The sequence below is a fragment of the Sceloporus occidentalis genome, unplaced genomic scaffold (genome assembly GCF_023333645.1).
Source record: "Sceloporus occidentalis isolate IW3139 unplaced genomic scaffold, rSceOcc1.0.p SCAF_18, whole genome shotgun sequence".
Classification (NCBI taxonomy): Eukaryota; Metazoa; Chordata; class Lepidosauria; order Squamata; family Phrynosomatidae; genus Sceloporus; species Sceloporus occidentalis.
Window position 1 is genome coordinate 970,673 of NW_028316998.1, and position 288,358 is coordinate 1,259,030.

The 288,358-nt window shown below is 41.8% G+C and overlaps 4 pseudogenes; all 4 read left to right on the forward strand.

Moving 5' to 3' along the window:
• Window positions 1-6,382: 6,382 nt before the first annotated feature.
• On the forward strand, window positions 6,383-34,080 carry LOC149302525 (MARVEL domain-containing protein 3-like; annotated as a pseudogene).
• Window positions 34,081-94,528: 60,448 nt separating this feature from the next.
• LOC149302526 (MARVEL domain-containing protein 3-like) lies at window positions 94,529-137,890 on the forward strand (annotated as a pseudogene).
• Window positions 137,891-144,117: 6,227 nt separating this feature from the next.
• Window positions 144,118-198,144, forward strand: LOC149302527 (MARVEL domain-containing protein 3-like; annotated as a pseudogene).
• Window positions 198,145-205,824: 7,680 nt separating this feature from the next.
• On the forward strand, window positions 205,825-215,504 carry LOC149302528 (MARVEL domain-containing protein 3-like; annotated as a pseudogene).
• Window positions 215,505-288,358: the final 72,854 nt, after the last annotated feature.

Sequence of the window (288,358 nt, forward strand, 5' to 3'; positions counted from 1 at the left end):
AGGCGCAGAAAGGGAAACCGAACCTAACGACCCCGCACCACTCCCAGGCCGCTCCCACACAGACCTAACCTGACTATCCAGCCCAGACCCCGACGGACCAGCACCCCCGTCGCGCTCCCACGCATCCAAAAAACCCTGCAGACCAGGAAGAAAAGCACCCATAGAAGAGCCCGAGCGGCCCTCCACCCCGGCTCCGAAGAGGCCCACAGAATGAGAAGGCAACTCACCGCCTAGCGACCGGCAGACCTCCTGCGGCGCCGTAGCTGAAGCCGTATTGATAGAAGGTCCCTGAAGTCCTGGTCCCAGCAGCGGCGAAGCATCCTGCAGCAGCACACCAGACACAGCCTGTGTAGAGGAAGGGGGTGAGATTACAGGTCCTGGAACAGTACCTGCAGTACCCGAAACTTGGCAAGCCACCAGCAGGCGCCGTAATGAAAGGGGGGAGGGGGGTAGCGAAAGCCTCCTCATCAGAGGAGCCGTACTGCAGCCGGGAAGACCCCACCATCCCCCCACCCTGAGGAGGTAAGCGGGCCGAGGGCCCTGGAGAGAGGGCCAGGTCGTCCCCGGAGGACCCCCCTGCCTCCTCCGAGACATCCCCCCCAGCAGGACCCCCAGCCGACCCCCGTGTAGCCCCGCCGGGCCTACTCACCCCCCCCACGGCTTGCCTGACCCCTGATGGGGCTGCCGCAACCGCCCGCGACGTCCTCTTCAGACGGGCAGCAGAAACGCCGCCGCTTCTCGTGCTCCCGCGCGGCCACCAGCCGGCTCCACCGATCGGCATCCCGCGGCACCCGTGCAGGCGCCGGCGCCTCCGTTGCCGGCCCCGGCAAGGGAGCAGCAGGCCTCGCGAGCCGTGAGGCAGCCTCGCGAGACCGCGGCGAAGACGGCCGCTCGCCCCGAGGAGACGCCTCCCAAAACGCGCCCGCGAGACGGTGCCTCCGCGGCCCCACCAGACCCGGCAGGCACTACAGGCACCGCAGCCTGGGGAAGTAAGTGAGCAAACTGCTCATGCAGCGCCCTACCACCGTCCTGGTCCGCACCAGCCCTGAGAGCAGCGAGGATCGCCTCCACGTCCATACTCCAGGCCGTCAGGGTACACCTAAGCTCAAGCAGGTAAGACTGTTGGCCGTGTCTGTAAAAAAGAACAGTGACCGGGGTCACCCATAGGGCACCTTATATCACCTAGGGTCTCCCGCCCCTCAATTAACATACCCCAATCAAAACACGGACATGCCCTGAGCATGCACTAACCCACACACATACATGCTCCCTGTCCATTTAGCTACGCTGATTCCCAGGGGCCTTGTCATCTATGGCAGAACTAACAGAAACAAATAAATCTTTTCCTCTTTTTTGGTCCTTAAGGCTCTGGAGGTCAAGTAGCTCTTCAGTCACATTCATTTCATTGTCCACACCTCTCAGAAAAATCAGCAACTGAGCTGTGTCAGAGAGGTCCGTGCTTTCATCACAGGCTATTGAAAAGAAGTCAAAATCAACTCCTTTTGACGTTAACTGCCTCTTAATATCTGATGAAATTTCTTCAATTCTCCGTGCTACAGTGTTACGAGCCAGGCAAATGTTGGAAAACTCTTGCTTCTTCTCGGGACAGATATTCTGCACCATTTTCATAACACATTCTTTGATAAAGTCACCCTCAGCAAAAGATTTGCAATTTTTAGCAATTAACGTTGCCACCTCATAGCTAGCCCTTGCGGCATATTCATTTCACTCACGGGCTCTTGTAAATAATCGCTGTTGTGACATTAATACAGCTTCAAGTTGCTTCAACTTTTCACTGCGGTCGCGGCCTGTTAGCTTGTCGTATATGCTATGTCTTGACTTGTAGTGTCTCTTGATATTAAATTCCTTATAAACAGCCACAGTATCTTGGCATATCAGACAAACACAGTTATTCCGTATTTCAGTGAAAAAATATTCCACTTTCCACCTGTCCTGGAAGCGGCGTCCCTCACTGTCAACTTTTCGTTTCTTATTTGTAGTTGCCATTATAAAAATTGGCCAGAAGGGGAGAAGTTATGTACAGAGTACAAGGAGCAGATGGTCGCCCTTGTGGCTGTGTGTGGAGATGCAGGGAGAAGGAAAGCCCAAATCTCGTGATGTCTGAGATCTCGCGAGATTTGGGCTTTCCTTCTCCCTGCCCTGACTGATGACATCAAGTCAGCCACTAGTTTGTAGATTCCTGTTTGATACACATTAATAAAGGGTTCATGTTTTACTGAAATCTAACCCTCTGTCAGGATCACAGGTAGGAACCCAGTAGCAGCTCTCAAACATATACTGGCAGCACTTCAGAAAGTGAGGTCAGACAAAATCGTTGTCAGGCAGGTCCAATGGTCAGTAATGGGGGGGGGTGTTGGGGGGGGACACAATGTAGCACAGGATTCGGGGGCACAGTAATCTAGCAATAGCCCAGAACAACTGAGCAATGATAGCTGAGTTGTTCTGGGTTTATAAAGGGTGGAACTCCTCCCCCTACCTGCTGCAATCAGTCTCTGCTGGTGTCCAGGGCTCAGTCTTGAAACCTGAACACCTGCGGAGACCAAGAACAACCATATCCATCTCCACGGCAACCACAGACGCCAGGGAGGCGGTCTGCTGAGTGTGGGGGCCGGTCTTCCTCCTGGTTCGTCTCCCCGGCGTCTGTGGCCACCAGGGAGACGATCCTTGGGTTGCAGGGAACGGTCCCCTATTAGACACGTCTCCACGGCGTCTTCGATCGCCGTGGAGACGTGATACCGAGTGCCGAGATCGCCCCCTCGCTTGAGCCGTCTCCCCGGCATCCTTGATTGCCGGGGAGACGGGACGCCGAGTGTGGGCGCCGGCTCTCCTGCTGACAGCCGCGCGATGCGTGACACCCTCCCCTACAATTTCTTCATCAGATGCCCTTGTGGCTGTGTGTGCCGGCGCAGGGAGAAGGAAAGCCCAAATCTAGCGACGTCCCTTGTCTACAGTAACTTTAAACAGGGTTCGTGTTTGACTGTAGACGAGGGTTGAAATCCAACCCTCCCCTATACAATTTCTTCATCAGGTGCTCTTGTGGCTGTGTGTGCCGGCGCAGGGAGAAGGAAATCCCAAATTTTCCTTCTCCCTGCGCCGGCTGATGAGGCCAAGTCCCGCGACGAGAGATCTCGGGAGTTCTGAGTAGAGCTCGGGGACTTACTGGGGGGCCGTAAGTTCCATGTTTGGGCAACTTAGCTGTGGGGCCGTATCAGTCCGGAACGCGGGCCGCAATTGGCCCGCGGGCCGGACTATGGACATGCCTGATCTAGAGCATGAGAGGACATTAAAAGCAACTCATCACTGTGACGTCTTATGATGAAATGGTATTGTAAAGTGTAAAAAGAACCAAGGGGTCTAACAGCGCTCAAGATCTTGGTATAAAAGTAATCCTCCTTTTGGGAAAAAGGTCTCCAAAATAAGTAGCTGGTGATGAGTGTAATGGAGTGAACTAGAAGAGGGAATGACTTGCAGACTTGTGTGTTTTTACATAAATTGTATTTTGTTCAGTATGTTATGGCATTTAATTCTTTATTTTATGTGTTTCTACCCTTCCCTATGCTGTGTGCCGTCCCATAGTAAGATGAGCATGTTATCCCGTGCGCCCTGTAGCTTCCAAAAATCATTCACTGACCTACGTGTGGGGTATTTACATAATCTGGAGATGCAACTGAACACATTTTGGTGATTTCTTGTTGACGCTGTGCATGATCTGCACTAAAAAAGATAATCATTGTACAATTAGTACATGCTGTACAGCATATTCTAATAAATATTGTGTTTTACGTACAGGCTTTATACTTTTTTATGCAGGCTTTATACTTTTTTCCTTATGTTGCATATCACGAGATACTATCCTCCACATCATTCTCTGTGAGTGAACCGTTATATAGAAGGATTGATACATTCTGCCATGAAATACATTGTTGCCAATTGCTGATCACAGTGTTGTTGATTGCCAAATACTTTCAGTGGCTGATGATCTGTTGCTGTGAGAGATGCAAAGCTTGTCTTGTGAATATCCATTTCTTCTACATACTGGATATAGTAGTAAGAAAAAAATCTAAATCCACCCAATTATTCTCTAAATATCACATGCGCGGATATCAGATATTAAACAAGAACATGCGCATTTGAGTTTTCACCTGTCATAAAGGACCCAGCAACTCTGAGGTTACATAGAGATCACATAATAGGAAATCACGTGATGTCATGTGAGGTATGACACATTTGTGAAACATTTGTCTATAAACAGAAATAAATCATCATGTTCTTCATCCTGTGGAAATTGTGACGACTGTAGCAGAACACACAGATATTTTATGGTTTCAATCATCATTTATTGATACATATATATGATGCTATTAAATTCTTATTATTATCTATTATTATTAATTATTAGTTATTGATTCGAGGCCTCTTGGTTGGCCCTCTGTGGACACTGCATTCTTCATGAGAATTCCTCTTCTTATTTTGCATTATTGAGTTCTTGTCACAGCGCTGCCTGGACCTTCTGCACTGAGCCATTTCTTCACTATCTACCCACCCCTATTTACCTTCCAGAAGTCCTGTGGTGGGAGTGCGAGGCCTATGTCTCATATGACGTCATATTCCGGCGCTCAGCATGAGATGCCAGCACCGCGATCGAGCTAGAGGCATCCCGGAGGAGACTGAGAACCACCGAGCGGTTGCTGAAAATTTCATGAGCGACGAAGCGACGGCCCACGAAGACACCTATGCGGCCTGATGGGCGCCTAATGTGAGCCCACAGCTTACTGCTGTGGTGCCCACACACTGTATGAGGAAATATACAAGCAGGAACTTGGGCGGGAAAAGGATTTTCTCGCACAATGTGCAAGCCACACAGCAGCAAGATGTGGGGCAAGATTTGATGGCCATCGAGCCACTGGGCAACCCTCTGATGAGTGGAACCTTGGGTGCCCCTCTTTTAGGTACACTACTGACTAGTGATATGCTGGAATTATTATTTCTCTCTGTCCTCCATGCCAACAGATTTTATATGCTTAATTTACTGTCAATTTTATTAGAATGTATATACAACAAGGCAACATATACTATATGTTTGTTTTTCTGGCATGTTTGGTTTTGGTATTTGTTCATATACTGTACATATTAGGCTTCTATATATGATGTATATATGTGTGTATATTCCGTATTTGCTCGATTATAAGACAAGGTTTTTTTTCAGAGCAAATGCTCTGAAACATATCCATTGTCTTATATTCGAGGTCGTCTTCTAATCAGACCTCAAATAAAGGTCTGACTACGAGACTAAGATCCAGATGCCTCGCAGCGCTGCAGGGGACCCGTATCCTCCTCTCTGGCAGCCGGTGGAGGTCTGTCTAATGGGCGCAGTCGACCCCCGCTGCTACCAGCACTTTTCCCGGGGCTTCTATGACGGAGCGCCGATGTATGACCTTACGATGTTCATAGAAGCCCCGGCGGAAGTGCCGGCAGCAGCAGCAGAGGTTGTCTGTGTGCATTGCACCAGCTGCCACCACTACACACCAAGGAATCTGAAGCACAGGGAGAAGTCTAGGGAAGCACTGTAGGCGGAGGGTAAGAGAGGCAAATGGGGGGTATAAGGCCTTTCTGGTGGCATATAGGGGTTAAAAAGAATATCAGGAAGGCAGAGTGGCATATAGGGGGTTAAAAGGAATATCAGGGAGGCAAAGTGGCAAATAGGGGTTTAAGGCATATCTGGGGGGCAGAGTGGCAAATAGAAGTCAAGAGGCATATCTGGGAGGCACAGTGGCATATAAGGGGGTATAAGGCATATCTGGGGGGCAGATGTGCATAACTGGGGGCAGGTTGGCAAATAAAAGGAAATAAAAACAAAAAACGCATTTTTCTGAATCATAGTTTTTATTAACCCCTTCAATCCCCTATAGACGTACCAGGACGCAGGGCCGGCCTTAGGGGTGTGCGACCAGGCTCAACATGAAATGCCGGCACCACGGCAGAGTGAGAAGATGAATGCCTCCCGCTCTCACCGGCAACAAGGAAAGTGTGGGGGGGTGTAGTTTGAAGGGGCAGAGGGGGGTGTAGTTTGAAGGGGCAGAAGGGGAGGGTAGTTTGAAGGGGCGGGGGGGTAGTTTGAAGGGGCAGAGTAGTTTGAGGGGGGTAGTTTGAAGGGGCAGAGAGGGCGGGTAGTTTGGGGGGATAGGGAAGGGGGGGCGCCAGAGGAGTAGTCCGCACAGGGCACCACAACGCCTAAGGCCGGCTCTGCCAGGACGTCCAAAAAACGCCTATTAAGAAACCCCTATGGACGTCCCGGTACGTCCAGCCCTTCGTGCAGCGTCAGGGACACATCCTGGACTCCCCACTGACAGCAGAAGCCGGCATGAAAGCCAGTAAGCTGTTACATTGCAAACTGCCCGATCGTGCGATCACGCAGTTTCAAAAGCGCGATAGGGCATTCCCTTTCCGGGTTGCAGGAATATCCTGCCCTCCGATGAGGCACAGAGACGCTGCGATCTCTATGCAGGACTTTGAGGACCTGCATATAATTCACAGTGTGATCGGTGCAGGGGGATCGCGGGGAGGGGAGTGAGAAACCATGTCTCTCACTCCCCCTACCGTCCCGAAACAGAAAAGCTGGAAAAAAAAAGTTAATTCATTTAAAAATTAATATTAAAAAAATCATTAAATTAATAATATAAATAATACTAAAAAAAATTATAATGTGAGCTGTGATGTCATTTTGACATCACTGGCATGTTCAGGAGGTCCCTAGGAGGACCTCTAACCATTTCTGTGTAAAAAAAATATATAAAAAATAAAAAAAAAAATGTAAATTTTTTTTTTAAATATATATAAAAAAATAATAAAAAAATTATTAAAAAACCTTACTTCCCATTGCCCTAGCATAAAATCTAGCCAGTATAACCCTCCTGCCCCCGTTCACAACCCCCAAACCCATTAAGCCATAGGCATAAAAATTATACAAAATTGTACACCTTATAGTATGCGCCCTGGTGCTGGGAAAGTCTGGAAAATCTATATAAATTAGGTATTTCTGAAATCAGGACACCTGAATTGATAAACTTGGAGGGGATTTTCCATCACTTTACCTAATTTTGTGAGGATTCAGATTTTAGGTTTTTTTTTCTAATCTTTGCTAGTTTTTACTAAATTTCTAATTCTAAATTTTCAGCTAATCATCCAACTATGGTATCAAAAGAAGCTCTATCTCTTCTTGAAAAAACAATATATAGTTTACATGGGTACACTATTCACAGGAAAAGAGAATCATCGCAAAAACCGACATACCGCAAAAATGGCAAAACTGCTCCGGGCTTTGATCGTGCGATCACGCAGTTTCAAAAGCGCGATAGGGCATTCCCTTTCCGGGTTGCAGGAATATCCTGCCCTCCGATGAGGCACAGAGACGCTGCGATCTCTATGCAGGACTTTGAGGACCTGCATATAGATCACAGTGTGATCGGTGCAGGGGGATCGCGGGGAGGGGAGTGAGAAACCATGTCTCTCACTCCCCCTACCGTCCCGAAACAGAAAAGCTGGAAAAAAAAAAGTTAATTCATTTAAAAATTAATATTAAAAAAATCATTAAATTAATAATATAAATAATACTAAAAAAAATTATAATGTGAGCTGTGATGTCATTGTGACATCACTGGCATGTTCAGGAGGTCCCTAGGAGGACCTCTAACCATTTCTGTGTAAAAAAAATATATAAAAAATAAAAAAAAAAAGTAAATTTTTTTTTAAAATATATAAAAAAAATTATTAAAAAACCTTACTTCCCATTGCCCTAGCATAAAATCTAGCCAGTATAACCCTCCTGCCCCCGTTCACAACCCCCAAACCCATCAAGCCATAGGCATAAAAATTATACAAAATTGTACACCTTATAGTATGCTCCCTGGTGCTGGGAAAGTCTGGAAAATCTATATAAATTAGGTATTTCTGAAATCAGGACACCTGAATTGATAAACTTGGAGGGGATTTTCCATCACTTTACCTAATTTTGTGAGGATTCAGATTTTAGTTTTTTTTTTCTAATCTTTGCTAGTTTTTACTAAATTTCTAATTCTAAATTTTCAGCTAATCATCCAACTATGGTATCAAAAGAAGCTCTATCTCTTCTTGAAAAAACAATATATAGTTTACATGGGTACACTATTCACAGGAAAAGAGAATCATCGCAAAAACCGACATACCGCAAAAATGGCAAAACTGCTCCAGGCTTTGAGGTTCCAAAAACCCGTGGGATTGAAGGGGTTAAATATGAAAATATAGTTTACATGTGATATTTACTAGTAAAATGTTTTTATTAGAGGGTAGTCTTTTATTAAGGATTTTCTTTTTTTGCTAAATGAATATTCATTTCTTATAATCAAGCAAATACAGTAAATACATACCTGGAAACTCTCCTGATTTGCCCGGAGATTGCCGGGTGAAGCACCGCTTCTTCGGTTCTCCGGGTCAGGACCGGAATCCTCTGGGTCGCAGGAACGGGGTCTTGACACGCCCCGCTCCCCGCCCATTTTCCCTTTTAAATGGGGGTGTTTTCCCTGCCATTGACGGGAACTCTTACTGACATCAGCAGGAACGCCTACTGTCGTCAGCGGGGAACACCTACTGACGTGAGCGGGGAATGCCCCCGACGTTAGCAGGAACACCCCCACAAGGGATGGCTCCGGGTAGCCGGAGCCCAGAACATATATATATATATATATATATATATATATATATATATATATATTGCAAGAAACTGACCCAGGATTTGGTTGTTAGGCAAAAATATATTTATCTTAACATAGAGTCTGCTGAGCACAGACAGGTGCCTGCAGGGTTCAGTCCCAGGAAACCTAGAAACCTAGAACCCCTTACCTTAAACCTAGGAATGCAGATGGGCCAATGTCCCTGAAATTCTTGGAGTTTACTGAAGCAACAATCACTTAAAAAAACTGAGTCTTGATTACATAGAGTGGTGTATTGAGTGGAAGGGTGAATGGACTGGCCAAACTCAACTAAGGTTGAATGCTCCTGCATTCACAAACCAATGTGTATATGTTAAATGGGGGGCATAAGGCATTTCTGTAGACAGAGCGCTCTATGAAATGCCTTTTAACCCCCTTATTGTCACTCTGCCTCCTGAAATGCCTTATACCTCCCTATATGCCACTCTGCCCAATAATATGCCTTTTAACCCCCCTAAATGCCAGAGTGGCATATAGGGGTATAAGGCATTTCTGGAGGCACAGTGGCATATAGGGGGTTTAAGGCATTTATGGGGCAGAGTGACAAGCCTGGGGGCAGATGTGCATAACTGGGGGGCAGGTTGAAAAATAAAAGGAATTAAAAACAAAATATTTTTCTCAATCATAGCTTTTATTAAAAAAAAATAGTTTACATAGTTTACATGAGTTAACATTTACTGGTAAAACATTTTTCCAACAGGGTCGTCTTATAATCGAGCAAATACGGTAATAAGGGCCACTGTCATGGATACAGACAGCTTTGTTGTAACTGCTTGCCAAGAATGCCAAAGTCAAAATTAAAAGACCCCTTGTATTGATAACATTTATCCTTTTAACATCCATTTGAGATTTAAACTAGGTTTGTGTATTTTTGAGTGAAATTTCATCTGTATGTCATATTATAAAATATATCTTAAAAGTGGTTCTTCTTTGTGAGATGTTGCAGCCCAGAAATGCATGGCCTGACTAGATGGGCTGAAGCGTTTTAAGTGCCGTCATATTCCATGTTTCTGTGAATGGCGCTGGTGTGTAGATGTGACATTTCTGAATGCTAGGTCCACTTTAATTTTTTAAACCAAGTTTATATTCTGATTATAAGCTTTTCATCATATAAGGCACATTGCGGATATCCCAGTTTCCCTTTACTTTTTGTTTCCTTATTCAGTTCTTGCCATCACTGTTTACCCATTTATGTCAAGCAGTATTTCTACCGATAAGACTTTACCATCTAACCTAAAACTGCACTCGTGTACTACCAGTGGCGTCGCCAGGGGGGGCCATGGCCCCCCTACATTATGCTGTGCCCCCCAGTGTGCCCCCCCAACTGAAACGCTATACCATTGACCCGGCCCACCGCCGGGAAACCGGGACATTTGCCGGTGTGCCGACACACTAAACTCCAATTGCAGCCGATGCGGCTGACAGTTTCAAGGCAGCTGTAAAACCGCCTCTGCTGGCCACTTAATGGATTGCCGGCATGCCGATCACTGATTGAGGCTCTTCGTCCCGCCCCTTTGAAGGGGGCGGGCTCTTACGGAACAGTTGCTTGTCACTGCCTGACAGGGAGAAGAGCACGAGGGAGAAGAGCAGCGGTGTTACAGTGGAAGAATGAAGGCCAGCAAAAAAAGTATTTTATTTTAAATAAATAGTGGAGGTGACAGAAGGAGGGACATTAACAAGGGGGGATGCCTTGGCAAAATTAAATAATACACAAAGATGGTGGCTGGGGACATAATTACACATCAGGGTGGTTAGAAGGATGTCACATATATCAATACACAAACGGGGGGGTTAATACACATGGGTATGGGGGCCATTATATAAACCAGTACAAGGGGATGGTGCATCAATACACAAGGGAGGGGGGCTGGCTTGGGGCATCAAATAAATCAATACACAAGGGAGGGGGGATGGCTGGGGGCATCAAATAAATCAATACATAAAGGAGGGGGGGCTGGCTGGGGGCATCAAATAAATCAATACATAAGGGAGGGGGGCTGGCTGGGGGCATCAAATAAATCAATACACAAGGGAGGGGGCTGGCTGGGGGCATCAAATAAATCAATACACAAGGGTGTATTGCAAAAATGCACAAAGGGGGGGGCTGGGGGGGCACAAATACACAAGGGTCAATACACACAAACAACAAAGCAATGTGGAAGGCATTTTTTATACTATTAGTAGGTTATCCCATCCTGATGTGGGGGTCCATGTGGCAGCAGAGCCTGTCCTGGTGTATGTGTTTGGGTGTCAGTGTGGCAGAGCCTGTCCTGGTCATCTGTTTCCTGGCACTTTACTTGCTGTAGAGGGTTAAATAGAACTTTGTAATTTTTATTTATCCAGATTTTGTGGTCACTTCAGAGGACAAAACTTTCTAGGCCTAGAAATCAGTGAGAGGAAAAGTAAAGGTTTTGTGTTATTTACTCTTATTTCAATCTGGATATATTATTAAAAAGGAAACGTAGATGTTGGTTCAGAGTTTGTGAAACTCAATTCTTGATTTCATTATATAGGACGCTATTCCCCTTTGGTTTCACAGGCCTTCCCTGTTAAGGGAGACCAAGTGGTATTCAGCTTAATTATATGCAGCTGTACGCATGTTGTTATCTGTGATGAGGTGTTCATTTGGTGACGCAGTGCTAAGATGGTTGTGTTGCATTAATGGCTAAAAGTTTTGTTGAAGTTTCATATTTCGTTTTCAAGAATATTGTTAAGAATAATGCTATCACTGTTTTGTTGCGCTGAATAAAACTGGACTTTTTCATCTAAAAATTTTTGCAGTAGCAAATGTTTGATTCCATTATGTATAATCTCCTTAATTTATTTGGGCCTTTTAACTTTTTTGATTTCTGGGATTTTAATAATGTGATAAAAAAGAATGATTTATAGTTGTTTGGATGTCAAATAGTGTGTCAAATTCTGTTGATCTATATCTGCTATGCTATGTTTCCATACATTATTTATGTATACCTGCAAATACAGGTTTTTTTTGTCTTATTCAGTTGCATGTGCTGTTTCCATGTGTTGTTTATTTGATCTATACCTGAACTACAGGGTGTAAGTAAAAGAGCGGTATGGTTTAGTGAATGAGGGGACAAAGGGACTCTGGGGATGATTACAGGGGAGAGGACCTTTCAATGTGATGGTGCAGTCAGAAGGAGGGAACGCTGCACTGACTCTCACAGTCTTCCCCTGATCTGCAGTCAGTGTGGCAAATATATTGGCAGCAGGGTCTAATATTAATATATATTGGCTGCAGGGGCTAATATTAATATATATCGGAAGCCGGGACTAATAATATATACTGGTAGCAGGGTCTAATATTAATATATAAAAATTGGCGGGTGAGCTTAATTATGCTTTGGCCAATTCATATAACCAAAACCTCTCATTTATATTATGTTTATATATTTGTTGCCAACTTTATTAGGGTGAGAAGCGCAGACAGTATTTTGTTTTTTGTATACATTGTACAGCCAACACACTGTATTTGCAGCATGCTCACACTGTTTGGTAGGCCTCATATTATACATTTGTATTATTTGAGCCTGAGACTAGCTTAGCGCACCGACATTTTTTCTTTTCCCTGTTTGCACATATTTGAGGTTGTTGGCTCCTCATTAGTCTGGTTGCAGCTTGCTGTCCAGGGGTTAAATGGGAGGAGGTTTAATTGCACCTCCCCCAACACATTAATTTGGTTTTGGTAGCAGTATAAACTGCTTTTTGTGCCCACTATGTAGGAGGTGAGAGTAGGTTCTCACCCTATTGAGAGTGTGCCTTGACGTGGCGGGTGAGCTTAATTATGCTTTGGCCAATTCATATAACCAAAACCTCTCATTTATATTATGTTTATATATTTGTTGCCAACTTTATTAGGGTGAGAAGCGCAGACAGTATTTTGTTTTTTGTATACATTGTACAGCCAACACACTGTATTTGCAGCATGCTCACACTGTTTGGTAGGCCTCATATTATACATTTGTATTATTTGAGCCTGAGACTAGCTTAGCGCACCGACATTTTTTCTTTTCCCTGTTTGCACATATTTGAGGTTGTTGGCTCCTCATTAGTCTGGTTGCAGCTTGCTGTCCAGGGGTTAAATGGGAGGAGGTTTAATTGCACCTCCCCCAACACATTAATTTGGTTTTGGTAGCAGTATAAACTGCTTTTTGTGCCCACTATGTAGGAGGTGAGAGTAGGTTCTCACCCTATTGAGAGTGTGCCTTGACGTGGCGGGTGAGCTTAATTATGCTTTGGCCAATTCATATAACCAAAACCTCTCATTTATATTATGTTTATATATTTGTTGCCAACTTTATTAGGGTGAGAAGCGCAGACAGTATTTTGTTTTTTGTATACATTGTACAGCCAACACACTGTATTTGCAGCATGCTCACACTGTTTGGTAGGCCTCATATTATACATTTGTATTATTTGAGCCTGAGACTAGCTTAGCGCACCGACATTTTTTCTTTTCCCTAATATTAATATATATCAGCAGCAGGAGCTAATATTAACATATATTGGCAGCAGGGGCTAATATTAATATTTATTGGCAGCAGGGTCTAGTATTTATATTCATATTGGCAGCAGGGTCTAATATCGGCAGCAGGGGCTAATAATATATATCGGCAGTAGGGGCTAATATTAATATATGTTGGCAGCAGGGTATAATTTTTATGTATATTGGCAGCAGGGTATAATATAAGTATGTATCCGCAGCAGGGGCTAATATTAATATATATATCCGCAGCAGGGGTTAATATTAATATATATCAGAAGCAGGGTGTAATATTTCTATATATCGGCAGCAGGGGCTAATATTAAAGAATGAAAAATAACTGCCAGTTTAGCTGTTATTTTGAAATCATATTTCAATCACGGTCTTTACTTCAAAGAGATAAGTGCATATTATGTAGTTAAAAATGCACGTCTAACGTGTGTATGTATGTATGTATATATACATATATATATATATAGTGTATATGTACCGTTTTATAATTGGCCCCCCTACTTTGGTCCCTGGCCCCCCATGTGCCCCCCCTAAATATGAAAGCTGGAGACGCCACTGTGTACTACCACATGTTCTTACAACAAATCGTTTCTTCCCTTCATTTTCTTTCTTACTTTTTGTCTCATGTTTTTCAGTTAGAAAAAAGAAAATATTAACGATCTTTTGTTTTCTACTTGCAGGAGTCTTGCACTTTGTGGAAATCACCGCCGGGGTGTTGATCTGTGTTGTAGCATCTTACGCAGTTATTACTGGGTACACATCCGCAGCTGGCTTTAGTACTTTCAGTATCGATTCCACATACAGTCCTTTTGAAGGCAATGAGCTACAGCAAGTGCGGGAGATGGACATGCAATACATTCAGCTGAGGGCACCAGGAGTTTATGGCGGAGTGGTTTTCAGCATGCTGCTGTGTGCATTTACTATTTTATTCCTGATTTTGGGGGCTAAACCATTACACAGTGTCTCTGTGCGAATCCTCTTTGCAGAACTGATTTTTGACGCTCTTGCGTTCCTGGCGTATGTTGTTGCAGTCGGACTTTACCTGCACTTTATTAAGCAGGTAAACTCAACTGAAATCTGCAAGGCTAAAGAGAGAGAGTTTATGCGGGCCGTGGCTACACCTGGATGAACTGTGAGGTGCAAGGAGGGGATGCAGCTGTTGCTATATTTGGCCTGATTGCTGCTTGCCTGTACCTTCCTAGCACAGTATTGTGTGGTCTCTATATCAGAACTGGGTGCGACTTTAAGAAAAATCATCTGCATTATGAATGTCCTCCTGAACCCTGCAAGCAAAATGAACCCAGGGTTCGATCACGGAAAGAATTAGATTCACAAAGGTTTCATCCTAGCACATTGATATAATAATATATAACAAACAATTGTGTAATTTTGTGCTATATCCTTACTGCCAGTGTTACGTGAAAGAATTTCTCATTTTATTATATGAGTGTGTTATACAATCTCATATACATATACAATATCATAGAATAAAATTTATTTTAATTGAGGCTTACAACATTTAGCTGCTTATAGGTAAAGGTTTTTTAATACCCGTTTGTAATCATGTGTAAATTATTGTAAATATGTAAACTGTTTTTACATAGTGTGAAATGTATGTCTTTTTCAAATAAAGTCAGTAAAAAATACTTTTCTTGTTGAGCTCTGAATGAGAACTCCAATCAAGCCACTACGTATGTTTATGTCATAAGAATTACTTACTATAAAAGATCTACAAGAATGTCCACAATCTCTGCTAGTTGTGTATGTTCAGTTTCGTAAAACAATGCACACTGTGAACATAAAGTGTGTAACCACAGCTAGTCTCAGCAACAAGATGCTAGCAGTCATGTGTTCTTCCTACAGAGACCAGGCCGAAATGGTGGCACCCCTTGGATCCCTTTACTAGGGGCAAATCATCCTACTGGGACCCATATCCATGTGCCCCCTCTTTTCTTCCCTGATGTCTTTCATTCTAAGGGCAGAGGTTTTGGTGCACATGAGTGTACCACTATGTTTTACAGACTTTAAAACTCACAATAGCTTTTAGATGAAAGAGTAAGGCAATGCAGAGAGTGTATTTATAAGTTAAATTGTAAACACAAGTTGTGAAAAAACATAATGGTGACAAAAAAGGTGGATTTAGTCAATGCGTTTTTGACTCGGGTGCCATTAGGTCAAGCACTGGCCCTATGTATTACAAATGTTGTCTGATAGATGGAGGTGCTAAAGCATTATTGTAAATGGGATGTTTGCATGAAATCATCACATTAAAACTTTGCAAAAAGCAGAAGTAATGTTAGTACATAAAATGAAAAACATTAAATACATTAAAGCTAAAATATTCAAAATAACTATAAATATATGCAATTATGTTATTTCTGTTATGCGGGACCTAGGACAACACGGATAATGCACCCACAATGCAGAGACGGTAGCGTAGCACAGCACAACGGGTATAGGAAGTTCCACGGTCGAGGCAGGCAGCACAGGAGCAAAGTCGGTATACAAGCCAAAGTCGGGGCAGGCAGCACAGAATCGAAGTCAGGAAACAAAGCCAAGGTCAGGTACACGTAGATCAATCAGAATAAAGTAAATCACAATAACCCAGAGATACACACAAGTGACTCTTTGAACGGGCACTGCACTAATGGGACAGGAGGTTTAAATAGGAAGAAGGGCGGGAAAACTATAGAAACCAAAAAGAAACAAATGTGCGAGACGTCATCGCGACCGGCGCACACTAATGGCGTCGGTGCGATAACAAAAACAATAAACAAAACGGCATCTGCGTGTGCTACACCCGCGAGCGCCGCGGGTGTGCCACACCGGCAGATGCAGTATAAGTCGAGCCCCGCGAACGAGTCGCAGCGGCTCGTTCATTACTACGGGTGCATCGTGGGCATGCCACGGCGGCTCGCATGTTATCATGCGTCCGTCGTGAGCGCGCCACATCGACGCGACCCTCCCTCTGTGCTCGTGCCGCGCGCACAGTACACCGAGAAGACGTGCGCGCGGCACGTCCTCTCTGTGTACGTGCCGCGGGCACGTCACACTGAGAGGACGGGAGCGCGTCATCGCGCAAGCGCCGCCCACCAGCGGCAGACCGGCGAGGGACCGCGGCGGACACGGTAGGTATCACAATTTCAAAGTGAGCCAGAGTGTGCCTCAATAAGGTTAGAGGAGGAAGTATTTTAACTAACTTTGTCACTGCGGCTCAGGTTCTCTTCTCTTAACAAACTGAGCTGAGCAAGTAATTGGACAGGCTCACTCAACTTTCATCTACTATTAAGAGGTGTTTTGCCACAACAGTATTGGACAGATTCCATAGGACATGTTTGCAGATAGGTCTTTTTTTTATGGGATTGACAATCCTGGCCCGAAATAAATATGCAATCATGAACTGAAGTATTCACATGTTATTCCAACTGGAGCACAGAGAACTGTTGACCCGGAAGTTTGCTTGGTGGGGTGTTCACAGTGTTTGAAGGGTTGGCAGCTGGCAGGTTGTTTGGAAAGTGTTGGCAGCTGGCCTAGGAAGTGAAATAATAAATAATAAAGCTGTGCCCAACTCCCTACCCAAAACTTACAGTGTCTAGTGTCATCATTTAGTAGGAAAATGTGGGTGGTAGGCAGTGGCATATAGACCTAATCAGTCAAGGAAACTGTACCAATGTAACCATGTAATCTGTGAAATGATCAGCTTGGTCAGAACGATTAATAGACCACACTCAATAAAGTTTCATTGGTTGGATTTTAGGGCTCTTATAGGAGTACAAGAAAAGTTACCTAAAACCCAAATTCCTTCAGAGATGAGCCTTTGATACTGATGTTCCACTTACTCTACTGGATGATTGAGCTTGTACAATCATAGTCCCCTTTATAACTCATTAATGTATATTTATAAAATGTATTGGCACCCTTATAATGTAAGACATTTCAGTAAATGGACATCTGCTTTCTCTTCTTACTGATGGTGTTTGGGAGATGTTTCTAGAGGTTGCATCTTAAAACACTGTTCCTGCACACCACTAAGTAATAATAATGGTAAATCACCACTAGCAATTGAACCCTAAGATTTTTTAGATATCACCTAAGTGTAGATTGTCTTCTTTAAGTGTTGTTACTGTGCATCAGGGTGTTTAGCCTTCATAAAAAAGAACTTAAATTTTAAAGAACTTAAAAAAACTCCCCCTAAATGTTTTTTTTTTCCTTCAAATGTAAAAACTAAAGTAGTTATCTGAGAAAGAATGCAACAAAAACAAAACAAACATTTAATCTGAATCAATTTCGCTTGCCGTGCACAAGTCTTCTGGTCACTTCCCATCATTTGGTACATGTGTATCAGAGATGGTGAGTGTAGGAGCTGCATGATTTTCTCAAGGCTCAATGTTAATGCGCCAGGATCTTCAAGCCAATGTGGCACGTAGAGGCTTGTGAGACAGGATGCAACGTGAAGTCAGAGTGTATGCATGTGTGTAGTGCCTGTGTCTGTTAGACAGTTTAAAGCTTAAAGCAGCCAATCAAATCAAATGATCAGGTATGCAACTGACCGAGACTTTCCAGTCCAGTTTACATATGCACATTTATACTAACACACACATACATGCTAACAAACACACACACTTTTGGGGAAGATTATAATTTGTGAAACTCTTAGTATAACTACCAAAATGTATTAAAGATATCTTCTAAATCAAGACAAGTTCTTTAGTGTATATATACTGTATATAAACACACACACATTTGCCACTTGCCCTAGCACTGTATAGTTATTATAGCTTCTATGTAGAAAATGTATTTTGTTTCCTTAATTGATAAGACTTTTTAAAATTATTTTCATACTAAATGTGTAGGATAAAAAAAAAAAAAAAGTCTTCATTTTTCTGAAACAAAACCAAAATATAATTTGTGCCATAAAACTAAAGGAGAGAGGGGTAACCTTTGAGTGTCATTTTCCAGTGGATCTGCTTTTGTTTTTAGACGAATACCTTAGTACTGTTCTCGGTTTGTTATGTTACCATCTGTGGCACCGAGTGTTACACAGAGCATCGCTTGTGAGTACACGCTGTATCGCATCTTTACATAAATACTGTGTGTGAGTGAACCATTGTATAGAACAGGGGCGTCCAACATGCGGCCCGGGAGAGACCTCGAGATGCGGCCCGGGTGAGATCGGCAGCCAGGATCACAAGAGCCCTGCTGCTTACTTGTGGGAGGGTCTATTCTCTGCTCCAGTCCTGCTTCCCCTGTGGGGAGAACGAGAGAGGCCCCCTGCTGAAGTCTGTGAGCGGCATCGAGAGCTGTAGAGCAGGTAAGGGGGTGGGGTAGGTTGTGTGAATGAGTATGTCTGATTGAGGGAATGAATCTGTGAATGAATGAATTTGTGTGTGTGTGATAGCATGGATGTGTAATGGCTGGAACCTAGGCATGATGGGACTTTGATTGCTCTTAGCAATCTCACTCCTATCATGCCAAGTCAGCCAGTACATGCTGAAACCTGGCTAGCTGCCCCCCTTGTGTATTGATGCTTCCAGCAGTATGGGGTCTGCACTTACAGCCACCCTGTACCAGCACGTATTGGCTAACTTGGGATGATAGGAGTGTGATTGCTAACAGCTAACAGCAATCTGCTAACAGCAATCACAGTCCCATCATGCCTAGGTTCCAGCATTTACTGGTTGTCTTGGTATAAAAAGAGTGTGTTTGCTGTTAGCAATCACACTCCTATCATGCCAAGTCAGCCAGTACATGCTGAAACCTGGCTAGCTGCCCCCCTTGTGTATTGATGCTTCCAGCAGTATGGGGTCTGCACTTACAGCCACCCTGTACCAGCACGTATTGCCTACTTGGGATGATAGGAGTGTGATTGCTAACAGCTAACAGCAATCTGCTAACAGCAATCACAGTCTCATCATGCCTAGGTTTCAGCATTCACTGGTTGCCTGGGTATAAAAAGAGTGTGTTTGCTGTTAGCAATCACATTCCTATCATGCCAAGTCATATTGTTGATTTTTTTTGTCCAATTGTGGTGTGTTACTTTTAATAAAAGTGTGGTTACACACTAAAATTGGACAAAAAATACAATGCCCAGCCAACCAGTACATGCTGGAATCTGGGTATGCCTGAGATTGCTGTTAACAATCATAATATATAATTTTTTTGTACAATGTTGGTGTGTAACTTACTTTTATTAAAAGTGTGGGGGGGGGGGCGGTCACTTTCAGTTTCGGCTAAGTGAACCCTGAATTTTACTTATCCAGAATCCTGAATTTGTAGGCCCAGAAATCCCAGAAATCAGTGAGAGGAAAAGTAAAGGTTTTGTGTCATTTACTTTATTTTAATCTGCATATTTTATTAAAGGCCATATTTTCTCTCAGTGAAAAATGAGTGCGGCCCTCACACGTATACAATTCTGATGAAGTGGCCCACTGCAGAAAAAACTTGGACACCCCTGGTATAGAAGGATCGATATATTCTGCCATAAAATACGTTGTTGCCGATTGCTCTTGATTACAGAATACTTTGAGTGGCTGCGGGGGTTATGCAAAGCTTGTATTATGAATACCTATCCTCTCTACATACTGGCTATAGTAGTAAGAAAAATCCATAACCGCATAACAAAAATATATAAAAAGTATATAATTTTTTAAAATTCGATAAAGTGTATTTTTAAGCATCTGCTTCTGCAGGTATTTACCGCCACATAAAAAGTGCCAGTATTTTTTTCCCCATTTTAACAAACACACTGCAGTGCATTTTTTTAATACAAGAAACCCCATTAGGTTGTGTATAGCATTATTCTCTACATATTAAATGCACAGATATTTTAAGATGAAAAACTAAAACATGTGCTTTTGAGTTTTCAAATTTACTTAAGAGGAAAATTGCTGAAGAGTTAAGGCGCAAAAATCTACAAAAAAAACTGTAGATTCTTTATAACGGCGAACCCTAACTGAACCTTTGTTGGTACCATTCATTGTTTGAATTATTCAACCGTTGTTTGCCACTCAATGGCACTCAAGTTTGCCAAGGAATTGAACCTGTCATCAAGAACTAAGGCACAAGACCGTGCAAAGATATCACATAATACGGATTCTGGTTCACAGTAATTAAATAAGTACATTTGTGAAACATTTGTCTACAAACAGGAGTAGATGTGCAGCATAATACAAAATCATCATGTTCTTCATCCTGTGGAAATTGTGATGACTGTAGCAGAAAACACAGATATTTTATCAATGCAATCATTATTTATTGATACATAGATATGATGGTATTAAATTCTTATAAATTATTATTATTAGTTATTTATACGAGGCCTCTTAGTTGGCCCTCCGTGGCCACTGCTTTCTTCACGAGAAATCCTCTTCCTATTTTGCCGGACTGATTTCTTGTCACAGCGCTGCCTGGACCTTCTGCACTGAGCCATTTCTTCATAAAAGTCATGGTAGACAGAAATCTTGGCTCCAGTTAGATTGTTTATCCGTTCCATGTGGCTGTGGAACTCTGGTCCATGGGAAGCATCCTTCTCTGTGATCATCAGAAGGGCGTGGATCATCTCATGAAGAAGCGTTTGCTCCAGATCTCTCCTCGGCCTCAAACTCAGCAGGGGCTCACTAAGGTGTATGGTACACAAATTTCTGCTTTTGTCATAGCGACAAAGCCCAGCAGCCGTAATCATCCTCCGATTCCACTTCACCTCCACGTGGGTTAACTTTCCCCAGAAAAACAGGTGATTCAGCTTCAAAAACAACTCACGGATATTGTCCGTGGGGTCCAGAAACTCCCAAAATGGGTCAACCACTGAACTCCCCTCTGTTTTCAAAGAATCCATAACAGTAGCAACAAATTACACTGCTGGTAATCTCAAAAAAGTCTTGTTGAACAGCTCTCTCACACAAGAATAATATCTGTGCCACAAACAGAATGTCATCGTGTCATCACAGTGCCTTGATTTCCAGGCATAACAATGACATCATAGTAGCTGCCATAGTAGCACTGAATGTTTACACCAAGCTGTGAGCGGTTTTTAAAATAAAAAATAAAAAAGCTAGGTTTAAGGGGACCAAACTTGTTACTATTTGTGCTAAAACACACTTCATGGAGAACATTGAGAGCTTAATAATAATTATATAAATTAGGATGAAGATTTAGCCGACTGCCTTAATAAATATTTCTGCTTTGTGTGTCTTTAAGTGCACATGTCAAAAGATTTTTAATTATTTGTGCTAAAGCACAACAAGTAGAAAATTGGCATTTTAATAAAATGAAAGGTTTTTTTTAGATAAGTGAGGGAAAGGAGAAAATGTAAGCAATGTAAGCAATGGGACCTCATAGGATACACCCAAAATTATTAAATAAGGGAAATGAGATTCCAGTAGGAATGAAGGCATTTGGCTATGCCAATCGTGGAAGAATTCTTAATAAATTGCTGTGTTTGCGTTTTTCAAGTCAGTTGAATGGATAAGGAAATGGCTGAGTGGCAACAGACAGAAGGCTTTATTTATGGTTTATATTCAGAGGAAGGAAGCCACATTTATGAATATTTTTAATAGTGATATTACAAAAAGGTCTTAAAGCTATAGCTTGTAATTTTATTGCATTTTATACAAAGGTCTGCTACAGGGCAGACATTCCTGGCGGAGCAAGACGGGGGGCAAATTATTTAACCCCTTTAGTACTGTGGGATTTTAGTACTCTAAACTATTTTTGTTATTTTTACCATATGTTGGTTTACTCAATTTTCCTCTTTTCCGTATTTGATAATATTTTCCTGTGTTAGCGTGCTGCTGAACCAAACTGAAATCTCAGCTTTTAAGGTATTATTTTTGACATCTTTATTTTTTTGTAACTGAAATTTAAAAGTTCATGTGTCCCTCCCTGCTTTGCAGAGTGCTTTGGGTGAGATGCTCTGCAGTCTCTTGGCCTTAGCTTTTTTTCTCTTGATGGTTGGTTGGCCTATTTAGCAGCTCTATTTTACTAAAATGTTTCAGGTAGGGTTCAGTTAGGGCTGTATGCATTCATTTACTTTAATTTCTATTTGAGTCAACTGTGCTGCACAATCAGAAGACAAGAAGGGTGATAGCTCAACAACTTCAGATTTCAATCATTTTTGCCTGTTCTAATTAACAATTATTTATAATCATAAAGTCAACACTCTCGGCAGGCTGCACAACCAATACCATGTGTAGCGGTATAACCTCTAGTGTCCCAGACACCGTAAATGACAGCTGTTTACTGTATTAAGTTATGAGTTATTAATCTCTGTGTGGGGCTTTACCCATATTTTGTTTATTTTTTGGATTATAAAGATACATATAACAAACATCATAGAATAATTATATATCTCAAGTAAAAAGCATGGGTACATGAATGTATAGAGGAAATGCAGCTTCGAGGACACTATGGTTAGAACTGACTTTGAAGGCACAGACCACCTTCCATCTAAGCGCCATTTTACAAAGTGACAATTAAAGGACTTTACAAAGTCATTCATTCTACTGCATACTCAGCTGATACTCACTCCACACTCATTATCAGGAACTACTGTTTTGCTCGATTATAAGACAACCCCCTGAAATTTGAATATTTATTTAGAAAAAAAGAAAAAGCCTGAATATTTTTCATATTTAATAAAAGCTATAATTGAGAAAAATGCATATTTTGTTGTTATTTCCTTTTATTTGCCAACCTACCACCAGTTATGCAAATCTGCCCCATGGCTTGGTTCACTGCCCCCCAGATTTGCCTTATACCCTCTCTTATGCCACCCTGATATGCCACCCTGCCTCCCTGATATCCTACTCTGCCTCCCTGATATGCCACTCTGCCCCCACTGATATGCCTTATACCCCCTATATGTCACTCTGACCCCCCAGGTATGCCTTATACCCCCTAAATGACACTCTGCCTCCCTGATATGCCACTTTGCCCTCCCCGATATGCCTTATACCCCCCTTTATGCCCCCGACTTACCGATGGATCCCAAGACTTGTACACCATGCTTCAGGCTCCCTAGTGTCAAGTGGGGGCAGACAGTGAATGTCTGTGATATGTGCAGACAACCTCTGCTGCTACCTGGGCCGGGGCTTCTGTGACTGAGCACAGGAAGGTCACGTCGGTGCTCCATCATAGAAGGGACCTGAATCCTCCTCTCTGGCAACCGCCGGTGGATGTCAGCACGATGTGCACAGACAACCAATCAAAGAGACTCCACTGGTGCAAGATCTCAGCATAAAGGTAAAAATGAGGGTAAAATTACACTTACAACAAATTTTGGCACAACCAAATGTTATGCACAATCGCTTTTTGTTGATCTTGCTCGCAATAAACAAAAATCTAAATGGTCCCAATCTGTTCTCAACGCGTTTTGCCAAATTCAAGTTTGGCTTCCTCAGGAGCCCCTGCCCTAGAAAGAAAGAAGGGCCATCTAAGGTAATAATGAAAATAAACAGAAATTATTAATAAAAATACATAATTATTACCTGATCACATGTCAGTGATATATTAAGTCACTGATTATTGATCGGTCTCCCTGAACTTATTAAAAAATATTTTAAAAAGTTTAAAAATTGAAATGCGCATGTTCCAGTTTTGACTCCACAATATCATAGAAACATGACTTTTCTATGCATGTGGGGTATCGCTGTACTCGTGGGGGTGTTACTGAACACAAATCAAGACCTATTTTGTTTTTTTCACATATCCACTCAGAAAAATAAACATGGTGAAACTGCAAAGTGCATGAGAAAAATGTTTTCTTTTTTTTTTTGTTAGACTAAATTTGGAAGGTGCTGGTGTGGAATCAGCCGATATGCCCCTAACTAGATTACCTGAGCTGTCTAGTGTTTGGAAATATATAGTTGTAGGGGGTTAAACTGAGATATGGGACCTCTACTGTTTCTCAAATGAGACCTGGAGCCAACAAACTGAAAAATTCCATGTTTGAAAACTGACATGCGCATGTTCCAAAAAAAAATCTTGTTTGGAAACAGAGATGCATGTCATTCATATTTAACCCTGTAAGTGCCAAAATAAATAAAAATACCAGGCATATGTGGTGTTTCCAAAAACAGGGCAAATACCTAAATACACTTTGGGTTTTTCTCCCATTTGCTCTGGTTAAATATAGTTTTTATAGGTGAAACTGTGAACACTTTCCCTTTTTCCCCTAGATATTTTTCATACATAATGATGGTTTATATATACTTGTGCAATATATAATGTGTGGGGGTGCACTAAATGAGTTAGTGGGCAATCAGAGTTGAATAAAGTCATAGCAAAAACACAAAAACTGCTCTGGTCATTTAGTGCAAACATGGTGGAAAAAAAAGAAAAAACCCTGGTCCTGAAGGGGTTAAAATGCCTGCATTTGAAATACCTTGGAGTCATCAAGTTTGAAGTCATGAGGGTCCTGGCACATCAATTGTCATTAACCCTTTGTTTTTAGGTGACGTGCCCGGACTGTCAATTGTCATTAAGGGGTTAAGATTAGTCATCTGCGTTAGGGTACGGCGCACAGACTTTGTTACAAGATTCTGAGATTTAAGATTTTAATCATCTTAATGGATTGTTTATAAAACTAGCAGTTTTCTAAGTAGCGCTTCGCTTTTAACAAAGCTTGTATGTGCGATACGTGTTAAGTGTCCTTTTCCTCTTTATGATAAGCTTGTCTGGATGTTTTCATACAATACGATAGATTAATTGTTTTTGTTTTAATGCGACAATGGGCCTGGATAAATATCTATTTATATACAGTATATTACAAGTAGACTTCAACTGATTGTAATTGCCAATGTTTATCTTCATCTGTGTATTCAGAGGATTTGTAACAGAGTAACCTCTAGAAACAAGTCCAGGACACTTTAAATGAGAGTCACTCAGCTCTCTATGGCGTCTTACCCATATTTTAATTCTTGCATAATATAGAAACATATCACATACATCACAGAATGCTTAACATATCTCAAGTAAAAAGTGTCCTATGAATACATGAGCAGAATGTATGGGTAAATGAATGAATGGGGAAAGGCAGCTCTGAAGACACTAGAGTTATAAAAGCTCTCTAATAAAATGCCGTACTCACAACAGCCCTTTGAGTTGACTAATGAAACGTGTGTGTGATCTATATATATATATAGCCCCTTAAGGACAGTGGGCGGTCCCTAAACCCATTGAAAACAATGCATTTTGAGCCCGTACATGTACGGGCTTTGTCATTAAGGGGAGAGTTTACAAACACATTATAAGAACCATGCCAGAATGATCAATGTAATAACAAAGAACTAATGTGCAAAAATGTGCTTTAGTATCTGTCTATTGGAATTACGGCAAATTAATTGTTTAATACATATGATAGCTGAGAATTTAAGCTTTTCTGATGTCCTTCTTGCAAATCCATGATATTCTTATTGCCAGTTAATTCTAGCATTTGCTTGGCAAGCGTTCCTGGGTTTGGCCACTGTCAGGGCTTTGTTATAAAATAATAGTTACTATAGGTACTGATAGCGCTTTATATGTTCTTCTTGTATCAATATAGATCAGATCTTACTAATACATACATTTAATCCTATAATACATATTCTCTTATATCTCATTTTTCAATATATTTATTATGTAGTTAAGAATGTATTCAAATAATGAACGTTCTGCAGATATAATGATTGGGGTTTTTTTTCAACATTACCTTAAAATAGTATTCAGTCATAGAAGCCCCGGCGGAAGTGCCAGCAGCAGCGGAGGTTGTCTGTGCATATTGTGCAGACAACCTCCGCTGCTGGCACTTCCGCCAGGGCTCTATTTGAAGTCTGATTAGAAGAAGACCTCAAAAATAAGAGGAGGGGTACCGAGCAAACACGGTATTTCAGCATGGTAAAATTTGGCCAAACGCACCATAGGAGACGCTTCTTGTCGGTTAAACTAAAAACGCTTCCTCCTTGTGAATAATCCTTTACCTGATATTTCTACTATAAACCTAGTAAGAATTATCTTCCAGAACTACAAGGGAGCCAGACTGATCCCGAGGCATTTCATGATCAGGAACCTGTAATCGCACATCAGAATGGTATAAAATGACCTCACCTTCCTAACATCCTATTCTATCATCGTCTTTGAGGAGTTGGCTGGAATTGCAAGAGAAGTACTTTGTTGGCCTGCTGGGTCTTAATTCTCCAAATAAGCAAATAAATTCTCCAAATAAATCACAAAACTACAATAAAATTAATATTCAGATTAATTCCCAGGTTTAAATGCTCAGTGTGTATATTTCTTTTTTGTTGTTACACTGTATTTGCATTCATTTAACTTTTCATTTATTTATTATTGATTTGTAGCTTTCTAGTTAACTGTCTATGCTGATGGTTATATTGATTATTGTTCACTTTTGTCTTTATTGTGAAGTGATTTAATAATTTCATGGAAATTCATATATTTATTGTCTAATGATTTGATTTATACACATTATATTGTCTTAGAAGAATTTGAATTGCTCCTGTTTAATCCGTTGTTTCTAAAATATGTTATTGTCATTCATTTAGAATATTTTTTTTCAATAAAAATTGCTTTGTTCATCTAAAAGTGAAAGTGACATTGTTCCCAATGCCATATATGCCATGCCTCAGTATGGCAGCCAAATTCCTGGACAGATAGATCACTCAACTTCTCAACTTGCAAAACTGCAAAGACAAATAGTCAGATTTTAATTGCACATGGTTTTTTTTACAATTGAATAAGGATCTCTGGCCAATCACTCCAGCCTTTCAATCTTACGATGGGAACAACACCTTATAAACCAGGGGCCACAAATTAAATTACCATGTTATATCTCCTAATAAGATACACAAACTGTGAAGCAGAAGAAATGTATGGTATATCTTACTAGCAAACGGTAATAATCAATCTAGAGCATGAGAGCACATTAAAAGTAATTAATTTGTGATGGTATTGTAAATTGTAACAAGAACCAGGGGTCTACCTGTGCCCAAGATCCTGGTATAAAGTACTCCACCTTTGGGGAAAAAGGTCTCCAACATAAGTGACTGTTGATGAGTGTGATGGGGTTCACTAGAAGAGGGAAAGACTTGCAGACTTGTGTTTTTCTACATGAGTTGTATTTTGTTCAGTATGTTATAGCATTTAATTCTTTATTTTATGTGTTTCTACTCTTCCCTATGCTGTGTGCCGTCCCATAGTAAGATGAGCATGTTATCCTGCCCACCCTGTAGCTTCCAAATATCATTCACTGACCTACGTGTGGGGTATTTACATAATCTGGAGATGTAACTGAACACATTTTGGTGATTTCTTCTGCGGACTGTGCATGATCTGCACAAAAAAAAAGTATTGCCGAACTCAAGATACTTAATATAAATACTCTTTAATTAATATCTTTTAGGGAATTCTGGTCAACTCAAGGACTTTAGTAATAAAATAAAAAATAAATAATGAGTGCGCTAATATCCACAGTACAAAAATTAGTAATTCAACAAAAAAAGTTCAATGTTGTTCACCCAAAGACACAAACAAACAGGGAGAGGTCAGAAGTCTCAAACGTGCATCACCAGTATGTAGAAGGGATGGGTACTCACACGGCAAGCAGCGTATAAGTCTCGGGCCAACAGAGCATCAGCCACTGTAAGAATTCAGTAATCTACAGCACTGCAATCAGCAATCTGCAACAATGTATTTCATGGCAGAATTATCAATCCTTCTATACAACGGTTCATTCACAGAGAATGACGTGGAGGATAGTATCTCGTGACATGCAGCAAAAGGAAAAAATGAACAAAGCCTGCCACTGGTGAAGTATGAAAACACAATATTTATTAAAATATGCGACACAGCATGTACTCACAAGCGACGCTCCGTATAACAGTGTTTTGCTGATTGAGAGTTTCCTGAGGCAAACAGGCTTGAGAGTTGAGGAGCTTGTCTTGGGCATACCGATCCCTTCTATATACTGGCTATAGTAGTAAGAAAAAATCCATAACAAAAATGTATAAAAAGTATAAAATTAAAAAATTGATAACCAACAAAGTGCATCTTGACTTTCCTTGTGCAGATGTTTACGGCCAGATAAAAAGTGCCAAGTTGATTTTTCATTTTCACAAGCACATTACAGTGTATTTGTGTTTAGCATTATTCTCTAAATATCTCATGCGCAGATATGTTAAGATGAAATTCTAGAACATGCACATTTGAGTTTTCACTTGTCTTCAACAAATAACGGACAAGACATAGGAACGCTGAGGATACATAGATTAGATATCATATAATAGGAAATCAGGTGATTACATGGGAGGTATGGCACACATTTGTCATGATGTTGCATTGCTAACACTGCACATTTCACAAAATTATTATGATATTACTTTTTTAGCTGTGATTTCTATCCACATATTGATGCTGCTGCCAATAATGCGTGGAGAGATGTCTACTTAGGTTCCCACTAGTGAAATTAGTACATTTGTAAAAACATTTGTCTACAAACAGGAATAGCTGTGCATCATAATACTAACAAACTTATCCTGTGGAATTTGTGACGACTGTAGCAGAAAACACAGATATTTTATGGTTTCAATTATTATTTATTGATACATATATATATATGATGTTATGAAAATCTGATTATTATCCATTAGTATTAAGTATTAGTTATTTATTCGAGGCCTCTTGGAAGGCTGTCCGTGGCCACTGCTTTCTTCATGAGAAATCCTCTTCTTATTTTGCTGGACTGAGTTCTTGTCACAGCGCTGCCTGGACCTTCTGCACTGAGCCATTTCTTCATAAAAGTCATGGTAGACAGAAATCTTGGCTCCAGTTAGGTTGTTTATCCGTTCCATGTGTCTGTGGAACTCTGGTCCATGGGAAGCATCCTTCTCTGTGATCATCAGAAGGGCGTGGATCATCTCATGAAGAAGCGTTTGCTCCAGATCTCTCCTCGGCCTCAAACTCAGCAGGGGCTCACTGAGGTGTATGGTGCACAAATTTCTACTTTTGTCATAGCGACAAAGCCCAGCAGCCGTAATCATCCTCCGATTCCACTTCACCTCCACGTGGGTTAACTTTCCCCAGAAAAACAGGTGATTCAGTTTTAAGAACAATTCACGAATATTATCCGTGGGGTCCAGAAACTCCCAAAATGGGTCAACCACTGAACTCCCCTCTGTTTTTAAATAATCCATAACAGTAGGGATCTTCTGAAATAGCTCCAGCTCTCTCACACAAGAGTTATAACGGTGCCAATAACAGAATGGCACAATGTCATCACAGTGCCTTGATTCCCTAGCTTACTGATGACATCATAGTAGCTGCCATAGTAGCACTGAATGTTTACACCAAAATAAAAATAAAAAGCTAGGTTTAAAGGGTCCAAACTTGTTGTTATATGTGCTAAGAACATTGACAGGTTAATAAGAAAGGGTGATTTTTTTTAGATATAAAAATTAGGTATAAAAATAAAGTTGTGTGTGTGTGTATATATATATATATAGGAGAAGGAGAAAATGTCAGTAAAGGATAATTAGAATAAAGACAAATGAAGGACATTATATAAATGAGGATGAAGATCTAGCCAACAGCCTAAAAAATACTTCTGTTGATTTCTTCAGAGGAAGATGAAGGGCCGTTATAAAAGAAGAATAGGGAGACATGTAAAACATGTGTGTTCATAATGGAATACTAAAATCTACAAAGTAAAAACAGACAAATCCATGGGACCTGATAAGATGCAGCCAACGTTATGTAAAGCTTCGGGTATCCTGGCAGACATTAGAAGACTTATTTAACCAGTGGCTACTGACAGGAATAGTTGGCAATTGTAGAACCGCTTTACAAAAGAGCTGCAGGGAAGACTTGGTCAACTATACACCAGAACATCATTATTTGGGAAATGAATGGAAACCATGTTAAAGGATAGGATTTTAATTCTCTGAATGTACATGGTTTGCAAGGTCAGAAACAGTACGGGTTTACTGCTTCTTTTTGTGCAAGTAACCTAATTTTTTTTGACTGGGTCACTAAAATAATAGACCAAGGAGAAGCTGTTGTTATAACCTGTCTAGCATTTACCTTTTCAAATCAATGTCGCCTCCAGCTTTCATATTTGGGGGGGATGCACATGGGGGGACAGGGATGAAAGTAGGAGGGGCAATTATAAAATGCTACATGTACAATATATATATATATATATATATATATATATATATATATATATATGCTTTAGACATGCATTTTTAACTACATAATATGTACTTATCTGTTTGAAGTAAAGACCTTGATTGAAATATGATTAAAAAATAACAGCTGAACTGGCAGTTATTTTTCATTAGACCCTGCTGCCGATATATATTAATATTATACCCTGCTGCCGATATATATATATAACTATTAGCACCTGCTTCTGATATATATTAATATCATACCCTGCTGCCGATATGTATAAATATCAGCCCCTGCAGCCAATAGATGGCATTATTCTTACAAATAAAATGTATTGGAAAAATCCAAAAGTCTACCATAAAGTTATGCAAATAGCTGGTTTTACATAAACATGACTCTCTATATCAAAGTTACTTCACATGTAGTTCTTTAATTTAGATAATGCTGAAGAAAGGTGTGAATAATGATTGCAGTTTAGGAAACATAATGGCACAATACAATTACTTGGGAATGGACATTAATTTTGCTATGTCTAAATAATATTATGTGGCTTAGAGTAACCAATAAAATAATCATGTTGTATTAACATTTTTCAACTAAAACACAATTTTTCCCTATTTTACTTGTAAACATGTTACAAAAGTGTGCTTGATTGGCTGGAGGGGGTTGTGTCAGAGGTAGCATTTGAATATAAAGGTAAGTAAGAAGATGGAAAAGAGAAGGAATAGCAACCATAAAAACCCAAGTCACAACAATCTGACATCTAAGCTCATAACTTTTATAAAGTAAAAATAGGTATAATTTAACAGAGTAAAAAAATGAAATACAGAGCATATATATATATATATATATATATATATATATATATATATATATTAACATCTCTAGTTCTGTTTAAGCAATGCCCCTCAAACACCTTGTGTAGCCCCTTGGGAACTACATCAGAACTATGGGATGAAAAATGGCATTTGCTGGAAGGAGAAGTAAGTGATCACAACTGAAAACTCTCCTGAATTTGCTAGAGGTTTGGTTATCACATCTGATGACCGTGCCTGGGAGCATCTGCAGTAGCTCTGTCCTCCTGGTTCCACTAATTTCTCACCTTGCCTATTTTGGTCTTGCACACCCACTCCTTACTACTATATAGATGAGAATATTATTTACATTCTGGATGGAAGCCTTCCATGACCAGTCTGTGCCACATACCTTTGGCACATCAGAGTGTCAGACAAATGAACCACTACAGTAAAAGTGGTGGAACAAAGCATTGCAAACAGAAATCCATGGTAGTGCAGAAGAAGAATGTGACCCTGCTTCATAAACTCTTCATACATGTAAGGTCATAAAGGAAGATTTATTTACCAGTATCTGTGCAGTAATGCAAGAGCAAGGTCCTCTTCTTCTTTGTATGTGATTTTAAATTGATTCCACTGATTGTAACAGCGCTACAGAATCTGCAGGCACTATATAAATAAATGTAATGTCCCCAGAATGTAGTGACTGCACCTTCACAAACATGATGCATACAAGTGTCCTATGAATATATGAACAGAATGTATGGGTAAATGAATGTATGGGGAAAGGAAGCTCACTAGGGTTAGAAACGCTCTGTAATAAAATGCAATCACTCACAACAGCCCTTTGCTTTGACTCATGAAACGTGTGTGTGATCTATATATAGTTTACAGACACATTAACCCCTTAAGGGGTTCTTACTCATAGTATATTGTGGGACAAAGGCTCTTTTAACGTTTTTCAGTGTTGCCGTTTAGCTGTGATTTTCTTCTTTCTCATTTCGTGCTCCCACACATATTATATATTGTTTTTTTCAGGACAAACAGGGCTTTCTTTAGATACTATTATTTTTATCATATCATCTAATTTACTATAAAAACAAATGATAAAATGTGATTTTTTTTTTGTAAGAAAAATAAAGTTTTCTCATTTTTGAACAAAAAACTTTTACTCATCTGCAAAAACTAATGAAAAAACCTGCTAAATAGATTCTACTACTTGTCCTGAGTTTAGAAATACCCAATGTTATGGGGCAATAAATACCAGTAGCGTTTTGCTATTTCAAAACCATTTTTTCCCCAAAGCTGGTCATTCTGCCCCATGTGCCATTTCGGGTATCTTTGAAGCCGGCCAATGAAATTTACCCCATCAAACCATATATTTTTTAAAAACTAGACACCCCAAGGCATTTCAAATGCTGGTATTTTAACCCTTTCCATGCACTAATTCTACCACTAGCCTTTGTCAAACTTTAGGGTAGTAAAAAATGTTTGTATTTTTTTCATACACTTTGTAATTCAGGTATATATTTATCGCTCCTGGTATATGTCCATGTCAAACAACACCCCAATATGTGTTCAGTAACATCTCCTGAGCAGAGTGATACCCCACATGCATGGTTTGTTGGGTTATTTGGGAGGTAAAAGGCCACCTTTGTGAGGTGTGAATTTTTTGCCATTTAGACATCTGGTCATCTGGTCCCATACTTGGGACATCTTTGAAGCCGGCCAATTCGATTTACCCCATCAAATCATAAATTTTTTTAAACTAGGAACCCTATGGGCATTTATAATGCCAATATTTTAACTCTTTCCGTGTGGGAATTTTTTGGGAAGATATAGCGCTAATTGTAGGACTTGTGCGTAAAAAACGTATACATATATATCTATTTGCACTTTTTTCGTGACAGTAGGGATTTATTTTTAGATGTAACGATATATATATTTTTTTTTTATTTTTTTTTACTATACACTGAGGTTGCGTAGCCCCCTCTGAGGCTACACAACCTCAATGTATAGTTAAAAAAATGTCATTGTCTCAATGAAGAGGCAGGCTGTAATGCGTGATTGACAGACCAGTGACTTCAGTCACTGGTCTGTGGCTTAACCCACCGATCACCATGATTCACTGTGAATCACGGGGATCGGGAGGTTGTGAAGCCTCCCCTGGAGCATTGCAGGCATGCCTCAATGAAGAGGCAGCCTGGAATGCCCCTCACCCAATTTGCATCGGGTTCGGGGGGTTGACAGACCAGTGATTTCAGTCACTGGTCTGTCGTTTAACCCACCGATCACCGTGATTCACTGTGAATCACGGGGATCGGGAGGTTGTGAAGCCCCCCCTGGAGCATTGCAATCATGCCTCAATGAAATGGCAGCCTGGAATGCCCCTCACCCGATTTGCATCGGGTTCGGGGGGTTGACAGACCAGTCATTTCAGTCACTGGTCTGTCGTTTAACCCACCGATCGCCGTGATTCACTGTGAATCACGGGGATCGGGAGGTTGTGAAGCCCCCCTGGAGCATTGCAGGCTTCCCTCAGGGAAGAGGCAGCCTGGAATGACCCTCACCCGATTTGCATCTTGCTCGGGGGCGTGTTTAACAGATCGGTGATTTACATCACCGGTCTATTGTTTACACCTCCAATCTCGGTGATCGGAAGGTTTGAAAAACTTTTTTTTTTGGTTTGCCTGAACAGCCTCACTTGTGAGGCTTCCAGGAAAACCGCAATGCCGCCGATCGCGGCGAAAATGCCGCGATCACCGGCAAATATCGCGACCACGTACATGTACGGGCATTGTCACTAACGCATTGCATCATCACCCCGTACATGTACGTGGATTGTCGTTAAGGGGTTAAGAGTGATAAGAACTATTTGTATGTTCTACTATCATCAAACTTTTATTAACGTTGGTCCAGTAGGATTAACCTAGAAGATGTAAATACATTTGCCCAGGTTTGCATCTTGTGTGCTTTCGTATCTGTCTGGTGGAATTTTGGCAAATTAACTCTTTAATACATATGATAGCTTTTCTGATGTCCTTCTTGCAAATGCATAATATATGCGTGATATTCTTATTGCCACTTAATCCTAGCATTTGCTCGGCAATCCTTCCGAGGTGTGGGGGCTGTCAGGCTTTTGTTATGAAGTAATATTTGCTATAAGTACTGATGTATGTTTTTCTTGTATTGATATATGAGGTCACAAGGCAGTTCATGATCAGGAACCTGCAATCACACATCAGAATGGTATAAAATGACCTCACCTTCCTAACATCCTATTCTATCATCGTCTGTGATTAGTTGGCTGGGATTGCAAGAGAAGTACTTTGTTGGCCTGCTGGGTCTTAATTCTCCAAATAAACTAACACAAAACTACAATAAAATGAATACTCAGATTAATTCCCAGGTTTAAATGCTCAGTGAGTATATTGTTCTTTGTTGAGCCTGTCCTAGTGTCTGTCTGGGTGTCGGTGTGGAAAAGCCTGTCCTGGTGTGTGTGTTTGGTTATCTGTTTCCTGGCACTTAATTTACATTAGGAACTATTTCATTTTTACGTATCCAGAGATAAAATGCCCTCCTGAATTTCTAGTGACTTCAGGGGACAAAACATTCAAGGCCCTGAAATCATTTAGTGGAAAAGTGCTCCCATGGAAAATAAGGAAAGGGGGAATATGACTGCTGGCCCAGGTCAGGTCACTGGGAGGTCAGGTTAGCTTTAGCCCTCATTGGTTAGTAGGGCACAACATTGTTGCATGTTAGGGTGTAAAAGTGCAGGACAAAGGTACACACACTACCTCTTTTCCTGCCTGGAGCCTAAGGTCAGGCATTGTCCCACCCTCCCTCCCTATTTTACGGTACTGTACTTTTCATTGTGCATGTGTTTGTTTCTGTTTCTTTGTGGTTCTTTTGTAGTCACAGCGCTGATGGCACCCGCTGGGCCAGAACTCTTGGTATCACGTGGTTTGTAACCGCCTGCTAGGCTTAGGCCTAGCAGCTGGCGGGTTGTTAATGGTTATGTTAATGTTGTTTTTTACGGGGGATCTGTTAATAAATCTGTGGCCAATGCCCTTACCCACACCAGTGAGTTATGTCTTTATTTACGTCGGGTGGGTGAAGGTGTTGGATTTGGTCTTTAGGAGAATCTGGGCTTAAGCAGTCAAGAATGCATTCATTTAACTTTTCATTTATTTATTATTGATTTGTAACTTTCTAGTTAACTGTCTATGCTGATGGTTATATTGATTATTGTTGCTTTTTTCTCTTTATTGTATAGTGATTTAATAATTCCATGGAAATTCATATTTTAGAAGAATTTGAATTGCTCCTGTTGAATCCTTTGTTTCTAAAATATATTCTTGTCATTCATTTAAAATATATATATATTTAAATGCTTTGTTCATCTAAAAGTGAAAGTGACATCGTTCCCCATGCCATATATGCCGTGCCTCAGTATGGTAGCCAAATTCCTCAACAAATTCCCACCAATTTGAGCAAGCCCCAAGGCGAAACGCGTTATTGGAGGATCACAGGGGGGACTATTTTTCACTTGAGTATTGCATTTGGATTATGTGTTTTTATTTGTTATATTGTGTTTAAAATAAATACTGCAGTCTGCATATTCTGCACATTTAGCATTACTGGCACATACTGCATCATCTGCACATATTGCTCAGTTTTGCACAGTACCATTTAAAGACTCATCCCCTACTGGATCCATTATTTTTTCCTGCTGCTATCTACATTTACGCTGGTGTTAAAGGGGAAGTGCTGTCCTCAATCAGCACAGCGTAATGCACACCAGAGCCCGGGTGGGGGCTCTGGATTAGATCTTCACCAACAGATGGGTGTGTGATCCCAAATCACACATAGCGATTTCGATTGGAGCCAGTCACATTGGCTCCACTCATGTGAGTGTTCTAGCCCATTACTTTTATTGCATTAATTTGTGTTGCCCACAGGTTGCACTATTATTTGTTTCTTTTATGTACATCCCGGATTCTGATCGTCTTTAACCCAAAGGGGTAAGCTATAACTCCTTATTTGCTTATTTGCTCCACTCACTGTGGTGGGTTACACCACCTCTATTCTCTTTTGCAGATATACCACTCAACTTCTGCCAAACTGCAAAGACAAATAGTCAGATACCCCCTTTTAATTGCACATGTTTTTTTGTCATTGAATAAGGATCTCTGGCCAATCACTCCAGCCTTTCAATCTTAGGATGGGAACAACACCTCGGATGATTATATAAACCAGGGGCCACAAATTACCATGTTATATATCCTAATAAGGTACACAAACTGTGCAGCAGAAGAAATGTCTGGTACATCTTACTAGCAAACGGTAATAATCAATCTAGAGCATGAGAGCACATTAAAAGCAACTCATCACTGTGACATCTTATGATGAAATGGTATTGTAAATTGTAACAAGAACCAGGAGGTCTAACAGCGCTCAAGATCTTGGTATTAAAGTACTTCTCCTTTGGGGAACAAGGTCTCCAAAAGAAGTGGCTGGTGATGAGTGTGATGGGGTGAACTAGAAGAGGGAATAACTTGCAGACTTGTGTGTTTTTACATCAGTTGTATTTTGTTCAGTATGTTATGGCATTTAATTCTTTATTTTATGTGTTTCTACTAGACTTGGGCACCAGGGGGCTCTTCGTGTTCGTCTTCGTACTCGTCTTCGAAAAAAAACCCTTTGTGTTCCGCGAATATTCGCCTGTTCCCGTCTTCTTTTCGGGCGAATATTCGTGGACATTCTTTGTGCTCTTTTCATCTTTGTTTTCTCCCGGCTGCGTAGCAGGGGTTAATACTAGACTTGTGCATTCGTCTTCGGACACATGAAGAAGAGAAGACAGTGCCGGTAAAACGTAGGTGAAGACTAAGACTCATACGAAGAATCTTCGCCTTCGTCTACTATTCTCCCCGGTCCCTTCCCCATCTAAATTACCAAAAAACCCCAAAATAAATAGAAAAAAGATTTTGCAAGTTCGACAGAATTAATGTCCGCGAGTGAGGACATTTAACTGTTGCAGCGGGTAGACCAGCGGATCATGGGACTATATTTTATTTAAATAATTAATAAATGAATATGAACACACTGCCACATATGGCTAATATATCTTCGGACAGAATGCTGCCCTCTGTTGGTTTTACACTGAGTAGCATAATATTCTGCCCGAGAATATATTAGCTATATATATGGTAGTGAGCTCATTGGTCACCAGCAGGAGGCCCCCTGCTGGCGACCAATAGAGTTGGTGATACGCACATTTAAACTACTGGCGCCAGAGCTGCTGCGGTACGTGTTAACCCCGTATTAACCCCTTAACCGGAAAAAAACGAAGAAAAAACGAATATTCGCCCGAAGAGAAGACAGGAATGGGCGAATATTCGCAGAATAAGAAGATTTTTTTTTTTAAGAAGACGAGCACGAAGACGAAGAGCCCCCTGGTGCCCAAGTCTAGTTAATACGGGGTTAAGAACACATCGGCGCAGCAGCAGCAGATGCGTTCGCATCGTGAAGGTACGTGTGTGCGACTCTATTGGTCACCGGAAAGGGTACGGTTATTTTTAAGATTATTAGCAGTGCACTGTTTTGGTTAAAGATGTATTATGTCTAAATAATAATTTAATTTTAATTTTAATGGGTTTATTAAATTTTATTTTAAAGTTATATTTATTATTATTTACTTTATTATATTTATTTAATGTGCTACCCTACCCAGCTATACCTATGTGCACTAGCATACCTAGTTTAGCAAAATTTGATGGGACAGGAAAAAAGCAAGACTGTCCCTGAAAAAGTTGGGTCTGTTGGCAGCTATGTGGATGGAAAAATGTTATAGGGTGAAGTGTGAGTTATAGCGTTAATGCTAGTGAGTGAAGAAGTGAAGGCCAGGGCAAATAACAGGAGGAAAGGTCCTTGTGATTTGTGAATTGTACATGTGTGTGTTATGTGTGTTATGTGTTATGTCACTGTGTTATATGTGTTATGTGTTATATCACTGTGTTATATGTGTTATTGTGTGTGTTATGTTTGGTAGGTTGTGTATCAGACGGAAAAAAATGAAATGGAAATGGAAAAGGAAATGGAAAAGGCGAATGAGTGGGCAATTGGCGACCCACTCATCTGTTTCACCCCAGGGCAAAGCATCCAAACAACTATCAGTCCTAGACGTTTGGCAGCGGACTTCCAGAGCTCAGACACAAGGACCTAGCGTAAGCTGGCTACACCGGCGGAGGTAGCAGGCGTTGCCACACCGCAAACAGACGCAGCCAGGGGGGAGAAACTACCCTTACCATTAGGGACATTTTGGGCATGACTCTAGCCAGGAAGCGAACTGGCAAAGAAGAGACGCTGGCACCACCAGCAGCATTGAAAAATGGAAAAGGCGAATGAGTGGGCAATTGGCGACCCACTCACCTGTTTCACCCCAGGGCAAAGCATCCAAACAACTGTCAGTCCTAGACGTTTGGCAGCGGACTTCCAGAGCTCAGACACTAAGCCCTAGCGTAAGCTGGCTACTCTGGCGATGGTAGCAGGCGTTGCCACACCGCAAACAGACACAGCCAGGGGGGAGAAACTGCCCTTACCATTAGGGACATTTTGGGCATGACTCTAGCCAGAAAGGGAACTAGCATTAAAGAGACGCTGGCACCACCACCAGCAGCAGCAGCATTGGGAAAGGCGAATGAGTGGGCAATTGGCGACCCGCTCACCTGTTTCATCCCAGAGCAAAGCATCTAAACACTGTCAGTCCTTGGCGTTTGGGAGCGGACTTCCAGAGCTCAGACACAAGGCCCTAGCGTAAACTGACTACTCCGGCGGAGGTAGCAGGAGTTGCCACACCGCAAACAGATGCAGCCAGGGGGGAGAAACTACCCTTACCATTAGGGACATTTTGGGCATAACTCTAGCCAGGAAGCGAACTGGCAGAAAAGAGACGCTGGCACCACCACCAGCAGCATTGAAAAATGGAAAAGGCGAATGAGTGGGCAATTGGCGACCCACTCACCTGTTTCACCCCAGGGCAAAGCATGAAAGTCTGTCAGTGCATGGCGTTTGGGAGCGGACTTCCAGAACTCAGACGCTAGGCCCTAGCATAAATTGGCTACACCGGAGGTAGCAGACGTTGCCACACCACAAACACGTGCAACCAGGGGGAGAAACTACCTTAAACATTAGAGAAAGAAAATTAAATTTCCAAGCTAAGAGCTGGGTAACCCAACTTGGTCAGATTGAATTTAAGAAAAGCAATCTGCTCCATCAGATGAGGTGCCATGCGTGAGCACTGTGGACTCAGTATGTTTCCAGTCATAGAAAACACACGCTCACTTTGAACAGTGGTTGGCGGACATGATAGAAGCTGCTGCGCAACCCATGAGAGTGCAGACCACACACTCTTCTTTTCATCCCAGTAGCTAAGAGGATTAGGTGCAGAAGGAACTTCACAGAGGTAAAGTTTGACCATTTCAGCAGCACTACTCTCCTTTCTGCTGCTAGCTCTGTCAGATGGTCCAACTATACTCCCAAGTGCCTCTTCCCAAAATGCAGCTGCTCCACTCAGCTGTGTTGTGATGCTTGTGGCACTGCTGCTGATGCTGCTGCTAGGAGTAGCAGACCACATCATCTCTTCCTCCTCCTGCACCTCTCCCTCCTCGGACAGCATTCCCATTTTACACTGCCAGTCACGCACCTAGTTGACCAATTGGTCCCGGTAGCTACTGAGAACATTGAATTTCAAAGCTAGCTTTCCCTTAATTCTTGGATCGCAAAGGCACGCTAGCATCATTTCGGGACTCTTTTCCATGCATTTGCGAAGGTGTACTTTTAGCAGATCCTTCAGCTTCCTGACTATGGCTGCTACGTCAGGATGTAGAGTGCCACCTTGAACAGCCTCACGGTTTTCAAGGAACACATCCATCTTGCTGCCTAGATGGGAGAACACTGGGATTACCTGGGCCAGACTGGCAGTGTTTGAGCTTAAATTTTCAGTGGCATCCCTGAATGGTTTAAGGACTGCCACTAGCTGGACGATCACTGTCCAATCCTCCCTATTCAATGGAGATGTAATCCCAATATTATGCTCTGAGGCAAGATTATGGATTGCCCTCTGCTGCTCCAAAATCCTCTCCAGCATGTCTAACGCGGAGTTCCACCGTGTACTGACATCCTGACGTAGGCAGTGTACGGGAAGACCTGACCTCTCTTGCTCTTCCCTCAAAAGTTGGCTAGCCTTAACACTATGGTGAAAGTGCCCAGCGATCTTTCTGCGGCGGGACAGAACGACTGCTGCCACATTAGTTCCTTCTGACATTGCTGCCTTCACTACAAGATGGATGATGTGGGCTGCACAGCGCACACCAACAATATGATCATCTCGCAGCGCTTTCACCATTTTGGCACCTCCGTCAGTTACCACAAAACCAACTTCAACATTGGTGCCTGCCTCTGCTCCCACCCAAAGGCTAAACATTTTTCTCATCGCATGCAGAATATTTTGCGAAGTGTGCTTTTCATCCATCACTTCTGCATGGAGAAGGAATGATCGGTAGCCTGCTGCAGCAGCTTCCTTGGGCACACCGGGCTGCCACCAGTGTGCTGTCAAAGAAAGAAAGGCATGCTGCCCACTAGGTGCACTCCACAAATCTGTTGTGAAATGAACACACTGACCAGCAGCCTTGGAAAGCTCCTCTTTCTCTGCTGCAACACAGGACCGATACAATGAGGGGACAATGTTCCTGCTGAAAGTGGAACGTGACGGAACTGTATATTGTGGAGCCACAGCCGCCATCAATTGTTTGAAAGGCTCCCCTTCAATCATACAGAAGGATGCCCCTCCAACAGCAATGAACTGACCAATAAGTCGCGTTACTTTATTGGCCTGCTGTTTGGACATTGACCTTTTGGATTGGAATGCCACAAATTGTTCCAGGGTGGGCTGGACATGCATTGCTCCAACCTGCCTTGGTCTCTGGCTGCCAGCACTAGCTGCTGCTGCTGCTATTGGCTGAGAAGCAGCTGTTGGGGTTTTTCCATGGCCACCAGCTATGCTGCCTGCACTAAGTTTTACTTCTGCATCTTTCCCCAATAGCACAGCGTTGTGTTGAGTGCTGAGGTGATGCTTCATGCTAGCACTGGTAAAATGGCCAGACATTTTCCCTCTGCTTATTAGCTTCCCACAATGTTTGCACTTTCCATAGCGCCCTTCTTCAACATTTTCAAAGTGCTCCCAAATTGGGGCGCGCATAGGCTTGGAGTGTGCCTTGGGTGCTGCTCCTACTGCTCGGGGTGGATGAACAGAGGCAGAACTAGTGGTGGTGGGACTGGTGGTAACAGTACTGGCCATAGTGGGACTGCTAATTGCTTTATCTTTAGATTTGGTAGGTTTTGCTGCTGCTGGTGGTGGTGATGGTGATGATCGTAGCGGAGAAGGTGGAGGCTCAGGGGAAAATTGTGCACTAGTCATTTGGACATTGCTCCCTGAGGAATCTGATTCCTGACCACTCATCTCCTCTACTTCCTCTGGCTCATAGTCTAGTTCTTCATTAGCCAGATCGAATGGAATTCCTGCTAGGCTGGAGCTAAGACTGATATCGTCATGAGACTCGTGGCTAGTAGTAGTGCGAGCAGGAAAAACAGACTCTGCACTTGGCCTCTCAGTCTCAGGCTCCTCTGCTACCTCGCTAGGTGGAGTTCCACTATATGTAGCCCTCTCTCTAACTGTCTTTACAAAAATATTGTAAGGACTTGGTGGCTTGCTAGAGGTACTAGGAGGACATGGCGTGGCGGTACCGGTGGGAACAGTAGGCGCAGCACTAGTGGTGGTAGAGGCAGTAGAGGTGGGGGTGGTGGTGGTGGTTTTCCCTACGAAGGAATGAGATCGCTTTGGTTTGGGACCCCTCTGAGTCTTGCTGCTAATTTGGCTCTGCTTGGTACCTTGCATGCTGCTTGTGGATGGGGAAGATGCTGCTTGGGGCAAAAGGCACTTCTTTTTACTCACTGGGCTAGTAGAAGTACTAGTTGTGCTACCCTTTAACTTTGAACATGCTTCTGGTGCTTTAGACTTTCCGTAAAAAACCATAGAGCTTGTGGGCCTAGCCGCACTACTGCTGTCTGCTTTTGGTGCCTTTCCTTTACTTGATGATCCTTCAAGCAATGCTTCCCCAAATGATAAGCGAGAGCTTGGCCTACTTGGCCGACTAGACTGACGCAAAGGCTGAATCTTAGAACTGGTGGTGGTGCTGGTGGTGCTTGTCCCTCCTTAGTCCCAAAAGGAGGATCCATTTCAAATTTTGTGTTGTGTGTGTAGTGTAGTGTTTAAAAAAACTTAAAAAAATAAAAAAATTAAAGACTTTGAATTTACACGGGCCTAAGAGCCTATCCTACTACTATGCTAAACCTAAAGCTATATTAGTATTCTAGTCTAACTCTAGGCAGATGCTCTCAAGCCCACTAAGCTAAAGTGAGGTTAAGTTATATATAATATTATATTATTAATAGATTAGAATTACTTATATTATGGATTATAGATAGAATATAGATTATGAATTAGAAAGAATTACCTATATATAATATAGATTATGAATTAGAATTTATTATATTATGTTATATAATAAATATTGGAAGAATTACTTATATTATGGATTATAGATAGAAGAATATAGATTATGAATTAGAATTTAGAATTACTTATATTATAAATTATGAATTAGAATTTATATTATATAATATATTATAGATTAAGATTAAAGATTATAATTATTTTAGTACTACAGCTAGTAGCTTGAAGTTTGCTTAGTACAGTAGTTGTCGTCAGACAGTCAATTTTTCTTGAAAAGAAATTAGAAATAAAATAAAATTGCTGATCAAAAAAGAACACAGCACTTATGCGGCTGCACTCACTAGCCCAACAAGTTCACTTCACTGATGGACTGAGGTGAGAAAAACAAATGAAATAAAATGAAATTGTCACGCTACCGACAGGGAGATCCGCTGGGTCCCCCGGCCGGCAACAGCAACCACCGCGAGGCAGGGGGAGACCCTCCGCTTCGGTCCGGCAGCCGCAGCTGCCGCGAAGAAGAGGGAGACCCCCCGCTTCTGAACGGCAGCGGCAGCCGCCGCGAGGTAGGGGAAGACCCCCTGCTCCCGCACGGCAACCTCGGTCCCCGCGCAGAAGGGGGAGACCCCCCACTTCTGCACAGAAGACGCGGTCGCCGCGGAGAAGGGGGAGACCCCCCGCTTCTGCAGGGCAGGCGCAGCCGCCGCGGAGAAGGGGGAGACCCCCCGCTTCTGCAGGGCAGGCGCAGCCGCCGCGGAGAAGGGGGAGACCCCCCGCTTCTGCACAGCGGAGACAGCCGCTGCAGATGGAAGGGGAACTTACCTCTTCCACGTCGCGTTCCCAGCAGCTTCACAGGTCCAGCTCTGGTATCCGGACGCGTTCTTCTTCCATCTGCAGCGGCTGTCTCCGCTGTGCAGAAGCGGGGGGTCTCCCCCTTCTCCGCGGCGGCTGCGCCTGCCCTGCAGAAGCGGGGGGTCTCCCCCTTCTCCGCGGCGGCTGCGCCTGCCCTGCAGAAGCGGGGGGTCTCCCCCTTCTCCGCGGCGACCGCGTCTTCTGTGCAGAAGTGGGGGGTCTCCCCCTTCTGCGCGGGGACCGAGGTTGCCGTGCGGGAGCAGGGGGTCTTCCCCTACCTCGCGGCGGCTGCCGCTGCCGTTCAGAAGCGGGGGGTCTCCCTCTTCTTCGCGGCAGCTGCGGCTGCCGGACCGAAGCGGAGGGTCTTCCCCTGCCTCGCGGTGGTTGCTGTTGCCGGCCGGGGGACCCAGCGGATCTCCCTGTCGGTAGCGTGACAGAAATATTATTAATTAAGAAAAATTGACTTGGTCTCTTGCAGTTGCTAAAACAAAGTACAAACTAAAGAGCTGAAGCACCAGTACTAATAAGATTAGCTGAACTATAAGCTAGTAGTAATTAATTATTAATTTTATTTATAGCTAATTTAATTAACTATTAAGATAAGAGTTATAGAATTATTGATATTACTGAATGATTTTAGATTAGACACTAGTAGATGTCTTGAATGTCTACAGTACACTCTACACTAGTATACTATTACTAAGTAACTATAGTATATATAACTGATAAATATATATATAATTTTATAATGTATTAAATTATTAATTATTAATATTACTGATTTTAGATTAGACACTAGTAGATGTCTTGAATGTCTACAGTACACTCTACACTAGTATACTATTCTATTACTATACTAACTATAGTATATATAACTGACAAATATATATATAATTTTATATGTATTCAATTATTAATAATATATTCTATTAAATTATTTATAAATTCTATTATTTAATTTATTTAAGCAGGACAGGCAGTAGGCCCTAGTGCCAGCCCAGGGAAAGGGCACCCCAGTGCCAGTGAGGCACTGGGTGCACTGTCAACTCAACAGCACTACACAGTTGATGACAGACAAATTAAATTAATAAAAATATTATTATTAAATATTATTAATTCAGTAGAACTGAACACAGTACACTGTGAGAAATGGCAGGCTGAGGCTTACCAGTCTCACACAGAACAGAACAATCTCTCTGTAACGCTCGGATGCAGCACAGCAGTGTTGCCAAAGCAGTCACAGGGAAAAATGAATGGATCTCTCAGGCAAGCTCTGGTCTTATAAAGGCGCATTCAGAAATTTAAAAAACAGCAGCACAGGCATTGGACGAGACCCTTAGCGTGACGTCACAAGAGTGAGCTGATTGGAGAGACGAGGATCAGCTCACTCCTGTTTGAAATTTTGGCGGCTGCGCGGAAAAAACGAAGACGATCTTCGATTCTTCGTGGTTGTGAGTCTTCGTCTTCTCCTACGTTTTGCCGGCACGAACAAAAAAACGGCCTCTTTGTGCTCGTTTACATGTTCGCCCGAAGACGAATGCGCAAGTCTAGTTTCTACCCTTCCCTATGCTGTGTGCCGTCCCATAGTAAGATGAGCATGTTATCCCATGCGCCCTGTAGCTTCCAAAAATCATTCACTGACGTACGTGTGGGGTATTTACATAATCTGGAGATGCAACTGAACACATTTTGGTGATTTCTTGTGCTGAGTGTGCATGATCTGCACAAAAAAAGATAATCACTGTGTAAGAGTTTTTGAAAAAACAATAATATAATGGCTGTAAAACTACAGCCTAAGTGCTCTTAGTGAAATACCCCAAATTGTCTGCTTTCCAAAAAATTTAACAATCTAATCTATTTATTATGTTTCTGTGATTATCTTTAAAAAGACAGCATAACTGTTAAAATAATGCAAGACTTTGAAACAGCAATGTATACCTTCTATATACCTAATATTTGCCTTATAATTGACACAAACATATGGGATTCTTATATGTATAAAGTATTGCCAAACTCAAAATAAAGACACTTTAATTAATATCTCTAAGGGTATTCTGGTCAACTCGAGGACTTTAGTAAAAAAATAAAAAATAAATAATGAGTGCGCTAATATCCACAGTACAAAAAATAGTAATTCAACAAAAAAAGCTCAATGGTGTTTACCCAGAGACACTAGCAAACAAACAGGGAGAGTTCAGAAGTCTAAAATGTGCATTACCAGTATGTAGAAGGGATGGGTACTCCAAGGCAAGCAGAGCTCCCGGATATGATGTCTTATCCCAGCACTCGGCAACAATAGATGGCACATTGCTATTAGGGAGCATTAAATACAAGATGGAAACTGGAAGATGGCACATGGAAGAGGAGAAAGTTAAGAGACGGGGAGAAAGGGGTGTGTAAGGGTAGTGTATATCTATATGTGTATGCATGGACAGGTGTGTGTAAAGGCAGTGCATGTGGGCAGTTGTGTGTAAGTGCAGTGCGTGTTTATACGTGTGTTTATCGGCAGGTGTGTGTAAAGGCAGTGTGTATGTGGGCAGTCATGTGTAGTATCAGGGGTGTAACTAGAAACCACGGGGCCCTGGTGCGAAAACTGCCCTGAGGCCCCCCAACTTCAGCGGCTAGTCTGTGCCATCATTGCCCCCACACAACTGGTCTGTACCTTCTTTGCCCTTCCTCTTCATACAACATATGTAAACACACTTACACAAATTACACACACTTACTCAAACTCACTAACACACACTCCATCTTATCCCATTTACACATCCATGCTCACACACAATTACACAACCATGCTCTCAAGCACACACAAGTACATATCCATGGTTTCACACACACACACATAAGTACACATCCATCCTCACACACACACACACGTACACATCCATCCTTGCACACACCCACACACACAAGTACACATCTATGCTTTTACACACACAAGTATACATCAATGCTCACACACACACAAGTACACATCAATGCTCACACACTGACAAAAGTGAGTACACCCCTCTCTGCTACAATGTAAAGTAGTGAGTGTACAGCCTGTATAATAGTGTAAAATTAACTCAACACACAGCCATTAATGTCTAATACTGTACATATAAACAAACACTTATACATATATCCCACCACCCATCCCCGCTTACCTGTCACTGCTCCTGCAGTTTTCTCTCTGGCTGGGGTCACAGGGGTAACATCGGGCCCCCAGAGGCACAGGACCTGAGGTTTTATCCTGTCTACCCTTTGCACAATGACGCAGAATCTGATGGCACTATATAAAGTAGTAAATAATAATAATACCTCCCAAATTAATTTTCATGATCCACAACAGCCCTTTGCTTTTGTCAATAAAACTTGATTAGGGTTCGATACATACCATATTTGCTCGAATATAAGACAAGGTTTTCTTCAGAGCAAATTCTCTCAAAAGGAGGGGCAGTGAGAAGTGGCAGAGGGGGGGAGGCAGTGAGAAGTGGCAGAGGCGGGGCAGTGAAAAATGGCAGGGGGGAGGCAGTAAGAAGTGGTAGGGGGGGCAGTGAGAAGTGGCAGATGGGGAGGCAGTGAGAAGTGGCAGAGGGGGGGAGGCAGTGAGAAGGGGCAGAGGAGGGGAAGGCAGTGAGAAGGGGCAGAGGAGGGGAAGGCAGTGAGAAGGGGCAAAGGGGGGAAGACAGTGAGAAGGAGCAGAGGGGGGTAAGGCAGTGAGAAGGGGCAGAGGTGGTAGATAGTGAGAAGGGGCAGAGGGGGAAGACATTGAGAAGGGGCAGAGGGGGGAGACAGTGAGAAGGGGCAGAGGGGATAGATAGTGAAAAAGGGGGAGAGGGGCTACATAGTGAGAAGTGGGAGAGAGGGTAAATAGTGAGAGGGGATAGATAATGAGAAGTAGGAGAGGGGTAGATAGTGAGAAGAGGTAGAGGGGGTACATTGTGAGAAGGGCATACAAAGTGAGAAGGGGCAGATAAGAAGGGGGGGTAGATGGGGAGAGGGGGTAGATAGTGAGAAGTGGGAGAGGGGATGGATAGTGAGAAGAGGGGTACATAGTTTGCCGACAAAGATGTCTTACACTGGGCTGTTTGGGGACAAAGTTGGCCCAGGCTGGGCTGTAATATGTGTGTAATCTGGGTGCTGATCTGGTTCTATGTGGGCAATGTGGACACCAGGGCTGGCTTTGGGGTGTGCAACCTGTGATCTATGCTACGTAATTTAGGGGGTTATCTATACCTTTAATGCTGAGTTTATATGTGAATTCCAATTGATTTATAGCTGCAAAGCTGGGTAAGTGTTATTCTGTCTTTATGTCTTTAATGAAAGCTATTTGTTTGTTACAAGATTTTTTTCCTTTCTTTGGTGGGGAATGGGGGGGCACACCAGAGGAGTAGTCCGCACAGGGCGTCTAAGGCCGGCTCTGGCAGTGCACATGTGTGTGTGAAGGCAGGCATGTGTTTATGGGCAATGTATGTATGTGTGTGTGTAAGAGCAGTGTATTGTTTTTTGACAGTCTATGCATACTATTGCAGTTTAGGGCCTAAAGGGAATTGAATGATTCCATGTAAGATGCATGTTTAGTATGTTTTTATTTTGTAATATGTAATGCATTATGTTAACTATTGATGGGGGTGTACCTAGAGTATTTGGCACCTGCTGCGGATCCTGTATGTGGCACCCCTACACAAGAAGATTAATGTTGGGAAGAATATTTATTTCACACATTTGTAATCTGTATGTCAACTGGAATAAAATAGAAACCTGAAAAAATGAATTATTAACTTAAAAAAATATCTTGTACAGATATGGTACATTCATTCACTCTCACCAACTCCCTCACCCCTCGCATATTTTAATGGTCCAGGGGCCAGTTGAGTATCACTGGGCCCACAAAGACACCTATGCGGCCTGATGGGCGCCTAATGTGAGCCCACAGCTTACTGCTGTGGCGCCCACACACTGTATGAGGAAATATACAAGCAGGAACTTGGGCGGGAAAAGGATTTTCTCGCACAATGTTCACAGCAGCAAGATGTTGAGCTGATGAGCTGAGCCTTGGGTGGATTGCCCCTCTTTTAGGTACACTACTGACTAGTGATATGCTGGAATTATTATTTCTCTCTGCCCCCCATGCCAACAGATTTTATATGCTTAATTGATTGTCAATTTTATTAGAATGTATATACAACACGGCAACATATACTATATGTTTGTTTTTCTGACATGTTTGGTTTTGGTATTTGTTCATATACTGTACGTATGGGGCTTCTATATATGATGTATATATGTGTGTATATACATATATACATCATATATACATCATATATAGAATGTATATATGTGTATATTCCGTATTTGCTCGATTATAAGACGTGTTTTTTTTCAGAGCAAATGCTCAAAGTCGTCTTCTAATCAGACCTCAAATAGAGGGCTCAATATGACAACAAGATCCGGATCTCTCGCAGCGCTGCAGGGGACCCGGATCCTCCTCTCTGGCAGCCGGTGGAGGTCGGTGCGATGCGCGCAGATGACCCCCGCTGCTATCGGCACTTATCCCGGGGCTTCTATGACGGAGCGCCGGCATCACATGACCTTTACGATGTTCATTCATAGAAGCCCCGGCAGCAGCAGAGGTTGTCTGTGCGCATTGCATCAGCTGCCACCACTACACACCAACGAATCTGAAGCACGGGGAGAAGTCTAGGGAAGCACTGTATGGGGAGGGTAAGAGTGGCAAATGGGGGCTATAAGGGCTTTCTGGTGGCAGAGTGGCATATAGGGGTTAAAAAGAATATCAGGAAGGCAGAGTGGCATATAGGGGGTTAAAAGGAATATCAGGCAGACAGAGTGGCATATAGGGGGTTCAAAGGAATATCAGGGAGGCAGAGTGGCATATAGGGGTATAAGGCATATATGGGGGGCAGAGTGGCAAATAGGGGGTCAAGAGGCATATCTGGGAGGCACAGTGGCATATAAGGGGTATAAGGCATATCTGGGGGGCAGATGTGCATAACTGGGGCAGGTTGGCAAATAAAAAGGAAAAAAAAATGCATTTTTCATAGTTTTTATTAAATATGAAAATATAGTTTGCATGTGATTAATATTAGTAAAACTTTTTTCTTATAGGGTAGTCTTATATTCAGGCTTTTTTCTTTTTTTGCTCGTTCGTCAGTGGACGGTCCTGGCCGCATTAGTGATGGGAAGTTCGGATCATTAAAGTGAATCGGATCATTTCGATTCGTTCACTGAAATGATCCGATTCATGATCCGAATCTTCGGATCACTCAGTGTGCCTGCACGGAGTTACTGTTTTCCAGTAACTCCGTGCAGGCACACTAACGATTGGCCCCGCCCCTTTCATTATGAATCCTCCCCCCTGCCTCCAGTGATGTCAATGAAGGCAGAGAGTCGTTCAAAGATTCGGATCTTACAGGGATCCGAATCTTACAGTGATCCGGATCAGAATATCACCATACTGTTATAAATAATACATTAATAATCACTGCCCCCAGGATTTACATTCCCCTTTACCTGCAACTGCACCTTAAGCTAACTTTATTAAATTAATTAAATTAACCCTCACCATTAAATTAACCCTAAACACCCCATCAACCATGACTGCCCCTAAAATTAACCCTTAACACCCCATCAACCATGACTGCCCCTAAAATTAACTCTTAACACCCCATTAACCATAACTGCCCCCAAATTAACCCTAAACACCCCATTAAGCATAACTGCCCCCAAATTAACCCTAAACATGCCATTAAGCATAACTGCCCCTAAATTATCCCTAAACACCCCATTAAGCATAACTGCCCCTAAATTAACACTAAAGACCCCATCAACCATACCAATTTATTAGGTAATTTATCTGGAGTACATGCAATTAATTTAGGGGCAGTTATGGTTAATGGAGTATTTAGGGTTAATTTCAGGGGCCGTTATGGTTAATGGGGTCTTTAGGGTTAATTTCAGGGGCAGTTATGGTTGATGGGGTATAAGGGTTAATTTTATGCTGATGACTGAAGGTTAATTTAATTAATTTAATAAAGTTAACTGTAGGTGCAGTTATAGGTAAAGGGGGGCCAAGTCAGGGGAATCTAAATCCTGGGGGCAGTGTGAACATTATTAATGTATTTATTTATAAAAGTATGGTATCAGTAATATTCTCTGAATGATTCGAATCTCTCTAAGATTCGGATCCTTGTAAGATCCGGATCCCTGTAAGATTCAAATCATTCGACTCTTCGGATCATTCGACTCTTCGGATCATTCGACTCTTCGGATCATTCGACTCTTCGGATCATTCGACTTTTCGGATCATTCGACTTTTCGGATCATTCGACTCTTCGAACGACTCTCTGACTCTATGAGTCATCGTTCCTGTGTGAATTAATGAGCTGTAACCTGACCCCAGAGTCTGTGTCTGAGTGCTCTGCAGATGACTCACAGCTCTAGGATCAGGTTACAGCTGCATGATTCACAGACTGAACCGCTACAAATGAATCGTTCAGTCTAGTGAACCGATTCATCCGGATCACTAAAAAGAACCGGATCAAATGAACGATTTGTTCATGATCCGGACATCACTAATCACTAGGCCGCATCCAGCAAAGGGATGGCTCCGGGTAGCCGGAGCCCAGAAGTTCCCAGGTATAGCTATATATATATATTTTTTTAGTATATTATATTGCAAGAAACTGTCCCGGGATTTTGTTGTTAGGCAAAAATCTATTTATCTTAACATAGAGCCTGCTGAGAACAGACAGGTGCCTGCAGGGTTCAGTCCCAGGAAACATAGAAACCTAGAACCCCATAGAAACCTAAGAATACAGATGGACCAATGTCCCTGAAATTCTTGGAGTTTACTGAAGCAACAATCACTCTGATTACATAGAGCGGTGTATTGAGTGGAAGGGTGACTGGACTGACCAAACACAACTAAGGTGGAATGCTCCTGCATTCACAAACCAATGTGTATATTCACAAATATGCAATTTTGTTTTTGCTTTGTGACTAGAAAGCACTACACCTGATGTACGCAGTGTGTCATATGTATTATTTTAAGTGACATATCACCATTTAATAAGGACCACTGTCATGAATACAGACAGCTTTGTTGTAACTGCTTGCCAAGAATGCCAAAGTGAAAATTAAAAGAACTTGTATTGATTACATTTATCCTTTTAACATAAACTAGGTTTGTGTATTTTTGAGTGAAATTTCATCTGTATGTAGTATTATAAAATTTATCTAAAAAAGGGTTCTTCTTTGTAAGATGTTGCAGCCCAGAAATGCATGGCCTGACTAGATGGGCTGAAGAGTTTTAAGTGCCGACATATTCCATGTTTCTGTGTATGGCGCCGATGTGTAGATGTGACATTTCTTGTGGACACTGTGCATGATCTGCACAAAAAAAAAGTATTGCCGAACTCAAGATACTTAATATAAATACTCTTTAATTAATATCTTTTAGGGAATTCTGGATTTTAGTAAAAAAAATTAAAAAAAAAATAATGAGTGAGCTAATATCCACAGTACAAAAATTAGTAATTCAACAAAAATAGCTCAATGTTGTTCACCCAAAGACACTAACAAACAGGGAGAGGTCAGAAGTCTCAAACGTGCATCACCAGTATGTAGAAGGGATGGGTACTCACACGGCAAGCAGCGTATAAGTCTCGGGCCAACAGAGCATGAGCCACTGTAAGAATTCAGTAATCTACAGCACTGCAAACAGCAATCTGCAACAATGTATTTCATGGCAGAATTATCAATCCTTCTATACAACGGTTCATTCACAGAGAATGATGTGGAGGATAGTATCTCGTGACATGCAGCAAAAGGAAAAAATGAACAAAGCCTGCCACTGGTGAAATATGTAAAACACAATATTTATTAAAATATGCGACACAGCATGTACTCACAAGCGACGCTCCGTATAACAGTGTTTTGCTGATTGAGAGTTTCCTCAGGCAAACAGGCTTGAGAGTTGAGGAGCTTGTCTTGTGAATACCCATCCCTTCTATATACTGGCTATAGTAGTAAGAAAAAATCCATAACAAAAATGTATAAAAAGTATAAAATTTAAAAATTGATAACCAACAAAGTGCATTTTGGCCTTCCTTGTGCAGATGTTTACGGCCAGATAAAAAGTGCCAAGTTGATTTTTCATTTTCACAAGCACGTTACAGTGTATTTGTGTTTAGCATTATTCTCTAAATATCTAATGCGCAGATATGTTAAGATTAAATTCTAGAACATGCACATTTGAGTTTTCACTTGTCTTCAACAAATAACGGACAAGACATAGGAATGCTGAGGATACATAGATTAGATATCATATAATAGGAATCAAGTGATTACATGGGAGGTACAGCACACATTTGTCATGATGTTGCATTGCTAACACTGCACATTTCACAAAAGTATTACTTTTTTAGCTGTGATTTCTATCCACATATTGATGCTGCTGCCAATAATGCGTGGAGAGATGTCTACTTAGGTTCCCACTAGTGAAATTAGTACATTTGTAAAAACATTTGTCTACAAACAGGAATAGCTGTGCATCATAATACTAACAAACTCATCCTGTGGAATTTGTGACGACTGTAGCAGAAAAGACAGATATTTTATGGTTTCAATTATTATTTATTGAAATATATATATGAAGTTTATGAAAATCTGATTATTATACATTAGTATTAAGTATTAGTTATTTATTCGAGGCCTCTTGGGAGGCTGTCCGTGGCCACTGCTTTCTTCATGAGAAATCCTCTTCTTATTTTGCTGGACTGATTTCTTGTCACAGCGCTGCCTGGACCTTCTGCACTGAGCCATTTCTTCATAAAAGTCATGGTAGACAGAAATCTTGGCTCCAGTTTGATTATTTATCCGTTCCATGTGGCTGTGGAACTCTGGTCCATGGGAAGCATCCTTCTCTGTGATCATCAGAAGGGCGTGGATCATCTCATGAAGAAGCGTTTGCTCCAGATCTCTCCTCGGTCTCAAACTCAGCAGGGGCTCACTGAGGTGTATGGTGCACAAATTTCTGCTTTTGTCATAGCGACAAAGCCCAGCAGCCGTAATCATCCTCCGATTCCACTTCACCTCCACGTGGGTTAACTTTCCCCAGAAAAACAGGTGATTCAGCTTCAAAAACAACTCACGGATATTGTCCGTGGGGTCCAGAAACTCCCAAAATGGGTCAACCACTGAACTCCCCTCTGTTTTTAAATAATCCATAACAGTAGGGATCTTCTGAAATAGCTCCAGCTCTCTCACACAAGAGTTATAACGGTGCCAATAACAGAATGGCACAATGTCATCACAGTGCCTTGATTCCCTAGCTTACCGATGACATCATAGTAGCTGCCATAGTAGCACTGAATGTTTACACCAAAATAAAAATAAAAAGCTAGGTTTAAGGGGTCCAAACTTGTTGTTATATGTGCTAAGAACATTGACAGATTAATAAGAAAGGGTGATTTTTTTAGATATAAAAATTAGGTATAAAAATAAAGTTGTGTATATATATATATATATATATATATATATATATGAGAAAAATGTTCGTAAAGGATAATTAGAGTAAAGACAAATGAAGGGCATTATATAAATGAGGATGAAGATCTAACCAACTGCCAAAAAAATACTTCTGTCTTCTGTTGATTTCTTCAGAGGGGCCGTTATAAAAGAGGAATAGGGAGACATGTAAAACGTGTGTTCATAACGGAATACTAAATTCTACAAAGTAAAAACAGACAAAACCATGGGACCTGATAAGATGCAGCCAAAGTTATGTAAAGCTTCGGGTATCCTGGCAGACATTAGAAGACTTATTTAACCAGTGGCTACTGACAGAAGTAGTTGACGATTGTAGAACCGCTTTACAAAAGGGCTGCAGGGAAGACTTGGTCAACTATACACCAGAACATCATTATTTGGGAAATGAATGGAAACCATGTTAAAGGACAGGATTTTAATTCTCTGAATGTACATGGTTTGCAAGGTCACTAAGATAATAGACCAAGGAGAAGCTGTTGTTATAACCTGTCTAGCATTTACCTTTTCAAATCAGTGGCTTCTCCAGCTTTCATATATATACATATATATATATATATATATATAGGCTTTAGACATGCATTTTTAATTACATAATATGTACTTATCTCCTTGAAGTAAAGACCTTGATTGAAATATGATTTAAAAATAACAGCTGAACTGGCAGTTATTTTTCATTCCTTAATATCATACCCTGCAGCCGATATGTATAAATATTAGCCCCTGCAGCCAATAGAGGACATTATTCTTACAAATAAAATGCATTGGAAAAATCCAAAAGTCTGCCATAAAGTTATAAAATAGCTGGTTTTACATAAACATGACTCTCTATATCAAAGTTACTTCACATGTAGTTCTTTAATTTAGATAATGCTGAATAAAAGTGTGAATAATGATTGCAGTTTAGGAAATATAATGGCACATTACAATTACTTGGGAATGGACATTAATTTTGCTATGTCTAAATAATATTATGTGGCTTAGAGTAACCAATAAAATAATCATGTTCTATTAACATTTTTCAACTAAACTACAATTTGTTCCCCATTTTATTTGTAAACATGTTACAAAAGGTAAGTAAGAAGATGGAAAAGAGAAGGAATAGCAAACATAAAAACCCAAGTCACAACAATCTGACATCTAAGCTCATAACTTTTATAAAGTAAAAATAGGTATAATTTAACAAATGAAAAATTTGTTAAAAAAAATGAAATACAGAGCATATATATATATATATATATATATATATATATATATATATAACATCTTTAGTTCTGTTTAAGTAATGCCCCTCAAAAACCTTGTGTAGCCCCTCGGGAGCTACATCAGAACTATGGGATGAAAAATGGCATTTGCTGGAAGGAGAAGTAAGTGATCACAACTGAAAACTCTCCTGAATTTGCTAGAGGTTTGGTTATCACATCTGATGACCGTGCCTGGGAGCATCTGCAGTAGCTCTGTCCTCCTGGTTCCACTAATTTCTCACCTTGCCTATTTTGGTCTTGCACACCCACTCCTAACTATTATATAGATGAGAATATTATTTACATTCTGGATGGAAGCCTTCCATGACCAGTCTGTGCCACATACCTTTGGCACATCAGAGTGTCAGACAAATGAACCACTACAGTAAAAGTGGTGGAACAAAGCATTGCAAAAAGAAATCCATGGTAGTGCAGAAGAAGAATGTGACCCTTCTTCATAAAGTCTTCATACAGGTAAGGTCATAAAGGAAGATTTATTTACCAGAATGTGTGCAGTAATGCAAGAGCAAGGTCCTCTTCTTTTTTGTGTGTGATTTTAAATTTATTCCACTGATTGTAACAGCGCTACAGAATCTGCAGGCACTATATAAATAAATGTAATGTCCCCAGAATGTAGTGACTGTACCTTCACAAACCTGATGCATACTAGAGGATGTGTAACAGAGTAACCTCTAGAAATGAGTCCAAGACACCGTCAGTGAGAGTTATTCGGTTATATGTGGCGTCTTACCCATATTTTAATTCTTGGATTATACAGAAATATATCACATACATCACAGAATGCTTAACATATCTCAAGTAAAAAGTGTCCTATGAATATATGAACAGAATATATGGGTATATGAATGTATGGGGAAAGGAAGCTCACTAGGGTTCTAAAAGCTCTCTAATACAAAGCCATTGCTCACAACAGCCCTGTGCTTTGACTAATGAAACGTGTGTGTGATCTATATATAGTTAACATATATAGTTATATATAGATAAGAACCATTTGTATGTTCTACTATCATCAAACTTTTATTAACGTTGGTCCAGTTGGATTAACCTAGAAGATGCAAATACATTTGCCCGGGATTGCATCATGTAAGGCTGCTTCTTTATTTTTTTAGATGGGGGCATGGGCGTAGGAACCGGGGGGGATGGGGAGGACGGATCCCTCCCAGGATATCATCCGGGGGGGGCCGATAATAGAGAAATCCCCCCCAGGGCTGTAAGAGAAATCCCCCCCAGGGCTGTAAGTGAGGCGAGTGCCGCCGTGCCCGATGAGCAGCTGCAGCCCGCAGGACTGGTTGGGGAGATCACGGATTTCGCTAACCAGTCCAACATTAAGGTAACACTTACCAGTGTGCTCTCTGTCACTGAGCGCCGGGCGACAGGATATGACGTTTATATCCCAGCCCCGGCGCTCAGCATAAACATCTGTGCGCAGCCGCACTAGGCTGAGAGCGAGCGGCAAACCAGAGGGAAAGGAGGAAGAGAAAGGTAAGAGATGTGCAGAAGGAAGGGGGGGGTCTGATGTGCAGAAGGAAGGGGGGGTCTGATGTGCAGAACGAAGGGTGGTCTGTTGTGCAGAACGAAGGGGGGGTCTGATGTGCAGAATGAAGGAGGGGGTCTGATGTGCAGAACGAAGGGGGGGGTCTGATGGTAGATGTGTGTGTGCATATACATATGGTGAGGCATGTATATGGGCAATGTTTATGAATGTGTATGGGCACTTGGGCAGGCATATGTGTGTGTGTGTATAGGGCAGGTGTCTATATGTGCGTGTATGGGCACGCGTATATAAGGGCAGTGTATGTGCATACGTGTGTATGGGCAGTGTATATGTGTACGTCTGTATGGGCAGTGTATATGTGTGTATATAAGGAGTGTAGTGTCTTATAGTGTATGCGTCTGTGTAAGTATGTGTAAGGGAAGTGTATATTTATGGGGAGGCGTGTGTGTGTGAGCAGTGCGTGTATGTTATTCAAGTGTTTGAGTGGGTGGATATGTTCCTGTGTGCATGACGTGTTAGGAGTCTTAGATGGTTCCTTCAATACATCATAGTAGTCTCTGTGGCCGTGTCCAATGGGGTCCAGCTGTGGTTGTAAGACTTTTCTTTTTTTGTGAGTTTTTGTGATAATTTTCTCCCATTCATCCAGTAGAGCGTTTGTGAGCTGAAGGTGATATACCAAGACATTTTGGACAACACTATGCTTCTAACTTTGTGGGAACAGTTTGGAGAAGGTCCTTTTCTATTTGATCATGACTGTGCCCCAGTGTACAAAACAAGGTCCAATGTTGGTGAAATGGTCAGGTGTCCCAGTACTTGTGACCCAACATTATTGCAACTTTTTTTTATTCAAACATGGCTACATCTCTGGGGGATGACTTACCATGAAAAACACTTTAATTCTTCAATTGCATACAATCTTGATAAATACAGATGAATACTGAAAGCACTTTATTTTTGTGTCAATGTTACGTACCTGGCTGCCGGTTCCTCTGGGTCCGCGGATCTTCAGCCGCTGCGGAGAGGAGGGAGACCGCCGGCTTCACCGCAACGGCATCAGCCGCCACGGAGGAGGGGGAGACCCCCCACCTTGCCGCAGCGACCTCCACGGAGAAGGGGGAGACCCCCCGCCCTGCCACAGCAGCTTCAGCCGCCGCGGAGGAGAGGAAGACCTCCCTCCTCCGCAAGACAGCTTCTGCCGCCGCGAGGACGGGGAAGACCCCGCAGCTCCACACGGCGGCCGCCGTCTATTGGAAACCGGTCCGGACCTGCCGCGTGTACTCGTTCCTCATGCCACCTAGTGGCGCCAGCCGGTACTACAGGTCTTTTTAAGAATTTGAGACCTCGCCAATCCCAAGATGGCCGCGGACCGGAAGTGACATAACGGGATTTTGAAATTATGGCGGGAAAACACTAATTGAGGTCCAGACTTCCTCTTCCTATTTAAGAGCCTCAGAAACCTTCCAGCTTTGCCTTCTGATGGTTGTACCTATCTTGCATAGTGTCTTCTCAGTACGCGTTCCTGTTGATTTCCCGTTACCGACCCGGCTTGTTCCTGTTACCGATTCCCTGGTGTTTGACTCTGGCTTTCCTCACGACGATTCTGACCTCTGGCTTCCTGACCTCGGCTTACCCTGCAACGATCCTGACTTCTGGCTTCCTGACCTTGGCTTGCTCATTGGCTATTCTGTACTGGACTCTGGTATCTGTCTATTTGGACTTGCACACGCTGTTCTACCTGATTACAGGTTCTATCTTACGCTGTGCGTGACAGAATCAGAAGGCCAACATGAGACCTGCATCGGTGGGACAGCAGAGCTCCACGGAGGATCGTTTGGATGGGATGGACCACCGTCTGGATCAGTTTGCCCAAGCTCTCCAGACGTTATTGCAACGCACCGACCCAGCACTACAAGGTCCTCAGGCAATTGCGGTTCATCCACCCCCACCGGCACCGGTCCACTCTGTACCTGCTCATCTACCTCCTCCTCAACGTTATGGTGGCGAGCCTGCAGCATGCAGAGGGTTCCTGAATCAGTGTGAGATCCATTTTGAACTTTCGCCTTATGCCTTCCCTACTGAACGGGCCAAGGTGGGCTATGTAATTTCTTTGCTCACTGACAAGGCACTGGCTTGGGCCTCTCCACTTTGGGAAAGAAATGCTCCTCCGGTTCGGTCCTACTCTGAGTTTGTCTCAACCCTGCGCTCGGTGTTTGACGTTCCTGGAAGGAGGAGTACGGCATCCGCATCACTGTTCTCCATCCGCCAAGGTTCCCGTTCTCTCCAGGAGTATTCTATTGAATGCCGTACCCTGATGGCTGAGGTCAACTGGACCAACGAGGCACTAGTCGCCGCATTTCTTAATGGACTATCCGAATCCCTCAAGGATGAGATTGCGGCTAGAGATCTTCCTTCGGATCTGGATGCGGTAATTCAGTACGTCTCCCAGGTGGATTTGCGTCTTCGTGAAAGACAAACTCAACGGGAGAGACTGAGACGACAGGAGAGAGGAACGAGGGACACCGTACGTCAGTTTTCTCAAGCTCCGTCCCCGTCCACTATGCCTGACTCCGTGGAGGAACCCATGCAGCTAGGGGCGGCTAGACTCACGGAACAGGAGAGGAGCAGGAGAAGAAGGGAGGGGTTATGCCTGTATTGCGGCCTTTCGGGGCATTTCCTGAGGAGCTGTTCTAAGAGGCCGGGAAACGCTCGGCCTAGGTAGGCTGAGGGGACCTACTATAGGTGTGATTCGACCATCCCCTGAAACCAAAATCACCCGTATGACAGTTCCGGTTCGTATAGTCTGGGCTAGGGGCTCCGTGGACACCGTGGCCTTCCTGGATTCCGGCGCCGCCGGCAACTTTATTGACTCTGATTTTTGTAAACGGTTCCTGGTTCCCACCCTTCCCTTACCCAACCCGTTGTCTGTGGAGGCTATCGACGGGAGACCGCTCCTTCAGGAGCACATCACTCTTCACACATCGCCTCTTACCCTCTTGGTAGGAGTGGTTCACAGCGAGTCAGTACAGTTATTGGTCATCAGCTCTCCTTCTGTTCCGATTATTTTGGGGTTCCCATGGTTGCGCAATCACAACCCTACGATTGATTGGTTTACGAACCAGATTACGGCTTGGAGCAGCACTTGTATGGACCACTGCCTCTCACCTGTAAAGACTGTTCCTGTGACACTAAGCTCCATTGGAACCTCAGTGCTGCCAGATCAGTATCGTTGTTTCGCGGATGTGTTCAACAAGAAGGAGGCGGAGAAATTACCTCCACACCGACCGTATGACTGTCCCATTGATCTACTCCCTGGTACCATGCCACCCAGGGGTCGGACCTATCCACTTTCGGTCCCAGAGACTAAAGCAATGGAAGAGTATATTGAGGAGAATCTTCGTCGGGGATTTATTCGCCGCTCCACGTCACCCGCTGGAGCGGGGTTTTTTTTTGTCAAAAAGAAGGATGGGGGACTTCGCCCTTGCATCGATTACAGAGGATTGAACAGAATCACCAGACGCAACACGTACCCCATTCCTTTAATTTCCGAGCTCTTCGACAGACTGCGTGGAGCTACTATCTATACTAAGCTGGATCTGCGGGGTGCTTACAACCTTGTTCGAATTCGCGAGGACGATGAATGGAAGACGGCATTTAACACACGATCAGGACATTATGAATACACGGTTATGCCGTTCGGGCTATGCAATGCCCCAGCTGTCTTCCAGGAGTTCATTAACGATTGCCTCAGGGATTTTCTGCAACAGTTCGTCGTAGTATATCTGGATGACATCTTGATTTACTCCTCAGACCTTTCCACCCATCGCACGCAAGTCGCTCAAGTACTAGACCGGTTACGGCAACACGGGCTCTACGCCAAGCTGGAGAAGTGCGAGTTCGAGGTTTGCAAGGTGCTATTCTTAGGGTACGTCATTACCCCGGAGGGGTTTGAAATGGACCCTGCTAAAGTACGTGCTATCAGAGACTGGCCGCAACCTGTGGGTCTGAAACCACTACAACGCTTTTTGGGGTTTGCCAACTACTACAGGCGTTTTATCAGAGACTATTCTAAGATCGCGGCGCCCCTAACGGCTCTCACTAAGAGAGGGGCTGACACGATGGTATGGCCGCCGGCCGCGGTTTCTGCATTCAATCAGTTAAGGGAGAGGTTCACCACAGCTCCTGTACTCCGACATCCGGATCCCCTACTACCTTTTGTCCTGGAGGTAGATGCATCGGAGACTGGGGTGGGGGCTATCCTCTCTCAACGAGCCTCCTACAGTGGGCCACTACACCCATGCGGTTACTTTTCTAGGAGATTTTCTCCGGCAGAGAGAAATTACGATATCGGCAACAAGGAACTCTTGGCTGTCATTTTGGCCTTAGAGGAGTGGCGACATCTTCTGGAGGGTGTACAAGTTCCTACCTTGATCCTGACAGACCATAAGAACTTACAATATATAGAGTCCGCGAAATGTCTGAACCCTCGACAAGCCAGGTGGTCCCTGTTCCTGTCCCGGTTTCCCTTCGTATTGACCTACCGCCCGGGGTCCAAGAATGCCAAGGCCGACGCTCTCTCGCGGATGCATACCTTTCCTGATGAGGAGAATCACGAACCCGAGAGTATTGTACCCACAACAAAGGTCTTGGCTGCTACCCACCTCACCTGTCTCACTCCTCTCGTGGATCGTATTGCCAGGTTACAGTCTCAAGCTCCGGGATCTCTACCTACGGGCAAGCTGTTCGTTCCGGTTCGTTTTAGGTCTCGTGTTCTCCGTTTGTCCCATGGCTCCAGAACGGCAGGACACCCGGGGGTTACACGCACGAGGGATCTCGTTTCCAGAACTTTTTGGTGGCCAGGTTGGGCCAAGGACGTGGTGTTGTTTGTCCGATCCTGTACTAAGTGTGCAGCTAACAAGTCCTCCAGGAGAGCGCCTGCCGGGTTGCTCCGCCCTCTGCCACTTCCCTCAGCACCATGGACACACATTGCTATGGATTTCATTGTCGACTTGCCTAACTCCAGAGGGCATACAGTCATACTCATGGTGGTGGATCGTTTTTCCAAAATGGCTCACATGATTCCATTGAAGAAATTACCTTCTGCTGCTACATTGGCTGATGTCTTCATACGCGAGATCGTCCGGCTCCATGGACTACCTACCGAGATTGTTTCAGACCGAGGCTCACAGTTCATAGCACGCTTCTGGCGTGAATTCACCAAAGCCTTGGGCATTACTCTGGCCTTCTCGTCTGCATACCATCCCCAATCTAATGGGGCAGCTGAAAGGGCTAACCAGCATCTGGAGCAATATCTACGCCTGTTCATTAACAACCACCAAGACAACTGGGTTGATCTACTACCCTTTGCTGAATTTGCCCGTAACAACTCCGTGCAGGAGTCTACAGGGGTATCCTCCTTCTACTGCCTATACGGTTTTCACCCTCAGCCTTTCCCTGGGGCATTTCCCGTCTCTACGGTTCCGGCCCTACAAGAAAGGCTGGTTGCCATCCGGGCTACTTGGTCGTCTGTACAAGAGACACTACGACTCGCGGGCAGGCGACAGGAACTTCAAGCTAATAAGAAACGTTCCCGCCCTCCTGCTTATTTGCCTGGAGACAGGGTTTGGTTATCCACCAGATACCTCAAGCTAAGGGTGCCATCTATGAAGTTGGCTCCGCGTTTCATTGGTCCCTTCCCTATAATTCGCCGGATCAATCCGGTAGCCTATGAACTCCTGTTACCCCGAACACTCCGGATTCCTCGAGTTTTCCACGTCTCCCTCCTGAAACCTCTGGTGTGCAATCGTTTTACCACCGTTAGACCACCACCGGCGGGCACCTCTGTCGCAGATTCCCCTCGACGTTGTCCTCAAATGATTTTGGCTACTCGCAGACAACAAGGGAGTGTACAGTACTTGATTCACTGGAGAGGACTTGGTCCAGAGAGTCGTTCCTGGGTTCCCGCCGCTCGTCTCAACGCCCCCCGTCTGGTACGTGCCTTCCTCGCTAGGAGACGTGTGGGTCTTGCCAGGGGTCGCCCGGTGGTCGCCCCTTCGAGGGGGGGTACTGTTACGTACCTGGCTGCCGGTTCCTCTGGGTCCGCGGATCTTCAGCCGCTGCGGAGAGGAGGGAGACCGCCGGCTTCACCGCAACGGCATCAGCCGCCACGGAGGAGGGGGAGACCCCCCACCTTGCCGCAGCGACCTCCACGGAGAAGGGGGAGACCCCCCGCCCTGCCACAGCAGCTTCAGCCGCCGCGGAGGAGAGGAAGACCTCCCTCCTCCGCAAGACAGCTTCTGCCGCCGCGAGGACGGGGAAGACCCCGCAGCTCCACACGGCGGCCGCCGTCTATTGGAAACCGGTCCGGACCTGCCGCGTGTACTCGTTCCTCATGCCACCTAGTGGCGCCAGCCGGTACTACAGGTCTTTTTAAGAATTTGAGACCTCGCCAATCCCAAGATGGCCGCGGACCGGAAGTGACATAACGGGATTTTGAAATTATGGCGGGAAAACACTAATTGAGGTCCAGACTTCCTCTTCCTATTTAAGAGCCTCAGAAACCTTCCAGCTTTGCCTTCTGATGGTTGTACCTATCTTGCATAGTGTCTTCTCAGTACGCGTTCCTGTTGATTTCCCGTTACCGACCCGGCTTGTTCCTGTTACCGATTCCCTGGTGTTTGACTCTGGCTTTCCTCACGACGATTCTGACCTCTGGCTTCCTGACCTCGGCTTACCCTGCAACGATCCTGACTTCTGGCTTCCTGACCTTGGCTTGCTCATTGGCTATTCTGTACTGGACTCTGGTATCTGTCTATTTGGACTTGCACACGCTGTTCTACCTGATTACAGGTTCTATCTTACGCTGTGCGTGACAGTCAATTTGTATTTTATTTACCTTACTTTATTAGGGCAGCTTAAAACTACAACTCACGACATCAACCGACCTTTGTTAATAAAATGTTTCTATTTAAATATTAATAGTATTTAAGTGTTGTCTGCTCCCAGACCACAAATGCAGAAAGGGTTAATTGCATCACTGTATTTCTGTAAGATCTTTTGTTTTGTTAAAATCTAGGCAATTGTGCATTACTTAAAGCATTATTACCAGTGGTTTTAAGTGAAATAACTGAAATATATTCCAAACTTTTGGTGAATTTTCTTTGACCTGTTTGTTAAATAAAGAACTTCTCTGTGAAAACTGAACATGATACTTTTTTTGTGAGGAAATTGAACATACACACACACACACATAAATTTATATAAAATTTGCCATGAACAATTCCCAGTTTACTGAAAAAGAATATACCCTACCAGTAAAAATGCTACCCCCCAGATTTTTAGGGGTTCCTAGTAGCGTACCTAGCGGGGGGTGGGGGGGCGGCCCGCACCGGGTGCCGCTCATCAGGGGGGTGCCAACTTGCCGGCACCCGGCACCCCTCCAGCAACGGACAGTAATGTCAGCTGCTGGAGGAGCAGGCTTGCATGGGAGCGGTATCGGAGGTCTTTAACAGACCTCCGGCTCCCTTGAGTGATTTTAAGAAGGTTCAAGGATCTCCCTTGAACCCGACTTAAAATCACTCAAGGGAGCCAGAGGTCTGTTAAAGATCCGCACGACAACTGCTGCTGTGCGCCGCACAGGGTTTGTTGTCAGACCCTGGTGCACAATACTGAAGCCGTGCCCACCGCCGTTTGTGCCCTCTGAACCAGAAGAAGACAGAAGAACTGAAGAAGAGGAGGGAAGAGGAGGAAAAGGAGCTGACTGCTGTAAGGAGAAAAGAGGAAAGGTGGGAAAGCATACAGTTTCAGTGAGAGTGACAGTGACATTGAGAGTGGATTGGTAAGTGTGGATTGGTAAATGTGGATTGGTAAGTGTGGATTGGTATGGGTGTTATGCTGTACCATTTCCAATGTCTTTTTCACTAAATAATTATGCTCTAAAGTACATCATAACTCCCATCACTCTATACCGTTCTATACAGTGGCAGAGCAGGGAGACAGAGGCCTTGCACCCCCACCGCAGGACTCCTGAAAGGTAAGTGAACTTCAAATGGGGGAGAGGGTAGATAGATAGGAGGGGGTAGATAGGGAGAAGGGAGTGAGACGGGGGGATAGGGGGTAGATAGGGCAAGAGGGAGTGAGACGGGATAGATAGGGCAGAAGGAAGTGAGAAGGGGTAGATAGGGCAGAAGGGAGTGAGAAGGGATAGATAGGGCAGAAGGGAGTGAGAAGGGATAGATAGGACAGAAGGGAGTGAGAAGGGGTAGATAGGGCAGAAGGGAGTGAGAAGGGGTAGATAGGGCGAAAGAGTAAGTATATTGGAATAAACGAACAGTGAGAATGAGTGAGAGAATAAATGAATGTGTGGATGCATTGTGAGAATGAGGGAAATAATGAGTTTGTAAGAATGCATTAATGAACAGTGAGAATGAGTGAGAGAATGAATGAATGAATGTGTGGAAAAATTGTGTGAATAAGTGAGAGAATAAATGATTGTGTGAATTAATTATGTGAATGAAAGTGTGAATTAATGAGTGACTGTAAAAGTGTTTGTGTGTATGATAGATGTATAATTGATTTGTGGAAAGGCAAAGATGGCACAAGCAGGATGTTTGAGCCTTGGGGACCAAGATGACACAGGCAGGGTGGTTATGGGACAAAGATGGCACAGGCCGAGGCTGTTTCGGGATGGCAGGTCCTATGTGTGTAATTTGGGTGCTGGTCAGGTTCTATGTGGGCAGTGTGGACGCCAGGGCCTTTCTTTGGGTTGTGCAACCTATCATCTATGCCTGTAGTTTTATCTCTACATTTATTGCTGAGTTTTATATGATTTCCAGTTGATCTTTACCTGCAATGCTATGTTTCCATACATTATTATTGTATACTTGTAAATATGGGATTTGTATGTCTGATTCTTTGCCTCCAGTGCTGAGTTTACATGTGAACAATAATAATAACAATATTAATATATATATGATTGCTGACAGCAATCACACTCCTATCATGCCTAGCCAACCAGTACATGCTAGAACCTGGACATGATAGGAGTGTGATTACTGTTAGCAATCATACTCCTATCATGCCAAGTCTGCTAGTACATGCTGGAATCTGAGTATGCCTGGGCATGATAGGAATGTGATTGCTGTTAACAATCATGTATATGATGTATATATATATATATATATATATATATATATTGTTATTTAATTTTTTTGTCCTATTTTGGTGTATTACTTACTTTAAATAAAAGTGTTTTTTTTTATTGTGGGGGTCATATTTTCGGTTTCAGTCCAGAATTAATTTCGGTGCATCCCTACTACTAAGCCAGACAAAGTGGTAGGCCTACACCACATCAATGTATAGGCTTAGTATATAGTAATAGGAGTTACACTGCACTATTGTCAATGTCTGGCTCAATGTATAGTGATAGGGATTACGCTGTACCACCGTCACTGTGTGCCTCAGTATATAGTGATAGGTGTTATGCTGTACAACCGTCAATGTCTGCCTCAGTATATAGTGATAGGTGTTATGCTGTACCACCGTCAATTTCTGCCTCAGTATATAGTGATAAGTGTTATGCTGTACCACTGTCAATGTCTGCCTCAGTATATAATGATAACAGTAATGCTGTACCACCTTCAGTGTTTGCGCCAGTATATAACGATAGAAGCTATGCAGTTTTCAAGTGTGTGTGTGGGGGGGTGCCACATACAGGATCCACCCCAGGTGTCAAATACTCTAGGTACTCCCCTGGTTCCTACACCCATGGATGGGGGGAATGCCAGAATGATCAATGTAATAAAAAAAGAAATCATGTGCAAAAATGTGCTTTTGTATCTGTCTAGTGGAATTTTGGCAAATTAACTCTTTAATACATATGATAGCTGAGTAGTCAATTTAAGCTTTTCTGATGTCCTTCTCGTAAATGCATAATATATGCGTGATATTCTTATTGCCACTTAATCCTAGCATTTGCTCGGCAATCGTTCCGAGGTGTGGGGGCTGTCAGGCTTTCGTTATGAAGTAATATTTGCTACTGATGTATGTTTTTCTTGTATTGATATTTGAGGTATCAAGGCAGTTCATGATCAGGAACCTGCAATCGCACATCAGAATGGTATAAAATGACCTCACCTTCCTAACATCCTATTCTATCATCGTCTGTGATGAGTTGGCTGGGATTGCTAGAGAAGTACGTTGTTGGCCTGCTGGGTCTTAATTCTCCAAATAAACAAACACAAAACTACAATAAAATTAATATTCAGATTAATTCCCAGGTTTAAATGCTCAGTGTGTATATTGTTTTTGTTGTTACACTGTATTTGCATTCATTTAACTTTTCATTTATTTATTATTGATTCGTAACTTTCTAGCTGGTTCTGATGGTTATATTGATTATTGTTGCTTTTTCTCTTTATTGTATAGTGATTTAATAATTTCACGGAAATTCATATTTAAGAAGAATTTGAATTGCTCCTGTTGAATCCTTTGTTTCTAAAATATATTCTTGTCATTCATTTAGAATATATATATACTTAAATTTTTTTATTGCTTTGTTCATCTAAAAGTGAAAGTGACACCGTTCCCAATGCCATATATGCCGTGCCTCAGTATGGTAGCCAAATTCCTGGACAAATTCCCATCAATTTGAGTAAGCCCCAAGGGGAAAACGCGTTATTGGAGGATCACAGGGGGGGGGCTATTTTTCACTTGAGTATTGCATTTGGATTATGTGTTTTTATTTGTTATATTGTGTTTAAAATAAATACCGCATATTTTGCACATTTAGCATTACTGGCACATACTGCATCCTCTGCACATATTGCTCAGTTTTGCACAGTACCATTTAAAGTCTCATCCCCTACTGGATCCATAATTTTTCCTGCTGCTATCTATATTTACGCTGGTGTTAAAGGGGAAGTGCTGTTCTCAGTCAGCACAGCGTAATCCACACCAGAGCCCGGGTGGGGGCTCTGGATTAGGTCTTCACCAACAGATGGGTGTGTGATCCCAAATCACACATAGCGATTTTGATTGGAGCCAGTCACATTGGCTCCACTCATGTGAGTGTTCTAGCCCATTACTTTTATTGCATTAATTTGTGTTGCACACAGGTTGCACTATTATTTGCTTATTTTATGTACATCCCGGATTCTGATCTGGATGTAACCCCATCCTTTTACCCCAAAGGGGTAAGCTATATCTCCTTATTTGCTTATTCGCTCCACTCACTGTGGTGGGTTACACCACCTCTATTCTCTTTTGCAGATATACCACTCAACTTCTCATCTTGCCAAACTGCAAAGACAAATAGTCAGCAGAGGCGTATCTAGGGTATGGCACCTATGGCTCATGCCATAGGCACCATTTGAAGGGGGCGCCATTCTCCTCCACGAGGCCTCTACCTCAGTCCCGGTGCCGACATTTCATGCTGAGCCCCATAATATGACGTCACATTTCGGCGCTCAGCAGTGAAGCAGCAGCGAGTGGCTTTTAAAAGCTGTCTTTTTTTTAATGCGGAGGAGAGAGAGGGGCGCCTGGCAACCGCTCGGCGCCCCTCGTTCTCCCCCACATCAAAAAAATTAAAAAAAAGACAGTGTTTAAAAGCCGCTCGCTGGTGCCCGCTGCTTGACTGCTGAGCGCTGAAATATGACGTCATATTACGGCGCTCAGCAGTGAAGCAGCGGGCACCGCAGCAGTGCAGGAAGACAGAAGCTTTGTGCTCCCATCGCTGGACCTCAAGGTGAGAGAACTACAAAGGGGGAGAGGGGTTAGAATGTAATAAGGGAGGGAGGGGGGTTAGAAAGTGATAAGGGAAGGAGCGGGGTTAGAAAGTGATAAGGGAAGGAGAGGGGTTAGAAAGTGATAAGGGAAGGAGAGGGGGTAGATATAAGTAAAGAGTGTGAATTAATGTATGGATGCGTTGAGTGAATGAGGGAGAGTATGAGTTAATATGTGAATGTATTGTCTGAATGAGGGAGAGCATGAGTTAATATGTGGATGAGTTGTCTGTATGAGGGAGAGCATGAGCTAATATGCGGATGAGTTGTCTGTATGAGGGAGAGCATGAGCTAATATGTGGATGAGTTGTCTGAATGAGGGAGAGCATGAGTTATGTGGATGAATTTCTGAATGAGGGAGAGCATGAGTTTTCTGAATGAGGGAGAGCAGTGGCGACTCTAGAAACAATATATAGGGGGGCACACAAGATACCACAGTCAAACTGGGGGGGCATTAATAATTTCCACCATTAAATCATACCACTGAAAAAACACACACACACACACACACATATATATATATATTGCCAAACGTAATGTGCTATGGAATGATACTTTTGTTATTGGACAATACAATACTTGATCATTCAACATGGGAAGCCTGAAGCTTAGTACGACTAATCCTTGAAATCCTTTAAACAACACAATACCTTAACTTTTCCACTAAATGATTTTAGGGCCTAATATTAGTCCCTGCTGCCGATATATATATATATATATAAATATATATATAAATATTAGACCCTGCTGCCAATAGCAGGTATAGATCAACACATTAACACACAAACCCAGCTTTGCATGTATAGATCAACTGAAATTCACTTGTGATCTCAGCACTGAAGGTATATATCAAATAAACAGAATCAGACATACAAATTCTGTATTTGCAGGTATACAATAATATATGAAATGTAGCATTGCAGGTATAGATCAAATCAATACATGGAAACAGCATTGCAGGTATTAATCAACTGAACAAGACAAGACAAACCCTGTATTTGCAGGTATACATAAATAATGTATGGAAACATAGCATAGCAGATATGGATCTACAGAAGAACACACAAACCAAGCTTTGCAGGTACAGATCAATTGGAATTCACATAAAAACACAGCATTAAAGGTATATTTAAAACCCCCTAAATTACAGGGATAGATCACAGGTTGCACACCCCAACCACGCTGCCCACATAGAACCTGGCCAGCACCCAGATAACACACATAAGATTTGCCATCTTTGTCCCATATACCTGCCTGTGCCATCTTGTTCCCCAAGGCTCAAACATCCTGCTAGTGCCATCTTTGCCCTTCCACAATTATACATCTATGATACACACAATCACATTAACTCATGCTCTCCCTCATTCAGACAATTTATCCATTTTAAGAAACTACACCCCTTGGAGCTTCAAATGAGGGGATACATGTATTTCTAGGACAAAAGTTGAGTGCACAAATAATGATGGAATATGTTGCTTTGGCTTGAAAATATGTTTTTTCTAACCATAACGACATGTTCATTTGTGTCTTGCGCACTCCAGGTTTGTACTAGAAACACATGCAGCCCCTCATTTGATGCGCCAAGGGATGTCGTTTTTGCAAATGTGTACTTTTTGTGCCATAATTTAACTTCCCACGTGAGCAGTAATGCCACGTCAAGGCTTCAACCCTAATTACTGATCATTCACACGCCTTTCATATCTCCATTCACTCACAGAAGCACACGCCATTCTTTCCATACATTCACTCACAGAAGCACACACACCATTCTTTCCCCTTACAATCCCAAAGAAATGATGGTAAAGGGAGAAAAAAAAATCACTTTTACAGCAAAAATGAGTTTTGCAGTAAAAATGCAAGGCGCTCCAGGGATGAGATGGTTACTCATGTACCGCACAGGCTAAATGGCTGATTTTAATAATATTTGCAGTTAATCAGGATTTCAAAAATTGCCTCCCTCTACCGTTGGCTAAATTTAACCCCATGATCAAAGGGATCATAGGATTAAAAATTTGTATCGCCCATTTTTAAAAAGGGAATGTGACTTTTTATAGCTATATGATCGCTGTGGTAACATTGGTTACCACAGTGATCATTTAGCTAGAATACTTAAACTTTTTTTAATTTTTTTTAGTTTATGTTTAAATAATTTAATTTTTTTTACATTTTTATTTTTTTTAACTTAATATTTTTTATTCTTTTTTTACAACCTATATACCGTTTGAAAGGTGAGGCGATTAGCTTTCCAATGGTATATGTTGGGGGTATGTAGCTGAGATACAGGGCATCGGGTACTCGAATGAGTGGCTTCGTCGAGTAGCTTCAAGTTGCGGACCCTGACACCAAGACACACACATTCAGACATTTGCACTAGTGCATGCACACAGACACTCACACTACCACAACCAACTCTAACGCACACACGCATATACTTGACACTAACACACATGCACACACACTGCAGTGACAAATCAATGTATTTAATGATCTAGAATGCAGACTTTTGTCCAGAGTCTATAGGAATAGTGATATAATGAAGGCCGTTGATCTAGCTGATAAAAAATACTGGGTTGATCTTCCTAATGCAATCAGAGGCTTGTTTAGTTATCTGATACAATGTCAGGTGCTGTTACATTTTCTACACAATATACCAAGGAGTTTAACCAATCAAAACTATTTAAAAAGACACCTTGGGGAGATAAAATTGGATGCTACTTATAGTGGATCTATTATTTAGGTACCAGAAAAACTTTTGGTCATGGATTGGTAAGTCTGGGGGGAAAGTGGCATATCAGGGGTATAAGGCATATCTGGGAGGAAAAGAGGCATAGTGGGGTCAAAGTGGCATATCTGGGGGAAAGAGTGGCATATTAGAGGGTTTAAGGCATATCTAGGGGCAGAGTGGCATAAAGGGGGTTTAAGGTATATCTAGGGGGCAGAGTGACATATCTGGGGCAGGGTGGCAAGCCTAGGGCAGATGTGCATAACTGGGGGCAGGTGTGGATAACTTGCTGGCACATTGGCATAGAAAAAAGAAATAAAAGCAAGAAATGCATTTTTCTCAATAATAGTTTTTAGTAAATATGAAAAAATAGTTTACATGTAAGTTCATATTTACTAGTAAAACTTTTTTCAATATTATAATTTATTGTTTTCTTTAGCGGCACCATCATATTCCGTAGCGCTGTACAATGGGTAGACAGGACATAACAAGTAGTATGTAACATAACAATTTGACTTATAGAGACAACAGGTGAGGAGGGCCCTGCTCAAACGCGCTTACATACTAAGGTCTAGGGTAGTCATATATTCAGGTTTTTCTTTTTTCCTATATTGATATTTAAATTTTGTGGGGTTGTCTTATTATCGGGTCGTCTTATAATCGAGCAAATACAGTGTATCATACACAACCAGGGGCCACAAATTCAATTACCATGTTATATCTATTAATAAGGCACACAGGCTGTGCAGCAGAGGAAATTCCTCACATATCCTACTGGCAAAGGAAAATAATCAATCTAGAGCATGAGAGCACATTAATAGTAACTCATCACCGTGACGTTTTATGCTGAAACGGTGTTGGGAATTGTAACAAGAACCAGGGGGTCTCCCGTGACTTCCCTGAGGATATCCGGCCACGAAAAGGTCTCCAAAAGACGTGGCTGGTGATGGGTGTAATGGGGTGAACTAAAAGAGGGAAAGACTTGCAGATTTATTAATGTGTCTTTTTACATGAGTTGTATTTTGTTCAGTATGTTCTGGCATTTCATTCTTTATTTTATGTGTTTCTACCCTTCCCTATGCTGTGTGCCGTCCCATAGTAAGATGAGCATGTTATCCTGCGCGCCCTGTAGCTTCCAAAAATCATACGTGTGGGGTATTTACATAATCTGGAGATGCAACTGAACACATTTTGGTGATTTCTTGTGGACGCTGTGCATGATCTGCACAAAAAAAGATAATCACTGTACAATGAGTACATGCTGTACAGCATATTCTAATAAATCTTGTGTTTTACGTACTTTACCAGTTGCAGGCTTTATACTTTTTTCCTTATGTTGCATATCACGAGATACTATCCTCCACATCATTCTCTGTGAGTGAACCGTTATATAGAAGGATTGATACATTCTACCATGAAATACATTGTTGCCAATTGCTGATCACAGTGTTGTTGATTGCCAAATACTTTCAGTGGCTGATGATCTGTTGCTGTGAGAGCGGCAAAGCTTGTCTTGTGAATATCCATTTCTTCTACATACTGGATATAGTAGTAAGAAAAAAATCTAAATCCGTCCAATTATTCTCTAAATATCACACGCGCGGATATAAGATGTGGGGCAAGGTTTGGCGGCCATCGAGCCACTGGGCAACCCTCTGATGAGTGGAATCTTGAGTGCCCCTCTTTTAGGTACCCTACTGACTAGTGATATGCTGGAATTATTATTTCTCTCTGCCCTCCATGCCAACAGATTTTATATGCTTAATTTATTAGAATGTATATACAACAAGGCAACATATACTATATGTTTGTTTTTCTGGCATGTTTGGTTTTGGTATTTGTTCATATACTGTATGTATTGGGCTTCTATACATGATGTATATATGTGTGTATATTCAGTATTTACTTGATTATAAGACAAGGTTTTTTTCAGAGAAATAGAGGTCTGACTACGAGACTAAGATCCAGATTCCTGTCAGCGCTGCAGAGGACTCTCCTCTCTGGAAGCCGGTGGAGGTCTGTGCAATGGGCTTCTATGACGGAGCACCGGCATCACATGACCTTACGATGTTCATTCATAGAAGCCCCGGCGGAAGTGCGGGCAGCAGCAGCAGAGGTTGTCTGTGCGCATCGTGCCAGCTGCCACCACTACACACCAAGGAATCTGAAGCACAGGAAGAAGTCTAGGGAAGCACTGTAGGGGGGTAATAGTGGCAAATGGGGGTATAAAGGCTTTCTGGTGGCAGAGTGGCATATAGGGGTTAAAAAAGAATATCAGGGAGGCAGAGTGGCATATAGGGGGTTAAAAGGAATATCAGGCAGACAGAGTGGTATAAAGGGGGTTAAAAGGAATATCAGAGGCGCAGAGTGGCATATAGGGGTATAAGGCATTTCTGGGTGGCTGATGTGCATAACTGGGGGCAGGTTGTCAAATAAAAGGAAATAAAAACAAAAAAATAAATTTTTCTGAATCATAGTTTTTATTAAATATGAAAATATAGTTTACATGTGATTAATATTTACTAGTAAAACTGTTTTCTTATAGGGTAGTCTTATATTCAGGCTTTTTATTTTTTTGATAAATTAATATTTTGGGGTTGTCTTATAATCAGGGTCATCTTATAATCAAGCAAATACAGTATATACATACCTGAGAACTCTGAGGATTTGCCTGGAGAGTTCCTAGGTATGGGCATATACATATATATATTTTTTTTATATATATATATATATATTATATTGCAAGAACTGATGGACCAATGTCCCTGAAATTCTTGGAGTTTACTGAAGCAACAATCGCTCTGATTACGTAGAGTGGTCTATTGAGTGGAAGGTTGACTGAACTGACCAAACTCAACTAAGGTGGAATACTCCTGCATTCACAAACCAATGCGTATACCGTAATTGCTCGATTATAAGACGACCCCCCAAAATCTGAATATTAATTTATGAAAAAAAGAAAAAGCCTGAATATAAGCCGACCCTATAGGAAAAAACAGTAAATGTTAATTCATGTAAACTATGTGAATATTGTTTGTTAATAAAAGCTATGATTGAGAAAAATATTTTGTTTTTATTTCCTTTTTTTTCAACCTGCTCCCCCCCAGTTATGCACATCTGCCCCAGGCTTGCCACTCTGCCCCAGAAATGCCTTATACCCTCTAAATGCCACTGTGCCCCATGATATGCCTTTTAACCCTCTATATGCCACTGTGCCCCATGATATGCCTTTTGACCCCCTATGGGCCACTCTGCCTCCAGAATTGCCTTATACTCTGGCATTTAGGGGGTAAAAAGGTATATTATGGGGCAGAGTGGCATATACGGAGGTATAAGGCATTTCAGGAGGCAGAGTGGCGTATAGAGGGTTAAAAGGAATTTCTGGAGGCAGAGTGGCATTAAGGGTGTTAAAAGGCATTTCACAGAGCACTCTGCCTCCAGAAATGCCTTATGCCCCCCCATTTAACACTCCCTCCTCCAAACTTACCGGTGCTTCTGAGTCCCCGGTGCTTAGTCGGGGCAGCGTGTAGAGCTCTACGCGATTCGTGTAAACAACTTCCGCTTGAGCAGACGTTGTCTACGTGAATCGCGTAGAGCTCTACACGCTGCCCGGACTAAGAACCGGGGACTCAGAAGCACCGGTAAGTTGGGGAGAGAGCATAGCACAGGAGGCTCTAGGTCCCCTGCATCGCTGCGGGGATCTGGATCTTAGTCTCATAGGCAGACCTATTTGCGGTCTGATTATAAGACGACCCCGATTATAAGACGAGGGGTATTTTTCAGAGCATTTGCTCTGGAAAAACCTTGTCTTATAATCGAGCAAATACGGTATTTTGTTTTTGCTTTGTGACTAGAAAGCACTACACCTGATGTACACAGTGTGTGATATGTATTATTTTAAGTGACATATCACCATTTAATAAGGGCCACTGTCATGAATACAGACAGCTTTGTTAAATTAAAAGACCCCTTGTATTGATAACATTTATCCTTTTAACATGCATTTGAGATATAAACTCGGTTTGTGTATTTTTGAGTGAAATTTCATCTGTATGTCGTATTATAAAATTTATCTAAAAAAGGGTTCTTCTTTGTAAGATGTTGCAGCCCAGAAATGCATGGCCTGACTAGATGGGCTGAAGGGTTTTAAGTGCCGTCATATTCCATGTTTCTGTGAATGGCGCTGGTGTGTAGATGTGACATTTCTGAATGCTAGGTCCACTTTAATTTTTTAAACCAAGTTTATATTCTGATTATAAGCTTTTCATCGCATAAGGCACATTGCGGATATCCCAGTTTCCCTTTACTTTTTGTTTCCTTATTCAGTGCTTGCTGTCACTGTTTACCCATTTATGTCAAGCAGTATTTCTACAGATAAGACTTTACCATCTAACCTAAAACTGCACTCGTGTACTACCACATGTTCTTAAAACAAATCTTTTCTTCCCTTCGTTTTCTTTCTTACTTTTTTGTCTCATGTTTTTTAGTTAGAAAAAAAAAATATTAACCATCTTTTGTTTTCTTCTTGCAGGAGTCTTGCAGTTTGTGGAAATCACCGCCGGGGTGTTGGTGTTGATCTGTGTTGTAGCATCTTACGCAGTTATTACTGGATACAAATCCGCAGCTGGCTTTAGTACTTTCAGTATCGATTCCACATACAGTCCTTTTGAAGGCAATGAGCTACAGCAAGTGCGGGAGATGGACATGCAATACACTCAGCTGAGGGCACCAGGAGTTTATGGCGGAGTGGCTTTCAGCATGCTGCTGTGTGCATTTACTATTTTATTCCTGATTTTGGGGGCTAAACCATTACACAGTGTCTCCGTGCGAATCCTCTTTGCAGAACTGATTCTTGACGATCTTGCGTTCCTGGCGTATGTTGTTGCAGTCGGACTTTACCTGTACTTTATTAAGCAGGTAAACTCAACTGAAATCTGCAAGGCTAAAGAGAGAGAGTTTATGCGGGCCGTGGCTACACCTGGATGAACTGTGAGGTGCAAGGAGAGGATGCAGCTGTTGCTATATTTGGCCTGATTGCTGCTTGCCTGTACCTTCCTAGCACAGTATTGTGTGGTCTCTATATCAGAACTGTGCGCGACTTTAAGAAAAATTATCTGCATTATGAATGTCCTCCTGAACCCTGCAAGCAAAATGAACCCAGGGTTCGATTCACATAGGTTTCATCCTAGCACACTGGTATAATACACTTTGACAAACAATTGTGTAATTTTGTGCTATATCCTTACTGCCAGTGTTACATGAAAGAATTTCTCTTTTTATTATATGTGTGTGTTATACAATCTCATATACATATACAAAATCATAGAATAAAATTTATTTTAATTGAGGCTTACAACATTTTTAGCTGCTTATAGGTAAAGGTATTTTAATACCCATTTGTAATCATGTGTAAATGATTGTAAATATGTAAACTATTTTTACATAGTGTGAAATGTATGTCTTTTTCAAATAAAGTAAGTAAAAAATACTTTTCTTGTTGAGCTCTGAATGAGAACTCCAATCAAGCCACTATGTATATTTATGTCATAAGAATTACTTACTATAAAAGATCTACAAGAATGTCCACAATCTCTGCTAGTTGTGTATGTTCAGTTTCGTAAAACAATGCACACTGTGAACATAAAGTGTGTAACCACAGCTAGTCTCAGCAACAAGATGCTAGCAGTCATGTGTTCTTCCTACAGAGACCAGGCCGAAATGGTGGCACCCCTTGGATCCCTTTACTAGGGGCAAATCATCCTACTGGGACCCATATCCATGTGCCCCCTCTTTTCTTCCCTGATGTCTTTCTTTCTAAGGGCAGAATTTTTGGTGCACATGAGTGTACCACTATGTTTTACAGACTTTAAAACTCACTATAGCTTTTAGATGAAATAGTAAGGCAATGCAGAGAGTGTATTTATAAATTAAATTGTAAACACACGTTGTGAAAAAACATAATAGTGACAAAAAAGGTGGATTTAGTCAATGTGTTTTTGACTCGGGTGCCATTAGGTCAAGCACTGGCCCTATGTATTACAAATGTCTGATAGATGGAGGTGCTAAAGCATTATTGTAAATGGGATATTTGCATGAAATCATCAGATTACAAATTTTGCAAATAGCAGATGTAATGTTAGTACATAAAATGAAAAACATTAAATACATTAAAGCTGAAATATACTATATGAAATAACTATAAATACATCCAATTATGTTATTTCAAAGTGAGCCAGAGTGTGCCTCAATAAGGTTAGAGGAGGAAGTATTTTAACTAACTTTGTCACTGCGGCTCATGTTCTCTTCTCTTAACGAACTGAGCTGACCAAGTAATTGGACATGAGCCCAAACAGGCTCACTCAACTTTCATCTACTATTAAGAGGTGTTTTGCTACTACAGTATTGGGCAGATTCCATAGGACATGTTTGCAGATAAGTCTTTTATGCAATCATGAACAGAAGTATTCACATATTATTCCAACTGGAGCAAATATATGGTGATGGTATGAGTTGTCGTTATTATTAAGAATGTGGTTGGAATGGGGGCCCTGGACTTATAGGGAAAGGTTATGTTTTTATATCTATACAGAAGTTTGCTTGTTGTGTGTCTCTGTTGTACTTTTGTCACAGTCAAAGTTCCCTGGCCAGCGCAGAGTTGTAACACAGAGAACTGTTGGCCCAGAAGTGTGCTTGGTGGGGTGTTCACAGTGTTTGAAGGGCTGTGCCCAACTCCCTACCCAAAACTTGTCTAGTGTCATCATTTACTAGGAAAATGTGGGTGGTGGGCAGTGGCATTTAGGCCTAATCAGTCAAGGAAACTGTACCAATGTAACCATGTCATCTGTGAAATGATCAGCTTGGTCAATAGATTAATAGACCACACTCGAAGTTTAATTGGTTGGATTTTAGGGCTCTTATATGAGTACAAGTCCTTCAGAGATGTGCCTTTGATACTGATGTTCCACTTACTCTACTGGATGATTGAGCTTGTACAGTCATAGCCCCCTTTATAACTTTTACTCATTAATGTATATTTATAAAATGTATTGGCACCCTTATAATGTAAGACATTTCAGTAAATGGACAGCTGCTTTCTCTTCATACTGATGGTGTTTGGGAGATGTTTCTAGAGGTTGCATCTTAAAACACTGTTCCTGCACAGCACTAAGTAATAATAATGGTAAATCACCACTAGCAACTGAACCCTAAGATATCACCTAAGTGTAGATTGTCTTCTTTAAGTGTTGTTACTGTGCAGCAGGGTTTACCCTTCATAAAAAAAGAACTTAAATTATAAAGAACTTAAAAAAACTCCCCCTAAATGTTTTTTTTTTCTTCTAATGTAAAACTAAAGTAGTTATCTGAGAAAGAATGCAACAAAAACAAAACAAACATTTAATCTGAATCATTTTCACTTGCCGTGCACAAGTCTTCTGGTCACTTCCCATCATTTGGTACATGTGTATCAGAGATGGTGAGTGTAGGAGCTGCATGATTTTCTCAAGGCTCAATGTTGATGCGCCAGGATCTTCAAGCCAATTTGGCACGTAGAGACTTGTGAGACAGGATGCAACGTGAAGTCAGAGTGTATGCATGTGTGTAGTGCCTGTGTCTGTTAAACAGTTTAAAGCTTAAAGCAGCCAATCAAATCAAATGAACGGGTATGCAACTGACCAAGACTTTCCAGTCCAGTTTACATATGCACATTGCAGAACAGAACAGAACTAAAGGAGAGAGGGGTAACTGTGTGTGAATGAACCATTGCATAGAAGGATCGATACATTCTGCCATAAAATACGTTGTTGCCGATTGCTGTTGATTACCGAATACTATCAGTGGCTGATAATCTGTTGGGGTGAGGGGGTTATGCAGAGCTTGTATTATGAATACCTATCCTCTCTACATACTGGCTATAGTAGTAAGAAAAATCCATAACTGCATAACAAAAATATAGAAAAAGTATATACATTTTTTAATTTGATAACAAAGTGGATTTTTAAGCATCTGCTTCTGCAGATATTTACCGCCAGATAAAAAGTGCCAATATTTTTTTCCCCATTTTCACAAACACACTGCAGTGCATTTTTTTAATACAACAAACCCCATTAGGTTGTGTATAGCATTATTCTCTACATATTACATGCGCAGATATTTTACGATGAAAAACTACAAGTGCTTTTGAGTTTTCAAATTTACTAAAGAGGAAAATTGCTGAAGTAAATGCGCAAAAATCTACAAAAAAACTGTAGATTCTTTATAACGGCGAACCCTAACTGAACCTTTGTTGGTACCATTCATTGTTTGAATCATTCAACCGTTGTTTGCCACAATGGCACTCAAGTTTGCCAAGGAATTGAACCTGTCATCAAGAACTAAGGCACAAGACCGTGCAAAGATATCACGGATTCTGGTTCACAGTAAAAAAAAATAGTACATTTGTGAAACATTTGTCTACAAACAGGAATAGCTGTGCATCATAATACAAAATCATCATGTTCTTCATCCTGTGGAAATTGTGATGGCTGTAGCAGAAAACACAGATATTTTATCAATGCAATCATTATTTATTGATACATAGATGTGATGTTATTAAATACTTATAAATTATTATTAATTATTAATTATCTATACGAGGCCTCTTGGCTGGCCCTCCATGGCCACTGCTTTCTTCACGAGAAATCCTCTTCCTATTTTGCTGGACTGAGTTCTTGTCACAGCGCTGCCTGGACCTTCTGCACTGAGCCATTTCCTCGTAAAAGTCATGGTAGACAGAAATCTTGGCTCCAGTCAGATTATTTATTCGTTCCATGTGGCTGTGGAACTCTGGTCCATGGGAAGCATCCTTCTCTGTGATCATCAGAAGGGCGTGGATCATCTCATGAAGAAGCGTTTGCTCCAGATCTCTCCTCGGCCTCAAACTCAGCAGGGGCTCACTAAGGTGTATGGTGCACAAATTTCTGCTTTTGTCATAGCGACAAAGCCCAGCAGCCGTAATCATCCTCCGATTCCACTTCACCTCCACGTGGGTTAACTTTCCCCAGAAAAACAGGTGATTCAGCTTCAAAAACAACTCACGGATATTGTCCGTGGGGTCCAGAAACTCCCAAAATGGGTCAACCACTGAACTCCCCTCTGTTTTTAAAGAATCCATAGCACTAGCAACAAATTACACTGCTGGTAATCTCAGAAAAGTCTTGTTGAACAGCTCTCTCACACAGTAATATCTGTGCCACAAACAGAATGTCATCGTGTCATCACAGTGCCTTGATTTCCAGGCATAACGATGACATCATAGTAGCTGCCATAGTAGCACTGAATGTTTACACCAAGCTGTGAGCGGTTTTTAAAATAAAAAATAAAAAAAGCTAGGTTTAAGGGGACCAAACATGTTACTATTTGTGCTAAAGGAGAGGGAAAGGAGAAAATGTAAGCAATGTAAGCAATAGGACCTCATAGGATAACCCAAAATTATTAAATTAGGGAAATGAGATTCCAGTAGGAATGAAGGCATTTGGCTATGCCAATCATGGAAGAATTCTTAATAAATTGCTATGTTTGCGTTTTTCAAGTCAGTTCAATAGATAAGGAAATGGCTGAGTGGCAACAGACAGAAGGCTTTATTTATGGTTTATATTCAGAGGAAGGTCTTAGTACTGGAAGCCACATTTATGAATATTTTTAATAGTGATATTACAAAAAGGTCTTAAAGCTATAGCTTGTAATTTTATTGCATTTTATACAAAGGTCTGCTACAGGGCAGACATTCCTGGGGGGGCAAGACGGGGGGCAAATTATTTAACCCCTTTAGTACTGTGGGATTTTAGTACTCTAAAGTATTTTTGTTATTTTTACCATATGTTGGTTTACTGAATATTCCTCTTTTCCGTATTTGATAATATTTTCCTGTGTTAGCGTGCTGCTGAACCAAACTGAAATCTCAGCTTTTAAGGTATTATTTTTGACATCTTTATTTTTTTGTAACTGAAATTTAAAAGTTCATGTGTCTCTCCCAGCTTTGCAGAGTGCTTTGGGTGAGATGCTCTGCAGTCTCTTGGCCTTAGCTTTTTTTCTCTTGATGGTTTGTTGGCCTATTTAGCAGCTCTATTTTACTAAAATGTTTTATGTAGGGTTCAGTTAGAGCTGTATGCATTCATTTACTTTCATTTCTATTTGTCAATCAGAAGACAACATGACATTAAGAAGGGTGATATCTCAACAACTTCAGATTTCAATAATTGTTGCCTGTTCTAATTAACAATTATTTATAATCATAAAGTCAACACTCTCGGCAGGCTGCACAACCAATACCATGTGTAGCGGTATAACCCCTAGTGTCCCAGACACCGAAAATGAGAGCTGTTTACTGACATTTTTAAGTTAAGTTATGCAAAGCTGCCCCATGGCTTGGTACACTGCCCCCCAGATTTGCCTTATACCCTCCTATATGTCACCCTGATATGCTGCTCTGCCTCCCTGATATGCCACTTTGCCCTCCCCGATATGCCTTATACCACCCTATATGCCCCCCGACTTACCGATGGATCTCTAGTCTTGTACACCATGCGATGTGTGCAGACAACCTCCGCTGCTACCTGGGCCGGGGCTTCTGTGACTGAGCACCGGAAAGTCACATCACTCCGGTGCTCCATCATAGAAGGGACCTGAATCCTCCTCTCTGGCAACCGCCGGTGGATGTCAGCACGATGTGCACAGACAACCAATCAAAGAGACTCCACTGGTGCAAGATCTCAGCAAAAATGTAAAAATTAGGATAAAATTACACTTACAACAAATTTTGGCACAACCAAATGTTATGCACAATCGCTTTTTGTTGATCTTGCTCGCAATAAACAAAAATTGAAATGGTCCCAAGCTGATCTCAACGCGTTTTGCCAAATTCAAGTTTGGCTTCCTCAGGAGCCCCTGCCCTAGAAAGAAAGAAGGGCCATCTAAGGTAATAATGAAAAGAAACAGAAATTATTAATAAAAAATACATAATTATTACCTGATTACATGTCAGTGATATATTAAGTCACTGATTATTGATCGGTCTCCCTGAACTTATTAAAAAATATTTTAAAAAGTTTAAAAATTGAAATGCGCATGTTCCAGTTTTGACTCCACAATATCATAGAAACATGACTTTTCTATGCATGTGGGGTATCGCTGTACTCGTGGGGTGTTACAAATCAAGACCTATTTTGTTTTTTTCACATATCCACTTTAACATGGTGAAACTGCAAAGTGGATGAGAAAAATGTTTTCTTTTTTTTTTTGTTAGACTAAATTTGGAAGGCGCTGGCGTGGAATCAGCCGATATGCCCCTAACTAGATTCCCTCAGCTGTCTAGTGTTTGGAAATATATAGTTGTAGGGGGTTAAACTGAGATATGGGACTTCTACTGTTTCTCAAATGAGACCTGGAGCCAACAAACTGAAAAATTCCATGTTTGAAAACTGAAATGCGCATGTTCCAAATTTGAACCCGCAGTGCCAAAGAGACATGCCCTACCCATTCATATGGGGTATTTCTGTACTCGGGGGTTGTTTCTGAATACAAATCACAAGTTATTTTAGTAATTTTACATACTTAGGGGGAAAAATTACTGTTTGTTAAAAATTAAAAGAAAACATTTTTGCTGTAATATTTAGGACAGACTGGGACTAAAATGGTTAAAACAAAAGTGTTAAAATGCCCCAAGCAAACTAATTTGTCAAAAATTTCAACTTTCAAAAAATATATATTTTTGTTTAGCAATTTTTATTTTTCTAGCTGCTATTGGGGCGCACATACCACATTTAAAAAAATCTTGTTTGGAAACAGAGATGCATGTCATTCATATTTAACCCTGTAAGTGCCAAAATAAATAAAAATACCGGGCATATGTGGTGTTTCCAAAAACAGGGCAAATACCTAAATACACTTTGGGTTTTTCTCCCATTTGCCCTGGTTATATATAGTTTTTATAGGTGAAACTGTGAACACTTTCCCTTTTTCCCCTAGATATTTTTCATACATAATGATGGTTTATATATACTTGTGCAATATATAATGTGTGGGGGTGCACTAAATGAGTTAGTGGGCAATCAGAGTTGAATAAAGTCATAGCAAAAACACAAAAACTGCTCTGGTCATTTAATGCAAACATGGTGAAGAAAAAAAAGAAAAAACCCTGGTCCTGAAGGGGTTAAAATGCCTGCATTTGAAATACCTTGGAGTCATCAAGTTTGAAGTCATGAGGGTCCTGGCACATCAATTGTCATTAACCCTTTGTTTTTAGGTGACGTGCCCGGACTGTCAATTGTCATTAAGGGGTTAAGATTAGTCATCTGCGTTAGGGTACGGCGCACAGACTTTGTTACAAGATTCTAAGATTTAAGATTTTAATCATCTTAATGGATTGTTTATAAAACTAGCAGTTTTCTAAGTAGCGCTTCGCTTTTAACAAAGCTTGTATGTGCGATACGTGTTAAGTGTCCTTTTCCTCTTTCTGATAAGCTTGTCTGGATGGATGTTTTCATACAATATGATAGATTAATTGTTTTTGTTTTAATGCGACAATGGGCCTGGATAAATATCTATTTATATACAGTATATTACAAGTAGACTTCAACTGATTGTAATTGCCAATGTTTATCTTCATCTGTGTCTTCAGAGGATTTGTAACAGAGTAACCTCTAGAAACAAGTCCAGGACACTATAAATGAGAGTCACTCAGCTCTCTATGGCGTCTTACCCATATTTTAATTCTTGCATAATATAGAAACATATCACATACATCACAGAATGCTTAACATATTTCAACTAATAAGTATCCTATGAATACATGAGCAGAATGTATGGGTAAATGAATGAATGGGGAAAGGCAGCTCTGAAGACACTAGAGTTATAAAAGCTCTCTAATAAAATGCCGTTACTCACAACAGCCCTTTGCATTGACTAATGAAACGTGTGTGTGATCTATATATATATAGCCCCTTAAGGACAGTGGGCGGTCCCTAAACCCATTGAAAACAATGCATTTTGAGCGCGTACATGTACGGGCTTTGTCATTAAGGGTATGGTTTACAAACACATTATAAGAACCATTTGTATCTTCTACATTAATTAAAGTTGGTCCAGTAGGATTAACCTAGAATATATAAATACATCTGCCCAGGTTTGCATCATGTAAGGCTGTTTGTTTATTTATTTTAGATGGGGAAATGCCAGAATGATCAATGCAATTAGAAAGAACCAATGTGCAAAAATGTGCTTTAGTATCTGTCTATTGAAATTACGGCAAATTAATTTTTTAATACATATGATAGCTGAGAATTTAAGCTTTTCTGATGTCCTTCTTGCAAATCCATGATATATGCGTGATTTTCTTATTACCAGTTAATTCTAGCATTTGCTTGGCAAGCGTTCCGGGGTTTGCCCACTGTCAGGGCTTTGTTATAAAATAATAGTTACTATAGGTACTGATAGCGCTTTATATGTTCTTCTTGTATCAATATAGATCAGATCTTACTAATACATACATTTAATCCTATAATACATATTCTCTTATAACTCATTTTTCAATATACTTATTATGTAGTTAAGAATGTATTCAAATAATGAACGTTCTGCAGATATAATGATTGTTTTTTTTCTACATTACCTTAAAATAGTATTCTAAAACTTAGAAATATGTATAATGATTGTATCATTATACTAGAGTGACTACTTCATTAAAATCTTCATATTGGAAATTTACTTTAGGTTTTACCAGATATTAATTACCGTATTTGCTCAATTATAAGACGACCCTGATTATAAGATGGCCCCCCAAAATTTGAATATTAATTTAGAAAAAAAAGAAAAAGTTTGAATATAGGACTACCCTATAGGGAAAATGTTTTACTAGTAAATATTAATTCACATGCAAACTATTTTTCATATTTAATAAAAACTATGATTGAGAAAAATGATTTTTTGGTTTTTATTTGCCAACCTGCCCCAATTTGTGCACATATGCCCCACTGCTTGCTACTTTGCACCCCAGATATGCCTTGTACATCCCTATATGACACTCTGACCCCCAGATTTGGCTTATACCTGGCTATATGCTACTCTGTCTCCATGATATGCCTTTTAACCCCCATTATGCCACTCTGCCCCCAGAAATGCCTTTTAACCCCCTATATGCCACTCTGCCTACAGCAATGCCTTATATCCCCCAAATGCCACTCTGCCCCCCCCCCGACTTACCAGAGCTCGTTCCTTATACTTCAGACTCCAGGGCTTCTATGATGGAGCACCGGTGTGACGTGACCTTCCGGTGCTCAGTCATAGAAGCCCCCACGGAAGTGCCAGCAGCAGCAGAGGTTGTCTGTGCATATTGTGCAGACAACCTCCGCTGCTGCCGGCACTACCACCAGGGTTCCTATGATGGAGCATCGGAAGATTATGTCATGCCGACATAGAAGCCCCCAGAGGAAGTGCCGGCGGCAACAGAGTTTACCAGAGAGGAGGATCCAGGTCCCCTGCAGCACTGTGGGGGATCTGGAGCTTAGTCTTGTAGTCAGATTAGAAGATGACCTCAAAAATAAGACGAGGGGTACCGTGCAAATACGGTATTTCAGCATGGTAAAATTTGGCCAAACGCACCATAGGAGACACTTCTTGTCGGTTAAACTAAAAACGCTTCCTCCTTGTGAATAATCCTTTACCTGATATTTCTACTATAAGCCTAGTAAGAATTATCTTCCACAACTGCAAGGGAGCCAGACTGATCCCGAGGCATTTCATGATCAGGAACCTGTAATCGCACATCAGAATGCTATAAAATGACCTCACCTTCCTAACATCCTATTCTATCATCGTCTGTGCTGAGTTGGCTGGGATTGCAAGAGAAGAACTTTGTTGGCCTGCTGGGTCTTAATTCTCCAAATAAAACACAAAACTACAAAAAAAAATTATATTCAGACTAATTCCCAGGTTTAAAAGCTCAGTGTGTATATTGTTTTTGTTGTTACACTGTATTTGCATTCATTTAACTTTTCATTTATTTATTATTGATTTGTAACTTTCTAGTTAACTGTCTATGCTGATGGTTATATTGATTATTGTTCACTTTTGTCTTTATTGTAAAGTGATTTAATAATTTCATGGAAATTCATATATTTATTGTCTAATGATTTCATTTATACACATTATATTATCTTAGAAGAATTTGAATTGCTCCTGTTTAATCCTTTGTTTCTAAAATATATTATTGTCATTCATTTAGAATATCTTTTTTCAATAAAAATTGCTTTGTTTATCTAAAAGTGAAAGTGACATTGTTCCCAATGCCATATATGCCGTGCCTCAGTATGGTAGCCAAATTCCCGGACAGATAGATCACTCAACTTCTCAACTTGCAAAACTGCAAAGACAAATAGTCAGATTTTAATTGCACATGTTTTTTTGTCATTGAAAAAAAGATCTCTGGCCAATCACTCCAGCCTTTCAATCTTAGGATGGGAACAACACCTTGGATGATTATATAAACCAGGGGCAACAAATTCAATTACCATGTTATATCTCCTAATAAGGTACACAAACTGTGCAGCAGAAGAAATGTTTGGTACATCTTACTAGCAAACGGTAATAATCAATCTAGAGCATGAGAGCACAGTAAAATTAATTCATTTGTTATTGTAAATTGTAACAAGAACCAGGGGTCTACCTGTGCCCAAGATCTTGGTATAAAAGTACTCCACCTTTGGGGAAAAAGGTCTCCAAAATAAGTGGCTGGTGATGAGTGTGATGGGGTTCACTAGAAGAGGGAAAGACTTGCAGACTTATGTGTTTTTACATGAGTTGTATTTTGTTCAGTATGGTATGGCATTTAATTCTTTATTTTATGTGTTTCTACCCTTCCCTATGCTGTGTGCCGTCCCATAGTAAGATGAGCATGTTATCCCGCGCGCCCTGTAGCTTCCAAATATCATTCACTCACCTACACCTACAATCTGAAGATGCAACTGAACACATTTTGGTGATTTCTTCTGCGGACTGTGCATGATCTGGACAAAAAAAAGTACTGCCGAACTCAAGATACTTAATATAAAGACTCTTTAATTAATATCTTTTAGGGAATTCTGGTCAACTCAAGGACATTAGTAAAAAAAAAAAAAAAAAATAATGAGTGAGCTAATATCCATAGTACAAAAATTAGTAATTCAACAAAAAAAGTTCAATGTTGTTCACCCAAAGACACAAACAAATAGGGAGAGGTCAGAAGTCTCAAACGTGCATCACCAGTATGTAGAAGGGATGGGTACTCACACGGCAAGCAGCGTATAAGTCTCGGGCAAACAGAGCATCAGCCACTGTAAGAATTCAGTAATCTACAGCACTGCAATCAGCAATCTGCAACAATGTATTTCATGGCAGAATTATCAATCCTTCTATACAACGGTTCATTCACAGAGAATGATGTGGAGGATAGTATCTCGTGACATGCAGAAAAAGGAAAAAATGAACAAAGCCTGCCACTGGTGAAATACGTAAAACACAATATTTATTAAAATATGCGACACAGCATGTACTCACAAGCGACGCTCCGTATAACAGTGTTTTGCTGATTGAGAGTTTCCTCAGACAAACAGGCTTGAGAGTTGAGCAGCTTGTCTTGGGCATACCCATCCCTTCTATATACTGGCTATAGTAGTAAGAAAAAATCCATAACAAAAATTTATAAAATTTAAAAATTGATAACCAACAAAGTGCATTTTGACCTTCCTTGTGCAGATGTTTACGGCCAGATAAAAAGTGCCAAGTTGATTTTTCATTTTCACAAGCACGTTACAGTGTATTTGTGTTTAGCATTATTCTCTAAATATCTCATGCGCAGATATGTTAAGATGAAATTCTAGAACATGCACCGTTGAGTTTTCACTTGTCTTCAACAAATAACGGACAAGACATAGGAATGCTGAGGATACATAGATTAGATATCATATAATAGGAAATCAAGTGATTACATTGTTAACACTGCACATTTCACAAAAGTATTACTTTTTTAGCTGTGATTTCTATCCACATATTGATGCTGCTGCCAATAATGCGTGGAGAGATGTCTACTTAGGTTCCCACTAGTGAAATTAGTACATTTGTAAAAACATTTGTCTACAAACAGGAATAGCTGTGCATCATAATACTAACAAACTCATCCTGTGGAATTTGTGACGACTGTAGCAGAAAAGACAGATATTTTATGGTTTCAATTATTATTTATTGAAATATATATATGATGTTATGAAAATCTGATTATTATCCATTAGTATTAAGTATTAGTTATTTATTCGAGGCCTCTTGGAAGGCTGTCCGTGGCCACTGCTTTCTTCATGAGAAATCCTCTTCCTATTTTGCTGGACTGATTTCTTGTCACAGCGCTGCCTGGACCTTCTGCACTGAGCCATTTCTTCATAAAAGTCATGGTAGACAGAAATCTTGGCTCCAGTTTGATTATTTATCCGTTCCATGTGGCTGTGGAACTCTGGTCCATGGGAAGCATCCTTCTCTGTGATCATCAGAAGGGCGTGGATCATCTCATGAAGAAGCGTTTGCTCCAGATCTCTCCTCGGCCTCAAACTCAGCAGGGGCTCACTGAGGTGTATGGTGCACAAATTTCTGCTTTTGTCATAGCGACAAAGCCCAGCAGCCGTAATCATCCTCCGATTCCACTTCACCTCCACGTGGGTTAACTTTCCCCAGAAAAACAGGTGATTCAGCTTCAAAAACAACTCACGGATATTGTCCGTGGGGTCCAGAAACTCCCAAAATGGGTCAACCACTGAACTCCCCTCTGTTTTTAAATAATCCATAACAGTAGGGATCTTCTGAAATAGCTCCAGCTCTCTCACACAAGAGTTATAACGGTGCCAATAACAGAATGGCACAATGTCATCACAGTGCCTTGATTCCCTAGTTTACCGATGACATCATAGTAGCTGCCATAGTAGCACTGAATGTTTACACCAAAAAAAACAATAAAAAGCTAGGTTTAAGGGGTCCAAACTTGTTGTTATATGTGCTAAGAACATTGACAGGTTAATAATAAAGGGTGATTTTTTTTTAGATATAAAAATTAGGTATAAAACTATATAAGGAAAAGGGGAAAATTTTAGTAAATGATAATTAGAGTAAAGACAAATGAAGGGCATTATATAAATGAGGATGAAGATCTAGCCAACTGCCTAAAAAAATACTTCTGTCTTCTGTTGATTTCTTCAGAGGGGCCGTTATAAAAGAGGAATAGGGAGACATGTAAAACATGTGTGTTCATAACGGAATACTAAAATCTACAAAGTAAAAACAGACAAATCCATGGGACCTGATAAGATGCAGCCAAAGTTATGTAAAGCTTCGGGTATCCTGGCAGACATTAGAAGACTTATTTAACCAGTGGCTACTGACAGGAGTAGTTGACGATTGTAGAACCGCTTTACAAAAGGGCTGCAGGGAAGACTTGGTCAACTATACACCAGAACATCATTATTTGGGAAATGAATGGAAACCATGTTAAAGGATAGGATTTTAATTCTCTGAATGTACATGGTTTGCAAGGTCAGAAACAGTACGGGTTTACTGCTTCTTTTTGTGAAAGTAACCTAATTTATTTTTTGACTGGGTCACTAAGATAATAGACCAAGGAGAATCTGTTGTTATAACCTGTCTAGCATTTACTTTTTCAAATCAGTGTCACCTCCAGCTTTCATATTCAGGGGGGGGCACATGGGGGACAGGGATATATATATATATATATATATGCGTTAGACATGCATTTTTAACTACAAAATATGTACTTTTTGAAGTAAAGACCTTGATTGAAATATGATTTAAAAATAACAGCTGAACTGGCAGTTATTTTTCATTCCTTAACATTAGACCCTGCTGCGGATATATATTAATATTATACGCTGCTGAAGATATATATAAATATTAGCACCTGCTTCCTATATATATTAATATCATACCCTGCTGAAGATATGTATAAATATTAGCCCCTGCAGCCAATAGATGGCATTATTCTTACAAATAAAATGCATTGGAAAAATCCAAAAGTCTACCATAAAGCTATACAAATAGCTGGTTTTACATAAACATGACTCTCTATATCAAAGTTACTTCACATGTAGTTCTTTAATTTAGATAATGCTGAAGAAAGGTGTGAATAATGATTGTAGTTTAGGAAACATAATGGCACATTACAATTACTTGGGAATGGACATTAATTTTGCTATGTCTAAATAATATTATGTGGCTTAGAGTAACCAATAAAATAATCATGTTGTATTAACATTTTTCAACTAAAACACAATTTGTTCCTATTTTATTTGTAAACATGTTACAAAAGTGTGCTTGACTGGCTGGAGGGGGTTGTGTCAGAGGAAGCATTTGAATATAAAGGTAAGTAAGAAGATGGAAAAGAGAAGGAATAGCAACCATAAAAACCCAAGTCACAACAATCTGACATCTAAGCTCATAACTTTTATAAAGTAAAAATAGGTATAATTTAACAGAGTAAAAAAATGAAATACAGAGCATATATATATATATATATATATATATATATATATATATATATATATATATATATATATATATATATATATATATATATATATTAACATCTTTAGTTCTGTTTAAGCAATGCCCCTCAAACACCTTGTGTAGCCCCTTGGGAACTACATCAGAACTATGGGATGAAAAATGGCATTTGCTGGAAGGAGAAGTAAGTGATCACAACTGAAAACTCTCCTGAATTTGCTAGAGGTTTGGTATCACATCTGATGACCGTGCCTGGGAGCATCTACAGTAGCTCTGTCCTCCTGGTTCCACTAATTTCTCACCTTGCCTATTTTGGTCTTGCACACCCACTCCTAACTACTATATAGATGAGAATATTATTTACATTCTGGATGGAAGCCTTCCATGACCAGTCTGTGCCACATACCTTTGGCACATCAGAGTGTCAGACAAATGAACCACTACAGTAAAAGTGGTGGAACAAAGCATTGCAAACAGAAATCCATGGTAGTGCAGAAGAAGAATGTGACCCTGCTTCATAAACTCTTCATACATGTAAGGTCATAAAGGAAGATTTATTTACCAGTATCTGTGCAGTAATGCAAGAGCAAGGTCCTCTTCTTCTTTGTATGTGATTTTAAATTTACTCCACTGATTGTAACAGCGCTACAGAATCTGCAGGCACTATATAAATAAATGTAATGTCCCCAGGATGTAGTGACTGCACCTTCACAAACCTGATGCATACAAGTGTCCTATGAATATATGAGCAGAATATATGGGTAAATGAATGTATGGGGAAAGGAAGCTCACTAGGGTTATAAACGCTCTGTAATAAAATGCAATCACTCACAACAGCCCTTTGCTTTGACTAATGAAACGTGTGTGTGATCTATATATAGTTTACAGACACATTAACCCCTTAAGGACAATAGGGGTTCTTACTCGTAGTATATTGTGGGACAAAGGCTCTTTTAACATTTTTCAGTGTTGCTGTTTAGCTGTGATTTTCTTCTTTCTCATTTCGTGCTCCCACACATATTGTATATTGTTTTTTTCAGGACAAACAGGGCTTTATTTAGTTACTATTATTTTTATCATATCATCTAATTTACTATAAAAACAAATGATAAAATGTGGTGATTTTTTGTAAAGAAAATTAAGTTTTCTCACTTTTTGAACAAAAAAGCTTTTACTCATCTGCAAAAACTAATGAAAAAACCTGCTAAATAGATTCTACTACTTGTCCTGAGTTTAGAAATACCCAATGTTATGGGGCAATAAATACCAGTAGCGTTTTGCTATTTCAAAACCATTTTTTCCCCAAAGCTGGTCATTCTGCCCCATGTGCCATTTCGGGTATCTTTGAAGCCGGCCAATGAAATTTACCCCATCAAACCATATATTTTTTAAAAACTAGACACCCCAAGGCATTTCAAATGCTGATATTTTAACCCTTTCCATGCACTAATTCTACCACTAGCCTTTGTCAAACTTTAGGGTAGTAAAAATTTTTTGTATTTTTTTCATACACTTTGTACTTCAGGTATATATTTATCGCTCCTGGTATATGTCCGTGTCAAACAACACCCCAATATGTGTTCAGTAACATTTCCTGAGCAGAGTGATACCCCACATGCATGGTTTGTTGGGTTATTTGGGAGATAAAAGGCCACCTTTGTGAGGTGTGTATTTTTTTGCCATCTAGACATCTGGTCACTCTGTGCCCATATCCCATACTTGGGACATCTTTGAAGCCGGCCAATTCGATTTACCCCATCAAATCATAATTTTTTTTAAACTAGGCACCCTATGGGCATTTATAATGCCAATATTTTAACTCTTTCCGTGTGGGAATTTTTTGGGAAGATATAGCGCTAATTGTAGGACTTGTGCGTAAAAAACTTATACATATATATCTATATGCACTTTTTTCGTGACAGTAGGGATTTATTTTTAGATGTAACCATAAATTTTTTATTTTTTTTTCTATACACTGAGGTTGCGTAGCCCCCTCTGAGGCTACATAACCTCAACGTATAGTTAAAAAAACGTCATTGCCTCAATGAAGAGGCAGGCTGGAATGCGTGATTGACAGACCAGTGACTTCAGTCACTGGTCTGTAGTTTAACCCACCGATCACCGTGATTCACTGTGAATCACGGGGATCGGGAGGTTGTGAAGCCCCCCTGGAGCATTGCAGGCATGCCTCAATGAAGAGGCAGCCTGGAATGCCCCTCACCCGATTTGCATCGGGTTCGGGGGGTTGACAGACCAGTGATTTCAGTCACTGGTCTGTCGTTTAACCCACCGATCGCCGTGATTCACTGTGAATCACGGGGATCGGGAGGTTGTGAAGCCCCCTCTGGAGCATTGCAGGCTTCCCTCAGGGAAGAGGCAGCCTGGAATGACCCTCACCCGATTTGCATCGTGCTCGGGGGCGTGTTTAACAGATCGGTGATTTACATCACCGGTCTGTTGTTTACACCTCCAATCTCGGTGATCGGAAGGTTTGAAAAACTTTTTTTTGGGTTTGCCTGAACAGCCTCACTTGTGAGGCTTCCAGGAAAACCGCAATGCCGCCGATCGCTGCGAAAATGCCGCGATCACCGGCAAATATCGCGACCAAGTACATGTACGGGCATTGTCACTAACGCATCGCATCATCGCCCCGTACATGTACGTGGATTGTCGTTAAGGGGTTAAGAGTGATAAGAACTATTTGTATGTTCTACTATCATCAAACTTTTATTAACGTTGGTCCAGTAGGATTAACCTAGAAGATGTAAATACATTTGCCCAGGTTTGCATCATGTGTGCTTTTGTATCTGTCTGGTGGAATTTTGGCAAATTAACTATTTAATACATATGATAGCTTTTCTGATGTCCTTCTTGCAAATGCATAATATATGCGTGATATTCTTATTGCCACTTAATCCTAGCATTTGCTCGGCAATCCTTCCGAGGTGTGGGGGCTGTCAGGCTTTTGTTATGAAGTAATATTTGCTATAGGTACTGATGTATGTTTTTCTTGTATTGATATATGAGGTCACAAGGCAGTTCAAGATCAGGAACCTGTAATCGCACATCAGAATGGTATAAAATGACCTCACCTTCCTAACATCCTATTCTATCATCTTCTGTGATGAGTTGGCTGGGATTGCAAGAGAAGTATTTGTTGGCCTGCTGGGTCTTAATTCTCCAAATAAACTAACACAAAACTACAATAAAATGAATACTCAGATTAATTCCCAGGTTTAAATGCTCAGTGAGCATATTGTTCTTTGTTGAGCCTGTCCTAGTGTGTGTCTGGGTGTCGGTGTGGAAAAGCCTGTCCTGGTGTGTGTGTTTGGTTATCTGTTTCCTGGCACTTAATTTACATTAGGAACTATTTCATTTTTACGTATCCAGAGATAAAATGCCCTCCTGAATTTGTAGTGACTTCAGGGGACAAAACGTTCAAGGCCCTGAAATCATTTAGTGGAAAAGCGCTCCCCTGGAAAATAAGGAAAGGGGGAATATGACTGCTGGCCCAGGTCAGGTCACTGGGAGGTCAGGTTAGCTTTAGCCCTCATTGGTTAGTGGGGCGCAACATTGTTGCATGTTAGGGTGTAAAAGTGCAGGACAAAGGCAGTCCTACCTCTTTTCCTGCCTGGAGCCTAAGGTCAGGCATTGTCCCACCCTCCCTCCCTATTTTACGGTACTGTACTTTTCATTGTGCATGTGTTTGTTTCTGTTTCTTTGTGGTTCTTTTGTAGTCAGCATGGAAGTGGTGACATCTGGAAGCTGCGCCCGAATGGGCTTGGGGAGGCGGGTCCAGCGGGTGGCTGATGGCACCCGCTGGGCCAGAACTCTTGGTATCACGTGGTTTGTAACCGCCTGCTAGGCTTAGGTCTAGCAGCTGGCGGGTTGTTAATGGTTATGTTAATGTTGGTTTTTATGGGGGATCTGTTAATAAAGCTGTGGCCAATGCCCTTACCCACACCAGTGAGTTATGTCTTTATTTACGTGGGGTGGGTGAAGGTGTTGGATTTGGTCTTTAGGAGAATCTGGGCTTAAGCAGTCAAGAATGCATTCATTTAACTTTTCATTTATTTATTATTGATTTGTAACTTTCTAGTTAACTGTCTATGCTGATGGTTATATTGATTATTGTTGCTTTTTTCTCTTTATTGTATAGTGATTTAATAATTCCATGGAAATTCATATTTTAGAAGAATTTGAATTGCTCCTGTTGAATCCTTTGTTTCTAAAATATATTCTTGTCATTCATTTAGAATATATATATATTTAAATGCTGTGTTCATCTAAAAGTGAAAGTGACATCTTTCCCCATGCCATATATGCCGTGCCTCAGTATGGTAGCCAAATTCCTCAACAAATTCCCACCAATTTGAGCAAGCCCCAAGGCGAAATGCGTTATTGGAGGATCACAGGGGGGACTATTTTTCACTTGAGTATTGCATTTGGATTATGTGTTTTTATTTGTTATATTGTGTTTAAAATAAATACTGCAGTTTGCATATTCTGCACATTTAGCATTACTGGCACATACTGCATCCTCTGCACATATTGCTCAGTTTTGCACAGTACCATTTTAAGACTCATCCCCTACTGGATCCATTATTTTTTCCTGCTGCTATCTACATTTACGCTGGTGTTAAGAGGGAAGTGCTGTCCTCAGTCAGCACAGCGTAATCCTCACCAGAGCCCGGGTGGGGGCTCTGGATTAGGTCTTCACCAACAAATGGGTGTGTGATCCCAAATCACACATAGAGATTTCGATTGGAGCCAGTCACATTGGCTCCACTCATGTGAGTGTTCTAGCCCATTACTTTTATTGCATTAATTTGTGTTGCCCACAAGTTGCACTATTATTTGTTTCTTTTATGTACATCCCGGATTCTGATCGTCTTTAACCCAAAGGGGTAAGCTATATCTCCTTATTTGCTTATTTGCTCCACTCACTGTGGTGGGTTACACCACCTCTATTCTCTTTTGCAGATATACCACTCAACTTCTGCCAAACTGCAAAGACAAATAGTCAGATACCCCCTTTTAATTGCACATGTTTTTTTGTCATTGAATAAGGATCTCTGGCCAATCACTCCAGCCTTTCAATCATAGGATGGGAACAACACCTTGGATGATTATATAAACCAGGGGGCACAAATTACCATGTTATATATCCTAATAAGGTACACAAACTGTGCAGCAGAAGAAATGTCTGGTACATCTTACTAGCAAACGGTAATAATCAATCTAGAGCATGAGAGCACATTAAAAGCAACTCATCACTGTGACATCTTATGATGAAGTGGTATTGTAAATTGTAACAAGAACCAGGAGGTCTAACAGCGCTCAAGATCTTGGTATTAAAATACTTCTCCTTTGGGGAACAAGGTCTCCAAAAGAAGTGGCTGGTGATGAGTGTGATGGGGTGAACTAGAAGAGGGAATAACTTGCAGACTTGTGTGTTTTTTTACATCAGTTGTATTTTGTTCAGTATGTTATGGCATTTAATTCTTTATTTTATGTGTTTCTACTAGACTTGGGCACCAGGGGGGTCTTCGTGTTCGTCTTCGTAGTCGTCTTCGAAAAAAAACCCTTTGTGTTCCGCGAATATTCGCCTGTTCCCGTCTTCTTTTCGGGCGAATATTCGCGGACATTCTTCGTGCTCTTTTCATCTTTGTTTTCTCCCGGCTGCGTAGCAGGGGTTAATACGGGGTTAAGAACACTTCGGAGCAGGAGCAGCAGCAGATGCGTTCGCGCCGTGAAGGTACGTGTGTGCGACTCTATTGGTCACCGGAAAGGGTACGGTTATTTTTAAGATTATTAGCAGTGCACTGTTTTGGTTAAAGATGTATTATGTCTAAATAATAATTTAATTTTAATGGGTTTATTAAATTTTATTTTAAAGTTATATTTATTATTATTTACTTTATTATATTTATTTAATGTTGTAGTGCTACCCTACCCAGCTATACCTATGTGCACTAGCATACCTAGTTTAGCAAAATTTGATGGGACAGGAAAAAAGCAAGACTGTCCCTGAAAAAGTTGGGTCTGTTGGCAGCTATGTGGATGGAAAAATGTTATAGGGTGAAGTGTGAGTTATAGCGTTAATGCTAGTGAGTGAAGAAGTGAAGGCCAGGGCAAATAACAGGAGGAAAGGTCCTTGTGATTTGTGAATTGTACATGTGTGTGTTATGTGTGTTATGTGTTATGTCACTGTGTTATATGTGTTATGTGTGTTATGTGTTATATCACTGTGTTATATGTGTTATTGTGTGTGTTATGTTTGGTAGGTTGTGTATCAGACGGAAAAAAATGAAATGGAAATGGAAAAGGAAATGGAAAAGGCGAATGAGTGGGCAATTGGCGACCCACTCATCTGTTTCACCCCAGGGCAAAGCATACAAACAACTATCAGTCCTAGACGTTTGGCAGCGGACTTCCAGAGCTCAGACACTAGGCCCTAGCGTAAGCTGGCTACTCCGGCGGAGGTAGCAGGAGTTGCCACACCGCAAACAGACGCAGCCAGGGGGGAGAAACTACCCTTACCATTAGGGACATTTTGGGCATGACTCTAGCCAGGAAGCGAACCGGCAAAGAAGAGATCCTGGCACCACCACCAGCAGCATTGAAAAATGGAAAAGGCGAATGAGTGGGCAATTGGCGACCCACTCACCTGTTTCACCCCAGGGCAAAGCATCCAAACAACTGTCAGTCCTAGACGTTTGGCAGCGGACTTCCAGAGCTCAGACACTAAGCCCTAGCGTAAGCTGGCTACTATGGCGAAGGTAGCAGGCGTTGCCACACCGCAAACAGACGCAGCCAGGGGGGAGAAACTGCCCTTACCATTAGGGACATTTTGGGCATGACTCTAGCCAGGAAGGGAACTAGCATTGAAGAGACGCTGGCACCACCACCAGCAGCAGCAGCAGCAGCAGCAGCATTGGGAAAGGCGAGTAAGTGGCCAATTGGCGACCCGCTCACCTGTTTCACCCCAGGGCAAAGCATCCAAAGACTGTTAGTCCTTGGCGTTTGGGAGCAGACTTACAGAACTCAGACACAAGGCCCTAGCGTAAGCTGGCTACACCGGCAGAGGTAGCAGGCGTTGCCACACCGCAAACAGACGCAGCCAGGGGGGAGAAACTGCCCTTACCATTAGGGACATTTGAGGCATGACACTAGCCAGGAAGCGAACTGGCAGAGAAGAGACGCTGGCACCACAACCAGCAGCAGCAGCAGCATTGGGAAAGTTGAATGAGTGGGCAATTGACGACCCGCTCACTTGTTTCACCCCAGGGCAAAGCATGAAAGTCTGTCAGTCCATGGCGTTTGGGAGCGGACTTCCAGAACTCAGACGCTAGACCCTAGCATAAATTGGCTACACCGGCGGAGGTAGCAGACGTTGCCACACCACAAACACGTGCAACCAAGGGGAGAAACTACCTTAAACATTAGAGTAAGAAAATTAACTTTCCAAGCTAAGAGCTGGGTAACCCAACTTGGGCAGATTGAATTTAAGAAAGGCAATCTGATCCATCAGATGAGGTGCCATGCTTGAGCGCTGTGGACTCAGTATGTTTCCAGTCATAGAAAACACACGCTCACTTTGAACAGTGGTTGGCGGACATGATAGAAGCTGCTGCGCAACCCATGAGAGTGCAGGCCACACACTCTTCTTTTCATCCCAGTAGCTAAGAGGATCAACATTAGGTGCAGAAGGAACTTCACAGAGGTAAAGTTTGACCATTTCAGCAGCAATACTCTCCTTTCTGCTGCTAGCTCTGTCAGATGGTCCAACTATACTCCCAAGTGCTTCTTCCCAAAATGCAGCTGCTCCACTCAGCTGTGTTGTTGTAATGCTTGTGGCACTGCTGCTGATGCTGCTGCTAGGAGTAGCAGACCACATAATCTCTTCCTCCTCCTGCACCTCTCCCTCCTCGGACAGCATTCCCATTTTACACTGCCAGTCACGCACCTTGTTGACCAATTGGTCCCGGTAGCAACTGAGAACATTGAATTTCAAAGCTAGCTTTCCCTTAATTCTTGGATCGCAAAGGCACGCTAGCATCATTTCGGGACTCTTTTCCATGCGTTTGCGAAGGTGTACTTTTAGCAGATCCTTCAGCTTCCTGACTATGGCTGATACGTCAGGATGTAGAGTGCCACCTTGAACAGCCTCACGGTTTTCAAGGAACACATCCATCTTGCTGCCTAGATGGGAGAACACTGGGATTACTTGGGCCAGACTGGCAGTGTTTGAGCTTAAATTTTCAGTGGCATCCCTGAATGGTTTAAGGACTGCCACTAGCTGGACGATCACTGTCCAATCCTCCCTATTCAATGGAGATGTAATCCCAATATTATGCTCTGAGGCAAGATTATGGATTGCCCTCTGCTGCTCCAAAATCCTCTCCAGCATGTCTAACGTGGAGTTCCACCGTGTACTGACATCCTGACGTAGGCAGTGTACGGGAAGACCTGACCTCTCTTGCTCTTCCCTCAAAAGTTGGCTAGCCTTAACACTATGGTGAAAGTGCCCAGCGATCTTTCTGCAGCGGGACAGAACGACTGCTGCCACATTAGTTCCTTCTGACATTGCTGCCTTCACTACAAGATGGATGATGTGGGCTGCACAGCGCACACCAACGATATGACCATCTCGCAGCACTTTCACCATTTTGGCACCTCCGACAGTTACCACAAAACCAACTTCAACATTGGTGCCTGCCTCTGCTCCCACCCAAAGGCTAAACATTTTCCTCATCGCATGCAGAATATTTTGGGAAGTGTGCTTTTCATCCATCACTTCTGCATGGAGAAGGAATGATCGGTAGCCTGCTGCAGCAGCTTCCTTGGGCACACCGGGCTGCCACCAGTGTGCTGTCAAAGAAAGAAAGGCATGCTGCCCACTAGGTGCACTCCACAAATCTGTTGTGAAATGAACACACTGACCAGCAGCCTTGGAAAGCTCCTCTTTCACTGCTGCAACACAGGACCGATACAATGAGGGGACAATGCTCCTGCTGAAAGTGGAACGTGACGGAACTGTATATTGTGGAGCCACAGCCTCCATCAATTGTTTGAAAGGCTCCCCTTCAATCATAGAGAAGGATGCCCCTCCAACAGCAATGAACTGACCAATAAGTTGCGTTACTTTATTGGCCTGCTGTTTGGACATTGACCTTTTGGATTGGAATGCCACAAATTATTCCAGGGTGGGCTGGACATGCAGTGCTCCAACCTGCCATTTTCAAAGTGCTCCCAAATTGGGGCGCGCATAGCCTTGGAGTGTGCCTTGGGTGCTGCTCCTACTGCTCGGGGTGGATGAACAGAGGCAGAACTAGTGGTGGTGGGACTGGTGGTAACAGTACTGGCCAAAGTGGGACTGCTAATTGCTTTAACTTTAGATTTGGTAGGTTTTGCTGCTGCTGGTGGTGGTGATGGTGATGATCGTAGCGGAGAAGGTGGAGGCTCAGGGGAAAATTGTGCACTAGTCATTTGGACATTGCTCCCTGAGGAATCTGATTCCTGACCACTCATCTCCTCTACTTCCTCTGGCTCATGGTCTAGTTCTTCATCAGCCAGATCGAATGGAATTCCTGCTAGGCTGGAGCTAAGACTGATATCGTCATGAGACTCGTGACTAGTAGTAGTGCGAGCAGGAAGAAGAGACTCTGCACTTGGCCTCTCAGTCTCAGGCTCCTCTGCTACCTCGCTAGGTGGAGTTCCACTATGTGTAGCCCTCTCTCTAACTGTCTTTACAAAAATATTATAAGGACTTGGTGGCTTGCTAGAGGTACTAGGAGGACATGGCGTGGCGGTACTGGTGGGAACAGTAGGCGCAGCACTAGTGGTGGTAGAGGCGGTTGAGGTGGGGGGGGTGGTGGTGGTGGTTTTCCCTACGAAGGAATGAGATCGCTTTGGTTTGGGACCCCTCTGAGTCTTGCTGCTAATTTGGTTCTGCTTGGTACCTTGCATGCTGCTTGTGGATGGGGAAGATGCTGCTTGGGGCAAAAGGCACTTCTTTTTACTCACTGGGCTAGTAGAAGTACTAGTTGTGCTACCCTTTAACTTTGAACGTGCTTCTGGTGCTTTAGGCTTTCCGTACAAAACCATAGAGCTTGTGGGCCTAGCCGCACTGCTACTGCCTGCTTTTGGTGCCTTTCCTTTACTTGATGATCCTTCAAGCAATGCTTCCCCAAATGATAAGCGAGAGCTTGGCCTACTTGGCCGACTAGACTGACGCAAAGGCTGCATCTTAGAACTGGTGGTGGTGCTGGTGGTGCTGGTGGTGGTAGTGGTGGTGGTAGATGGAGCTTGTCCCTCCTTAGTCCCAAAAGGAGGATCCATTTCAAATTTTGTGTTGTGTGTGTAGTGTAGTGTTTAAAAAAACTAAAAAAAACTAAAAAAGTTAAAGACTTTGAATTTACACGGGCCTAAGAGCCTATCCTACTACTATGCTAAACCTAAAGCTATATTAGTATTCTAGTCTAACTCTAGGCAGACGCTCTCAAGCCCACTAAGCTAAAGTGAGGTTAAGTTATATATAATATTATATGATTAATAGATTAGAATTACTTATATTATGGATTATAGATAGAATATAGATTATGAATTAGAAAGAATTACTTATATATAATATAGATTATGAATTAGAATTTATTATATTATGTTATATAATAAATATCGGAAGAATTACTTATATTATGGATTATAGATAGAAGAATATAGATTATGAATTAGAATTTACAATTACTTATATTATAAATTATGAATTAGAATTTATATTATATTATATAATATATTATAGATTAAGATTAAAGATTAGAATTATTTTAGTACTACAGCTAGTAGCTTGAAGCTTTGCTTAGTACAGTTGTTGTCGTCACACAGTCAATTTTTCTTGAAAAGAAATTAGAAATAAAATAAAATGTCACAGCAAAACAGTTAGCTTCACTGCTTGCTGAAATACACAGCACTTATGCGGCTGCACTCACTAGCCCAACAAGTTCACTTCACTGATGGACTTTAATAAAATTAAAATAAAATGTAAAATAAATGAGAAAATCTTTGCAAAACAGTTAACGTCACTGCTTGCTGATCAAAAAAGAACACAGCACTTATGCGGCTGCACTCACTAGCCCAACAAGTTCACTTCACTGATGGACTGAGGTGAGAAAAACAAATGAAATAAAATGAAATATTATTAATTAAGAAAAATTGACTTGGTCTCTTGCTGTTGCTAAAACAAAGCACAAACTAAAGAGCTGCAGCACCAGTACTAATAAGATTAGCTGAACTATAAGCTAGTAGTAATTAATTATTAATTTTATTTATAGCTAATTTAATTAACTATTAAGATAAGAATTATAGAATTATTGATATTACTGAATGATTTTAGATTAGACACTAGTAGATGTCTTGAATGTCTACAGTACACTCTACACTAGTATACTATTACTAAGTAACTATAGTATATATAACTGACAAATATATATATAATTTTATAATGTATTAAATTATTAATTATTAATATTACTGATTTTAGATTAGACACTAGTAGATGTCTTGACTGTCTACAGTACTCTACACTCGTATACTATTCTATTACTATACTAACTATAGTATATATAACTGACAAATATATATATAATTTTATATGTATTCAATTATTAATAATATATTCTATTAAATTATTTATAAATTCTATTATTTAATTTATTTAAGCAGGACAGGCAGTAGGCCCTAGTGCCAGCCCAGGGAAAGGGCACCCCAGTGCCAGTGAGGCACTGGGTACACTGTCAACTCAACAGCACTACACAGTTGATGACAGACAAATTAAATTAATAAAAATATTATTATTAAATATTATTAATTCAGTAGAACTGAACACAGTACACTGTGAGAAATGGCAGGCTGAGGCTTACCAGTCTCACACAGAACAGAACAATCTCTCTGTAACGCTCGGATGCAGCACAGCAGTGTTGCCAAAGCAGTCACAGGGAAAAATGAATGGATCTCTCAGGCAAGCTCTGGTCTTATAAAGGCGCATTCAAAAATTTAAAAAACAGCAGCACAGGCATTGGACGAGACCCTTAGCGTGACGTCACAAGAGTGAGCTGATTGGAGAGACGAGGATCAGCTCACTCCTGTTTGAAATTTTGGCGGCTGCGCGGCAAAAACGAAGACGATCTTCGATTCTTCGTGGTTGTGAGTCTTCGTCTTCTCCTACGTTTTGCCGGCACGAACAAAAAAACGGCCTCTTTGTGCTCGTTTACATGTTCGCCCGAAGACGAATGCGCAAGTCTAGTTTCTACCCTTCCCTATGCTGTGTGCCGTCCCATAGTAAGATGAGCATGTTATCCCATGCGCCCTGTAGCTTCCAAAAATCATTCACTGACGTACGTGTGGGGTATTTACATAATCTGGAGATGCAACTGAACACATTTTGGTGATTTCTTGTGCTGAGTGTGCATGATCTGCACAAAAAAAGATAATCACTGTGTAAGAGTTTTTGAAAAAACAATAATATAATGGCTGTAAAACTACAGCCTAAGTGCTCTTAGTGAAATACCCCAAATTGTCTGCTTTCCAAAAAATTTAACAATCTAATCTATTTATTATGTTTTTGTGATTATCTTTAAAAAGACAGCATAACTGTTAAAATAATGCAAGACTTTGAAACAGCAATGTATACCTTCTATATACCTAATATTTGCCTTATAATTGACACAAACATATGGGATTCTTATATGTATAAAGTATTGCCAAACTCAAAATAAAGACACTTTAATTAATATCTCTAAGGGTATTCTGGTCAACTCGAGGACTTTAGTAAAAAAAATAAAAATAAATAATGAGTGCGCTAATATCCACAGTACAAAAAATAGTAATTCAACAAAAAAAGCTCAATGGTGTTTACCCAGAGACACTAGCAAACAAACAGGGAGAGTTCAGAAGTCTAAAATGTGCATTACCAGTATGTAGAAGGGATGGGTACTCCAAGGCAAGCAGAGCTCCCGGATATGATGTCTTATCCCAGCACTCGGCAACAATAGATGGCACATTGCTATTAGGGAGCAGTAAATACAAGATGGAAACTGGAAGATGGCACATGGAAGAGGAGAAAGGTAAGAGACGGGGAGAAAGGGGTGTGTAAGGGTAGTGTATATCTATATGTGTATGCATGGACAGGTGTGTGTAAAGGCAGTGCATGTGGGCAGTTGTGTGTAAGTGCAGTGCGTGTTTATATGTGTGTTTATCGGCAGGTGTGTGTAAAGGCAGTGTGTATGTGGGCAGTCATGTGTAGTATCAGGGGTGTAACTAGAAACCACGGGGCCCTGGTGCGAAAACTGCCCTGAGGCCCCCCAACTTCAGCGGCTAGTCTGTGCCATCATTGCCCCCACACAACTGGTCTGTACCTTCTTTGCCCTTCCTCTTCATACAACATATGTAAACACACTTACACAAATTACACACACTTACTCAAACTCACTAACACACACTCCATCTTATCCCATTTACACATCCATGCTCACACACAATTACACAACCATGCTCTCAAGCACACACAAGTACATATCCATGGTTTCACACACACAAGTACACATCAATGCTCACACACACACAAGTACACATCAATGCTCACACACTGACAAAAGTGAGTACACCCCTCTCTGCTACAATGTAAAGTAGTGAGTGTACAGCCTGTATAATAGTGTAAAATTAACTCAACACACAGCCATTAATGTCTAATACTGTACATATAAACAAACACATATACATATATCCCACCTCCCATCCCCGCTTACCTGTCACTGCTCCTGCAGTTTTCTCTCTGGCTGGGGTCACAGGGGTAACATCGGGCCCCCAGAGGCACAGGACCTGAGGTTTTATCCTGTCAAGGTTTTCTTCATAGCAAATTCTCTCAAAAGGGTGTGCAGTGAGAAGTGGCAGAGGGGGGGAGGCAGTGAGAAGTGGCAGAGGCGGGGCAGTGAGAAATGGCAGGGGGGGCAGTAAGAAGTGGTAGTGGGGGCAGTGAGAAGTGGCAGACGGGGGAGGCAGTGAGAAGTGGCAGAGGGGGGAGGCAGTGAGAAGGGGCAAAGGGGGGAAGGCAGTGAGAAGGAGTAGAGGGGGGTAAGGCAGTGAGGAGGGGCAGAGGTGGTAGATAGTGAGAAGGGGCAGAGGGGGAAGACATTGAGAAGGGGCAGAGGGGGGAGACAGTGAGAAGGGGCAGAGGGGATAGATAGTGATAAAGGGGGAGAGGGGCCACATACTGAGAAGTGGGGAAGGGGGAACATAGTAAGAAAGGGGGGAAGGCATTGAGAAGGGGGAGTGGGCGTACATTGTTAGAAGGGCATACAAAGTGAGAAGGGGCAGATAAGAAGGGGGGTAGATGGGGAGAGGGGGTAGATAGTGAGAAGTGGGAGAGGGGATGGATCGTGAGAAGAGGGATACATAGTTTGCCGACAAAGATGTCTCACACTGGGCTGTTTGGGGACAAAGTTGGCCCAGGCTGGGCTGTAATATGTGTGTAATCTGGGTGCTGATCTGGTTCTATGTGGGCAATGTGGACACCAGGGCTGGCTTTGGGGTGTGCAACCTGTGATCTATGCTGCGTAATTTAGGGGGTTATCTATACCTTTAATGCTGAGTTTATATGTGAATTCCAATTGATTTATAGCTGCAAAGCTGGGTATGTGTTATTCTGTCTTTATGTCTTTAATGAAAGCTATTTGTTTGTTACAAGATTTTTTTCCTTTCTTTGGTGGGGAATGGGGGGGCACACCAGAGGAGTAGTCCGCACAGGGCGTCTAAGGCCGGCTCTGGCAGTGCACATGTGTGTGTGAAGGCAGGCATGTGTTTATGGGCAATGTATGTATGTGTGTGTGTAAGAGCAGTGTATTGTTTTTTGACAGTCTATGCATACTATTGCAGTTTAGGGCCTAAAGGGAATTGAATGATTCCATGTAAGATGCATGTTTAGTATGTTTTTATTTTGTAATATGTAATGCATTATGTTAACTATTGATGGGGGTGTACCTAGAGTATTTGGCACCTGCTGCGGATCATGTATGTGGCACCCCTACACAAGAAGATTAATGTTGGGAAGAATATTTATTTCACACATTTGTAATCTGTATGTCAACTGGAAAAAAATCGAAACCTGAAAAAATTAATTATTAACTTAAAAAAATATCTTGAACAGATATGGTACAGTGTAACTCCCATCACTATCCACTGAGCCAGACATTGACGGTAGTGTAGCCTCTGCCCCTATGACTATACACTAAGCAAGACATTGATGTGGTAGGCCTCTGCCCCAAAACAGCATGCCTGTGGCACCTCTGCCCCTTTAGCAGCCTGTCTGGGCCACCTCTGCTTTAACAACCTGCATGTCCCATTTCTGCGCCTTAACACTCATTCATTCACTCTCACCAACCCCCTCACCTCTCTTGCATATTTTAATGGTCCAGGGGCCAGTTGAGTATCACTGGGCCCACAAAGACACCTATGCGGCCTGATGGGCGCCTAATGTGAGCCCACTGCTTACTGCTGTGGCGCCCACACACTGTATGAGGAAATATACAAGCAGGAACTTGGGCGGGAAAAGGATTTTCTCGCACAATGTTCACAGCAGAAAGATGTGGGGCAAGGTTTGGCGGCCATCGAGCCACCGGGCAACCCCCTGATGAGTTGAGCCTTGGGTGGATTGCCCCTCTTTTAGGTACACTACTGACTAGTGATATGCTGGGATTATTATTTCTCTCTGCCCCCCATGCCAACAGATTTTATATGCTTAATTGAATGTCAATTTTATTAGAATGTATATACAACACGGCAACATATACTATATGTTTGTTTTTCTGACATGTTTGGTTTTGGTATTTGTTCATATACTGTACGTATTGGGCTTCTATATATGATGTATATAAGTGGGTATATACATATATACATCATATATACATCATATATAGAATGTATATATGTGTGTATATTCCGTATTTGCTCGATTATAAGACGTGTTTTTTTTCAGAGCAAATGCTCAAAGTCGTCTTCTAATCAGACCCCCGCTGCTATCGGCACTTATCCCGGGGCTTCTATGACAGAGCGCCGGCATCACATGACCTTTACGATGTTCATTCATAGAAGCTCCGGCAGCAGCAGAGGTTGTCTGTGCGCATTGCACCAGCTGCCACCACTACACACCAACGAATCTGAAGCACGGGGAGAAGTCTAGGGAAGTACTGTATGGGGAGGGTAAGAGTGGCAAATGGGGGGTATAAGGGCTTCCTTGTGGCAGAGTGGCATATAGGGGTTAAAAAGAATATCAGGAAGGCAGAGTGGCATATAGGGGGTTAAAAGGAATATCAGGCAGACAGAGTGGCATATAGGGGGTTCAAAGGAATATCAGGGAGGCAGAGTGGCATATAGGGGTATAAGGCATATCTGGGGGGCAGAGTGGCAAATAGGGGGTCAAGAGGCATATCTGGGAGGCACAGTGGCATATAAGGGGTATAAGGCATATCTGGGGGGCAGATGTGCATAACTGGGGGCAGGTTGGCAAATAAAAGGAAATAAAAATAAAAAATGCATTTTTCATAGTTTTTATTAAATATGAAAATATAGTTTGCATGTGATTAATATTAGTAAAACTTTTTTCTTATAGGGTAGTCTTATATTCAGGCTTTTTCTTTTTTTGCTCGTTCCCCGCCCATTTTGCCTTTAAATGGGGGTGTTTTCTGCTCCCCTGACGTCGGTGGGGCCGCCCACTGATGTCAGTGGACGGTCCTGGCCGCATCCAGCAAAGGGATGGCTCCGGGTAGCCGGAGCCCAGAAGTTCCCAGGTATGGCTATATATATATATTTTTTTAGTATATTATATTGCAAGAAACTGTCCCAGGATTTTGTTGTTAGGCAAAAATCTATTTATCTTAACATAGAGCCTGCTGAGAACAGACAGGTGCCTGAAAACTAAGAATACAGATGGACCAATGTCCCTGAAATTCTTGGAGTTTACTGAAGCAACAATCACTCTGATTACATAGAGCGGTGTATTGAGTGGAAGGGTGACTGGACTGACCAAACACAACGAAGGTGGAATGCTCCTGCATTCACAAACCAATGTATATATTCACAAATATGCAATTTTGTTTTTGCTTTGTGACTACAAAGCACTACACCTGATGTACGCAGTGTCATATGTATTATTTTAAGTGACATATCACCATTTAATAAGGACCACTGTCATGAATACAGACAGCTTTGTTGTAACTGCTTGCCAAGAATGCCAAAGTGAAAATTAAAAGAACTTGTATTGATTACATTTATCCTTTTAACATAAACTAGGTTTGTGTATTTTTGAGTGAAATTTCATCTGTATGTAGTATTATAAAATTTATCTAAAAAAGGGTTCTTCTTTGTAAGATGTTGCAGCCCAGAAATGCATGGCCTGACTAGATGGGCTGAAGGGTTTTAAGTGCTGTCATATTCCATGTTTCTGTGTACGGCGCCGATGTGTAGATGTGACATTTCTTGTGGACACTGTGCATGATCTGCACAAAAATAAAAGTATTGCCGAACTCAAGATACTTAATATAAATACACTTTAATTAATATCTTTTAGGGAATTCTGGATTTTAGTAAAAAAATTAAGAGTGAGCTAATATCCACAGTACAAAAATTAGTAATTCAACAAAAATAGCTCAATGTTGTTCACCCAAAGACACTAACAAACAGGGAGAGGTCAGAAGTCTCAAACGTTCATCACCAGTATGTAGAAGGGATGGGTACTCACACGGCAAGCAGCGTATAAGTCTCGGGTCAACAGATCATCAGCCACTGTAAGAATTCAGTAATCTACAGCACTGCAAACAGCAATCTGCAACAATGTATTTCATGGCAGAATTATCAATCCTTCTATCCAACGGTTCATTCACAGAGAATGATGTGGAGGATAGTATCTCGTGACATGCAGCAAAAGGAAAAAATGAACAAAGACTGCCACTGGTGAAATATGTAAAACACAATATTTATTAAAATATGCCACACAGCATGTACTCACAAGCGACGCTCCGTATAACAGTGTTTTGCTGATTGAGAGTTTCCTCAGGCAAACAGGCTTGAGAGTTGAGGAGCTTGTCTTGTGAATACCCATCCCTTCTATATACTGGCTATAGTAGTAAGAAAAAATCCATAACAAAAATGTATAAAAAGTATAAAATTAAAAAATTGATAACCAACAAAGTGCATTTTGGCCTTCCTTGTGCAGATGTTTACGGCCAGATAAAAAGTGCCAAGTTGATTTTTCATTTTCACAAGCACGTTACAGTGTATTTGTGTTTAGCATTATTCTCTAAATATCTCATGCGCAGATATGTTAAGATGAAATTCTATAACATGCACATTTGAGTTTTCACTTGTCTTCAACAAATAACGGACAAGACATAGGAACGCTGAGGATACATAGATTAGATATCATATAATAGGAAATCAGGTGATTACATGGGAGGTACGGCACACATTTGTCATGATGTTGCATTGCTAACACTGCACATTTCACAAAAGAATTACTTTTTTAGCTGTGATCTAAATTGATATCCACATATTGATGCTGCTGCCAATAATGCATGGAGAGATGTCTACTTAGGTTCCCACTAGTGAAATTAGTACATTTGTAAAAACATTTGTCTACAAACAGGAATAGCTGTGCATCATAATACTAACAAACTCATCCTGTGGAATTTGTGACGACTGTAGCAGAAAACACAGATATTTTATGGTTTCAATTATTATTTATTGAAATATATATATGATGTTATGAAAATCTGATTATTATCCATTAGTATTAAGTATTAGTTATTTATTCGAGGCCTCTTGGAAGGCTGTCCGTGGCCACTGCTTTCTTCATGAGAAATCCTCTTCTTATTTTGCTGGACTGATTTCTTGTCACAGCGCTGCCTGGACCTTCTGCACTGAGCCATTTCTTCATAAAAGTCATGGTAGACAGAAATCTTGGCTCCAGTTTGATTGTTTATCCGTTCCATGTGGCTGTGGAACTCTGGTCCATGGGAAGCATCCTTCTCTGTGATCATCAGAAGGGCGTGGATCATCTCATGAAGAAGCGTTTGCTCCAGATCTCTCCTCGGCCTCAAACTCAGCAGGGGCTCACTAAGGTGTATAGTACACAAATTTCTGCTTTTGTCATAGCGACAAAGCCCAGCAGCTGTAATCATCCTCCGATTCCACTTCACCTCCACGTGGGTTAACTTTCCCCAGAAAAACAGGTGATTCAGCTTCAAAAACAACTCACGGATATTGTCCGTGGGGTCCAGAAACTCCCAAAATGGGTCAACCACTGAACTCCCCTCTGTTTTTAAATAATCCATAACAGTAGGGATCTTCTGAAATAGCTCCAGCTCTCTCACACAAGAGTTATAACGGTGCCAATAACAGAATGGCACAATGTCATCACAGTGCCTTGATTCCCTAGCTTACCGATGACATCATAGTAGCTGCCATAGTAGCACTGAATGTTTACACCAAAATAAAAAGCTAGGTTTAAGGGATCCAAACTTGTTGTTATATGTGCTAAGAACAGGTTAATAAGAAAGGGTGATTTTTTTTAGATATAAAAATTAGGTATAAAAATAAAGTTGTGTGTATGTATATATATATATATATATATATATATATATATAAAGTCCAAAATTAACAATTGCACTCCAAATGCCAAGTTTATGCCCGGTGCCAAATAGCTGTAGCAGTAAATAACAACTTCGGTTTTCAAGTCAACGTTTCAGTCTTGTTTATTTCAGACTTTCATCAGGACATGTCCTGATGAAAGTCCTGATCATGTCCTGATGAAAGTCTGAAATAAACAAGACTGAAACGTTGACTTGAAAACCGAAGTTGTTTGTGTGGTTATTTGGAAAGTCCCTGGAGTGCCGGTAACTATTTTTGGACTTTATATATATATATATATATATATATAAGGAAAAGGAGAAAATGTCAGTAAAGGATAATTAGAATAAAGACAAATGAAGGACATTATAGAAATGAGGATGAAGATCTAGCCAACTGCCTAAAAAAATACTTCTGTCTTCTGTTGATTTCTTCAGAGGGGCCGTTATAAAAGAGGAATAGGGAGACATGTAAAACGTGTGTTCATAACGGAATACTAAAATCTACAAAGTAAAAACAGAGAAAACCATGGGACCTGATAAGATGCAGCCAAAGTTTTGTAAAGCTTCGGGTATCCTCGCAGACATTAGAAGACTTATTTAACCAGTGGCTACTGACAGAAGTAGTTGACTATTGTAGAACCGCTTTACAAAAGGGCTGCAGGGAAGACTTGGCCAACTATACACCAGAACATCATTATTTGGGAAATGAATGGAAACCATGTTAAAGGATAGGATTTTAATTCTCTGAATGTACATGGTTTGCAAGGTCAGAAACAGTACGGGTTTACTGCTTCTTTTTGTGCAAGTAACCTAATTTATTTTTTGACTGGGTCACTAAGATAATAGACCAAGGAGAAGCTGTTGTTATAACCTGTCTAGAATTTACCTTTTCAAATCAATGTCGCCTCCAGCTTTCATATTTGGGGGTACACGGGGGGACAGAGATGAAAGTAGGAGGGGCAATTATAAAATGCTACATGTACACTATATACATATATATATAGGCTTTAGACATGCATTTTTAACCACATAATATGTACTTATCTCTTTGAAGTAAAGACCTTGATTGAAATATGATTTAAAAATAACAGCTGAACTGGCAGTTATTTTTCATTCCTTAATATCATACCCTGCTGAAGATATGTATAAATATTAGCCCCTGCAGCCAATAGATGGCATTATTCTTACAAATAAAATCCATTGGAAAAATCCAGGTATAAAAGTCTGCCATAAAGTTATAAAATAGCTGGTTTTACATAAACATGACTCTCCATATCAAAGTTACTTCACATGTAGTTCTTTAATTTAGATAATGCCGAAGAAAGGTGTGAATAATATTATGTGGCTTAGAGTAACCAATAAAATAATCATGTTGTATTAACATTTTTCAACTAAAACACAATTTGTTCCTATTTTATTTGTAAACATGTTACAAAAGTGTGCTTGACTGGCTGGAGGGGGTTGTGTCAGAGGAAGCATTTGAATATAAAGGTAAGTAAGAAGATGGAAAAGAGAAGGAATAGCAAACATAAAAACCCACGTCACAACAATCTGACATCTAAGCTCATAACTTTTATAAAGTAAAAATAGGTATAATTTAACAGAGTAAAAAAATGAAATACAGAGCATATATATATATATATATATATATATATATATATATATATATATATATGTATATTAACATCTTTAGTTCTGTTTAAGCAATGCCCCCCAAAAACCTTGTGTAGCCCCTTGGGAGCAACATCAGAAAAATGGCATTTTCTGGAAGGAGAAGTAAGTGATCACAACTGAAATCTCTCCTGAATTTGCTAGAGGTTTGGTTATCACATCTGATGACCGTGCCTGGGAGCATCTGCAGTAGCTCTGTCCTCCTGGTTCCACTAATTTCTCACCTTGCCTATTTTGGTCTTGCACACCCACTCCTTACTACTATATAGATGAGAATATTATTTACATTCTGGATGGAAGCCTTCCATGACCAGTCTGTGCCACATACCTTTGGCACATCAGAGTGTCAGACAAATGAACCACTACAGTGAAAGTGGTGGAACAAAGCATTGCAAACAGAAATCCATGGTAGTGCAGAAGAAGAATGTGACCCTGCTTCATAAACTCTTCATACATGTAAGGTCATAAAGGAAGATTTATTTACCCGTATGTGTGCAGTAATGCAAGAGCAAGGTCCTTTTCTTCTTTGTATGTGATTTTAAATTTATTCCACTGATTGTAACAGCGCTACAGAATCTGCAGGCACTATATAAATAAATGTAATGTCCCCAGAATGTAGTGACTAGACCTTCACAAACCTGATGCATACTAGAGGATGTGTAACGGTGTAAACTCTAGAAACAAGTCCAAGACACCGTCAGTGAGAGTTATTCGGTTCTATGTGGCGCCTTAACCATATTTTAATTCTTGGATTATACAGAAATATATCACATACATCACAGAATGCTTAACATATCTCAAGTAAAAAGTGTCCAATGAATACATGAACAGAATGTATGGGTATATGAATGTATGGGGAAAGCCAGCTCCCTAGGGTTATAAAAGCTCTCTAATAAAAAAAATAAAAAACCAGCCCTTTGCTTTGACTAATGAAACGTGTGTGTGATCTACATATAGTTTAGACACATTAAGAGTGATAAGAACCATTTGTATGTTCTACTATCATCAAACTTTTATTAACGTTGGTCCAGTTGGATTAATCTAAAAGATGTAAATACATTTGCCCAGGTTTGCATCATGTAAGGCGGCTTCTTTATTTTTTGACAGAATGATCAATGTAAAAAAAAAAATCATGTGCAAAAATGTGCTTTCGTATCTGTCTAGTGGAATTTTGGCAAATTAACTCTTTAATACATATGATAGCTGAGTAGTCAATTTAAGCTTTTCTGATGTCCTTCTTGCAAATGCATAATATATGCGTGATATTCTTATTGACAATTAATCCTAGCATTTGCTCGGCAATCGTTCCGAGGTGTGGGGGCTGTCAGGCTTTTGTTATGAAGTAATATTTGTTATAGGTACTGATTTATGTTTTTCTTGTATTGATATATGAGGTCACAAGGCAGTTCATGATCAGGAACCTGTAATCGTACATCAGAATGGTATAAAATGACCTCACCTTCCTAACAGTGGTGTCGCTACAGGGGGGCAAGGGGGGGCCGATCTTACGCGGACCGCACCTCGAGCCCTGCTACTTACCTGTGGGAGGGTCCACTGTACTGCATAGAGGAAGCGGAACCTAGCAGAGTTCACGTGACATCACATGATTCTGCTCCAGTCCTGCTTCCTCTGTGCAGTACCAGAGAACGCAGAGGGAGGTCGCACCCTCTGCTGAAGTCTGTGAGCGGCATCGAGGAGCTGCAGTGCAGGTAAGGGGGTGGGGAGGGTGTTTGAATGAGTATGCGTGATTGAGGGAATTAATCTGTGAATGAATGAGTATATGAATGAATGAGTGTGTGTGTCAGGGTCCGCGGCAAGAGAATCCTCGCTGCAGCAACTCACCTGAGTACCCGCCGATAGCGGGTACTGTCTCCCACGCCGCAACCTCCATCTTCCCGGAACCAGCTCCGTCAAACTGTGTTTAGGCGCGCGCGCGCGCGCGCCCCCTCCTGCCTCTTCTAGTTTCCTGCACGACATAACCTGGGGAATGCACGTCAACGGCACCACGCAAGGAGGAGGGGCTCAGTTATTTTCCCTGACAGAGCTATTTAGTTTGCGCTCCCGATATTGTGATTTCTGGTTTTGACCCTTGGCTTGTATTTCGCTTATCCTGATCTCTCCTACCCCGAATTTTGGCTCGTCTTATGGATTTCGCTGCTCTCTCCTGCCCTGACCTTCGGACCGTCTCTGATTTTGCCTTATCCACTAAACCTTCCCTCATCTTCTGGAAGGTAGCCTGCGTACTGGGTTCCTCTCCTCGCTCCTACCAGCCTGACAGTGTGTGATAGCATGGATGTGTAAGTGCTGGAACCTAGGCATGATGGCACTGTGATTGCTGTTAGCAATCACACGCCTATCATACCAAGTCAGCCAGTACATGCTGAAACCTAACTAGCTGCCCCCCTTGTGTATTGATGCTGCCAGCAGTATGGGGTCTGCACATCACTTACAGCCACCCTGTACCAACATGTACTGGCTGACTTGGCATGATAGGAGTGTGATTGTTTTGTGGGCAGTGTGGACGCCAGGGCTGGCTTTGGGGTGTGCAACCTGTGATCTATGCCTGTAATTTAGGGGGTTTTAAATATACCTTTTAATGACATGTTTTTATGTGAATTCCAATTGATCTATACCTGCAAAGCTGGGTTTTTGCGTTATTCTGTAGATCCATATCTATATATTTCCATACATTATTTATGTATACCTGCAAATACAGGGTTAATATGTCTTATTCAGTTGATTAATACCTGCAATGCTGTTTCCATGTATTTATTTGATCTATACCTGCAATGCTACGTTTCATATACTATTGTATACCTGCAAATACAGGATTTGTATGTCTGATTCTGTTTATTTGATATATACCTTCAGTGCTGAGATCACAAGGGAAGTTCAATTGATCTGGGTTTGTGTGTTGATCTATACCTGCTATCGGCAGCAGGGACTAATAATTATATATATATATATATATATATATATATATGGGCAGCAGGGGCTAGTAAATGGGTTTTAGATATGTGGACATGGGCGCAATTTCAGTGCTTGCCATAGGCGCTATTTTCAGTAGATACGCCTCTGATAGTCAGATACCCCCTTTTAATTGCACATGTTTTTGTCATTGAATAAGGATCTCTGGCCAATCACTCCAGCTTTTCGATCTTAGGCTGTTATATCTCCTAATAAGGTACACAAACTGTGCAGCAGAAGAAATGTCTGGTACATCTAACTAGGGCTGCAAGAACTAATCGATAAAATCGATAATAATCGATAATGAAAATCGTTGCCAACGAATTTCATTATCGATTAGTTGAATCGATTTTTATCGATTATTAAATGAGGGTTTTTTCAGAGCAAACGCTCTGAAAAATACCCCTCATTATATAATCCGTTTAGTCTGACTCCTACTTACCAGTCCCTCCATGTAATCACTGTGACAACTGGCCCCGCCCCCTTCCTTCTCCCAGAAGGCCAGAACCACATGGCTGTGACACTCATCTAACTATAAGTATAAAATTAATATTTGGGCTACTGAAAGTTAGGGGAGGTGGGAGTTAATTTAGGGGCAGTTATGGTTAATGGGGTGTTTAGGGTTAATTTAGTGGCAGTTATGGTTAATGGGGTGTTTAGGGTTAATTTAGGGACAGTTATGGTTAATAGGGTGTTTAGGGTTAATTTAGGAGCAGCTGTGGTTAATGGGGTGTTTGGGGTTAATTTGAGGCAGTTGTGGTTAATGGGGTGTTTAGGGTTAATTTAGGGGCTGTTGTGGTTCATGGGGTCTTTAGGGTTAATTTAGGGGATGCTGTGGTTGATGGGGTCTTTAGGGTTAATTTAGGGGCAGTTATGGTTAATGGGGTGTTTAGGGTTAATTTAATGATGAGGACTGAGGGTTAATTTTATTAATTTAATAAAGTTAACTTAAGGTGCAGTTAGAGATAAAGGGGGGCAAACTAAGGGGAATCTAAATCCTGGGGGCAGTGAAGAGTAACCCAGTACTTATTTATAAAAGTATGGTCTGTGACTCTATGAGATATCTGGGGGGTATAAGGCATATCTGGGGAGGACGGAGTGACATATCTGGGGTATAAGGCATATAGGGTATATAAGGCATATGTGGGGAGGTCAGTGTGGCATGTCTGGGGAGGACAGAGTGGTGAATCAGGGTGTATAAGGCAGATCTGGGGCCACAGTTGCATATCTGGGGGTAGAGTGGAGTGGCATATGTGGGGAGGGCAGTGTGGCATGTCTGGGAGGCAGTGTGGCATGTCTAGGGAGGATGGAGTGGTGTATCGGGGTATAAGGTGTATCAGGCACAGTGGCATATGTGGGAGGCAGCGTGGAGTGACATGTGGGAGGCAGCGTGGAGTGGCATATGTGGGAGGCAGCGTGGAGTGGCATATGTGGGAGGCAGCGTGGAGTGGCATATGTGGGAGGCAGCGTGGAGTGGCATATGTGGGAGGCAGCGTGGAGTGGTATATTTGGGAGGCAGAGTGGAGTGGCATATGTGGGAGGCCGAGTGGCATATGTGGGAGGCAGCGTGGAGTGGCATATGTGGGAGGCAGAGTGGCATATGTGGGAGGCAGCGTGGAGTGGCATATGTGGGAGGCAGAGTGGAGTGGTATATGTGGGAGGCAGCGTGGAGTGGCATATGTGGGAGGCAGTGTGGAGTGGCATATGTGGGAGGCAGCGTGGAGTGGCATATGTGGGAGGCAGCGTGGAGTGGCATATGTGGGAGGCAGCGTGGAGTGGTATATGTGGGAGGCAGAGTGGAGTGGAATATGTGAGAGGCAGCGTGGAGTGGCATATGTGGGAGGCAGAGTGGTATATGTGGGAGGCAGAGTGGCATATGTGGGAGGCAGCGTGGAGTGGTATATGTGGGAGGCAGCGTGGAGTGGCATATGTGGGAGGCAGAGTGGAGTGGCACATGTGGGGGGCAGTGTGGAGTGGCATATGTGGGAGGCAGCGTGGCGAGCCTGGGCTCAAACGTGCATAAATTGGGGGGGGGGCTGGTTGCGAAATAAAGGCAAGAAATGCATTTTATCAAAGTTTTTTTATTATGCTGTTTGCATTTAATATAATTTGTTTATTACATTATTTTAAATAAATGAAAAATTTACATTCATTTTTTTATCCGATTAATCGATTAATCGAAAAAATAATCGGCCAACTAATCGATTATGAAAATAATCGTTAGTTGCAGTCCTACATCTAACTAGCAAACAGTAATAATCAATCTAGAGCATGAGAGCACATTAAAAGCAACTCATCGCTGTGACGTCTTATGATGAAATGGTATTGTAAATTGTAACAAGAACCAGGAGGTCTAACAGCGCTCAAGATCTTGGTATTAAAATACTTCTCCTTTGGGAAAAAGGTCTCCAAAAGAACTGAACACATTTTGGTGATTTCTTGTGCTGACTGTGCAAGATCTGCACAAAAAAGATAATCACTGTGTAAGAGTTTTTGAAAAAACAATAATATAATGGCTGTAAAACTACAGCCTAAGTGCTCCTAGTGAAATACCCCAAATTTTCTGCTTTCCAAAAATATAAATAATCTAGTCTGTTTATTATGTTTTTGTGATTATCTTTACAAGCCAGCATAACTGTTAAAATAATGCAAGACTTTGAAACAGCAATGTATTCCTTCTATATACATAATATTTGCCTTATAATTGACACAAACATATGGGATTCTTATACATAGAAACTCACTAACACACACCCGATCTTATCCCACTTACACATCCATGCTCACACACAATTACACAACCATGCTCTCTAGCACACACAAGTACATATCCATGCTCATACCCACACAAATACACATCCATCCTCGCACACACCCACACACATCCAAAGCCTGACTTTGGGAGGGGCACTCACACTAACACAAACCAAGTGTGAGAGTGGAACAACGGTGGAGTCCGAAATGCAGGGACGTAACCCCAGGAGGCGACAGAAAGCTAAATGCAGCTTAGTATAAGGTGCAATGAAGTAGCCGTAGTCAGGAACGTAGCCGAGGTCAGCATAATAGAGAGCAACAAGGTCAAAATCGGAAGCCAGAGTCAGGAAACCAGGAAAATCGGGAACGCCGTTTAGTAGCCAAGGGTCGGGTAACGGAGGGCAGCAGAGTCAAGGAAAAGCCAGGTTCGGTACACAAGATAACACTAGGAGATCAAAAAAAATGCGCAGGAAGCTCAATAGGAAAACAATCACTGAGCACTGAGCTATGCTATGGATTTTAAACTTGCTATAAGTAGCGTGTGAGACGCCGGGGAACCTCGCCCCCAACCATGATGTCATCCATGCGCGTTCCCCGGCGTCTCCATTCAAGGGCGCACAAAGTTTGTTGAAGGCGCGCGCGCGCCTAGTGGCAGGATTGCTGGCAGAGGAGGAAGCCAGAGATGCGTCGCGGGATTCAGTACCCGCAGGCATCGGGTACTCAAATGAGTGGCTTCGTCGAGTAGCTTCGAGTTGCGGACCCTGACACCAAGACACACACATTCAGACATTTGCACTAGTGCATGCACACAGACACTCACACAACCAACTCTAACGCACACACGCATATACTTGACACTAACACACATGCACACACACTGCAGTGACAAAAACTATTTAAAAAGACACCTTGGGGAGATAAAATTGGATGCTACTTATAGCAGGTTATTGAAAAAGGAACTCCCTTTGCACCGCCAACAGCTTGAATTTTGGCTAACATGATCTCTCCCACTTTTTTCACAAGTAATCCTTATAAAGCGTCAGCTCCTGGCATGTTTTCATGTGGCCATAACATTTGTAATTGTTGCCCTTTTGTTGCGGTAGCTAAATGTTGTAGATCCAAGTAGAATTCAAAATAAACACTATATCAATTGTACAACATCTCATGTTATTTATTTAGTTGTATGTAAAAATGTGCTGTGCAGTATGTTGTCATCCTCTCCACTAGGTAATTACTTCATGACCATTAGTGGTGGTGACCCATGTTAGTTAGAATTTCTTGGTATCGAACGCATCTTCAACTCCCCACTACACACTAACGCATCTTAACAAAAGAGAAGTGTAGTGGATCTATTATTTAGGTACCAGAAAAACTTTCGGTCATGGATTGGTAAGTCTGGGGGGAAGTGGCATATCAGGGGTATAAGGCATATCTGGGGGGAAAAGAGGCATAGTGGGGTCAAAGTGGCATATCTGGGGGAAAGAGTGGCATATTAGGGGGTTTAAGGAATATCTAGGGGCAGAGTGGCATAAAGGGGGTTTAAGGTATATCTAGGGGCAGAGTGGCATATCTGGGGGGCAGAGTGGCATATCTGGGGCAGGGTGGCAAGCCTAGGGCAGATGTGCATAACTGGGGGCAGGTGTGGATAACTTGCTGGCACATTGGCATAGAAAAAGGAAATAAAAGCAAGAAATGCATTTTTCTCAATAATAGTTTTTAGTAAATATGAAAAAAATTGTTTACATGTAAATTCATATTTAGTAGTAAAACTTTTTTCAATATTATAATTTATTGTTTTCTTTAGCGGCACCATCATATTCCGTAGCGCTGTACAATGTGTAGACAGGACATAACAAGTAGTATGTAACATAACAATTTGACTTACAGAGACAACAGGTGAGGAGGGCCCTGCTCAAACGCGCTTACATAATAAGGTCTAGGGTAGTCTTATATTCAGGTTTTTCTTTTTTTTTCCTATATTGATATTCAAATTTTGTGGGGTTGTCTTATTATGGGGTCGTCTTATAATCGAGCAAATACAATGTGTCATACACAACCAGGGGCCACAAATTCAATTACCATGTTATATCTATTAATAAGGCACACAGACTGTGTAGCAGAGGAAATTCCTCACATATCCTACTGGCAAAAGAAAATAATCAATCTAGAGCATGAGAGCACATTAATAGTAACTCATCACCGTGACGTTTTATGCTGAAACGGTATTGGGAATTGTAACAAGAACCAGGGGGTCTACCGTGACTTCCCTGAGGATATCCGGCCACGAAAAGGTCTCCAAAAGACGTGGCTGGTGATGGGTGTAATGGGGTGAACTAAAAGAGGGAAAGACTTGCAGATTTATTAATGTGTCATTTTTACATGAGTTGTATTTTGTTCAGTATGTTATGGCATTAAATTCTTTATTTTATGTGTTTCTACCCTTCCCTATGCTGTGTGCCGTCCCATAGTAAGATGAGCATGTTATCCTGCGCGCCCTGTAGCTTCCAAAAATCATTCACTGACCTACGTGTGGGGTATTTACATAATCTGGAGATGCAACTGAACACATTTTGGTGATTTCTTGTGGACACTGTGCATGATCTGCACAAAAAAGATAATCACTGTACAATGAGTACATGCTGTACAGCATATTCTAATAAATCTTGTGTTTTATGTACTTCAACAGTTGCAGGCTTTGTACTTTTTTCCTTACGTTGCATATCACAAGATACTATCCTCCACATCATTCTCTGTGAGTGAACCGTTATATAGAAGGATTGATACATTCTGCCATGAAATACATTGTTGCCAATTGCTGATCACAGTGCTGTTGATTGCCAAATACTTTCAGTGGCTGATGTTCTGCTGCTCTTAGAGTTGAGGAGCTTGTCTTGTGAATACCCGTCTCTTCTACATACTGGATATAGTAGTAAGAAAAAAATCTAAATCCGCCCAATTTCGTTTAGCATTATTCTTTAAATGTCACAAGCGCGAGTATAAGATAAAAAAACAAGAAAATGCGCATTTGAGTTTTCACCTGTCATGGAGCACCTAACAACTCTAAGGTTACATAGATTTCACATAATAGGAAATCACGTGATGTCATGTGAGGTATGACACAGATTTGTCATGATGATGCATTGCTACACTACATTTTGTAAAAATATTGTAAATGATATGGCGTCAAAACTGTGGTTTCCATTCACATATTAGTGATGCGACTGAGTGATAGGTAGAGAGATGTCTAATAGGTTTCTAGTAGTAAGATTAGTATATTTGTGAAACATTTGTCTATAAACAGGAATAGAGTGCATCATAATACTAACAAAATCATCATGTTCTTCATCCTGTGGAAATTGTGACGACTTTAGCAGAAAATACAGATATTTTATGGTTTCAATCATCATTTATTGATACGTATATATGATGTTATTAAATTCGTACTATTATCTATTAGTATTAATAATTAGTTATTTATTCGAGGCCTCTTGGCTGGCCCTCCATTGCCACTGCATTCTTCACGAGAAATCCTCTTCCTATTTTGCTGGACTGATCTCTTGTCACAGCGCTGCCTGGACCTTCTGCACTGAGCCATTTCCTCGTAAAAGTCATGGTAGACAGAAATCTTGGCTCCAGTTAGATTATTTATCCGTTCCATGTGGCTGTGGAACTCTTGTCCATGGGAAGCATCCTTCTCTGTGATCATCAGAAGGGCGTGGATCATCTCATGAAGAAGCGTTTGCTCCAGATCTCTCCTCGGCCTCAATCTCAGCAGGGGCTCACTAAGATGTATAGTGCATAAATTTCTGCTTTTGTCATAGCGACAAAGCCCAGCAGCCGTAATCATCCTCCGATTCCACTTCACCTCCACGTGGGTTAACTTTCCCCAGAAAAACAGGTGATTCAGCTTCAAAAACAACTCACGGATATTGTCCGTAGGGTCCAGAAACTCCCAAAATGGGTCAACCACTGAACTCCCCTCTGTTTTTAAAGAATCCATAACAGTAGGGATCTTCTGAAATAGCTACAGCTCTCTCACACAAGAGTTATAACGGTGCCAACAACAGAATGGCACAATGTCATCACAGTGCCTTGACTCCCAAGCTTACCGATGACATCATAGTAGCTGCCATAGTAGCACTGAATGTTTACACCAAAATAACAATAAAAAGCTAGGTTTAAGGGGTCCAAACTTGTTGTTATATGTGCTAAGAACATTGACAGGTTAATAAGAAAGGGTGATTTTTTTTAGATATAAAAATTAGGTATAAAAATAAAGTTTTATATATATATATCTATATATATATCTATATATATATATATATATATATATATATAGATGGAAAAGGTGAAAATGTCAATAAAGGATAATTAGAATAAACACAAATGAAGGAGATTATATAAATGATAATCTAGCCAACTGCCTGAAAAAAATACTTCTGTTGATTTCTTCAGAGGAAGATGAAGGGCCGTTATAAAAGAGGAATAGGGAGACATGTAAAACATGTGTGTTCATAACGGCATACTAAAATCTACAAAGTAAAAACAGACAAATCCATGGGACCTGATAAGATGCAGCCAAAGTTATGTAAAGCTTCCTCTTTAACCAGTGGCTACTGACAGGAGTAGTTGGCAATTGTAGAACCGCTTTACAAAAGGGCTGCAGGGAAGACTTGGTCAACTATACGCCAAAACATCATTATTTGGGAAATGAATGGAAACCATGTTAAAGGATAGGATTTTAATTCTCTGAATGTACATGGTTTGCAAGGTCAGAAACAGTACGGGTCTACTGCTTCTTTTTGTGAAAGTAACCTAATTAATTTTTTGACTGGGTCACTAAGATAATAGACCAAGGAGAAGCTGTTATTATAACCCGTCTAGCATTTACCTTTTCAAATCAGTGTCGCCTCCAGCTTTCATATTCAGGGGGGGGCACATGGGGGACAGGGATATATATATATATATATATATATATATATGCGTTAAACATGCATTTTTAACTACAAAATATGTACTTTTTGAAGTAAAGACCTTGATTGAAATATGATTTAAAAATAACAGCTGAACTGGCAGTTATTTTTCATTCCTTAATATTAGACCCTGCTACGGATATATATTAATATTATACACTGCTGAAGATATATATAAATATTAGCACCTGCTTCCTATATATGTTAATATCATACCCTGCTGAAGATATGTATAACTATTAGCCCCTGCAGCCAATAGATTGCATTATTCTTACAAATAAAATCCATTGGAAAAATCCAAAAGTCTACCATAAAGCTATACAAATAGCTGGTTTTACATAAACATGACTCTCTATATCAAAGTTACTTCACATGTAGTTCTTTAATTTAGATAATGCTGAAGAAAGGTGTGAATAATGATTGCAGTTTAGGAAACATAACGGCACATTACAATTACTTGGGAATGGACATTAATTTTGCTATGTCTAAATAATATTATGTGGCTTAGAGTAACCAATAAAATAATCATGTTGTATTAAAATTTTTCAACTAAAACACAATTTGTTCCTATTTTATTTGTAAACATGTTACAAAAGTGTGCTTGACTGGCTGGAGGGGGTTGTGTCAGAGGAAGCATTTGAATATAAAGGTAAGTAAGAAGATGGAAAAGAGAAGGAATAGCAAACATAAAAACCCAAGTCACAACAATCTGACATCTAAGCTCATAACTTTTATAAAGTAAAAATAGGTATAATTTAACAGAGTAAAAAAATAAAATACAGAGTATATATATATATATATATTATATATATATATATATATATATATATATATATGACGGATCGTCCTGTGCCCCAGACTGGACACATCCGCCCGTCAGCTCTTTCCCTCTCCCAGTAAGCGGACACGCTGTGGCTGTCCGAAGAAAGCAGTCACAGACCAGCACTTCCCTCAATCATGAGACAGAACTTCATGCTTTGAGGTTAAAACAGAACTCTCTTTATTACAAACACACAGAACTTATATACAATCTCCATTCACTGTGCACCGAACCCAACCCCCAATCTTATCAGCCACATCCCCTCACAAATCCCATACAGGGGATGTATCAGGTGAGGGGATTAAGGGATACAATGGGTTTCCCCCACCTGTGTTATCCCCCCTGTAGTGCGGGTGCCATCTGGGCAGACAGGGCTGTGCTGGCTGATTAAGAGCTCCAGCCAGATTATAGGATTGTCTCTTTGAAGGCTGGAGCTGCAGCCACATTCAAACAAGGTACAAATAAATATAATAATAATAACAGTGAAGATCAGACATGGTTCTTCACATTACTCCCCTCTTGTGCAAACGTCCGGCAGACACAGCCAGATCCCTAACGGATCGGCTTGGGGATGACCGGGCCTCTACTGTATCTAGTCCTGCGGGGTAGGGAGAGTGGGTGTGCGGCCTCTGGGGCACACTGGCAGCCCCGTGTCAGTCACCCAGGCTCCTGGGCCTGGCCCGTAGTCAAAGGGTAAGAGGCCAGCCTCTCCAGTGGGCAGCCCTCTTAAGTCTCCTCTGCAGGCATGGGAGACCTTTCTCCAGGGCTTCCTTTCCCCTCTGGGCCCTCAGCCCAGACTCGGCTCCCTCCCAACCTGATGGAACCCTCCCATGGTTACCCTGACTACGGGCTTGTCCCGAGTCAGCTCCACATTCCCCCACCCAAACAACAAGAGCCCACTCCAAAGCAGCAGCAGTTTCACTTACCCCTACCTGGCTCTCTGAGCTGGGGCTCGTTTTGCCCACTGGACCATGCTGCTGGGGAGGAGTGCCGGTTGCCCTTCCTCCCATGATTGGTGACGGCCGCTGGGGAGGGTCGCCGCCTGCGCCCCCTCCCGTATGCTCGTGCTGGGGAGAGCCAGATAATGGGGGTGTAAGCAGTGCAGGGCAGAGGTCAACGACTCTCTGCCCGGTTGCCAGTGCTTCTGCTGGTGCAGGGAACGGTGCTGGGCAGAGAACAGCGTCACTCTGCCTTGTGGCCAGCTCTTCCGCTGGTGGTTCCCTGCTAGCAGGTGGGGACCCTTCGCTGTGGGATGAGCAGAGGCCAGCAGCACTCTGCCCCGTGGCCGGCTCTTCTGCCGGTCTGGCATTTTGCGGTGCTGGGCAGAGGATCGCGTCGCACTGCCCTGGTGGGTCCCTGCTAGCAGGCAGGGACCTCTCACTGTGGGGCGGGCAGATGCCAGCGGCACTCCGCCCCGCTGCCGGTGCTTCAGCCAGAGTAGGAGGGGCGCATGGTGCTGGGCAGAGAACAGCGTCCCTCTGCCCTGTTGTCGGCGCTTCTGCCGCCTCTAGTGGAAACCCATAGACCGCTGCCTCAAATTCCGGCGACTGCATGCGGTGCATAATCGCCCAGAAGACTTCCTCCCAAATGTGATTGCCCACTTTCACCTCTTCGGGCTCTGGCTGCAATACCAGAGGTAGAGGGGCTGAACCTTCAAGTCCGGAGGCTTGCCAATTACAGTGAGCGGCCTCCGGAGCTCGCTCTGTGACATCTGTCGGCTCACACTGCAAGGCGTAGCTCCCCTCGACCAAGTATTCTGCCTCGAGGCACCATTCTCTGTCTACTAGTCTCTCAAGGTCTTGGCTGAGTTCACTTGTTGCAGTGGGCGGCAGGGCTCTCCGGTGCTTGTCACTAATGTCCCACCATCGGTCCATGTTGCCATTGCCAAAGACATCCCTTTCCTCAAATGCCTCCCACAACAGGCCAGGCCCGCCAACATCCATCCCTTCCGGAGAATGGGGCTTTCTGGATTTTAGCTGCAGGCCTCAGGCTTCCCAGTATATGGCTCGGTACTCCTCTTCGATCCCATTCTCCTGTCGGACCAGCCTCTCTAGCTCTGCAACCTCACCTGGAGACACAGGTTCCCCGAACAAGTAGAGCCTCCCATTCACCTGGTCCCTGATTCGTTGTTCTAGGGTGGGCAGATGTGTACCTTGGTGGGCGCTCCACTTTTCCAGGGCTGCTCTCCATCTCACGAGCCGGGCTCAGGTCCGTCTCTCAAACTCCCATACTGGAGTCTCCGATTCGAGGATCTCGACTCCCCTCCAAGTCCCGGTGACTGTTCAATCCACTCCATCTGTGGATCCGTTTGGCTCTTCCTCGCCAGGGTATAACTTTGTTCTGCGGCTAGTTGCTTTGGTCCGCTCTGGTCTGGAAGGAGTAGATCCCACCGCTGCCACCAATGTGACGGATCGTCCTGTGCCCCAGACTGAACACATCCGCCCTTCAGCTCCTTCCCTCTCCCAGTAAGCGGACACGCTGTGGCTGTCCGAAGAAAGCAGTCACAGACCAGCACTTCCCTCAATCATGAGACAGGACTTCATGCTTTGAGGTTAAAACAGAACTCTCTTTATTACAAACACACAGAACTTATATACAATCTCCATTCACTGTGCACCGAACCCAACCCCCAATCCTATCAGCCACATCCCCTCACAAATCCCATCGGTATACAGGGGATGTATCAGGTGAGGGGATTAAGGGATACAATGGGTTTCCCCCACCTGTGTTATCCCCCCTGTAGTGCGGGTGCCGTCTGGGCAGACAGGGCTGTGCTGGCTGATTAAGAGCCCCAGCCAGATTATAGGGTTGTCTCTTTGAAGGCTGGAGCTGCATCCACATTCAAACAAGGTACAAATAAATATAATTATAATAACAGTGAAGATCAGACATGGTTCTTCACAATATATATATATATATATATATATTAACATCTCTAGTTCTGTTTAAGCAATGCCCCTCAAACACCTTGTGTAGCCCCTTGGGAACTACATCAGAACTATGGGATGAAAAATGGCATTTGCTGGAAGGAGAAGTAAGTGATCACAACTGAAAACTCTCCTGAATTTGCTAGAGGTTTGGTTATCACATCTGATGACCGTGCCTCAGAGCATCTACAGTAGCTCTGTCCTCCTGGTTCCACTAATTTCTCACCTTGCCTATTTTGGTCTTGCACACCCAGTCCTAACTATTATATAAATGAGAATATTATTTACATTCTGGATGGAAGCCTTCCATGACCAGTCTGTGCCACATACCTTTGGCACATCAGAGTGTCAGACAAATGAACCACTACAGTAAAAGTGGTGGAACAAAGCATTGCAAACAGAAATCCATGGTAGTGCAGAAGAAGAATGTGACCCTTCTTCATAAGCTCTTCATACAGGTAAGGTCATAAAGGAAGATTTATTTACCAGTATGTGTGCAGTAATGCAAGAGCAAGGTCCTCTTCTTTTTTGCGTGTGATTTTAAATTTATTCCACTGACTGTAACAGCGCTACAGAATCTGCAGGCACTATATAAATAAATGTAATGTCCCCAGAATGTAGTGACTGTACCTTCACAAACCTGATGCATACTAGAGGATGTGTAACAGAGTAACCTCTAGAAATGAGTCCAAGACACCGTCAGTGAGAGTTATTCGGTTATATGTGGCGTCTTACCCATATTTTAATTCTTGGATTATACAGAAATATATCACATACATCACAGAATGCTTAACATATCTCAAGTAAAAAGTGTCCTATGAATATATGAACAGAATATATGGGTATATGAATGTATGGGGAAAGGAAGCTCACTAGGGTTATAAAAGCTCTCTAATAAAAAGCCATTACTCACAACAGCCCTGTGCTTTGACTAATGAAACGTGTGTGTGATCTATATATAGTTAACATATATAGTTGTGTGAGGGGCAAACGAATAGGATAAGTGGAACAGAGAACCAAAGACCCAGAGAGGGTCCATTCGGTCTGAGGTGTGCCATGACCGACGTACCAGGTAGGCCTATAGAGGGCCACCCCGTAAATAGAAATGAAAGAAAGGATAGAGGAGAAAAGAGGAAATAAAAGGAAGGAAATTAAAAGGGGGGGGCAAGGGAGGGTAAATAACCATAGCCCCTCCCACAACTACAGGCTAATATACATCAGCCTTCACATTTATATATAGATAAGAACCATTTGTATGTTCTACTATCATCAAACTTTTATTAACGTTGGTCCAGTTGGATTAACCTACAAGATGCAAATACATTTGCCCGGGATTGCATCATGTAAGGCTGCTTCTTTATTTTTTTAGATGGGGGCACGGGCGTAGGAACCGGGGGGGATGGGGAGGACGGATTCCTCCCAGGATATCATCCGGAGGGGACCGATAATAGAGAAATCCCCCCCAGGGCTGTAAGAGAAATCCCCCCCAGGGCTGTAAGTGAGGCGAGTGCCGCCGTGCCCGATGAGCAGCTGCAGCCCGCAGGACTGGTTGGGGAGATCACGGATTTCGCTAACCAGTCCAACATTAAGGTAACACTTACCAGTGTGCTATGACGTTTATATCCCAGCCCCGGCGCTCAGCATAAACATCTGTGCGCAGCCGCACTAGGCTGAGAGCGAGCGGCAAACCAGAGGGAAAGGAGGAAGAGAAAGGTAAGAGATGTACAGAAGGAAGGGGGGGGTCTGATGTGCAGAAGGAAGGGGGGGTCTGATGTGCAGAACGAAGGGTGGTCTGATGTGCAGAACGAAGGGGGGGTCTGATATGCAGAATGAAGGAGGGGGTCTGATGTGCAGAACGAAGGGGGGGGGTCTGATGGTAGATGTGTGTGTGCATATACATATGGTGAGGCATGTATATGGGCAATGTTTATGAATGTGTATGGGCACTTGGGCAGGCATATGTGTGTGTGTGTATAGGGCAGGTGTCTATATGTGCGTGTATGGGCACGCGTATATAAGGGCAGTGTATGTGCATACATGTGTATGGGCAGTGTATATGTGTACGTCTGTATGGGCAGTGTATATGTGTGTATATAAGGAGTGTATTGTCTTATAGTGTATGCGTCTGTGTAAGTATGTGCAAGGGAAGTGTATATTTATGGGGAGGCGTGTGTGTGTGAGCAGTGCGTGTATGTTATTCAAGTGTTTGAGTGGGTGGATATGTTCCTGTGTGCATGACGTGTTAGGAGTCTTAGATGGTTCCTTCAATACATCATAGTAGTCTCTGTGGCCGTGTCCAATGGGGTCCAGCTGTGGTTGTAAGACTTTTCTTTTTTTGTGAGTTTTTGTGATAATTTTCTCCCATTCATCCAGTAGAGCGTTTGTGAGCTGAAGGTGATATACCAAGACATTTTGGACAACACTATGCTTCTAACTTTGTGGGAACAGTTTGGAGAAGGTCCTTTTCTATTTGATCATGACTGTGCCCCAGTGTACAAAACAAGGTCCATAAAGGCATGGTTGCAAAAATTAACATTAATGTCTATGTAGTTATAATGCGATGTCATGAAAGTCCCTGTTGGTGAAATGGTCAGGTGTCCCAGTACTTGTGACCCAACATTATTGCAACTTTTTTTTATTCAAACATGGCTACATCTCTGGGGGATGACTTACCATGAAAAACACTTTAATTCTTCAATTGCATACAATCTTGATAAATACAGATGAATACTGAAAGCACTTTATTTTTGTGTCAATTTGTATTTTATTTACCTTACTTTATTAGGGCAGCTTAAAACTACAACTCACGACATCAACCGACCTGTGTTAATAAAATGTTTCTATTTAAATATTAATAGTATTTAAGTGTTGTCTGCTCCCAGACCACAAATGCAGAAAGGGTTAATTGCATCACTGTATTTCTGTAAGATCGTTTGTTTTGTTAAAATCTAGGCATTACTTAAAGCATTATTACCAGTGGTTTTAAGTGAAATAACTGAAATATATTCCAAACTTTTGGTGAATTTTCTTTGACCTGTTTGTTAAATAAAGAACTTCTCTGTGAAAACTGAACATGATACTTTTTTTGTGAGGAAATTGAACATACACACACACACATAAATTTATATAAAATTTGCCATGAACAATTCCCAGTTTACTGAAAAAGAATATACCCTACCAGTAAAAATGCTACCCCCCAGATTTTTAGGGGTTCCTAGTAGCGTACCTAGCGGGGGGTGGGGGGGCGGCCCGCACCGGGTGCCGCTCATCAGGGGGGTGCCAACTTGCCGGCACCCGGCACCCCTCCAGCGACGGACAGTAATGTCAGCTGCTGGAGGAGCAGGCTTGCAAGGGAGCGGTATCGGAGGTCTTTAACAGACCTCCGGCTCCCTTGAGTGATTTTAAGAAGGTTCAAGGATCTCCCTTGAACCCGACTTAAAATCACTCAAGGGAGCCGGAGGTCTGTTAAAGATCCGCACGACAACTGCTGCTGTGCGCCGCACAGGGTTTGTTGTCAGACCCTGGTGCACAATACTGAAGCCGTGCCCACCGCCGTTTGTGCCCTCTGAACCAGAAGAAGACAGAAGAACTGAAGAAGAGGAGGGAAGAGGAGGAAAAGGAGCTGACTGCTGTAAGGAGAAAAGAGGAAAGGTGGGAAAGCATTCAGTTTCAGTGAGAGTGACAGTGACATTGAGAGTGGATTGGTAAGTGTGGATTGGTAAATGTGGATTGGTAAGTGTGGATTGGTATGGGTGTTATGCTGTACCATTTCCAATGTCTTTTTCACTAAATAATTATGCTCTAAAGTACATCATAACTCCCATCACTCTATACCGTTCTATACAGTGGCAGAGCAGGGAGACAGAGGCCTTGCACCCCCACCGCAGGACTCCTGAAAGGTAAGTGAACTTCAAATGGGGGAGAGGGTAGATAGATAGGAGGGGTAGATAGGGAGAAGGGAGTGAGACGGGGGGATAGGGGGTAGATAGGGCAAGAGGGAGTGAGACGGGATAGATAGGGCAGAAGGAAGTGAGAAGGGGTAGATAGGGCAGAAGGGAGTGAGAAGGGATAGATAGGGCAGAAGGGAGTGAGAAGGGATAGATAGGACAGAAGGGAGTGAGAAGGGGTAGATAGGGCAGAAGGGAGTGAGAAGGGGTAGATAGGGCGAAAGAGTAAGTATATTGGAATAAATGAACAGTGAGAATGAGTGAGAGAATAAATGAATGTGTGGATGCATTGTGAGAATGAGGGAAATAATGAGTTTGTAAGAATGCATTAATGAACAGTGAGAATGAGTGAGAGAATGAATGAATGAATGTGTGGAAAAATTGTGTGAATAAGTGAGAGAATAAATGATTGTGTGAATTAATTATGTGAATGAAAGTGTGAATTAATGAGTGACTGTAAAAGTGTTTGTGTGTATGATAGATGTATAATTGATTTGTGGAAAGGCAAAGATGGCACAAGCAGGATGTTTGAGCCTTGGGGACCAAGATGACACAGGCAGGGTGGTTATGGGACAAAGATGGCACAGGCCGGGGCTGTTTCGGGATGGCAGGTCCTATGTGTGTAATTTGGGTGCTGGTCAGGTTCTATGTGGGCAGTGTGGACGCCAGGGCCTTTCTTTGGGTTGTGCAACCTATCATCTATGCCTGTAGTTTTATCTCTACATTTATTGCTGAGTTTTATATGATTTCCAGTTGATCTTTACCTGCAATGCTATGTTTCCATACATTATTATTGTATACTTGTAAATATGGGATTTGTATGTCTGATTCTTTGCCTCCAGTGCTGAGTTTACATGTGAACAATAATAATAACAATATTAATATATATATGATTGCTGACAGCAATCACACTCCTATCATGCCTAGCCAACCAGTACATGCTAGAACCTGGACATGATAGGAGTGTGATTACTGTTAGCAATCATACTCCTATCATGCCAAGTCTGCTGGTACATGCTGGAATCTGAGTATGCCTGGGCATGATAGGAATGTGATTGCTGTTAACAATCATGTATATGATGTATATATATATATATATATATATATTGTTATTTAATTTTTTTGTCCTATTTTGGTGTATTACTTACTTTAAATAAAAGTGTTTTTTTTTATTGTGGGGGTCATATTTTCGGTTTCAGTCCAGAATTAATTTCGGTGCATCCCTACTACTAAGCCAGACAAAGTGGTAGGCCTACACCACATCAATGTATAGGCTTAGTATATAGTAATAGGAGTTACACTGCACTATTGTCAATGTCTGGCTCAATGTATAGTGATAGGGATTACGCTGTACCACCGTCACTGTGTGCCTCAGTATATAGTGATAGGTGTTATGCTGTACAACCGTCAATTTCTGCCTCAGTATATAGTGATAAGTGTTATGCTGTACCACTGTCAATGTCTGCCTCAGTATATAATGATAACAGTAATGCTGTACCACCTTCAGTGTTTGCGCCAGTATATAACGATAGAAGCTATGCAGTTTTAAAGTGTGTGTGGGGGGGTGCCACATACAGGATCCACCCCAGGTGTCAAATACTCTAGGTACGCCCCTGGTTCCTACACCCATGGATGGGGGGAATGCCAGAATGATCAATGTAATAAAAAAAGAAATCATGTGCAAAAATGTGCTTTTGTATCTGTCTAGTGGAATTTTGGCAAATTAACTCTTTAATACATATGATAGCTGAGTAGTCAATTTAAGCTTTTCTGATGTCCTTCTCGTAAATGTATAATATATGCGTGATATTCTTATTGCCACTTAATCCTAGCATTTGCTCGGCAATCGTTCCGAGGTGTGGGGGCTGTCAGGCTTTCGTTATGAAGTAATATTTGCTACTGATGTATGTTTTTCTTGTATTGATATTTGAGGTATCAAGGCAGTTCATGATCAGGAACCTGCAATCGCACATCAGAATGGTATAAAATGACCTCACCTTCCTAACATCCTATTCTATCATCGTCTGTGATGAGTTGGCTGGGATTGCTAGAGAAGTACGTTGTTGGCCTGCTGGGTCTTAATTCTCCAAATAAACAAACACAAAACTACAATAAAATTAATATTCAGATTAATTCCCAGGTTTAAATGCTCAGTGTGTATATTGTTTTTGTTGTTACACTGTATTTGCATTCATTTAACTTTTCATTTATTTATTATTGATTCGTAACTTTCTAACTGGTTCTGATGGTTATATTGATTATTGTTGCTTTTTCTCTTTATTGTATAGTGATTTAATAATTTCACGGAAATTCATATTTAAGAAGAATTTGAATTGCTCCTGTTGAATCCTTTGTTTCTAAAATATATTCTTGTCATTCATTTAGAATATATATATTTTTTTATTTTTTTATTGCTTTGTTCATCTAAAAGTGAAAGTTACATCGTTCCCAATGCCATATATGCCGTTGGGTATATGGTAGCCAAATTCCTGGACAAATTCCCACCAATTTGAGTAAGCCCCAAGGCGAAACGCGTTATTGGAGGATCACAGGGGGGACTATTTTTCACTTGAGTATTGCATTTGGATTATGTGTTTTTATTTGTTATATTGTGTTTAAAATAAATACCGCAGTTTGCATATTTTGCACATTTAGCACTACTGGCACATACTGCATCCTCTGCACATATTGCTCAGTTTTGCACAGTACCATTTAAAGACTCATCCCCTACTGGATCCATTATTTTTTCCAGCTGCTATCTACATTTAGGCTGGTGTTAAAGGGGAAGTGCTGTCCTCAGTTAGCACAGCGTAATCCACACCAGAGCCCGGGTGGGGTCTCTGGATTAGATCTTCACCAACAGATGGGTTTCTGATCCCAAATCACACATAGCGATTTCGATTGGAGCCAGTCACATTGGCTCCACTCATGTGAGTATTCTAGACCATTACTTTTATTGCATTCATTTGTGTTGCACACAGGTTGCACTATTATTTGTTTCTTTTATGTACATCCCGGATTCTGAGCGTCTTTAACGCCAAAGGGATAAGCTATATCCAGAGCCGGCCTTAGGTGTTCTGGCGCCCTGTGTGGAATACTCCACTGGCGCCCCCCCATCCCAAAAAAAGAAAGGAATAAAAACTTGTAACAAAACTCCCCTTTCTCACTATCTATCCCCCTGTATCACTATCTACCACCTCTGCCCCTTCTCACGGACCCCCCCCTCTTTTTACTGAAAATATTTTTCTCAATCATAGCTTTTATAAAAAAAAAAATAGTTTACATGGTTTACATGAATTAACATTTACTGGTAAAACATTTTTCTAACAGGGTCGTCTTATAATCGAGCAAATACGGTAATAAGGGCCACTATCATGAATACAGACAGCTTTGTTGTAACTGCTTGCCAAGAATGCCAAAGTCAAAATTAAAAGACCCCTTATATTGATAAAATTTACCTTTTAACATCCATTTGAGATTTAAACTAGGTTTGTGTATTTTTGAGTGAAATTTCATCTGTATGTCATATTATAAAATATATCTTAAAAGTGGTTCTTCTTTGTAAGATGTTGCAGCCCAGAAATGGATGGCCTGACTAGATGGGCTGAAGCGTTTTAAGTGCCGTCATATTCCATGTTTCTGTGAATGGCGCTGGTGTGTAGATGTGACATTTCTGAATGCTAGGTCCACTTTAATTTTTTAAACCAAGCTTATATTCTGATTATAAGCTTTTAATCACATAAGGCACATTGCGGATATCCCAGTTTCCCTTTACTTTTTGTTTCCTTATTCAGTTCTTGCCGTCACTGTTTACCCATTTATGTCAAGCAGTATTTCTACCGATAAGACTTTACCATCTAACCTAAAACTGCACTCGTGTACTACCAGTGGCGTCGCCAGGGGGGGCCATGGCCCCCCTACATTATGCTGTGCCCCCCAGTGTGCCCCCCCAACTGAAACGCTATACCATTGACCCGGCCCACCGCCGGGAAACCGGGACATTTGCCGGTGTGCCGACACACTAAACTCCAATTGCAGCCGATGCGGCTGACAGTTTCAAGGCAGCTGTAAAACCGCCTCTGCTGGCCACTTAATGGATTGCCGGCATGCCGATCACTGATTGAGGCTCTTCGTCCCGCCCCTTTGAAGGGGGCGGGCTCTTACGGAACAGTTGCTTGTCACTGCCTGACAGGGAGAAGAGCACGAGGGAGAAGAGCAGCGGTGTTACAGTGGAAGAATGAAGGCCAGCAAAAAAAGTATTTTATTTTAAATAAATAGTGGAGGTGACAGAAGGAGGGACATTAACAAGGGGGGCTGCCTTGGCAAAATTAAATAATACACAAAGATGGTGGCTGGGGACATAATTACACATCAGGGTGGTTAGAAGGATGTCACATATATCAATACACAAACGGGGGGGTTAATACACATGGGTATGGGGGCCATTATATAAACCAGTACAAGGGGATGGTGCATCAATACACAAGGGAGGGGGGATGGCTGGGGGCATCAAATAAATCAATACACAAGGGAGGGGGGATGGCTGGGGGCATCAAATAAATCAATGTGGAAGGCATTTTTTATACTATTAGTAGGTTATCCCATCCTGATGTGGGGGTCCATGTGGCAGCAGAGCCTGTCCTGGTGTATGTGTTTGGGTGTCAGTGTGGCAGAGCCTGTCCTGGTCATCCGTTTCCTGGCACTTTACTTGCTGTAGAGGGTTAAATAGAACTTTGTAATTTTTATTTATCCAGATTTTGTGGTCACTTCAGAGGACAAAACTTTCTAGGCCTAGAAATCAGTGAGAGGAAAAGTAAAGGTTTTGTGTTATTTACTCTTATTTCAATCTGGATATATTATTAAAAAGGAAACGTAGATGTTGGTTCAGAGTTTGTGAAACTCAATTCTTGATTTCATTATACAGGACGCTATTCCCCTTTGGTTTCACAGGCCTTCCCTGTTAAGGGAGACCAAGTGGTATTCAGCTTAATTATATGCAGCTGTACGCATGTTGTTATCTGTGATGAGGTGTTCATTTGGTGATGCAGTGCTAAGATGGTTGTGTTGCATTAATGGCTAAAAGTTTTGTTGAAGTTTCATATTTCGTTTTCAAGAATATTGTTAAGAATAATGCTATCACTGTTTTGTTGCGCTGAATAAAACTGGACTTTTTCATCTAAAAATTTTTGCAGTAGCAAATGTTTGATTCCATTATGTATAATCTCCTTAATTTATTTGGGCCTTTTAACTTTTTTGATTTCTGGGATTTTAATAATGTGATAAAAAAGAATGATTTATAGTTGTTTGGATGTCAAATAGTGTGTCAAATTCTGTTGATCTATATCTGCTATGCTATGTTTCCATACATTATTTATGTATACCTGCAAATACAGGTTTTTTTTGTCTTATTCAGTTGCATGTGCTGTTTCCATGTGTTGTTTATTTGATCTATACCAGAACTACAGGGTGTAAGTAAAAGAGCGGTATGGTTTAGTGAATGAGGGGACAAAGGGACTCTGGGGATGATTACAGGGGAGAGGACCTTTCAATGTGATGGTGCAGTCAGAAGGAGGGAACACTGCACTGACTCTCACAGTCTTCCCCTGATCTGCAGTCAGTGTGGCAAATATATTGGCAGCAGGGTCTAATATTAATATATATTGGCTGCAGGGGCTAATATTAATATATATCGGAAGCCGGGACTAATAATATATACTGGCAGCAGGGTCTAATATTAATATATATCAGCAGCAGGAGCTAATATTAACACATATTGGCAGCAGGGGCTAATATTAATATTTATTGGCAGCAGGGTCTAGTATTTATATTCATATTGACAGCAGGGTCTAATATCGGCAGCAGGGGCTAATAATATATATCGGCAGTAGGGGCTAATATTAATATATGTTGGCAGCAGGGTATAATTTTTATATATATCGGCAGCAGGGTATAATATAAGTATGTATCCGCAGCAGGGGCTAATATTAATATATATATCCGCAGCAGGGGTTAATATTAATATATATCAGAAGCAGGGTGTAATATTTCTATATATCGGCAGCAGGGGCTAATATTAAAGAATGAAAAATAACTGCCAGTTTAGCTGTTATTTTGAAATCATATTTCAATCATGGTCTTTACTTCAAAGAGATAAGTGCATATTATGTAGTTAAAAATGCACGTCTAACGTGTGTATGTATGTATGTATATATACATATATATATATAGTGTATATGTACCGTTTTATAATTGGCCCCCCTACTTTGGTCCCTGGCCCCCCATGTGTCCCCCCTAAATATGAAAGCTGGAGACGCCACTGTGTACTACCACATGTTCTTACAACAAATCGTTTCTTCCCTTCATTTTCTTTCTTACTTTTTGTCTCATGTTTTTCAGTTAGAAAAAAGAAAATATTAACGATCTTTTGTTTTCTACTTGCAGGAGTCTTGCAGTTTGTGGAAATCACCGCCGGGGTGTTGATCTGTGTTGTAGCATCTTACACAGTTATTACTGGGTACACATCCGCAGCTGGCTTTAGTACTTTCAGTATCGATTCCACATACAGTCCTTTTGAAGGCAATGAGCTACAGCAAGTGCGGGAGATGGACATGCAATACACTCAGCTGAGGGCACCAGGAGTTTATGGCGGAGTGGTTTTCAGCATGCTGCTGTGTGCATTTACTATTTTATTCCTGATTTTGGGGGCTAAACCATTACACAGTGTCTCTGTGCGAATCCTCTTTGCAGAACTGATTTTTGACGCTCTTGCGTTCCTGGCGTATGTTGTTGCAGTCGGACTTTACCTGCACTTTATTAAGCAGGTAAACTCAACTGAAATCTGCAAGGCTAAAGAGAGAGAGTTTATGCGGGCCGTGGCTACACCTGGATGAACTGTGAGGTGCAAGGAGGGGATGCAGCTGTTGCTATATTTGGCCTGATTGCTGCTTGCCTGTACCTTCCTAGCACAGTATTGTGTGGTCTCTATATCAGAACTGGGTGCGACTTTAAGAAAAATCATCTGCATTATGAATGTCCTCCTGAACCCTGCAAGCAAAATGAACCCAGGGTTCGATCACGGAAAGAATTAGATTCACAAAGGTTTCATCCTAGCACATTGATATAATAATATATAACAAACAATTGTGTAATTTTGTGCTATATCCTTACTGCCAGTGTTACGTGAAAGAATTTCTCATTTTATTATATGAGTGTGTTATACAATCTCATATACATATACAATATCATAGAATAAAATTTATTTTAATTGAGGCTTACAACATTTAGCTGCTTATAGGTAAAGGTTTTTTAATACCCGTTTGTAATCATGTGTAAATTATTGTAAATATGTAAACTGTTTTTACATAGTGTGAAATGTATGTCTTTTTCAAATAAAGTCAGTAAAAAATACTTTTCTTGTTGAGCTCTGAATGAGAACTCCAATCAAGCCACTACGTATGTTTATGTCATAAGAATTACTTACTATAAAAGATCTACAAGAATGTCCACAATCTCTGCTAGTTGTGTATGTTCAGTTTCGTAAAACAATGCACACTGTGAACATAAAGTGTGTAACCACAGCTAGTCTCAGCAACAAGATGCTAGCAGTCATGTGTTCTTCCTACAGAGACCAGGCCGAAATGGTGGCACCCCTTGGATCCCTTTACTAGGGGCAAATCATCCTACTGGGACCCATATCCATGTGCCCCCTCTTTTCTTCCCTGATGTCTTTCATTCTAAGGGCAGAGGTTTTGGTGCAAATGAGTGTACCACTATGTTTTACAGACTTTAAAACTCACAATAGCTTTTAGATGAAAGAGTAAGGCAATGCAGAGAGTGTATTTATAAGTTAAATTGTAAACACACGTTGTGAAAAAACATAATGGTGACAAAAAAGGTGGATTTAGTCAATGCGTTTTTGACTCGGGTGCCATTAGGTCAAGCACTGGCCCTATGTATTACAAATGTTGTCTGATAGATGGAGGTGCTAAAGCATTATTGTAAATGGGATGTTTGCATGAAATCATCACATTAAAACTTTGCAAAAAGCAGAAGTAATGTTAGTACATAAAATGAAAAACATTAAATACATTAAAGCTAAAATATTCAAAATAACTATAAATATATGCAATTATGTTATTTCTGTTATGCGGGACCTAGGACAACACGGATAATGCACCCACAATGCAGAGACGGTAGCGTAGCACAGCACAACGGGTATAGGAAGTTCCACGGTCGAGGCAGGCAGCACAGGAGCAAAGTCGGTATACAAGCCAAAGTCGGGGCAGGCAGCACAGAATCGAAGTCAGGAAACAAAGCCAAGGTCAGGTACACGTAGATCAATCAGAATAAAGTAAATCACAATAACCCAGAGATACACACAAGTGACTCTTTGAACGGGCACTGCACTAATGGGACAGGAGGTTTAAATAGGAAGAAGGGCGGGAAAACTATAGAAACCAAAAAGAAACAAATGTGCGAGACGTCATCGCGACCGGCGCACACTAATGGCGTCGGTGCGATAACAAAAACAATAAACAAAACGGCATCTGCGTGTGCTACACCCGCGAGCGCCGCGGGTGTGCCACACCGGCAGATGCAGTATAAGTCGAGCCCCGCGAACGAGTCGCAGCGGCTCATTCATTACTACGGGTGCATCGTGGGCATGCCACGGCGGCTCGCATGTTATCATGCGTCCGTCGTGAGCGCGCCACATCGACGCGACCCTCCCTCTGTGCTCGTGCCGCGCGCACAGTACACCGAGAAGACATGCGCGCGCACGTCCTCTCTGTGGACGTGCCGCGGGCACGTCACACTGAGAGGACGGGAGCGCGTCATCGCGCAAGCGCCGCCCACCAGCGGCAGACCGGCGAGGGACCGCGGCGGACACGGTAGGTATCACAATTTCAAAGTGAGCCAGAGTGTGCCTCAATAAGGTTAGAGGAGGAAGTATTTTAACTAACTTTGTCACTGCGGCTCAGGTTCTCTTCTCTTAACAAACTGAGCTGAGCAAGTAATTGGACATGAGCCCAAACAGGCTCACTCAACTTTCATCTACTATTAAGAGGTGTTTTGCCACAACAGTATTGGACAGATTCCATAGCACATGTTTGCAGATAGGTCTTTTTTTTATGGGATTGACAATCCTGGCCCGAAATAAATATGCAATCATGAACTGAAGTATTCACATGTTATTCCAACTGGAGCAAATACATGGTGATAATATAAAAAAAAGTTGTCATTATTAAGAATGTGGTTGGAATGGGGGCCCCTGGACTTATATGGAAAGGTTATGTTTTTTTTATCTATACAGAAGTTTGCTTGTTGAGTGTATCTGTTGTACTTTGGTCACAGTCAAAGTCCCCTGGCCAGCTCAGAGTTGTAGCACAGAGAACTGTTGACCCGGAAGTTTGCTTGGTGGGGTGTTCACAGTGTTTGAAGGGTTGGCAGCTGGCAGGTTGTTTGGAAAGTGTTGGCAGCTGGCCTAGGAAGTGAAATAATAAATAATAAAGCTGTGCCCAACTCCCTACCCAAAACTTACAGTGTCTAGTGTCATCATTTAGTAGGAAAATGTGGGTGGTAGGCAGTGGCATATAGACCTAATCAGTCAAGGAAACTGTACCAATGTAACCATGTAATCTGTGATATGATCAGCTTGGTCAGAACGATTAATAGACCACACTCAATAAAGTTTCATTGGTTGGATTTTAGGGCTCTTATAGGAGTACAAGAAAAGTTACCTAAAACCCAAATTCCTTCAGAGATGAGCCTTTGATACTGATGTTCCACTTACTCTACTGGATGATTGAGCTTGTACAATCATAGCCCCCTTTATAACTCATTAATGTATATTTATAAAATGTATTGGCACCCTTATAATGTAAGACATTTCAGTAAATGGACATCTGCTTTCTCTTCTTACTGATGGTGTTTGGGAGATGTTTCTAGAGGTTGCATCTTAAAACACTGTTCCTGCACACCACTAAGTAATAATAATGGTAAATCACCACTAGCAATTGAACCCTAAGATTTTTTAGATATCACCTAAGTGTAGATTGTCTTCTTTAAGTGTTGTTACTGTGCAGCAGGGTGTTTACCCTTCATAAAAAAAGAAATTAAAATAAATTATAAAGAACTTAAAAAAAACTCCCCCTAAATGTTTTTTTTTCTTCAAATGTAAAAACTAAAGTAGTTATCTGAGAAAGAATGCAACAAAAACAAAACAAACATTTAATCTGAATCAATTTCGCTTGCCGTGCACAAGTCTTCTGGTCACTTCCCATCATTTGGTACATGTGTATCAGAGATGGTGAGTGTAGGAGCTGCATGATTTTCTCAAGGCTCAATGTTAATGCGCCAGGATCTTCAAGCCAATGTGGCACGTAGAGACTTGTGAGACAGGATGCAACGTGAAGTCAGAGTGTATGCATGTGTGTAGTGCCTGTGTCTGTTAGACAGTTTAAAGCTTAAAGCATCCAATCAAATCAAATGATCAGGTATGCAACTGACCGAGACTTTCCAGTCCAGTTTACATATGCACATTTATACTAACACACATTTACAAATACACACTCATGCTAACACACGTACACATACATGCTAACAAACACACACACTTTTGGGGAAGATTATAATTTGTGAAACTCTTACTATAACTACCAAAATGTATTAAAGATATCTTCTAAGTCAAGACAAGTTCTTTAGTGTATATATACTGTATATAAACACACACACATTTGCCACTTGCCCTAGCACTGTATAGTTATTATAGCTTCTATGTAGAAAATGTATTTTGTTTCCTTAATTGATAAGGCCCCTGGGAATCAGCGTAGCTAAATGGACAGGGAGCATGTATGTGTGTGGGTTAGTGCATGCTCAGGGCATGTCCGTGTTTTGATTGGGGTATGTTAATTGAGGGGTGGGAGACCCTAGGTGATATAAGGTGCCCTCTGGGTGACCCCGGTCACTGTCCTTTTTTACAGGCACGGCCAACAGTCTTACCTGCTTGAGCTTCGGTGTGACGGCCTGGAGTATGGACGTGGAGGCGATCCTCGCTGCTCTCAGGGCTGGTGCGGACCAGGACGGTGGTAGGGCGCTGCGTGAGCAGTTTGCTCACCTGCTTCCCCAGGCTGCGGTGCCTGTGGTGCCTGCCGGGTCTGGTGGGGCCGCGGAGGCACCGTCTCGCGGGCGCGTTTCGGGTCGCCGGCGCGCCCGCCCTCCTGCTCGGCTGAGCCCCGTGTCGGGTGGGGGGGCTCGGTACCGGAGCAGGAGTCCGGATCCCGGGCCGCGCGCGCCCCGGGAGGCGTCTCCTCGGGGCGGGCGGCCGTCTTCGCCGCCGTCGTCCCCGCGATGGCGGCGGCGTGCGTCCTCGCGGCGGTCTCGCGAGGCTGCCTCACGGCTCGCGAGGCCTGCTGCTCCCTTGCCGGGGCCGGCGACGGAGGCCCCGGCGCCTGCACAGGTGCCGCGGGATGCGGCACTTCGCCGCGGCCGCTCCGGTGGCCGCGGCCGATCGGTGGAGCCGGCTGGAGGCCGCGCGGGAGCGCGGGAAGCGGCGGGCGGCGTTTCCGCTGCCCGCCCGAAGAGGACGTCGCGGGCGGTTGCGGCAGCCCCATCAGGGGTCAGGCAAGCCGCGGGGGGGGGTGAGTAGGCCCGGCGGGGCTGCACGGGGGGCGGCTGGGGGACCTGCTGGGGGGGATGTCTCGGAGGAGGCAGGGGGGTCCTCCGGGGACGACCCGGCCCTCTCTCCAGGGCCCTCGGCCCGCTTACCTCCTCAGGGTGGGGGGATGGTGGGGTCTTCCAGGCTGCAGTACGGCTCCTCTGATGAGGAGGCTTTCGCTACCCCCCTCCCCCCTTTCATTACGGCGCCTGCTGGTGGCTTGCCAAGTTTCGGCCCCCTGGTGGCGGTTTCTGGTACTGCAGGTACTGTTCCAGGACCTATGCTCTCACCCCCTTCCTCTTCACAGGCTGTGTCTGGTGGGCTGCTGCAGGATGCTTCGCCGCTGCTGGGACAGGGACTTCAGGGACCTTCTAGCAATACGGCTTCGGCTACGGCGCCGCAGGAGGTCTGCCGGTCGCTTGGTGGTGAGTTGCCTTCTCATTCTGTGGGCCTCTTGGGAGCCGGGGTGGAGGGTCGCTCGGGCTCTTCTATGGGTGCTTTTCTGTCAGGTCTGCGGGGTTTTTTGGATGCGTGGGAGCGCGACAGGGGTGCTGGTCCATCGGGGTCGGGGCTGGATAGTCAGGTTAGGTCCGTGTGGGAGCAACCTGGTGGTGGCGCGGGGTCTTTAGGTTCGGTTTCCTTTTCTGTGCCTGCTGTGGCGGGGTCTGCTGATGCCGGGACGTCTGGCCCGGTGGCACCCGGGGTTCCGGTGGCGGTGGCCCCGCCGGCTGGCGGGGCTGCTGCGGTGATTGGCTCGGTGCCAGTTGTGGATGCAGCTTTAGGGGTGGCGGACGTGGCTCGCGGGGCGGCCTACATGTGTTGGTCTGGCCCGCTTGGCCTGCATTTGAAACAGGAGGTTAAAGACAAGATCTGGAAAGGGGAGTTTTTGGAGATTTTCTCCCTTCTGCCGCTGGAGGAGGCACCTCCCCCTGCGGCGGAGGAGAAGGATAAGGAAAAGGAGAAGGAAAAAGAGAAGTATCGGTATCGGCGGATTCCAAAGACCTTTGGGAATTGGATTCGCGCCTTTTCTATTTTGGCTAGTGTGATAGGCGAAAAGTGCCCTGAGAAATGTTCGGCACTTTTTGCGTATCAAGATCTCATCTGGAGTGCGTGTCGGACTTATGGGGGTCTGGGCTGGTGGCGGTACGATGAGCAGTTCCGCCAACGCTTGGCGGTCCGGCCGTCTATCGGTTGGGATCAGATGGACATTGGTCTGTGGCTGGCCATTATGACTCGGCCGGCCACGCACCAGGGTGGTTTCTCGTCGTTTCTTGGGGGGGCCGGGGGGGTATCTGGTGCCACGCCCTCTCCGGCCGGTCAGCGGCGGCCGGGGTGCTGTTACCAGTTCAACGACGGGCAGTGCAAGTTTGGTGCGTCCTGTCGGTTCAAGCATGAGTGCTCCGGCTGTGGCGGAGCCCATCCCCATTCCCGCTGCTTCAAGCGGGCAAAGGGGGGTGAGCGCACAGATGTGGGATCGAAGGGCGACGACACCAGTGGACGTCGCCGCGATGCGCCCGTGGCTAAGCCAATATAGGGACCGGCGGGCTGCTGACATTTTGTTGCGGGGGTTTTCGGAGGGGTTTTGGATTCCCTTTGTGGATGCCCCTGGTTCGGTTAATTTTCGGAATTTGCGCTCTGTTGCGGAATTTCCTGATGTTGTTAGGGACAAGTTGCGTAAGGAGGTTGAGTTAGGGCGCATGGCGGGCCCTTTCGCCGTGCAGCCTTTGGCAAATTTGCGGGTGTCCCCGCTCGGGGTGGTTCCTAAGAAGGATCCTGGTAAGTTTCGTTTGATTCATCACTTATCGTACCCCCGTGGTAGTTCGGTTAATGACGGCATTTCGGCTGACATGGTTCGGGTTGTTTACGCGTCATTTGATAAGGCGGTTGACATGGTGCGGTCGGCGGGTCGTGGGGCCCTGTTGGCAAAGACAGATATTGAGGCGGCGTTTCGCCTTCTCCCGGTTCACCCGGCCTGCCATCATTTGTTGGGTTGTCAGTTTGAGGGTTGTTTTTACGTTGTTATGTGCCTCCCGATGGGTTGTTCTATATCTTGCTCCTATTTTGAATGTTTTAGCACGTTTTTGGAGTGGGTTGTTCGGGAGGAGGCGGGTTTGGCTTCTATCCTGCATTATCTGGACGATTTTTTGTGTATCGGGGCGGGGGATTCGGGGGATTGTCTTCGTCTCCTTCACACCGTGCAGGCCGTGATGTGTCGTTTTGGAGTTCCTCTTGCGGCCGACAAGACGGAGGGTCCCTCGACCTGTCTGAGTTTCCTTGGAATCGAGATCGATTCTGTGGCGATGGAGTGCCGCTTGCCTGTTGATAAGCTGGTTGACCTGAAGGGGTTTGTTGCCAGGGTGCGGGGGATGAGGAAGATTCAGCTTTGTCAGTTGCAATCGCTGTTGGGGAAGTTGAACTTCGCTTGTCGCATTTTGCCGATGGGTCGGGTTTTTAGCCGGCGGCTGGCTGCGGCGACGGCGGGTGTTGTCCGGCCCCGCCATTTTATTCGGCTCACTCGTCCGCTGCGGGACGACTTGGCTGTCTGGGGTTCCTTTTTGGATACCTACAATGGTCGGTCGTATTGGCAGACACCCCAGGTTTCTAATTCCCAGTTGCATCTTTACACGGATGCGGCTGGGTCGGTGGGTTTCGGGGCTATCCTGGGGGGGCACTGGTGTGCTGAGAGATGGCCGGTCTCCTGGAGGGAGTCGGGGCTCACCCGGAACTTGGCGTTCCTGGAGCTTTTTCCCATTTTGGTGGCGGTAGAGGTATGGGGTGATGTTCTCCGTGATCGGCGGGTTCTGTTTCATTGCGACAACTTGGGGGTTGTTCAGGCTATCAATACTTTGACGGCTTCCTCTCCTCCGGTGGTTCGCCTTTTGCGTCGGCTGGTGTTGCGGTGTTTGGGTCTGAATGTGACCTGTAGGGCAGTGCATATACCCGGTGTCAACAACGTGACGGCTGATGCTCTTTCTCGCTTTCAGTGGGCGGAGTTTCGAGCTACGGCACCGTTCGCGGACGAAGACGGGGTCCCGTGTCCAGTGGACCTGTGGTCCCTTGGGTTGGACGAGTGACGGAGTGGATTCGCAATTCGGTTTCCAGGTCCACCTGGGGGAGGTATGGTAAAGTGTGGGACGAGTGGGCGGCCTTTGAGGATGGCTGTGGGGGTTTCCCGACTCACGCTGCTCGGGTTCGTGGCTTGCTTTCCCTCCTGTGTCAGTGGGACTCGACCGGGGTGTCCCCGTCCGCGGCTTCTGCTCGCCTGTCGGGTCTTAGTTTTTTGTGTAAGTTGATGGGCATCGTCGATTTTACCAAGGATTTCCTTGTTCGCCAGGCCTTGAGGGGATGGCGCAAAGGGGGTTGTTGCGAGGGATACTCGGCGGCCGGTTTCGGCTGCGTTGCTGGTTCGGTTGTGTGGGGTGTTGGGTTCTGTTTGTGTTTCAGACTTCGAGGTTCGGTTGTTTAGGGCGGCTTTTAGCTTAGCCTTTTTCGGGGCTATGCGGATAGGGGAGTTGGTTAGCCCTAGTAAGCGTGTGCCTGGCGGTGTTTTGGCGGAGGATGTGGATTTGGGGGATGGTGGTCTGTGCTTTCGCATTCGGCGCTCCAAAACGGATGTCCTGGGTCGGGGGTCTTGTGTTCGTTTGGGTGCCATTGCGGGCTCACCTATTTGCCCGGTGTCGTCAGTTCACGAGTTTCTCTTGGTTCGCCCGGCGGTGGGGGGTCCGCTGTTGGTGCATCAGGACGGGTCGTTTTTATCCCATTTCCAGTTTGTCAGCGTTTTTCGGAAGTCGCTGTCGGTCTTGGGTGTTCCTGCCGGGTCTTTTGGGGGTCATTCCTTTCGGATTGGTGCAGCCACGGAGGCTACCCGGGTTGGTTTGCCTGATTCCTCTGTGCAACGTATTGGGCGCTGGCGATCGGGTCGTTTTAGGTCGTATGTTCGTTTGGATATGCCTGTTTAATGTTCTCTGTTTTTTGTAGGTGTGGTTCTCCCTCAAGTCTGGCTCGTTGGACATTCCTTCATCTTCTGGGCCAGGAGGCGGGCGGCAGTCCGCCCGAACGGGGAGCAGTTGGGGTTCTCTCCTCTTGCGGTTGAGGTGCGGTGGTTCGGGAAGCGGGGGATGCGGTGGGTTCATCTCCTCCCTGAGCTGGTCCGGTTGTCTCAGTTATTGGGTCCTCCCTCTGTCCTGGTGATTCACCTCGGGGGGAATGATCTTGGGGTAGTCCCGGTCAGGTCTCTGGGTGACACGGTTCTTCGGGACCTTGCTAGGGTTCTTGTTTTGTTTCCTGATGTCCGCTTGGTATGGTCCGAGGTGGTGTCTCGGAATTTTTGGCGGGTGGCGACTAACCAGCGGGCCCTGGAGCGGTCGCGGGTTAAGTTTAATCGTTGGATTTCCAAGTTTGTGGCTAGCGTTAATGGCGTGACGGTTCGGCATAGGGTGTTTGAGAGGGACGCGGCTAATTTGTTTCGGAGTGATGGCGTTCATTTGAATGACATCGGTTTGGATCTTTTCAATTTGGCTCTGCAGGAGGCTATCAGTCAGGCCATGGCGTGTGTTGGTGGGGGCCCCCGCTGATTTAAGGGGTTAAACAGCGGGGTTAGTGGCGGTTTGTGTGTCCTTGCCGGTCTGGTTTTGGTAAGTGATGGAGTTTGGATGCTGGTGTAATGGAAGGCTCAATCCTCCCCTAACCTCTGGTGTTTTATTGGACGTGCCCACCGAGCTTGTTGGACGGCTGGTGGTTAGCATTGGTGGTGGGGCAGCGAAAGGTAGCTGTCAATTTTGTTTGGACGAGGGGGGAGGTGAGTACCTGTGGTCTGGATTGTGCAGTGTGAGAGGCCGGCAAGGACGGGGTTAATTCGGTTCCTGTGTTGGTTATGTTTTGAATATGTTACGGTAATGTGTTATGTATATTTGTATATTTGTATTTATTATTTATCGGTTATTGTATATTATTCTTATTGGTTTATGGTGTTTTGGGCCAACACAGTGTTTTATGGTTTTATAATAAAATTGTGCTGTGGCCTGCTTTATCCAATTTCGGTCTCCGTGTCGTTATTTGGTGGGTTAAACTGGTTTTGGGTTTACAATGCACGATACACACTACCTACATACAAGGCCCCTGGGAATCAGCGTAGCTAAATGGACAGGGAGCATGTATGTGTGTGGGTTAGTGCATGCTCAGGGCATGTCCGTGTTTTGATTGGGGTATGTTAATTGAGGGGTGGGAGACCCTAGGTGATATAAGGTGCCCTCTGGGTGACCCCGGTCACTGTCCTTTTTTACAGGCACGGCCAACAGTCTTACCTGCTTCCCACCCTCCCTCCCTATTTCTTGTGTACTACCTTTCTTTCTTTTGTCACAGCTGGCGGTTTGTGTGTCCTTGCCGGTCTGGTTTTGGTAAGTGATGGAGTTTGGATGCTGGTGTAATGGAAGGCTCAATCCTCCCCTAACCTCTGGTGTTTTATTGGACGTGCCCACCGAGCTTGTTGGACGGCTGGTGGTTAGCATTGGTGGTGGGGCAGCGAAAGGTAGCTGTCAATTTTGTTTGGACGAGGGGGGAGGTGAGTACCTGTGGTCTGGATTGTGCAGTGTGAGAGGCCGGCAAGGACGGGGTTAATTCGGTTCCTGTGTTGGTTATGTTTTGAATATGTTACGGTAATGTGTTATGTATATTTGTATATTTGTATTTATTATTTATCGGTTATTGTATATTATTCTTATTGGTTTATGGTGTTTTGGGCCAACACAGTGTTTTATGGTTTTATAATAAAATTGTGCTGTGGCCTGCTTTATCCAATTTCGGTCTCCGTGTCGTTATTTGGTGGGTTAAACTGGTTTTGGGTTTACAATGCACGATACACACTACCTACATACAAGACTTTTTAAAATTATTTTCATACTAAATGTGTAGGATAAAAAAAAAAAAAAAAAGTCTTCATTTTTCTGAAACAAAACCAAAATATAATTTGTGCCATAAAACTAAAGGAGAGAGGGGTAACCTTTGAGCGTCATTTTCCAGTGGATCTGCTTTTGTTTTTAGACGAATACCTTAGTACTGTTCTCGGTTTGTTATGTTACCATCTGTGGCACCGAGTGTTACACGGAGTATCGCTTGTGAGTACACGCTGTATCGCATCTTTACATAAATACTGTGTGTGAGTGAACCATTGTATAGAACAGGGGCGTCCAACATGCGGCCCGCGGGCCAAATGCGGCCCGCGGAACCTCGAGATGCGGCCCGGGTGAGATCAGCAGCCAGGATCACAAGAGCCCTGCTGCTTACTTGTGGGAGGGTCTATTCTCTGCTCCAGTCCTGCTTCCCCTGTGGGGAGAACGAGAGAGGCCGCGCCCCCTGCTGAAGTCTGTGAGCGGCATCGAGAGCTGTAGAGCAGGTAAGGGGGTGGGGTAGGTTGTGTGAATGAGTATGTCTGATTGAGGGAATGAATCTGTGAATGAATGAATTTGTGTGTGTGTGATAGCATGGATGTGTAATTGCTGGAACCTAGGCATGATGGGACTTTGATTGCTCTTAGCAATCACACTCCTATCATGCCAAGTCAGCCAGTACATGCTAGCTGCCCCCCTTGTGTATTGATGCTTCCAGCAGTATGGGGTCTGCACTTACAGCCACCCTGTACCAGCACGTATTGCCTACTTGGGATGATAGGAGTGTGATTGCTAACAGCTAACAGCAATCTGCTAACAGCAATCACAGTCTCATCATGCCTAGGTTTCAGCATTCACTGGTTGCCTGGGTATAAAAAGAGTGTGTTTGCTGTTAGCAATCACACTCCTATCATGCCAAGTCATATTGTTGATTTTTTTTGTCCAATTGTGGTGTGTTACTTTTAATAAAAGTGTGGTTACACACTAAAATTGGACAAAAAATACAATGCCCAGCGAACCAGTACATGCTGGAATCTGGGTATGCCTGAGATTGCTGTTAACAATCATAATATATAATTTTTTTGTACAATGTTGGTGTGTAACTTACTTTTATTAAAAGTGTGTGGGGAGGCGGTCACTTTCAGTTTTGGCTAAGTGAACCCTGAATTTTACTTATCCAGAATCCTGAATTTGTAGGCCCAGAAATCCCAGAAATCAGTGAGAGGAAAAGTAAAGGTTTTGTGTCATTTACTTTATTTTAATCTGCATATTTTATTAAAGGCCATATTTTCTCTCAGTGAAAAATGAGTGCGGCCCTCACACGTATACAATTCTGATGAAGTGGCCCACTGCAGAAAAAACTTGGACACCCCTGGTATAGAAGGATCGATATATTCTGCCATAAAATACGTTGTTGCCGATTGCTCTTGATTACAGAATACTTTGAGTGGCTGCGGGGGTTATGCAAAGCTTGTATTATGAATACCTATCCTCTCTACATACTGGCTATAGTAGTAAGAAAAATCCATAACTGCATAACAAAAATATATAAAAAGTATATAATTTTTTAAAATTCGATAACAAAGTGTATTTTTAAGCATCTGCTTCTGCAGGTATTTACCGCCACATAAAAAGTGCCAGTATTTTTTTCCCCATTTTAACAAACACGCTGCAGTGCATTTTTTTAATACAAGAAACCCCATTAGGTTGTGTATAGCATTATTCTCTACATATTAAATGCACAGATATTTTAAGATGAAAAACTAAAACATGTGCTTTTGAGTTTTCAAATTTACTTAAGAGGAAAATTGCTGAAGAGTTAAGGCGCAAAAATCTACAAAAAAAACTGTAGATTCTTTATAACGGCGAACCCTAACTGAACCTTTGTTGGTACCATTCATTGTTTGAATTATTCAACCGTTGTTTGCCACTCAATGGCACTCAAGTTTGCCAAGGAATTGAACCTGTCATCAAGAACTAAGGCACAAGACCGTGCAAAGATATCACATAATACGGATTCTGGTTCACAGTAATTAAATAAGTACATTTGTGAAACATTTGTCTACAAACAGGAGTAGATGTGCAGCATAATACAAAATCATCATGTTCTTCATCCTGTGGAAATTGTGAAAAAAACACAGATATTTTATCAATGCAATCATTATTTATTGATACATAGATATGATGGTATTAAATTCTTATAAATTATTATTATTAGTTATTTATACGAGGCCTCTTAGTTGGCCCTCCGTGGCCACTGCTTTCTTCACGAGAAATCCTCTTCCTATTTTGCCGGACTGATTTCTTGTCACAGCGCTGCCTGGACCTTCTGCACTGAGCCATTTCTTCATAAAAGTCATGGTAGACAGAAATCTTGGCTCCAGTTAGATTGTTTATCCGTTCCATGTGGCTGTGGAACTCTGGTCCATGGGAAGCATCCTTCTCTGTGATCATCAGAAGGGCGTGGATCATCTCATGAAGAAGCGTTTGCTCCAGATCTCTCCTCGGCCTCAAACTCAGCAGGGGCTCACTAAGGTGTATGGTACACAAATTTCTGCTTTTGTCATAGCGACAAAGCCCAGCAGCCGTAATCATCCTCCGATTCCACTTCACCTCCACGTGGGTTAACTTTCCCCAGAAAAACAGGTGATTCAGCTTCAAAAACAACTCACGGATATTGTCCGTGGGGTCCAGAAACTCCCAAAATGGGTCAACCACTGAACTCCCCTCTGTTTTCAAAGAATCCATAACAGTAGCAACAAATTACACTGCTGGTAATCTCAAAAAAGTCTTGTTGAACAGCTCTCTCACACAAGAATAATATCTGTGCCACAGTCATCACAGTGCCTTGATTTCCAGGCATAACGATGACATCATAGTAGCTGCCATAGTAGCACTGAATGTTTACACCAAGCTGTGAGCGGTTTTTAAAATAAAAAATAAAAAAGCTAGGTTTAAGGGGACCAAACTTGTTACTATTTGTGCTAAAACACACTTCATGGAGAACATTGAGAGCTTAATAATAATTATATAAATTAGGATGAAGATTTAGCCGACTGCCTTAATAAATATTTCTGCTTTGTGTGTCTTTAAGTGCACATGTCAAAAGATTTTTAATTATTTGTGCTAAAGCACAACAAGTAGAAAATTGGCATTTTAATAAAAAGGGTGATTTTTTTAGATAAAGTATAAAATGAAAGGTTTTTTTTAGATAAGTGAGGGAAAGGAGAAAATGTAAGCAATGTAAGCAATGGGACCTCTTAGGATACACCCAAAATTATTAAATAAGGGAAATGAGATTCCAGTAGGAATGAAGGCATTTGGCTATGCCAATCGTGGAAGAATTCTTAATAAATTGCTGTGTTTGCGTTTTTCAAGTCAGTTGAATGGATAAGGAAATGGCTGAGTGGCAACAGACAGAAGGCTTTATTTATGGTTTATATTCAGAGGAAGGAAGCCACATTTATGAATATTTTTAATAGTGATATTACAAAAAGGTCTTAAAGCTATAGCTTGTAATTTTATTGCATTTTATACAAAGGTCTGCTACAGGGCAGACATTCCTGGCGGAGCAAGACGGGGGGCAAATTATTTAACCCCTTTAGTAATGTGGGATTTTAGTACTCTAAACTATTTTTGTTATTTTTACCATATGTTGGTTTACTCAATTTTCCTTTTTTCCGTATTTGATAATATTTTCCTGTGTTAGCGTGCTGCTGAACCAAACTGAAATCTCAGCTTTTAAGGTATTATTTTTGACATCTTTATTTTTTTGTAACTGAAATTTAAAAGTTCATGTGTCTCTCTCTGCTTTGCAGAGTGCTTTGGGTGAGATGCTCTGCAGTCTCTTGGCCTTAGCTTTTTTTCTCTTGATGGTTGGTTGGCCTATTTAGCAGCTCTATTTTACTAAAATGTTTCAGGTAGGGTTCAGTTAGGGCTGTATGCATTCATTTACTTTCATTTCTATTTGAGTCAACTGTGCTGCACAATCAGAAGACAAGAAGGGTGATATCTCAACAACTTCAGATTTCAATCATTTTTGCCTGTTCTAATTAACAATTATTTCTAATCATAAAGTCAACACTCTCCGCAGGCTGCACAACCAATACCATGTGTAGCGGTATAACCTCTAGTGTCCCAGACACCGTAAATGACAGCTGTTTACTGTATTAAGTTATGAGTTATTAATCTCTGTGTGGGGCTTTACCCATATTTTGTTTATTTTTTGGATTATAAAGATACATATAACAAACATCATAGAATAATTATATATCTCAAGTAAAAAGCATGGGTACATGAATGTATAGAGGAAATGCAGCTTCGAGGACACTATGGTTAGAACTGACTTTGAAGGCACAGACCACCTTCCATCTAAGCGCCATTTTACAAAGTGACAATTAAAGGACTTTACAAAGTCATTCATTCTACTGCATACTCAGCTGATACTCACTCCACACTCATTATCAGGAACTACTGTTTTGCTCGATTATAAGACAACCCCCTGAAATTTGAATATTTATTTAGAAAAAAAGAAAAAGCCTGAATATAAGACTACTCTATGGGTAGAAAAAAGTTTTATTATTAAATATTAGTTCACATGTAAACTAATTTTTTCATATTTAATAAAAGCTATAATTGAGAAAAATGCATATTTTGTTGTTATTTCCTTTTATTTGCCAACCTACCACCAGTTATGCAAATCTGCCCCATGGCTTGGTTCACTGCCCCCCAGATTTGCCTTATACCCTCCCTTATGCCACCCTGATATGCCACCCTGCCTCCCTGATATCCTACTCTGCCTCCCTGATATGCCACTCTGCCCCCACTGATATGCCTTATACCCCCTATATGTCACTCTGACCCCCCAGGTATGCCTTATACCCCCTAAATGACACTCTGCCTCCCTGATATGCCACTTTGCCCTCCCCGATATGCCTTATACCCCCCCTTTATGCCCCCGACTTACCGATGGATCCCAAGACTTGTACACCATGCTTCAGGCTCCCTAGTGTCAAGTGGGGGCAGACAGTGAATGTCTGTGATATGTGCAGACAACCTCTGCTGCTACCTGGGCCGGGGCTTCTGTGACTGAGCACAGGAAGGTCACGTCAGTGCTCCATCATAGAAGGGACCTGAATCCTCCTCTCTGGCAACCGCCGGTGGATGTCAGCACGATGTGCACAGACAACCAATCAAAGAGACTCCACTGGTGCAAGATCTCAGCATAAAGGTAAAAATGAGGGTAAAATTACGCTTACAACAAATTTTGGAACAACCAAATGTTATGCACAATCGCTTTTTGTTGATCTTGCTCGCAATAAACAAAAATCTAAATGGTCCCAATCTGTTCTCAACGCGTTTTACCAAATTCAAGTTTGGCTTCCTCAGGAGCCCCTGCCCTAGAAAGAAAGAAGGGCCATCTAAGGTAATAATGAAAATAAACAGAAATTATTAATAAAAATACATAATTATTACCTGATCACATGTCAGTGATATATTAAGTCACTGATTATTGATCGGTCTCCCTGAACTTATTAAAAAATATTTTAAAAAGTTTAAAAATTGAAATGCGCATGTTCCAGTTTTGACTCCACAATATCATAGAAACATGACTTTTCTATGCATATGGGGTATCGCTGTACTCGTGGGGTGTTACTGAACACAAATCAAGACCTATTTTGTTTTTTTCACATATCCACTCAGAAAAATAAACATGGTGAAACTGCAAAGTGCATGAGAAAAATGTTTTCTTTTTTTTTTGTTAGACTAAATTTGGAAGGCGCTGGTGTGGAATCAGACGATATGCCCCTAACTAGATTACCTGAGCTGTCTAGTGTTTGGAAATATATAGTTGTAGGGGGTTAAACTGAGATATGGGACCTCTACTGTTTCTCAAATGAGACCTGGAGCCAACAAACTGAAAAATTCCATGTTTGAAAACTGAAATGCGCATGTTCCAAAAAAAAATCTTGTTTGGAAACAGAGATGCATGTCATTCATATTTAACCCTGTAAGTGCCAAAATAAATAAAAATACCAGGCATATGTGGTGTTTCCAAAAACAGGGCAAATACCTAAATACACTTTGAGTTTTTCTCCCATTTGCTCTGGTTAAATATAGTTTTTATAGGTGAAACTGTGAACACTTTCCTTTTTTCCCCTAGATATTTTTCATACATAATGATGGTTTATATATACTTGTGCAATATATAATGTGTGTGGGTGCACTAAATGAGTTAGTGGGCAATCAGAGTTGAATAAAGTCATAGCAAAAACACAAAAACTGCTCTGGTCATTTAGTGCAAACATGGTGAAAAAAAAAGAAAAAACCCTGGTCCTGAAGGGGTTAAAATGCCTGCATTTGAAATACCTTGGAGTCATCAAGTTTGAAGTCATGAGGGTCCTGGCACATCAATTGTCATTAACCCTTTGTTTTTAGGTGACGTGCCCGGACTGTCAATTGTCATTAAGGGGTTAAGATTAGTCATCTGCGTTAGGGTACGGCGCACAGACTTTGTTACAAGATTCTAAGATTTAAGATTGTAATCATCTTAATGGATTGTTTATAAAACTAGCAGTTTTCTAAGTAGCGCTTCGCTTTTAACAAAGCTTGTATGTGCGATACGTGTTAAGTGTCCTTTTCCTCTTTATGATAAGCTTGTCTGGATGTTTTCATACAATACGATAGATTAATTGTTTTTGTTTTTATGCGACAATGGACCCGAATAAATATCTATTTATATACAGTATATTACAAGTAGACTTCAACTGATTGTAATTGCCAATGTTTATCTTCATCTGTGTATTCAGAGGATGTGTAACAGAGTAACCTCTAGAAACAAGTCCAGGACACTTTAAATGAGAGTCACTCAGCTCTCTATGGCGTATTACCCATATTTTAATTCTTGCATAATATAGAAACATATCACATACATCACAGAATGCTTAACATATCTCAAGTAAAAAGTGTCCTATGAATACATGAGCAGAATGTATGGGTAAATGAATGAATGGGGAAAGGCAGCTCTGAAGACACTAGAGTTATAAAAGCTCTCTAATAAAATGCCGTTACTCACAACAGCCCTTTGTGTTGACTAATGAAACGTGTGTGTGATCTATATATATATAGCCCCTTAAGGACAGTGGGCGGTCCCTAAACCCATTGAAAACAATGCATTTTGAGCCCGTACATGTACGGGCTTTGTCATTAAGGGGATAGTTTACAAACACATTATAAGAACCATGCCAGAATGATCAATGTAATAACAAAGAACTAATGTGCAAAAATGTGCTTTAGTATTTGTCTATTGGAATTACGGCAAATTAATTGTTTAATACATATGATAGCTGAGAATTTAAGCTTTTCTGATGTCCTTCTTGCAAATCCATGATATATGCCTGATTTTCTTATTGCCAGTTAATTCTAGCATTTGCTTGGCAAGCGTTCCTGGGTTTGGCCACTGTCAGGGCTTTGTTATAAAATAATAGTTACTATAGGTACTGATAGCGCTTTATATGTTCTTCTTGTATCAATATAGATCAGATCTTACTAATACATACATTTAATCCTATAATACATATTCTCTTTTATCTCATTTTTCAATATATTTATTATGTAGTTAAGAATGTATTCAAATAATGAACGTTCTGCAGATATAATGACTGTTTTTTTTTTTCAACATTACCTTAAAATAGTATTCAGTCATAGAAGCCCCGGCGGAAGTGCCAGCAGCAGCGGAGGTTGTGTGTGCATATTGTGCAGACAACCTCCGCTGCTGCCGGCACTTCCGCCAGGGCTCTATTTGAAGTCTGATTAGAAAAAGACCTCAAAAATAAGAGGGGTACCGAGCAAACACGGTATTTCAGCATGGTAAAATTTGGCCAAACGCACCATAGGAGACGCTTCTTGTCGGTTAAACTAAAAACGCTTCCTCCTTGTGAATAATCCTTTACCTGATATTTCTACTATAAACCTAGTAAGAATTATCTTCCACAACTACAAAGGAGCCAGACTGATCCCGAGGCAATTCATGATCAGGAACCTGTAATCGCACATCAGAATGGTATAAAATGACCTCACCTCTCCTAACATCCTATTCTATCATCGTCTGTGAGGAGTTGGCTGGGATTGCAAGAGAAGTACTTTGTTGGCCTGCTGGGTCTTAATTCTCCAAATAAACAAATAAATTCTCCAAATAAATCACAAAACTACAATAAAATTAATATTCAGATTAATTCCCAGGTTTAAATGTTCAGTGTGTATATTGCTTTTTTGTTGTTACACTGTATTTGCATTCATTTAACTTCATTTATTTATTATTGATGTGTAGCTATGTCTATGCTGATGGTTATATTGATTATTGTTCACTTTTGTCTTTATTGTAAAGTGATTTAATAATTTCATGGAAATTCATATATTTATTGTCTAATGATTTGATTTATACACATTATATTGTCTTAGGTGAATTTGAATTGCTCCTGTTTAATCCTTTGTTTCTAAAATATATTATTGTCATTCATTTAGAATATTTTTTTTCAATAAAAATTGCTTTGTTCATCTAAAAGTGAAAGTGACATTGTTCCCAATGCCATATATGCCATGCCTCAGTATGGTAGCCAAATTCCCGGACAGATAGATCACTCAACTTCTCAACTTGCAAAACTGCAAAGACAAATAGTCAGATTTTAATTGCACATGTTTTTTTTACAATTGAATAAGGATCTCTGGCCAATCACTCCAGCCTTTCAATCTTACGATGGGAGCAACACCTTATAAACCAGGGGCCACAAATTCAATTACCATGTTATATCTCCTAATAAGATACACAAACTGTGAAGCAGAAGAAATGTATGGTACATCTTACTAGCAAACGGTAATAATCAATCTAGAGCATGAGAGCACAGTAAAAGTAATTAATTTGTGATGGTATTGTAAATTGTAACAAGAACCAGGGGTCTACCTGTGCCCAAGATCTTGGTATAAAAGTACTCCACCTTTGGGGAAAAAGGTCTCCAACATAAGTGACTGGTGATGAGTGTGATGGGGTTCACTAGAAGAGGGAAAGACTTGTGTTTTTCTAGATGAGTTGTATTTTGTTCAGTATGGTATGGCATTTAATTCTTTATTTTATGTGTTTCTACCCTTCCCTATGCTGTGTGCCGTCCCATAGTAAGATGAGCATGTTATCCCGTGCGCCCTGTAGCTTCCAAATATCATTCACTGACGTACGTGTGGGGTATTTACATAATCTGGAGATGCAACTGAACACATTTTGGTGATTTCTTGTGGACACTGTGCATGATCTGCACAAAAAAAAGTACTGCCGAACTCAAAATACTTAATATAAATACTCTTTAATTAATATCTTTTAGGGAATTCTGGTCAACTCAAGGAAAAAAATAAAAAAAAAATAATGAGTGCGCTAATATCCACAGTACAAAAATTAGTAATTCAACAAAAATAGCTCAATGTTGTTCACCCAAAGACACTAACAAACAGGGAGAGGTCAGAAGTCTCAAACGTGCATCACCAGTATGTAGAAGGGATGGGTACTCACACGGCAAGCAGCGTATAAATCTCGGGCCAACAGAGCATCAGCCACTGTAAGAATTCAGTAATCTACAGCACTGCAATCAGCAATCTGCAACAATGTATTTCATGGCAGAATTATCAATCCTTCTATACAACGGTTCATTCACAGAGAATGATGTGGAGGATAGTATCTCATGACATGCAGCAAAAGGAAAAAATGAACAAAGACTGCCACTGGTGAAGTATGAAAACACAATATTTATTAAAATATGCGACACAGCATGTACTCACAAGCGACGCTCCGTATAACAGTGTTTTGCTGATTGAAAGTTTCCTCAGGCAGACAGGCTTGAGAGTTGAGGAGCTTGTCTTGTGAATACCCATCCCTTCTATATACTGGCTATAGTAGTAAGAAAAAATCCATAACAAAAATGTATAAAAAGTATAAAATTTAAAAATTGATAACCAACAAAGTGCATTTTGGCCTTCCTTGTGCAGATGTTTACGGCCAGATAAAAAGTGCCAAGTTGATTTTTCATTTTCACAAGCACGTTACAGTGTATTTGTGTTTAGCATTATTCTCTAAATATCTAATGCGCAGATATGTTAAGATGAAATTCTAGAACATGCACATTTGAGTTTTCACTTGTCTTCAACAAATAACGGACAAGACATAGGAACGCTGAGGATACATAGATTAGATATCATATAATAGGAAATCAAGTGATTACATGGGAGGTACAGCACACATTTGTCATGATGTTGCATTGCTAACACTGCACATTTCACAAAAGTATTACTTTTTTAGCTGTGATTTCTATCCACATATTGATGCTGCTGCCAATAATGCGTGGAGAGATGTCTACTTAGGTTCCCACTAGTGAAATTAGTACATTTGTAAAAACATTTGTCTACAAACAGGAATAGCTGTGCATCATAATACTAACAAGCTCATCCTGTGGAATTTGTGACGACTGTAGCAGAAAAGACAGATATTTTATGGTTTCAATTATTATTTATTGAAATATATATATGATGTTATGAAAATCTGATTATTATCCATTAGTATTAAGTATTAGTTATTTATTCGAGGCCTCTTGGAAGGCTGTCCGTGGCCACTGCTTTCTTCATGAGAAATCCTCTTCTTATTTTGCTGGACTGATTTCTTGTCACAGCGCTGCCTGGACCTTCTGCACTGAGCCATTTCTTCATAAAAGTCATGGTAGACAGAAATCTTGGCTCCAGTTTGATTATTTATCCGTTCCATGTGGCTGTGGAACTCTGGTCCATGGGAAGCATCCTTCTCTGTGATCATCAGAAGGGCGTGGATCATCTCATGAAGCAGCGTTTGCTCCAGATCTCTCCTCGGCCTCAAACTCAGAAGGGGCTCACTAAGGTGTATAGTACACAAATTTCTGCTTTTGTCATAGCGACAAAGCCCAGCAGCCGTAATCATCCTCCGATTCCACTTCACCTCCACGTGGGTTAACTTTCCCCAGAAAAACAGGTGATTCAGCTTCAAAAACAACTCACGGATATTGTCCGTGGGGTCCAGAAACTCCCAAAATGGGTCAACCACTGAACTCCCCTCTGTTTTTAAATAATCCATAACAGTAGGGATCTTCTGAAATAGCTACAGCTCTCTCACACAAGAGTTATAACGGTGCCAATAACAGAATGGCACAATGTCATCACACTGCCTTGATTCCCTAGCTTACCGATGACATCATAGTAGCTGCCATAGTAGCACTGAATGTTTACACCAAAATAAAAATAAAAAGCTAGGTTTAAGGGGTCCAAACTTGTTGTTATATGTGCTAAGAACATTGACAGATTAATAAGAAAGGGTGATTTTTTTAGATATAAAAATTAGGTATAAAAATAAAGTTGTGTATATATATATATATATATATATATATATATATATATATATATATATATATATATATATATATATATATATATATATATATATGAGAAAAATGTTCGTAAAGGATAATTAGAGTAAAGACAAATGAAGGGCATTATATAAATGAGGATGAAGATCTAGCCAACTGCCTAAAAAAATACTTCTGTCTTCTGTTGATTTCTTCAGAGGGGCCGTTATAAAAGAGGAATAGGGAGACATGTAAAACATGTGTGTTCATAACGGAATACTAAAATCTACAAAGTAAAAACAGACAAAACCATGGGACCTGATAAGATGCAGCCAAAGTTATGTAAAGCTTTGGGTATCCTGGCAGACATTAGAAGACTTATTTAACCAGTGGCTACTGACAGAAGTAGTTGACGATTGTAGAACCGCTTTACAAAAGGGCTGCAGGGAAGACTTGGTCAACTATACACCAGAACATCATTATTTGGGAAATGAATGGAAACCATGTTAAAGGACAGGATTTGAATTCTCTGAATGTACATGGTTTGCAAGGTCACTAAGATAATAGACCAAGGAGAAGCTGTTGTTATAACCTGTCTAGCATTTACCTTTTCAAATCAGTGGCTTCTCCAGCTTTCATATATATACATATATATATATATATATATAGGCTTTAGACATGCATTTTTAATTACATAATATGTACTTATCTCTTTGAAGTAAAGACCTTGATTGAAATATGATTTAAAAATAACAGCTGAACTGGCAGTTATTTTTCATTCCTTAATATCATACCCTGCAGCCGATATGTATAAATATCAGCCCCTGCAGCCAATAGATGGCATTATTCTTACAAATAAAATGCATTGGAAAAATCCAAAAGTCTGCCATAAAGTTATAAAATAGCTGGTTTTACATAAACATAACTCTCTATATCAAAGTTACTTCACATGTAGTTCTTTAATTTAGATAATGCTGAATAAAAGTGTGAATAATGATTGCAGTTTAGGAAATATAATGGCACATTCATGGGCGTAGGAACCGGGGGGGACGGGGGGGATAGATCCCCCCCAGTAACTCATGCGGGGGGGACCGATAATTAAGAAATCCCCCCCAGGGCCAGGGCAGCCGATCTTACGCCGTCCGCACCTCGAGCCCTGCTACTTACCTGTGGGAGGGTCTTCTGTACTGCACAGAGGAACCGGAACCCAGCAGAGTTCAAGTGGCATTGCATCACATCCTCTGTGCAGTACCAGAGAACGCAGAGGGAGGCCGCGCCCTCTGCTGAAGACTGTGAGCGGCATCGAGGAGATGCAGTGCAGGTAAGGGGGTGGGGAGGGTGTTTCAATGAGTATGCGTGATTGAGGGAATTAATCTGTGAATGAATGAGTGTGTGTGATAGAATGGATGTGTAAGTGCTGGAACCTAGGCATGATTGGACTGTGATTGATGTTAGCAATCACACTCCTATCATGCCAAGTCAGCCAGTACATGCTGAAACATAGCTAGCTGCCCCCCTTGTGTATTGATGCTGCCAGCAGTATGGGGTCTGCACATCACTTACAGCCACCGTGTACCAGCATGTACTGGCTGACTTGGCATGATAGGAGTGTGATTGCTAACAGCAATCACAGTCCCATCATGCCTAGGTTCCAGCATTTACTGGTTGGATGTGAAGGTGCTGGAACCTAGGCAAGATGGGACTGTGATTGCTGTTAGCAATCACACTCCTATCATGCCAAGTCAGCCAGTACATGCTGAAACATAGCTAGCTGCCCCCCTTGTGTATTGATGCTGCCAGCAGTATGGGGTCTGCACATCACTTACAGCCACCCTGTACCAGCATGACTTGGCATGATAGGAGTGTGATTGCTAACAGCAATCACAGTCCCATCATGCCTAGGTTACAGCATTTACTGGTTGGATGTGTAAGTGCTGGAACCTAGGCATGATGGGACTGTGATTGCTGTTAGCAATCACACTCCTATCATGCCAAGTCAGCCAGTACATGCTGAAACATAGCTAGCTGCCCCCCTTGTGTATTGATGCTGCCAGCAGTATGGGGTCTGCACATCACTTACAGCCACCCTGTACCAGAATGTACTGGCTGCCTGGGTATGATAGGAGTGTGATTGCTGTTAGCAATCACACTCCTATCATGCCAAGTCATATTGCTATTTTTTTTTGTCCAATTGTGGTGTGTTACCTACTTTTATTAAAAATGTGAGTTTTTATTATCATTTTTAAAGGTGGGGGGTCATTTTCGGTTTTGGCTAAGTGAACCGTGAATGTTTTGGTCCAGAATTTTCATTTTGGTGCATCCCTAGAATAAATAGAACTATTTCATTTTTAAGTCCTGAATTTGTAGTCACAAAACTTTCTAGGCCCAAAAATCAGTGAGAGGAAAAGTAAAGGTTTTGTGTTATTTACTTTATTTTAATCTGCATATTTTATTAAAGGCCATATTTTCTCACAATAAAAAATGAGTGTGGCCCGCGCACGTATACAATTCTGATGAAGTGGCCCACTGCAGAAAAACTTTGGACACCCCTGGGGTAGACAGTGAGAAGGGGGGGTAGGGAGAGGGTAGCTAGTGAGAAGGGGGGGTAGGGAGAGGGTAGCTAGTGAGAAGGGGGTGATAGGGAGAGGGTAGCTAGTGAGAAGGGAGGGTAGGGAGAGGGTAGCTAGTGAGAAGGGAGGGTAGGGAGAGGGTAGCTAGTGAGAAGGGAGGGTAGGGAGGGGTGTAGATAGTAAGAAAGTGTGAGAGGGGGTAGATAGTGTGAGAAAGTGGGGATCTGATGGGGGAAAATGCTGTCCCCCCCCAGATTTTTAGGGGTTCCTACGCCCATGGGCACATTACAATTACTTGGGAATGGACATTAATTTTGCTATGTCTAAATAATATTATGTGGCTTAGAGTAACCAAGAAAATAATCATGTTCTATTAACATTTTTCAACTAAACTACAATTTGTTCCCCATTTTATTTGTAAACATGTTACAAAAGGTAAGTAAGAAGATGGAAAAGAGAAGGAATAGCAAACATAAAAACCCAAGTCACAACAATCTGACATCTAAGCTCATAACTTTTATAAAGTAAAAATAGGTATAATTTAACAAATGAAAAATTTGTTAAAAAAAAATGAAATACAGAGCATATATATATATATATATATATATATATATAACATCTTTAGTTCTGTTTAAGTAATGCCCCTCAAAAACCTTGTGTAGCCCCTCGGGAGCTACATCAGAACTATGGGATGAAAAATTGCATTTGCTGGAAGGAGAAGTAAGTGATCACAACTGAAAACTCTCCTGAATTTGCCAGAGGTTTGGTTATCACATCTGATGACCGTGCCTGGGAGCATCTGCAGTAGCTCTGTCCTCCTGGTTCCACTAATTTCTCACCTTGCCTATTTTGGTCTTGCACACCCACACCCAACTATTATATAGATGAGAATATTATTTACATTCTGGATGGAAGCCTTCCATGACCAGTCTGTGCCACATACCTTTGGCACATCAGAGTTTCAGACAAATGAACCACTACAGTAAAAGTGGTGGAACAAAGCATTGCAAACAGAAATCCATGGTAGTGCAGAAGAAGAATGTGACCCTGCTTCATAAACTCTTCATACATGTAAGGTCATAAAGGAAGATTTATTTACCCGTATGTGTGCAGTAATGCAAGAGCAAGGTCCTTTTCTTTTTTGTATGTGATTTTAAATTTATTCCACTGATTGTAACAGCGCTACAGAATCTGCAGGCACTATATAAATAAATGTAATGTCCCCAGAATGTAGTGACTAGACCTTCACAAACCTGATGCATGCTAGAGGATGTGTAACGGTGTAAACTCTAGAAACAAGTCCAAGACACCGTCAGTGAGAGTTATTCGGTTCTATGTGGCGTCTTACCCATATTTTAATTCTTGGATTATACAGAAATATATCACATACATCACAGAATGCTTAACATATCTCAAGTAAAAAGCGTCCAATGAATACATGAACAGAATGTATGGGTATATGAATGTATGGGGAAAGCCAGCTCCCTAGGGTTATAAAAGCTCTCTAATAAAAAAATAAAAAAAACAGCCCTTTGCTTTGACTAATGAAACGTGTGTGTGATCTACATATAGTTTAGACACATTAAGAGTGATAAGAACCATTTGTATGTTCTACTATCATCAAACTTTTATTAACGTTGGTCCAGTTGGATTAATCTAAAAGATGTAAATACATTTGCCCAGGTTTGCATCATGTAAGGCGGCTTCTTTATTTTTTTAGATGGGGGGAATGACAGAATGATCAATGTAAAAAAAAAATCATGTGCAAAAATGTGCTTTCGTATCTGTCTAGTGGAATTTTGGCAAATTAACTCTTTAATACATATGCTAGCTGAGTAGTCAATTTAAGCTTTTCTGATGTCCTTCTTGCAAATGCATAATATATGCGTGATATTCTTATTGACAATTAATCCTAGCATTTGCTCGGCAATCGTTCCGAGGTGTGGGGGCTGTCAGGCTTTTGTTATGAAGTAATATTTGTTATAGGTACTGATTTATGTTTTTCTTGTATTGATATATGAGGTCACAAGGCAGTTCATGATCAGGAACCTGTAATCGTACATCAGAATGGTATAAAATGACCTCACCTTCCTAACAGTGGTGTCGCTACAGGGGGGAAAGGGGGGGCCGATCTTACGCGGACCGCACCTCGAGCCCTGCTACTTACCTGTGGGAGGGTCCACTGTACTGCATAGAGGAAGCGGAACCTAGCAGAGTTCACGTGACATCACATGATTCTGCTCCAGTCCTGCTTCCTCTGTGCAGTACCAGAGAATGCAGAGGGAGGTCGCGCCCTCTGCTGAAGTCTGTGAGCGGCATCGAGGAGCTGCAGTGCAGGTAAGGGGGTGGGGAGGGTGTTTGAATAAGTATGCGTGATTGAGGGAATTAATCTGTGAATGAATGAGTATATGAATGAATGAGTGTGTGTGTGTCAGGGTCCGCCGCAAGAGAATCCTCGCTGCAGCAACTCACCTGAGTACCCGCCGATAGCGGGTACTGTCTCCCACGCCGCAACCTCCATCTTCCCGGAACCAGCTCCGTCAAACTGTGTTTAGGCGCTCGCTCGCACCCCCTCCTGCCTCTTCTAGTTTCCTGCACGACATAACCTGGGGAATGCACGTCAACGGCACCACGCAAGGAGGAGGGGCGACATCTAGTGGAGGATTTATAAACTGGCACTGAGTTTCATTCAGTGCTCAGTTATTTTCCCTGACAGAGCTATTTAGTTTGCGCTCCCGATATTGTGATTTCTGGTTTTGACCCTTGGCTTGTATTTCGCTTATCCTGATCTCTCCTACCCCGAATTTTGGCTCGTCTTATGGATTTCGCTGCTCTCTCCTGCCCTGACCTTTGGACCGTCTCTGATTTTGCCTTAGCCACTAAACCTTCCCTCATCTTCTGGAAGGTAGCCTGCGTACTGGGTTCCTCTCCTCGCTCCTACCAGCCTGACAGTGTGTGATAGCATGGATGTGTAAGTGCTGGAACCTAGGCATGATGGGACTGTGATTGCTGTTAGCAATCACACGCCTATCATACCAAGTCAGCCAGTACATGCTGAAACCTAACTAGCTGCCCCCCTTGTGTATTGATGCTGCCAGCAGTATGGGGTCTGCACATCACTTACAGCCACCCTGTACCAACATGTACTGGCTGACTTGGCATGATAGGAGTGTGATTGTTGTGTGGGCAGTGTGGACGCCAGGGCTGGCTTTGGGGTGTGCAACCTGTGATCTATGCCTGTAATTTAGGGGGTTTTAAATATACCTTTTAATGACGTGTTTTCATGTGAATTCCAATTGATCTATACCTGCAAAGCTGGGTTTTTGCGTTATTCTGTAGATCCATATCTATATATTTCCATACATTATTTATGTATACCTGCAAATACAGGGTTAATATGTCTTATTCAGTTGATTAATACCTGCAATGCTGTTTCCATGTATTTATTTGATCTATACCTGCAATGCTACGTTTCATATACTATTGTATACCTGCAAATACAGGATTTGTATGTCTGATTCTGTTTATTTGATATATACCTTCAGTGCTGAGATCACAAGGGAAGTTCAATTGATCTGGGTTTGTGTGTTGATCTATACCTGCTATCGGCAGCAGGGTCTCATAATTATATATATATATATATATGGGCAGCAGGGGCTAGTAAATGGGTTTTAGATATGTGGACATGGGCGCAATTTTAGTGCTTGCCATAGGCGCTATTTTCAGTAGATACGCCCCTTTTAATTGCACATGTTTTTTGTCATTGAATAAGGATCTCTGGCCAATCACTCCAGCTTTTCGATCTTAGGCTGTTATATCTCCTAATAAGGTACACAAACTGTGCAGCAGAAGAAATGTCTGGTACATCTAACTAGCAAACAGTAATAATCAATCTAGAGCATGAGAGCACATTAAAAGCAACTCATCACTGTGACGTCTTATGATGAAATGGTATTGTAAATTGTAACAAGAACCAGGAGGTCTAACAGCGCTCAAGATCTTGGTATTAAAATACTTCTCCTTTGGGAAAAAGGTCTCCAAAAGAACTGAACACATTTTGGTGATTTCTTGTGCTGACTGTGCAAGATCTGCACAAAAAAGATAATCACTGTGTAAGAGTTTTTGAAAAAACAATAATATAATGGCTGTAAAACTACAGCCTAAGTGCTCCTAGTGAAATACCCCAAATTTTCTGCTTTCCAAAAATATAAATAATCTAGTCTGTTTATTATGTTTTTGTGATTATCTTTACAAGCCAGCATAACTGTTAAAATAATGCAAGACTTTGAAACAGCAATGTATTCCTTCTATATACCTAATATTTGCCTTATAATTGACACAAACATATGGGATTCTTATACATAGAAACTCACTAACACACACCCGATCTTATCCCACTTACACATCCATGCTTACACACAATTACACAACCATGCTCTCTAGCACACACAAGTACATATCCATGGTTTCACACACACACACACACACAAGTACACATCCATGCTCATACCCACACAAATACACATCCATCCTCGCACACACCCACACACATCCAAAGCCTGACTTTGGGAGGGGCACTCACACTAACACAAACCAAGTGTGAGAGTGGAACAACGGTGGAGTCCGAAATGCAGGGACGTAACCCCAGGAGGCGACAGAAAGCTAAATGCAGCTTAGTATAAGGTGCAATGAAGTAGCCGTAGTCAGGAACGTAGCCGAGGTCAGCATAATAGAGAGCAACAAGGTCAAAATCGGAAGCCAGAGTCAGGAAACCAGGAAAATCGGGAACGCCGTTTAGTAGCCAAGGGTCGGGTAACGGAGGGCAGCAGAGTCGAGGAAAAGCCAGGTTCGGTACACAAGATAACACTAGGAGATCAAAAAAAATGCGCAGGAAGCTCAATAGGAAAACAATCACTGAGCACTGAGCTATGCTATGGATTTTAAACTTGCTATAAGTAGCGTGTGAGACGCCGGGGAACCTCGCCCCCAACCATGATGTCATCCATGCGCGTTCCCCGGCGTCACCATTCAAGGGCGCACAAAGTTTGTTGAAGGCGCGCGCGCGCCTAGTGGCAGGATTGCTGGCAGAGGAGGAAGCCAGAGATGCGTCGCGGGATTCAGTCTGGGGGGAAGTGGCATATCAGGGGTATAAGGCATATCTGGGGGGAAAAGAGGCATAGTGGGGTCAAAGTGGCATATCTGGGGGAAAGAGTGGCATATTAGGGGGTTTAAGGCATATCTAGGGGCAGAGTGGCATAAAGGGGGTTTAAGGTATATCTAGGGGCAGAGTGGCATATCTGGGGGGCAGAGTGGCATATCTGGGGCAGGGTGGCAAGCCTAGGGCAGATGTGCATAACTGGGGGCAGGTGTGGATAACTTGCTGGCACATTGGCATAGAAAAAGGAAATAAAAGCAAGAAATGCATTTTTCTCAATAATAGTTTTTAGTAAATATGAAAAAATAGTTTACATGTAAGTTCATATTTACTAGTAAAACTTTTTTCAATATTATAATTTATTGTTTTCTTTAGCGGCACCATCATATTCCGTAGCGCTGTACAATGGGTAGACAGGACATAACAAGTAGTATGTAACATAACAATTTGACTTATAGAGACAACAGGTGAGGAGGGCCCTGCTCAAACGCGCTTACATACTAAGGTCTAGGGTAGTCATATATTCAGGTTTTTCTTTTTTCCTATATTGATATTTAAATTTTGTGGGGTTGTCTTATTATCGGGTCGTCTTATAATCGAGCAAATACAGTGTATCATACACAACCAGGGGCCACAAATTCAATTACCATGTTATATCTATTAATAAGGCACACAGGCTGTGCAGCAGAGGAAATTCCTCACATATCCTACTGGCAAAGGAAAATAATCAATCTAGAGCATGAGAGCACATTAATAGTAACTCATCACCGTGACGTTTTATGCTGAAACGGTGTTGGGAATTGTAACAAGAACCAGGGGGTCTCCCGTGACTTCCCTGAGGATATCCGGCCACGAAAAGGTCTCCAAAAGACGTGGCTGGTGATGGGTGTAATGGGGTGAACTAAAAGAGGGAAAGACTTGCAGATTTATTAATGTGTCTTTTTACATGAGTTGTATTTTGTTCAGTATGTTCTGGCATTTCATTCTTTATTTTATGTGTTTCTACCCTTCCCTATGCTGTGTGCCGTCCCATAGTAAGATGAGCATGTTATCCTGCACGCCCTGTAGCTTCCAAAAATCATACGTGTGGGGTATTTACATAATCTGGAGATGCAACTGAACACATTTTGGTGATTTCTTGTGGACGCTGTGCATGATCTGCACAAAAAAAGATAATCACTGTACAATGAGTACATGCTGTACAGCATATTCTAATAAATCTTGTGTTTTACGTACTTTACCAGTTGCAGGCTTTATACTTTTTTCCTTATGTTGCATATCACGAGATACTATCCTCCACATCATTCTCTGTGAGTGAACCGTTATATAGAAGGATTGATACATTCTGCCATGAAATACATTGTTGCCAATTGCTGATCACAGTGTTGTTGATTGCCAAATACTTTCAGTGGCTGATGATCTGTTGCTGTGAGAGCGGCAAAGCTTGTCTTGTGAATATCCATTTCTTCTACATACTGGATATAGTAGTAAGAAAAAAATCTAAATCCGTCCAATTATTCTCTAAATATCACACGCGCGGATATAAGATGTGGGGCAAGGTTTGGCGGCCATCGAGCCACTGGGCAACCCTCTGATGAGTGGAACCTTGAGTGCCCCTCTTTTAGGTACCCTACTGACTAGTGATATGCTGGAATTATTATTTCTCTCTGCCCTCCATGCCAACAGATTTTATATGCTTAATTTATTAGAATGTATATACAACAAGGCAACATATACTATATGTTTGTTTTTCTGGCATGTTTGGTTTTGGTATTTGTTCATATACTGTATGTATTGGGCTTCTATACATGATGTATATATGTGTGCATATTCAGTATTTACTTGATTATAAGACAAGGTTTTTTTCAGAGAAATAGAGGTCTGACTACGAGACTAAGATCCAGATTCCTGTCAGCGCTGCAGAGGACCCGGATCCTCCTCTCTGGCAGCCGGTGGAGGTCTGTGCAATGGGCTTCTATGACGGAGCACCGGCATCACATGACCTTACGATGTTCATTCATAGAAGCCCCGGCGGAAGTGCGGGCAGCAGCAGCAGAGGTTGTCTGTGCGCATCGTGCCAGCTGCCACCACTACACACCAAGGAATCTGAAGCACAGGAAGAAGTCTAGGGAAGCACTGTAGGGGGGTAATAGTGGCAAATGGGGGTATAAAGGCTTTCTGGTGGCAGAGTGGCATATAGGGGGTTAAAAGGAATATCAGGCAGACAGAGTGGTATAAAGGGGGTTAAAAGGAATATCAGAGGCGCAGAGTGGCATATAGGGGTATAAGGCATTTCTGGGTGGCTGATGTGCATAACTGGGGGCAGGTTGTCAAATAAAAGGAAATAAAAACAAAAAAATTTTTTTTTTATTAAATATGAAAATATAGTTTACATGTGATTAATATTTACTAGTAAAACTTTTTTCTTATAGGGTAGTCTTATATTCAGGCTTTTTATTTTTTTGATAAATTAATATTTTGGGGTTGTCTTATAATCAGGGTCATCTTATAATCAAGCAAATACAGTATATACATACCTGAGAACTCTGAGGATTTGCCTGGAGAGTTCCTAGGTATGGGCATATACATATATATATTTTTTATATATATATATATATATATATATATTATATTGCAAGAACTGATGGACCAATGTCCCTGAAATTCTTGGAGTTTACTGAAGCAACAATCGCTCTGATTACGTAGAGTGGTCTATTGAGTGGAAGGTTGACTGAACTGACCAAACTCAACTAAGGTGGAATACTCCTGCATTCACAAACCAATGCGCATACCATAATTGCTCGATTATAAGACGACCCCCCAAAATCTGAATATTAATTTATGAAAAAAAGAAAAAGCCTGAATATAAGCCGACCCTATAGGAAAAAACAGTAAATGTTAATTCATGTAAACTATGTGAATATTGTTTGTTAATAAAAGCTATGATTGAGAAAAATATTTTGTTTTTATTTCCTTTTTTTTCAACCTGCTCCCCCCCAGTTATGCACATCTGCCCCAGGCTTGCCACTCTGCCCCAGAAATGCCTTATACCCTCTAAATGCCACTGTGCCCCATGATATGCCTTTTAACCCTCTATATGCCACTGTGCCCCATGATATGCCTTTTGACCCCCTATGGGCCACTCTGCCTCCAGAATTGCCTTATACTCTGGCATTTAGGGGGTAAAAAGGCATATTATGGGGCAGAGTGGCATATACGGAGGTATAAGGCATTTCAGGAGGCAGAGTGGCGTATAGAGGGTTAAAAGGAATTTCTGGAGGCAGAGTGGCATTAAGGGTGTTAAAAGGCATTTCACAGAGCACTCTGCCTCCAGAAATGCCTTATGCCCCCCCATTTAACACTCCCTCCTCCAAACTTACCGGTGCTTCTGAGTCCCCGGTGCTTAGTCGGGGCAGCGTGTAGAGCTCTACGCGATTCGTGTAAACAACTTCCGCTTGAGCAGACGTTGTCTACGTGAATCGCGTAGAGCTCTACACGCTGCCCGGACTAAGAACCGGGGACTCAGAAGCACCGGTAAGTTGGGGAGGGAGCATAGCACAGGAGGCTCTAGGTCCCCTGCATCGCTGCGGGGATCTGGATCTTAGTCTCATAGGCAGACCTATTTGCGGTCTGATTATAAGACGACCCCGATTATAAGACGAGGGGTATTTTTCAGAGCATTTGCTCTGGAAAAAACCTCGTCTTATAATCGAGCAAATACGGTATTTTGTTTTTGCTTTGTGACTAGAAAGCACTACACCTGATGTACACAGTGTGTGATATGTATTATTTTAAGTGACATATCACCATTTAATAAGGGCCACTGTCATGAATACAGACAGCTTTGTTAAATTAAAAGACCCCTTGTATTGATAACATTTATCCTTTTAACATGCATTTGAGATATAAACTCGGTTTGTGTATTTTTGAGTGAAATTTCATCTGTATGTCGTATTATAAAATTTATCTAAAAAAGGGTTCTTCTTTGTAAGATGTTGCAGCCCAGAAATGCATGGCCTGACTAGATGGGCTGAAGGGTTTTAAGTGCCGTCATATTCCATGTTTCTGTGAATGGCGCTGGTGTTTAGATGTGACATTTCTGAATGCTAGGTCCACTTTAATTTTTTAAACCAAGTTTATATTCTGATTATAAGCTTTTCATCGCATAAGGCACATTGCGGATATCCCAGTTTCCCTTTACTTTTTGTTTCCTTATTCAGTGCTTGCTGTCACTGTTTACCCATTTATGTCAAGCAGTATTTCTACAGATAAGACTTTACCATCTAACCTAAAACTGCACTCGTGTACTACCACATGTTCTAAAAACAAATCTTTTCTTCCCTTCGTTTTCTTTCTTACTTTTTTGTCTCATGTTTTTTAGTTAGAAAAAAAAAATATTAACCATCTTTTGTTTTCTTCTTGCAGGAGTCTTGCAGTTTGTGGAAATCACCGCCGGGGTGTTGGTGTTGATCTGTGTTGTAGCATCTTACGCAGTTATTACTGGGTACACATCCGCAGCTGGCTTTAGTACGTTCAGTATCGATTCCGCATACAGTCCTTTTGAAGGCAATGAGCTACAGCAAGTGCGGGAGATGGACATGCAATACACTCAGCTGAGGGCACCAGGAGTTTATGGCGGAGTGGCTTTCAGCATGCTGCTGTGTGCATTTACTATTTTATTCCTGATTTTGGGGGCTAAACCATTACACAGTGTCTCCGTGCGAATCCTCTTTGCAGAACTGATTCTTGACGATCTTGCGTTCCTGGCGTATGTTGTTGCAGTCGGACTTTACCTGTACTTTATTAAGCAGGTAAACTCAACTGAAATCTGCAAGGCTAAAGAGAGAGAGTTTATGCGGGCCGTGGCTACACCTGGATGAACTGTGAGGTGCAAGGAGGGGATGCAGCTGTTGCTATATTTGGCCTGATTGCTGCTTGCCTGTACCTTCCTAGCACAGTATTGTGTGGTCTCTATATCAGAACTGTGCGCGACTTTAAGAAAAATTATCTGCATTATGAATGTCCTCCTGAACCCTGCAAGCAAAATGAACCCAGGGTTCGATTCACATAGGTTTCATCCTAGCACACTGGTATAATACACTTTGACAAACAATTGTGTAATTTTGTGCTATATCCTTACTGCCAGTGTTACATGAAAGAATTTCTCTTTTTATTATATGTGTGTGTTATACAATCTCATATACATATACAAAATCATAGAATAAAATTTATTTTAATTGAGGCTTACAACATTTTTAGCTGCTTATAGGTAAAGGTATTTTAATACCCATTTGTAATCATGTGTAAATGATTGTAAATATGTAAACTATTTTTACATAGTGTGAAATGTATGTCTTTTTCAAATAAAGTAAGTAAAAAATACTTTTCTTGTTGAGCTCTGAATGAGAACTCCAATCAAGCCACTATGTATATTTATGTCATAAGAATTACTTACTATAAAAGATCTACAAGAATGTCCACAATCTCTGCTAGTTGTGTATGTTCAGTTTCGTAAAACAATGCACACTGTGAACATAAAGTGTGTAACCACAGCTAGTCTCAGCAACAAGATGCTAGCAGTCATGTGTTCTTCCTACAGAGACCAGGCCGAAATGGTGGCACCCATTGGATCCCTTTACTAGGGGCAAATCATCCTACTGGGACCCATATCCATGTGCCCCCTCTTTTCTTCCCTGATGTCTTTCTTTCTAAGGGCAGAATTTTTGGTGCACATGAGTGTACCACTATGTTTTACAGACTTTAAAACTCACTATAGCTTTTAGATGAAATAGTAAGGCAATGCAGAGAGTGTATTTATAAATTAAATTGTAAACACACGTTGTGAAAAAACATAATAGTGACAAAAAAGGTGGATTTAGTCAATGTGTTTTTGACTCGGGTGCCATTAGGTCAAGCACTGGCCCTATGTATTACAAATGTCTGATAGATGGAAGTGCTAAAGCATTATTGTAAATGGGATATTTGCATGAAATCATCAGATTACAAATTTTGCAAATAGCAGATGTAATGTTAGTACATAAAATGAAAAACATTAAATACATTAAAGCTGAAATATACTATATGAAATAACTATAAATACATCCAATTATGTTATTTCAAAGTGAGCCAGAGTGTGCCTCAATAAGGTTAGAGGAGGAAGTATTTTAACTAACTTTGTCACTGCGGCTCATGTTCTCTTCTCTTAACGAACTGAGCTGACCAAGTAATTGGACATGAGCCCAAACAGGCTCACTCAACTTTCATCTACTATTAAGAGGTGTTTTGCTACTACAGTATTGGGCAGATTCCATAGGACATGTTTGCAGATAAGTCTTTTATGCAATCATGAACAGAAGTATTCACATGTTATTCCAACTGGAGCAAATATATGGTGATGGTATGAGTTGTCGTTATTATTAAGAATGTGGTTGGAATGGGGGCCCTGGACTTATAGGGAAAGGTTATGTTTTTATATCTATACAGAAGTTTGCTTGTTGTGTGTCTCTGTTGTACTTTTGTCACAGTCAAAGTTCCCTGGCCGGCGCAGAGTTGTAACACAGAGAACTGTTGGCCCAGAAGTGTGCTTGGTGGGGTGTTCACAGTGTTTGAAGGGCTGTGCCCAACTCCCTACCCAAAACTTGTCTAGTGTCATCATTTACTAGGAAAATGTGGGTGGTGGGCAGTGGCATTTAGGCCTAATCAGTCAAGGAAACTGTACCAATGTAACCATGTCATCTGTGAAATGATCAGCTTGGTCAATAGATTAATAGACCACACTCGAAGTTTAATTGGTTGGATTTTAGGGCTCTTATATGAGTACAAGTCCTTCAGAGATGTGCCTTTGATACTGATGTTCCACTTACTCTACTGGATGATTGAGCTTGTACAGTCATAGCCCCCTTTATAACTTTTACTCATTAATGTATATTTATAAAATGTATTGGCACCCTTATAATGTAAGACATTTCAGTAAATGGACAGCTGCTTTCTCTTCGTACTGATGGTGTTTGGGAGATGTTTCTAGAGGTTGCATCTTAAAACACTGTTCCTGCACAGCACTAAGTAATAATAATGGTAAATCACCACTAGCAACTGAACCCTAAGATATCACCTAAGTGTAGATTGTCTTCTTTAAGTGTTGTTACTGTGCAGCAGGGTTTACCCTTCATAAAAAAAGAACTTAAATTATAAAGAACTTAAAAAAACTCCCCCTAAATGTTTTTTTTTCTTCTAATGTAAAACTAAAGTAGTTATCTGAGAAAGAATGCAACAAAAACAAAACAAACATTTAATCTGAATCATTTTCACTTGCCGTGCACAAGTCTTCTGGTCACTTCCCATCATTTGGTACATGTGTATCAGAGATGGTGAGTGTAGGAGCTGCATGATTTTCTCAAGGCTCAATGTTGATGCTCCAGGATCTTCAAGCCAATTTGGCACGTAGAGACTTGTGAGATAGGATGCAACGTGAAGTCAGAGTGTATGCATGTGTGTAGTGCCTGTGTCTGTTATACAGTTTAAAGCTTAAAGCAGCCAATCAAATCAAATGAACGGGTATGCAACTGACCAAGACTTTCCAGTCCAGTTTACATATGCACATTGCAGAACAGAACAGAACTAAAGGAGAGAGGGGTAACTGTGTGTGAATGAACCATTGCATAGAAGGATCGATACATTCTGCCATAAAATACGTTGTTGCCGATTGCTGTTGATTACCGAATACTATCAGTGGCTGATAATCTGTTGGGGTGCGGGGGTTATGCAGAGCTTGTATTATGAATACCTATCCTCTCTACATACTGGCTATAGTAGTAAGAAAAATCCATAACTGCATAACAAAAATATATAAAAAGTACATAAATTTTTTAATTTGATAACAAAGTGGATTTTTAAGCATCTGCTTCTGCAGATATTTACCGCCAGATAAAAAGTGCCAATATTTTTTCCCCCATTTTCACAAACACACTGCAGTGCATTTTTTTAATACAACAAACCCCATTAGGTTGTGTATAGCATTATTCTCTACATATTACATGCGCAGATATTTTACGATGAAAAACTACAAGTGCTTTTGAGTTTTCAAATTTACTAAAGAGGAAAATTGCTGAAGTAAATGCGCAAAAATCTACAAAAAAACTGTAGATTCTTTATAACGGCGAACCCTAACTGAACCTTTGTTGGTACCATTCATTGTTTGAATCATTCAACCGTTGTTTGCCACTCAATGGCACTCAAGTTTGCCAAGGAATTGAACCTGTCATCAAGAACTAAGGCACAAGACCGTGCAAAGATATCACGGATTCTGGTTCACAGTAAAAAAAAATAGTACATTTGTGAAACATTTGTCTACAAACAGGAATAGCTGTGCATCATAATACAAAATCATCATGTTCTTCATCCTGTGGAAATTGTGATGGCTGTAGCAGAAAACACAGATATTTTATCAATGCAATCATTATTTATTGATACATAGATGTGATGTTATTAAATACTTATAAATTATTATTAATTATTAATTATCTATACGAGGCCTCTTGGCTGGCCCTCCGTGGCCACTGCTTTCTTCATGAGAAATCCTCTTCCTATTTTGCTGGACTGAGTTCTTGTCACAGCGCTGCCTGGACCTTCTGCACTGAGCCATTTCCTCGTAAAAGTCATGGTAGACAGAAATCTTGGCTCCAGTCAGATTATTTATTCGTTCCATGTGGCTGTGGAACTCTGGTCCATGGGAAGCATCCTTCTCTGTGATCATCAGAAGGGCGTGGATCATCTCATGAAGAAGCGTTTGCTCCAGATCTCTCCTCGGCCTCAAACTCAGCAGGGGCTCACTAAGGTGTATGGTGCACAAATTTCTGCTTTTGTCATAGCGACAAAGCCCAGCAGCCGTAATCATCCTCCGATTCCACTTCACCTCCACGTGGGTTAACTTTCCCCAGAAAAACAGGTGATTCAGCTTCAAAAACAACTCACGGATATTGTCCGTGGGGTCCAGAAACTCCCAAAATGGGTCAACCACTGAACTCCCCTCTGTTTTTAAAGAATCCATAGCACTAGCAACAAATTACACTGCTGGTAATCTCAGAAAAGTCTTGTTGAACAGCTCTCTCACACAGTAATATCTGTGCCACAAACAGAATGTCATCGTGTCATCACAGTGCCTTGATTTCCAGGCATAACGATGACATCATAGTAGCTGCCATAGTAGCACTGAATGTTTACACCAAGCTGTGAGCGGTTTTTAAAATAAAAAATAAAAAAAGCTAGGTTTAAGGGGACCAAACATGTTACTATTTGTGCTAAAGGAGAGGGAAAGGAGAAAATGTAAGCAATGTAAGCAATAGGACCTCATAGGATAACCCAAAATTATTAAATTAGGGAAATGAGATTCCAGTAGGAATGAAGGCATTTGGCTATGCCAATCATGGAAGAATTCTTAATAAATTGCTATGTTTGCGTTTTTCAAGTCAGTTCAATAGATAAGGAAATGGCTGAGTGGCAACAGACAGAAGGCTTTATTTATGGTTTATATTCAGAGGAAGGTCTTAGTACTGGAAGCCACATTTATGAATATTTTTAATAGTGATATTACAAAAAGGTCTTAAAGCTATAGCTTGTAATTTTATTGCATTTTATACAAAGGTCTGCTACAGGGCAGACATTCCTGGGGGGGCAAGACGGGGGGCAAATTATTTAACCCCTTTAGTACTGTGGGATTTTAGTACTCTAAAGTATTTTTGTTATTTTTACCATATGTTGGTTTACTGAATATTCCTCTTTTCCGTATTTGATAATATTTTCCTGTGTTAGCGTGCTGCTGAACCAAACTGAAATCTCAGCTTTTAAGGTATTATTTTTGACATCTTTATTTTTTTGTAACTGAAATTTAAAAGTTCATGTGTCTCTCCCAGCTTTGCAGAGTGCTTTGGGTGAGATGCTCTGCAGTCTCTTGGCCTTAGCTTTTTTTCTCTTGATGGTTTGTTGGCCTATTTAGCAGCTCTATTTTACTAAAATGTTTTATGTAGGGTTCAGTTAGGGCTGTATGCATTCATTTACTTTCATTTCTATTTGTCAATCAGAAGACAACATGACATTAAGAAGGGTGATATCTCAACAACTTCAGATTTCAATAATTGTTGCCTGTTCTAATTAACAATTATTTCTAATCATAAAGTCAACACTCTCGGCAGGCTGCACAACCAATACCATGTGTAGCGGTATAACCCCTAGTGTCCCAGACACCGAAAATGAGAGCTGTTTACTGACATTTTTAAGTTAAGTTATGCAAAGCTGCCCCATGGCTTGGTACACTGCCCCCCAGATTTGCCTTATACCCTCCTATATGTCACCCTGATATGCTGCTCTGCCTCCCTGATATGCCACTTTGCCCTCCCCGATATGCCTTATACCACCCTATATGCCCCCCGACTTACCGATGTATCTTTTGTCTTGTACACCATGCGATGTGTGCAGACAACCTCCGCTGCTACCTGGGCCGGGGCTTCTGTGACTGAGCACCGGAAAGTCACGTCACTCCGGTGCTCCATCATAGAAGGGACCTGAATCCTCCTCTCTGGCAACCGCCGGTGGATGTCAGCACGATGTGCACAGACAACCAATCAAAGAGACTCCACTGGTGCAAGATCTCAGCAAAAATGTAAAAATTAGGATAAAATTACACTTACAACAAATTTTGGCACAACCAAATGTTATGCACAATCGCTTTTTGTTGATCTTGCTCGCAATAAACAAAAATTGAAATGGTCCCAAGCTGATCTCAACGCGTTTTGCCAAATTCAAGTTTGGCTTCCTCAGGAGCCCCTGCCCTAGAAAGAAAGAAGGGCCATCTAAGGTAATAATGAAAAGAAACAGAAATTATTAATAAAAAATACATAATTATTACCTGATTACATGTCAGTGATATATTAAGTCACTGATTATTGATCGGTCTCCCTGAACTTATTAAAAAATATTTTAAAAAGTTTAAAAATTGAAATGCGCATGTTCCAGTTTTGACTCCACAATATCATAGAAACATGACTTTTCTATGCATGTGGGGTATCGCTGTACTCGTGGGGTGTTACAAATCAAGACCTATTTTGTTTTTTTCACATATCCACTTTAACATGGTGAAACTGCAAAGTGGATGAGAAAAATGTTTTCTTTTTTTTTTTGTTAGACTAAATTTGGAAGGCGCTGGTGTGGAATCAGCCGATATGCCCCTAACTAGATTCCCTCAGCTGTCTAGTGTTTGGAAATATATAGTTGTAGGGGGTTAAACTGAGATATGGGACTTCTACTGTTTCTCAAATGAGACCTGGAGCCAACAAACTGAAAAATTCCATGTTTGAAAACTGAAATGCGCATGTTCCAAATTTGAACCCGCAGTGCCAAAGAGACATGCCCTACCCATTCATATGGGGTATTTCTGTACTCGGGGGTTGTTTCTGAATACAAATCACAAGTTATTTTAGTAATTTTACATACTTAGGGGGAAAAATTACTGTTTGTTAAAAATTAAAAGAAAACATTTTTGCTGTAATATTTAGGACAGACTGGGACTAAAATGGTTAAAACAAAAGTGTTAAAATGCCCCAAGCAAACTAATTTGTCAAAAATTTCAACTTTCAAACAATATATATTTTTGTTTAACAATTTTTCTTTTTCTAGCTGCTATTGGGGCGCACATACCACATTTAAAAAAATCTTGTTTGGAAACAGAGATGCATGTCATTCATATTTAACCCTGTAAGTGCCAAAATAAATAAAAATACCGGGCATATGTGGTGTTTCCAAAAACAGGGCAAATACCTAAATACACTTTGGGTTTTTCTCCCATTTGCCCTGGTTATATATAGTTTTTATAGGTGAAACTGTGAACACTTTCCCTTTTTCCCCTAGATATTTTTCATACTTAATGATGGTTTATATTAGACTTGGGCACCAGGGGGCTCTTCGTGTTTGTCTTCGTGCTCGTCTTCGGGGGGAAAAAAACCTTCGTATTCCGCGAATATTCGCCAGTGCCTGTCTTCTCTTCGGGCGAATATTCGCGGACATTCTTCGTGCTCGTTTAATCTTCTTTTCCTTCCCGGTTGCCTAGCAGGGGTTAATACGGGGTTAACAACACATCGGAGCAGCATCAGCTGCCGTGAAGGAACGTGTGTGCAACTCTATTGGTCGTTTCGGCAGGGGGCTGGTCTGGCATCAACAAGTGAATTGCAGAACGCACTTCATTCGTTGATGGCAGGCCAGCCCCCTGCCGAAACGACCAATAGAGTTGCACACACGTACTGAGGTGTACTGTACACAAAATGACCTAGAGACAAATGCTCCAAGGAACTTGGCCTCCGTTTATCATACACAGTCACACATCCATAGATGTTTAATAAAAGAATAGGGATTATTTTACATTTTTAAATTGATTTTGGACCACTTGTAATACATGCCTAACATTTGCTACCTATTCACAATGGCATACTTTGCAACAACCCAACTTTTACTGGACAGGACTGGAAAAAAGCAGGACTGTCCACCAAAATCTTAGGTGTGTTGGCAGGTATGCGGATGGAAAAATGTTGGACAAGAACTAAAAAATAGCTTAGGGTTAATGTACGGTTATGTTTAAGATTAGTAGCAGTGCACTGGTTTGGTTAAAGATGTATTATGTCTAAATAATAATTTAATTTTAATGGGTTTTAAAAAATTAAGGGGTTTATTTAAATGTATTTTAAAGTTAGATTTATTATTTAGTACTTTATTATATTTATTTAATGTTTATACTAGTGCTACCTACCGAGCTATAACTACCAACGTGTATTTGCATACCTAGATAGCTAAATTAGATGGGACAGGACTGGAAAAAAGCAGGACTGTCCCTGAAAAAGTTGGGTCTGTTGGCAGGTATGTGGATGGAAAAATGTTATAGTATGAAGTGTGAGTTATAGCGTTAATGCTAGTGAGTGTAGAAGTGAAGGCCAGGACAAATAACAAGAGGAAAGGTCCTTGTGATTTGTGCATTGTACGTGTATGTGTTATGTGTGTTATGTGTGTTGTCACTGTGTGTTATATGTGTTATGTATTATGTCACTGTGTTATTTGTGTTATTGTGTGTGTTATGTTTGGTTGGTTGGTTGTGTATCAGAAGGAAAATAATGAAATGGAAATGGAAAAGGAAATGGAAAAGGCGAATAATTGGCGACCCACTCACCTGTTTCACCCCAGAGCAAAGCATCCAAACACTGTCAGTCCTAGACGTTTGGCAGCGGACTTCCAGAGCTCAGACACAAGGCCCTAGCGTAAGCTGGCCACTCCGGCGGAGGTAGCAGGCGTTGCCACACCGCAAACAGACGCAGCCAGGGGGGAGAAACTGCCCTTACCATTAGGGACATTTTGGGCATGACTCTAGCCAGGAAGCGAACTGGCACAGAAGAGATGCTGGCACCACCACAACCACCACCACCAGCAGCAGCATTGAAAAATGGGAAAGGCGAATGAGTGGGCAATTGGCGACCCACTCACCTGTTTCACCCCAGGGCAAAGCATCCAAACACTGTCAGTCTTAGACGTTTGGCAGCAGACTACCAGAGCTCAGACACTAGGCCCTAGCGTAAGCTGGCCACTCCGGCGGAGTTAGCAGGCGTTGCCACACCGCAGACAGAGGCAGCCAGGGGGGAGAAACTGCCCTTACCGTTAGGGACATTTTGGGCATGACTCTAGCCAGGAAGCAAACTGGCACGGAAGAGATGCTGGCACCACCACCACCAGCAGCAGCAGTGAAAAATGGGAAAGGCGAATGAGTGGGCAATTGGCGACCCACTCACCTGTTTCACCCCAGGGCAAAGCACCCAAACACTGTCAGTCTTAGACGTTTGGCAGCAGACTTCCAGAGCTCAGACACTAGGCCCTAGCGTAAGCTGGCCACTCCGGCGGAGGTAGCAGGCGTTGCCACACCGCAGACAGAGGCAGCCAGGGGGGAGAAACTGCCCTTACCGTTAGGGACATTTTGGGCATGACTCTAGCCAGGAAGCAAACTGGCACGGAAGAGATGCTGGCACCACCACCACCAGCAGCAGCAGTGAAAAATGGGAAAGGCGAATGAGTGGGCAATTGGCGACCCACTCACCTGTTTCACCCCAGGGCAAAGCACCCAAACACTGTCAGTCTTAGACGTTTGGCAGCAGACTTCCAGAGCTCAGACACTAGGCCCTAGCGTAAGCTGGCCACTCCGGCGGAGGTAGCAGGCGTTGCCACACCGCAAACAGACGCAGCCAGGGGGGAGAAACTGCCCTCACCATTAGGGACATTTTGGGCATGACACCAGCCAGGAAGCGAACTGGCATTGAAGAGACGCTGGCACCACCAGCAGCAGCAGCAGAATTGGGAAAGGCGAATGAGTGGGCAATTGGCGACCCACTCACCTGTTTCACCCCAGGGCAAAGCACCCAAACACTGTCAGTCTTAGACGTTTGGCAGCAGACTTCCAGAGCTCAGACACTAGGCCCTAGCGTAAGCTGGCCACTCCGGCGGAGGTAGCAGGCGTTGCCACACCGCAGACAGAGGCAGCCAGGGGGGAGAAACTGCCCTTACCGTTAGGGACATTTTGGGCATGACTCTAGCCAGGAAGCAAACTGGCACGGAAGAGATGCTGGCACCACCACCACCAGCAGCAGCAGTGAAAAATGGGAAAGGCGAATGAGTGGGCAATTGGCGACCCACTCACCTGTTTCACCCCAGGGCAAAGCACCCAAACACTGTCAGTCTTAGACGTTTGGCAGCAGACTTCCAGAGCTCAGACACTAGGCCATAGCGTAAGCTGGCCACTCCGGCGGAGGTAGCAGGCGTTGCCACACCGCAAACAGACGCAGCCAGGGGGGAGAAACTGCCCTCACCATTAGGGACATTTTGGGCATGACACCAGCCAGGAAGTGAACTGGCATTGAAGAGACGCTGGCACCACCAGCAGCAGCAGCAGAATTGGGAAAGGCGAATGAGTGGGCAATTGGCAACCCACTCACTTGTTTCACCCCAGGGCAAAGCATCCAAACACTGTCAGTCCTTGGCGTTTGGGAGCGGACTTCCAGAGCTCAGACACAAGGCCCTAGCGTAAGCTGGCTACACTGGCGGAGGTAGCAGGCGTTGCCACTCCGCAGCAAGTGCAACCAGGGGGGAGAAACTGCCCTTACCATTAGGGACATTTGAGGCATGACACTAGCCAGGAAGCGAACTGGCATTGAAGAGACGCTGGCACCACCAGCAGCAGCAGCAGAATTGGGAAAGGCGAATGAGTGGGCAATTGGCGACCCACTCACCTGTTTAACCCCAGGGCAAAGCATCCAAACACTGTCAGTCCTTGGCGTTTGGGAGCGGACTTCCAGAACTCAGACACTAGGCCCTAGCGTAAATTGGCTACACCGGCGGAGGTAGCAGGCATTGCCACACCGCAGCAAGTGCAACCAGGGGGAGAAACTACCCTCTCCATTAGGGACATTTGAGGCATGATTTCAGCCAGGAAGCGAACTGGCAAAAGATACTGGCACCACCACCAGCAGCAGCGTTGGAAACGGAAAAAGGTGAATGAGTGGGCAATTGACGACCCGCTCACCTGTTTCACCCCAGGGCAAAGCATCCGAAGACTGTCAGTCCTTGGCGTTTGGGAGCGGACTTCCAGAACTCAGACACTAGGCCCTAGCGTAAATTGGCTACACCGGCGGAGGTAGCAGACGTTGCCACACCACAAACACGTGCAACCAGGGGGAGAAACTACCTTATACATTACAGAGAAAAAAAATTAACTTTCCAAGCTAAGAGCTGGGTAACCCAACTTGGGCAGATTGAATTTAAGAAAGGCAATCTGCTCCATCAGATGAGGTGCCATGCGTGAGCGCTGTGGACTCAGTATGTTTCCAGTCATAGAAAACACGCGCTCACTTTGAACAGTGGTTGGCGGACATGATAGTAGCTGCTGCGCAACCCATGAGAGTGCAGGCCACACACTCTTCTTTTCATCCCAGTAGCTAAGAGGATCAACATTAAGCACAGAAGGAACTTCACAGAGGTAAAGTTTGACCATTTCAGCAGCACTACTCTCCTTTCTGCTGCTAGCTCTGTCAGATGGTCCAACTATACTCCCAAGTGCCTCTTCCCAAAACGCAGCTGCTCCACTCAGCTGTGTTGTGATGCTTGTGGCACTGCTGCTGATGCTGCTGCTAGGAGTAGCAGACCACATCATCTCTTCCTCCTCCTGCACCTCTCCCTCCTCGGACAGCATTCCCATTTTACGCTGCCAGTCACGCACCTTGTTGACCAATTGCTCCCGGTAGCTACTGAGAACATTAAATTTCAAAGCTAGCTTTCCCTTAATTCTTGGATCGCAAAGGCACGCTAGCATCATTTCGGGACTCTCTTCCATTCGTTTGCGAAGGTGTACTTTTAGCAGATCCTTCAGCTTCCTGGCTATGGCTGCTACGTCAGGATGTAGAGTGCCACCTTGAACAGCCTCACGGTTTCCAAGGAACACATCCATCTTGCTGCCTAGATGGGAGAACACTGGGATTACCTGGGCCAGACTGGCAGTGTTTGAGCTTAAATTTTCTGTGGCATCCCTGAATGGTTTAAGGACTGCCACTAGCTGGGCGATCACTGTCCAATCCTCCCTATTCAATGGAGAGGTAATCCCAATATTGTGCTCTGAGGCAAGATTATGGATTGCCCTCTGCTGCTCCAAAATCCTCTCCAGCATGTCTAACGTGGAGTTCCACCGTGTACTGACATCCTGGCGTAGGCAGTGTACGGGAAGACCTGACCTCTCTTGCTCTTCCCTCAAAAGTTGGCTAGCCTTAACACTATGGTGAAAGTGCCCAGCGCTCTATCTGCAGCGGGACAGAACTACTGCTGCCACATTAGTTCCTTCTGACATTGCTGCCTTCACTACAAGATGGATGATGTGGGCTGCACAGCGCACACCAACAATATGACAATCTCGCAGCGCTTTCACCATATTGGCACCTCCGTCAGTTACCACAAAACCAACTTCAACATTGGTGCCCGCCTCTGCTCCCACCCAAAGGCTAAACATTTTCCTCATTGCATGCAGAATATTTTGGGAAGTGTGCTTTTCATCCATCACTTCTGCATGGAGAAGGAAAGATCGGTAGCCTGCTGCAGCAGCTTCCTTAGACACACCGGGCTGCCACCAGTGTGCTGTCAAAGAAAGAAAGGCATGCTGGCCGCTAGGTGCACTCCACAAATCTGTAGTGAAATGAACACACTGACCAGCAGCCTTGGAAAGCTCCTCTTTCACTGCTGCAACACAGGACCGATACAATGAAGGGACAATGTTCCTGCTGAAAGTGGAACGTGACGGAACTGTATATTGTGGAGCCACAGCCGCCATCAATTGTTTGAAAGGCTCCCCTTCGATCATAGAGAAGGATGCCCCTCCAACAGCAATGAACTGACCAATCAGTCGCGTTACTTTATTGGCCTGCTGTTTGGGCATTGACCTTTTGGATTGGAATGCCACAAATTGTTCCAGGGTGGGCTGGACATGCAGTGCTCCAACCTGCCTTGGTCTCTGGCTGCCAGCACTAGCTGCTGCTGCTGCTGCTGCTGCTATTGGCTCAGAAGAAGAAGCTGTTGGGGTTTTTCCACGGCCACCAGCTATGCTGCCTGCACTAAGTTTTACTTCTGCATCTTTCCCCAATAGCACAGCGTTGTGTTGAGTGCTGAGGTGATGCTTCATGCTAGCACTGGTAAAATGGCCAGACACTTTCCCTCTGCTTATTAGCTTCCCACAATGTTTGTACTTTCCATAGCGCCCTTCTTCAACATTTTCAAAGTGCTCCCAAATTGGGGCGCGCATAGCCTTGGAGTGTGCCTTGGGTGCTGCTCCTACTGCTCGGGGTGGATGAACAGAGGCAGAACTCTGTGGAGGTGGGACTGGTGGTAACAGTACTGGCCATAGTGGGACTGCTAAATGCTTTAGATTTGCTAGGTTTTGCTGCTGCTGCTGCTGCTGGTGGTGGTGGTGATGGTGATGATCGTAGCGGAGAAGGTGGAGGCTCAGGGGAAAATTGTGCACTAGTCATTTGGACACTGCTCCCTGAGGAATCTGATTCCTGACCACTCATCTCCTCTACTTCCTCTGGCTCATAGTCTAGCTCTTCATTAGCCAGATCGAATGGAATTCCTGCTAGGCTGGAGCTAAGACTGATATCGTCGTGAGACTCGTGACTAGTAGTAGTGCGAGCAGGAAGAATAGACTCTGCACTTGGCCTCTCAGTCTCAGGCTCCTCTGCTACCTCGCTAGGTGGAGTCCCACTATGTGTAGCCCTCTCTCTAACTGTCTTTACAAAAATGTTGTAAGGACTTGGTGGCTTGCTAGAGGTACTAGGAGGACATGGCGTGGCGGTACCAGTGGGAACAGTAGGTGCAGCACTAGTGGTGGTAGAGGCGGTGGGGGTGGTGGTGGTGGTTTTCCCTACAAAGGAATGAGATCGCTTTTGTTTGGGACCCCTCTGAGTCTTGCTGCTAATTTGGCTCTGCTTGGTACCTTGCATGCTGCTTGTGGATGGGGAAGATGCTGCTTGGGGCAAAAGGCACTTCTTTTTAGTCACTGGGCTGGTACTACTTGTGCTACCCTTTAACTTTGAACGTGCTTCTGGTGCTTTAGGCTTTCCGTAAAAAACCATAGAGCTTGTGGGCCTAGCCGCACTACTACTGCCTGCTTTTGGTGCCTTTCCTTTACTTGATGATCCTTCAAGCAATGCTTCCCCAAATGATAAGCGAGAGCTTGGCCTACTTGGCCGACTAGACTGACGCAAAGGCTGCATCTTAGAACTGGTGGTGGTGGTGCTGGTGGTGGTGGTGGTGGTGGTGGTAGATGGAGCTTGTCCCTCCTTAGTCCCAAAAGGAGGATCCATTTCAAATTTTGTGTTGTGTGTGTAGTGTAGTGTAGTGTTTAAAAAACTATAAAAAAATAAAAAATAAAAAAAAAATAAAAAAAAAGGAAAAATGAATTAAAGACAAAAAAATTAGAGGAAGTTCTCTTCAGTGCTACTGCTTAAAAAGTAAAACTATGCACTACTGCACTGTGCTGTTGTGTGCAATCTGGCAAAGTGCTAAAGTTATTTAAATTATTAACTATTTAATAACTAGCAGTATTTTATTTTTAATTTGAATTTACACGGGCCTAAGAGCTTAGCCTACTACTATGCTAGCCTAAAGCTATATTTCCTTACTATAAGTCTACCTCTAGGCAGACGCTCTCAAACCCACTAAGCTAAAGTGAGGTTAAATCAGATTCGGTATGATTTATTAATTAATATTAAGTTATATAATATTAATAGATTAGAAATAATTTACTTATATATTATGTATTATAGATAGAAGAATATAGATTATGAATTAGAATTTAGAATTAGAATTACTTATATTATAGATTATGAATTAGAATTTATATTGTTATATATCATTTATAATATATTATAGATTAAGATTAAAGAAGATTAGAATTATTTTAGTACTACAGCTAGTAGCTTGAAGCTTTGCTTAGTACAGCTCGTCACAGTCAATTTTTCTTGAAAAGAATTAGAAATAAAATAAAATGTCACAGCAAAACAGTTAGCTTCACTGCTTGCTGAACAAAAACACACAGCACTTATGCGGCTGCACTCACTAGCCCAACAAGTTCACTTCACTGATGGACTGAGGTGAGCAAAACACTAAGGGTACTTTTAATAAAATTGAAATAAAATTTAAAATAAATGAGAAAATCTTTGCAAAACAGTTAACGTCACTGCTTGCTGATCAAAAAAAAACACAGCACTTATGCGGCTGCACTCACTAGCCCAACAAGTTCACTTCACTGATGGACTGAGGTGAGCAAAACAAATGAAATAAAATGAAAGATTATTAATTAAGAAAAATTGACTTGGTCTCTTGCTGTTGCTAAAACAAAGCACAAACTATAGAGCTGCAGCACCAGTACTAATAAGATTAGCTGAACTATACACTAGTAGTAATTAATTAATATTATTACTTTTATTTATAGCTAATTTAATTAACTATTAAGATAAGAAAGAATTATAGAATTATTGATATTACTGATTTTAGATTAGACACTAGTAGATGTCTTGAATGTCTACAGTACACTCTACACTAGTATACTATTACTAACTATAACTGACAAATATATATATAATTTTATAATGAATTCAATTATTAATTATATTAATTAATATTACTGATTTTAAATTAGACACTAGTAGATGAATGTCTACAGTACACTCTACACTAGTATACTATAGTATATATATATATATGACTGACAAATATATATATATATAATATTATAATGAACTATTAAATTATAGACTCTATTAAATTATTATTTATAAATTCTATTTAATTTATTTAAGCAGGACAGGCAGTAGGCACTAGTGCCAGCCCAGGGCAAGGGCACCCCAGTGCCACTGAGACACTGGGTGCACTGTCAACTCAACAGCACTTACACTACAGTTGATGACAAATTAAATAAAAAAAAATTAAATTAATCAAATTATTATTATTAATTATATTAAGTAGCACTGAAGTGAGGATGAAGTACACTGTGAGAAATGGCAGGCTAAGGCTTACCAGTCTCACACAGAACAGAACAATCTCTCTGTAACGCTCGGATGCAGCACAGGAGTGTTGCCAAAGCAGTCACAGCGAAAAATGAATGGATCTCTCAGGCAAGCTCTGGTCTTATAAAGGCGCCTTCAGAATTCAAAAAACAGCAGCACAGGCATTGGACGAGACCCTTAGCGTGACGTCACAAGAGTGAGCTGATTGGACAGACGAGATCAGATCACTCCTGTTTGAAATTTTGGCGGCTGCGCGGCAAAAACGAAGACGATCACGAAGAATCTTCGATTCTTCGTGGTTGGGAGTCTTCGTCTTCTCCTACGTTTTGCCGGCACTGTATTCTCTTCGGCGTGTCTTCGGAACGAACAAAAAAACGGCCTCTTCGTGCTCGTTTTCATGTTCGCCCGAAGACGAATGCGCAAGTCTAGTTTATATATACTTGTGCAATATATAATGTGTGGGGGTGAACTAAATGAGTTAGTGGGCAATCAGAGTTGAATAAAGTCATAGCAAAAACACAAAAACTGCTCTGGTCATTTAGTGCAAACATGGTGAAAAAAAAAAAGAAAAAACCCTGGTCCTGAAGGGGTTAAATTGCCTGCATTTGAAATACCTTGGAGTCATCAAGTTTGAAGTCATGAGGGTCCTGGCACATCAATTGTCATTAACCCTTTGTTTTTAGGTGACGTGCCCGGACTGTCAATTGTCATTAAGGGGTTAAGATTAGTCATCTGCGTTAGGGTACGGCGCACAGACTTTGTTACAAGATTCTAAGATTTAAGATTTTAATCATCTTAATGGATTGTTTATAAAACTAGCAGTTTTCTAAGTAGCACTTCGCTTTTAACAAAGCTTGTATGTGCGATACGTGTTAAGTGTCCTTTTCCTCTTTCTGATAAGCTTGTCTGGATGGATGTTTTCATACAATATGATAGATTCATTGTTTTTGTTTTAATGCGACAATGGGCCTGGATAAATATCTATTTATATACAGTATATTACAAGTAGACTTCAACTGATTGTAATTGCCAATGTTTATCTTCATCTGTGTCTTCAGAGGATTTGTAACAGAGTAACCTCTAGAAACAAGTCCAGGACACTATAAATGAGAGTCACTCAGCTCTCTATGGCGTCTTACCCATATTTTAATTCTTGCATAATATAGAAACATATCACATACATCACAGAATGCTTAACATATTTCAAGTAATAAGTATCCTATGAATACATGAGCAGAATGTATGGGTAAATGAATGAATGGGGAAAGGCAGCTCTGAAGACACTAGAGTTATAAAAGCTCTCTAATAAAATGCCGTTACTCACAACAGCCCTTTGCATTGACTAATGAAACGTGTGTGTGATCTATATATATATAGCCCCTTAAGGACAGTGGGCGGTCCCTAAACCCATTGAAAACAATGCATTTTGAGCGCGTACATGTACGGGCTTTGTCATTAAGGGTATGGTTTACAAACACATTATAAGAACCATTTGTATCTTCTACATTAATTAAAGTTGGTCCAGTAGGATTAACCTAGAATATATAAATACATCTGCCCAGGTTTGCATCATGTAAGGCTGTTTGTTTATTTATTTTAGATGGGGAAATGTCAGAATGATCAATGTAATAAAAAAGAACCAATGTGCAAAAATGTGCTTTAGTATCTGTCTATTGAAATTACGGCAAATTAATTTTTTAATACAGATGATAGCTGAGAATTTAAGCTTTTCTGATGTCCTTCTTGCAAATCCATGATATATGCGTGATTTTCTTATTACCAGTTAATTCTAGCATTTGCTTGGCAAGCGTTCCGGGGTTTGCCCACTGTCAGGGCTTTGTTATAAAATAATAGTTACTATAGGTACTGATAGCGCTTTATATGTTCTTCTTGTATCAATATAGATCAGATTTTACTAATACATACATTTAATCCTATAATACATATTCTCTTATAACTCATTTTTCAATATACTTATTATGTAGTTAAGAATGTATTCAAATAATGAACGTTCTGCAGATATAATGATTGTTTTTTTTCTACATTACGTTAAAATAGTATTCTAAAACTTAGAAATATGTATAATGATTGTATCATTATACTAGAGTGACTACTTCATTAAAATCTTCATATTGGAAATTTACTTTAGGTTTTACCAGATATTAATTACCGTATTTGCTCAATTATAAGACGACCCTGATTATAAGATGGCCCCCCAAAATTTGAATATTAATTTAGAAAAAAAAGAAAAAGTTTGAATATAGGACTACCCTATAGGGAAAATGTTTTACTAGTAAATATTAATTCATATGCAAACTATTTTTCATATTTAATAAAAACTATGATTGAGAAAAATTATTTTTTGGTTTTTATTTGCCAACCTGCCCCAATTTGTGCACATATGCCCCACTGCTTGCTACTTTGCACCCCAGATATGCCTTGTACATCCCTATATGACACTCTGACCCCCAGATTTGGCTTATACCTGGCTATATGCTACTCTGTCTCCATGATATGCCTTTTAACCCCCATTATGCCACTCTGCCCCCCAGAAATGCCTTTTAACCCCCTATATGCCACTCTGCCTACAGCAATGCCTTATATCCCCCAAATGCCACTCTGCCCCCTCCCCCCCCCGACTTACCAGAGCTCGTTCCTTATACTTCAGACTCCAGGGCTTCTATGATGGAGCACCGGTGTGACGTGACCTTCCGGTGCTCAGTCATAGAAGCCCCCACGGAAGTGCCAGCAGCAGCAGAGGTTGTCTGTGCATATTGTGCAGACAACCTCCGCTGCTGCCGGCACTACCACCAGGGCTCCTATGATGGAGCATCGGAAGATTATGTCATGCCGACATAGAAGCCCCCAGAGGAAGTGCCGGCGGCAACAGAGTTTACCAGAGAGGAGGATCCAGGTCCCCTGCAGCGCTGTGGGGGATCTGGAGCTTAGTCTTGTAGTCAGATTAGAAGATGACCTCAAAAATAAGACGAGGGGTACCGTGCAAATACGGTATTTCAGCATGGTAAAATTTGGCCAAACGCACCATAGGAGACACTTCTTGTCGGTTAAACTAAAAACGCTTCCTCCTTGTGAATAATCCTTTACCTGATATTTCTACTATAAGCCTAGTAAGAATTATCTTCCACAACTGCAAGGGAGCCAGACTGATCCCGAGGCATTTCATGATCAGGAACCTGTAATCGCACATCAGAATGCTATAAAATGACCTCACCTTCCTAACATCCTATTCTATCATCGTCTGTGCTGAGTTGGCTGGGATTGCAAGAGAGGAACTTTGTTGGCCTGCTGGGTCTTAATTCTCCAAATAAAACACAAAACTGCAAAAAAAATTAATATTCAGACTAATTCCCAGGTTTAAAAGCTCAGTGTGTATATTGTTTTTGTTGTTACACTGTATTTGCATTCATTTAACTTTTCATTTATTTATTATTGATTTGTAACTTTCTAGTTAACTGTCTATGCTGATGGTTATATTGATTATTGTTCACTTTTGTCTTTATTGTAAAGTGATTTAATAATTTTATGGAAATTCATATATTTATTGTCTAATGATTTGATTTATACACATTATATTATCTTAGAAGAATTTGAATTGCTCCTGTTTAATCCTTTGTTTCTAAAATATATTATTGTCATTCATTTAGAATATCTTTTTTCAATAAAAATTGCTTTGTTCATCTAAAAGTGAAAGTGACATTGTTCCCAATGCCATATATGCCGTGCCTCAGTATGGTAGCCAAATTCCCGGACAGATAGATCACTCAACTTCTCAACTTGCAAAACTGCAAAGACAAATAGTCAGATTGTAATTGCACATGATTTTTTGTCATTGAAAAAAGATCTCTGGCCAATCACTCCAGCCTTTCAATCTTAGGATGGGAACAACACCTTGGATGATTATATAAACCAGGGGCCACAAATTCAATTACCATGTTATATCTCCTAATAAGGTACACAAACTGTGCAGCAGAAGAAATGTTTGGTACATCTTACTAGCAAACGGTAATAATCAATCTAGAGCATGAGAGCACAGTAAAATTAATTCATTTGTTATTGTAAATTGTAACAAGAACCAGGGGTCTACCTGTGCCCAAGATCTTGGTATAAAAGTACTCCACCTTTGGGGAAAAAGGTCTCCAAAATAAGTGGCTGGTGATGAGTGTGATGGGGTTCACTAGAAGAGGGAAAGACTTGCAGACTTATGTGTTTTTACATGAGATGTATTTTGTTCAGTATGGTATGGCATTTAATTCTTTATTTTATGTGTTTCTACCCTTCCCTATGCTGTGTGCCGTCCCATAGTAAGATGAGCATGTTATCCCGCGCGCCCTGTAGCTTCCAAATATCATTCACTCACCTACGTGTGGGGTATTTACATAATCTGAAGATGCAACTGAACACATTTTGGTGATTTCTTCTGCGGACTGTGCATGATCTGGACAAAAAAAAGTACTGCCGAACTCAAGATACTTAATATAAAGACTCTTTAATTAATATCTTTTAGGGAATTCTGGTCAACTCAAGGACATTAGTAAAAAAATAAAAAAAAAATAATGAGTGAGCTAATATCCATAGTACAAAAATTAGTAATTCAACAAAAAAAGTTCAATGTTGTTCACCCAAAGACACAAACAAATAGGGAGAGGTCAGAAGTCTCAAACGTGCATCACCAGTATGTAGAAGGGATGGGTACTCACACGGCAAGCAGCGTATAAGTCTCGGGCCAACAGAGCATCAGCCACTGTAAGAATTCAGTAATCTACAGCACTGCAATCAGCAATCTGCAACAATGTATTTCATGGCAGAATTATCAATCCTTCTATACAACGGTTCATTCACAGAGAATGATGTGGAGGATAGTATCTCGTGACATGGAGCAAAAGGAAAAAATGAACAAAGCCTGCCACTGGTGAAATACGTAAAACACAATATTTATTAAAATATGCGACACAGCATGTACTCACAAGCGACGCTCCGTATAACAGTGTTTTGCTGATTGAGAGTTTCCTCAGACAAACAGGCTTGAGAGTTGAGCAGCTTGTCTTGGGCATACCCATCCCTTCTATATACTGGCTATAGTAGTAAGAAAAAATCCATAACAAAAATGTATACATTTTAAAAATTGATAACCAACAAAGTGCATTTTGACCTTCCTTGTGCAGATGTTTACGGCCAGATAAAAAGTGCCAAGTTGATTTTTCATTTTCACAAGCACGTTACAGTGTATTTGTGTTTAGCATTATTCTCTAAATATCTCATGCGCAGATATGTTAAGAAGAAATTCTAGAACATGCACCGTTGAGTTTTCACTTGTCTTCAACAAATAACGGACAAGACATAGGAATGCTGAGGATACATAGATTAGATATCATATAATAGGAAATCAAGTGATTACATTGTTAACACTGCACATTTCACAAAAGTATTACTTTTTTAGCTGTGATTTCTATCCACATATTGATGCTGCTGCCAATAATGCGTGGAGAGATGTCTACTTAGGTTCCCACTAGTGAAATTAGTACATTTGTAAAAACATTTGTCTACAAACAGGAATAGCTGTGCATCATAATACTAACAAACTCATCCTGAGGTATTTGTGACGACTGTAGCAGAAACCACAGATATTTTATGGTTTCAATTATTATTTATTGAAATATATATATGATGTTATGAAAATCTGATTATTATCCATTAGTATTAAGTATTAGTTATTTATTCGAGGCCTCTTGGAAGGCTGTCCGTAGCCACTGCTTTCTTCATGAGAAATCCTCGTCCTATTTTGCTGGACTGATTTCTTGTCACAGCGCTGCCTGGACCTTCTGCACTGAGCCATTTCTTCATAAAAGTCATGGTAGACAGAAATCTTGGCTCCAGTTAGGTTGTTTATCCGTTCCATGTGGCTGTGGAACTCTGGTCCATGGGAAGCATCCTTCTCTGTGATCATCAGAAGGGCGTGGATCATCTCATGAAGCAGCGTTTGCTCCAGATCTCTCCTCGGCCTCAAACTCAGCAAGGGCTCACTAAGTTGTATGGTACACAAATTTCTGCTTTTGTCATAGCGACAAAGCCCAGCAGCTGTACTCATCCTCCGATTCCACTTCACCTCCACATGGGTTAACTTTCCCCAGAAAAACAGGTGATTCAGCTTCAAAAACAACTCACGCATATTGTCCGTGGGGTCCAGGAACTCCCACAATGGGTCAACCACTGAACTCCCCTCTGTTTTTAAAGAATCCATAACAGTAGGGTTCTTCTGAAATAGCTCCAGCTCTCTCACACAAGAGTTATAACGGTGCCAAAAACAGAATGGCACAATGTCATCACAGTGCCTTGATTCCCAAGCTTACCGATGACATCATAGTAGCTGCCATAGTAGCACTGAATGTTTACACCAAAATAAAAATAAAAAGCTAGGTTTAAGGGGTCCAAACTTGCTGTTATATGTGCTAAGAACATTGACAGGTTAATAAGAAAGGGTGATTTTTTTTTAGATATAAAAATTAGGTATAAAACTAAAGTTGTATGTATATATATATATATATATATATATATATAAAAGGAAAAGGGGAAAATTTTAGTAAATGATAATTAGAGTAAAGACAAATGAAGGGCATTATATAAATGAGGATGAAGATCTAGCCAACTGCCTAAAAAAATACTTCTGTCTTCTGTTGATTTCTTCAGAGGAAGATGAAGGGCCGTTATAAAAGAGGAATAGGGAGACATGTAAAACATGTGTGTTCATAACGGAATACTAAAATCTACAAAGTAAAAACAGACAAATCCATGGGACCTGATAAGATGCAGCCAAAGTTATGTAAAGCTTCAGGTATCCTGGCAGATATTAGAAGACTTATTTAACCAGTGGCTACTGACAGGAGTAGTTGACGATTGTAGAACCGCTTTACAAAATGGCTGCAGGGAAGACTTGGTCAACTATACGCCAGAACATCATTATTTGGGAAATGAATGGAAACCATGTTAAAGGATAGGATTTTAATTCTCTGAATGTACATGGTTTGCAAGGTCAGAAACAGTACGGGTTTACTGCTTCTTTTTGTGAAAGTAACCTAATTTATTTTTTGACTGGGTCACTAAGATAATAGACCAAGGAGAAGCTGTTGTTATAACCTGTCTAGCATTTACTTTTTCAAATCAGTGTCGCCTCCAGCTTTCATATTCAGGGGGGGGCACATGGGGGACAGGGATATATATATATATATATATATGCGTTAGACATGCATTTTTAACTACAAAATATGTACTTTTTGAAGTAAAGACCTTGATTGAAATATGATTTAAAAATAACAGCTGAACTGGCAGTTATTTTTCATTCCTTAACATTAGACCCTGCTGCGGATATATATTAATATTATACGCTGCTGAAGATATATATAAATATTAACACCTGCTTCCTATATATATTAATATCATACCCTGCTGAAGATATGTATAAATATTAGCCCCTGCAGCCAATAGATGGCATTATTCTTACAAATAAAATGCATTGGAAAAATCCAAAAGTCTACCATAAAGCTATACAAATAGCTGGTTTTACATAAACATAACTCTCTATATCAAAGTTACTTCACATGTAGTTCTTTAATTTAGATAATGCTGAAGAAAGGTGTGAATAATGATTGCAGTTTAGGAAACATAATGGCACATTACAATTACTTGGGAATGGACATTAATTTTGCTATGTCTAAATAATATTATGTGGCTTAGAGTAACCAATAAAATAATCATGTTGTATTAACATTTTTCAACTAAAACACAATTTGTTCCTATTTTATTTGTAAACATGTTACAAAAGTGTGCTTGACTGGCTGGAGGGGGTTGTGTCAGAGGAAGCATTTGAATATAAAGGTAAGTAACAAGATGGAAAAGAGAAGGAATAGCAAACATAAAAACCCAAGTCACAACAATCTGACATCTAAGCTCATAACTTTTATAAAGTAAAAATAGGTATAATTTAACAGAGTAAAAAAATGAAATACAGAGCATATATATATATATATATATATATGGATCCCTCCCAGGATATCATCCGGGGGGGACCGATAATAGAGAAATCCCCCCCAGGGCTGTAAGTGAGGCGAGTGCCGTCGGGCGCAGCTGTGAGGGGGTGCACAGCTGCCCGATGAGCAGCTGCAGCCCGCAGGACTGGTTGGGGAGATCACGGATTTCGCTAACCAGTCCAACATTAAGGTAACACTTACCAGTGTGCTCTCTGTCACTGAGCGCCGGGCGACAGGATATGACGTTTATATCCCAGCCCCGGCGCTCAGCATAAACAGCTGTGCGCAGCCGCACTACGCTGAGAGCGAGCGGCAAACCAGAGGGAAAGGAGGAAGAGAAAGGTAAGAGATGTGCAGAAAGAAGGGGGGGGTCTGATGTGCAGAAGGAAGGTGGGGGTCTGATGTGCAGAAGGAAGGGGGGGATCTGATGTGCAGAACGAAGGGGGGGTCTGATGTGCAGAACAAAGAGGGGGGTCTGATGTGCAGAACGAAGGGGGGGTCTGATGTGCAGAATGAAGGGGGGGTCTGATGTGCAGAACGAAGGGGGGGGTCTGATGGTAGATGTGTGTGTGCATATACATATGGTGAGGCATGTATATGGGCAATGTTTATGAATGTGTAAGGGCACTTGGGCAGGCATATGTGTGTGTATAGGGCAGGTGTCTATATGTGCGTGTATGGGCACGCGTATATAAGGGCAGTGTATGTGCATACGTGTACGTCTGTATTGGCAGTGTATATGTGTGTATATAGGGAGTGTATTGTCTTATAGTGTATACGTCTGTGTAAGTATGTGCAAGGGCAGTGTATATTTATGGGGAGGCGTGTGTGTCTGAGCAGTGCGTGTATGTTATTCAAGTGTTTGAGTGGGTGGATATGTTCCTGTGTGCATGACGTGTTAGGAGTCTTAGATGGTTCCTTCAATACATCATAGTAGTCTCTGTGGTCGTGTCCAATGGGGTCCAGCTGTGGTTGTAAGACTTTTCTTTTTTTGTGAGTTTCTGTGGGAATTTTCTCCCATTCATCCAGTAGAGCGTTTGTGAGCTGAAGGTTATATACCAAGACATTTTGAGAACATCACCCCATACTTCCACCGCCACCAAAATGGGAAAAAGCTCCAGGAACGCCAAGTTCCGGGTGAGCCCCGACTCCCTCCCACATCTGCGCGCTCGCCCCCCTTAGCCCGCTTGAAGCAGCGGGAGTGGGGATGGGCCCCGCCACAGCCGGAGCACTCATGCTTGAACCGACAGGACGTTCCAAACTTACACTGCCTGTCGTTGAACTGGTAACAGCACCCCGGCCGCCGCTGACCGGCCGGAGAGGGCGTGGCACCAGATACCCCCCCGGCCCCCCCAAGAAACGACGAGAAACCACCCTGGTGCGTGGCCGGCCGAGTCATAATGGCCAGCCACAGACCAATGTCCATCTGATCCCAACCGATAGACGGCCGGACCGCCAAGCGCTGGCGGAACTGCTCATCGTACCGCCACCAGCCCAGACCCCCATAAGTCCGACACGCACTCCAGATGAGATCTTGATACGCAAAAAGTGCCGAACATTTCTCAGGGCACTTTTCGCCTATCACACTAGCCAAGATAGAAATGGCGCGGATCCAATACCCAAAGGTTTTTGGAATCCGCCGATACCGAAACGTCTCCTTTTCCTTCTCCTTTTCCTTCTCCTTCTCCTCCGCCGCAGGGGGAGGAGCCTCCTCCAGCGGCAGAAGGGAGAAAATCTCCAGGAACTCCCCTTTCCAGATCATCTCCTTAACCTCTTGTTTCAAGTGCAGCCCAAGCGGGCCCGACCAACACATGTAGGCCGCACCACGAGCCACATCCGCCACCCCTAAAGCCGCATCCACAACCGGCGCCGAGCCCATTACAGCAGCAGCCCCGCCAGCCGGCGGGGCCGCCACCACCGGAACCCCGGGGGCCACCGGGCCCGACGTCCCGGCACCAACAGACCCAGCCACAGCAGGCGCAGAAAGGGAAACCGAACCTAACGACCCCGCACCACCCCCAGGCCGCTCCCACACGGACCTAACCTGACTATCCAGCCCAGACCCCGACGGACCAGCACCCCCCGTCGCGCTCCCACGCTTCCAAAAAACCCCGCAGACCAGGAAGAAAAGCACCCATAGAAGAGCCCGAGCGGCCCTCCACCCCGGCTCCGAAGAGGCCCACAGAATGAGAAGGCAACTCACCGCCTAGCGACCGGCAGACCTCCTGCGGCGCCGTAGCTGAAGCCGTATTGATAGAAGGTCCCTGAAGTCCTGGTCCCAGCAGCGGCGAAGCATCCTGCAGCAGCACACCAGACACAGCCTGTGTAGAGGAAGGGGGTGAGATTACAGGTCCTGGAACAGTACCTGCAGTACCCGAAACTTGGCAAGCCACCAGCAGGCGCCGTAATGAAAGGGGGGAGGGGGGTAGCGAAAGCCTCCTCATCAGAGGAGCCGTACTGCAGCCGGGAAGACCCCACCATCCCCCCACCCTGAGGAGGTAAGCGGGCCGAGGGCCCTGGAGAGAGGGCCAGGTCGTCCCCGGAGGACCCCCCTGCCTCCTCCGAGACATCCCCCCCAGCAGGACCCCCAGCCGACCCCCGTGTAGCCCCGCCGGGCCTACTCACCCCCCCCACGGCTTGCCTGACCCCTGATGGGGCTGCCGCAACCGCCCGCGACGTCCTCTTCAGACGGGCAGCAGAAACGCCGCCGCTTCTCGTGCTCCCGCGCGGCCACCAGCCGGCTCCACCGATCGGCATCCCGCGGCACCCGTGCAGGCGCCGGCGCCTCCGTTGCCGGCCCCGGCAAGGGAGCAGCAGGCCTCGCGAGCCGTGAGGCAGCCTCGCGAGACCGCGGCGAAGACGGCCGCCCGCCCCGAGGAGACGCCTCCCGAAACGCGCCCGCGAGACCAGACCCGGCAGGCACTACAGGCACCGCAGCCTGGGGAAGTAAGTGAGCAAACTGCTCATGCAGCGCCCTACCACCGTCCTGGTCCGCACCAGCCCTGAGAGCAGCGAGGATCGCCTCCACGTCCATACTCCAGGCCGTCAGGGTACACCTAAGCTCAAGCAGGTAAGACTGTTGGCCGTGTCTGTAAAAAAGAACAGTGACCGGGGTCACCCATAGGGCACCTTATATCACCTAGGGTCTCCCGCCCCTCAATTAACATACCCCAATCAAAACACGGACATGCCCTGAGCATGCACTAACCCACACACATACATGCTCCCTGTCCATTTAGCTACGCTGATTCCCAGGGGCCTTGTCATCTATGGCAGAACTAACAGAAACAAATAAATCTTTTCCTCTTTTTTGGTCCTTAAGGCTCTGGAGGTCAAGTAGCTCTTCAGTCACATTCATTTCATTGTCCACACCTCTCAGAAAAATCAGCAACTGAGCTGTGTCAGAGAGGTCCGTGCTTTCATCACAGGCTATTGAAAAGAAGTCAAAATCAACTCCTTTTGACGTTAACTGCCTCTTAATATCTGATGAAATTTCTTCAATTCTCCGTGCTACAGTGTTACGAGCCAGGCAAATGTTGGAAAACTCTTGCTTCTTCTCGGGACAGATATTCTGCACCATTTTCATAACGCATTCTTTGATAAAGTCACCCTCAGCAAAAGATTTGCAATTTTTAGCAATTAACGTTGCCACCTCATAGCTAGCCCTTGCGGCATATTCATTTGACTCACGGGCTCTTGTAAATAATCGCTGTTGTGACATTAATACAGCTTCAAGTTGCTTCAACTTTTCACTGCGGTCGCAGCCTGTTAGCTTGTCGTATATGCTATGTCTTGACTGGTAGTGTCTCTTGACATTAAATTCCTTATAAACAGCCACAGTATCTTGGCATATCAGACAAACACAGTTATTCCGTATTTCAGTGAAAAAATATTCCACTTTCCACCTGTCCTGGAAGCGGCGTCCCTCACTGTCAACTTTTCGTTTCTTATTTGTAGTTGCCATTATAAAAATTGGCCAGAAGGGGAGAAGTTATGTACAGAGTACAAGGAGCAGATGGTCGCCCTTGTGGCTGTGTGTGGAGATGCAGGGAGAAGGAAAGCCCAAATCTCGTGATGTCTGAGATCTCGCGAGATTTGGGCTTTCCTTCTCCCTGCCCTGACTGATGACATCAAGTCAGCCACTAGTTTGTAGATTCCTGTTTGATACACATTAATAAAGGGTTCATGTTTTACTGAAATCTAACCCTCTGTCAGGATCACAGGTAGGAACCCAGTAGCAGCTCTCAAACATATACTGGCAGCACTTCAGAAAGTGAGGTCAGACAAAATCGTTGTCAGGCAGGTCCAATGGTCAGTAATGGGGGGGGGTGTTGGGGGGGGACACAATGTAGCACAGGATTCGGGGGCACAGTAATCTAGCAATAGCCCAGAACAACTGAGCAATGATAGCTGAGTTGTTCTGGGTTTATAAAGGGTGGAACTCCTCCCCCTACCTGCTGCAATCAGTCTCTGCTGGTGTCCAGGGCTCAGTCTTGAAACCTGAACACCTGCGGAGACCAAGAACAACCATATCCGTCTCCACGGCAACCACAGACGCCAGGGAGGCGGTCTGCTGAGTGTGGGGGCCGGTCTTCCTCCTGGTTCGTCTCCCCGGCGTCTGTGGCCACCAGGGAGACGATCCTTGGGTTGCAGGGAACGGTCCCCTATTAGACACGTCTCCACGGCGTCTTCGATCGCCGTGGAGACGTGATACCGAGTGCCGAGATCGCCCCCTCGCTTGAGCCGGGACGCCGAGTGTGGGCGCCGGCTCATCAGATGCCCTTGTGGCTGTGTGTGCCGGCGCAGGGAGAAGGAAAGCCCAAATCTAGCGACGTCCGAGATCGCAAGATGTGGGCTTTCTTTCTCCCTGTGCCGGCACACACAGCCACAAGGGCATCTGATGAAGAAATTGTAGGGGAGGGTTAGATTTCAACCCTTGTCTACAGTAACTTTAAACAGGGTTCGTGTTTGACTGTAGACGAGGGTTGAAATCCAACCCTCCCCTATACAATTTCTTCATCAGGTGCTCTTGTGGCTGTGTGTGCCGGCGCAGGGAGAAGGAAATCCCAAATTTTCCTTCTCCCTGCGCCGGCTGATGAGGCCAAGTCCCGCGACGAGAGATCTCGGGAGTTCTGAGTAGAGCTCGGGGACTTACTGGGGGGCCGTAAGTTCCATGTTTGGGCAACTTAGCTGTGGGGCCGTATAAGTCCGGAACGCGGGCCGCAATTGGCCCGCGGGCCGGACTATGGACATGCCTGATCTAGAGCATGAGAGGACATTAAAAGCAACTCATCACTGTGACGTCTTATGATGAAATGGTATTGTAAAGTGTAAAAAGAACCAAGGGGTCTAACAGCGCTCAAGATCTTGGTATAAAAGTAATCCTCCTTTTGGGAAAAAGGTCTCCAAAATAAGTAGCTGGTGATGAGTGTAATGGAGTGAACTAGAAGAGGGAATGACTTGCAGACTTGTGTGTTTTTACATAAATTGTATTTTGTTCAGTATGTTATGGCATTTAATTCTTTATTTTATGTGTTTCTACCCTTCCCTATGCTGTGTGCCGTCCCATAGTAAGATGAGCATGTTATCCCGTGCGCCCTGTAGCTTCCAAAAATCATTCACTGACCTACGTGTGGGGTATTTACATAATCTGGAGATGCAACTGAACACATTTTGGTGATTTCTTGTTGACGCTGTGCATGATCTGCACTAAAAAAGATAATCATTGTACAATTAGTACATGCTGTACAGCATATTCTAATAAATATTGTGTTTTACGTACAGGCTTTATACTTTTTTATGCAGGCTTTATTCTTTTTTCCTTATGTTGCATATCACGAGATACTATCCTCCACATCATTCTCTGTGAGTGAACCGTTATATAGAAGGATTGATACATTCTGCCATGAAATACATTGTTGCCAATTGCTGATCACAGTGTTGTTGATTGCCAAATACTTTCAGTGGCTGATGATCTGTTGCTGTGAGAGATGCAAAGCTTGTCTTGTGAATATCCATTTCTTCTACATACTGGATATAGTAGTAAGAAAAAAATCTAAATCCACCCAATTATTCTCTAAATATCACATGCGCGGATATCAGATATTAAACAAGAACATGCGCATTTGAGTTTTCACCTGTCATAAAGGACCCAGCAACTCTGAGGTTACATAGAGATCACATAATAGGAAATCACGTGATGTCATGTGAGGTATGACACATTTGTGAAACATTTGTCTATAAACAGAAATAAATCATCATGTTCTTCATCCTGTGGAAATTGTGACGACTGTAGCAGAACACACAGATATTTTATGGTTTCAATCATCATTTATTGATACATATATATGATGCTATTAAATTCTTATTATTATCTATTATTATTAATTATTAGTTATTGATTCGAGGCCTCTTGGTTGGCCCTCTGTGGACACTGCATTCTTCATGAGAATTCCTCTTCTTATTTTGCATTATTGAGTTCTTGTCACAGCGCTGCCTGGACCTTCTGCACTGAGCCATTTCTTCACTATCTACCCACCCCTATTTACCTTCCAGAAGTCCTGTGGTGGGAGTGCGAGGCCTATGTCTCATATGACGTCATATTCCGGCGCTCAGCATGAGATGCCAGCACCGCGATCGAGCTAGAGGCATCCCGGAGGAGACTGAGAACCACCGAGCGGTTGCTGAAAATTTCATGAGCGACGAAGCGACGGCCCACGAAGACACCTATGCGGCCTGATGGGCGCCTAATGTGAGCCCACAGCTTACTGCTGTGGTGCCCACACACTGTATGAGGAAATATACAAGCAGGAACTTGGGCGGGAAAAGGATTTTCTCGCACAATGTGCAAGCCACACAGCAGCAAGATGTGGGGCAAGATTTGATGGCCATCGAGCCACTGGGCAACCCTCTGATGAGTGAAACCTTGGGTGCCCCTCTTTTAGGTACACTACTGACTAGTGATATGCTGGAATTATTATTTCTCTCTGTCCTCCATGCCAACAGATTTTATATGCTTAATTTACTGTCAATTTTATTAGAATGTATATACAACAAGGCAACATATACTATATGTTTGTTTTTCTGGCATGTTTGGTTTTGGTATTTGTTCATATACTGTACATATTAGGCTTCTATATATGATGTATATATGTGTGTATATTCCGTATTTGCTCGATTATAAGACAAGGTTTTTTTTCAGAGCAAATGCTCTGAAACATATCCATTGTCTTATATTCGAGGTCGTCTTCTAATCAGACCTCAAATAAAGGTCTGACTACGAGACTAAGATCCAGATGCCTCGCAGCGCTGCAGGGGACCCATATCCTCCTCTCTGGCAGCCGGTGGAGGTCTGTCTAATGGGCCCAGTCGACCCCCGCTGCTACCAGCACTTTTCCCGGGGCTTCTATGACGGAGCGCCGATGTATGACCTTACGATGTTCATAGAAGCCCCGGCGGAAGTGCCGGCAGCAGCAGCAGAGGTTGTCTGTGTGCATTGCACCAGCTGCCACCACTACACACCAAGGAATCTGAAGCACAGGGAGAAGTCTAGGGAAGCACTGTAGGCGGAGGGTAAGAGAGGCAAATGGGGGGTATAAGGCCTTTCTGGTGGCATATAGGGGTTAAAAAGAATATCAGGAAGGCAGAGTGGCATATAGGGGGTTAAAAGGAATATCAGGGAGGCAGAGTGGCAAATAGGGGTTTAAGGCATATCTGGGGGGCAGAGTGGCAAATAGAAGTCAAGAGGCATATCTGGGAGGCACAGTGGCATATAAGGGGGTATAAGGCATATCTGGGGGGCAGATGTGCATAACTGGGGGCAGGTTGGCAAATAAAAGGAAATAAAAACAAAAAACGCATTTTTCTGAATCATAGTTTTTATTAACCCCTTCAATCCCCTATAGACGTACCAGGACGCAGGGCCGGCCTTAGGGGTGTGCGACCAGGCTCAACATGAAATGCCGGCACCACGGCAGAGTGAGAAGATGAATGCCTCCCGCTCTCACCGGCAACAAGGAAAGTGGGGGGGGGTGTAGTTTGAAGGGGCAGAGGGGGGTGTAGTTTGAAGGGGCAGAAGGGGAGGGTAGTTTGAAGGGGCGGGGGGGTAGTTTGAAGGGGCAGAGTAGTTTGAGGGGGGTAGTTTGAAGGGGCAGAGAGGGCGGGTAGTTTGGGGGGATAGTGAGGGGGGGCGCCAGAGGAGTAGTCCGCACAGGGCACCACAACGCCTAAGGCCGGCTCTGCCAGGACGTCCAAAAAACGCCTATTAAGAAACCCCTATGGACGTCCCGGTACGTCCAGCCCTTCGTGCAGCGTCAGGGACACATCCTGGACTCCCCACTGACAGCAGAAGCCGGCATGAAAGCCAGTAAGCTGTTACATTGCAAACTGCCCGATCGTGCGATCACGCAGTTTCAAAAGCGCGATAGGGCATTCCCTTTCCGGGTTGCAGGAATATCCTGCCCTCCGATGAGGCACAGAGACGCTGCGATCTCTATGCAGGACTTTGAGGACCTGCATATAGATCACAGTGTGATCGGTGCAGGGGGATCGCGGGGAGGGGAGTGAGAAACCATGTCTCTCACTCCCCCTACCGTCCCGAAACAGAAAAGCTGGAAAAAAAAAAGTTAATTCATTTAAAAATTAATATTAAAAAAATCATTAAATTAATAATATAAATAATACTAAAAAAAATTATAATGTGAGCTGTGATGTCATTGTGACATCACTGGCATGTTCAGGAGGTCCCTAGGAGGACCTCTAACCATTTCTGTGTAAAAAAAATATATAAAAAATAAAAAAAAAAAAGTAAATTTTTTTTTTAAATATATATAAAAAAATAATAAAAAAAATTATTAAAAAACCTTACTTCCCATTGCCCTAGCATAAAATCTAGCCAGTATAACCCTCCTGCCCCCGTTCACAACCCCCAAACCCATTAAGCCATAGGCATAAAAATTATACAAAATTGTACACCTTATAGTATGCTCCCTGGTGCTGGGAAAGTCTGGAAAATCTATATAAATTAGGTATTTCTGAAATCAGGACACCTGAATTGATAAACTTGGAGGGGATTTTCCATCACTTTACCTAATTTTGTGAGGATTCAGATTTTAGTTTTTTTTTTCTAATCTTTGCTAGTTTTTACTAAATTTCTAATTCTAAATTTTCAGCTAATCATCCAACTATGGTATCAAAAGAAGCTCTATCTCTTCTTGAAAAAACAATATATAGTTTACATGGGTACACTATTCACAGGAAAAGAGAATCATCGCAAAAACCGACATACCGCAAAAATGGCAAAACTGCTCCAGGCTTTGAGGTTCCAAAAACCCGTGGGATTGAAGGGGTTAAATATGAAAATATAGTTTACATGTGATATTTACTAGTAAAATGTTTTTATTAGAGGGTAGTCTTTTATTAAGGATTTTCTTTTTTTGCTAAATGAATATTCATTTCTTATAATCAAGCAAATACAGTAAATACATACCTGGAAACTCTCCTGATTTGCCCGGAGATTGCCGGGTGAAGCACTGCTTCTTCGGTTCTCCGGGTCAGGACCGGAATCCTCTGGGTCGCAGGAACGGGGTCTTGACACGCCCCGCTCCCCGCCCATTTTCCCTTTTAAATGGGGGTGTTTTCCCTGCCATTGACGGGAACTCTTACTGACATCAGCAGGAACGCCTACTGTCGTCAGCGGGGAACACCTACTGACGTGAGCGGGGAATGCCCCCGACGTTAGCAGGAACACCCCCACAAGGGATGGCTCCGGGTAGCCGGAGCCCAGAACATATATATATATATATATATATATATATATATTGCAAGAAACTGACCCAGGATTTGGTTGTTAGGCAAAAATATATTTATCTTAACATAGAGTCTGCTGAGCACAGACAGGTGCCTGCAGGGTTCAGTCCCAGGAAACCTAGAAACCTAGAACCCCTTACCTTAAACCTAGGAATGCAGATGGGCCAATGTCCCTGAAATTCTTGGAGTTTACTGAAGCAACAATCACTTAAAAAAACTGAGTCTTGATTACATAGAGTGGTGTATTGAGTGGAAGGGTGAATGGACTGGCCAAACTCAACTAAGGTTGAATGCTCCTGCATTCACAAACCAATGTGTATATGTTAAATGGGGGGCATAAGGCATTTCTGTAGACAGAGCGCTCTATGAAATGCCTTTTAACCCCCTTATTGTCACTCTGCCTCCTGAAATGCCTTATACCTCCCTATATGCCACTCTGCCCAATAATATGCCTTTTAACCCCCCTAAATGCCAGAGTGGCATATAGGGGTATAAGGCATTTCTGGAGGCAGAGTGGCACATAGGGGGTCAAAAGGTATATCATGGGGCACAGTGGCACATAGGGGGTCAAAAGGTATATCATGGGGCACAGTGGCATATAGAGGGTTAAAAGGCATATCATGGGGTACAGTGGCATTTAGAGGGTTAAAAGACATATCATGGGGCACAGTGGCATATAGGGGGTTTAAGGCATTTATGGGGCAGAGTGACAAGCCTGGGGGCAGATGTGCATAACTGGGGGGCAGGTTGAAAAATAAAAGGAATTAAAAACAAAATATTTTTCTCAATCATAGCTTTTATTAAAAAAAAATAGTTTACATAGTTTACATGAGTTAACATTTACTGGTAAAACATTTTTCCAACAGGGTCGTCTTATAATCGAGCAAATACGGTAATAAGGGCCACTGTCATGGATACAGACAGCTTTGTTGTAACTGCTTGCCAAGAATGCCAAAGTCAAAATTAAAAGACCCCTTGTATTGATAACATTTATCCTTTTAACATCCATTTGAGATTTAAACTAGGTTTGTGTATTTTTGAGTGAAATTTCATCTGTATGTCGTATTATAAAATATATCTTAAAAGTGGTTCTTCTTTGTGAGATGTTGCAGCCCAGAAATGCATGGCCTGACTAGATGGGCTGAAGCGTTTTAAGTGCCGTCATATTCCATCTTTCTGTGAATGGCGCTGGTGTGTAGATGTGACATTTCTGAATGCTAGGTCCACTTTAATTTTTTAAACCAAGTTTATATTCTGATTATAAGCTTTTCATCATATAAGGCACATTGCGGATATCCCAGTTTCCCTTTACTTTTTGTTTCCTTATTCAGTTCTTGCCATCACTGTTTACCCATTTATGTCAAGCAGTATTTCTACCGATAAGACTTTACCATCTAACCTAAAACTGCACTCGTGTACTACCAGTGGCGTCGCCAGGGGGGCCATGGCCCCCCTACATTATGCTGTGCCCCCCAGTGTGCCCCCCCAACTGAAACGCTATACCATTGACCCGGCCCACCGCCGGGAAACCGGGACATTTGCCGGTGTGCCGACACACTAAACTCCAATTGCAGCCGATGCGGCTGACAGTTTCAAGGCAGCTGTAAAACCGCCTCTGCTGGCCACTTAATGGATTGCCGGCATGCCGATCACTGATTGAGGCTCTTCGTCCCGCCCCTTTGAAGGGGGCGGGCTCTTACGGAACAGTTGCTTGTCACTGCCTGACAGGGAGAAGAGCACGAGGGAGAAGAGCAGCGGTGTTACAGTGGAAGAATGAAGGCCAGCAAAAAAAGTATTTTATTTTAAATAAATAGTGGAGGTGACAGAAGGAGGGACATTAACAAGGGGGGATGCCTTGGCAAAATTAAATAATACACAAAGATGGTGGCTGGGGACATAATTACACATCAGGGTGGTTAGAAGGATGTCACATATATCAATACACAAACGGGGGGGTTAATACACATGGGTATGGGGGCCATTATATAAACCAGTACAAGGGGATGGTGCATCAATACACAAGGGAGGGGGGCTGGCTGGGGGCATCAAATAAATCAATACACAAGGGAGGGGGGATGGCTGGGGGCATCAAATAAATCAATACATAAAGGAGGGGGGGCTGGCTGGGGGCATCAAATAAATCAATACATAAGGGAGGGGGGCTGGCTGGGGGCATCAAATAAATCAATACACAAGGGAGGGGGCTGGCTGGGGGCATCAAATAAATCAATACACAAGGGTGTATTGCAAAAATGCACAAAGGGGGGGGCTGGGGGGGCACAAATACACAAGGGTCAATACACACAAACAACAAAGCAATGTGGAAGGCATTTTTTATACTATTAGTAGGTTATCCCATCCTGATGTGGGGGTCCATGTGGCAGCAGAGCCTGTCCTGGTGTATGTGTTTGGGTGTCAGTGTGGCAGAGCCTGTCCTGGTCATCTGTTTCCTGGCACTTTACTTGCTGTAGAGGGTTAAATAGAACTTTGTAATTTTTATTTATCCAGATTTTGTGGTCACTTCAGAGGACAAAACTTTCTAGGCCTAGAAATCAGTGAGAGGAAAAGTAAAGGTTTTGTGTTATTTACTCTTATTTCAATCTGGATATATTATTAAAAAGGAAACGTAGATGTTGGTTCAGAGTTTGTGAAACTCAATTCTTGATTTCATTATATAGGACGCTATTCCCCTTTGGTTTCACAGGCCTTCCCTGTTAAGGGAGACCAAGTGGTATTCAGCTTAATTATATGCAGCTGTACGCATGTTGTTATCTGTGATGAGGTGTTCATTTGGTGACGCAGTGCTAAGATGGTTGTGTTGCATTAATGGCTAAAAGTTTTGTTGAAGTTTCATATTTCGTTTTCAAGAATATTGTTAAGAATAATGCTATCACTGTTTTGTTGCGCTGAATAAAACTGGACTTTTTCATCTAAAAATTTTTGCAGTAGCAAATGTTTGATTCCATTATGTATAATCTCCTTAATTTATTTGGGCCTTTTAACTTTTTTGATTTCTGGGATTTTAATAATGTGATAAAAAAGAATGATTTATAGTTGTTTGGATGTCAAATAGTGTGTCAAATTCTGTTGATCTATATCTGCTATGCTATGTTTCCATACATTATTTATGTATACCTGCAAATACAGGTTTTTTTTGTCTTATTCAGTTGCATGTGCTGTTTCCATGTGTTGTTTATTTGATCTATACCTGAACTACAGGGTGTAAGTAAAAGAGCGGTATGGTTTAGTGAATGAAGGGACAAAGGGACTCTGGGGATGATTACAGGGGAGAGGACCTTTCAATGTGATGGTGCAGTCAGAAGGAGGGAACGCTGCACTGACTCTCACAGTCTTCCCCTGATCTGCAGTCAGTGTGGCAAATATATTGGCAGCAGGGTCTAATATTAATATATATTGGCTGCAGGGGCTAATATTAATATATATCGGAAGCCGGGACTAATAATATATACTGGTAGCAGGGTCTAATATTAATATATATCAGCAGCAGGAGCTAATATTAACATATATTGGCAGCAGGGGCTAATATTAATATTTATTGGCAGCAGGGTCTAGTATTTATATTCATATTGGCAGCAGGGTCTAATATCGGCAGCAGGGGCTAATAATATATATCGGCAGTAGGGGCTAATATTAATATATGTTGGCAGCAGGGTATAATTTTTATGTATATCGGCAGCAGGGTATAATATAAGTATGTATCCGCAGCAGGGGCTAATATTAATATATATATCCGCAGCAGGGGTTAATATTAATATATATCAGAAGCAGGGTGTAATATTTCTATATATCGGCAGCAGGGGCTAATATTAAAGAATGAAAAATAACTGCCAGTTTAGCTGTTATTTTGAAATCATATTTCAATCACGGTCTTTACTTCAAAGAGATAAGTGCCTATTATGTAGTTAAAAATGCACGTCTAACGTGTGTATGTATGTATGTATATATACATATATATATAGTGTATATGTACCGTTTTATAATTGGCCCCCCTACTTTGGTCCCTGGCCCCCCATGTGCCCCCCCTAAATATGAAAGCTGGAGACGCCACTGTGTACTACCACATGTTCTTACAACAAATCGTTTCTTAACTTCATTTTCTTTCTTACTTTTTGTCTCATGTTTTTCAGTTAGAAAAAAGAAAATATTAACGATCTTTTGTTTTCTACTTGCAGGAGTCTTGCACTTTGTGGAAATCACCGCCGGGGTGTTGATCTGTGTTGTAGCATCTTACGCAGTTATTACTGGGTACACATCCGCAGCTGGCTTTAGTACTTTCAGTATCGATTCCACATACAGTCCTTTTGAAGGCAATGAGCTACAGCAAGTGCGGGAGATGGACATGCAATACACTCAGCTGAGGGCACCAGGAGTTTATGGCGGAGTGGTTTTCAGCATGCTGCTGTGTGCATTTACTATTTTATTCCTGATTTTGGGGGCTAAACCATTACACAGTGTCTCTGTGCGAATCCTCTTTGCAGAACTGATTTTTGACGCTCTTGCGTTCCTGGCGTATGTTGTTGCAGTCGGACTTTACCTGCACTTTATTAAGCAGGTAAACTCAACTGAAATCTGCAAGGCTAAAGAGAGAGAGTTTATGCGGGCCGTGGCTACACCTGGATGAACTGTGAGGTGCAAGGAGGGGATGCAGCTGTTGCTATATTTGGCCTGATTGCTGCTTGCCTGTACCTTCCTAGCACAGTATTGTGTGGTCTCTATATCAGAACTGGGTGCGACTTTAAGAAAAATCATCTGCATTATGAATGTCCTCCTGAACCCTGCAAGCAAAATGAACCCAGGGTTCGATCACGGAAAGAATTAGATTCACAAAGGTTTCATCCTAGCACATTGATATAATAATATATAACAAACAATTGTGTAATTTTGTGCTATATCCTTACTGCCAGTGTTACGTGAAAGAATTTCTCATTTTATTATATGAGTGTGTTATACAATCTCATATACATATACAATATCATAGAATAAAATTTATTTTAATTGAGGCTTACAACATTTAGCTGCTTATAGGTAAAGGTTTTTTAATACCCGTTTGTAATCATGTGTAAATTATTGTAAATATGTAAACTGTTTTTACATAGTGTGAAATGTATGTCTTTTTCAAATAAAGTCAGTAAAAAATACTTTTCTTGTTGAGCTCTGAATGAGAACTCCAATCAAGCCACTACGTATGTTTATGTCATAAGAATTACTTACTATAAAAGATCTACAAGAATGTCCACAATCTCTGCTAGTTGTGTATGTTCAGTTTCGTAAAACAATGCACACTGTGAACATAAAGTGTGTAACCACAGCTAGTCTCAGCAACAAGATGCTAGCAGTCATGTGTTCTTCCTACAGAGACCAGGCCGAAATGGTGGCACCCCTTGGATCCCTTTACTAGGGGCAAATCATCCTACTGGGACCCATATCCATGTGCCCCCTCTTTTCTTCCCTGATGTCTTTCATTCTAAGGGCAGAGGTTTTGGTGCACATGAGTGTACCACTATGTTTTACAGACTTTAAAACTCACAATAGCTTTTAGATGAAAGAGTAAGGCAATGCAGAGAGTGTATTTATAAGTTAAATTGTAAACACACGTTGTGAAAAAACATAATGGTGACAAAAAAGGTGGATTTAGTCAATGCGTTTTTGACTCGGGTGCCATTAGGTCAAGCACTGGCCCTATGTATTACAAATGTTGTCTGATAGATGGAGGTGCTAAAGCATTATTGTAAATGGGATGTTTGCATGAAATCATCACATTAAAACTTTGCAAAAAGCAGAAGTAATGTTAGTACATAAAATGAAAAACATTAAATACATTAAAGCTAAAATATTCAAAATAACTATAAATATATGCAATTATGTTATTTCTGTTATGCGGGACCTAGGACAACACGGATAATGCACCCACAATGCAGAGACGGTAGCGTAGCACAGCACAACGGGTATAGGAAGTTCCACGGTCGAGGCAGGCAGCACAGGAGCAAAGTCAGTATACAAGCCAAAGTCGGGGCAGGCAGCACAGAATCGAAGTCAGGAAACAAAGCCAAGGTCAGGTACACGTAGATCAATCAGAATAAAGTAAATCACAATAACCCAGAGATACACACAAGTGACTCTTTGAACGGGCACTGCACTAATGGGACAGGAGGTTTAAATAGGAAGAAGGGCGGGAAAACTATAGAAACCAAAAAGAAACAAATGTGCGAGACGTCATCGCGACCGGCGCACACTAATGGCGTCGGTGCGATAACAAAAACAATAAACAAAACGGCATCTGCGTGTGCTACACCCGCGAGCGCCGCGGGTGTGCCACACCGGCAGATGCAGTATAAGTCGAGCCCCGCGAACGAGTCGCAGCGGCTCGTTCATTACTACGGGTGCATCGTGGGCATGTCACGGCGGCTCGCATGTTATCATGCGTCCGTCGTGAGCGCGCCACATCGACGCGACCCTCCCTCTGTGCTCGTGCCGCGCGCACAGTACACCGAGAAGACGTGCGCGCGGCACGTCCTCTCTGTGTACGTGCCGCGGGCACGTCACACTGAGAGGACGGGAGCGCGTCATCGCGCAAGCGCCGCCCACCAGCGGCAGACCGGCGAGGGACCGCGGCGGACACGGTAGGTATCACAATTTCAAAGTGAGCCAGAGTGTGCCTCAATAAGGTTAGAGGAGGAAGTATTTTAACTAACTTTGTCACTGCGGCTCAGGTTCTCTTCTCTTAACAAACTGAGCTGAGCAAGTAATTGGACATGAGCCCAAACAGGCTCACTCAACTTTCATCTACTATTAAGAGGTGTTTTGCCACAACAGTATTGGACAGATTCCATAGGACATGTTTGCAGATAGGTCTTTTTTTTATGGGATTGACAATCCTGGCCCGAAATAAATATGAATCATTCCAACTGGAGCAAATACATGGTGATGATATATAAAAAAAGTTGTCATTATTAAGAATGTGGTTGGAATGGGGGCCCCTGGACTTATATGGAAAGGTTATGTTTTTTTTATCTATACAGAAGTTTGCTTGTTGAGTGTATCTGTTGTACTTTGGTCACAGTCAAAGTCCCCTGGCCAGCTCAGAGTTGTAGCACAGAGAACTGTTGACCCGGAAGTTTGCTTGGTGGGGTGTTCACAGTGTTTGAAGGGTTGGCAGCTGGCAGGTTGTTTGGAAAGTGTTGGCAGCTGGCCTAGGAAGTGAAATAATAAATAATAAAGCTGTGCCCAACTCCCTACCCAAAACTTACAGTGTCTAGTGTCATCATTTAGTAGGAAAATGTGGGTGGTAGGCAGTGGCATATAGACCTAATCAGTCAAGGAAACTGTACCAATGTAACCATGTAATCTGTGAAATGATCAGCTTGGTCAGAACGATTAATAGACCACACTCAATAAAGTTTCATTGGTTGGATTTTAGGGCTCTTATAGGAGTACAAGAAAAGTTACCTAAAACCCAAATTCCTTCAGAGATGAGCCTTTGATACTGATGTTCCACTTACTCTACTGGATGATTGAGCTTGTACAATCATAGCCCCCTTTATAACTCATTAATGTATATTTATAAAATGTATTGGCACCCTTATAATGTAAGACATTTCAGTAAATGGACATCTGCTTTCTCTTCTTACTGATGGTGTTTGGGAGATGTTTCTAGAGGTTGCATCTTAAAACACTGTTCCTGCACACCACTAAGTAATAATAATGGTAAATCACCACTAGCAATTGAACCCTAAGATTTTTTAGATATCACCTAAGTGTAGATTGTCTTCTTTAAGTGTTGTTACTGTGCAGCAGGGTGTTTACCCTTCATAAAAAAAGAAATTAAAATAAATTATAAAGAACTTAAAAAAAACTCCCCCTAAATGTTTTTTTTTCTTCAAATGTAAAAACTAAAGTAGTTATCTGAGAAAGAATGCAACAAAAACAAAACAAACATTTAATCTGAATCAATTTTTGCCGTGCACAAGTCTTCTGGTCACTTCCCATCATTTGGTACATGTGTATCAGAGATGGTGAGTGTAGGAGCTGCATGATTTTCTCAAGGCTCAATGTTAATGCGCCAGGATCTTCAAGCCAATGTGGCACGTAGAGACTTGTGAGACAGGATGCAACGTGAAGTCAGAGTGTATGCATGTGTGTAGTGCCTGTGTCTGTTAGACAGTTTAAAGCTTAAAGCATCCAATCAAATCAAATGATCAGGTATGCAACTGACCGAGACTTTCCAGTCCAGTTTACATATGCACATTTATACTAACACACATTTACAAATACACACTCATGCTAACACACGTACACATACATGCTAACAAACACACACACTTTTGGGGAAGATTATAATTTGTGAAACTCTTACTATAACTACCAAAATTTATTAAAGATATCTTCTAAATCAAGACAAGTTCTTTAGTGTATATATACTGTATATAAACACACACACATTTGCCACTTGCCCTAGCACTGTATAGTTATTATAGCTTCTATGTAGAAAATGTATTTTGTTTCCTTAATTGATAAGACTTTTTAAAATTATTTTCATACTAAATGTGTAGGATTTTTTTTTAAAAAAGTCTTCATTTTTCTGAAACAAAACCAAAATATAATTTGTGCCATAAAACTAAAGGAGAGAGGGGTAACTTATGGTTATTAAATGAAAACAAAAACAAAAAAAAAGCCTTTATGTCACCATAAGACTAATTTCAGATTTAAAAAAATTTGGAAACGTATAGGGCTGCTTAATTTTTTTTTTTAAAATAGTTCTAATTTTTATTTTAGCTCAACCTACTACACACAACACCCTGACTCCTTATCATACTACCTAGCGGTGAACAATAGAATGATCCTAGTCACCCAGGCTGACACTAAGTTTACTGTAAATAAAGGAAGTATTTCTATATGTAAGCAGGACTTCATTAGCATTGTCATGAAGCCCACGGGGGCCAGAATGGACTAGAGTGGGCCCTGACAGAGTGCTGAGCAGGGCTAGGCTAAGGCAGGAATTGTGGATTTTAGGGGAGGAGTTTTGGTAGGAGGATATTTAAGTTTGGTGATCACAGGGGTAAGGATCCATTTTGTTTAACCTTACCTGGTGGTGTTTGTCTTTCCCTGTCTATCTCTTGTTGTCTCTCTTGTATACTTGGCTGTTTCTTTTGTGTTCCTTTGCTGTCTGTTTCTCTCTTGTGTCCTGGCGTGTCTTTGTTTTTTGTGTCATTTTGTGTTTGGGTCTGTCTTGTTTCTGTGTTTTTTGTGTCTGAGTCTTTTCCTTTTTATCTGGGGCTCTTTTTTGTGTGCCTGTCTGTTCTTTCTTTGTTCCCCCCTTTTTTCTCTCCCCTCTTCTTGTCTCCTGCAGGTGTCTGTATGGATTTGAGGTTCTGCAGCAGCTGTTGGACCTTGTGGCTGCAGGAGCGACTAGGCCACATGCTGGATCCGGCTGGAATGTTCCTGAAGGCTGGCATGGAGGACTGCAGCAGCGTTGGAGCATAGGAGCAGAGGCAGACCTGAGGAGGATGACGCAGATAGCCCAGGACGGGGCCTGGGAGTCAAAGCAACCCATTTGCAGGCCTTCAGAGGCATACTAGTGTGCAGTGCAACGGCATGGAGGAGGCTTTGGCCCTCGCAGCGTTCCATCACAGCGGGCCAGAAGGGCCCATGGGAAGGCAGTGATTTCAGATGGCCCAGCTGGGTGTCCTGTGGCTGCTGGCCGCTCCCCAGATGGAAAAGGGGGCACAGAGTGCAAGGAGTCAACAGTTGCAGGAGGTGGTTCGGCCTGGTATAGGCCTCTGAGGCCTACCGCAGTGTTTCCCCAGATGTGGGTCCTCCAGGAGTCGTCCAGGGAGGCAGAGAAGCTGGCAGGACGGCCGGGTGCAGCCTGCACTGCGGCCTGTGCAGATGTCAAGGTAGGGAGACACCGGAGAGAGGCCTAGGCAGTTACCTGGGGCAGCTGCCGTGGGGCAGGAGGTTTTGGCTGTGGAGCAGGGGGGCTGGGGAGGCCCCTCTTTTTTCCAATCTCCATCCTGAAGTGGCATATGGGGGGTTTCCGGCTGCAGCACCCCATCCCTTGCACAGACACAAGCAGGCACACCCTAATTGATGCATCCATCAGGATGGGATGAGTTGGTGGGAATCTGCACACCAAGGAGGTGGTTTTGGTGCTGCCACTCCTGCGGTGTTTCTCTGCGGCGGCACAGGATCATACGACCTTGCTGTACGGGACGGCCAAGGGGTCCATTATTAAGGTTTCTTTTTTGCGTGTTATTTCCATCGGGTGCACATGTGTGGGTTGATGCTGAGATGTTTTTCGGGGGCTGTAGTGTGATATCTATGGCGTGTATAGTGGGTAGTTTCCTGGGAAGTTTATAGATGTGCTGGGCTTGAGATTCTTTGCCGGTTGCATTGCATTTGTTTGTGTGGTTCTGGCAGGTTCCGTAGCAATGTTTTATTTGGAGGCAGTGGAATGGTTTTAGGTCACGGTTACTGACGGACAACTGCAGGGGGAAAGCATGGCTCTTGAGAGCTGTCAGTCTAATCGGTGGTTGGAGGGAGGTGGAACTTGGTAGACAGACGTGATGGGGGGATATGATAGTAACGTTTAAATGCTTAAGGGGAATCAAAAGTTAAAGGGAGAGATTTTCTTTTAAAGTAAGTACTACCACTGCAAGAGGACATATTCATAAGCTAGAGGGGCAATGGTTTAAAGGTAACATCAGGAAATATTACTTACTGAAAAGGGTAGTGGATGCATGGCATAGCCTTCCAGCAGAAGTGGTAGATGTTAATACGGTGCAAACGTTTGGCCAGGCATGGGATAGGCATAGGACAGAGTTAGATATAGGATAAGGGCAGGTACTAAGGAAAGTACTCAGATTGGGCAGACTGGATGGGCCTAATGGTTCTTATCTGCTGTCACTTTCTAAGTTTTTATATGTTACGGTGTGTTGGAAATGTTTGTGTGTCCCCCCCCCTTTATTGCCCCCTCCTGTAGCTGCTTCTTGAGTGGGTTGCACAGGCAGCTTTACACAAGGAACGCTTGCTTTGTTGTAGTGTGAAGCTGCATTTGTCCAGGTCGCTTGCAATCACGTAGGGTCATGCTGGGGTTTTGGGGTGAGGGGGTGAGGGTTATCTGTTGATGTGACAAATTGCATCGTTGAAGGGTTGCAGCAGTAAGGCGATGTTGATGGTTGTTTTTTCTGAACGGTGTCCCCGGTTAGCCTGGGGGTCGTGTTAAGATGGAGGGGGGGGGACAAGAGGCATGAGGGAAATTGTTTCTGGCTTCCTCTGGGAAGCATGGATGGGACGAGGTTAAGGAAAGGGGGCTACGGTACCGCGGTTTTCTGAAACTTTCGGTACTGGGGTTCGGCATGACTGGGGTGAGATGTATTGGAGGTAGTCTCCTGACTAGGGATCTGCTCTGTTTGTCAGGTTTGTTGTATGGGGGTAACGTTTTTGGTGGGGTTGCCATAGAGAGAGCTGTTTTGTTGGTGCCTAGGGGATAGCGGTGGGGGACCAAATGGTTCCGTCATGGGGTTTGAAGCTGATTCTGTTGGGATGGTTGATTCGCTTTGCAGGAAGATTGCCTGTCAGCATTTCCCGGGGCCATGGGGTCTACGGTTTGTCCGAAGGCTTCAAGCAGGCTGGGGTATGTACTACATGGCCCAAGGTGATTTAGTGGGGCTGCGGGGCGAGTCTCCTGTTTTGGGTGCCGCTGTCTGATTTTGATCTGCTTCTGGTACGTCTAAGAGGTCACCATCTTTGGAGAGGGGTGGTGGTGTTCAATGTCTTTTCTGGGTTCCTTCGGTTTTTCGTGCACTTACTCTGTGCGATTGGAAACTTGCTGGTGCGTAGGTTTGTTAAATTTCCCTGGTCTTGATTCGGTTTGGCTTTTCGGGAGCTGGAGGGCTCTGATTCGGGTAACTGTGTGTGGTGGGGTGAAGCAGGTGCTGAGAGCTGACTTGCTGGTCAGTGAGCTCTTGCTGCACAGGCTGCGGGGAAGTGTTTGGGACAATTGGTGACGGGGTTGTCCAGGGGGCCATTGGTTCATGTTAGTATGGCCTGAGGTCTGGGATATATTCGCCCTCTCCTTGTTTTCTTTGAACCGTTCCACTTAGTGTTGGCCCTGTTTTTGGGGAGTTGGCAGGGGTATTGGTAGGGTGGTTTTGATGGAGCTATATCGGAGGAAGGGCACTTTGGTTCTTATGGTTGGTGGCTTTGGTGGATGTTATTGTGCTTGGTGGTGCATGTTTTCGTTCGGGTGTTGCATAGAAGTATCGCTGATTCTTGTTCTTGCTTCATTGGAAGTGGCCTCGGCAGATGGAGTTGGGGGTACGCCATTCGGGGGCTTGCCTTGCCTGGCAGTATAGTGGACTCCCGAGGTCACAAATATTGGCATTGGTGGGATTGTTTGCGGTGGCAGTATATTCAGTGGGTGGCCCACGTAGCCATGTTCAGGTGGTTCCTGGCAGGGGCGACCCCTTCCCAGGTCTATGGGTTAGGGCTGGGTGATGCGCTCCTTAGTTTGTGGATGTGGGATCAAGTGGTGGGCGTTCCTACCCCCCCCATTGGTATTTGTGGGAGGCGGTTAATGAGGTTTCACTGTCTAATTTTGCTTTGGACGTTGCTGTGCGATAGTGCTGGTGCGGATGTCTTGGTGGGCTGGTTTGGTTTGTCTACTGTGCCCGATGATGCCATGTGGATGGGCTTTTGGGGGTTATATCAGCGGATTGTGTTCTTCCGGGTACATCAGGATGGATGTTGGCTCGGTCTGCTTGGCCGCCTCACCATGCAAATGGTGTTTGAGGCTGGTGGTGGGGGGGGCTCGGGTTGCTTATCCCCTCTGTGGGTTTTTTCTTCGGGCCTCTTTTGGTAGGCGGGTTATCAGCCATTCTCAACAGTAATGACCCCGACGGGGACCGCAGTTAGGTATAGCGGTTTGCAGCTGGGTCTCCCAGGGGTTTTGGTGCTTGGTGATGGAGTTTTTGGTGGTGGCTTGGTTGCCATTACACAATTTTGGTTATGAGTAAGATTGTTTTTGTTCTTCTTCTTGCTGGGGGGGTGCCGGTTTGTGGGGGTCACCTATCGGCATTCGCTAGTTTTGGGGATGTGGCGGAACTGTGGTTGGAGAACTGAGCCCGTCGGTGGGGGCCGCAGTTGGGCATAGCGTTTGTGCAGCTGGTTTACCCAGAGGGTTTGGTGCTTGTGGGATGGAAATTTTGGTGTGGGTTGTTGGACCTCGGTGGCTCAACATTACAAAACTTGTTCAGTTATGAGTTTGTTCATTTATGTTGCTGATGTGGGGGTTGGTCACCGTGAGACGGTTGATTTGGTTTGTACAGGTGCCGTGCCTGTTGTTAGCACCTTACATGAGTTAGAGGGGTATTGAGCATTGCCTGGGCGTCATGGTTACGCTGCTGGTGTGCAGAGGCAGCAAAGGTGGATGGGCTGGTTTGTGGTGCTGGATAGGTTTTTGTAGGCATTTGGCGCAGATTTCTTGATTCTGTGAGTGGCGGTGGGTTTTGAACGGGCCAAGCTTTCTTTTGTGGGGGGAGCCCATCCGGCTTGAGGTGTCAAGGGATGGGCTCATGGCGGTAGCTTGCCAGGTATCCAAGGGGTTAATGTGGTGGTATGATCATTGGTGGTCATAACCGGTGGGAGGTTCCTTGCAAGGAGTGGTGCTCGGAACCTCAGGTCCGGGTTGGGGCATCCTGGTATGTCCCCTCCCAAAATTGGTGTGTGGTATGGTACCTGGATAACTTGGCAAGCTAGGTTGGTTTTGGTTACGTCATTGTCTCTGTTAACGCATCTATGTTTATTATTTCAGGTTTTACAGGACAATGACTGTTAAATAAAACGGCTGTGGCCTTTTCAAACCCATCTTGTGTGTTGGTGTTTTATTTAATTGAGCAAATGAGCCAAGCCTGGCCCGTGAGTCGAAGCTACATCTGTCATGAAGCCCACGGGGGCCAGAATGGACTAGAGTGGGCCCTGACAGAGTGCTGAGCAGGGCTAGGCTAAGGCAGGAATTGTGGATTTTAGGGGAGGAGTTTTGGTAGGAGGATATTTAAGTTTGGTGATCACAGGGGTAAGGATCCATTTTGTTTAACCTTACCTGGTGGTGTTTGTCCGTCCCTCCCTCCCATTATGTGGTTGAGTTTGTGGAGTAGTGTTGCTGCATTAGTCACAGTTGTGGGCGGTAGCTTGCCAGGTATCCATGGGGTTAATGTGGTGGTATGATCCTTGGTGGTCATAACCGGTGGGAGGTTCCTTGCAAGGAGTGGTGGTCGGAACCTCGGGTCCGGGTTGGGGCATCCTGGTATGTCCCTTCCCAAAATTGGTTTATGGTATGGTGTTGCTGCATTAGTCACAGTCGTGGGCGGTAGCTTGCCAGGTATCCAAGGAGTTAATGTGGTGGTATGATCCTTGGTGGTCATAACCGGTGGGAGGTTCCTTGCAAGGAATGGTGCTTGGAACCTCGGGTCCGGGTTGGGGCATCCTGGTATGTCCCCTCCCAAATTGGTGTGTGGTATGGTGTTGCTGCATTAGTCACAGTCGTGGGCGGTAGCTTGCCAGGTATCCAAGGGGTTAATGTGGTGGTATGACCATTGGTGGTCATAACCGGTGGGAGGTTCCTTGCAAGGAGTGGTGCTCGGAACCTCAGGTCCGGGTTGGGGCATCCTGGTATGTCCCCTCCCAAAATTGGTGTGTGGTATGGTACCTGGATAACTTGGCAAGCTAGGTTGATTTTGGTTACGTCATTGTCTCTGTTAACGCATCTATGTTTATTATTTCAGGTTTTACAGGACAATGACTGTTAAATAAAACGGCTGTGGCCTTTTCAAACCCATCTTGTGTGTTGGTGTTTTATTTAATTGAGCAAATGAGCCAAGCCTGGCCCGTGAGTCGAAGCTACATCTGTCATAAAGAATCAGCACAGTGTAGTGTTTGGGCACAGAAAGTCATCCAAAATATCATATGACAACAATGAGAACCACAAGTACTGCATATTTAGTAAATTTTTCAGAAGAAAATATATTATTTATTATATACAAAGATAAAATCAGCTTTGCCCTGAGAAAGCTGTCAATCAGCGAAATACTTTGAGTTGACAGAACCACAAGGAGAGACGTAACCTTTGAGTGTCATTTTCCAGTGGATCTGCATTTGTTTTTAGACGAATACCTTAGTACTGTTCTCGGATTGTTATGTTACCATCTGTGGCACCGAGTGTTACACGGAGCATCGCTTGTGAGTACACGCTGTATCGCATCTTTACATAAATACTGTGTGTGAGTGAACCATTGTATAGAAGCATCGATATATTCTGCCATAAAATACGTTGTTGCCGATTGCTGTTGATTACAGAATTCTTTCAGTGGCTGATAATCTGTTGCTGTGGGGGTTATGCAGAGCTTGTATTATGAATACCTATCCTCTCTACATACTGGCTATAGTAGTAAGAAAAATCCATAACCGCATAACAAAAATATATAAAAAGTATATCATTTTTACACTTCGATAACAAAGTGCATTTTTAAACTTCTTCTGCAGATATTTACCGCCAGATAAAAAGTGCCAGGATTTTTTTTTTCCATTTTCACAAACACACTGCAGTGCATTTTTTTAATACAAGAAACCCCATTAGGTTGTGTATAGCATTATTCTCTACATATTACATGCACAGATATTTTAAGATGAAAAACTAAAACATGCGCTTTTGAGTTTTCAAATTTACTAAAGAGGAAAACTGCTGAAGTGTTATGCATATAAAAATAAAAAATCTATGAAAACAACTGTAGATTCTTTATAACGGCAAATCCTAACTGAACCTTTGTTGGTTCCATTCATTGTTTGAACCATTCAATGGCACTCAAGTTTGCCAAGGAATTGAACCTGTCATCAAGACCGATAAAAGATATCACATAATAGGGATTCAGGTTCACAGTAATAAAATTAGTACATCTGTGAAACATTTGTCTACAAACAGGAATAGCTGTGCATCATAATCCAAAATCATCATGTTCTTCATCCTGTGGAAATTGTGATGACTGTAGCAGAAAACACAGATATTTTATCATTGCAATCATTATTTATTGATACATAGATATGATGTTATTAAATTCTTATTAATTCTTATTAATTATTAGTTATCTATACGAGGCCTCTTAGTTGGCCCTCCGTGGCCACTGCTTTCTTCACGAGAAATCCTCTTCCTATTTTGCCTGGACCTTCTGCACTGAGCCATTTCTTCATAAAAGTCATGGTAGACAGAAATCTTGGCTCCAGTTAGATTGTTTATCCGTTCCATGTGGCTGTGGAACTCTGGTCCATGGGAAGCATCCTTCTCTGTGATCATCAGAAGGGCGTGGATCATCTCATGAAGCAGCGTTTGCTCCAGATCTCTCCTCGGCCTCAAACTCAGCAGGGGCTCACTAAGGTGTATAGTGCACAAATTTCTGCTTTTGTCATAGCGACAAAGCCCAGCAGCCGTAATCATCCTCCGATTCCACTTCACCTCCACGTGGGTTAACTTTCCCCAGAAAAAAAGGTGATTCAGTTTTAAGAACAATTCACGAATATTGTCCGTGGGGTCCAGAAACTCCCAAAATGGGTCAACCACTGAACTCCCCTCTGTTTTTAAAGAATCCATAACAGTAGGGATCTTCTGAAATAGCTCCAGCTCTCTCACACAAGAGTTATAACGGTGCCAATAACAGAATGGCACAATGTCATCACAGTGCCTTGATTCCCTAGCTTACTGATGACATCATAGTAGCTGCCATAGTAGCACTGAATGTTTACACCAAAATAAAAATAAAAAGCTAGGTTTAAAGGGTCCAAACTTGTTGTTATATGTGCTAAGAACATTGACAGGTTAATAAGAAAGGGTGATTTTTTTTAGATATAAAAATTAGGTATAAAAATAAAGTTGTGTGTGTGTATATATATATATATATATATATATATATATATATATAAGGAAAAGGAGAAAATGTCAGTAAAGGATAATTAGAATAAAGACAAATGAAGGACATTATATAAATGAGGATGAAGATCTAGCCAACAGCCTAAAAAATACTTCTGTTGATTTCTTCAGAGGAAGATGAAGGGCCGTTATAAAAGAAGAATAGGGAGACATGTAAAACATGTGTGTTCATAATGGAATACTAAAATCTACAAAGTAAAAACAGACAAATCCATGGGACCTGATAAGATGCAGCCAACGTTATGTAAAGCTTCGGTAATCCTGGCAGACATTAGAAGACTTATTTAACCAGTGGCTACTGACAGGAGTAGTTGGCAATTGTAGAACCGCTTTACAAAAGAGCTGCAGGGAAGACTTGGTCAACTATACACCAGAACATCATTATTTGGGAAATGAATGGAAACCATGTTAAAGGATAGGATTTTAATTCTCTGAATGTACATGGTTTGCAAGGTCAGAAACAGTACGGGTTTACTGCTTCTTTTTGTGCAAGTAACCTAATTTTTTTTGACTGGGTCACTAAAATAATAGACCAAGGAGAAGCTGTTGTTATAACCTGTCTAGCATTTACCTTTTCAAATCAATGTTGCCTCCAGCTTTCATATTTGGGGGGGATGCACATGGGGGGACAGGGATGAAAGTAGGAGGGGCAATTATAAAATGCTACATGTACACTATATATATATATATATATATATATATATATATATAGGCTTTAGACATGCATTTTTAACTACATAATATGTACTTATCTGTTTGAAGTAAAGACCTTGATTGAAATATGATTCAAAAATCACAGCTGAACTGGCAGTTATTTTTCATTAGACCCTGCTGCCGATATATATTAATATTATACCCTGCTGCCGATATATATATATAACTATTAGCACCTGCTTCTGATATATATTAATATCATACCCTGCTGCCGATATGTATAAATATCAGCCCCTGCAGCCAATAGATGGCATTATTCTTACAAATAAAATGTATTGGAAAAATCCAAAAGTCTACCATAAAGTTATGCAAATAGCTGGTTTTACATAAACATGACTCTCTATATCAAAGTTACTTCACATGTAGTTCTTTAATTTAGATAATGCTGAAGAAAGGTGTGAATGATTGCAGTTTAGGAAACATAATGGCACAATACAATTACTTGGGAATGGACATTAATTTTGCTATGTCTAAATAATATTATGTGGCTTAGAGTAACCAATAAAATAATTATGTTGTATTAACATTTTTCAACTAAAACACAATTTTTCCCTATTTTACTTGTAAACATGTTACAAAAGTGTGCTTGACTGGCTGGAGGGGGTTGTGTCAGAGGAAGCATTTGAATATAAAGGTAAGTAAGAAGATGGAAAAGAGAAGGAATAGCAAACATAAAAACCCAAGTCACAACAATCTGACATCTAAGCTCATAACTTTTATAAAGTAAAAATAGGTATAATTTAACAGAGTAAAAAAATGAAATACAGAGCATATATATATATATATATATATATATATATATTAACATCTCTATTTCTGTTTAAGCAATGCCCCTCAAACACCTTGTGTAGCCCCTTGGGAACTACATCAGAACTATGGGATGAAAAATGGCATTTGCTGGAAGGAGAAGTAAGTGATCACAACTGAAAACTCTCCTGAATTTGCTAGAGGTTTGGTTATCACATCTGATGACCGTGCCTGGGAGCATCTGCAGTAGCTCTGTCCTCCTGGTTCCACTAATTTCTCACCTTGCCTATTTTGGTCTTGCACACCCACTCCTAACTACTATATAGATGAGAATATTATTTACATTCTGGATGGAATCCTTCCATGACCAGTCTGTGCCACATACCTTTGGCACATCAGAGTGTCAGACAAATGAACCACTACAGTAAAAGTGGTGGAACAAAGCATTGCAAACAGAAATCCATGGTAGTGCAGAAGAAGAATGTGACCCTGCTTCATAAACTCTTCATACATGTAAGGTCATAAAGGAAGATTTATTTACCAGTATCTGTGCAGTAATGCAAGAGCAAGGTCCTCTTCTTCTTTGTATGTGATTTTAAATTTACTCCACTGATTGTAACAGCGCTACAGAATCTGCAGGCACTATATAAATAAATGTAATGTCCCCAGGATGTAGTGACTGCACCTTCACAAACCTGATGCATACAAGTGTCCTATGAATATATGAGCAGAATATATGGGTAAATGAATGTATGGGGAAAGGAAGCTCACTAGGGTTATAAACGCTCTGTAATAAAATGCAATCACTCACAACAGCCCTTTGCTTTGACTAATGAAACGTGTGTGTGATCTATATATAGTTTACAGACACATTAACCCCTTAAGGACAATAGGGGTTCTTACTCGTAGTATATTGTGGGACAAAGGCTCTTTTAACATTTTTCAGTGTTGCTGTTTAGCTGTGATTTTCTTCTTTCTCATTTCGTGCTCCCACACATATTATATATTGTTTTTTTCAGGACAAACAGGGCTTTATTTAGTTACTATTATTTTTATCATATCATCTAATTTACTATAAAAACAAATGATAAAATGTGGTGATTTTTTGTAAAGAAAATTAAGTTTTCTCACTTTTTGAACAAAAAAGCTTTTACTCATCTGCAAAAACTAATGAAAAAACCTGCTAAATAGATTCTACTACTTGTCCTGAGTTTAGAAATACCCAATGTTATGGGGCAATAAATACCAGTAGCGTTTTGCTATTTCAAAACCATTTTTTCCCCAAAGCTGGTCATTCTGCCCCATGTGCCATTTCGGGTATCTTTGAAGCCGGCCAATGAAATTTACCCCATCAAACCATATATTTTTTAAAAACTAGACACCCCAAGGCATTTCAAATGCTGATATTTTAACCCTTTCCATGCACTAATTCTACCACTAGCCTTTGTCAAACTTTAGGGTAGTAAAAATTTTTTGTATTTTTTTCATACACTTTGTACTTCAGGTATATATTTATCGCTCCTGGTATATGTCCGTGTCAAACAACACCCCAATATGTGTTCAGTAACATTTCCTGAGCAGAGTAATACCCCTATGCATGGTTTGTTGGGTTATTTGGGAGATAAAAGGCCACCTTTGTGAGGTGTGTATTTTTTTGCCATCTAGACATCTGGTCACTCTGTGCCCATATCCCATACTTGGGACATCTTTGAAGCCGGCCAATTCGATTTACCCCATCAAATCATAATTTTTTTTAAACTAGGCACCCTATGGGCATTTATAATGCCAATATTTTAACTCTTTCCGTGTGGGAATTTTTTGGGAAGATATAGCGCTAATTGTAGGACTTGTGCGTAAAAAACTTATACATATATATCTATATGCACTTTTTTCGTGACAGTAGGGATTTATTTTTAGATGTAACCATACATTTTTTATTTTTTTTTCTATACACTGAGGTTGCGTAGCCCCCTCTGAGGCTACATAACCTCAACGTATAGTTAAAAAAACGTCATTGCCTCAATGAAGAGGCAGGCTGGAATGCGTGATTGACAGACCAGTGACTTCAGTCACTGGTCTGTAGTTTAACCCACCGATCACCGTGATTCACTGTGAATCACGGGGATCGGGAGGTTGTGAAGCCCCCCCTGGAGCATTGCAGGCATGCCTCAATGAAGAGGCAGCCTGGAATGCCCCTCACCCGATTTGCATCGGGTTCGGGGGGTTGACAGACCAGTGATTTCAGTCACTGGTCTGTCGTTTAACCCACCGATCGCCGTGATTCACTGTGAATCACGGGGATCGGGAGGTTGTGAAGCCCCCTCTGGAGCATTGCAGGCTTCCCTCAGGGAAGAGGCAGCCTGGAATGACCCTCACCCGATTTGCATCGTGCTCGGGGGCGTGTTTAACAGATCGGTGATTTACATCACCGGTCTGTTGTTTACACCTCCAATCTCGGTGATCGGAAGGTTTGAAAAACTTTTTTTTTGGTTTGCCTGAACCGCAATGCCGCCGATCGCTGCGAAAATGCCGCGATCACCGGCAAATATCGCGACCAAGTACATGTACGGGCATTGTCCCTAACGCATCGCATCATCGCCCCGTACATGTACGTGGATTGTCGTTAAGGGGTTAAGAGTGATAAGAACTATTTGTATGTTCTACTATCATCAAACTTTTATTAACGTTGGTCCAGTAGGATTAACCTAGAAGATGTAAATACATTTGCCCAGGTTTGCATCATGTGTGCTTTCGTATCTGTCTGGTGGAATTTTGGCAAATTAACTATTTAATACATATAGCTTTTCTGATGTCCTTCTTGCAAATGCATAATATATGCGTGATATTCTTATTGCCACTTAATCCTAGCATTTGCTCGGCAATCCTTCCGAGGTGTGGGGGCTGTCAGGCTTTTGTTATGAAGTAATATTTGCTATAGGTACTGATGTATGTTTTTCTTGTATTGATATATGAGGTCACAAGGCAGTTCATGATCAGGAACCTGTAATCGCACATCAGAATGGTATAAAATGACCTCACCTTCCTAACATCCTATTCTATCATCTTCTGTGATGAGTTGGCTGGGATTGCAAGAGAAGTATTTGTTGGCCTGCTGGGTCTTAATTCTCCAAATAAACTAACACAAAACTACAATAAAATGAATACTCAGATTAATTCCCAGGTTTAAATGCTCAGTGAGCATATTGTTCTTTGTTGAGCCTGTCCTAGTGTGTGTCTGGGTGTCGGTGTGGAAAAGCCTGTCCTGGTGTGTGTGTTTGGTTATCTGTTTCCTGGCACTTAATTTACATTAGGAACTATTTCATTTTTACGTATCCAGAGATAAAATGCCCTCCTGAATTTGTAGTGACTTCAGGGGACAAAACGTTCAAGGCCCTGAAATCATTTAGTGGAAAAGCGCTCCCCTGGAAAATAAGGAAAGGGGGAATATGACTGCTGGCCCAGGTCAGGTCACTGGGAGGTCAGGTTAGCTTTAGCCCTCATTGGTTAGTGGGGCGCAACATTGTTGCATGTTAGGGTGTACAAGTGCAGGACAAAGGCAGTCCTACCTCTTTTCCTGCCTGGAGCCTAAGGTCAGGCATTGTCCCACCCTCCCTCCCTATTTTACGGTACTGTACTTTTCATTGTGCATGTGTTTGTTTCTGTTTCTTTGTGGTTCTTTTGTAGTCAGCATGGAAGTGGTGACATCTGGAAGCTGCGCCCGAATGGGCTTGGGGAGGCGGGTCCAGCGGGTTGGCTGATGGCACCCGCTGGGCCAGAACTCTTGGTATCACGTGGTTTGTAACCGCCTGCTAGGCTTAGGTCTAGCAGCTGGCGGGTTGTTAATGGTTATGTTAATGTTGGTTTTTATGGGGGACCTGTTAATAAAGCTGTGGCCAATGCCCTTACCCACACCAGTGAGTTATGTCTTTATTTACGTCGGGTGGGTGAATGTGTTGGATTTGGTCTTTAGGAGAATCTGGGCTTAAGCAGTCAAGAATGCATTAATTTAACTTTTCATTTATTTATTATTGATTTGTAACTTTCTAGTTAACTGTCTATGCTGATGGTTATATTGATTATTGTTGCTTTTTTCTCTTTATTGTATAGTGATTTAATAATTCCATGGAAATTCATATTTTAGAAGAATTTGAATTGCTCCTGTTGAATCCTTTGTTTCTAAAATATATTCTTGTCATTCATTTAGAATATATATATATTTAAATGCTTTGTTCATCTAAAAGTGAAAGTGACATCGTTCCCCATGCCATATATGCCGTGCCTCAGTATGGTAGCCAAATTCCTCAACAAATTCCCACCAATTTGAGCAAGCCCCAAGGCGAAACGCGTTATTGGAGGATCACAGGGGGGACTATTTTTCACTTGAGTATTGCATTTGGATTATGTGTTTTTATTTGTTATATTGTGTTTAAAATAAATACTGCAGTTTGCATATTCTGCACATTTAGCATTACTGGCACATACTGCATCCTCTGCACATATTGCTCAGTTTTGCACAGTACCATTTTAAGACTCATCCCCTACTGGATCCATTATTTTTTCCTGCTGCTATCTACATTTACGCTGGTGTTAAGGGGGAAGTGCTGTCCTCAGTCAGCACAGCGTAATCCTCACCAGAGCCCGGGTGGGGGCTCTGGATTAGGTCTTCACCAACAAATGGGTGTGTGATCCCAAATCACACATAGCGATTTCGATTGGAGCCAGTCACATTGGCTCCACTCATGTGAGTGTTCTAGCCCATTACTTTTATTGCATTAATTTGTGTTGCCCACAAGTTGCACTATTATTTGTTTCTTTTATGTACATCCCGGATTCTGATCGTCTTTAACCCAAAGGGGTAAGCTATATCTCCTTATTTGCTTATTTGCTCCACTCACTGTGGTGGGTTACACCACCTCTATTCTCTTTTGCAGATATACCACTCAACTTCTGCCAAACTGCAAAGACAAATAGTCAGATACCCCCTTTTAATTGCACATGTTTTTTTGTCATTGAATAAGGATCTCTGGCCAATCACTCCAGCCTTTCAATCATAGGATGGGAACAACACCTTGGATGATTATATAAACCAGGGGGCACAAATTACCATGTTATATATCCTAATAAGGTACACAAACTGTGCAGCAGAAGAAATGTCTGGTACATCTTACTAGCAAACGGTAATAATCAATCTAGAGCATGAGAGCACATTAAAAGCAACTCATCACTGTGACATCTTATGATGAAGTGGTATTGTAAATTGTAACAAGAACCAGGAGGTCTAACAGCGCTCAAGATCTTGGTATTAAAATACTTCTCCTTTGGGGAACAAGGTCTCCAAAAGAAGTGGCTGGTGATGAGTGTGATGGGGTGAACTAGAAGAGGGAATAACTTGCAGACTTGTGTGTTTTTTTACATCAGTTGTATTTTGTTCAGTATGTTATGGCATTTAATTCTTTATTTTATGTGTTTCTACTAGACTTGGGCACCAGGGGGGTCTTCGTGTTCGTCTTCGTAGTCGTCTTCGAAAAAAAACCCTTTGTGTTCCGCGAATATTCGCCTGTTCCCGTCTTCTTTTCGGGCGAATATTCGCGGACATTCTTCGTGCTCTTTTCATCTTTGTTTTCTCCCGGCTGCGTAGCAGGGGTTAATACGGGGTTAAGAACACATCGGAGCAGGAGCAGCAGCAGATGCGTTCGCGCCGTGAAGGTACGTGTGTGCGACTCTATTGGTCACCGGAAAGGGTACGGTTATTTTTAAGATTATTAGCAGTGCACTGTTTTGGTTAAAGATGTATTATGTCTAAATAATAATTTAATTTTAATGGGTTTATTAAATTTTATTTTAAAGTTATATTTATTATTATTTACTTTATTATATTTATTTAATGTTGTAGTGCTACCCTACCCAGCTATACCTATGTGCACTAGCATACCTAGTTTAGCAAAATTTGATGGGACAGGAATAAAGCAAGACTGTCCCTGAAAAAGTTGGGTCTGTTGGCAGCTATGTGGATGGAAAAATGTTATAGGGTGAAGTGTGAGTTATAGCGTTAATGCTAGTGAGTGAAGAAGTGAAGGCCAGGGCAAATAACAGGAGGAAAGGTCCTTGTGATTTGTGAATTGTACATGTGTGTTATGTGTTATGTCACTGTGTTATATGTGTTATGTGTGTTATGTGTTATATCACTGTGTTATATGTGTTATTGTGTGTGTTATGTTTGGTAGGTTGTGTATCAGACGGAAAAAAATGAAATGGAAATGGAAAAGGAAATGGAAAAGGCGAATGAGTGGGCAATTGGCGACCCACTCATCTGTTTCACCCCAGGGCAAAGCATACAAACAACTATCAGTCCTAGACGTTTGGCAGCGGACTTCCAGAGCTCAGACACTAGGCCCTAGCGTAAGCTGGCTACTCCGGCGGAGGTAGCAGGAGTTGCCACACCGCAAACAGACGCAGCCAGGGGGGAGAAACTACCCTTACCATTAGGGACATTTTGGGCATGACTCTAGCCAGGAAGCGAACCGGCAAAGAAGAGATGCTGGCACCACCACCAGCAGCATTGAAAAATGGAAAAGGCGAATGAGTGGGCAATTGGCGACCCACTCACCTGTTTCACCCCAGGGCAAAGCATCCAAACAACTGTCAGTCCTAGACGTTTGGCAGCGGACTTCCAGAGCTCAGACACTAAGCCCTAGCGTAAGCTGGCTACTATGGCGAAGGTAGCAGGCGTTGCCACACCGCAAACAGACGCAGCCAGGGGGGAGAAACTGCCCTTACCATTAGGGACATTTTGGGCATGACTCTAGCCAGAAAGGGAACTAGCATTAAAGAGACGCTGGCACCACCACCAGCAGCAGCAGCATTGGGAAAGGCGAATGAGTGGGCAATTGGCGACCCGCTCACCTGTTTCATCCCAGAGCAAAGCATCTAAACACTGTCAGTCCTTGGCATTTGGGAGCGGACTTCCAGAGCTCAGACACAAGGCCCTAGCGTAAACTGGCTACTCCGGCGGAGGTAGCAGGAGTTGCCACACCGCAAACAGACGCAGCCAGGGGGGAGAAACTACCCTTACCATTAAGGACATTTTGGGCATGACTCTAGCCAGGAAGCGAACTGGCATTAAAGAGACGCTGGCACCACCACCACCAGCAGCAGCAGCATTGGGAAAGGCGAATGAGTGGGCAATTGGCGACCCGCTCACCTGTTCCACCCCAGAGCAAAGCATCCAAAGACTGTCAGTCCTAGACGTTTGGCAGCGGACTTCCAGAGCTCAGACACAAGGACCTACCGTAAGCTGGCTACACCGGCGGAGGTAGCAGGCGTTGCCACACCGCAAACAGACGCAGCCAGGGGGGAGAAACTGCCCTTACCATTAGGGACATTTGAGGCATGACACTAGCCAGGAAGGGAACTAGCATTGAAGAGACGCTGGCACCACCACCAGCAGCAGCAGCAGCATTGGGAAAGGCGAGTAAGTGGCCAATTGGCGACCCGCTCACCTGTTTCACCCCAGGGCAAAGCATCCAAAGACTGTCAGTCCTTGGCGTTTGGGAGCAGACTTACAGAACTCAGACACAAGGCCCTAGCGTAAGCTGGCTACACCGGCAGAGGTAGCAGGCGTTGCCACACCGCAAACAGACGCAGCCAGGGGGGAGAAACTGCCCTTACCATTAGGGACATTTGAGGCATGACACTAGCCAGGAAGCGAACTGGCAGAGAAGAGACGCTGGCACCACAACCAGCAGCAGCAGCAGCATTGGGAAAGTTGAATGAGTGGGCAATTGACGACCCGCTCACTTGTTTCACCCCAGGGCAAAGCATGAAAGTCTGTCATGTCAGATATTTTATGATAGAAAACATGTATTCCACATATTCTGTATTTTACATGAAAACAAAATGGAGTCAGAGCCATTTTATTTTACTTAATCATATAGTGATTATTTCTTTTTGTCCTTGTTCTCTCTATAATTGAGAACAAAGAAGTATTCATGTATATAGATGTTTCAGTAAGTATGATACAATTAATGTTATTTTCCATGAGAAAGTTAAGGAGTAGACGCTGCATATCCTTGGGAACGTAAATTCGTATGGGGGATACATGGTAAGTCTACCAAGTCCTGAGTTACTATCTAGGAGGTAACACCTAGCGATAAGGGTGACCAAGGATAAATTCCAAACATATATGTAATGGTTTTAAGTTAATTCTTAGACCAGAGCGTCTCTCACAGGTAAAGTAAGAAATTACAACGGTGTAAATATGAGTAGAAATTCTAATTATAATGGGTAAAACCCACCGTTATGATTGGAGAATTCCAATCAAAAGGTGGAGGCTATGATAATAAGCCCTGTCTTTAAAAGCTTATGTCTTTAATAAAAAAGGGGGGGACCTTAGGGGGATCATAGACAGGTACGGGTAATTTCTTAGTACCCTTTACTGCTCCTTTAAAGTTACGGGAGCGCCCGTCTGATCTGTGTGTTCTGGCTGTATTGGCACCTTGTAACATCACAGAGGGTTCACCTGAAACATGACCTTCTGAATAAACGGAAAATTCACTATCACTTTTATCACTCTCCTGATTTTCATCAGAATCAGAGGAATCGCGTGTATCAGACAATATAACCTTCTGATTCCGCTGTGATTGGACAGAAGCCACCTGATTAACCTGTTCTTGTAGAGTTTGTAATTGCTTACTTATACTCAGAACAGTAGACTCTGTTACGGTGGTGTGGGTTTTAACCCCTTCATCACCTTCACCATACAAAGATAGCTTAGGCATTTGCACACTATCCTGGTTAGACAATTTGGCTTGGAGTTCTCGTATCTCCCCACGACAATTAACAAGATCATACTGACAATCAGTTACCCTGCTCTTAGCATCAAAGTACTGGCCATGAAGTGCCAAATGCTTATCAGTTAAATCATCAAACTTTAGTCTCAACTGTTTGTACTCTGCCTGAGTATCATTTGACTGATCCAGGGCTGCTTTAGAAGCATTCACCTCTTTCTGGAGACTAGACACTTCTTTCTGGAGACTAGACACTTCTTTTTCTCTAGTTTCACGATCTCGCAACAACCGAGAAGCCAATACAAAGAAGTAGGGCCAGGATGAAAAGATTAACCCTTCTCGCTCCTTCAAATCTGATGTTTGAACAATAGCATTCAAATGTCCAACCAAAGGTGATCCTTCAGACCATTCATTTGTTAGGGTCATTTGTACTTCATCCTTAAGGGATTGGAGCCACTCTCCATAATTCTCTTTGGCTTTCATATTTTTATGATAACCTCTCATAATATCCTGTTTAATGTTATTAACATGTACCAGCATTTGTGCTTTAGACATCAAAACATCTTCATCAGAAGCAGCACTCGACTTACTGGACACAGACATGTTTTATGCACTGATCAGTATACAATACACCGTACCAGAAATATACTATGTGAAACAACCGAAAATAACAACAACTACCGTATATCAATAATTTGAATTATTATTTTACGTGAAATATCTCAGCAGTGCCTCCAATTATGTTAGGGATATTAATGAGACAAAATAGGCAAAACCAACATTTTATCACACACGCAAAATAACGACGCTACCAAATATTGTAGTACCACATCCACAATATTAATTTAAGGAGATACCCTATATTTTATCTCCGATCCTAAATCCTTTCAGATCGCCGAAAATTATAAATCAAATCAGATATATATCACGAAAATAATCAATCAAAAATATTATTTATTGTGAATACAATTTATCAAATCTATATATGGGTCACACAGTGCATGATATAAAACACAAAGTTCTTAAAACATGTCAAAAATGAATCAATTCAAATACAGTATATTATCGATAGTTATCAATATGAGTTACTACTTTATAAGTAACACACAATTAATTTCCATCCCACTCAGCAACCAAAAATTGATAATAATCAGGGCAGTAATAAAGATATCACTATCTCTCTAATATTAGTTCAACTAATATAACCAATTAAAAATAATATAATTGTGTCTAAGAGTATTAGTGAAGTTCCTAATAGATGCAAATAATGTCAAACTTCATCTATAGGTAAAAATACCTTTTCATTATTGTTATTATCACGGGTTATAAGCTGCAGTCTCACAAGCCGTCATATACAATAATGCAATATAGTACTTCCCAGAAACAGGGAATTCTATACGAAGAAGACAAAATTCATCTCTATTCAGAATAATAAAACAATTATAATTACCACCACTTGTTGCTGTTATCCCACCGGTCCTTGTAGAAATTAATCCAGGTTCAGTGGCAAGAAATTAAGTGGAAAAAATATAACTGTCTACCAGTTATATAGGTTATAACTCAAAGTAACTCCAAGAGTGAAAAATGGTGCCAGAATCTTAAGATTCCAAGTCTCTGGGGAAAATTTGGTGAATAAATCCGTCAGGGTCTGTCCGTTCCAGGGTGCGATCTCTTTAAGGTCCCCCCCCTCTTTTATTAAAGACATAAGCTTTTAAAGACAGGGCTTATTATCATAGCCTCCACCTTTTGATTGGAATTCTCCAATCATAACGGTGGGTTTTACCCATTATAATTAGAATTTCTACTCATATTTACACCGTTGTAATTTCTTACTTTACCTGTGAGAGACGCTCTGGTCTAAGAATTAACTTAAAACCATTACATATATGTTTGGAATTTATCCTTGGTCACCCTTATCGCTAGGTGTTACCTCCTAGATAGTAACTCAGGACTTGGTAGACTTACCATGTATCCCCCATACGAATTTACGTTCCCAAGGATATGCAGCGTCTACTCCTTAACTTTCTCATGGAAGATAACATTAATTGTATCATACTTACTGAAACATCTATATACATGAATACTTCTTTGTTCTCAATTATAGAGAGAACAAGGACAAAAAGAAATAATCACTATATGATTAAGTAAAATAAAATGGCTCTGACTCCATTTTGTGATCATGTAAAATACAGAATATGTGGAATACATGTTTTCTATCATAAAATATCTGACATAATCCCCCCTTTAGATTATGACAAAGCAAAATCCAGTTTGCTTTAGAATGATCTAAACAAACGTCAGATGGTATATTAACGACTTCAAATCATGTTGTCCGACATGGGACGTGCAGGGGTATAATGCACGGATTGGAACACTTTTGCTCCTGAAAGAGAAGTCATTAATGAAAACTTTACAGTAAGAATAATTAGCCATATACAAACTGTTACAATCATCAAACCAAGAATGATGTCGTTGTAATATGCCCAATCCACATTGTGTATGATATTGGTATCTTGTTCTGTGTACTTATAAGCATCGACAGAAATATTATTCTTCCTGATAGACATCTGTATCGTATGGTTAGGCTTATGGTCAAGCAGATATTGAAGATCAGGATTAATGGGAATATCAAGATTTTGAAACGCATCAACCATTTGAACTTCCCCTTCCCAAACATCGGTACCAGCAGGATACAAAGTAACAGTGCCTACAGTAATACGCGAGTCTTGGGGTACCTTGATGAGTGACACTGGAGATGGCAAGGCTATCACCTTATTAGTCACCTGATCTCTCCGAAATATACTCATGTTTTTGTACAGAGTACTGACCAACCATCTATCTTTTACCAAGATAGCATGTACTGGGGCATTATCACCAGTTTTTGTCATAGTTACTTGACACTTTTCAGAACCGTGCTTAATATATTCAATTCCACATAAGGCATTGGTAGAATCGTATATAAAAGGATTCCCGTCACACTGAAAATTATTGTCCTTAAATTTGACACATTCTGTCAAAATAGGTATTGAATACCAATCTGGTACCCATGGTTGAAAAGCCAACACAGCAGGGGTTTGGATCTTGACATGTATCTCATCCTTCCATGTTCCAACATTATGTATGGTTTTCAACTGAAAAATGTTTCGTGGGGTAACATACGGGATTGATAATAAGAAACATATTTCCATTCTCTCTGGATCAATGTAAAGAGGAAGAGCACTTCCCATTTCATAGGCCAGATTTAGTTGCATGGGTTCCACGGTATTGCCATCGACTTTTGTAATCATTTTACGAACGATATCATCTGCAACAAAATATAAAGGGATGTGTCCTCTGGTTAAATCAGTCATTCCAGATTGCACTTCGTCCAAAAATGAAGTCGTGTGGAATATTATCGGGTCGTGCACAAACAAAAGTTCACGTTTGAATTGTTCATGACTTTGGTGCAGATTAATGGAGTGAGAGATTAATTTGGAATGCATATTCGTGGTTACAATGGTATCATTTACCATAACCATTAAGTCGACTAGATACTCTCTTTGTCGTTCCATTTCCCGATGAATAGCATTGATTTCTCCTTTTAAGCCTCGAATTTCGTTCTCCAAAGTTTGAACAGAAACAGAGTTTGCGGCAGACATACCGGTTGCAACGACTGCACCTATGGCTGTACATACCAAGGCAACAATTAAAGCAACAAGGAATCTTTTAGCTCGATGATTCATTGTAATGGAGCTTGATACAAACGGCTTCCTGGCTTGTTCCAAAATTTCTTGAACGCGTCTTTGTGCTCTTTCAAGATGCATCTGGTACCAGGCCTTTAATTCAGGGAGCTGCATCGATGAAACGTTGTACTGTTTTTCGATGGAGATCTTCGGGTCTAAGCTGACAAACACACGTTGTGTTAGGATCCTCTTTTCTGTAAGGATGAATCCAGGAGCTTCTTGGATCATGATGCCAGAGGATGGTCCAGGCTCTGCGATTGGTTCCATCCGTATCTCGTGACACAGGAGTAATACGATCCAGACGATCGCCACATCCTTCTTGGACATCTTTCAGAACTTGAATCCTTGCCTTAATATTCAAAAAGAAGAATAGTATGAGTATACATACTTGTAATATCACTTGACATTAAAACATAGCTATCCAATCTATCTAATCAACCTTAAAATTGTTGCTGGATGGTATGGAAATCAATGATATGGATATACATTATCACATAACATAATCACATGTCAAGTTGTATACGATACCACATTGTTGACTTGGATCTTCTGATTTCACACCGATGTTCAGTCTTCTATCTCATAATCATTATCTATAATTCTTAACTGAGATCTGGGATGACAAGAACGCAATTGGTTAATATGAACCCATTTTTCAACAAAATCACCATCTTTAGGAATCTTGATCTTATAGGCTACTGGTGAAATCTTGTCAATTATGACATATGGACCCTTCCAAGAAGGTAGAAACTTATTTTCCTTCACTTGGTTTCGTGCAAAGTTATACAGATAAACTTGGTCGGAGATTTCATATTCTTTCTTGGTAGTCTTCAGATCATAGTAGGTTTTAGCACTGATTGCTGCTTTTCCTAGATTCTTTTGTGCGAAAGCAAATGCATGTTGAAGATGTTTACGTAGATTTTCAACATACTGATGGGTTGTTGCAGCGTTGATCAAATTATGATCAGATGTGCGATATAGCAAATGTTGTGGTAAAATCATCTTCCTGCCTGTCATCAATTCAAAAGGTGACATCTTAGTGGCGGTACTAGGTGTAGCTCTAATAGCCATCAGAACTAAGGGCAATTTAACATCCCAGTCCTTACCAGATTCTTTCACATACTTTTTGAGTATATATACTATGGACTGGTTATAACGCTCTACCCCTCCGCTAGAGGCTGCACGGTAGGCGATATGTAACTTGCGTTTCACACCTAGGATTTTCCACATTTTTGTCATCAATTCGCTTGTGAAATGACTTCCACGATCTGATTCGATTCTCTGAGGAAGGCCAAATCTGGAAAATACATGATTAATTAGTAATGCTGCACATACAGAACTAGTGTTCTCTCTGCATGGGATACATTCTACCCATTTGGTGAACATACATGTAACAGTTAACATATACTTGTTACCTCTTGAGGATCTAGTTACAGGTCCTATGAAATCGATTTGTATGTCAGACCAAGGTAGAGACATTCCTCGTTTCTGAAGTGGTGCACGATGAGTTGGAGCATGAGGTTGGAATTGCGGACAAATCAAACATCCTCGACAATAAGATTGCACATCTCTTAGCATATGTGGCCAATAGGCATAATCACGCAGTATTTCGTAGGTGATCTTATCCCCACGATGACCAGAAGTAGGTGCATCATGTGCGTGTTGCAACATTAAACCTCTAAAGGCGGTAGGAACTACCCATTGTTGTATGCCATGTTTGGATATTCTGATCAGCAATCCATCCATCAAGTTGAATTGGACTTTATATCTCATCAAGATTCGCAAGTCCTCATTATTCTTACAATCATCATCAGTGATAGGATTGGCAATGGGATCTTTTATATACTCATAAAATCGACCAATAACGGGATCGTTCTTTTGACTAGTGATCAGATCCTCATTGGGAAATTCTTGACTCCATTGTGCAACATTAAGGTCCACTTCATTTCTAGCTTGCTGTCTAGTTATGGCTTCAATCTGAATTGATCCAATAAGATCATCAATGTTAAAAAGTTCTCCATTGATGGCTGCCTGTTTTGCTAATGAATCAGCCAAATCATTACCTTCTTTATCAATACTTTGTATCTTAGAATGGCCTTTGGTTTTCTTCCAGTAAATGGTCAAATCATGTTTGATTACCAAATCATCAATCCTACAAAACAACTTACCATGCTTCACAGGTTTGTTGTTACTTCTCAGCATTTGGTTACGTTTCCAGCTAGGTAGATATTCGACAAAGCTATTGCGCACGTAGTTAGAATCAGTTATGATAACAAATTCTTTAACACCATACTCAATTGCCATTTGAATGGCCTTATATACGGCACAAAGTTCAGCTATCTGACTGCTTTTAGGACCAATGCTGTATCCTACAGATATATTTGGATAATCACCTGTCCAGGTGATTCCAATACCTGCAACCAATTTCCGTTCATTATCAACAGTGATATGATATGAACAACCATCTATGTATACACATGATAGTGGTCGACAATATTCCTCGTCTTAAACTTTATACGGAGAAAGTAATTGTTCCTCTAGGAAATCATTTCCGGTAGAGTTATCATCCAGAGGTAGAGCAGCACAATCATGTAGATCTGCTAGTCCTTGGGCAACTACATTCTTCTTGTTTTGATTATAACGGACTTCTAACGGCCATCCCTGTAAGAATAAAGTCCATGCAGTAATTCTACTGTTAGAAAGATTACCGTCTCGTATCCTGTCGCTCTGCAAATATTGTAGAGGTTGGTGAGCAGTTTCTACAATAATCTTCTCGCCGTGGATATAGCTCCGAAAATTCTGTAATGCCCATACCGTAGACAATAAAGCTTTCTCACAGTTGTTGAATTTCACTTCAACAGGTGACAAGGTTTTGCTTGCATATGCGATGACCTTGTTCAGATTGTCCTGTTTTTGATACAAAACCGCACTTATGCTTAAATTAGAAAATCCTGTTTCCAGATAGAAAGGCTTACCTCCCTCCGGATATGCCAAACAGGGTGCCTGAGTGAGTTTTCTCCTCAGCTCGTCTATGGCTTTGTCCTGGGCTTCCCCCCAGTTCCAATTCACGTCTTTCTTAAGCAGCTGTAAAAGAGGTTTTGTTAGTTCTGCATAGTTATCAATAAACTTACGGGAATAATTAATCATTCCTAGAAATGATCTTAATTCTTTGACATTAGTAGGAGTTTTGGCATTCAGAACGGCTTCAACTTTCTTCTTCTGTGGACTTAACCCTTCAGAAGTTACCTCGTGTCCAAGGAAGTTGACTTTGGTGCGACACCATTGGGCTTTCTGTAATGAAAGTTTAACTCCTGCTTCTCTTAATTGATTAAGAACATGTCGGATCTCCAAAATATGTTTGTCAAAAGAAGTACTTTTGAGTAAAATATCATCCACATAGGCCAAGGTTCCCCTTTCAAATGCATCAGGCATAACTTTATGCATGAATACAGCAAATTCATGACCAGAATTTATGTAACCAAAAGGCATCCGGGTCCAAGTATACTGCTGTTTTCCAAATGTAAAGGCCAACTTGTATTGGTCTTCCTGGTGTACCGGAATAGTCCAGTATCCCTGGGCACAATCTAGGGCAGTAAATATTTTAGATCCTTGCATTTGTACCAAGTATTGGTCTATGTAGGGTACAGGCCATCCAGACATATACACACGTTTATTTAGCTGTCTTAAATCAGCACACAAACGCCATTGACCATTAGGCTTCAGAATTCCTAGGATGGGGTTATTATACGAACTGTGCACCGAACGGATAATGCCCCGGTCCTTTAAATTCCGAATGATATCCTGTAGCGCATCATAGGACGCTAAAGGTAGTCTATATTGCTTGATACATACGGGTGGTAGATCCAGTCAGTCTGAGTCTGATAACTCCCAACAGCCTCAGCTATTATGTTAGGGATATTAATGAGACAAAATAGGCAAAACCAACATTTTATCACACACGCAAAATAACGACGCTACCAAATATTGTAGTACCACATCCACAATATTAATTTAAGGAGATACCCTATATTTTATCTCCGATCCTAAATCCTTTCAGATCGCCGAAAATTATAAATCAAATCAGATATATATCACGAAAATAATCAATCAAAAATATTATTTATTGTGAATACAATTTATCAAATCTATATATGGGTCACACAGTGCATGATATAAAACACAAAGTTCTTAAAACATGTCAAAAATGAATCAATTCAAATACAGTATATTATCGATAGTTATCAATATGAGTTACTACTTTATAAGTAACACACAATTAATTTCCATCCCACTCAGCAACCAAAAATTGATAATAATCAGGGCAGTAATAAAGATATCACTATCTCTCTAATATTAGTTCAACTAATATAACCAATTAAAAATAATATAATTGTGTCTAAGAGTATTAGTGAAGTTCCTAATAGATGCAAATAATGTCAAACTTCATCTATAGGTAAAAATACCTTTTCATTATTGTTATTATCACGGGTTATAAGCTGCAGTCTCACAAGCCGTCATATACAATAATGCAATATAGTACTTCCCAGAAACAGGGAATTCTATACGAAGAAGACAAAATTCATCTCTATTCAGAATAATAAAACAATTATAATTACCACCACTTGTTGCTGTTATCCCACCGGTCCTTGTAGAAATTAATCCAGGTTCAGTGGCAAGAAATTAAGTGGAAAAAATATAACTGTCTACCAGTTATATAGGTTATAACTCAAAGTAACTCCAAGAGTGAAAAATGGTGCCAGAATCTTAAGATTCCAAGTCTCTGGGGAAAATTTGGTGAATAAATCCGTCAGGGTCTGTCCGTTCCAGGGTGCGATCTCTTTAAGGTCCCCCCCCTCTTTTATTAAAGACATAAGCTTTTAAAGACAGGGCTTATTATCATAGCCTCCACCTTTTGATTGGAATTCTCCAATCATAACGGTGGGTTTTACCCATTATAATTAGAATTTCTACTCATATTTACACCGTTGTAATTTCTTACTTTACCTGTGAGAGACGCTCTGGTCTAAGAATTAACTTAAAACCATTACATATATGTTTGGAATTTATCCTTGGTCACCCTTATCGCTAGGTGTTACCTCCTAGATAGTAACTCAGGACTTGGTAGACTTACCATGTATCCCCCATACGAATTTACGTTCCCAAGGATATGCAGCGTCTACTCCTTAACTTTCTCATGGAAGATAACATTAATTGTATCATACTTACTGAAACATCTATATACATGAATACTTCTTTGTTCTCAATTATAGAGAGAACAAGGACAAAAAGAAATAATCACTATATGATTAAGTAAAATAAAATGGCTCTGACTCCATTTTGTGATCATGTAAAATACAGAATATGTGGAATACATGTTTTCTATCATAAAATATCTGACATAATCCCCCCTTTAGATTATGACAAAGCAAAATCCAGTTTGCTTTAGAATGATCTAAACAAACGTCAGATAGCATATTAACGACTTCAAATCATGTTGCCCGACATGGGACATGCAGGGGTATAATGCACGGGTTGGAACACTTTTGCTCCTGCAAGAGAAGTCATTAATGAAAACTTTCTATATCGATATCCACTTTAGTAATCATTTTACGAACGATATCGTCTGAAACAAAATATAAAGGAATGTGTCCTCTGGTTAAATCAGTCATTCCAGATTGCACTTCGTCCAAAAATGAAAATGTGTGGAATAATATCGGGTCGTGCACAAACAAAAGTTCACCTTTGAATTGTTCATGACTTTGGTGCAGATTAATGGAGTGAGAGATTAATTTGGAATGCATATTCGTGGTTACAATGGTATCATTTACCATAACCATTAAGTCGACTAGATACTCTCTTTGTCGTTCCATTTCCCGATGAATAGCATTGATTTCTCCTTTTAAGCCTCGAATTTCGTTCTCCAAAGCTTGAACAGAAACAGAGTTTGCGGCAGACATACCGGTTGCAACGACTGCACCTATGGCTGTACATACCAAGGCAACAATTAAAGCAACAAGGAATCTTTTAGCTCGATGATTCATTGTAATGGAGCTTGATACAAACGGCTTCCTGGCTTGTTCCAAAATTTCTTGAACGCGTCTTTGTGCTCTTTCAAGATGCATCTGGTACCAGGCCTTTAATTCAGGGAGCTGCATTGACGAAACATTGTACTGTTTTTCGATGGAGATCTTCGGGTCTAAGCTGACAAACACACGTTGTGTTAGGATCCTCTTTTCTGTAAGGATGAATCCAGGAGCTTCTTGGATCATGATGCCAGAGGATGGTCCAGGCTCTGCGATTGGTTCCATCCGTATCTCGTGACACAGGAGTAATACGATCCAGACGATCGCCACATCCTTCTTGGACATCTTTCAGAACTTGAATCCTTGCCTTAATATTCAAAAAGAAGAATAGTATGAGTATACATACTTGTAATATCACTTGACATTAAAACATAGCTATCCCATCTATCTATCAACCTTAAAATGGTTGCTGGATGGTATGGAAATCAATGATATGGATATACATTATCACATAACATAATCACATGTCAAGTTGTATACGATACCACATTGTTGACTTGGATCTTCTGATTTCACACCGATGTTCAGTCTTCTAACTCAGAATCATTATCTATAATTCTTAACTGAGATCTGGGATGACAAGAACGCAATTGGTTAATATGAACCCATTTTTCAACAAAATCACCATCTTTAGGAATCTTGATCTTATAGGCTACTGGTGAAATCTTGTCAATTATGACATATGGACCCTTCCAAGAAGGTAGAAACTTCTTTTCCTTCACTTGGTTTCGTGCAAAGTTATACAGATAAACTTGGTCGGAGATTTCATATTCTTTCTTGATAGTCTTCAGATCATAGTAGGTTTTAGCACTGATTGCTGCTTTTCCTAGATTCTTTTGTGCGAAAGCAAATGCATGTTGAAGATGTTTACGTAGATTTTCAACATACTGATGGGTTGTTGCAGCGTTGATCAAATTATGATCAGATGTGCGATATAGCAAATGTTGTGGTAAAATCATCTTCCTGCCTGTCATCAATTCAAAAGGTGACATCTTAGTGGCGGTACTAGGTGTAGCTCTAATAGCCATCAGAACTAAGGGCAATTTAACATCCCAGTCCTTACCAGATTCTTTCACATACTTTTTGAGTATATTTACTATGGACTGGTTATAACGCTCTACCCCTCCGCTAGAGGCTGCACGGTAGGCGATATGTAACTTGCGTTTCACACTTAGGATTTTCCACATTTTTGTCATCACTTCGCTTGTGAAATGACTTCCACGATCTGACTCGATTCTCTGAGGAAGGCCAAATCTGGAAAATACATGATTAATTAGTAATGCTGCACATACAGAACTAGTGTTCTCTCTGCATGGGATACATTCTACCCATTTGGTGAACATACATGTAACAGTTAACATATACTTGTTACCTCTTGAGGATCTAGTTACAGGTCCTATGAAATCGATTTGTATGTCAGACCAAGGTAGAGACATTCCTCGTTTCTGAAGTGGTGCACGATGAGTTGGAGCATGAGGTTGGAATTGCGGACAAATCAAACATCCTCGACAATAAGATTGCACATCTCTTAGCATATGTGGCCAATAGGCATAATCACGCAGTATTTCGTAGGTGATCTTATCCCCACGATGACCAGAAGTAGGTGCATCATGTGCGTGTTGCAACATTAAACCTCTAAAGGCGGTAGGAACTACCCATTGTTGTATGCCATGTTTGGATATTCTGATCAGCAATCCATCCATCAAGTTGAATTGGACTTTATATCTCATCAAGATTCGCAAGTCCTCATTATTCTTACAATCATCATCAGTGATAGGATTGGCAATGGGATCTTTTATATACTCATAAAATCGACCAATAACGGGATCGTTCTTTTGACTAGTGATCAGATCCTCATTGGGAAATTCTTGACTCCATTGTGCAACATTAAGGTCCACTTCATTTCTAGCTTGCTGTCTAGTTATGGCTTCAATCTGAATTGATCCAATAAGATCATCAATGTTAAAAAGTTCTCCATTGATGGCTGCCTGTTTTGCTAATGAATCAGCCAAATCATTACCTTCTTTATCAATACTTTGTATCTTAGAATGGCCTTTGGTTTTCTTCCAGTAAATGGTCAAATCATGTTTGATTACCAAATCATCAATCCTACAAAACAACTTACCATGCTTCACAGGTTTGTTGTTACTTCTCAGCATTTGGTTACGTTTCCAGCTAGGTAGATATTCGACAAAGCTATTGCGCACGTAGTTAGAATCGGTTATGATAACAAATTCTTTAACACCATATTCAATTGCCATTTGAATGGCCTTATATACGGCACAAAGTTCAGCTATCTGACTGCTTTTAGGACCAATGCTGTATCCTACAGATATATTTGGATAATCACCTGTCCAGGTGATTCCAATACCTGCAACCAATTTCCGTTCATTATCAACAGTGATATGATATGAACAACCATCTATGTATACACATGATAGTGGTCGACAATATTCCTCGTCATAAACTTTATATGGAGAAAGTAATTGTTCCTCTAGGAAATCATTTCCGATAGAGTTATCATCCAGAGGTAGAGCAGCACAATCATGTAGATCTGCTAGTCCTTGGGCAACTACATTCTTCTTGTTTTGATTATAACGGACTTCTAACGGCCATCCCTGTAAGAATAAAGTCCATGCAGTAATTCTACTGTTAGAAAGATTACCGTCTCGTATCCTGTCGCTCTGCAAATATTGTAGAGGTTGGTGAGCAGTTTCTACAATAATCTTCTCGCCGTGGATATAGCTCCGAAAATTCTGTAATGCCCATACCGTAGACAATAAAGCTTTCTCACAGTTGTTGAATTTCACTTCAACAGGTGACAAGGTTTTGCTTGCATATGCGATGACCTTGTTCAGATTGTCCTGTTTTTGATACAAAACCGCACTTATGCTTAAATTAGAAAATCCTGTTTCCAGATAGAAAGGCTTACCTCCCTCCGGATATGCCAAACAGGGTGCCTGAGTGAGTTTTCTCCTCAGCTCGTCTATGGCTTTGTCCTGGGCTTCCCCCCAGTTCCAATTCACGTCTTTCTTAAGCAGCTGTAAAAGAGGTTTTGTTAGTTCTGCATAGTTATCAATAAACTTACGGGAATAATTAATCATTCCTAGAAATGATCTTAATTCTTTGACATTAGTAGGAGTTTTGGCATTCAGAACGGCTTCAACTTTCTTCTTCTGTGGACTTAACCCTTCAGAAGTTACCTCGTGTCCAAGGAAGTTGACTTTGGTGCGACACCATTGGGCTTTCTGTAATGAAAGTTTAACTCCTGCTTCTCTTAATTGATTAAGAACATGTCGGATCTCCAAAATATGTTTGTCAAAAGAAGTACTTTTGAGTAAAATATCATCCACATAGGCCAAGGTTCCCCTTTCAAATGCATCAGGCATAACTTTATGCATGAATACAGCAAATTCATGACCAGAATTTATGTAACCAAAAGGCATCCGGGTCCAAGTATACTGCTGTTTTCCAAATGTAAAGGCCAACTTGTATTGGTCTTCCTGGTGTACCGGAATAGTCCAGTATCCCTGGGCACAATCTAGGGCAGTAAATATTTTAGATCCTTGCATTTGTACCAAGTATTGGTCTATGTAGGGTACAGGCCATCCAGACATATACACATGTTTATTTAGCTGTCTTAAATCAGCACACAAACGCCATTGACCATTAGGCTTCAGAATTCCTAGGATGGGGTTATTATACGAACTGTGCACCGAACGGATAATGCCCCGGTCCTTTAAATTCCGAATGATATCCTGTAGCGCATCATAGGACGCTAAAGGTAGTCTATATTGCTTGATACATACGGGTGGTAGATCGGGATCAGTCTGGATCCTAGCGACATGAAGGTTAGTAAAACCACAATCATAAGAATCTTTGGCAAAGATCTCTTGGAACTCCATTAGGATTTCCCTTAGCTGTTGACGTTCATTATCGTTAGAGCAAGCGTCAGCCATGGATATCTGTTCCTCCACCCTTTCCTGAAATCCAGGAAAAACTTTAGGTTGACCTATTTCAAAGGATTCCTCAAGTTTAGAGGTTAGGTCCTCTCCAGGTGGATTAATTTTCTTTTGGTCATGATATTCTTGTTCATCAATTAGGTGGTCAAAGATGATGGAGGATTCTTCAATCCTGCACGAACCTTCACCTATATTGAAAGGATAAACAGATTGGATAGTGAATAAACCTTCTGGAATAGAATTAAACGTTTGTTCCACTATTTGTTCTTCTGTCAGGTATTCTTCAGGAATGAGACCTATAACATGATTTTGGAATCCAAAAGTATAATATTCTGAATCCAATGCCAAACCTACAACAGTACCTTTGGATAAGGTAATATTATGAGGTGCAATGTTGTTTATAACAACATAAATAGGGTTTCCATGGATATTTACCATTGGTGTAGGTGTTACCATGACACCTAGCGGCTGCATCCGGTTGGATAAACAGATAAATGCATTAGGATTTCTCAATCTCTGGCCTTTCTTAACCTGTATGGGTAGAAGAAAGTTACTACTCCCTTGTGGAATGGTTACATCTTCAGGTACTTGAACACTGACTGCATATGGCAATAACTGTGCCGATTTCAGTGCTTCATCTTCATCCTGAAATTCACAAGGATCGCCTTTTAACCTGGTCCACAGATTAGAATTAATCAGATCCAGATGGATAGCAAAGCGATGTATGACATCATTTCCCACATAAATCTGGTAACGAGGTTCGTCCAACACCAGAAACAAATGTTTGGCTGTCTTATTTCCGATAGAAATGGATAACAAACATTTTGCAATAATATTATGGCTATCCGATTCGCCGTCCAGATTATGGATCCACCTGTCATGGGGAGAAAGATACCGGATCATTTTAGGATTAGCGATCTGTTTTAACAGACTTTTGCTGATATAGCTGTTTTCGATCTCCAAGTTCAACTTGGCATTCTTACTTCTCCCTAAATCATTCACTTGAACAGGAAAAAATAAATTGTTATTAACCCTTTCAATTTTATCAAGGAATTGAACATGACCTGCTGATTCCACAGATTCCACATAATCCCTGTGAAGAGAAATGGTTAAAATATCGCCTTCCAGAGATACATTTCGGATCCTTTCCGGTTGAACTTTTATGGAATGATCATCTGCAGGGGAAATAAAATCATTAACCTGCAAAACAGTAACATCAGATGACTGACTATTCCTAAAATAAATTTCAATTGAGTCCGGCCTTTCCTCAATTACATGGCAATTACGCCTGGATTGCTGATGAGACTTATCATATGGAATGGGTACTTTGGTTTGTGACCATACAATCCCATTCACACAATCTATGATTACATTAAGTCTTCTGAGTATATCTATACCCAAAATCAATCGGTCATAGGGGAGATTTACCACTATTACCGGGTGTCTCAAGGTCTTATTACCTATGGTAAACTTTAACCAGGTTGAACCTATGACATGAAGGGAATTACCTCCAACACTCAGTAGAGTATTTGGAAAATCTCTTAGCTTCGGCTTTTCTGCTGCTAAGCCCATTACCTTCTGAAAGTACACATTTGACAATATAGTTGCCTGTGACCCAGTGTCAATTAACCCCATGAAGGGTTGTGGCAATGAATCCTGTACATTTACAGAAACATAATATCTTCCTTCATATTCTTCTAGTTCACATAAGAATTTAGAATGTGTCAGCATATCACTTGTCTTCCATACGTTACCTGTCACGGCAGTAGTTCCAACCTGTACTGATGTGTGCACACTCTTATCCACTAGTTCTTCCTTCTCAGGAATGTCTTGAGCATTCAAGCTCTTATTAGTGGTCGGCATCTCATCGGTTAACTCCTTCAGAGCCGGTTCCAGGGAACTAGGTGCTTTTAAAGACAAGTTAGCTTGCGGACTCATTTGGTCTGGCTGCAATATAGAAGACAAAGTTACAGACACGTCCCCCCTAGCCAAAAGTGGAGGGATCACATAGGTTTTACCATCATTATTAACACAATCATCTGATAGATGATGAGGATCTGGAAGTAAAACAGGGTTAGGAATTATATCATCTGACAACCATCCCTGCATTGCCACATCGGCTTTAACTTCGTTATGATCTATTGCGGGGGAGCTGGCATTGTAGCAGGACCTACCCCTAAAAAAGGATTGGTGGTCGCTGTAGCCATAGTTTGACTTAATTTAGTCATCTGCTCCGTTAACAATTTCATTTGGTCACTCATTTGATTGACATGATGACGAAAATTGTTTTTCCCATTCCTGTACTGCCTATTAGGTTTGGAGTTATTTGGCTGAGGCTGTTGGGAGTTATCAGACTCAGACTGACTGGATCTGTCCCTATTAGTCCTGTAAAATTTCCTCCTTGCCTGAGGGTTTTTCTTCCACTGGGAATTACCCTTCCTCCACTGTGGATTCTTTTTGGCAGTAGGACTTTGTCCTTTGTTATCCTGGGATTCCACATTAGGAGTTTTAGGCCTGACAACAGGTGAGGCTATAGCCGATTCCTGTTTCTGAGGTTTTGGGGATTTAACCACCTCAGCATAGCTTCTCTTTTTCTGTGATTCTAATCCCAGATGGGCTTGGGTCTCTGCCACCTCTTGTCCATGAAATTTCTGACTCTTTTTATCAGACAAATCATCATTGGCATGCAATACTGTATACAGTGTCATGCATTCATTAACAAGCCAGTCTAACGAGCAATCGCTATCATAATCTCTAGCAAGATTTGTCCGAATTGGGGAAGGCATTGCATAGAAGAAAAGATCGCGAAATTCTCGAGAATCATATCTGGGCTTACGTTCTGTAAGAGAATAAGCGTTCTTTAGAACAGTTAAAAACTCTCTAGGACTTTGGTGAGGCCTACATTTGAGATTATACACAGCCTTCTTAGCGGCTGAGACAGTTTTATACTGTCCAAACTCAATCTTAATCTCATATTTCATTTTAGACCAAGAAAGGGTTCGCATACTTTGTAAACCTTCAAAGTAATGTCTGTGATGACTTGAGAAAGTCCACGACACATAGTGCTTCTTATTGGAATCATCATCCATTCCCAAAAACTGCATTGCCCTTTCAAATGATTCTAAATGGTCAGCAATATTAGCTGTGCCTTTTTTAGAAAATTCAGCAACAGTCTCCTTAAGGAATTTAATTACCTTAGGGGCATCATAGACAGGTACGGGTAATTTCTTAGTACCCTTTACTGCTCCTTTAAAGTTACGGGAGCGCCCGTCTGATCTGTGTGTTCTGGCTGTATTGGCACCTTGTAACATCACAGAGGGTTCACCTGAAACATGACCTTCTGAATAAACGGAAGATTCACTATCACTTTTATCACTCTCCTGATTTTCATCAGAATCAGAGGAATCGCGTGTATCAGACAATATAACCTTCTGATTCCGCTGTGATTGGACAGAAGCCACCTGATTAACCTGTTCTTGTAGAGTTTGTAATTGCTTACTTATACTCCGAACAGTAGACTCTGTTACGGTGGTGTGGGTTTTAACCCCTTCATCACCTTCACCATACAAAGATAGCTTAGGCATTTGCACACTATCCTGGTTAGACAATTTGGCTTGGAGTTCTCGTATCTCCCCACGACAATTAACAAGATCATACTGACAATCAGTTACCCTGCTCTTAGCATCAAAGTACTGGCCATGAAGTGCCAAATGCTTATCAGTTAAATCATCAAACTTTAGTCTCAACTGTTTGTACTCTGCCTGAGTATCATTTGACTGATCCAGGGCTGCTTTAGAAGCATTCACCTCTTTCTGGAGACTAGACACTTCTTTTTCTCTAGTTTCACGATCTCGCAACAACCGAGAAGCCAATACAAAGAAGTAGGGCCAGGATGAAAAGATTAACCCTTCTCGCTCCTTCAAATCTGATGTTTGAACAATAGCATTCAAATGTCCAACCAAAGGTGATCCTTCAGACCATTCATTTGTTAGGGTCATTTGTACTTCATCCTTAAGGGATTGGAGCCACTCTCCATAATTGGAGGCACCGCTGAGATATTTCACGTAAAATAATAATTCAAATTATTGATATACGGTAGTTGTTGTTATTTTCGGTTGTTTCACATAGTATATTTCTGGTACGGTGTATTGTATACTGATCAGTGCATAAAACATGTCTGTGTCCAGCAAGTCGAGTGCTGCTTCTGATGAAGATGTTTTGATGTCTAAAGCACAAATGCTGGTACATGTTAATAACATTAAACAGGATATTATGAGAGGTTATCATAAAAATATGAAAGCCAAAGAGAATTATGGAGAGTGGCTCCAATCCCTTAAGGATGAAGTACAAATGACCCTAACAAATGAATGGTCTGAAGGATCACCTTTGGTTGGACATTTGAATGCTATTGTTCAAACATCAGATTTGAAGGAGCGAGAAGGGTTAATCTTTTCATCCTGGCCCTACTTCTTTGTATTGGCTTCTCGGTTGTTGCGAGATCGTGAAACTAGAGAAAAAGAAGTGTCTAGTCTCCAGAAAGAGGTGAATGCTTCTAAAGCAGCCCTGGATCAGTCAAATGATACTCAGGCAGAGTACAAACAGTTGAGACTAAAGTTTGATGATTTAACTGATAAGCATTTGGCACTTCATGGCCAGTACTTTGATGCTAAGAGCAGGGTAACTGATTGTCAGTATGATCTTGTTAATTGTCGTGGGGAGATACGAGAACTCCAAGCCAAATTGTCTAACCAGGATAGTGTGCAAATGCCTAAGCTATCTTTGTATGGTGAAGGTGATGAAGGGGTTAAAACCCACACCACCGTAACAGAGTCTACTGTTCTGAGTATAAGTAAGCAATTACAAACTCTACAAGAACAGGTTAATCAGGTGGCTTCTGTCCAATCACAGCGGAATCAGAAGGTTATATTGTCTGATACACGCGATTCCTCTGATTCTGATGAAAATCAGGAGAGTGATAAAAGTGATAGTGAATTTTCCGTTTATTCAGAAGGTCATGTTTCAGGTGAACCCTCTGTGATGTTACAAGGTGCCAATACAGCCAGAACACACAGATCAGACGGGCGCTCCCGTAACTTTAAAGGAGCAGTAAAGGGTACTAAGAAATTACCCGTACCTGTCTATGATCCCCCTAAGGTAATTAAATTCCTTAAGGAGACTGTTGCTGAATTTTCTAAAAAAGGCACAGCTAATATTGCTGACCATTTAGAATCATTTGAAAGGGCAATGCAGTTTTTGGGAATGGATGATGATTCCAATAAGAAGCACTATGTGTCGTGGACTTTCTCAAGTCATCACAGACATTACTTTGAAGGTTTACAAAGTATGCGAACCCTTTCTTGGTCTAAAATGAAATATGAGATTAAGATTGAGTTTGGACAGTATAAAACTGTCTCAGCCGCTAAGAAGGCTGTGTATAATATCAAATGTAGGCCTCACCAAAGTCCTAGAGAGTTTTTAACTGTTCTAAAGAACGCTTATTCTCTTACAGAACGTAAGCCCAGATATGATTCTCGAGAATTTCGCGATCTTTTCTTCTATGCAATGCCTTCCCCAATTCGGACAAATCTTGCTAGAGATTATGATAGCGATTGCTCGTTAGACTGGCTTGTTAATGAATGCATGACACTGTATACAGTATTGCATGCCAATGATGATTTGTCTGATAAAAAGAGTCAGAAATTTCATGGACAAGAGGTGGCAGAGACCCAAGCCCATCTGGGATTAGAATCACAGAAAAAGAGAAGCTATGCTGAGGTGGTTAAATCCCCAAAACCTCAGAAACAGGAATCGGCTATAGCCTCACCTGTTGTCAGGCCTAAAACTCCTAATGTGGAATCCCAGGATAACAAAGGACAAAGTCCTACTGCCAAAAAGAATCCACAGTGGAGGAAGGGTAATTCCCAGTGGAAGAAAAACCCTCAGGCAAGGAGGAAATTTTACAGGACTAATAGGGACAGATCCAGTCAGTCTGAGTCTGATAACTCCCAACAGCCTCAGCCAAATAACTCCAAACCTAATAGGCAGTACAGGAATGGGAAAAACAATTTTCGTCATCATGTCAATCAAATGAGTGACCAAATGAAATTGTTAACGGAGCAGATGACTAAATTAAGTCAAACTATGGCTACAGCGACCACCAATCCTTTTTTAGGGGTAGGTCCTGCTACAATGCCAGCTCCCCCGCAATAGATCATAACGAAGTTAAAGCCGATGTGGCAATGCAGGGATGGTTGTCAGATGATATAATTCCTAACCCTGTTTTACTTCCAGATCCTCATCATCTATCAGATGATTGTGTTAATAATGATGGTAAAACCTATGTGATCCCTCCACTTTTGGCTAGGGGGGACGTGTCTGTAACTTTGTCTTCTATATTGCAGCCAGACCAAATGAGTCCGCAAGCTAACTTGTCTTTAAAAGCACCTAGTTCCCTGGAACCGGCTCTGAAGGAGTTAACCGATGAGATGCCGACCGCTAGTAACAGCTTGAATGCTCAAGACATTCCTGAGAAGGAAGAACTAGTGGGTAAGGGTGTGCACACATCAGTACAGGTTGGAACTACTGCCGTGACAGGTAACGTATGGAAGACAAGTGATATGCTGACACATTCTAAATTCTTATGTGAACTAGAAGAATATGAAGGAAGATATTATGTTTCTGTAAATGTACAGGATTCATTGCCACAACCCTTCATGGGGTTAATTGACACTGGGTCACAGGCAACTATATTGTCAAACGTGTACTTTCAGAAGGTAATGGGCTTAGCAGCAGAAAAGCCGAAGCTAAGAGATTTTCCAAATACTCTACTGAGTGTTGGAGGTAATTCCCTTCATGTCATAGGTTCAACCTGGTTAAAGTTTACCATAGGTAATAAGACCTTGAGACACCCGGTAATAGTGGTAAATCTTCCCTATGACCGATTGATTTTGGGTATAGATATACTCAGAAGACTTAATGTAATCATAGATTGTGTGAATGGGATTGTATGGTCACAAACCAAAGTACCCATTCCATATGATAAGTCTCATCAGCAATCCAGGCGTAATTGCCATGTAATTGAGGAAAGGCCGGACTCAATTGAAATTTATTTTAGGAATAGTCAGTCATCTGATGTTACTGTTTTGCAGGTTAATGATTTTATTTCCCCTGCAGATGATCATTCCATAAAAGTTCAGCCAGAGAGGATCCGAAATGTCTCTCTGGAAGGCGATGTTTTAACCATTTCTCTTCACAGGAATTATGTGGAATCTGTGGAATCAGCAGGTCATGTTCAATTCCTTGACAAAATTGAAAGGGTTAATAACAATTTATTTTTTTCTGTCCAAGTGAATGATCTAGGGAAAAGTAAGAATGCCAAGCTAAACTTAGAGATCGAAAACAGCTATATCAGCAAAAGTCTGTTAAAACAGATCGCTAATCCTAAAATGATCCGGTATCTTTCTCCCCATGACAGGTGGATCCATAATCTGGACGGCGAATCGGATAGCCATAATATTATTGCAAAATGTTTGTTATCCATTTCTATCGGAAATAAGACAGCCAAACATTTGTTTCTGGTGTTGGACGAACCTCGTTACCAGATTTATGTGGGAAATGATGTCATACATCGCTTTGCTATCCATCTGGATCTGATTAATTCTAATCTGTGGACCAGGTTAAAAGGCGATCCTTGTAAATTTCAGGATGAAGATGAAGCACTGAAATCGGCACAGTTATTGCCATATGCAGTCAGTGTTCAAGTACCTGAAGATGTAACCATTCCACAAGGGAGTAGTAACTTTCTTCTACCCATACAGGTTAAGAAAGGCCAGAGATTGAGAAATCCCAATGCATTTATCTGTTTATCCAACCGGATGCAGCAGCTAGGTGTCATGGTAACACCTACACCAATGGTAAATATTCATGGAAACCCTATTTATGTTGTTATAAACAACATCACACCTCATAATATTACCTTATCCAAAGGTACTGTTGTAGGTTTGGCATTGGATTCAGAATATTATACTTTTGGATTTCAAAATCATGTTATAGGTCTCATTCCTGAAGAATACCTGACAGAAGAACAAATAGTGGAACAAACGTTTAATTCTATTCCAGAAGGTTTATTCACTATCCAATCTGTTTATCCTTTCAATATAGGTGAAGGTTCGTGCAGGATTGAAGAATCCTCCATCATCTTTGACCACCTAATTGATGAACCAGAATATCATGACCAAAAGAAAATTAATCCACCTGGAGAGGACCTAACCTCTAAACTTGAGGAATCCTTTGAAATAGGTCAACCTAAAGTTTTTCCTGGATTTCAGGAAAGGGTGGAGGAACAGATATCCATGGCTGACGCTTGCTCTAACGATAATGAACGTCAACAGCTAAGGGAAATCCTAATGGAGTTCCAAGAGATCTTTGCCAAAGATTCTTATGATTGTGGTTTTACTAACCTTCATGTCGCTAGGATCCAGACTGATCCCGATCTACCACCCGTATGTATCAAGCAATATAGACTACCTTTAGCGTCCTATGATGCGCTACAGGATATCATTCGGAATTTAAAGGACCGGGGCATTATCCGTTCGGTGCACAGTTCGTATAATAACCCCATCCTAGGAATTCTGAAGCCTAATGGTCAATGGCGTTTGTGTGCTGATTTAAGACAGCTAAATAAACGTGTGTATATGTCTGGATGGCCTGTACCCTACATAGACCAATACTTGGTACAAATGCAAGGATCTAAAATATTTACTGCCCTAGATTGTGCCCAGGGATACTGGACTATTCCGGTACACCAGGAAGACCAATACAAGTTGGCCTTTACATTTGGAAAACAGCAGTATACTTGGACCCGGATGCCTTTTGGTTACATAAATTCTGGTCATGAATTTGCTGTATTCATGCATAAAGTTATGCCTGATGCATTTGAAAGGGGAACCTTGGCCTATGTGGATGATATTTTACTCAAAAGTACTTCTTTTGACAAACATATTTTGGAGATCCGACATGTTCTTAATCAATTAAGAGAAGCAGGAGTTAAACTCTCATTACAGAAAGCCCAATGGTGTCGTACCAAAGTCAACTTCCTTGGACACGAGGTAACTTCTGAAGGGTTAAGTCCACAGAAGAAGAAAGTTGAAGCCGTTCTGAATGCCAAAACTCCTACTAATGTCAAAGAATTAAGATCATTTCTAGGAATGATTAATTATTCCCGTAAGTTTATTGATAACTATGCAGAACTAACAAAACCTCTTTTACAGCTGCTTAAGAAAGACGTGAATTGGAACTGGGGGGAAGCCCAGGACAAAGCCATAGACGAGCTGAGGAGAAAACTCACTCAGGCACCCTGTTTGGCATATCCGGAGGGAGGTAAGCCTTTCTATCTGGAAACAGGATTTTCTAATTTAAGCATAAGTGCGGTTTTGTATCAAAAACAGGACAATCTGAACAAGGTCATCGCATATGCAAGCAAAACCTTGTCACCTGTTGAAGTGAAATTCAACAACTGTGAGAAAGCTTTATTGTCTACGGTATGGGCATTACAGAATTTTCGGAGCTATATCCACGGCGAGAAGATTATTGTAGAAACTGCTCACCAACCTCTACAATATTTGCAGAGCGACAGGATACGAGACGGTAATCTTTCTAACAGTAGAATTACTGCATGGACTTTATTCTTACAGGGATGGCCGTTAGAAGTCCGTTATAATCAAAACAAGAAGAATGTAGTTGCCCAAGGACTAGCAGATCTACATGATTGTGCTGCTCTACCTCTGGATGATAACTCTACCGGAAATGATTTCCTAGAGGAACAATTACTTTCTCCGTATAAAGTTTATGACGAGGAATATTGTCGACCACTATCATGTGTATACATAGATGGTTGTTCATATCATATCACTGTTGATAATGAACGGAAATTGGTTGCAGGTATTGGAATCACCTGGACAGGTGATTATCCAAATATATCTGTAGGATACAGCATTGGTCCTAAAAGCAGTCAGATAGCTGAACTTTGTGCCGTATATAAGGCCATTCAAATGGCAATTGAGTATGGTGTTAAAGAATTTGTTATCATAACTGATTCTAACTACGTGCGCAATAGCTTTGTCGAATATCTACCTAGCTGGAAACGTAACCAAATGCTGAGAAGTAACAACAAACCTGTGAAGCATGGTAAGTTGTTTTGTAGGATTGATGATTTGGTAATCAAACATGATTTGACCATTTACTGGAAGAAAACCAAAGGCCATTCTAAGATACAAAGTATTGATAAAGAAGGTAATGATTTGGCTGATTCATTAGCAAAACAGGCAGCCATCAATGGAGAACTTTTTAACATTGATGATCTTATTGGATCAATTCAGATTGAAGCCATAACTAGACAGCAAGCTAGAAATGAAGTGGACCTTAATGTTGCACAATGGAGTCAAGAATTTCCCAATGAGGATCTGATCACTAGTCAAAAGAACGATCCCGTTATTGGTCGATTTTATGAGTATATAAAAGATCCCATTGCCAATCCTATCACTGATGATGATTGTAAGAATAATGAGGACTTGCGAATCTTGATGAGATATAAAGTCCAATTCAACTTGATGGATGGATTGCTGATCAGAATATCCAAACATGGCATACAACAATGGGTAGTTCCTACCGCCTTTAGAGGTTTAATGTTGCAACACGCACATGATGCACCTACTTCTGGTCATCGTGGGGATAAGATCACCTACGAAATACTGCGTGATTATGCCTATTGGCCACATATGCTAAGAGATGTGCAATCTTATTGTCGAGGATGTTTGATTTGTCCGCAATTCCAACCTCATGCTCCAACTCATCGTGCACCACTTCAGAAACGAGGAATGTCTCTACCTTGGTCTGACATACAAATCGATTTCATAGGACCTGTAACTAGATCCTCAAGAGGTAACAAGTATATGTTAACTGTTACATGTATGTTCACCAAATGGGTAGAATGTATCCCATGCAGAGAGAACACTAGTTCTGTATGTGCAGCATTACTAATTAATCATGTATTTTCCAGATTTGGCCTTCCTCAGAGAATCGAATCAGATCGTGGAAGTCATTTCACAAGCGAATTGATGACAAAAATGTGGAAAATCCTAGGTGTGAAACGCAAGTTACATATCGCCTACCGTGCAGCCTCTAGCGGAGGGGTAGAGCGTTATAACCAGTCCATAGTATATATACTCAAAAAGTATGTGAAAGAATCTGGTAAGGACTGGGATGTTAAATTGCCCTTAGTTCTGATGGCTATTAGAGCTACACCTAGTACCCGCCACTAAGATGTCACCTTTTGAATTGATGACAGGCAGGAAGATGATTTTACCACAACATTTGCTATATCGCACATCTGATCATAATTTGATCAACGCTGCAACAACCCATCAGTATGTTGAAAATCTACGTAAACATCTTCAACATGCATTTGCTTTCGCACAAAAGAATCTAGGAAAAGCAGCAATCAGTGCTAAAACCTACTATGATCTGAAGACTACCAAGAAAGAATATGAAATCTCCGACCAAGTTTATCTGTATAACTTTGCACGAAACCAAGTGAAGGAAAATAAGTTTCTACCTTCTTGGAAGGGTCCATATGTCATAATTGACAAGATTTCACCAGTAGCCTATAAGATCAAGATTCCTAAAGATGGTGATTTTGTTGAAAAATGGGTTCATATTAACCAATTGCGTTCTTGTCATCCCAGATCTCAGTTAAGAATTATAGATAATGATTATGAGATAGAAGACTGAACATCGGTGTGAAATCAGAAGATCCAAGTCAACAATGTGGTATCGTATACAACTTGACATGTGATTATGTTATGTGATAATGTATATCCATATCATTGATTTCCATACCATCCAGCAACAATTTTAAGGTTGATTAGATAGATTGGATAGCTATGTTTTAATGTCAAGTGATATTACAAGTATGTATACTCATACTATTCTTCTTTTTGAATATTAAGGCAAGGATTCAAGTTCTGAAAGATGTCCAAGAAGGATGTGGCGATCGTCTGGATCGTATTACTCCTGTGTCACGAGATACGGATGGAACCAATCGCAGAGCCTGGACCATCCTCTGGCATCATGATCCAAGAAGCTCCTGGATTCATCCTTACAGAAAAGAGGATCCTAACACAACGTGTGTTTGTCAGCTTAGACCCGAAGATCTCCATCGAAAAACAGTACAACGTTTCATCGATGCAGCTCCCTGAATTAAAGGCCTGGTACCAGATGCATCTTGAAAGAGCACAAAGACGCGTTCAAGAAATTTTGGAACAAGCCAGGAAGCCGTTTGTATCAAGCTCCATTACAATGAATCATCGAGCTAAAAGATTCCTTGTTGCTTTAATTGTTGCCTTGGTATGTACAGCCATAGGTGCAGTCGTTGCAACCGGTATGTCTGCCGCAAACTCTGTTTCTGTTCAAACTTTGGAGAACGAAATTCGAGGCTTAAAAGGAGAAATCAATGCTATTCATCGGGAAATGGAACGACAAAGAGAGTATCTAGTCGACTTAATGGTTATGGTAAATGATACCATTGTAACCACGAATATGCATTCCAAATTAATCTCTCACTCCATTAATCTGCACCAAAGTCATGAACAATTCAAACGTGAACTTTTGTTTGTGCACGACCCGATAATATTCCACACGACTTCATTTTTGGACGAAGTGCAATCTGGAATGACTGATTTAACCAGAGGACACATCCCTTTATATTTTGTTGCAGATGATATCGTTCGTAAAATGATTACAAAAGTCGATGGCAATACCGTGGAACCCATGCAACTAAATCTGGCCTATGAAATGGGAAGTGCTCTTCCTCTTTACATTGATCCAGAGAGAATGGAAATATGTTTCTTATTATCAATCCCGTATGTTACCCCACGAAACATTTTTCAGTTGAAAACCATACATAATGTTGGAACATGGAAGGATGAGATACATGTCAAGATCCAAACCCCTGCTGTGTTGGCTTTTCAACCATGGGTACCAGATTGGTATTCAATACCTATTTTGACAGAATGTGTCAAATTTAAGGACAATAATTTTCAGTGTGACGGGAATCCTTTTATATACGATTCTACCAATGCCTTATGTGGAATTGAATATATTAAGCACGGTTCTGAAAAGTGTCAAGTAACTATGACAAAAACTGGTGATAATGCCCCAGTACATGCTATCTTGGTAAAAGATAGATGGTTGGTCAGTACTCTGTACAAAAACATGAGTATATTTCGGAGAGATCAGGTGACTAATAAGGTGATAGCCTTGCCATCTCCAGTGTCACTCATCAAGGTACCCCAAGACTCGCGTATTACTGTAGGCACTGTTACTTTGTATCCTGCTGGTACCGATGTTTGGGAAGGGGAAGTTCAAATGGTTGATGTGTTTCAAAATCTTGATATTCCCATTAATCCTGATCTCCAATATCTGCTTGACCATAAGCCTAACCATACGATACAGATGTCTATCAGGAAGAATAATATTTCTGTCGATGCTTATAAGTACACAGAACAAGATACCAATATCATACACAATGTGGATTGGGCATATTACAACGACATCATTCTTGGTTTGATGATTGTAACAGTTTGTATATGGCTAATTATTCTTACTGTAAAGTTTTCATTAATGACTTCTCTTTCAGGAGCAAAAGTGTTCCAATCCGTGCATTATACCCCTGCATGTCCCATGTCGGACAACATGATTTGAAGTCGTTAATATACCATCTGACGTTTGTTTAGATCATTCTAAAGCAAACTGGATTTTGCTTTGTCATAATCTAAAGGGGGGATTATGTCAGATATTTTATGATAGAAAACATGTATTCCACATATTCTGTATTTTACATGAAAACAAAATGGAGTCAGAGCCATTTTATTTTACTTAATCATATAGTGATTATTTCTTTTTGTCCTTGTTCTCTCTATAATTGAGAACAAAGAAGTATTCATGTATATAGATGTTTCAGTAAGTATGATACAATTAATGTTATTTTCCATGAGAAAGTTAAGGAGTAGACGCTGCATATCCTTGGGAACGTAAATTCGTATGGGGGATACATGGTAAGTCTACCAAGTCCTGAGTTACTATCTAGGAGGTAACACCTAGCGATAAGGGTGACCAAGGATAAATTCCAAACATATATGTAATGGTTTTAAGTTAATTCTTAGACCAGAGCGTCTCTCACAGGTAAAGTAAGAAATTACAACGGTGTAAATATGAGTAGAAATTCTAATTATAATGGGTAAAACCCACCGTTATGATTGGAGAATTCCAATCAAAAGGTGGAGGCTATGATAATAAGCCCTGTCTTTAAAAGCTTATGTCTTTAATAAAAAAGGGGGGGACCTTTAAAAAAAAAAAAAAAAGAGATCGCACCCTGGAACGGACAGATCCTGACGGATTTATTCACCAAATTTTCCCCAGAGACTTGGAATCTTAAGATTCTGGCACCATTTTTCACTCTTGGAGTTACTTTGAGTTATAACCTATATAACTGGTAGACAGTTATATTTTTTCCACTTAATTTCTTGCCACTGAACCTGGATTAATTTCTACAAGGACCGGTGGGATAACAGCAACAAGTGGTGGTAATTATAATTGTTTTATTATTCTGAATAGAGATGAATTTTGTCTTCTTCGTATAGAATTCCCTGTTTCTGGGAAGTACTATATTGCATTATTGTATATGACGGCTTGTGAGACTGCAGCTTATAACCCGTGATAATAACAATAATGAAAAGGTATTTTTACCTATAGATGAAGTTTGACATTATTTGCATCTATTAGGAACTTCACTAATACTCTTAGACACAATTATATTATTTTTAATTTGTTATATTAGTTGAACTAATATTAGAGAGATAGTGATATCTTTATTACTGCCCTGATTATTATCAATTTTTGGTTGCTGAGTGGGATGGAAATTAATTGTGTGTTACTTATAAAGTAGTAACTTATATTGATAACTATCGATAATATACTGTATTTGAATTGATTCATTTTGACATGTTTTAAGAATTTTGTGTTTTATATCATGCACTGTGTGACCCATATATAGATTTGATAAATTGTATTCACAATAAATAATATTTTTGATTGATTATTTTTGTGATATCTATCTAATTTGAATTATAATTTTCGGCGATCTGAAAGAATTTAGGATCGGAGATAAAATATAGGGTATCTCCTTAAATTAATATTGTGGATGTGGTACTACAATATTTGGTAGCGTCGTTATTTTGCGTATGTGATAAAATATTGGTTTTGCCTATTTTGTCCCATTAATATCCCTAACAGTCAGTCCATGGCGTTTGGGAGCGGACTTCCAGAACTCAGACGCTAGACCCTAGCATAAATTGGCTACACCGGCGGAGGTAGCAGACGTTGCCACACCACAAACACGTGCAACCAAGGGGAGAAACTACCTTAAACATTAGAGAAAGAAAATTAACTTTCCAAGCTAAGAGCTGGGTAACCCAACTTGGGCAGATTGAATTTAAGAAAGGCAATCTGCTCCATCAGATGAGATGCCATGCGTGAGCGCTGTGGACTCAGTATGTTTCCAGTCATAGAAAACACACGCTCACTTTGAACAGTGGTTGGCGGACATGATAGAAGCTGCTGCGCAACCCATGAGAGTGCAGGCCACACACTCTTCTTTTCATCCCAGTAGCTAAGAGGATCAACATTAGGTGCAGAAGGAACTTCACAGAGGTAAAGTTTGACCATTTCAGCAGCAATACTCTCCTTTCTGCTGCTAGCTCTGTCAGATGGTCCAACTATACTCCCAAGTGCTTCTTCCCAAAATGCAGCTGCTCCACTCAGCTGTGTTGTTGTGATGCTTGTGGCACTGCTGCTGATGCTGCTGCTAGGAGTAGCAGACCACATAATCTCTTCCTCCTCCTGCACCTCTCCCTCCTCGGACAGCATTCCCATTTTACACTGCCAGTCACGCACCTTGTTGACCAATTGGTCCCGGTAGCAACTGAGAACATTGAATTTCAAAGCTAGCTTTCCCTTAATTCTTGGATCGCAAAGGCACGCTAGCATCATTTCGGGACTCTTTTCCATGCGTTTGCGAAGGTGTACTTTTAGCAGATCCTTCAGCTTCCTGACTATGGCTGATACGTCAGGATGTAGAGTGCCACCTTGAACAGCCTCACGGTTTTCAAGGAACACATCCATCTTGCTGCCTAGATGGGAGAACACTGGGATTACCTGGGCCAGACTGGCAGTGTTTGTGCTTAAATTTTCAGTGGCATCCCTGAATGGTTTAAGGACTGCCACTAGCTGGACGATCACTGTCCAATCCTCCCTATTCAATGGAGATGTAATCCCAATATTATGCTCTGAGGCAAGATTATGGATTGCCCTCTGCTGCTCCAAAATCCTCTCCAGCATGTCTAACGTGGAGTTCCACCGTGTACTGACATCCTGACGTAGGCAGTGTACGGGAAGACCTGACCTCTCTTGCTCTTCCCTCAAAAGTTGGCTAGCCTTAACACTATGGTGAAAGTGCCCAGCGATCTTTCTGCAGCGGGACAGAACGACTGCTGCCACATTAGTTCCTTCTGACATTGCTGCCTTCACTACAAGATGGATGATGTGGGCTGCACAGCGCACACCAACGATATGACCATCTCGCAGCGCTTTCACCATTTTGGCACCTCCGACAGTTACCACAAAACCAACTTCAACATTGGTGCCTGCCTCTGCTCCCACCCAAAGGCTAAACATTTTCCTCATCGCATGCAGAATATTTTGGGAAGTGTGCTTTTCATCCATCACTTCTGCATGGAGAAGGAATGATCGGTAGCCTGCTGCAGCAGCTTCCTTGGGCACACCGGGCTGCCACCAGTGTGCTGTCAAAGAAAGAAAGGCATGCTGCCCACTAGGTGCACTCCACAAATCTGTAGTGAAATGAACACACTGACCAGCAGCCTTGGAAAGCTCCTCTTTCACTGCTGCAACACAGGACCGATACAATGAGGGGACAATGCTCCTGCTGAAAGTGGAACGTGACGGAACTGTATATTGTGGAGCCACAGCCTCCATCAATTGTTTGAAAGGCTCCCCTTCAATCATAGAGAAGGATGCCCCTCCAACAGCAATGAACTGACCAATAAGTTGCGTTACTTTATTGGCCTGCTGTTTGGACATTGACCTTTTGGATTGGAATGCCACAAATTATTCCAGGGTGGGCTGGACATGCAGTGCTCCAACCTGCCATTTTCAAAGTGCTCCCAAATTGGGGCGCGCATAGCCTTGGAGTGTGCCTTGGGTGCTGCTCCTACTGCTCGGGGTGGATGAACAGAGGCAGAACTAGTGGTGGTGGGACTGGTGGTAACAGTACTGGCCAAAGTGGGACTGCTAATTGCTTTAACTTTAGATTTGGTAGGTTTTGCTGCTGCTGGTGGTGGTGATGGTGATGATCGTAGCGGAGAAGGTGGAGGCTCAGGGGAAAATTGTGCACTAGTCATTTGGACATTGCTCCCTGAGGAATCTGATTCCTGACCACTCATCTCCTCTACTTCCTCTGGCTCATGGTCTAGTTCTTCATCAGCCAGATCGAATGGAATTCCTGCTAGGCTGGAGCTAAGACTGATATCGTCATGAGACTCGTGACTAGTAGTAGTGCGAGCAGGAAGAACAGACTCTGCACTTGGCCTCTCAGTCTCAGGCTCCTCTGCTACCTCGCTAGGTGGAGTTCCACTATGTGTAGCCCTCTCTCTAACTGTCTTTACAAAAATATTGTAAGGACTTGGTGGCTTGCTAGAGGTACTAGGAGGACATGGCGTGGCGGTACTGGTGGGAACAGTAGGCGCAGCACTAGTGGTGGTAGAGGCGGTTGAGGTGGGGGGGTGGTGGTGGTGGTGGTTTTCCCTACGAAGGAATGAGATCGCTTTGGTTTGGGACCCCTCTGAGTCTTGCTGCTAATTTGGCTCTGCTTGGTACCTTGCATGCTGCTTGTGGATGGGGAAGATGCTGCTTGGGGCAAAAGGCACTTCTTTTTACTCACTGGGCTAGTAGAAGTACTAGTTGTGCTACCCTTTAACTTTGAACGTGCTTCTGGTGCTTTAGGCTTTCCGTACAAAACCATAGAGCTTGTGGGCCTAGCCGCACTACTACTGCCTGCTTTTGGTGCCTTTCCTTTACTTGATGATCCTTCAAGCAATGCTTCCCCAAATGATAAGCGAGAGCTTGGCCTACTTGGCCGACTAGACTGACGCAAAGGCTGCATCTTAGAACTGGTGGTGGTGCTGGTGGTGCTGGTGGTGGTAGTGGTGGTGGTAGATGGAGCTTGTCCCTCCTTAGTCCCAAAAGGAGGATCCATTTCAAATTTTGTGTTGTGTGTGTAGTGTAGTGTTTAAAAAAACAAAAAAAAAATAAAAAAGTTAAAGACTTTGAATTTACACGGGCCTAAGAGCCTATCCTACTACTATGCTAAACCTAAAGCTATATTAGTATTCTAGTCTAACTCTAGGCAGACGCTCTCAAGCCCACTAAGCTAAAGTGAGGTTAAGTTATATATAATATTATATTATTAATAGATTAGAATTACTTATATTATGGATTATAGATAGAATATAGATTATGAATTAGAAAGAATTACTTATATATAATATAGATTATGAATTAGAATTTATTATATTATGTTATATAATAAATATCGGAAGAATTACTTATATTATGGATTATAGATAGAAGAATATAGATTATGAATTAGAATTTACAATTACTTATATTATAAATTATGAATTAGAATTTATATTATATAATATATTATAGATTAAGATTAAAGATTAGAATTATTTTAGTACTACAGCTAGTAGCTTGAAGCTTTGCTTAGTACAGTTGTTGTCGTCACACAGTCAATTTTTCTTGAAAAGAAATTAGAAATAAAATAAAATGTCACAGCAAAACAGTTAGCTTCACTGCTTGCTGAAATACACAGCACTTATGCGGCTGCACTCACTAGCCCAACAAGTTCACTTCACTGATGGACTTTAATAAAATTAAAATAAAATGTAAAATAAATGAGAAAATCTTTGCAAAACAGTTAACGTCACTGCTTGCTGATCAAAAAAGAACACAGCACTTATGCGGCTGCACTCACTAGCCCAACATGTTCACTTCACTGATGGACTGAGGTGAGAAAAACAAATGAAATAAAATGAAATATTATTAATTAAGAAAAATTGACTTGGTCTCTTGCTGTTGCTAAAACAAAGCACAAACTAAAGAGCTGCAGCACCAGTACTAATAAGATTAGCTGAACTATAAGCTAGTAGTAATTAATTATTAATTTTATTTATAGCTAATTTAATTAACTATTAAGATAAGAATTATAGAATTATTGATATTACTGAATGATTTTAGATTAGACACTAGTAGATGTCTTGAATGTCTACAGTACACTCTACACTAGTATACTATTACTAAGTAACTATAGTATATATAACTGACAAATATATATATATAATTTTATAATGTATTAAATTATTAATTATTAATATTACTGATTTTAGATTAGACACTAGTAGATGTCTTGACTGTCTACAGTACTCTACATTCGTATACTATTCTATTACTATACTAACTATAGTATATATAACTGACAAATATATATATAATTTTATATGTATTCAATTATTAATAATATATTCTATTAAATTATTTATAAATTCTATTATTTAATTTATTTAAGCAGGACAGGCAGTAGGCCCTAGTGCCAGCCCAGGGAAAGGGCACCCCAGTGCCAGTGAGGCACTGGGTGCACTGTCAACTCAACAGCACTACACAGTTGATGACAGACAAATTAAATTAATAAAAATATTATTATTAAATATTATTAATTCAGTAGAACTGAACACAGTACACTGTGAGAAATGGCAGGCTGAGGCTTACCAGTCTCACACAGAACAGAACAATCTCTCTGTAACGCTCGGATGCAGCACAGCAGTGTTGCCAAAGCAGTCACAGGGAAAAATGAATGGATCTCTCAGGCAAGCTCTGGTCTTATAAAGGCGCATTCAGAAATTTAAAAAACAGCAGCACAGGCATTGGACGAGACCCTTAGCGTGACGTCACAAGAGTGAGCTGATTGGAGAGACGAGGATCAGCTCACTCCTGTTTGAAATTTTGGCGGCTGCGCGGCAAAAACGAAGACGATCTTCGATTCTTCGTGGTTGTGAGTCTTCGTCTTCTCCTACGTTTTGCCGGCACGAACAAAAAAACGGCCTCTTTGTGCTCGTTTACATGTTCGCCCGAAGACGAATGCGCAAGTCTAGTTTCTACCCTTCCCTATGCTGTGTGCCGTCCCATAGTAAGATGAGCATGTTATCCCATGCGCCCTGTAGCTTCCAAAAATCATTCACTGACATACGTGTGGGGTATTTACATAATCTGGAGATGCAACTGAACACATTTTGGTGATTTCTTGTGCTGAGTGTGCATGATCTGCACAAAAAAAGATAATCACTGTGTAAGAGTTTTTGAAAAAACAATAATATAATGGCTGTAAAACTACAGCCTAAGTGCTCTTAGTGAAATACCCCAAATTGTCTGCTTTCCAAAAAATTTAACAATCTAATCTATTTATTATGTTTTTGTGATTATCTTTAAAAAGACAGCATAACTGTTAAAATAATGCAAGACTTTGAAACAGCAATGTATACCTTCTATATACCTAATATTTGCCTTATAATTGACACAAACATATGGGATTCTTATATGTATAAAGTATTGCCAAACTCAAAATAAAGACACTTTAATTAATATCTCTAAGGGTATTCTGGTCAACTCGAGGACTTTAGTAAAAAAATAAAAAATAAATAATGAGTGCGCTAATATCCACAGTACAAAAAATAGTAATTCAACAAAAAAAGCTCAATGGTGTTTACCCAGAGACACTAGCAAACAAACAGGGAGAGTTCAGAAGTCTAAAATGTGCATTACCAGTATGTAGAAGGGATGGGTACTCCAAGGCAAGCAGAGCTCCCGGATATGATGTCTTATCCCAGCACTCGGCAACAATAGATGGCACATTGCTATTAGGGAGCAGTAAATACAAGATGGAAACTGGAAGATGGCACATGGAAGAGGAGAAAGGTAAGAGACGGGGAGAAAGGGGTGTGTAAGGGTAGTGTATATCTATATGTGTATGCATGGACAGGTGTGTGTAAAGGCAGTGCATGTGGGCAGTTGTGTGTAAGTGCAGTGCGTGTTTATACGTGTGTTTATCGGCAGGTGTGTGTAAAGGCAGTGTGTATGTGGGCAGTCATGTGTAGTATCAGGGGTGTAACTAGAAACCACGGGGCCCTGGTGCGAAAACTGCCCTGAGGCCCCCCAACTTCAGCGGCTAGTCTGTGCCATCATTGCCCCCACACAACTGGTCTGGACCTTCTTTGCCCTTCCTCTTCATACAACATATGTAAACACACTTACACAAATTACACACACTTACTCAAACTCACTAACACACGCTCCATCTTATCCCATTTACACATCCATGCTCACACACAATTACACAACCATGCTCTCAAGCACACACAAGTACATATCCATGGTTTCACACACACAAGTACACATCAATGCTCACACACACACAAGTACACATCAATGCTCACACACTGACAAAAGTGAGTACACCCCTCTTTGCTACAATGTAAAGTAGTGAGTGTACAGCCTGTATAATAGTGTAAAATTAACTCAACACACAGCCATTAATGTCTAATACTGTACATATAAACAAACACATATACATATATCCCACCTCCCATCCCCGCTTACCTGTCACTGCTCCTGCAGTTTTCTCTCTGGCTGGGGTCACAGGGGTAACATCGGGCCCCCAGAGGCACAGGACCTGAGGTTTTATCCTGTCAAGGTTTTCTTCAGAGCAAATTCTCTCAAAAGGGTGTGCAGTGAGAAGTGGCAGAGGGGGGGAGGCAGTGAGAAGTGGCAGAGGCGGGGCAGTGAGAAATGGCAGGGGGGGGCAGTAAGAAGTGGTAGTGGGGGCAGTGAGAAGTGGCAGACGGGGGAGGCAGTGAGAAGTGGCAGAGGGGGGAGGCAGTGAGAAGGGGCAAAGGGGGGAAGGCAGTGAGAAGGAGTAGAGGGGGGTAAGGCAGTGAGGAGGGGCAGAGGTGGTAGATAGTGAGAAGGGGCAGAGGGGGAAGACATTGAGAAGGGGCAGAGGGGGGAGACAGTGAGAAGGGGCAGAGGGGATAGATAGTGATAAAGGGGGAGAGGGGCCACATAGTGAGAAGTGGGAGAGAGGGTACATAGTGAGAGGGGATAGATAATGAGAAGTAGGGGAGGGGTAGATAGTGAGAAGAGGTAGAGGGGGTACATACTGAGAAGTGGGGAAGGGGGAACATAGTAAGAAAGGGGGGAAGGCATTGAGAAGGGGGAGTGGGCGTACATTGTGAGAAGGGCATACAAAGTGAGAAGGGGCAGATAAGAAGGGGGGGTAGATGGGGAGAGGGGGTAGATAGTGAGAAGTGGGAGAGGGGATGGATCGTGAGAAGAGGGATACATAGTTTGCCGACAAAGATGTCTCACACTGGGCTGTTTGGGACAAAGTTGGCCCAGGCTGGGCTGTAATATGTGTGTAATCTGGGTGCTGATCTGGTTCTATGTGGGCAATGTGGACACCAGGGCTGGCTTTGGGGTGTGCAACCTGTGATCTATGCTACGTAATTTAGGGGGTTATCTATACCTTTAATGCTGAGTTTATATGTGAATTCCAATTGATTTATAGCTGCAAAGCTGGGTATGTGTTATTCTGTCTTTATGTCTTTAATGAAAGCTATTTGTTTGTTACAAGATTTTTTTCCTTTCTTTGGTGGGGAATGCGGGGGCACACCAGAGGAGTAGTCCGCACAGGGCGCCAGAACACCTAAGGCCGGCTCTGGCAGTGCACATGTGTGTGTGAAGGCAGGCATGTGTTTATGGGCAATGTATGTATGTGTGTGTGTCAGAGCAGTGTATTGTTTTTTGACAGTCTATGCATACTATTGCAGTTTAGGGCCTAAAGGGAATTGAATGATTCCATGTAAGATGCATGTTTAGTATGTTTTTATTTTGTAATATGTAATGCATTATGTTAACTATTGATGGGGGTGTACCTAGAGTATTTGGCACCTGCTGCGGATCCTGTATGTGGCACCCCTACACAAGAAGATTAATGTTGGGAAGAATATTTATTTCACACATTTGTAATCTGTATGTCAACTGGAAAAAAATCGAAACCTGAAAAAATTAATTATTAACTTAAAAAAATATCTTGAACAGATATGGTACAGTGTAACTCCCATCACTATCCACTGAGCCAGACATTGACGGTAGTGTAGCCTCTGCCCCTATGACTATACACTAAGCAAGACATTGATGTGGTAGGCCTCTGCCCCAAAACAGCATGCCTGTGGCACCTCTGCCCCTTTAGCAGCCTGTCTGGGCCACCTCTGCTTTAACAACCTGCATGTCCCATTTCTGCGCCTTAACACTCATTCATTCACTCTCACCAACCCCCTCACCTCTCTTGCATATTTTAATGGTCCAGGGGCCAGTTGAGTATCACTGGGCCCACAAAGACACCTATGCGGCCTGATGGGCGCCTAATGTGAGCCCACTGCTTACTGCTGTGGCGCCCACACACTGTATGAGGAAATATAAAAGCAGGAACTTGGGCGGGAAAAGGATTTTCTCGCACAATGTTCACAGCAGAAAGATGTGGGGCAAGGTTTGGCGGCCATCGAGCCACCGGGCAACCCCCTGATGAGTTGAGCCTTGGGTGGATTGCCCCTCTTTTAGGTACACTACTGACTAGTGATATGCTGGGATTATTATTTCTCTCTGCCCCCCATGCCAACAGATTTTATATGCTTAATTGAATGTCAATTTTATTAGAATGTATATACAACACGGCAACATATACTATATGTTTGTTTTTCTGACATGTTTGGTTTTGGTATTTGTTCATATACTGTACGTATTGGGCTTCTATATATGATGTATATATGTGTGTATATACATATATACATCATATATACATCATATATAGAATGTATATATGTGTGTATATTCCGTATTTGCTCGATTATAAGACGTGTTTTTTTTCAGAGCAAATGCTCAAAGTCGTCTTCTAATCAGACCCCTGCTGCTATCGGCACTTATCCCGGGGCTTCTATGACAGAGCGCCGGCATCACATGACCTTTACGATGTTCATTCATAGAAGCTCCGGCAGCAGCAGAGGTTGTCTGTGCGCATTGCACCAGCTGCCACCACTACACACCAACGAATCTGAAGCACGGGGAGAAGTCTAGGGAAGTACTGTATGGGGAGGGTAAGAGTGGCAAATGGGGGGTATAAGGGCTTCCTTGTGGCAGAGTGGCATATAGGGGTTAAAAAGAATATCAGGAAGGCAGAGTGGCATATAGGGGGTTAAAAGGAATATCAGGCAGACAAAGTGGCATATAGGGGGTTCAAAGGAATATCAGGGAGGCAGAGTGGCATATAGGGGTATAAGGCATATCTGGGGGGCAGAGTGGCAAATAGGGGGTCAAGAGGCATATCTGGGAGGCACAGTGGCATATAAGGGGTATAAGGCATATCTGGGGGGCAGATGTGCATAACTGGGGGCAGGTTGGCAAATAAAAGGAAATAAAAATAAAAAATGCATTTTTCATAGTTTTTATTAAATATGAAAATATAGTTTGCATGTGATTAATATTAGTAAAACTTTTTTCTTATAGGGTAGTCTTATATTCAGGCTTTTTCTTTTTTTGCTCGTTCCCCGCCCATTTTGCCTTTAAATGGGGGTGTTTTCTGCTCCCCTGACGTCGGTGGGGCCGCCCACTGATGTCAGTGGACGGTCCTGGCCGCATCCAGCAAAGGGATGGCTCCGGGTAGCCGGAGCCCAGAAGTTCCCAGGTATGGCTATATATATATATTTTTTTAGTATATTATATTGCAAGAAACTGTCCCAGGATTTTGTTGTTAGGCAAAAATCTATTTATCTTAACATAGAGCCTGCTGAGAACAGACAGGTGCCTGAAAACTAAGAATACAGATGGACCAATGTCCCTGAAATTCTTGGAGTTTACTGAAGCAACAATCACTCTGATTACATAGAGCGGTGTATTGAGTGGAAGGGTGACTGGACTGACCAAACACAACGAAGGTGGAATGCTCCTGCATTCACAAACCAATGTATATATTCACAAATATGCAATTTTGTTTTTGCTTTGTGACTAGAAAGCACTACACCTGATGTACGCAGTGTGTCATATGTATTATTTTAAGTGACATATCACCATTTAATAAGGACCACTGTCATGAATACAGACAGCTTTGTTGTAACTGCTTGCCAAGAATGCCAAAGTGAAAATTAAAAGAACTTGTATTGATTACATTTATCCTTTTAACATAAACTAGGTTTGTGTATTTTTGAGTGAAATTTCATCTGTATGTAGTATTATAAAATTTATCTAAAAAAGGGTTCTTCTTTGTAAGATGTTGCAGCCCAGAAATGCATGGCCTGACTAGATGGGCTGAAGGGTTTTAAGTGCTGTCATATTCCATGTTTCTGTGTATGGCGCCGATGTGTAGATGTGACATTTCTTGTGGACACTGTGCATGATCTGCACAAAAATAAAAGTATTGCCGAACTCAAGATACTTAATATAAATACTCTTTAATTAATATCTTTTAGGGAATTCTGGATTTTAGTAAAAAAATAAAAAAAAAATAATGAGTGAGCTAATATCCACAGTACAAAAATTAGTAATTCAACAAAAATAGCTCAATGTTGTTCACCCAAAGACACTAACAAACAGGGAGAGGTCAGAAGTCTCAAACGTGCATCACCAGTATGTAGAAGGGATGGGTACTCACACGGCAAGCAGCGTATAAGTCTCGGGTCAACAGATCATCAGCCACTGTAAGAATTCAGTAATCTACAGCACTGCAAACAGCAATCTGCAACAATGTATTTCATGGCAGAATTATCAATCCTTCTATCCAACGGTTCATTCACAGAGAATGATGTGGAGGATAGTATCTCGTGACATGCAGCAAAAGGAAAAAATGAACAAAGACTGCCACTGGTGAAATATGTAAAACACAATATTTATTAAAATATGCCACACAGCATGTACTCACAAGCGACGCTCCGTATAACAGTGTTTTGCTGATTGAGAGTTTCCTCAGGCAAACAGGCTTGAGAGTTGAGGAGCTTGTCTTGTGAATACCCATCCCTTCTATATACTGGCTATAGTAGTAAGAAAAAATCCATAACAAAAATGTATAAAAAGTATAAAATTAAAAAATTGATAACCAACAAAGTGCATTTTGGCCTTCCTTGTGCAGATGTTTACGGCCAGATAAAAAGTGCCAAGTTGATTTTTCATTTTCACAAGCACGTTACAGTGTATTTGTGTTTAGCATTATTCTCTAAATATCTCATGCGCAGATATGTTAAGATGAAATTCTATAACATGCACATTTGAGTTTTCACTTGTCTTCAACAAATAACGGACAAGACATAGGAACGCTGAGGATACATAGATTAGATATCATATAATAGGAAATCAGGTGATTACATGGGAGGTACGGCACACATTTGTCATGATGTTGCATTGCTAACACTGCACATTTCACAAAAGAATTACTTTTTTAGCTGTTATCTAAATTGATATCCACATATTGATGCTGCTGCCAATAATGCGTGGAGAGATGTCTACTTAGGTTCCCACTAGTGAAATTAGTACATTTGTAAAAACATTTGTCTACAAACAGGAATAGCTGTGCATCATAATACTAACAAACTCATCCTGTGGAATTTGTGAAAACTGTAGCAGAAAACACAGATATTTTATGGTTTCAATTATTATTTATTGAAATATATATATGATGTTATGAAAATCTGATTATTATCCATTAGTATTAAGTATTAGTTATTTATTCGAGGCCTCTTGGAAGGCTGTCCGTGGCCACTGCTTTCTTCATGAGAAATCCTCTTCTTATTTTGCTGGACTGATCTCTTGTCACAGCGCTGCCTGGACCTTCTGCACTGAGCCATTTCTTCATAAAAGTCATGGTAGACAGAAATCTTGGCTCCAGTTTGATTGTTTATCCGTTCCATGTGGCTGTGGAACTCTGGTCCATGGGAAGCATCCTTCTCTGTGATCATCAGAAGGGCGTGGATCATCTCATGAAGCAGTGTTTGCTCCAGATCTCTCCTCGGCCTCAAACTCAGCAGGGGCTCACTAAGGTGTATAGTACACAAATTTCTGCTTTTGTCATAGCGACAAAGCCCAGCAGCTGTAATCATCCTCCGATTCCACTTCACCTCCACGTGGGTTAACTTTCCCCAGAAAAACAGGTGATTCAGCTTCAAAAACAACTCACGGATATTGTCCGTGGGGTCCAGAAACTCCCAAAATGGGTCAACCACTGAACTCCCCTCTGTTTTTAAAGAATCCATAACAGTAGGGATCTTCTGAAATAGCTCCAGCTCTCTCACACAAGAGTTATAACGGTGCCAATAACAGAATGGCACAATGTCATCACAGTGCCTTGATTCCCTAGCTTACCGATGACATCATAGTAGCTGCCATAGTAGCACTGAATATTTACACCAAAATAAAAAGCTAGGTTTAAGGGGTCCAAACTTGTTGTTATATGTGCTAAGAACATTGACAGGTTAATAAGAAAGGGTGATTTTTTTTAGATATAAAAATTAGGTATAAAAATAAAGTTGTGTGTATGTATATATATATATATATATATATATATATAAAGTCCAAAATTAACAATTGCACTCCAAATGCCAAGTTTATGCCCGGTGCCAAATAGCTGTAGCAGTAAATAACAACTTCGGTTTTCAAGTCAACGTTTCAGTCTTGTTTATTTCAGACTTTCATCAGGACATGTCCTGATGAAAGTCCTGATCATGTCCTGATGAAAGTCTGAAATAAACAAGACTGAAACGTTGACTTGAAAACCGAAGTTGTTTGTGTGGTTATTTGGAAAGTCCCTGGAGTGCTGGTAACTATTTTTGGACTTCATATATATATATATATATATATATATATATATATATATATATATATATATAAGGAAAAGGAGAAAATGTCAGTAAAGGATAATTAGAATAAAGACAAATGAAGGACATTATAGAAATGAGGATGAAGATCTAGCCAACTGCCTAAAAAAATACTTCTGTCTTCTGTTGATTTCTTCAGAGGGGCCGTTATAAAAGAGGAATAGGGAGACATGTAAAACGTGTGTTCATAACGGAATACTAAAATCTACAAAGTAAAAACAGAGAAAACCATGGGACCTGATAAGATGCAGCCAAAGTTATGTAAAGCTTCGGGTATCCTGGCAGACATTAGAAGACTTATTTAACCAGTGGCTACTGACAGAAGTAGTTGACTATTGTAGAACCGCTTTACAAAAGGGCTGCAGGGAAGACTTGGCCAACTATACACCAGAACATCATTATTTGGGAAATGAATGGAAACCATGTTAAAGGATAGGATTTTAATTCTCTGAATGTACATGGTTTGCAAGGTCAGAAACAGTACGGGTTTACTGCTTCTTTTTGTGCAAGTAACCTAATTTATTTTTTGACTGGGTCACTAAGATAATAGACCAAGGAGAATCTGTTGTTATAACCTGTCTAGCATTTACCTTTTCAAATCAATGTCGCCTCCAGCTTTCATATTTGGGGGCACACGGGGGGACAGAGATGAAAGTAGGAGGGGCAATTATAAAATGCTACATGTACACTATATACATATATATATAGGCTTTAGACATGCATTTTTAACCACATAATATGTACTTATCTCTTTGAAGTAAAGACCTTGATTGAAATATGATTTAAAAATAACAGCTGAACTGGCAGTTATTTTTCATTCCTTAATATCATACCCTGCTGAAGATATGTATAAATATTAGCCCCTGCAGCCAATAGATGGCATTATTCTTACAAATAAAATCCATTGGAAAAATCCAGGTCTAAAAGTCTGCCATAAAGTTATAAAATAGCTGGTTTTACATAAACATGACTCTCCATATCAAAGTTACTTCACATGTAGTTCTTTAATTTAGATAATGCCGAAGAAAGGTGTGAATAATATTATGTGGCTTAGAGTAACCAATAAAATAATCATGTTGTATTAACATTTTTCAACTAAAACACAATTTTTCCCTATTTTATTTGTAAACATGTTACAAAAGTGTGCTTGACTGGCTGGAGGGGGTTGTGTCAGAGGAAGCATTTGAATATAAAGGTAAGTAACAAGATGGAAAAGAGAAGGAATAGCAAACATAAAAACCCAAGTCACAACAATCTGACATCTAAGCTCATAACTTTTATAAAGTAAAAATAGGTATAATTTAACAGAGTAAAAAAATGAAATACAGAGCATATATATATATATATATATATATATATATATATATATATATTAACATCTCTAGTTCTGTTTAAGCAATGCCCCTCAAACACCTTGTGTAGCCCCTTGGGAACTACATCAGAACTATGGGATGGAAAATGGCATTTGCTGGAAGGAGAAGTAAGTGATCACAACTGAAAACTCTCCTGAATTTGCTAGAGGTTTGGTATCACATCTGATGACCGTGCCTCAGAGCATCTACAGTAGCTCTGTCCTCCTGGTTCCACTAATTTCTCACCTTGCCTATTTTGGTCTTGCACACCCAGTCCTAACTATTATATAGATGAGAATATTATTTACATTCTGGATGGAAGCCTTCCATGACCAGTCTGTGCCACATACCTTTGGCACATCAGAGTGTCAGACAAATGAACCACTACAGTAAAAGTGGTGGAACACAGCATTGCAAAAAGAAATCCATGGTAGTGCAGAAGAAGAATGTGACCCTTCTTCATAAGCTCTTCATACAGGTAAGGTCATAAAGGAAGATTTATTTACCAGTATGTGTGCAGTAATGCAAGAGCAAGGTCCTCTTCTTTTTTGCGTGTGATTTTAAATGTATTCCACTGACTGTAACAGTGCTACAGAATCTGCAGGCACTATATAAATAAATGTAATGTCCCCAGAATGTAGTGACTGTACCTTCACAAACCTGATGCATACTAGAGGATGTGTAACAGAGTAACCTCTAGAAATGAGTCCAAGACACCGTCAGTGAGAGTTATTCGGTTATATGTGGCGTCTTACCCATATTTTAATTCTTGGATTATACAGAAATATATCACATACATCACAGAATGCTTAACATATCTCAAGTAAAAAGTGTCCTATGAATATATGAACAGAATATATGGGTATATGAATGTATGGGGAAAGGAAGCTCACTAGGGTTATAAAAGCTCTCTAATAAAAAGCCATTACTCACAACAGCCCTGTGCTTTGACTAATGAAACGTGTGTGTGATCTATATATAGTTAACATATATAGTTGTGTGAGGGGCAAACGAATAGGATAAGTGGAACAGAGAACCAAAGACCCAGAGAGGGTCCATTCGGTCTGAGGTGTGCCATGACCGACGTACCAGGTAGGCCTATAGAGGGCCACCCCGTAAATAGAAATGAAAGAAAGGATAGAGGAGAAAAGAGGAAATAAAAGGAAGGAAATTAAAAGGGGGGGGCAAGGGAGGGTAAATAACCATAGCCCCTCCCACAACTACAGGCTAATATACATCAGCCTTCACATTTATATATAGATAAGAACCATTTGTATGTTCTACTATCATCAAACTTTTATTAACGTTGGTCCAGTTGGATTAACCTACAAGATGCAAATACATTTGCCCGGGATTGCATCATGTAAGGCTGCTTCTTTATTTTTTTAGATGGGGGCACGGGCGTAGGAACCGGGGGGGATGGGGAGGACGGATCCCTCCCAGGATATCATCCGGGGGGGACCGATAATAATAGAGAAATCCCCCCCAGGGCTGTAAGAGAAATCCCCCCCAGGGCTGTAAGTGAGGCGAGTGCCGCCGTGCCCGATGAGCAGCTGCAGCCCGCAGGACTGGTTGGGGAGATCACGGATTTTGCTAACCAGTCCAACATTAAGGTAACACTTACCAGTGTGCTATGACGTTTATATCCCAGCCCCGGCGCTCAGCATAAACATCTGTGCGCAGCCGCACTAGGCTGAGAGCGAGCGGCAAACCAGAAGGAAAGGAGGAAGAGAAAGGTGCAGAAAGATGTGCAGAAGGAAGGGGGGGGTCTGATGTGCAGAAGGAAGGGGGGGTCTGATGTGCAGAACGAAGGGTGGTCTGATGTGCAGAATGAAGGAGGGGGTCTGATGTGCAGAACGAAGGGGGGGGGTCTGATGGTAGATGTGTGTGTGCATATACATATGGTGAGGCATGTATATGGGCAATGTTTATGAATGTGTATGGGCACTTGGGCAGGCATATATGTGTGTGTATAGGGCAGGTGTCTATATGTGCGTGTATGGGCACACGTATATAAGGGCAGTGTATGTGCATACATGTGTATGGGCAGTGTATATGTGTACGTCTGTATGGGCAGTGTATATGTGTGTATATAAGGAGTGTATTGTCTTATAGTGTATGCGTCTGTGTAAGTATGTGCAAGGGAAGTGTATATTTATGGGGAGGCGTGTGTGTGTGAGCAGTGCGTGTATGTTATTCAAGTGTTTGAGTGGGTGGATATGTTCCTGTGTGCATGACGTGTTAGGAGTCTTAGATGGTTCCTTCAATACATCATAGTAGTCTCTGTGGCCGTGTCCAATGGGGTCCAGCTGTGGTTGTAAGACTTTTCTTTTTTTGTGAGTTTTTGTGAGATAATTTTCTCCCATTCATCCAGTAGAGCGTTTGTGAGCTGAAGGTGATATACCAAGACATTTTGGACAACACTATGCTTCTAACTTTGTGGGAACAGTTTGGAGAAGGTCCTTTTCTATTCCATCATGACTGTGCCCCAGTGTACAAAACAAGGTCCATAAAGGCATGGTTGCAAAAATTAACATTAATGTCTATGTAGTTATAATGCGATGTCATGAAAGTCCCTGTTGGTGAAATGGTCAGGTGTCCCAGTACTTGTGACCCAACATTATTGCAACTTTTTTTTATTCAAACATGGCTACATCTCTGGGGGATGACTTGCCATGAAAAACACTTTAATTCTTCAATTGCATACAAGCTTGATAAATACAGATGAATACTGAGAGCACTTTATTTTTGTGTCAATTTGTATTTTATTTACCTTACTTTATTAGGGCAGCTTAAAACTACAACTCACGACATCAACCGACCTGTGTTAATAAAATGTTTCTATTTAAATATTAATAGTATTTAAGTGTTGTCTGCTCCCAGACCACAAATGCAGAAAGGGTTAATTGCATCACTGTATTTCTGTAAGATCTTTTGTTTTGTTAAAATCTAGGCAATTGTGCATTACTTAAAGCATTATCACCAGTGGTTTTAAGTGAAATAACTGAAATATATTCCAAACTTTTGGTGAATTTTCTTTGACCTGTTTGTTAAATAAAGAACTTCTCTGTGAAAACTGAACATGATACTTTTTTTGTGAGGAAATTGAACATACACACACACACATAAATTTATATAAAATTTGCCATGAACAATTCCCAGTTTACTGAAAAAGAATATACCCTACCAGTAAAAATGCTACCCCCCAGATTTTTAGGGGTTCCTAGTAGCGTACCTAGCGGGGGGTGGGGGGGCGGCCCGCACCGGGTGCCGCTCATCAGGGGGGTGCCAACTTGCCGGCACCCGGCACCCCTCCAGCGACGGACAGTAATGTCAGCTGCTGGAGGAGCAGGCTTGCAAGGGAGCGGTATCGGAGGTCTTTAACAGACCTCCGGCTCCCTTGAGTGATTTTAAGAAGGTTCAAGGATCTCCCTTGAACCCGACTTAAAATCACTCAAGGGAGCCAGAGGTCTGTTAAAGATCCGCACGACAACTGCTGCTGTGCGCCGCACAGGGTTTGTTGTCAGACCCTGGTGCACATGACCCTTGCACTGCCCATACCCAGGAGGTTCCCCATTTCTCAAACCCGAAATAAGAGACAGACACCAGCAGGATTGGATTTAGAAAAGGCCGAGACATTTATTTAACAAATGTCTCGACATAACTTTATTTAACATCTTATAAATTATTATAAAACACTTTAATAATAACTTCTGTATAAATACTATACAGTCTTCTGTACACCTGTGTACAAACAGCTGAGGGTTCCCAACCTAAACACCAAACAATGGCTTCACACTACCCCTTCCGCCGGATACCACAATCACCCAAGCGACCGCGGGTCGGATAGGGGAGCTCCACCTTAACGCTTTGTTTAATCCTGTACAGGGAGGGCATTAACTCTAACCTCTAACCAAAACCATCAACTTGCCACTCCCATTATCATTCAAACTTCTCCAGGGAACTCCTCCGCCACAGCAAAGAAAACGGATCCTGCAAAAAGAAAGAGGGAAAGGGGGAAAGAAAAAACACACAAAGCCAACACAAAAACACAAAGCAAAAGACAAAAAGAGGGAGGGCGGGCGAGAAACTGCTCCTGTGGTGTTCAGTAATTGCCCCTTGCACGTGTGCTTAGAGGGGCTTTATAGCCCTGTCCCCTTCCCCCTACAGTCACGTTCCTTGTGACTTCCCCCACGTTCCCTGTGCATTCTCACCTCGTGCTAACCCTTGCTGAGTTAACCCTTTCCTGCCCTAATACCATGTGCACCGTCCTGTAGTGCTGGCAGGGTCATGTTCCCCTTACGCCTATGACTCCAGGGTTTCTATACTGAAGCCGCGCCCACCGCCGTTTGTGCCCTCTGAACCAGAAGAAGACAGAAGAACTGAAGAAGAGGAGGGAAGAGGAGGAAAAGGAGCTGACTGCTGTAAGGAGAAAAGAGGAAAGGTGGGAAAGCATTCAGTTTCAGTGAGAGTGACAGTGACATTGAGAGTGGATTGGTAAGTGTGGATTGGTAAATGTGGATTGGTAAGTGTGGATTGGTATGGGTGTTATGCTGTACCATTTCCAATGTCTTTTTCACTAAATAATTATGCTCTAAAGTACATCATAACTCCCATCACACTATACCGTTCTATACAGTGGCAGAGCAGGGAGACAGAGGCCTTGCACCCCCACCGCAGGACTCCTGAAAGGTAAGTGAACTTCAAATGGGGGAGAGGGTAGATAGATAGGAGGGGGTAGATAGGGAGAAGGGAGTGAGACGGGGGGATAGGGGGTAGATAGGGCAAGAGGGAGTGAGACGGGATAGATAGGGCAGAAGGAAGTGAGAAGGGGTAGATAGGGCAGAAGGGAGTGAGAAGGGATAGATAGGGCAGAAGGGAGTGAGAAGGGATAGATAGGACAGAAGGGAGTGAGAAGGGGTAGATAGGGCAGAAGGGAGTGAGAAGGGGTAGATAGGGCGAAAGAGTAAGTATATTGGAATAAATGAACAGTGAGAATGAGTGAGAGAATAAATGAATGTGTGGATGCATTGTGAGAATGAGGGAAATAATGAGTTTGTAAGAATGCATTAATGAACAGTGAGAATGAGTGAGAGAATGAATGAATGAATGTGTGGAAAAATTGTGTGAATGAGTGAGAGAATAAATGATTGTGTGAATTAATTATGTGAATGAAAGTTATGAGTGAATTAATGAGTGACTGTAAAAGTGTTTGTGTGTATGATAGATGTATAATTGATTTGTGGAAAGGCAAAGATGGCACAAGCAGGATGTTTGAGCCTTGGGGACCAAGATGACACAGGCAGGGTGGTTATGGGACAAAGATGGCACAGGCCGGGGCTGTTTCGGGATGGCAGGTCCTATGTGTGTAATTTGGGTGCTGGTCAGGTTCTATGTGGGCAGTGTGGACGCCAGGGCCTTTCTTTGGGTTGTGCAACCTATCATCTATGCCTGTAGTTTTATCTCTACATTTATTGCTGAGTTTTATATGATTTCCAGTTGATCTTTACCTGCAATGCTATGTTTCCATACATCATTATTGTATACTTGTAAATACGGGATTTGTATGTCTGATTCTTTGCCTCCAGTGCTGAGTTTACATGTGAACAATAATAATAACAATATTAATATATATATGATTGCTGACAGCAATCACACTCCTATCATGCCTAGCCAACCAGTACATGCTAGAACCTGGACATGATAGGAGTGTGATTACTGTTAGCAATCATACTCCTATCATGCCAAGTCTGCTAGTACATGCTGGAATCTGAGTATGCCTGGGCATGATAGGAATGCGATTGCTGTTAACAATCATGTATATGATGTATATATATATATATATATATATATATATATATTGTTATTTAATTTTTTTGTCCTATTTTGGTGTATTACTTACTTTAAATAAAAGTGTTTTTTTTTATTGTGGGGGTCATATTTTCGGTTTCAGTCCAGAATTAATTTCGGTGCATCCCTACTACTAAGCCAGACAAAGTGGTAGGCCTACACCACATCAATGTATAGGCTTAGTATATAGTAATAGGAGTTACACTGCACTATTGTCAATGTCTGGCTCAATGTATAGTGATAGGGATTACGCTGTACCACCGTCACTGTGTGCCTCAGTATATAGTGATAGGTGTTATGCTGTACAACCGTCAATGTCTGCCTCAGTATATAGTGTTAGGTGTTATGCTGTACCACCGTCAATTTCTGCCTCAGTATATAGTGATAAGTGTTATGCTGTACCACTGTCAATGTCTGCCTCAGTATATAATGATAACAGTAATGCTGTACCACCTTCAGTGTTTGCGCCAGTATATAACGATAGAAGCTATGCAGTTTTCAAGTGTGTGTGTGGGGGGGTGCCACATACAGGATCCACCCCAGGTGTCAAATACTCTAGGTACTCCCCTGGTTCCTACACCCATGGATGGGGGGAATGCCAGAATGATCAATGTAATAAAAAAAGAAATCATGTGCAAAAATGTGCTTTTGTATCTGTCTAGTGGAATTTTGGCAAATTAACTCTTTAATACATATGATAGCTGAGTAGTCAATTTCAGCTTTTCTGATGTCCTTCTCGTAAATGCATAATATATGCGTGATATTCTTATTGCCACTTAATCCTAGCATTTGCTCGGCAATCGTTCCGAGGTGTGGGGGCTGTCAGGCTTTCGTTATGAAGTAATATTTGCTACTGATGTATGTTTTTCTTGTATTGATATTTGAGGTATCAAGGCAGTTCATGATCAGGAACCTGCAATCGCACATCAGAATGGTATAAAATGACCTCACCTTCCTAACATCCTATTCTATCATCGTCTGTGATGAGTTGGCTGGGATTGCTAGAGAAGTACGTTGTTGGCCTGCTGGGTCTTAATTCTCCAAATAAACAAACACAAAACTACAATAAAATTAATATTCAGATTAATTCCCAGGTTTAAATGCTCAGTGTGTATATTGTTTTTGTTGTTACACTGTATTTGCATTCATTTAACTTTTCATTTATTTATTATTGATTCGTAACTTTCTAGCTGGTTCTGATGGTTATATTGATTATTGTTGCTTTTTCTCTTTATTGTATAGTGATTTAATAATTTCACGGAAATTCATATTTAAGAAGAATTTGAATTGCTCCTGTTGAATCCTTTGTTTCTAAAATATATTCTTGTCATTCATTTAGAATATATATATATTTTAATTTTTTTATTGCTTTGTTCATCTAAAAGTGAAAGTGACACCGTTCCCAATGCCATATATGCCGTGCCAAATTCCTGGACAAATTCCCACCAATTTGAGTAAGCCCCAAGGGGAAAACGCGTTATTGGAGGATCACAGGGGGGGGCTATTTTTCACTTGAGTATTGCATTTGGATTATGTGTTTTTATTTGTTATATTGTGTTTAAAATAAATACCGCATATTTTGCACATTTAGCATTACTGGCACATACTGCATCCTCTGCACATATTGCTCAGTTTTGCACAGTACCATTTAAAGTCTCATCCCCTACTGGATCCATAATTTTTCCTGCTGCTATCTATATTTACGCTGGTGTTAAAGGGGAAGTGCTGTTCTCAGTCAGCACAGCGTAATCCACACCAGAGCCCGGGTGGGGGCTCTGGATTAGGTCTTCACCAACAGATGGGTGTGTGATCCCAAATCACACATAGCGATTTTGATTGGAGCCAGTCACATTGGCTCCACTCATGTGAGTGTTCTAGCCCATTACTTTTATTGCATTAATTTGTGTTGCACACAGGTTGCACTATTATTTGCTTATTTTATGTACATCCCGGATTCTGATCTGGATGTAACCCCATCCTTTTACCCCAAAGGGGTAAGCTATATCTCCTTATTTGCTTATTCGCTCCACTCACTGTGGTGGGTTACACCACCTCTATTCTCTTTTGCAGATATACCACTCAACTTCTCATCTTGCCAAACTGCAAAGACAAATAGTCAGCAGAGGCGTATCTAGGGTATGGCACCTATGGCTCATGCCATAGGCACCATTTGAAGGGGGCGCCATTCTCCTCCACGAGGCCTCTACCTCAGTCCCGGTGCCGACATTTCATGCTGAGCCCCATAATATGACGTCACATTTCGGCGCTCAGCAGTGAAGCAGCAGCGAGTGGCTTTTAAACGCTGTCTTTTTTTTGATGCGGAGGAGAGAGAGGGGCGCCTGGCAACCGCTCGGCGCCCCTCGTTCTCCCCCACATCAAAAAAATAAAAAAAAAGACAGTGTTTAAAAGCCGCTCGCTGGTGCCCGCTGCTTGACTGCTGAGCGCTGAAATATGACGTCATATTACGGCGCTCAGCAGTGAAGCAGCGGGCACCGCAGCAGTGCAGGAAGACAGAAGCTTTGTGCTCCCATCGCTGGACCTCAAGGTGAGAGAACTACAAAGGGGGAGAGGGGATAGAATGTAATAAGGGAGGGAGGGGGGTTAGAAAGTGATAAGGGAAGGAGCGGGGTTAGAAAGTGATAAGGGAAGGAGAGGGGTTAGAAAGTGATAAGGGAAGGAGAGGGGGTAGATATAAGTAAAGAGTGTGAATTAATGTATGGATGCGTTGAGTGAATGAGGGAGAGTATGAGCTAATATGTGAATGTATTGTCTGAATGAGGGAGAGCATGAGTTAATATGTGGATGAGTTGTCTGTATGAGGGAGAGCATGAGCTAATATGCGGATGAGTTGTCTGTATGAGGGAGAGCATGAGCTAATATGTGGATGAGTTTCTGAATGAGGGAGAGCATGAGTTATTATGTGGATGAATTTCTGAATGAGGGAGAGCATGAGTTTTCTGAATGAGGGAGAGCAGTGGCGACTCTAGAAACAATATATAGGGGGGGCACACAAGATACCACAGTCAAACTGGGGGGGCATTAATAATTTCCACCATTAAATCATACCACTGAAAAAACACACACACACACACACACACACATATATATATATATATATATATATATATATATATATATATATATATATATATATATTGCCAAAAGTAATGTGCTATGGAATGATACTTTTGTTATTGGACAATACAATACTTGATCATTCAACATGGGAAGCCTGAAGCTTAGTACGACTAATCCTTGAAATCCTTTAAACAACACAATACCTTAACTTTTCCACTAAATGATTTTAGGGCCTAATATTAGTCCCTGCTGCCGATATATATATATATAAATATATATATATATATTAGACCCTGCTGCCGATAGCAGGTATAGATCAACACATTAACACACAAACCCAGCTTTGCATGTATAGATCAACTGAAATTCACTTGTGATCTCAGCACTGAAGGTATATATCAAATAAACAGAATCAGACATACAAATTCTGTATTTGCAGGTATACAATAATATATGAAATGTAGCATTGCAGGTATAGATCAAATCAATACATGGAAACAGCATTGCAGGTATTAATCAACTGAACAAGACAAGACAAACCCTGTATTTGCAGGTATACATAAATAATGTATGGAAACATAGCATAGCAGATATGGATCTACAGAAGAACACACAAACCAAGCTTTGCAGGTACAGATCAATTGGAATTCACATAAAAACACAGCATTAAAGGTATATTTAAAACCCCCTAAATTACAGGGATAGATCACAGGTTGCACACCCCAACCACGCTGCCCACATAGAACCTGGCCAGCACCCAGATAACACACATAAGATTTGCCATCTTTGTCCCATATACCTGCCTGTGCCATCTTGTTCCCCAAGGCTCAAACATCCTGCTAGTGCCATCTTTGCCCTTCCACAATTATACATCTATGATACACACAATCACATTAACTCATGCTCTCCCTCATTCAGACAATTCATCCATTTTAAGAAACTACACCCCTTGGAGCTTCAAATGAGGGGATACATGTATTTCTAGGACAAAAGTTGAGTGCACAAATAATGATGGAATATGTCGCTTTGGCTTGAAAATATGTTTTTTCTAACCATAACGACATGTTCATTTGTGTCTTGCGCACTCCAGGTTTGTACTAGAAACACATGCAGCCCCTCATTTGATGCGCCAAGGGATGTCGTTTTTGCAAATGTGTACTTTTTGTGCCATAATTTAACTTCCCACGTGAGCAGTAATGCCACGTCAAGGCTTCAACCCTAATTACTGATCATTCACACGCCTTTCATATCTCCATTCACTCACAGAAGCACACGCCATTCTTTCCATACATTCACTCACAGAAGCACACACACCATTCTTTCCCCTTACAATCCCAAAGAAATGATGGTAAAGGGAGAAAAAAAAATCACTTTTACAGCAAAAATGAGTTTTGCAGTAAAAATGCAAGGCGCTCCAGGGATGAGATGGTTACTCACGTACCGCACAGGCTAAATGGCTGATTTTAATAATATTTGCAGTTCATCAGGATTTCAAAAATTGCCTCCCTCTACCGTTGGCTAAATTTAACCCCATGATCAAAGGGATCCTAGGATTAAAAATTAGTATCGCCCATTTTTAAAAAGGGAATGTGATTTTTTATAGCTATATGATCGCTGTGGTAACATTGGCTACCACAGTGATCATTTAGCTAGAATACTTAAACTTTTTTTATTTTTTTTTAAAGTTAAAGTAGTTTATGTTTAAATAATTTAATTTGGGGGTCTCTAGGCAATTTTGATCTTTTTTTATCTTCCTTTAGAGACCCCCAAATCATTTTTTTTACATTTTTATTTTTTTTAACTTAATATTTTTTATTCTTTTTTTACAACCTATATACCGTTGGAAAGGTGAGGCGATTAGCTTTCCAATGGTATATGTTGGGGGTATGTAGCTGAGATACAGGCATCTAAGCAGCATGCCCCCATACCTCTTTAACTGACAATTGTCAGTTGTTAATAAAGTTGCGCGGTGACGTCATCGCGTCATTGCGCGAGACGTCACCGGGCAGATCGGATGGCCCCGGTGATGCCCTTCTGTGTGAGGGGCAGATCGCCGGGGTAGGTGGTGATGGAGGTCCACAGACCTCCATCAAGGTAAGATAGTGCTAGTGACGGCATGGTGCCGTCGTTAGCACCTGACTGGGACTGCTAGCGACGGCACCATGCCGTCATTAGCAGTCAAGGACTGTCCTGGGTGATTGCAAATTCGGCGGGGGGGCAACAGGGGGGGCAAGGAATAACCTAGGGGGGGCAATTGCCCCCCCATGCCCCCCTGTAGCGACGCCACTGAGGGAGAGCATGAGTTAATGTGTGGATGAGTTGTCTGAATGAGGGAGAGCATGAGTTAATGTGTGGATGAGTTGTCTGAATTAAAGTGTGAATTAGTGAGTGACTGTAAAAGTGTTTGTGTGTATCATAGATGTATAATTGTGGAAGGGCAAAGATGGCACTAGCAGGAGGTTTGAACCTTGGGGACCAAGATGGCACAGGCAGGGTGCATATGGGACAAAGATGGCACAGGCTGGACTGTTTGGGGACAAAGTTGACTTGTGCTGGGCTATTTGGGGACAAAGATGGCAAATCGTATGTGTGTGATCTGGGTGCTGGTCAAGTTCTATGTGGTCTATGCCTATAATTTAGGGGGTTTTAAATATACCTTTAATGCCGTGTTTTATGTGAATTCCAATTGATCTATACCTGCAAAGCTGGGTTTTTGTGTTATTCTGTAGGTCCATATCTGCTATGCTATGTTTCCATGCATTATTTATATATACCTGCAAATACAGGGTTAATATGTCTTATTCAGTTGATTAATACCTGCAATGCTGTTTCCATGTATTTATTTGATCTATACCTGCAATGCTATGTTTCATATATTATTGTATACCTGCAAATACAGGATTTGTATGACTGATTGTGTTTATTTGATATATACCTTCAGTGCTGAGATCACAAGTGAATTTCAATTGATCTGGGTTTGTGTGTTGATCTATACCTGCTATAGGC